The sequence below is a fragment of the Apostichopus japonicus genome, chromosome 3 (assembly GCF_037975245.1).
Source record: "Apostichopus japonicus isolate 1M-3 chromosome 3, ASM3797524v1, whole genome shotgun sequence".
Classification (NCBI taxonomy): domain Eukaryota; kingdom Metazoa; phylum Echinodermata; class Holothuroidea; order Aspidochirotida; family Stichopodidae; genus Apostichopus; species Apostichopus japonicus.
In genome coordinates, this window is record NC_092563.1 from 24,521,259 (window position 1) to 24,809,285 (window position 288,027).

General features: G+C 36.5%; 6 protein-coding genes across 16 annotated transcripts; 2 read left to right on the forward strand and 4 right to left on the reverse strand.

Annotated features, from left to right (window-relative positions):
• The first annotated feature begins 934 nt into the window (after positions 1 to 934).
• Positions 935 to 64,967, forward strand: LOC139965569 (uncharacterized). 4 transcript variants are annotated; one of them, XM_071968071.1, is made up of 55 exons: positions 935 to 1,168; positions 6,583 to 6,732; positions 7,732 to 8,154; positions 9,308 to 9,559; positions 10,932 to 11,207; positions 11,876 to 12,130; positions 13,600 to 13,854; positions 14,310 to 14,561; positions 16,212 to 16,466; positions 18,008 to 18,256; positions 19,107 to 19,361; positions 19,936 to 20,184; positions 20,800 to 21,051; positions 21,672 to 21,926; positions 23,486 to 23,737; positions 24,835 to 25,086; positions 25,996 to 26,250; positions 27,220 to 27,465; positions 28,017 to 28,265; positions 28,815 to 29,069; positions 30,664 to 30,915; positions 33,030 to 33,275; positions 33,644 to 33,895; positions 34,971 to 35,222; positions 37,091 to 37,342; positions 38,157 to 38,408; positions 39,089 to 39,340; positions 40,834 to 41,085; positions 42,177 to 42,428; positions 42,768 to 43,016; positions 44,146 to 44,388; positions 45,196 to 45,444; positions 46,603 to 46,854; positions 47,749 to 48,003; positions 48,126 to 48,380; positions 49,102 to 49,350; positions 49,839 to 49,952; positions 50,597 to 50,719; positions 51,558 to 51,677; positions 52,178 to 52,303; positions 52,678 to 52,800; positions 53,441 to 53,566; positions 54,084 to 54,215; positions 54,695 to 54,853; positions 55,116 to 55,262; positions 55,643 to 55,762; positions 56,627 to 56,869; positions 57,833 to 57,952; positions 58,347 to 58,466; positions 58,828 to 59,046; positions 59,576 to 59,608; positions 60,866 to 61,120; positions 62,014 to 62,061; positions 62,557 to 62,664; positions 63,056 to 64,967. In XM_071968071.1, exons 1-55 carry the CDS (start codon positions 958 to 960, stop codon positions 63,229 to 63,231), a joined length of 11,724 nt encoding a protein of 3,907 aa, XP_071824172.1. In that variant the 5' UTR covers positions 935 to 957; the 3' UTR covers positions 63,232 to 64,967. The 4 variants fall into 4 exon arrangements, with proteins under 4 accessions (XP_071824172.1, XP_071824175.1, XP_071824171.1 ...); XM_071968070.1 differs by having other exon boundaries at positions 936 to 1,168; positions 62,008 to 62,061; XM_071968074.1 differs by lacking the exon at positions 48,126 to 48,380 and having other exon boundaries at positions 62,008 to 62,061.
• On the reverse strand, positions 63,744 to 94,476 carry LOC139965572 (ATP-binding cassette subfamily C member 4-like). Of its 2 annotated transcripts, XM_071968083.1 has the most exons (29): positions 94,257 to 94,474; positions 93,615 to 93,763; positions 93,156 to 93,266; positions 92,538 to 92,658; positions 91,636 to 91,851; positions 90,964 to 91,053; positions 90,088 to 90,251; positions 89,266 to 89,391; positions 88,589 to 88,838; positions 86,268 to 86,489; positions 85,893 to 85,985; positions 84,894 to 85,085; positions 84,300 to 84,481; positions 82,891 to 82,981; positions 81,470 to 81,652; positions 79,590 to 79,676; positions 78,538 to 78,672; positions 77,394 to 77,498; positions 76,579 to 76,789; positions 75,378 to 75,457; positions 73,888 to 74,038; positions 72,988 to 73,218; positions 72,097 to 72,203; positions 71,652 to 71,843; positions 70,763 to 70,918; positions 70,071 to 70,160; positions 69,094 to 69,266; positions 68,213 to 68,318; positions 63,744 to 67,014 (listed from the first exon to the last, which is right to left on the reverse strand). In XM_071968083.1, exons 2-29 carry the CDS (start codon positions 93,716 to 93,718, stop codon positions 66,901 to 66,903), a joined length of 4,083 nt encoding a protein of 1,360 aa, XP_071824184.1. In that variant the 5' UTR covers positions 93,719 to 93,763; positions 94,257 to 94,474; the 3' UTR covers positions 63,744 to 66,900. The 2 variants fall into 2 exon arrangements, with proteins under 2 accessions (XP_071824184.1, XP_071824185.1); XM_071968084.1 differs by lacking the exons at positions 63,744 to 67,014; positions 68,213 to 68,318; positions 69,094 to 69,266; positions 70,071 to 70,160 and having other exon boundaries at positions 70,775 to 70,914; positions 94,257 to 94,476.
• A 5,793-nt stretch (positions 94,477 to 100,269) lies between these two features.
• On the reverse strand, positions 100,270 to 175,643 carry LOC139965575 (dynein axonemal heavy chain 5-like). The gene is made up of 77 exons (XM_071968087.1): positions 174,951 to 175,643; positions 168,063 to 168,197; positions 167,602 to 167,686; positions 166,637 to 166,666; positions 166,078 to 166,238; positions 164,696 to 165,052; positions 164,212 to 164,388; positions 163,946 to 164,059; positions 163,640 to 163,747; positions 162,824 to 163,133; positions 162,076 to 162,212; positions 161,709 to 161,794; positions 159,797 to 160,118; positions 159,084 to 159,290; positions 158,230 to 158,401; positions 157,253 to 157,398; positions 156,688 to 156,844; positions 155,369 to 155,638; positions 154,336 to 154,526; positions 153,917 to 154,034; positions 153,350 to 153,483; positions 152,414 to 152,615; positions 151,534 to 151,769; positions 150,452 to 150,667; positions 149,883 to 150,184; positions 148,990 to 149,230; positions 147,958 to 148,157; positions 147,496 to 147,649; positions 146,733 to 146,896; positions 146,207 to 146,414; positions 145,358 to 145,519; positions 144,340 to 144,564; positions 143,616 to 143,788; positions 142,768 to 142,946; positions 141,929 to 142,116; positions 140,835 to 141,029; positions 140,040 to 140,174; positions 139,391 to 139,552; positions 138,383 to 138,629; positions 137,588 to 137,829; positions 136,917 to 137,304; positions 136,355 to 136,497; positions 135,392 to 135,526; positions 134,595 to 134,717; positions 133,805 to 134,018; positions 133,030 to 133,139; positions 132,220 to 132,506; positions 131,064 to 131,256; positions 130,232 to 130,362; positions 129,519 to 129,672; positions 128,621 to 128,785; positions 127,352 to 127,578; positions 126,483 to 126,705; positions 125,816 to 125,917; positions 124,955 to 125,197; positions 123,909 to 124,037; positions 122,959 to 123,045; positions 122,305 to 122,442; positions 121,349 to 121,476; positions 120,267 to 120,435; positions 119,559 to 119,870; positions 118,374 to 118,556; positions 117,525 to 117,768; positions 117,043 to 117,157; positions 115,957 to 116,147; positions 115,167 to 115,288; positions 114,452 to 114,617; positions 113,343 to 113,572; positions 112,698 to 112,850; positions 111,955 to 112,110; positions 111,324 to 111,440; positions 110,433 to 110,534; positions 109,554 to 109,714; positions 108,822 to 108,978; positions 108,052 to 108,204; positions 107,212 to 107,424; positions 100,270 to 106,803 (listed from the first exon to the last, which is right to left on the reverse strand). Exons 1-77 carry the CDS (start codon positions 175,092 to 175,094, stop codon positions 106,417 to 106,419), a joined length of 14,043 nt encoding a protein of 4,680 aa, XP_071824188.1. The 5' UTR covers positions 175,095 to 175,643; the 3' UTR covers positions 100,270 to 106,416.
• Positions 161,812 to 238,176, forward strand: LOC139965576 (protein broad-minded-like). Of its 4 annotated transcripts, none has more exons than XM_071968092.1 (32): positions 161,812 to 161,818; positions 198,009 to 198,161; positions 198,790 to 198,945; positions 201,093 to 201,285; positions 201,429 to 201,503; positions 202,264 to 202,389; positions 202,940 to 203,018; positions 203,660 to 203,763; positions 207,644 to 207,705; positions 208,316 to 208,457; positions 209,004 to 209,060; positions 210,230 to 210,329; positions 210,787 to 210,930; positions 211,662 to 211,739; positions 212,862 to 213,016; positions 213,275 to 213,393; positions 214,146 to 214,347; positions 214,791 to 214,940; positions 215,634 to 215,714; positions 216,807 to 216,894; positions 217,806 to 217,927; positions 218,283 to 218,402; positions 219,505 to 219,593; positions 220,135 to 220,245; positions 220,605 to 220,813; positions 225,227 to 225,352; positions 226,384 to 226,540; positions 227,804 to 227,925; positions 228,783 to 228,937; positions 231,433 to 231,573; positions 233,900 to 234,088; positions 235,272 to 238,176. In XM_071968092.1, exons 2-32 carry the CDS (start codon positions 198,010 to 198,012, stop codon positions 235,383 to 235,385), a joined length of 3,918 nt encoding a protein of 1,305 aa, XP_071824193.1. In that variant the 5' UTR covers positions 161,812 to 161,818; position 198,009; the 3' UTR covers positions 235,386 to 238,176. The 4 variants fall into 4 exon arrangements, with proteins under 4 accessions (XP_071824193.1, XP_071824192.1, XP_071824189.1 ...); XM_071968091.1 differs by lacking the exon at positions 161,812 to 161,818 and adding an exon at positions 195,542 to 195,669; XM_071968088.1 differs by lacking the exon at positions 161,812 to 161,818 and adding an exon at positions 195,567 to 195,705.
• LOC139965577 (gamma-tubulin complex component 2-like) lies at positions 177,213 to 195,625 on the reverse strand. 2 transcript variants are annotated; one of them, XM_071968094.1, is made up of 19 exons: positions 195,497 to 195,625; positions 194,106 to 194,175; positions 193,748 to 193,915; positions 192,677 to 192,839; positions 191,912 to 192,011; positions 189,608 to 189,777; positions 188,939 to 189,166; positions 188,110 to 188,309; positions 187,370 to 187,484; positions 186,904 to 187,078; positions 185,247 to 185,397; positions 184,537 to 184,716; positions 184,020 to 184,093; positions 183,005 to 183,108; positions 182,373 to 182,443; positions 181,725 to 181,899; positions 180,464 to 180,607; positions 179,796 to 179,924; positions 177,213 to 178,456 (listed from the first exon to the last, which is right to left on the reverse strand). In XM_071968094.1, the coding sequence occupies exons 2-19, from the start codon at positions 194,156 to 194,158 to the stop codon at positions 178,208 to 178,210; spliced, it is 2,649 nt and encodes an 882-aa protein (XP_071824195.1). In that variant the 5' UTR covers positions 194,159 to 194,175; positions 195,497 to 195,625; the 3' UTR covers positions 177,213 to 178,207. The 2 variants fall into 2 exon arrangements, with proteins under 2 accessions (XP_071824195.1, XP_071824194.1); XM_071968093.1 differs by lacking the exon at positions 195,497 to 195,625 and adding an exon at positions 195,269 to 195,477.
• A 25,549-nt stretch (positions 238,177 to 263,725) lies between the features above and the next one.
• LOC139965578 (sodium-coupled neutral amino acid transporter 7-like) lies at positions 263,726 to 284,858 on the reverse strand. 3 transcript variants are annotated; one of them, XM_071968097.1, is made up of 8 exons: positions 284,740 to 284,858; positions 282,473 to 283,169; positions 280,733 to 280,931; positions 279,201 to 279,336; positions 277,932 to 278,088; positions 269,954 to 270,216; positions 268,978 to 269,177; positions 263,726 to 268,134 (listed from the first exon to the last, which is right to left on the reverse strand). In XM_071968097.1, the coding sequence occupies exons 2-8, from the start codon at positions 282,731 to 282,733 to the stop codon at positions 267,944 to 267,946; spliced, it is 1,407 nt and encodes a 468-aa protein (XP_071824198.1). In that variant the 5' UTR covers positions 282,734 to 283,169; positions 284,740 to 284,858; the 3' UTR covers positions 263,726 to 267,943. The 3 variants fall into 3 exon arrangements, with proteins under 3 accessions (XP_071824198.1, XP_071824197.1, XP_071824196.1); XM_071968096.1 differs by having other exon boundaries at positions 284,532 to 284,798; XM_071968095.1 differs by having other exon boundaries at positions 284,514 to 284,798.
• Between the last annotated feature and the right edge of the window lie 3,169 nt (positions 284,859 to 288,027).

The following is a 288,027-nucleotide window of genomic DNA, read 5'->3' on the forward strand; positions in this document are numbered from 1 at the left end:
AGACGGATACTCCTATACAGCATCAGTCTGGCCTTGCAGGCAGTGGTTCTTGGAGCTACTACAGTAATTGTTGGATGTTCCAGTGATCTTACCGGACACTTCCCCATCTACTACCACAGAGGAGAGGAACACTTATCCACCTGAACATCAAGGGTTTGAGATTAGTTGCCTCAAAGCTGGAAGCTGTCACAACTTTCAGACAGGAGGGCTTTTCCGAGCCACTTGCTTCCATTGTGGCCAACACGACTGCAAAGATTCAGAGAGTGGTGCCACAGCAGACAAGTATCTCCTACCAAGCCAAATGGTGGCAGGTAGTGTCTTACAGACCCTCTTTGATGACGGGAAACAAGTAACCACCACAAAGAATTAAAGATCAGCGAACTCGATGCACAACAAAGTGTCAACAAAAGACCATTGGTATCATGAGGAGGAAGGGCATTGAATGGAGGGGTCCGGTCATTGAGGGCGCATAGTGTTAGATAAGTCACCAGTTCAGAGTAGAGTGCTAAGGTATTGAGGAGACAGGTCAGCTTGTCACTCATGAATATCCAAACCAGTAAGTTTTGGAAAATATCAGTCTTCTAAAGATTGCACAACTGATTACTTTGCTGTCAATGTTACTTGATGCTCTTAAATGAACCCATAATTTTCTGTGGCCAAAGAAAATGGCTTTTACGTCAAGAAGAAATTATCTTACTTATGAGAAAGAATTTGTAAAGCGTGGGGTCATAAAAATCACGATCACTTGTCTAAAGTTTTGTAACCCTTCCCATTTCCGTCCACAGGGTTGGTAAGTATATAGTACAGCCTATAACCATTATTATTGTCCACTCAAGCTTATAGGAATGTGTGAATACCAACTATTGCATATGGTCTGATGAATATTTCTTACACCTTAAGAAAGAAGGTGTTTCTTCACAGTTCAGTAATTTTAGGACCTGTTTGGTATCAAATATTATGCCAGAGACCATCATTTATAGAAAATCGTTCTTTTGCATTAGATGTCTGGGCAGCAAATGGGCTGCTTCACTCTTTAGAAACTTTTGTATGATTTTTGCCGAAACAGTGGAAAGACAGAATAAGGCATTCAAAATGTTGGATTTGCCTGGAATAAAATTTGTACTTTCACTTAGCTTTCTTGCCTATGCAAATGCTCAATTTACCAATGGTGAGTAACGTTTTTGTTTGTTTTTCACACTATAACAGTAAATGGAAGTTCCAACTGTAAAGTGTAACTATTTTCTTGAAGAACCTACTGCCACGATTAATGTTGATCACAGTGCATGTTAATGGTTTTCAAGAGCCACGGAATGAGGAGAAAACGTTAAACGTATATTCAGATAGAAACTTGGTGATAAAGTAGGCCTGTGTAACAACATTCGGTCTGTCGCCGTCGAAATGATATGCTTTAAAACTGTCAAAAAGTCAGCACAAACTTGATAGAACATAGGACCCATCTTAGAGGTAGTTTGCATATAGGCTACTGTGGCTTTAAAGATTCATGTTCAAGATCGACAACCAGGATGCCAACAATCATATATTCAAGTGTATGAGCTGAGTATTAGGTTTTAATCGACTATAACTTTAGGCTGGCTAATTACTGAGGCCGTTTGGCAGCATGTTCAATTGGACGTATTCGATGTCAATTTGCATAGTCGTACACATTTATAGTTTGTTATATTTTGTACATATTTTAAGTTCCTTTTTGCCAGTTGTGAATGACAAAGGGAGAGTGTAGGAACTGCGTACATTAATGAAAGGCATTTAAAATGAGGCAGGAGCGGACTGGTGGAAATTAAAGAAGGGCGCGTCTCCCTGGAGTCTTTGAATCCCACTACCGACAAAGAAGTGGGGGGGGGGGGGCTGGGATCTCCCTCCAGAAAAAAAGTAAGACAGCTGTTTTCCAATGGTTGGTGAGGGATGGGATGGGGGCTTGGCGGGCCTTCACCCTCATGGATCCGCGATTGTGGGTTGTTCATATCTAATCAAGCTGTAGGCCTTTTTTTCGGTAGGAAATATATAGCATAAACAAGTTATTGCCCAGGAAGCCGGGGTACAACTCCGGGCGCGCGGTTTCCTTTGAAGGAAATAGGAAATGCGACTACCGTTTGTTTTAAGTCGTGATATCACAGAAAACTTACATGATTTCATAATAGTTGATCCAATTTCCATATTTAGTACCTCGGAGTACTCTATAGCCATGGCATGATGAAAGAAACCTCCATTATTAGTCTCGATGAAGCTTGGCGATCAATCGGGGATTTTCTCTCTCTCTTTTTTCTTCCAAATTCAAACGTACTTATTATTAGCACAACCCATTTCGACCTAATTATAGATCAGGGACAGTAGGCCTACATCTTTTCAACGGGAACCACGTTCAATAACCTCACATCAGCTATATCTCTCTACGTTATAAGCTCCATTAACTAACATAACCAGTCGTGGAGGGGGGGGGGGGGTGGGAATAGCAATCTTGCCCTCCCACATACTTTAAATCATGTGCCGTGTAACGTCCGACCGTAGTGCTCATTAGCCGCATATCGAAAAGATGGGCTACTGGGAGCGCCAAACTCTTTGAATTGTAACAGCCAAACGGATACTCGCGAAAGACAAACGTATGACGTCCTAAGTATAGGTTCAATGCGTAATGAGGTAGCATATGCCTACTTTATATAATTACCCCGGCATTGACCTGTAGGCTACACTTAAATTGTCAAAGTCACGAGCTAGTTTTGTAACACCTTGCAGAAGTTGTTTTATATGTGGAGGCGACCCATTGCAATAACTTACATGACTTCTGGCCATTAATGGCACCTTGCATTTTTTCCGTATCGTGACTAAGCAGAGTTTTAGTTAATTACGAAACCCCAAATGTTTCGTTACTTGGAAACAGGACTTAATTTATTATTCCTCACCTATAAATAAAACTTCCTTCGCTCTGTAATTGATTTGCTTTAAAATCGTCGTAATTCGCCCCACTTCTAAAGCCTGACCCTGTATTACCGTTCATGCACTACAACATCTAATTGTAAATCCACTGAAAGTCAAATCCGAGTTGTCGACATATTTTATACAATTCTCCGGTTTTTTGTTTCCTTGATATATTTCGACTTTTCATGGATGCACACCATTAGAACGTCACGTGATCTTCGGGGATCTGTGGGTTTTATGTGCATTCCATGCCATTTGTGTTGTATTTCGTAGAGGTTGAGTTCGTTGTGACAGAGGCAGTAGATTGAGTTTTTTTGGCAGTGGCGTAGGAAGGTACTTTTGAGTGGGGGGGATGAAGACTGATGGCCGGCCTGGGGGAGGGGTCTAAGGGGGTGTCCCACTCCCCTTTGAGAATTTTTGCATTTCCAGGTGGCCTCAGATGTAATTTGGTGCAATATAGCACACTTCAACACCCACTCCATTTTGTAAATAATTTTGCACTTTCACCTGGTCTTAGATGCAATTTGGTGCTCCAAATGAGATTTTTTTTCTGCCAAAATGTTCTGAGTAAAATGAATAATGTTATCATTTATTGGGAAATAAAAAAGGAGTTTTCTGACTTGCGAAGCGGGGGGCGGAATGATACTTCCGCCCCCATATTTTTCACTGGGGGTGGCTGGCGCCCCAGCCCCCCGGTTCCTACGCCCTTGGTTTTTGGTGCTAAAAACTTGAACTGGTTTTTACCAAAGATCATTCTTTTTTGTAGCCTCTATCGAATACATGGTCTGGATTTGCCTTAAATGCATGTAAAATAGCATGTAGGCTCTTCCAAAAGCAACAATCTTTCAATTAGTACGGTGACACTCGTAATCACTCCTCGTTACAACTTTCAAGGTGTCTCTCATGAGCGGCCTTCCTTATCGGTAGGCTACTCTCCAGAAAGCCGGAGTCGCTTCTTCCGTCCATACATTAAGCAAAGTTCTTCTCGGCCTTTTGGCTGAGACCATGTGAAGTCCCTGCTAGGTGAATCGTGATACGCACCTGACGATGATCACTCACTCACAGCGATGCGAGGGGGGGGGGGGGGGGCTTGGGAACTGGGGTTGAGAGCGGATCAGTCGGTTTGTTGTTTTCGTTTTCGTGCACAGGTTCTTCCCTGTATGACTGTTCTTAAAGAGTACCGTATACAAATTTTCTATTCCCATGTATCGTCATGTTGAACTGAGACTACCACACTTTCGCAACTGCTTGTCAACAGAGTGATAGCAAGATCTGCCCTCTAATTTCATTGGTAGTTTTGGATATTCAAAAGGTATAGCTTGTTCAAAACATTCTTGTCTTTCAAGAAATACAGCACACATATATTTTCCAACCAATTAGCATTAGTTCAGCAGTTGATACTCTCTCAGTTCCCCTAGCTTTGTAATCGTATATTTACAAACCTTTGACCTTTTTTTTTTCTCAACCAAAGACCGGTTTAATTCCCAAGAGACGCTTTGACCAACGGCAAAATGCTGACACACATGTAGTCATCACAGTACGTAGATTCATGTTTAGAACAGTACTAGTGCTGTTTTCAGGTTTTCTGTGTGTCTTCTTAACGACTTTTCGAGACTTTTCTCACTTTCCCAACTGTATATAGGTTGTTTATACGGCCGTAATTAAGCAACCTATATATGTGCCTTCCACGTACTTCCTCCGTGGAAAATACGATCTCAATGTAAGTTTTTTTCTTTACTTCGAGAAAGTACTTCTAGAAATTACTTCTATCATGTTTTTTTTCAACCGTCATATGAAAATATTTGGGATTGACGAGTCAATGGGCTACCTTGCTTGAACCTCGTTGGCAGTGGCGGCGCCAGGAATTTTTAGTTGGGGAGGCTAAGGGGGGCTGAGCCAATTTTTGGGTGGCTTACAAGATTGAGTGATCGCCGTCCTGGGAAGGGGTATAAGGGGAGGGGGTGTCCCCCTCCCCCTTTGAAATTTTTCCCAATCCTGGAAAGGCCTACATGCAAAATGGTGGCATTTAGCGAGGCTTTTGTCACCTGAAAATTTCTCCAAAAATATGCATTTTTTTTGTGAGTAACTTTAGTCAAATTAGCATGGAAGATACCAGTTCACAGTTTTCGTATCACTAAAATATTACCTGCTGTGAAAGATCCAATTCCTTTGCTCAATTATTATATCGCGCTCTCTGACACAACTCCTGTTTTAGTCTGTATACACGCTGTTTGTGAAACGCACACGACCTTGCCGTATGAGAACAAAATTCATCAAAATATTCATTGACCATTGTAGCACTGCGTTATGGCTGACAAAATTTGGGTAGGCTATATTGTTTCAATGAGGTTTTGTTTTTGCCTATTTCAGTTGGGGGGCTAATGGGGGGCTGACTACTTCAGTAGGGGGATAAAGCCCTCCCAAGCCCCCCCCCCCCCTTGGCGCCGCCACTGCTTGTTGGTTTCGTTCTTTGATTCTTAAGTGAATTATGTCTATCACCGGGCAGTATGAGATTCTAGCATATAACTGATATGTATTGTATCCAACACTTTTTGTGCGAAATCTTTACATGGAACACATAGCTAGCTACTCCAAGAACCGCCTAAGTCAGCACCATCAAGTCGATTATAAAGTATGACTGCGGTTGATAGTCCTATACAATCCCTCCAGATCATGATATTTTCACACCTAGATGATTCACATCCGTATACACGGCTGTCTGCAGAAAACAATAGAAAACTCCAAAAACGATTCAAAGGGTGGCAAGCCCACTGTCCAAATAATAAACCAGGTTACAATGAAGAAGTTTGGTTAACCACCAAAAATGACTTATGTTGGGGGTGGGGCCATTCATTCTTGCTGTCTTGTAGCAAGTGTAGAGTAAGAAAATCGATGTTAGAAAGTGGACTTGGAATTTCTTCGGAACTAATGTTCTAAACCCCGGGGGTTTGGGAACTTTCATATTTCCAATATTCTCTGATTGTGATGCAGAAAGGCGTATTGGAATATATGTGAAAGCCCTAACAGTAGTCCAAGGGGCAAATCCCCTGGAAAGTGTTACATTGTAAGATAATTCTTGCTCAAGGGGGAGGGGCAAGCCCCCTTCTCCTTGCTGACACCCGTGTCCACATACAATGCAAGTCTTCCAAGGATTGACTTTTTCTTAGAAGTTCCATGAGTATCGGCCAAAACGAAATGATCGAGGTGACCAGATATTACAATAGTTAGATTTATTAATCACTTGCGCTGCATGCTTTTGAAGATTACACAAGAAAAAAGGAAAAGTTTTGTCTGATTTATGCCAATGGCCTTTTCACCTAATTTAATTACAGAAAGATTTATCAGAAGATTATCTCAGTTTCTTTCTGGGTTCCTGTTTTATCTCTTAACCCTACCAGCTCGCATCTTTGTTCGATCATGCATAACTGTGTAGATATATGGGCAGTGGAAGGATCCCTTCCTTCTTTGAGATGGCTTCATGCAGACTGTAATATTGAAAAATTCATGTACATGCTTGAATTGTTTTTATCTTTGAGTAAAAAGGCAGTTTGTAACATTTATGTCAGGAATATTTAACACCTTCCATGTACTTTCTTGAGAGCCCCTATTGAAAATGTTCTTTGCTTTCATGTTTTTTCTTTCTTTTCACAGTTTGCACGAACAACGTGAATCCCTGTCCTGGTTCCACAGAGTGCTTTAATCGGCCTCTGCCACCCAATGCCGATCCCTCAACATTAGCCTATGTGTGTGACTGTGGGTCTAGTTTTACGGTTGGTGATGACTGCAGTACCACTCCCCCTGGTAAGTTTTGATTGAAAGAAATGATCTTGTACCTTTAGAAGTATTTTGTTTTGGAGATGACAATTACGCCAATATGTGACACCGGGGCAGAGGGAATAGAAAATTAATGGATATGGGGCCTTAATGACTATGATCAAGTTGGTGGAGTACCGAGTATATATATATATATATATATTATTAAGAAGATGAATACAGAGCCTGTTTATTTCGAAAAAGGAGCTGTCACTACTTTACTATGTGTACTTTTATGAATATTAATAATGCGGTTGAGCGGCTAATATGAGTAATAATTGTCTAGTAGATAGATGATGCAGTAGATGGTGCTACCATGAATATTAAGTATGTAGTAGATAGGTCATGAATATTCAATATTTAAAGATGGATATCACCTAATTATCCAGACCCTCGCTAGGATGTATTTATTTGGAAATGTTCTTCTTTGTAACAGATACATTCAAAGAGAGTATGCTCTTGTTTTTCATGGAAATTCACTTTCTATAAATCCTTACAATTATAAGCCAAACTTTGATGAAAAAGTGTGGGACTGCCTTGATTATTAAAAATCTTTTTGTGAGATGAATCGATGACTCGGTGATATTTATCAGCCTGTTAGTAATACCAGACATGCCAGGTTTTAAGACATTCCTCATGGTCTCACAATTTTAATTGCCAATCTCCTGGCCAATTTGGTTTCTAACTTTGTCTTTATTACGATTAAAATTGGCCACAGTTAACGTTTTTTTATATACATTCGTTTTTTGGTAAAAAATAATCATGTACAGTGCTGATGCAAACCTGCCCTTCAGCTTTCCTGTCAGCTTGACAATTAATTTTGTGCAACTTAGCCCCATGTTATTTCAGATGCGGCGTGTCAATTCCCAAAACAAACTTTCTATGTTAATGGTTACCGTTGGAAATCCCAAAAATTAAAATGATATCCTTTGTCCCCCCATTGACCAGCGAGATTTTTCGGTTCTTTCTTCCCTTCTCCAAATTCAGGTTTTCGATCGGATAGACCCCAAGAAAGTTTCATAACTTGTTATGGTGACAGTTGCAGTACTGGAAGCTTTCAGTCTCTGAATTATCCAAATCTCTACGAAGATCGGTGGACTGCTATTTACCTCCTCTACATCCCAAGGGCTAGTAGGATTGACTTTACCTTTACTGGTGATGGCGGTTTTGGTATTGAAACCCTCAAAGATGAACTTTACGTTGGAACCGGTTTGAGCTTCAGCTCAAATGACTTCACAGGAGTAGATATAGTTGATGGCAATAGGGTAGTTCGTTTCTTTGATAATTCAACATTGAATGGGCAGACATACCCACCACCATTTTCTTTTGAGACAGATTCAGTGTGGCTCTACTTCTTGACAGATAAAAACATTATGTTCAACGGATGGCAGTTATCCTGGACCTCGACTGGTTTGTACTATATCATTTAATTTGAATTGTTGCAGTCTTAAAATAATGTCTAGTTTTTAGGGTAAAGGGACAGAGGATTTATGAACTCTAATTTGTGTTGCTTGTTGTTAAATGGACCCAAAATTCTGAAATTTTATACATTAGAGATATAAAGTATTAGTATAAACATTTGATGATGGTTTTCTTTAACCAATTTTAAAAAGCTTTGCGTTTGTAGCTAAGGATAGCTAGTTTGAGTGTGCATAGTAGAAAGAATATATCAAATAGACTAATTAGTGTGACGTGGCTGGTTAAAAAAAAGCAAAAGGATGAACAGGCATCACCAACTACTAATAGAGTACATCAGTCGATGTTTTGTTGAATAACTAATGGACACAAAATTGTTATTATTTATTTGATATCAACTGTTCAATTTGGGTAAAGAAGCACTCACTCATAACAGTGCCTTTACCATGGTTTCAAGTGTTTGGGATTGGGGCAGAATGCAAAAGAACCTAAAATGACCGAACTGGTCATGCATGAATCTTGCCCTCGACTCCACTCAAACTCTTTGCCCTCCTCACCCCCTCCCCCCTCCCCCACCCCCCACCCCCACCCCCAAAAATGTCTGGTTACGCCACTGCCTGAGCACAAGAGAAGTCAACCAGTGCTGCTCGGTTGAGCTTCGTACTTTGTTTGCAGATATCCCTGGATGAAATCAAGAAGCAATTGGTCATAAAGGTCAGCATATGTCAAATTCTGAAAGTCTTGTATTTTTGGTTGATGATTACTTTGAAACGTAAGCTGGGATGAATTTTGAGATTGGTACATATACATTCGGGTGAGCGGTACAATAACCCCAATTATTTTGTCAGCTTGCTCCATAAACTTTGCCACTGTTCCAATCGATCACTTAAGTGTCAAACACTTTCCTTATAGATTCCTACCATGGAGAGATTACCAAAGGATGTTATCAAAATGTTAGTCTTTATTGCTTCACAAATGTGTCATTTGAAACTTTCAAATCTTCCAATCTTCTTCTGGTCATTAAACGTTTTTAAATGTTCATAGTTACATAATGGTATGTATTGTTGTTCTGACATTATCTGTAAATACTCTATCAGTGACAACAACAACTTAGCTGAAGTTATGTAGTTTTTGCTTCTTCCATCAGTTGACAACACACCTCCTACTGTGAGTCTTTGCCCAGGAAATATGGAAAGGGTTTTGGAGAGAGGTGACCAACAGTTTGTGTCCATCATATGGACCGAACCAATAGCTAATGATATCTCTGGTCCTGTTACTAGTACACAATCGCACACATCTGGAACCAACTTCTTTATCGGAACTACAACTGTTACATACACATTCTTTGATCGGCATGGGAATTTTGCCAATTGTATTTTCGATGTTACAGTAATTGAAGGTAAGATTTTCAAAAATAACATTCATTACCAATGTTTCGAACAGTGAAAGTGAATTATCCAATGTGTGCAATATTTCAGAACTCATAAGGTTGATTCAAATTTATATGGCTAAATAAATCATTTTTTTTTTCCAAGTTGGGAGATAAATGTCAAGGCTTTCTCTAACCCAATGAATGGACCAAATATGGTTCGAACTATTCCATGCAGCTTCCTTTCTAGTCCTCCTCTTTTTCATAGTTGAAGAATTGCATTAAGATTGTTGTTTTGTTTTGGCTTCTTGGAGATGGTTCGTTCAGTGCAGCAGGTCCTAAACTCTGGAATCCTCTTCCTTTTCACTTGAGAAATATCACATCTATTGACACTTTTAAGAAGTATTTGAAAACTTAGGCTTGAGTATGGGCATTAATCTTATTCGTTGTTTTATTCACATTACTGTGCCCATTTTATATATATATATATATTTATATTTTTACGTTCTTTATTGTGGTTTATATCCCTGTCTTATATCATGTTTTTACTTTTACTGCTGTTGTTATTACTTTTAGGTTTCTTAAGTTTGGTAATTTTATATTCCAGGTATTGGTTCTTTTGTACAGTGCTCTTGAGCATGTTTTATTTCATGATAACAGCACTTTAATATATGGTATTTATTTATTTATTATGTATTTATTTATATATATATTCTGTAAATATGTAGATTTTCTCTCAGGAATTGATGTATTAAGTGTCTTGGAATTTATATTTTAATAGCCTACACTATAGTAATCACTATATATGCAGCCTCAGCATTCATAAAGTCTTAATTACTGTATAGCTGGTAGGGTTGTTTAATCTTGCAACACATTTCAACCAACTCTGTGAGAAATCTATGGCGCATACAGGAATTCATTGTATAGAAATGAGGGAACAAAAGACAGAAAAGAAAGATATGAAAATTGGAAGAAAAAAATCCGAGCAGAATGTTTGATTGTTCTTGATAATGCATAAAATACCCATTTTTTTATCAAGGAGTGCTTATTTTCCCTCTTGAACAACACTGGGGAATGAACTGTACTTGCAAACATGTTTGTGGGTAATTCAGTAAGATTTTCCTACTCTTGTAAACATATATGCAGTATTAGTTTCATGACTTCTGCTGCCATGTTAATATCCAACTGACTGCACGGTGAGTCATAACTGCAGTAATAAATAGTAATTAATAGTAATAAATAGTAATTAATGTGAAACAAACTATCACAGTGGTGCTTCTGTTGGTCACAAGCTGATGGCCCTCTCAGATTCAACATCTGAGTTGTACTCTGGTATATATCATATAAGTCATATTTCCATTCAACAGTTTGCTTAAAAGGATTATCTGCATTTTAATTTCAGCTGATTCCCAGCCACCAGTTGTAAGTGGTTGTCCTGATGCGATTATGCGTGAAGTGGAACTAGGCACCACTGAGATCCGTGTCGATTGGATTGAACCAACTGCAGTTGATGTACCTCCTGGGCCAGTTGATTTAGAAAGCAGAAGCTTTGCACCAGGTTCCTCATTTCCAGCTCCAACAACTCTTGGTCAAGTTGAGAGAAGGACGGTATCCTATGTATTTGCTGATGCCAACTTAAACAGAGCAACATGTGTATTTACTGTGTCAGTAACTGCAGGTATGTCAGTCATAAATGAAGGTAAAAATTACATGCTATGGATAAATTGATAGTGACCACTATAGACACTTACCTTTATAGTTCTGTTGTGAATCACACATTTCAGAGCAGATGACGATATTGATAGATCATGTATATTAGTGTTGGGGTGTGATCTGAAATGAAGAAACCTTGTCCATTTGGATCATGTCTCAAACTGTGTCCAGAATTTTACCAAGATGAATCCATTGTCAGTTTATCAGATTCAAGTTAAAAAGGAAAAAAGAAAAAGAAAAAACAAGCTATTATGTCAGCATATCAATATATTTCATTAAAAGAAGAATACATGATCTGGCTTATATAGCTAGGAGTGATGCAAATAAGAGGAAATTGGCAGTAAGAGAGAGAGAGAGAGATGACCAATTAACATATTTATCATGCAAGGCTATTTTTGAATCCAGAGAGAACACCCTCCTATGATGGATTGGTGCAATTTGGAAAACTTGCCAGAATACAAGAACAAAGTGCTTTTAATTTCTAAATGAATGATATAATATTGACCACCCCCCTTCCTCCTTCCCCCTTTGCGTGGACTTGCTATATGAACAGGGTTTGATATAATTCTAATTGACCTTAATTATTCATACTGATAAACCTTTGGTTATTTGTTTTAAACTTTTATCCTGCAGTCGATAATACACCACCAGTTATTAGTGGATGCCCTGGTGTTCAGTCAGGCACAGTGGAAATAGGTACAAATGAACAAGCTAGTATTGTGTGGACAGAACCAACTGCTACAGATTTATCGCGCACATCAACCCTGATTCAGCGGACACATCCCCCAGGATCACTATTCGCTAGTGGAACGACATCAGTGACATACACATTCGCAGATTCAAGTACTAACGAAGCAACTTGTCAATTCAATGTTGTGGTTACCACAGGTAAGACTATTTCTGCAAAATGTCATAATCCTACTTGGAGTATATTTTTGGTTTGTTTTTATTTGCCCATCAGTTATAATGTGGTGTTTAAAATAGTGTCAGTGAAGGATTTTTTTGTTTTTGTCCCGGTAGTTTGCTTAATTAAACATGAGGATAACGTCTTAAACAACCTAAATTTACATGCTTTTATGAGTCATACGAAACTTTTCCAACCATAAACACTAGTCTGTCTATTGGAAATATTTGGAGAATTAACTGACTTGCTTTATTTAAAGCAATTTGTGAAGTATCGTCACCACTGATACTCCCTACTGACAGCTCCCTATGGACAACTTGCAATTCTGCTGTATAATTGATTTTTCAAACTTTGGTTAATATTCTGGACTGGCTGCACCTCTTCTGAAGGATATTAATTGCGGGTCATTAAAAACAGATTGGCTGACGGACAGATACTTGGATGTTTTGTCATGTCTTTTTAAAGCATGCTCTGACTTGTCAAAGTATATATGTAGCCGTATAGTGTTCACAAAATTACATTCCTTGTAAGTTAGACCAGCTGCCTGTCCCTCCAACTGTTCCCCTAGCTGTCCATCTATCCATCCATGCAGTCATTTATCAATGTTTCTGTAGTGTGTTTATCCCATGGGTTGTAAGTAGTTATTAACAGACATTAAACATAGTGAATACTGTAGTCCATCAGAAACCAATTTAAGAAAGATAAAAGAAAGCAGTGACTGGGAAATTCTGAACATATCTTGAAAGAGCAAGTTTTTATTGGAATGCGTCTGTCACCAACGATTAGCCCGGCTGAATAGCTCAGATGGCATAGCTGATGTTCACTATCTTATTCAAGCCTAAAATGTCTTTAATCTATCAAGATGAAAATACTCCATTTACAGATACTCTTTAAAAAAAAAAACAGAATGCACTCTAATGAAAGAATTATAGAATGCCATTCCCGTGCTATTATCAGAAGCAGGGTAACATGGTTTCCGAAGGTAACACCTAGTTACCAGTGATGTTGAAGTGTTTGAGACATGGGCTTGCAACCCAGGGTGCTTATGATTGCTGAGATAACATTCACATATATGCAAATTGGTGAATTGAGTATTGCCTACTTCGAATATGTTGAACAACTGTGATGGACAGTCTCTTGTTGAGGCTATAAATTTGACTTTTGGTTGCAAAGTCAACTCGATGTGTTTGATACTGTTCAAGAACATAACATATATTGTATGGTGCGGATCTTAGAGTGTGACACCTATCATGGTCTTCTCAACATTCATATTAAGAACCTCACATATTTAAATGGATGATTCCCAATGGTCTCTTTATCTGGACAATTTGTTGGGTGCTTGCTTACTCCAGTTTGATTTTACTACTTCAATCAACTTTGTAACAAACTCTCAGATCACACGTGTTGTCTGTCGATCTCGCAACCATCAATTAACTGTCTGTCTTATCCACAGTGGATACCACTCCTCCTATGTGTGTAGACAACCCAGCAACCATCTTTGAAACTGTCGAGTTAGGAATGCCTGGATTTCTGGTCAGATGGACTCCCCCAACGTGTAATGACCTTTCAGGAACAGCTTTCGTGAATGCAGCTTCTGCGACTCCTCCAACCTTTTTCTCGGCTGATACTACTACTCCGGTCACACACACCTGTGTGGACCTCAGTGGAAACGAAGAAACTTGTTCCTTCAGTGTCATCATCCAAACCGGTAGGTCTTACAAGTACCAGCTTTTACTGTGATTGAACAACACAATCTAGATTGTTTTTCTTTCTTGTATCATATCAAACAATGAAAACGAACAGCAGAGCATTGTCATATTTGATATGCCACTAATAGGGAAACTAGCAATTAAAAATTAAAGAAACTAGCAATTAAAATAAAAGAAAGAAACTATGCACTAATATCGCTTAGCTTCTATCCATTTGACTATTCTGATTTGAGAAAGATTTGTGTTTGGAATAAAGGTTAATCTCGAATAAAATAGATTTCATGAACCACAGAGCTGCCAATAGCTGCCTCAAATCGACACATCTTATTTTTCTGAGGATCTGCTAGGATCGAAACGTCAGGCCAACTTACTTTTACACATTCTCTTACACAGGCTCTCTAGTGGGTAAGCAGTTTGCTAACAGTTTTATTTTATTTTGCTCTTACTTTTGTAGTGGATACAACACCACCCACTATTATAGATGGACCAAACTCAATAACAAGAACCATTGAACTTGGAGAGAATGGTATAGTGGTGACATGGGCAGAGCCATCATCACAGGACATTTCCGGAACTCAGATATTGATCTCACAGTCCCACTTCTCAAACACCCAGTTTGGAATTGGTAATACCCTAGTGACGTACGTGTACGGAGATGAGAGTGGGAATACAGCCACTCACATGTTTTGTGTCAACGTTCAAACAGGTAAGTATTAAAAGAAGAAAAATGTAACTTTGCTATATATAGACTGTTATATATTCCTACAGAATAGTAAAGTCTGGATGTCCGCCATATATAGTGTATTATCTGCAATACCTACATGTCTGATAATGCGCACTCCTTTCTATCATAAATGCAGCAGTAAATTTCTCTCTCGTCTCATCCAAAATGGTAGCAATTTGTTGATTAAGGTTTTCTCACCAATTGAAATAATAACAATATAAGTCCTACATGAAAAGCAGTTTTTAATATTAATAGTGCCAATTTATTGACTGTTAAAATTTTTGAGTTGGCTTGATTATTGACCATGTTAAAGCCTGTATGTAGAATTATGACAGCTAATTCTGGATAGAATCCTGAGATCCTGGTAAAGGAGGTTTGAATATTAATTCTAATCTTTTGTACATGTTAGTTATATAATTCCTGTGCCATCCAACTTACAAAAATAGAAAAGAAAAAAATCTAACACCAACCACCTGAAAGTAGGCGACACATGGATCTGCTGCCTTAGCCGACTCTCTGGCTATAACCGGTGCTGTGATCTGGTCATTCTTTCTATTGCCAGTTGAGGCAATTCGTGTTGCTGTTTGTTAATGAAATGCTCACAAATCTGAGAGAGGTATCGCATTGTGGGTTTTGATGTTGCCATAATATCAGGCAATACTGAACTTAGTTGAACATAGTAAATGTTCTGACAATAATGTCCATTTCAAAAGGCAAACATGTTAAGGTTTAGACATTTTTTTTTCCTTGCTAGATCACTTTTCTGTTGATCCTTTATGCTTCATAAGTGCAACAAAATGGAAATCCAGTATTAAAATGGTCAAAGCACATTTCTTTTCATTTTCCATTCTGAGAAACCAGTGCAAAAGAGATTCTTACTGATTCTTTTCAGAAAAGTTTATGTCTGCTTGCCATCCAGGGCATAATTTTATTTTAACCAGTATTAAATATCAATAGTCCTATGCCAAATGGTCAATTTACTTTACAAGTCTAAAATGCATATTGCAATTTTTTGATGCCCAGAAACTGTAAGAAAAAAGCTAAATTCATTTTATTGATCTTAATCGCGATATATATAGCAAATATTTATAAAAAGAAAATATCAAGCAGAAACAGAATGTGATGAAACAATTTAGATATATATATAAATATATATATATATATATATATATATATATATGCAGATATATATATGTACAAATAATATAATTATAAAGCAAGATTCTTAAAATGGTTGAAACAGAAAATGAATTAAGTACTGACTGAAATGACTGAAAAGGGTTCTATTAATGATCAAACTGGATGAATATTGCAGTAAGATTAATGAAAGGATTCATGAACAGTTGAATTTTGAATTTCAGCAAGTTATACAGATTTTTGAGGTTTCTGCTGGATATAATCAAAAGGCCTGCAAGTGGGACATGCAATGGATGTTTTTTTTTTTTTTATCATTTCCTAATTCTGTCCGTCATTCTGACGAAAAAATCACTTCTAGCAGCTGCATTCACAATTTTCTCTCAATGAGGTGGGAATCTATCTTCAATATTATCTGGCCTTGAAAAACTGCTACCAAAAATAAATGTTAACACTGAATTTATTCCCTGTGAACCATTACAATGTTGCCCTCTACAGTTGACAGGATTCCACCCACGATTGCAAACTGTCCAACCAGCGGAGTAGCTATCACTGTTGAGCTGGGTGAAACTTCTGGACCTGCTTTTTGGCAAGCTATCACTGCCACAGATCTGTCAAATGTAGCAGACCTTGTGAGCCAAACTAATGCTCCAGGGGATTCTTTTATGCTTGGAATGACTACCGTCATGTATATTTTTGCGGATGCTTCGGGGAATCCCGCCACATGTTCATTTACTGTTACGGTTACACCAGGTGAGTGGTACAAGTAGTTCACCATTTCAATCACACTTTTTTTCACTTTGAACAAGGAAAAAAAAACGGTGATGGTTATTAAAGGATGACTTTGAGCAAACAATGATTAAAGTTTGATATGCCGTTGACTGTTACAAAATACACTGCAATCAGTCCAGCTTGCATGCGTTTCTGTAGCATGTTTTTAAGATAAGACCCTTTAAGCAACGGTTCGTGGTTCATCAATTTAAGTGAGAAATAACTACAGAAGCATTTCTAATCCTCAATTGTTCCTTTCTGAAAACCTGATTGATATTATCATTTAAATGATTAAATTGACAAACAGACACTTTAATTTTAATACTTATTGATGGTTTGGTTTATTGATTATCTGTGGTGGAAGGTCCAGGTGTCAGGTGTGAAGTGTTTATTGTTTTGGGATTAGGGGGATTAGGGGGATTATTGGGATTGGTGATGTGAGTGGGGCATAAATGACATCTGCTATATTTAGAGGAGGGCATGTTTAACTTCACAAATATATCCAAAGGTCTGACACCTCCTTAGTTAGCTTCATCGGGATTATATGTTTGTGGTTGGGATTAATGTGCATTAATTTGCATTTCTGTTTATTCATGGTATTCTTTCTATATTAAACAAAGTTTAAAATCTTTCCCGTATTTGGCAGATATCAGAGTATGTCATGGTTTGGCATTTTCAGGTGATTTAGAGATTTCCCTCTGAATATTTATTGTATTGTTACTGTCAAATGCTACTTAAGCTGCAGTTATGCATCTTATAAATATTTACTTTCTGGGATTTTAGGGATGAATCTCGGTAATTTGATGATGTTTTTCACAACATCCGCTGTGTCTAGTTCAGATATGTTTCTTTTGTTATCTAACTGATTTGGGTTTAGGCTTTTTTCTTTTCAATTTATCTTTATGGGATATATATATAGAGATTACGTTCATTCTGTGTTTTTAATTGTATTCTTAGACCAAAACTCTACCTAACAGTCAGATATTGTTCTAATATTTATTTAGAAATTTGGGGATTATTTGGGGATAAATGTTTACTCCTTTGGGTATATAGATTAATTGCATTATTTTCTGTATTCTGATGATTTTTATTTCCAGCTGTCTTTAGTCTGATCTTGGATAATGTAATTTATTATTTATTTTTGTGCTATCTAGGGGTTAATTTTTCTTATTAAGATGTAAGGTTTGGTTGCATTTTTATTCCCGAACAATATTTTCCTTTAATATTTCATGAATTGCTGAAAGTAGATTTTATTTTTCCTTATTAGGGTTGAATGTAATTCAGAATGCTTTGAATATATCCATTCCTTCATATTTATGTGTCAGTCCAGATCGTTTTTATTTCGTAATAGCCTATATTTATATCATGACATCTCGATTCCATTCCTCGATGTCATTTATCTGACTTTGACCACGATCAGAACAAAAATCTACTCCCGGCATTTCTGCTTACATGCAGCGGCTGAATGAGCGAACATGTCAATATCGCCACGGGAACGTCTCTGTCTTTATCTATTCCCACAGTGGATACACTTCCTCCCGTGATATCTGGTTGTCCTGGAGTCATCAGAGAGGTAGTGGAGCTAGGATCGCAAGGGACCATAGTGCTATTTCCACCACCGACTGCGACAGATTTCTCCGGTGTTGCTACCGTCACGCCATCGCATAGGCCTGGAGTATTCTTCGAAGTTGGCATGACATCCGTGACTTACAGATTTGAAGATGCCACTGGAAATTTTGACGAGTGTACATTTGTAATCAATGTGGTGACTGGTAAGTTTGTTCATACTTGATTCGTGAAACTAACCATCTCGTCGTTTCTCTTCCGTCTGTTTGTTCTCTCGCTGTGACATTACGCAATCAAAGGGTACAGCTGTATGCTATAGGCTGCATGCCTTAAAAGTCTAGAAAAATTAAAAAAGGGGTAAGAACATGACGAATTAAAAGAGATTAAGTGATGACGTTGTAATGGTACCATTACATTCCTATTAGTAATATACCACAGGATGGAAAGTTAAGCTGAATAGATATTGGCAACCAATCCATCAGATGTTTGGGCAAGTGGTAGAGTTATTTACCAAATGATATCTTAAATAAACAGTTTCCAGAGTTAAGAATGAAATGTTATGTAAGGGATATGTGAATAGGGATAACTCCAAACTTCATACTGCAAAATAATGTATTTTAGAAAAGGGATAATAAGCCATTGACGACCAACACATCAACCGCCTTTTCTTTTTTTGTAAGGTATTTACCCATTGCACACGATTTGCATACTCATGGTGATCAGGGTTGTCAGTTGAATTTCATGAGAATTTGATGCTGATGTTTAAACAAACCTCAATTTTAAAAATACTTAGATAGTAAAAATCCCACAAAATTTAAGGGAATTTGATATATTTGATAATAAATAATGTCATAGCACCTCTTTTTGGCAAAAATGAATATAGAAAATAATAATTTGGAGGGTTGTTGGCTGCTTTTCCAGTCCCCCCCCCCACCCCCGCTCTTTCGTTTATGGATCAGGATGACATATGAAAATAATATTACGTATTTGTTTGTAGCTAAGATTTTCATTGCAATGTTAATGATACAATTACAACTGCCCGTTCATTTCATGCAGAGGACACAACAGCACCAGAGTGCGTAGGCTTGCCTGCCACCATTGAGTTGACCGTTGAGTTAGGCATGCAAGGTAGTATGGTAACTTGGGTACCTCCAACTTGCAGTGATAATGGGTTTGCATTTGTATCCGGTAGTACCTCAAGCCCTGGAACTTTCTTCATGGTCGACCCTACCGGTACTCTGGTGACGTACACCTGCACTGACAATGTTGGCCTTTCTACAGATTGCTCTTTCCGTGTAATAGTCACCACAGGTAAGTACCATGTCGAAAGTAGGATGCTGAGAGGGCTGCAGCCTCTAGCAGCCAGGCTGCATCGGATATAATCTATGGTACTCCACAGTTTGAAGTAATAGGATCTGCAAGTCGTCAGATCCACAAGAAATGGAGTTTCAAATTATGTAGAATACTTGCCAGTAGTAGTAAAATTGAAGAACATGATATGACATCAAGAAACCTCTTGCGGCCCATACCGAACATTATGCCACTTTTAGATTGATAAACTGCATGGCCAGTAAGATGTAAATTGTCCTTTTAGGTGAAAAGCCTGGAATTACATATCATTACAATTTCAGAAAAAATTACAAGCTTGAAATCTGTTCATTGATTAGTTGGACATATCTTCAAACAGGTACTGACATGGCTTGGATTTTGTTGTTGTTTTGTTGTTGCAATCTTACATATTAATTTAATCATATATTTTTTAAAACCTTAGTAACCTGCATTTAATCTTAACCTAAAATATATGTATGTGAGTGATATATGTGATTGATCGATGGACTCTTACCAACGTTATGTAACCATCTATGAATCGTTTCCTTTCATATAGAGGACACTATTGCACCTATGTGTCAGGATGTACCAGTCAACACTATAGGAACAGTTGAACTCGGTACAGGAACAGAAACCACTGTGACATGGCGGCCTCCTATGTGTGTCGATCTCTCTCCAACCACTCAGGTCAGTTCAGCTTCTCCGGGAGACTTATTCTCGATTGGAACTACAACCGTAACCGTCACCTGTTTTGATTCCTCGGGCAACAACAACAATTGTGATTTCATGGTTACTGTAATAGAAGGTAAGTTTTGAGGTTGTCAATGTATGGTTATTGGTTTGTTGGTTGCTCTTCATATATAGATGATACTTTCTTTGGAAAACAAAGTGTAAGGTCTCCTGTTTCTTTGGGTTCTTTTTTAATGGCAATTGACTATACATTGCTCTTGTGTGAAAGATGCACCTCTTTGAGGTTAGATGTTAAAGAAGCTTTTATCTCGAAGGAGTACATGTTGAAAGCCAAGATTCTGTGTTGTTACTGCATTTGATGAGTTTTGGTGAAAGATTCTGCTTTTTATGAAACCCCACATCGTTAAGATTCAATGTGATCATTAATTCCTAAACATCCTGTGACCGTCTTTTGTTTCTTCTTTTTATCAGCTCTATTAGAGAGGGTTATTACAAAATGATTTACTGAGGTACTAATACTTGTTATGCTAGCTAACTATGGATGTAAGAGCAACATGAATGACGAATGCTCAAAAAATGCCTTGGTCAATATTCCATGCAGCAAGCCACACCCTTCTTCCCCCTGCTCCCAACCTTCACACTTTATCCATATGGAAAATTTTAGAATATAAGGAAGTTAAACCAACCTAGAGTTGTAGTCTTGACTTCTTTGTGCTCTTATCTTACACAGTTGATAATACTGCCCCTCAGTGTGTTGGCGTCCCTGCGGGGGCATCTGCTGAGGTTGAACTTGGTATGAACACGCAGACAGTTACTTGGATTGAGCCAACTTGTATCGACGCCTCGGGGACTGCTGTTCTAACTTCCACTAGCTCTCCCGGTTCATCTTTTCCTGTCGGTGTCACACCAGTTATTTATACTTGCACAGATGGCTCTGGCAATGTTGGCACCTGTTCATCATTTGATGTTGTTGTGGTTGAAGGTAGGTACCTCTGTTTTCTTAAAATACGTATAATTTTTCCAATCTCTCTCTGAACTGATTTTTTTTCTTCAATGATTCCAACAAGGGAATTCCACCGCGGAAGTATAACATGATCGTTGAGAAGACATTCTTATAGACACTTTCAAATGGCAGTTTAAGGTGATAATGTAACTTACATAGTTAACCACATAATTCAGTTTTGGTTAAGTATCAAGCAGAACATTTTATTAACAAACCTGGAATAGAAACAATGACACATGAAACTGACAGATATGGTTTGCATTCAGCGTGTTATCATACACAATATGTCAGTCCATTTATGACTCGTTGTAAAGGTATTTACCAAGAGGGCAGTCTACTAGATCTTATAATACTTTGATGTGTTTTGTTTTGCTTAGGAAGAACAGAAATATTGCATTATAGTTTTTTTTCTGTCTTTAATCTTAGCTTGTTGTAACTTAAGTTTCAACAGTAACAATTATCGTTTTTAGCCCATTACTTTTCCCCATATGAACATAACAATGATAATAGGTATAAAAAAAATAATAATTCAATACCAGTTTTATTCAAGCCGATGTACTACTTTTTCTTTATCTTTTCTGTGTGTGTGAATCTTTCAGTGGATACGATAGCTCCAACAATTATGAACTGTCCAGTGGCCGGATCAGTTGGCGCTGTGATCGAATTGGGGATGCCAAATACTATGGTGGCCTGGCCTGAACCCACTGCAGCAGATCGCAGTGGCACAAGTGTTGCGCAAAGGTCACACGCACCAGGCTCAAGTTTCCCTGTAGGAGACACAACAGTCACTTACATCTTTCAGGATTCAGCTGGAAATACTGCCCCTTGTCAATTCACAGTGTCAGTTACTACAGGTAGGTTATTGACACATTTGCAAAATTTCTATCGATTCCTATACCTTTTTTTTTTTTTTTCTGAACTGAACTGAAGGTTTGCAAGATATGCAAGGGAACAATGGAATCTAATTATGTTAATGCAGTTTAATATATCAATTTTTTGTGTACTATGTTACGTAATAAGTATTTAGTCCACCTCATCAGTCTTGCTGTTATGTGAAGGTCGTAATATCCAGTCGGAGGTGTAAGCAGGATTTAAATACGGACAGGATGAGATTCGCATGTTGCCAGCGATCACGTTAAGCGTGAGAATGGGTCGCCAGGTGTATATATGCAAGATATCTGATGATTTGTAACTTTGCACCTTCACCAAGGGTAATGGTAACTCAAGCCGGCCTCGTATTTCACAAATTTAGCAAGCTTGCTACAAAATGTGCCAGTGCTTTACAAATCAACTGGCTAAAATCAAATTTTCACCAGCATTTTTCCCCGAATTACATCACACATCAGTTACTGTGCAGGCGCCCAATAATATTTGCTGGTAAATAAACTGTAATACAGGGCATTATGTTCGGTTCAGAGGCTGGTTCTCTGACTGATGGTTGTTTGTTATTAATGATTCATTAATGATGTTTATGGTTTTAATATCTGCTGGCATGTTGCCAAATATAGCCTGAATCGTGTGGTATGTCAAAGTCTGCATCCGCTTAGTACCCAAACTGATAAAGTAGGTCTAGACTGCATCAGACATGGTTTTTATTTGGAATCCTGCTTGAGCCCATTTCATTCATTTTGCAATTTCTTTGTTTTACTCTGCCTCTTGTACGAACGTTCCCCAACGAAAAGAATGTTATGTTATGTTTTGTATCTGTTTGGTAAATTATAATTTTCGTCATGAGCAGAAAACTGGTTATAAAAATGATTGATCCAGTTTGCAAGAGCTATTAAAGAAGTGACTATATTGGCTTGGATGGAATTCAATATCTTACAGCCTGCACTCCATAACATGAGTCTTGTTTGAGTCAATTATTTCTTTATTTCTTTCAAAATTATGTTTTTAAACAGTAATAGTAGTAACGGTTTGGTAACTCTGTGATCAAAGTTTCCCATATTATCCCGGTTGCATATTTGAGATACAAATGAGTGTCGATGATTCAGTGTGCAGCTTTCTTCGCTTCATAGTTAGGTAATTCTTCATCCAATGTTAAAGAGTTTCACATTCTAAGCTTGATTTTTAAATGACTTTGTATATATACAGGATTCTAATGTTTTTTTTTTAAGTTTTGAAAGCAAGTCCAAAAACATTGTCTCATGGATGGGTTGTATTCTTCAAGCAATAACGTAATACGACTTGTTATTTTCATCGAAGACGATCAGTGATAAACAATGACCATTGGGAGTGAATTTACAGGCGTGAAAGAGACAGAATGTCTTATAGTTGGAAAGCAGTTTTGTTTCATCCAATCTGTCAAATGTGTATTGTACATGATTGATTGATTCGGGCACCTAATTGCTGAACAAATGTTCTAATGTCGTCGTGCTTTTAACAATTATTCTTCCTGACATGTTTCATGTAGTTGACACAATGCCCCCTGTCATTACGGGTTGTCCAAATATGGCCTCTACAACTGTAGAACTTGGTATCAACGCTGGTGTCGTTACTTGGATAGAACCTACTGCAACAGATTTTTCAGGCGTTGCAGTTCTTTCTACCAGTGGAGGGGTTACCGGAGACATGTTTCCAGTTGGACAGACAGTAGTGATGTATACGTTTGTTGATAACAGCGGTAATGCAGCAGTTTGCACTATCATTGTGACCGTTGGCACAGGTGAGTCACAATCTTTAAAAGCACAGCCCTCTGTAGGCGGGGTTTCAGAGCTATGCATCATTTAAAATTAACAATCAGTCCCGTTTACAAGAAATGATATGGATGGCTTCTGACATTTTATTCAAAATATTCTTATGGTGAGATCTTTGTCACTGTCTCTATGACTATCATGAAATACTTATTATTGTTTCAATTTATTTTAACAGCTCTTCAGATCCATATTCATGTTTAGAAGAAAATGTTCTGAATTTATTTCATACGATATTCACTGTAAATTGTATAATAGAAATAAAGCAACTTCTGATGTAAAACGATGACTATATATTACACAGTTTGAAAACGCTCTTAAATAACAGTTTCCTCCAGAAAATGTACAGTAAACGTACAGTATTCTTTGTTGGTTAATTTTTTTTTTTAAATAATTATGTCTCATACCATGAAGAGACAGTGTAACTAAAGTATCTCCTCTACCCCAAAAATATGATTCCAGTTTTTTATAATCTGTTAGACTTTTGAATACACAATATTTGGCAACATTGGTATCCTTCCTATAGTTAAGAGAAGTCCAATAGTTTACGATAACTACGAGTATCCCCTCACTTCGCCAACTGTGTTATGTCTACCTAGCTGCACTGTTAGACACCGTAATTGCCATCTTTTGTAAGTAGAATTGTAAACACTTTTCCGATTGCAATTTTAATCTGCAAGACCTTAAAAAAAATGGTCAATATTTCCACAGTGAAAAAATGGAAACATCCATTTAGTATTATGTGAATTAATTTTAAACATTTACCCAAATTATGCACTTAATGTCAATGCATGCTGGTAGTCAGGCAAAAAATTTTCCCTTTGCTTCAAGCAATTTGTACTCCCGACCTTTACATGAATAACTTTCTATTTCTGATGGAATCTTATCACGATTGATGAAATCACATAGTTGAAAAACAAACAGAACTATAAAGTGCAGAGCAAATCAGCGAGGGTGGTATCATTTGTACCGTCGTCCATCAAAAAGTTCAACCTTAAATTCCCTTAGTCTCGCAAATTAAACATTTACCATCATATCTGTCCTTCTTCACCCTTCTGTTGGTTTTTAGTTGATACCAGGAGTCCAGATATTTCTGGTTGTCCCACCAATGAGGTTGAGCAGGTAGAGCTGGGAACACCAGGGACAACTGTTACCTGGACCGAACCGACCGCTACAGATGCCTCAGGACGAGTCTCGCTGCAAGTTCGAACGCATGCGCCCGGGACTTTCTTTTTGGTGGGAAATTCGCAGGTTAATTATACCTTCAGTGATCCCGACGGTAACGAAGCTGTCTGTGCTTTTACTGTTTCTGTGGTGGAAAGTAAGTGAATGATCTATTTGGTGTTTAAGTCCACTGTTACATTCTTGTAGGGCAATATATTTAATGATTGTGCTCTTCTAGGGGAAAATATTACTACAGTTGAGGCTAAAAGCCTATTTATAGAAGAGGAGACATTGTCTTGTTACTTGTAATGAAGTGATGGCATGATATGGTGAACTTTAGCTGCAGCCGTCAGTAACGCTCAGTGAGTTCAGATCCATAATGTGTCTACCTATTAAAGTATGGACTGACATCTTATGTAAAATTGCAATTCACGTGAAGGTGGTTTCATTCAAAATTTACAATATGAGTTGAGGAATTTATCCACAAATGTTACATGGTCCTTAACAAAGGTTGGACATAATGAATGGTATGAAGATAGGCAGTGGCGGAGCTAGGGGTATTGGTCAGGACGGGCGAGAATGGTCTGTAGGGGCGTTTTCGACACTATCTAAGCGGAGCGCCACCACTGGTTGGCGCGTAGCGTGCAGAAATTTTTCGGGTAAAGATACTCCCTAGATCTCCGGAAATGACCCTTTCCGGGCCTGGCTAATTTGCAGATAAACGAAGAATAAATAGGTGTCATCGCCAAATTACACCAACAAAATGTGACAAATGTCAATAAGTAGATGAGAGCGCAATAAAAAAGACAATAATCTAGAATAAGAAAAAAGTTGTAAAGAGCTAAAAAGGGCGCCAGCAGCCCATTTTACTCCATCAGGGGGGGGGGCATCCGCCCCCCCCCTGACTGTATGGACGCTCCGCCACTGAAGATAGGTTTGAAATTACACACGGTTTTGACTAGAAAGTAGTACTATGTAAAATGGCACTTGCTACTTACTTTCTTCCCCTCTTCATATTCTAAGTGTTCCCTGTTCAACATACATATAACTCTTATTATATCTGCAGTTGATACAATAGGACCTACATGTGTTGGTGCACCTGCAAATGGTGTGATTGAAACAGTAGAACTAGGTCAGCCTGGTGCAATTGCTTCATGGGCCACAATATCATGTGATGATCGCTCCGGTGTGGCATTTGTGTCTGACTCCACCAGAATGTCTGGATCTTTTTTTACTCTCGGTGACAGTACTGTCACTGTAACCTGCCAGGACGGCAGTGGTAATACCGGGACTTGCTCGTTTACAGTTACAATTGTTGCAAGTGAGTCGTATTTAATTAACATATACTATTTGTTTTTGAAAATACAATGCGTACATCTACTTTAGTACGAATAATTGTTTAACTTTAAATCCTCGTAAGAATCTGTTGTTTTGATTGATTCATGTGTATACATTTGAATCATTTCATATAACTTTATATACAAACTCAAAGGATGCTATCTATTCATATCTTAGGCAACTGCATGATTGCAGCGAGTTTTGTGTTACCCTGTAAAAGAGATACAGTAATCTATGTAGGATCAATCAATCAATCAATCAATCAATCAATATGTCAGATTGCTTCTACATAATCAGTGGTGTAGCAGGGAGTAACAGGGCAGCCCTTTGGAGCAATAAAAATGGGTCCCAAAAGAGAGTTAACATAAGCCAGTAGCCATGGTTAGGGCTTGGCTATGCCATTTGTAATATTTGGCACAAGATCTAGACACCTGGCTATGGCACTCTTAGGTTTACTGGACTGACTACCTTAATACTTGGTGGGCTCTAAGCAGGTTAAAGAAGGGGCCCATCTGGATATCTAGTTGAAAAAGTAATGGACCCTAAAGGGTACATGGGGCCCATCTGGTTTAGCGGCTGCATGGTCTTATATCAATAGTAGCCCCTTAGCCGGGATTCTTCAGTTTGGCATCAGCAATATGCTGTTTGTTTTGTGTTTGATCATTTTATACCATAGGCTGCTACTACATATAATATCTAGTCCAACTGGTTGCAGAATGCTTTGTCTGTGTGCGATCGAATATTACATCTGACTGCTTGGAGAATATGTACATGAAAAATGAAATGAAAGTCAGATGTAATATTTAAAAATTTGCAATAATATATAGAGATGTTTGTAAAAATATAATACTACTACTAATTAGTATTTTTTAATTTTTAATTTTTTTAAATATACACGTACATCGGGTATTTTACACCATGTCAATTTTTGTTTTTCCTCCTTCAAATCTAGCTGACACAGTAGAACCAACATGTGCGCGCCTGCCAGGTAATGTTTTCCAGACCGTTGAACTTGGTATGCAAACTGTAGAAGTCACCTGGGTAGCACCTATTTGTGATGATTTGTCACCAACCACCGGCTCGAGTAGCCGAGACCCAGGGGATTCGTTCCCTGTTGGCGACACTGAAGTAGTATTTACTTGCATTGACTCAGCAGGGAATCAGGGCTCCTGTTCCTTCACAGTGACTGTTCAAGAAGGTAATTGCATGTGTATATCTATTTCTAGATTAGTACCACATCTTTAGCAGCATAGGTCTTTATTAAGGTCATTTAGATCTTATAATTTAATAGGTGGATGTAAATGGAACCCTTCCCTATAGTCATACCTCTTTCCTGGAATTGCTGTTGTGCAACATCATCGCTTAAAAGTGATTTTAGAGGCCTGTTTGAGCCTGTGATCCAGTTAAAGAACATGGACCATTTTCATGTGAATCTAGTAATGCGTAATGAATGATGTTCAATCCTGAAATTAATTTCTTGTTAATTAAAACCTGTACAGAGTTGATTTGTATTAGCTTACCTACAACTAGAAAATGTGATAACCTTGTCCAGGCTAAGCATTCATCCCAAGGGACTAAGTAGGTAGCGCCATAGATATGACATTGGAAAGATTGCCGATGGTTTAATTGTTTTTCCACAGGCCGCAGTTAAGTACTGTGACAATATACTATGCTACCTGATACATCTATTCTTAATCACATTAGTTACATTTTTGTCTTCTTCATTTCTTTGTACATTTTTGCCTCCAGTTGACACAACTGATCCACAATGTGTTGGTTTACCAGTTGGAGTAGGTGGAACAGCAGAGGTCGGTGGAATTCCTGGAGCTATGGTTTCTTGGATTCCTCCTACTTGTGTTGATCTCTCAACCACCACAATCCAGGGCAGCACGGACCCTGGGGCTTTCTTCCCATTGGGTAGCACTACTGTGGTGTACACATGCACAGATGCTTTTCTAAACCAGGGACAATGTTCTTTTGATGTTATCGTAACTACTGGTAAGTGTGTGTCTGATTTGTATATGTTACATTCACGTGGTATATACAATCAAAGGGGACCTTTGCCACCTGAAATTCTTGACCACTAAAGTCATTTTTGATGTTTCTTTGTGTTCTTTTCTTCATTCCTTATGGAGTTTTTGCCTTCATTTCTTGCATGGGAGTGTTCTATTTTTGGTTTAGCCGTAATGCTTCTTAGAACCACTTTCACAACCCATAAATAAAATAAATGAAATGAAGTGAAAGCCAGCCCATGTGTCAATTTGTTTGCAGTTACTATAGCTAAGTGCATGTTAGTTATACCAGTAAAAGTTACGTTCTCAGTAAAGAAAACAACAAAATTAATTAGGCTAAAAGGGTCTTCTCTTATGCCTTCATATCGTTTATAAGTTTGATTTCTGCATTCAAGTCGGAAAAGATTTCTCGAGTTTCTCATCATACTCTTATTCATATTTTGAATGGTTACACCATTTTTTGGGGTCCTGTACTTTTCATTCCATCATGGGCAATAATCTAAAATCGTTAAATTTTCTTTATTTTTTTTAACAGTCGACACGACACCTCCGATGTGTACTGGCCTTCCGGCTGATATCCTACGATTTGTGGAACTAGGTTCTTCGGGTGATTCTGGAGTCACTTGGTCGTTACCAACCTGTGCTGATGCTTCCAACTCAGGTCGTATATTGACCAGTAGTGCTGACCCCTTGGACTTCTTCCCCATTGGTACAACTGTTGTAACATACACTTGCATTGATGATGCTTCTCTTACATCCACCTGCTCCTTCGTGGTTGATATACAAAACGGTGAGATTATGAATATAACATACTAAAGCCTCTCTTAATTTACAATATTTTTTACAAGGTACCCGATTCGAATGCATGATAAAACGTCCGTCTCCTTCCGACAAGCGCATCGATAATTGCTAAAGGGGGTGGCAGAAGAGGGTACAAATAGGGGGGGGGGAAACGGGTGGGAGTGGCCACAAAAATTTGCAAGCGAAATGGGGGGGGGAGGGCATGTGAGTTTGGTTTGAGGTGGCAAACCATAAACTTACATCAAAACTTTTCAACAAAATGAAAGACATTGGTGGGAACATAGTCATTTTGGTACTAATTGTGAAGATACAGCAATATTGACAATGTCAACTGATAACATTATTTGTCACAAATCTGCTGCCAAAATTTATGTAATATACTGGAATTTCTCTTGAAATCCTATTCATGTCTCTTTGTGATTTAAATTTTGTGAATCAAATTAGAAGAACTTTTGACTGGTGCCCTCAAACATCAGGATGATGATGGTGGGGGGGGAGGGGAACTGGCTATATATAAAGTTTTTTTTTTTTGGGGTATGTCATGGGATTTGTGATGATGACAAAGGTGAATCAAATTTGTTTTGAATAAACTGATGCCTTACTGTTCCAGACAGGGTGATTGCAAGACTAATTGTAGAGTGCACTAATATCCTGGTAAAAACATATTAGTCATAGATTGTGCCTGCAGAGATAGACTATAGCACCGAATATGTAACCTGATACAAAGTCTGTCATGAAGTTGCCAAAAATGCTATGTAATAAAAATGGAATATTTCTTGAAATTGCTTGCTTTCATGCCCCCCCCAACCCCCCAAAGTGGGTAATTTGTATCAAATAAGGCCAGGACTTATTATATTTATATCGGGTTACACCATCCAATAGCTCTGATATGTCATGTGTTGGCACTTATGTAAAGGGGATCTACAGTCTTAAACCTGACATGAAATATGGATCAAATCCTATAGTTCAGCCAAATACTGCTTTACTGTTCCAGAATAGAAGATTATAAGATTAGTCGTTGATCGTTGTCGATTGGTATGAACATGATTACCCCACTAGAGATAGACTGCAATATTTAGTATCCTTAGAGATTATGAAATGCCATGTTGCTTGCATGCATTCAATTTTAGGAAACAATTGTCTTCTGTCAGTAACATATTGTTGTGTTGTACAATTAAGTCAAAGTTAAGAGTGATCAAAGCAGGCCCTAGTCGATACATGACAAAGTAGTTTTGATTTGGTTCACTTGTATGGAGTCACCCCCTAGGTTATAGCCCTCAAGGTAGCAATGGATGGTGTAACCCAGCTTACTTCTGTCCTATAAAAACTAATTCCATGACTGCTATATGAAATGTATCCTCTTTTATATCTACAACACATAACAACCGCAGATATGTAGTCCATCGATACTTCTGTTGGAGCTGTTATCTCCAAGGTCTAATTTTTGTTAGCATTAACTACTAAGTGTTAAATTTCCACTTACTTTCATTTTTGTTTTCCTGTTTGTGTTTACTAGTTGACACAACCAAGTGTTAAATTTCCACTTAAATTTGTTTTTCTCTCCCATATTTGTGTTTCTATAGTTGACACAACACCACCTACTATAACCGGCTGTCCCGATAACCAGGAAATTATTGTTGAATTAGGGATTACATCTGAACGGGCTTTCTGGACTGTTCCCACGGCAACAGATTTATCTGGTCTAGTTACCATTGTTGGAACTCCTCCCCAGCCAGGACAATCTGTCATGGTGGGAACTATGACTGTCTTGTATACATTTCAAGACTTGTCGATGAACCAAGCCTTTTGCCAATTTACGATCACTGTAACTCCAGGTAAGGACATAGTCAAATTAGTGACAATTGTACATACACTACTAAATGATGACTGAGGAGTCTATATTATGTAGGTATATGCATCGACGACTAAGAAGTCCATAATGTCCGAGTCTTGAATGTACGTTGTGTCTACATCCTCTAGTTTGGTAATTAATGTTGGGGTGGGAATGTGGACGGTACAGATTAAAAAAACATGTTGATTCCAATATTCGACAAGCTAGTCGTATTTTAGGGGGATCATCAGCTTATGGGTGGACTCGACATATCAACATCATCTTGAGGCTTAAGCTTAACACCATTCTTGACGATAAAAACCACTCCCTATATGTATATCTTGATAGTGCAATATTTCCTGGCAGTGGACGAACAAGATATCATTATGCTGCTACAAACCGATACAAATCATCGTTTATCCATATCTGTATTAAACTTGACAAATAATCCATTTAATAGTTAGGTTTCTGGTATTTCACTATTTTACTCATCTATTTTTGCTACTTTGTCTCTTAACTTGTCTAATTCTCCTTGTCCATTTGTATATGATTATTTGTTTTGCCTTCTTATGTATTTACATTTTTATTGCGAGCGTGCAATTATTGCCCATTTGGGCAATAATAAAGTTGAACTTTGACTTAGTTATACAAGTCAGACATTGAGAAGTTTCTACTGTCTAGTTGTACAAGGAGTCTAACTTAACCAGTTATACAAGTCAGCGACTGAGGATTCAGAGACTGAGAAGTCTATTTTGTCTAGTTATACAAGTCAGAGACTGAGGAGTCTATATTGTCTAGTTATACAAGTCAGAGACTGAGGAGTCTATTGTGTCTAGTTATGCAACCCAGAGACAGAGAAGTCTATTGTTTCTAGTTATACAAGTCAGAGACAGGAGTCTATTGTGTCTAGTTATACAAGTCAGAGACTGAGGAGTCTATTGAGTCTAGTTATACAAGTCAGAGACTGAGGAGTCTATTGAGTCTAGTTATACAACTCAGAGACTGAGAAGTCTATTTTGTCTAGTTATACAACTCAGAGACTGAGAAGTCTATTGTGTCTAGATGTACAAGTCAGAGACTGAGAAGTCTATATTGTCTAGTTATACAAGTCAGAGACTGAGAAGTCTATTTTGTCTAGTTATACAACTCAGAGACTGAGAAGTCTATTGTGTCTAGTTATACAAGTCAGAGACTGAGGAGTCTATTGAGTCTAGTTATACAAGCCAGAGACTGAGGAGTCTATTGAGTCTAGTTATACAACTCAGAGACTGAGAAGTCTATTTTGTCTAGTTATACAAGTCAGAGACTGAGGAGTCTATTGTGTCTAGTTATACAACTCAGAGTCTGAGAAGTCTATTGTGTCTAGATGTACAAGTCAGAGACTGAGAAGTCTATTGTGTCTAATTATACAAGTCAGAGACTGAGGAGTCTATTGTGTCTAGTTATACAACTCAGAGACTGAGGAGTCTATTTTGTCTAGTTATACAAGTCAGAGACTGAGAAGTCTATTTTGTCTAGTTATACAAGTCAGAGACTGAGGAGTCTATATTGTCTAGTTATACAAGTCAGAGACTGAGAAGTCTATTGTGTCTAGTTATACAATTCAGAGACTGAGGAGTCTATTTTGTCTAGTTATACAAGTCAGAGACTGAGGAGTCTATTGTGTCTAGTTATACAAGTCAGAGACTGAGAAGTCTATTTTGTCTAGTTATACAATTCAGAGACTGAGGAGTCTGTTGTGTCTAGATGTACAAGTCAGAGACTGAGAAGTCTATTTCTTTTAGTTATACAAGCCAGCGACTGAGGTGTCAATATTGTCTTTTTATATACAAGTTAATATCTGAGGTGACTGTATTGTTTAGATATATAAGTCAAGAACTCAGGTGTTTAACTTTTTAATCTTTTCCTTATAATACAGTATGACATGTTTACTATTATACTATACATAAGTTGGTATGACTGTGTTTAGCAAAATATACCTCTTTAAGGGGGGGTCAGTTTTGTTCAAGTAGTATGTGGTCCCATCTTTTTTGAAATATTTTCATTTGTTTTATTCTTGAATAAGATTATATATATCATAACTAGCCTGCAAATGATTCTGTTGTTACATCCTTACAGTGGATCGCACTCCACCAGATATAACAGGATGTCCAGTAGTTGTCGAAGAAGTAGTTGAACTTGGAATGACCGGTACAATCGTTACCTGGACTGCACCAACAGCAACTGATATTTCCGGGCTGGTTAGTTTGATAACGCCAACACCCCCATCTTTTTTTGTTGTTGGACTCACAACGGTAACTTACACGTTTGCAGATGGCTCAGGAAACCAAAATACTTGCACGTTCATGGTCAGAGTCATTGAAGGTTAGATGTTCTAACTTTTAAGAATTTACTAAATGTTTCCTGTTGATGTTAACATCAGATGAAAATATTTTCACTAAATGACAACAAAAATATACAGATTGGACTAACCATGGTCATGACAAAATACTAAAATAAGAAGCAAAGTAATGCTGGAAAAAAAAAATGCAAAGATATTAATATCATAGTAGACTCTATATCTTGCTCAGCAAATGGAAAAGATTAAATGAAATACCAGAACCAATAGAACAAGAGACAGACACACAGACAGACAGACAGATTTTTAATATTTGTACTTGATATGCTCACACTTGTTTTAAGTAATGTATAAATATACAACTAATAGAAAAGTAAATCATTTTACTCTTCAGTGGATACCACACCACCTGCCATTTCAAACTGTCCACCTGACCAGATAGTAACTATAGAACTGGGCGACGCAGGAAGGACAGTGAGTTGGCTCGAACCAACAGCTTCGGATTTGTCTGGTACGGAACGGCTGATCAGCCGATCAAACCCTCCTGACTCCTTCTTCCGTGTCGGAGATACAACGGTCACGTACGTCTTCCAAGATGCCTCAGGAAATGAAAATAATTGTAGCTTTGTAGTAACAGTCACTCCAGGTGAGAAAAAATAATTTTATCATATTAAAGAGCTGCTTCCTTTAATTAATCAACAAAATTGCTTTGCTTTCTTATTTTGTCCGTTAGATCACTTGTTTTTGCAGCTACGATAAATCTTTCTAATCCGTGATAGACATTTTTCTCCCATCATGCATTGAGAGAATCAAGCTACAAGTAGGAATCCAGCCGCCCCAAATAATCATGAAAATATTTAACAAGGCTTAACCCTTGCCTTTTCTTTAGGTTTTAGTACGACTAACCCGATTGACACTTCATTATAGTGTGAGATTTCTCTTCAAGCTTTTAGAAACCCTATCTGTGAGGGAAGTCGGTGCCTCAGCTGGTGGTACTGTAGCCGTGTACTTCCTCGTCAGTTTATAAGAACCGACGGCAATTTACAGCAGTAGTTAAAGAAGAATTATTATCCTGCTTAAGAAACAAGTATAAACATGTAAAGAGACTAACCTATTTCTTGTTTGATTGCAAAGTTAGTATTGATAGATATATGCAAGACTGACAGCCTCAGGGGGGGTGGGGTGGGGGCGGAGGCATACATTCTTCATATTATATATGAGTAACAATTCCAAGCCATCAGAAACAGTCATCAAGTCATTCAACACTACACAGAATCGAATTTACAGCAATAAATTCATGTTATATTAATTATCTGCTTTAATTATGATCTCATGTGGTGTTCCACTCCGTCTGTGATGAGGAGGAAATTCTTTGAATTGTCAAATAGCCCCCCCCCCCCAAAAAAGAGTAGAATTTTGACCTTACATAGATCACCATCCTTCCTTTGTTGATCAGAAGCAAAGAGTAAACTCCACAGGAGTTGAGTCTGTTAGTCTGACTTTGCATATATTTACAATTTCCTCCCAATCCTTTGTCACTGTAGATGAATTAACATTATTCCTGCCTTTCTCTCCTAACCCCTTCTGACCCAGTCCCTTGCATATTTAAAGTGGATCGAATACACGGCTGGTTACAATGCTGCAGAAGGCATCTGTGAAAAGTCATGTGATACGCTTTTAAAAACCATGTTTTTTCTACCTTGCTTTTTGGCATTCCTCAGTGGATTCAATGCCACCAGATATAGTGGGGTGTCCTGCAGACATTGAAGTTATTATTGAACTTGGCACCACACGTGCCATGGTTGACTGGATTGAGCCATTTTCCAGTGATGTGTCTGGGACAGAAACGCTGATTTCCAGATCACATGCACCTGGTGAACAGTTTATTATTGGCCGAACCACAGTAGTGTACATATTTGGTGACAGTTCAGGAAATACGGATACTTGCTCTTTCAGTGTTATTGTCACTGCAGGTGAATTGAACTTAATATTCATGCTATTCAAGTACATGAAGGTGTTTTACTGTTGTGAAAGTCGTTTGATTGTGGGTTCAGAATATAGCTCCCTAGTATCCTTATTTTGAGGATTTTTTTTTTTATAAAGTGAACTGTATACAGTTAATACCAACATTTTGCAATTTGTAAATGCCTGGCCAAAAAAAATTATGCTTCTTGATCATTTATATAAATTTTGGCATAATTACAAGCTTAATTTTTGATCTTTCTAAATGCGTACTTACTTATCTCGTAACTTGATTAACTCGAGCATAACAACCAGTGTAGTAGATTCTTAACGTTTTGTAGACCTAGCACCTCTTTTAATCCTTTATCCATGCAACCAAGTTACTGACATTTATGAATTAGTTTAACAATTAAACCATGGTTTTTTTAGTAATTTTTCTTATAGCTAGAGCTAGTTCTCAGCTAGAAACAATTGACAGTGGTCAATTGACTCCACTGTATTGAGCAGTTGCCTGGTGTTTGCTTGCTTAGTTTGTACTTTATTAGAGAAATGCTTGCAACCGACAGATCAAAGGCAGCTCTAGAGAGATGAGCACAAAGGAGGGAGTATATTTATACCGGTGTTTCAGTACTTGATACAACTAATTTGTCCTGTTTATGAGTAAATCATGGGTCCAAAGCTGACTAGTTAAGTGACCAGACTAATTGCCAGGGACAGCCCCTGGATTTCATGTATCAGCCTCCAGATTAAAAGTGTCCCTGGAGTTTTTTTTGTACTGTCCCTGGAATATCCTCAAATTTGAAGGAAAAAAAAAACAAAAACCTGAATAATATCAAAATTTGACCTCTTCTAGCCTCTTGTTTGTAGGGAGAGCTTGAATCTATAAAAGGCGACCCAAATCATTGCATAGTTTCATAGTGTGTAATTCACATGAAATGCATCATGTTGCACTAAGTGATGAATAATATGACTTCTAGTTACCTTCAAATAATTTTGGCATTGGATTTTTATCTTTTATCTTGAACAAAATACTTGAATCTGGATGAGGTGATATAAAATGGGCATATCCTTGAAGCATAGTACCACCAAAACACTCAGAGATCCTCAGAAATGCCACCCTTCCCTTAAAACGTACAGTATCGGGTAATGATTAAATTATGTGAACATGGAACAAAGGGGATGTGGGGGGGGGGATGCCGGGGGACCGACATCAATATCATGTCCCAGAAATGTCCTGGAAAAAAAGATTGTCACTTCAGACTAGAGAGAATATTTCTAGATTCATAGCTTCAGTAACAGATCACCCATGGAATAAATTTTAATCCTTGATGGATTCATATTTAGCTACCTCCCCCATCCCACTCCCCCCATCCCACTCCCCCCTCCCACATCCCCCAGGAAAAATTTTAAAAAAAATTACATGGTGAATGTATATTTGTAGAAGTAAATCAGTGATATATAGAGCAAGTCTATTTCTAGACAGATTCAGCGCCAACAAAATATATACACTGGTAAACAAAAAAGGCCCATCATCTATCTTGAAGATTTCATGATTAACTAGCAACTATACTGCAAACTTTTCTAGAATATTTGATTTCCCATTCATCAATGAAAGATACTATATCATATAGTGGATCCGTTACAATATGTATTTAAGTCATCAGTAAATCTAAGTCAGTTCAAAGCGAATGTGCTTTAGTAGGCTAGCTTTAAAGTTTCGTAGTATGCCTGAAGGTGAACAATGTAAAGTTTGAAAACTTCTGCATGTTAAAAATTATGTCGTTTAGCTTAAAAAAAAAGAAAATACAGATATAGTCTCTAACACCTGCTGACAGATTTAATTTTTTTCTTATTATTTTGTGATATCATTTGCCCGCAGTGGATACTACCCCCCCAACAATTTCAAACTGTCGCACCGACAGTCTTGATGTCACAGTCGAGTTTGGAGCGACAGGAACCACCGTTCAATGGCCGGAGCCGACAGCTACCGACATCTCGTCAGTGACGTTGTCCTCTCGTTCCGAATCACCGAACAACTTCTTTCCTGTCGGGCAAACCATGGTTACATACGTCTTCACTGATGATGCCGGAAACACTGCCACTTGTGAATTTTGCATCATAGTTCTAGCAGGTACCAATTGTACTTCCTTAAAGCAGGTGCCGTTTCTTAACTGCACTGGTCGTCGAAATACACTCACATGGCATATTGTTTGGTTAAATGGTTGTATTGATGTCAGAGAGGTATTAGACACCTTTGAAGAATTTGTGAGAAAATATAGTCATTTCCAAACCAAACATCAACAATTTGCCCAGATCTACCACACTTTCATAACAATGGCATCCAACTTTTAGCCCTAGCTGTGGGGGGTATAGATCTCTTCGGAGTTTTCATGCAGAAATTGCTCAATTAAACTTGGATGATTATGGTGGGAAAGGAAATGTAGTTTATAAATGGCCACAAATGAACATCCTTCTAAAACAATTTTAATGGTTAAATGTATAAAAAAAAAATCAAGATGAATTTTAAAAAAAGCCCATAAAGTTAAAACAACAAACAAAGAGCACTTATAATGATGAAGGTATTACTCTCAAGTTGCAGTATTAATTATTGAAAATTCAATTATTTTAGATTTAATGAAAACCTTGAAGGTGATTACTTAAAAATGTTCATTTCTTGGGACAAAGATTTCTGTTTTTTTTTTCATTATAACCAGTAGAACCCCCGGGTGCAAAAATTTTAAGTGTACATCGCATATCAGCCTACAGCTACTAATCTCACTCGACTTGACAAAACCATCTTATATATATACATGGATGGTATTTGTACAAAGTTTTCCATGCTTATGCCTTTATGTGGTAAAAATCCAATTCTTGATAATAACCACTGTGATTGATATAATTGACGTAACAAAAACAAAAAACCTCTCCTAATCCACTTCACACAGTCGATACTGTGGCTCCCGTCTGTGTGGGCGTGCCTTCCGATGTTTTTGAAAATGTGGAGCTGGGAATTCAGTCTGCTGTAGTTTCGTGGACTGAGCCCACCTGTCAAGATTCGGATGTGGCATTCCTCTCTGACAGGTCCGCTACCTCCCCGTCACCCTTCGCCGTCGATCAACGAACTGAAGTCACCTTTACCTGCTCAGATCCCACAGGAAATACAGGCACTTGTTCGTTCTTTGTGACTGTCTCATCAGGTAAAAGTCGGTAATGTAGAAAATATAAATGGCATACGTAAAGGACGTATTAAGTTCCAAAGTGTAACACAAATATTACTTCTCCAGGATTTTTGCTAGTCTTACCGTTCTTTATTGCCTAACATTCTAGTTGAATTGCTTTTACCCTAACTTGCAAGCCAAAGTCGTGGGGTTAGACATCACTTCAAATCTATCTATTAAAACCAAAACTAGGTTAGCCAATAATCCACGATTCCCAGCTGGATCTCCTAGCTTTGTGAGCAGTACGACTCTCTTTGTATGCTTTCAAGCGAGACAATCTAAAAGAATTTGAAAGACCTCAAACTCTTGAGACGACAGGCAGTTTGCTACAATTTGGTGGTCTTTATGTTTGTTCATATTTTTGTTTTTTCTACTTTTCTTTTAGAGAGTCTCTTTAAAAGCAGCATTAAAAGTTTTTTGGATTCTTCAACAGTCATTCTACCTCAAGAGGTCTCCATATTGAGAGAACTCAATAAGATCATACTTTTGTCTTGCTTGCTTGCTTCAAATTTTCACTTTTGCAAACTTTGTGTCATTGGAACGCACAGAGTGTATAAAGTGTTCCTGTGCTTCAAACTGTCATTGTAGGGGATGCTAGTCAGTATGAGCCATTAAAATGAGACAATGCCTGATCAATTTCTTTCCCGTCTCTTCTTCAGTGGACAGGGTGCCACCAGCTATCTCAGGTTGTCCTGGTGATATCTCAAGGACTGTAGAACTTGGCTTAGCAGGAATAGAAGTGTCTTGGGTGCCACCCACTGCCACTGACATCTCTGGAACAGTCAATCTTCAACCAGTAGCCAGGGGCCCAGGAAGCTTCTTTCCTGTTGCGCAAACTCCTATTACCTACCGATTTAGTGACCAAAGTGGCAATTTTGCAGAGTGCACTTTCCTGGTGATTGTTACAACAAGTAAGAACTGTTTAATATGTAAATTTTTCATTGAAATTGCACAGAAAAAGAAATACAGAAGAATTAGCATTTGCTGGTTTCAAACAACAAAGATTTAATACAGTCATTTTTTTCAGTTGCTAAAATTAATTGGAGCCCACATGTGAATCCAGGCATCTGATAATTTAAAAACAAATTAATTTGAAGAAAAAGAAAAGCAGATTATGGACTATCCGCAGTTCCACACTTCCACGTGAAATGAAAAAAATGTTAATATTTCATATTTCAATAACTGAACAAGCTATGACCCTTTTTTTGCATTTGGGCCCATTTGTGTTTCCTTGAGCAAGCTGGACATGTTCTACAGTGATTTGAAATCTCAAACTAAATTATACTTGCACAACCGATGGGCAGATGCAGGTTTTTAAAAATGAGGGCACGTTTCCCTTTGGTGTTTGTGTAGGGGGTTGTGAAAACATTGCTATTTCAGATGTGAAATGGTAAATTCAGAGGCTTATGTAGGTTAAATATCCGATCTATAAGTAGATACAAATTAGTTTCATTGTTTCAAGACAAAAAACAAAACAAAACAAAAAACAGCAATTCATTGCCTTGGTCACAAATTAGAGGTATCAATATTTCCTTTAACATTTATCTCTGCCCCCTTGTTTTCAAAAGTATTTCTTGGAAGCTATGTTTCTTTAAACTTTTTAAAATCAAATATTTCCTTATTATAAATTAAAATAAACGTAGACAAGTCTAAGTGAAGGATGCCGGTTAAAAACGCTTAACTGCAGCTTAAACACGAGCGACCATTATGCCACTCTCTAGCATAGTTGGGAGTTATTTGAGCTCTGGTGCTCTTTTAAACAATGTGTGCTGTTAACGACGTTGTGGTCCAAATTTTATCGTATTTATATCCTTTTAATCTATTAGAAAGATTAAACTCACTTTCTCATAGTTTAATCCATCAAATAGTGACATAAATTTGTAACTCGTAAAATCTATCTTTCATAGCATGTATGCAGTTGTCATTGATAGATCATTATTTCAAGAAACAGTAATTCCAATAACAAACCAAACAGTGGCGGAGCGTCCAGACAGTCGGGGGGGGGCGGATGCCCCCCCTGACAGACTCAAATGGACTGCTGGCGCCCTTTTCACCTTTTACCACTTTTTACTTTTTACTAAATTATTGACTTTATTGCACTCTCATCTACATATTTACATTTGTCACATTTTGTTGGCGATGACACCTATTTATTCTTCGTTTATCTGCAACTTAGCAAGGCCCGGAAAGGGTCATTTCATTTCCGGCGATCTAGGGAGTATCTTTACTCAAAAATATTCTGTACACTCCGCGCCAACCTGTGGTGGCGCTCCGCTTAGATAGAGTCGAAAACGCCCCTACAGACCATTTCTCGCCCCCCCTGACCAATACCCCTAGCTCCGCCACAGAAACCAAACCAAGTTGGCGGTATTCATATTGTCCTTTATTCATATCATTTCACTAGTTGATACAACACCTCCTGTGGTAGCAGACTGTCCCACACCAGACATTCGGCGTGAAGTTGAATTAGGCACGCCATCACTGATTATTGCGTACCCAGAGCCGACGGCCACAGACCTGAGCGAACCAGTCAACGTGGTCACAAATTGCAGATCTGGCGACACCTATACTGTTGGTGAAACTCTCTGTACATATACTTTCTCAGATCGGATGGGGAATCCAAGCCAATGTATTTTCACGATCATTGTCACATCAGGTAATTCCTGTAAAATGTTTGAAAGTAGATCACTTCAATTGTCATGAGTATACTGCCCAAATGTTGAACTGATGATTTTTTCCCTCCCCCCCGCCTTCCTTGACTGACAAACACGTTATGTCAAGTATCAGAGATAGGTTTATCAGTAAAATCAAATCAGATTCTGTGACATTATTGTATCATTTTTGTGATATACTTACGTATCTGGTTTCGTGGGGAGTTTTTGGTTATGGTACTAATAGTAGTATGGTCCAGACTGGAAGAATCGTTGACCCTATAAGCTAATCTGTGTACTAGAAAAGATGTGATGGAACAAAAAACAAAGAAGGCACCCTGAATCAAGAAAATTTATTTTTGGCTAAAAATGTGGGCCATTTGCTTGCCGGCTAAATGCAAGTAAATGTTGCCATTTGCCAGTAGAAATAAGGCACTGGCAATTGTTCTGCCAGTAGACATTAAGAATATAAAAACAGGGTCACAGCTAACAATCGAGAATCAAAGAAACCGCATGATTTATGTACCTACTGTACAACGTGAAAGTCCTGTATAACTGCTTATCTATCAGCAAGTGTTATGAGGCTGCTTTCAGCTGCACAGTAAATATATAAAAAGTGTTATTCAGAAAACTTGATTTTAGCCAGGAGATAGTTTAAGCACTCGCTTATTTTTTTAGCCGAAGGTTTAATTTGTGGAAGTCTAGGCCTAGACATCACTTTGGAGCCATTCACCAGTTGGCATATACTTCAACAAATCTAAATGTCACATAGTCATTAGAGCCTGTTGTTTTCAATCTCTTCTATGAAATGTATCCTTTTTAGTTTTCTTTGGGTAGGTGTAGAAATTGTTTTACATTTATTAAGTTTGTAACATTATTTTATTTAAAATTATCATAGGTTTCACATGATTGTCGGTAGTGGTTAAATTTACAACGAAGATAAGAAAAGAAGAAAAAGTGAAACAGATACCTCCTTTGGTTTTTGTTGCCATATTATGGTAAAGAGTTTATGAACAAAGTGTTGTAAACAAATATCTTTCCTATCATTTTAATAATTTACTGCTTCTCCCCCTCCCCTCTCATCTCTGATTAACAGTTGATACAACACCACCAGTTTGTGCGGACTTGCCAGGCCCAATAGTCGAAGTGGTTGAACTTGGTACTACAGGAGCAGTGTTGTTTTGGACACCACCCTCCTGTACCGACCCCCCTGGCGCAGCCTTCATCTTTTCCTCGACAGCCTCACCAGGAGACTTCTTTCCCGTCGGAGCAAGAATTGTCGAGTACATTTGTCAAGATAGTGCTGGTCTGACAACTACATGCACTTTCCCAGTTACTGTAACCACCGGTAAATATCCGAACATGACGTACTTTGTAAGAATATGTGAAAAGGTGAACACAAAGAAACCGAAAAGGAACGATTGTGTTAAACTCTTGCTTTGCCTTTAATTGCTTGTTTAGAGGAAAAGTCATGCATCGTCAAAGAGGTTTCCATTTGATTTTTGGAAGAAGAATAAGAAGAATCAATCCTGTCGTTCTGTAAGTTCTAAAATGGAGGAGTAGATGGAGGCTTTTCCTCAACTTCCAAAAATGAAAGTACAAATGCAATAGCGACAAAAAACTGAATAGACCCTTCATCAACCGAAAAGTGATTTTGAAATATTTTACGTTTCTCATCTTTTTAAAGTGGACACGACACCACCTACAGTGGTGTGTACTGAAGACGTTGCGGTTACGTTGGAGCTGGGAGATGCAGGCAGGATGGTTAGCTGGGTGGAGCCAACAGCTACTGATATCTCCAATGTTGCGTCGCTTCAATCTAGGTCCCATGCGGTGGGGACTTTCTTCACCGATCCATCCACGACAGTTTCCTATATCTTCATCGATTCAACAGGAAATACTGCTACTTGTTCGTTTTGTGTGAGGTTGCAATTTGGTAAGTGCTTTGTTCTCTGATTGGATGTTGGCATGTATATGTATACGGCATGTACATATACATGTATATGTATATGGCATATACATATATATATATATATATATATACATGTTTATGTATATGTATATGTAAGTGTGTTATTCTCTAATTGGATGTTGACATGTATATGTTTATGTATATACATGCATATTTATATGTATTGGATGTTGACATGTATATATATATGTATATGGCATATACATGTATATGTATACGGCATATACCTATACATGTTTATGTATATGTAAGTGCGTTGTTCTCTAATTGGATGTTGACATGTATATGTTTATGTATATACATGCATATTTATATGTATTGGATGTTGACATGTATATATGTATATGGCATATACATGTATATGTATACGGCATATACCTATACATGTTTATGTATATGTAAGTGCGTTGTTCTCTAATTGGATGTTGACATGTATATGTTTATGTTTATACATGTTTATTTATATGTATTGGATGTTGACATGTATATGTAAATATGTATGCAACACCATGCACACACTGAAAACAGGCTATTTCTGACATGCCCAGATCTGATGTTCCACCTTCCCTGATTATATTGCAACTTGGACGGCACATTCACCAAACGTTAAGTTTTATCAGTTTGAGTTACACGTTTGGTACTGTTACAGCATAAACCAGCCAAATTTAAGCACATCGAAACTGAAGTACTTTAATAAGCTACATTCCCCTTATCTATACTTCATCTCTGTATCATATATGTTAGTACTATGAAAGTGGCAAGCTTGACTTTATTTTAACCAAATACGATTTATCCAGATTTCTAATTTATATCCGGACAACCTCTGATCCAGACATGTTTTGATCACCGTACTGTACTATAAATGCAAATCACGTGAATAAATGATGGAAAGAAAAAAAAAAGGATCACAATACAAAATAGCATAATGCACCCAGTGTATACGTCTCTGCTTGAAAACCCCAAAAGATATGCAAAATAGTTTTTAGGTAATGACGCAGGAATCTCCTACCCTACTACGATGCATCGCAGCCGAGTACAGATCGACTGACCATGTTAATTTATAAGTCTGTTTTGGTTTGTTTTCTTCACTCAGTGGACACCACAGACCCGCAGATTGATTGTCCTGTTCTAGGCCCGGTAGTGGTTGAAATTCTCTCTGGAGGTACAACAGTTACATGGCTCCCAGTCACGGCGACGGATTTATCACCGACCACAGTGTCCTGCACACACAATCCTGGTGATTTCTTTATCACTGGCGTTACTTCAGTCACATGTACAGCTATTGACGACTTTGGGAATCTTAACCAGTGTACATTCGATGTGGAAGTGAGAGAAGGCAAGTTGAATGACGACTCAATTTAAGCAAGCCGTGTAGAAAATAAATTAATTCATGTTGTAGTAGGTAGATTGGACAGTCCGTCTTGATACAGCCTGTCAAATCCTTAAATGTCACTAAACGAAAGTCAAGGGTTAAAATTACTCGCAACGGTATTTTTAACCTGTTAATAATATTAGTTAAAATAAAATAAAACTGTTAGCAAACTGCTTATCCACTAGATAGCCTGTGTAGGAGAATGTGTAAAAGTAAGTTGGCCTGACGTTTCGATCATAGCACGGTCTTCTTCAAAGGCTAAATGACAAGTGACAGTAACAGAAGGGACAAAAACACACACAGAATACAGACAGGTTAATGAACATGGTGAACACAAAGAGATAGATGTAAGGGGATTAGTAGACAAGGGATGGAGAGAAGAAAGAAATTAAAGAAAGAAATATTAGTTAAAAGCTTGTTGCTTGTGGTGGCAATGTTGAGATCGAGAAACAAACAAGATCATTTTGTTAATTCCTTAATTACATGTTTAATATCTTGTGTCTTTTTGTCTGAATACTTTCTCATGAAAAACAATATTAAACACTCAGGTCAGACCTAGGATATTTAGAGTAGGTCTGACAATGAGGTACCCAGTCACTTGGATTTCACATACAATCCCTGGATTATCCAAAATGATTTCAAGTTTACCTGTTTGGTCTTCCATTTCGTAGAGAAAGCTTTAACTGATAATAGTTCCTTAAAGTAATTAATGATAGAATAATAAAAAATATATTTATATTTATATCATTTCTTGTCTTTATCATTTCTCAGTGGATTCAATACCACCAGTGGTAACATGTCCACCAGACGTTAGTTCTGTGATTGAAATCGGCACTGGACCAACGACAATCAATCTTCCAATACCTACGGTGTCTGACAACTCACTGATGGTGCCTACCTTGGTGACACGGTCACCACCTGGAAACATTTTTGCTGTTGGTGTGACACCAGTCACATTTACTTACCGAGACCTGGCTGGAAATGTCAATTCCTGTACATTCACAGTAACAGTCACAGAAGGTAAGGAAGATAGGCACATGTCACACTCAAATTTTGCAGTGGGTATGTGTCCCCATATTGTTCACTTAATAGCATACCGATGTCATAAAGGTAACGATGTCATGGCAGAAAGTGCCGACCTTTGGTCACGTGATCAATTTTGTTCGCGCAATATTGTTGTTTACCCTCGTGAAACACTCTAATACCGACAGAATTCTTACCGACTGGATGATTGAAGTATGCCTCGATAACATAATTCTGCTCTGGGTAGTCCTAACTCCCATCATCAATTCATCAATGAACTATTTTTGGGTTGAGAACTTGTGGAATAAGCTGCCCTAAGAAAGGATGGCAAAAATTGCATGAAGGGTTTTTGAAAGTATTTCGGTGGGAGTCTGAGACTCAGAGAGCATTTAAGTTGTAATAAAACTGCTCACATTCCCAAAATGCAGGCCATTGTACAGTGTGCGCTGCATTTTCGCACCCAAAGAGTGATCTACAAGATACCAGCAATGCTTGCGTGATTTGAATCAATGTTTCCCTTACTTGGTATCTTATGCGCAGTCGTACAGGACCTATAAAGTTGGCATACAAGCATATTTTGAACCACTCACTGTACTATCGGTAGAGCCAATTCATCTCTTACACCAAATTCAATCAGACTATAGAAGCATGCTATATGTTTATACATACTTGAGATAGTTTTGTCTTTAGAAGTTCAATTATGTTTCCTGTATTCAATTTTTTTACAATCATAATTTACAAGTGGTATATTACTAAATTCCCAAAATTTTGTAACAAGATTTTCATCACTATTGCGGTACTCAACCTTCCAGAAAACAATTTTATTTATTATTTTCTTGATTATTTATTGATTGATTTATTGATTGATTGATCAATTGGTTTTTTGTTTGTTTGTTTATTTATTGCTAAGACATCTCATATTTTGTCTCTTTATCAATAAAATATCTCTTGAAGAAAAAGTTGAGATGTACCCTAATATTTTATGGTGTCAATTCTTTTATAGCCTTTAGAGAAATGACACTTTATTTCTACTCATCATGCAGCCGAACAGACCTATTTTTATATCATCAATAACAGCCCATCTTTAGATTTTTAATTAGCTCATATTTTTTGATATATGATCTGCAATGGTGAAGGTTTTGTATTTCATTTCAGTGGATACTCTCGATCCAATTATATCGGGTTGCCCTGCGGACATCACCGAGACAACTTCGCTTGAGTTGAGAGAATGTCGGGCATCTTGGCCGGAGCCACAAGTCTCCGATAATTCTGGGGTGGTTACCATCTTTGATCAAAGTCATTTTCCGAATAGTGTCTTCGATGAAGGAGTCACCATTGTCACATACACATACAGTGATCCTACCGGAAACCTGGCCGAATGTTCATTCTCTGTGACCTGCACCCCAGGTAGGAACATTCTGTGTATTATAGGCATTGAAGACTCGCCCCAAACCATGTGCAGCCATCTGAAAAAGTTAAATTTCTGTTGCTTGCAAGGGACGTTTTGTTCGTGTCGCTACAAAATGCAGACAGTAATGAAATGTGATACCTTAATTGCTATCTTTAGCTGGACCTGAGATGTTCATCGCTGTATAGTTTGTATACTGTGCTGTGGGTAATGACCACAGCTGTATGTACTGACTGTACACTAGCGTCTAATTACCAAAGGTAGCAAGCTGTGTGTGTATTTTCTGGGATCGATGATGGTGTTTAACACTTCTGTTTCACCTCATTCGAAACTAGGTCAAATAACCGGCATTAGACGTTTCTTTTTGCACGAGTCTTCACACTCTTTAAATACTGCATTGGATAAAGTCTTTTCATTGGCCCAGTAGTTTGATATCTATATCAAAGCCAGCAAATTAATTGGACGACAGAGGATCTGAAATCCATTTGTTAGCGAATCTACCGCGTGAAAACTGTAAAAAATAGAACCTATGATGATTATGAGTAATAGTAATTAGAAAGAGTCTTACTATAAATTATTTTGCCATGTGATGACAAACTTCTATAGATAACTCAGATTCTACTAATTATACTAAGTCACAATCTAATCAGCTAAATTCTGCTTCTATATCTCTGTTTTTTTTCTTTCCTTTCTTTTTTTTTCTTTCTTTGGGGGGGTGGTGAGGGGGTGGGGTTCAGGACCTTCGACTCAGCGATGTCTCTTTTTTTCTGATATATTTTGGGGGTTCTAATAGAATTCTTCTTTTATCTTAGTCAGAAGTTGGGAATGGTGCAAAGTCACTTTATAATTTTGCAAAAGTTTAAGGGAGCTATTTTTGCATTTTTTTATTTCAGTGGACGAAGTACCGCCAATTGTAACCTGTCCACCAACGTTTCAGTTACAGACATCATTAGAGGTACCATTTTGCACAGTTAATAATTTACCAGAGGCTCAAGCTACGGACAACTCAGGCACTGTGTTTGTGGTCAGTCAAAACCCTCCTGCCACAACTACACAGTATAATGTTGGTGACACCACTGTGACCATCACATTCCAGGATCCTTCTGGTAACCAAGGTTTCTGCACATTCACTGTCCGTTGTATAGAAGGTGAGTATATTAAAAAATGTACAGAGCTGGCCTTAAGCATCTAAGGTAGGCCATGAATCATTAGTGCTTAGTTAAATAGTCAACTCTATAATAAATGCTGTTCTTTTTGTTTTTAATTACAGTGGATGAAGTACAGCCAATTGTGACCTGTCCACCAACCTTTCAGTCACAGACATCATTAGAGGTACCATTTTGCACAGTTAATAATTTACCAGAGGCTCAAGCTACGGACAACTCAGGCACTGTGTTTGTGGTCAGTCAAATCCCTCCTGACACAACTACACAGTATAATGTTGGTGACACCACTGTGACCTTCACATACCAGGATCCTTCTGGTAACCAAGGTTCCTGCACATTCACTGTCCGTTGTATAGAAGGTTAGTGTATTCTCATATGTACAGAGCTGGCTTTAAGTAAAGTATATGTCATGAACCTATGATTAATACTTTATTTCAATTCAATAAGGTCTTTTTTATCAGTACTGTATAAAACCTGTGTTTTAAACTTCCATCCTGATTTACATGCATACCCAATCCCAGCTTGTACTTGGAGCATGGTCATTTCATTACCTGCTGCAAAATGAATATTGAGTGTTTTTTTTCTTTTACACTTTATACTGCTTTGTATATGAATTGACCTGGCAAATGTCATAATAAAACCAGTGCTAGGTGTTGAGTGTTTATTTGTTGAGTGTGATGATCTAAGTAAAATCCATGTGAATGTTGGGATTTCATTGAAACTGAATCAAAGTGTGACAAACTTAAATATATATCAGAGAAGACACAAACACAGAAATTCCCATATGATGAAAGTGATCTCCATATGTCAGATTTCATTCACGATTAAATACTCCATGTATTCTTCCAGAGGTGTTGCCCGTTCATTTCCATCACAAGACTGCTAAATTGTGATGTTTTGAATTTATTGTTGTGGTTATGTTGATTTGGAGAGATCCTTTGGTCTTTACTCTCCCTTTATGTGCGTTTAAAGGGTATATGTTGGCACCGCTAGTGTGTGACACTTGGCTTACAGCCAACCAATCAGAATCCTGCATTCTGATTGATAGTCATATCTTTGCATGGTTTGTTTTCTCTACAGTGGATGATGTCCTCCCGGTCGTGACCTGTCCTCAGGATGTCACTACTGTTGTCATTGAGGGCCTTCCTGGTACAACCGTTACCTTTACCGAGCCCTTAGCTTCCGATAACTCAGGCACAGCTACCATATCCAGTATCACGCAGCAGTCCAACTCATTCTTCTCAGTCGGTTCCACACCGGTTGTGGTCATTGCTACCGACCCATCTGGAAACACTGCTCAATGTACCTTCAACGTTATAGTACAACCAGGTAAAGATTCTATTCTGGTAAAGGGAGAGAAATCATCCTTAAATAAAACATCCTTTGTAGGATTTGCAGCAAATCAGTATAACCAGCAGAGTTTTATTTCTCAGCTATCAAGAGAAGCTAAATATGTCTTCAAAGTGACACATGTTGCTCTAAGTTAGTCACATTAGTGAAAGGTCTTATCTTTTTCGAGTGACTGATGTTACTTTTTTTTAATTCAAATTAGTCAAAATATTCATGTCTTTTCAAGTTAGGTACCCATGTCACAAGTACTTGTATTATTTCTGTTACTTGTTTCTTATAAAGTTGCTCATGTACTTCCAAGTTAATTCTGTTTGTTACAAATGTTACATTTTGGCTACTGGGGGGTTCCCCAGCAGTTTTGTAGTGCATTCCAATATGATGTAGTCTGGGTTAAATGCTTTATACATGAATTTAAAAATGTCCTTATCACGCCAAACTTTGTACGTTTAATGTTTGATATTTTGCAGGCAATCCATGTGACCCTAACCCATGCAGCAATGGTGGTTTCTGTGCTATTGATAGTCTGTCAGGGTTTACATGCGTTTGTACAGAGTGCTTCATTGGAACGACTTGCGACATTTGTGAGTAACAGTTATTGAGTTGCCATCTGATTTTATCATTTTTAACTCGAAGAATCTCTCCTGATGTTTTCTAAATTATTTTACTATTGAAGTGATATGGATGTTATGTAAGGAAACCAATGAAGAATGTCCTTATTGTGAAATGTTACAACAAATTTAGAGACATCCTTAGAAATCTTCGGTCACATGCCAAAAGTAAGTTAAAGTTTTCACGTTAGGGAATCTCTGGGGAAGGTAGTCTGACACCTTCCTGTCAGTATTTCATACATTATCGATAGCTCCTTGAACTATAAGGACACATCACGGGGAATATTCAGCCATATAAATAGGGGAACTTTTAGGAAAAAACATTACTATTGATTAAGACAGTGAACTAGTCAACATCCAAAGAACTTAACTTTGTGTCTTTTTCACATTGAGCTCTAACAGAAGAAGTCCACTTTCTGGCAAACTGAATGGCCTAAATATGGACACATCAAGCTGTGTCGAAAATTAGCACAACCAAAAATGTTTTTGAGGATTAAGGAAAGAAAATTATTACTTGTATATATAAGTAAGAAAATATGAATCTGTATTATCTAAAACCATGCAAGATTGAAAAAAAAAATCCTAATTTCCCCACCCCCCCTTCTTTTGTCGTACAGCTGTTGATGCGTGTGCTAACAACCAATGCCAGAATGGAGGTGCTTGTGTGGCAGCTGAGGGAGCATGTGACCACTACAGGTGTGAATGTCCTCCATGTTTCTCCGGAGAATTCTGTCAGGACTGTAAGTATAAGCATCTTACTCTACTCTATCAGGAGAGGAATTACTACCACTGGATTTGATTCTGAATGGAGGAGTAGTGGCAGGGAATGCATAGGGAAGAGAAGGAAGGGTTGGATGGAAAATCAAATTTGATAAAACAAATGGGAAAAAAAAGGGTCAACCACAAAAATCATTTAAGGTTTATGTCAATGCTATAATTGCAGATTATTTACTTTGAAATTTATTTATGGGGCTGAGCTGCAGTTGTTAATCCATACTTTCAGTCAGATGTAGTTGATAAATATCTTTTTCTGATATGCAGATTAGATCAAACTGTACATCAGGTTCATCTCCTACAAAATGTGTAGTAGCCGTAGGCAAGATAGAGATCCTGTTTTGGTTACGAGATGTGAGAGAACTTCTTAAGGTTCCAAACAAACATATTGCTTGAAACCTTGAAACACAATCATTTGTTTAAAGTTTACTCTTATGAGAAGAAGGTGAATTTCTTAAGGTTCCAAACAAACATATTGCTTGAAACACAATCATTTGTTCAAAGTTCACTCTTAATTGTAATGCCACCATCAGAGGCCTTCTGATTCCTTAACAAGACATCCACTCAGTCTAATTATTACGTGCACATTGTCAAGATCATTTTGGTGCAAGACATCCAATGAGATGAAATTTTGGAAACTTTTAGTAATTGTCTCCTTTTAGTGATAATATGAGAGTATTAAGGATGATACATGGCAGCCATATAACTGCCCTCGTTTACTTTTTTCCTGTCATATTTTTAGTCTGTGAAGCCTGTTAGAAGTATGGTTAAAAACTTGTACGCTTTTCTTTTTTTTAATTTTAGTCCGAGATGCCTGTGAGAATCATCAGTGTCAAGGTGGTTCTACATGTTGTCCGGACAACAATTGTTTGTCCTACAGCTGCCAGTGTGCGCCATGCTTTGATGGGCCATACTGTGAAACTGGTGAGTTGTGCTTGGCTAGAACTGCTCTCCGCATGGCTTGTAGATCCATGACTTGGACCTCCCATCCCTTCCCCTCTCCTTCCCTCCCCTCCCCTCCCCTCTCCTCCCCTCCTTTCCTTTCTCCTCCCCTCCCCTCCCCTACCTAAATTGGTACTTAGAACTAGAGCTAGTTTAGACTGTGACAGTCTTGCTGTTGACAAAAAATAATATATAGCCTAATCAATCCATCCTTGTCTGCATATAAATGACTGGAAAATCCCAAGACCCACCGAAAATGTTTTACGAGCCATTTTAGGGTCACACCCGATACTTATATATCGCATATCGTTGGCTAATGTTTAAGATGATTAACCACTCTTCTCTTTTTTTTACTACTGTGAAACTTCTGTTTATTTCTTATCTCATTTTGGGGTCAAGCCCATCCTTATTTAATACAATTCTCCATCATTGATTTTATTTTTTTTTGCTTAAATATATTTCCTCCTGTTTCTTATTCGCAGAAATAAACTCGTGCGAGATTCATAATTGTCAAAACAATGCCCAGTGCGTCCCAGATTTACTTGGTGATTGTTCAGGGTACACATGTTCTTGTACTGGATGCTTCACTGGTGAATTATGTACTGAAGGTAAGATTTCATGATTTTGATTAATATGCAAAAGAAAAGAAAAACTTTAAAAAGAAAAGGAAAAAAAAGGAAAACATATATAAATAGAAAAAGCCATGGTATATATTGTTATCAGTTTCTGTGACCAAAGTTAAGGTGAAAGTTATGTTTGCAACATATGTTGTATCTTGAAAGAGAGGGTACATTAAATGGATAACAGTGTCATAATATATTTAGATGTTAACATAATTTTAGGCATATGACATCACAACCACTTTTCTCTCACAACAAAAGCCTTTAAAATGACTTATTCAATTTATTTTGTCTTTAATAATTTTTTTTTATTCAATTTATTTTACTCATTTTAATATTCATCAAATGTTTATTCATTTTAGTGATGAATGCCTGTCAGCCAAACCCATGCTTAAATGGTGGTTTCTGTTCACCCGATGCTGTGGACTGCTATCGTTACAATTGTAGGTGCAACGGCTGCTTTACTGGAACTCGTTGTGAAATTGGTTAGTAATTTGGCATTTGCCTTTCAAACTTTCAACACTCAAACACTTTAACTTAGAAAAAAAAAATTATGTATGTTTCGGCCTTTTTAAGAAGAGTATTAATCAAATAGAAATGTAACTGTTCAGTTCATAAATTGAATAAAAATAAAAAATGCAACGTTAGACCAAGATTTTATCATAAAAATAAGCATTAGTAGAAATGCCATTTTAAATGGAATTAAGTATGTTATGTAGTTTTATTGAAATGTTTTGCTTTACTTTAAATTAAGTTGATAGTTATATTTTTGATAAGTTAGCAGTTTTAGAAAATTGATCTGTTTTTAAAAACACTTGAGATTGATGATCACGAATCAGATGTTTTGTTTGTATTATTAGCCAGTTATCATTCCTTTTAAAAAAACAAAACTTGTTGGTTATTAAATTAATATCTTATGATCTTTTTAATGTATACATTGTTTGTAAAGTTACTCCAAAGATATTAAAGTGAAACTAAAATGTACAAAGTTGACTCAGAAAGTTTGAAAATAACAGATGTCAGTCTGTTAGCTTTTCTTAACTACAATTCTTATGACAGAAGATTGTTACAACATAAAGTTCTAATTTGGAAGAGTTCATCATTTCCATTTTTTCTCTTTGACAGCGATTCCTGATCCTTGCTTACCAAACCCTTGTCTTAATGGTGGCATCTGCACCAATGTCGGAGGGTCTTGTTCCTCATTTACATGTGAATGCCAGAAAGGAAATATCGGAATCCTTTGTGAAACAGGTACTAACCTTTTGTCTTTTCGTCTCATCGTCGGCATACGTTTGATTTTTCTGAGGGTACTACGGTTATTGAAGTAAACTCAGATTGGACGGGCAAACATATTTCTAATAGCTTCAAAAAGTACTCAGAGGAACTTTTTTATACCCTCCGACTCATTCCCAGCCACAGACGAGTATTAATGTTGACCATATTATCTCTCAGTGATGTTTTTAAGTGTGTTGATAGCGGCAGCCAAAATATTTGTTACAATTTGAACACGGGTCATGAATTTTTATTTTTTTATAAATTTTCTACTAGATTGGATGGCAACACCAGGAACTCTTAATTAGGGATGACGTGTAGCGTGCCAAGAAATAAACACAGAATGTACATATAATTTCGTATCCGTCATTGCAACTATCTTTGTTCACGCATGTGATATGCACAACCAAACTTCATATTTTTTTTTAAGGCTAATATTGAAAATGGAAGAAAATATTTGGTAAATTTAATCGTTTTATTTATTTTTAATTTTCAGTGCAAGTAGACAACACTAACCCATGCAACAGCTTCCCCTGTGAGAATGGAGCTTCATGTGTAGAGTCTGGCAGCAACTACATATGTTTGTGTAGGACTCAATTCGCGGGCATTAACTGTGGACAGACGACCGGTAAGATCCTCACATCATTTGCATAAAAGTGTGAATTTAGAAAGCAACCACCAAATCACATACCACCAATCCACTCTGCAGGGATGAGCTTTTCCCATGAATTCGAGGAATATCCATGATTTTTTTTTTACCCCAGGCCCGACCCTGACTCTGACAGAAGGCTAACAAATGATTATGAAAGATATCGTCAAGGGATTGTTTTTAATACAACATGAACAATGAGCGTTTAAAAGAAATGGCTTTATTAATATCAGTATTATTATTGTTGTTGTTATTATGATCGTCATTAGTTGATTTAAATTGGCAGAAAGGTTGTTACAGCAACTTCTGACAATGCTACTTTGAGAACTCTACGAGAAGAAGCTGGACGTGAGAGCTGACCGGCACTGGCCCTAGATTAATAGGGTCAACATTTGATCTCATTTCCATCTGACTTGATATTTTCTTACCTCTTTGCTATATTCTGTCTTTTCGTTTAGCTTCTTTGACCCAGAACCAGCTTGCCTGTTCTACAAATCCCTGCAGAAATGGAGCATTATGTGTGAACAGCTACCACAGTGCCTCAAACAACTTTGTTTATGAGGCGCAGTACACCTGTAGGTGTTCTAATCAATTCACTGGAGAAGATTGCCAAAACTGTGAGTTTTTTATTCTTTTTTTTTCTGAACTTAAATGGCAAGATCTAACCAAAATGGGGAAAAATATATCACAAAAAACAACGTCTTTTGTCCGGCACATCCATATATACCCCCCCCCCCACCCCTCCACACCCACTCCCAATCCTGCATCCTGTTAAAAAAGAAATCATTGTGTTTAATATCATGATTCAAAGGAAAAATATTAAGGAATGGTTTGGAAAAAACCAAACCAATAATTATAAATATCATTGTTTCCTTGTAGTCGTCCAAATTGCCGTAACATTCTGCAATCCAAATCCATGTTCCAATGGCGGCAGCTGCAACAACGCTTACCACAGCTTTATGAATGAAGTGGATTATGTCTGCACCTGTCCTGTAGGCTTCAGAGGACAGGACTGTGAATCCGATGGTAAGTGTGTAATCCATTTTACTGCATCCTTCTCGATATTTTATATTTGTGTGTTATTTCGAGCAAAGAACAAGGGTAGACTTCAAACTAAACATTGAACAAGACTCTCTTGTTTAATGCATTGCTGATAGTTTGATTTGTGACCAGATTTTCTCTTAACAAGAAAAAAAAACAACTACAGATGGTAACTGATGAGTCTTTTGACGATTTTTGTGTTCTTAGCTTTTGACATTGAAAACAAGTACATTTTGCAAGCTTAATGTAATATTTTTTATCAGTTCTTTGCCCCTAAATATGCTAAAGGGTTAAAATATTGGTCGCCTGGACTGTTTGGTAACTTCATCTCTATTTTTACATTTTTTTTTACTTTCTTTCATTAGTTGGCAATCCATGTGATAGCAGTCCATGTGAAAATGGAGGTACCTGCACCCCATTCAACACTTACTTCACTTGCACATGTTTGACTGGATTCTCTGGAGATTATTGCCAAACAGCATCAGGTAAGAAAATTGTCCCCCACCCCCACCCCAACCCCAACCCTTACCAAAAAAGGAAAGGAAACCTTGTCACAATATATCATTTAATTATCTCTTAATGAATCATTTAATTTAATAAATTAATAATCTGCTCTGATGGTAAGTCTGCTCGAGTAAATTGGCGTTTAAAACTGAAAGTTAGTTAGCTATTGGAGATACATGCATGAGATTTCAGTCTGATTAAAACGTTTTCCAACATTAACATTCCGGTAGATTTTAATTTCTGTCGTGTGAAAAAATTTGATATGTAAAGCAGTCATTTCTAAACCCCTTTTTGAGGTTTGGTACTGAAGGATGGGCAAGAACAATCCAGCAGGAGCGTTTTAGAACAAGTGAATGATAATCATTATGCTATTATATTTAACTTGCTTGCCATTCTGCTTTACCTAATTTTCCCCATAACCACCCCTCATCCCTTCTTTCCCCCCCCCCCATCGCAATGTAGGAGTCACAATGGTATGTAATAATGTGCATTCCAGGTACTTTTGACCTCATTCCATCGCTCGATGTAAAACAAGCTATTCAGTACTCTTCTAACCCTTAATACTTGTTGGATCACCAGCATTGTTTCGTAGTTGGTGAAGACTATAAACAGTGCCACTACAGTTTTTCTTCCGCACGTTCTTAATTTAAGGTTGTGTTTAAAAGCCATCCCATGCATCCGTATGTGAATTGCAGTTATACTATTCTATTAATTCTATTCCAGTGTGTTAATAATTATTTATGATCCCCTTCTCTTAAAAAAAAAAGATGAAAAAAAGAAAGGGAGACAAATATCAATAATGATCTCTTTTGTTTATTTCACCTTTTTCTTTTTCTCTTAAAAAGGTGTGGGCCCACCCATCAATGTATTCGGTTGTCCAGCCGATATAACAATGGATGCCGTTGGTGGCAGTGTTCAAGCTACCTGGAGTGAACCTAATGCCTTTGGTGGAGTCGGAACTGTCGCAATGAGCTATCAGAGTCACTCCTCTGGTGACTTTTTCACGGTGGGCGAGACTCCGGTAACATACGTCTTCACTGATTCCACCTTGAGGTTCGCAGAGTGTACATTCTTTGTGATAGTACGATGTAAGTATAAATCTTTTCGTGTGTTAAAAGAACCGTTTTCATGTTTTCAAATGATGCATGTATTTGCCGGGTGGTGGGTCATGGTCAAGGATTAGAGACATCTTGAAGTATTTACAGCTGCAGTATATAATATGGTGCTACTCAACTGGGAAAACAGCCAACTTTATGTTCAGCTTCAGTATTACACAATAGTCTTTGTGAAGATGATAAAGGAAAATTCAACAATAATGTTATCACTGTTGTATTATATATCTAGTGAACATCTTACATTATAAACGTCTATCCAGCAACATTGGTCTGCATTGTTGAATTACGACCAAGTGCTTAACATTGTATGGATGTATTATATCACTACAAGCACCCCCCCCCCGAATTTTATGACATTTTTTTTTTTTTGCGAACTGACATTAGCATGTGAATTGAGTGCATTTGCTGGCACTTTCTTTTTCAGTGAGTGGGTGTTTCAACTTTCTGCTAAGGGAATGCTTAAACCACTTTTGTATTCTAAGCTTAAACCTCTTGCAATCATATGCTGGAGGTTGTTGACATTTGATTGGTTAAAATGTTTTTGTGCATTTGTGTGATGCAGTTTGCTCTTACAAATTGCAAGAGGTTTAATTCCAAGCAAGCAAACGGTACTTATATTTTACGATTGTGTAACATGTTAAAATCACATATTCTGAATGCTACTATTTGATTCAAACCTGGCCACATAAATTATAAAAGAAATATCCAGAAATGACAGGCCTGCTACACAGTTAAGGTGAATTTTGCCTTAATTTAGAGCAGTATATTTTCCATATGGGTGTTAACAGATGATAGGGGTTGCTACAAATGCAGTCATAGCCTAAATTTCATCAAGTTTAGCCCGTTCCATCGTGTTGATACATAATAAGTGAAGATCTACGAAATAATTATACTTACATGTTAAGTATTAATCTTTTATATCTTTTCTTCGAATAGCTCCAAATAGGTGCACTCCTAACCCGTGTCAGAATGGAGGACGTTGTTTGCAGTCAGGAAGCTCACTCTGTGATTGTACAGGAACTGGATTCACAGGAAATACCTGCCAAACACCCATAAGTAAGTTGAAGCAATGTTCAAAAATACACTGCTGTGTCAGGAATATTACTTGTTTCTATAGATTTGATCAATTGTTCACTAAGTAATGTTGTACGAAATGGAAAAAGCCTGAAACCCCATGTGACAAACGTAGGGTGCTCTTGTTAAAGTAATAAAACACTTTGTGACTTTGCAGAAATATACTTCACAAGAAAGGTAGTCACAAAAAACACAAAGTGGAGTATGACATTAGATGTGTAAATTTGTATGACACTATTACCAGTCATTATTTTATTAATACTCTGATTTATGTTGTATATTGCTTCTTGAAATTTCTCGATAATTTCCCAGTGAAATTTACTTTCCCTCCTTGATTCACTCACATTTATCCGTTCTTAAACTTCTTTAAAACTAGCTGTCAATAGGTGTATTCCTAACCCATGTCAAAATGGAGGGCGTTGTTTACAAGCAGGAGCTACACTCTGTGATTGTACAGGAACTGGATTCACAGGAAATACCTGCCAGACATCCACAGGTAAGTTGAGTAGAGCAAAAGAATTCCTTTAATTTTTTTAATTTTGATATCATCTAGATTAAAGTAAATATAAAGTTAATTATTTAATTTTCTTAATAACATAACGATTATCTAGCAGCATATTTATGGAGGCATTAAATAAAACTACTTCTGTCAACTTAGCTATTCCACATTTTTTTTATTGTGCCCCCCCCGGCTCCTACCCCCCTGCATCAAGTGATGCATAAAGTTTAATTATAAACTAAATCCCTCATCTGAGGCTAAAAGAAATGGCCTTGGTTTCTGATCGGAAATTAAAGAAACTTTAGAAATGTTAGATTTTGTGATGTTTCAGATAGCTTCATACCTTGCATCTTTTCAGTTTCGGCGACACCATGTCCTGCTGACATTGTCCAAACGACTAATCTGGCATTGACACCCGTCACATGGGTTGAGACCACTGGCGGATTGTTTTTCATCACGCAAAGAAGCAGTGATAGTGGTGATTCGTTTCCAATAGGGCAAACAACAGTGACAATTACTTACTTTGACTTGACGCTCAGCCAAATCCTGGATTGCACATTTACCATTAATCTGATTGGTGAGTTAAACAGCTTTATTTGATCTCTCATCTGATTGATGAGATTTTAACTCCCCTAAAAGGGAACCTTCCCGCCACCGGCAAGGCTCATTGGATTAAGTTTTTGTTCCAAGAAGAGTAGTTTTACCATGTCTGGCACATCACCCAAGGAACTCAACTTTCTTTTGTATTCTTCCATGCTTACTTTGACATTATAACATAATTAATAATAAATAACTCTATAACATACTTGTCTTGTTTTCCGATAAGTTTCCTACATTATGTATCGCTTCCAGTCATGTTTATTAGTATTCTATTGCTACTAGCTGCATTTTCTGGGCTAAACTCTCCATCCTGAAGTAGCTGTTTTTCACACATGAGAACAGGCTTGTCCCCATCATAACGGTACAAGCACGACACTGACATTGCTGGTCTAGTTTCTTGTTTTATTATATAAAGATCTGGAGGGTTAACATTCTGTGATTTTGTGGTGCCATCAATTGTTTTCTACCTATAATCTTCACCATCTATATTGGTTTCTTTCTAATAGGTGCAGGCCCCTTACCTATGACTCCCCCAGGAGGTAAGGTATATTTTTGGTTGTGAAATTTGCAGTACTGGTTCCTATAGAGTTAAATATGTATCTCTGACACAACAATTAATCATTCAAAAGTCAATAAATTCATAACAGTGGAAACAATTGTTTGTGTCTGTACATAGTTGTCAAATTTGATTCTTTGTGGTCCTTGTAAAAACAAAGACACAAACTCAAAGTCAGAGAATTGAAGTGGGAACTGAAGGTTGAAATTACTTGAATTAGCATTCACACAGTGGGGTCCACAGTAGCATACACACAGTGGGGTCCACAGTAGCATACACACAGTGTAGTCCACAGTAGCATACACACATTGGCATCTAGAGTAGCATACACACAGTGAGGTCCACAGTAGTAAACACACATTTGCATCTAGATTAGCATACACACAGTGGCATTCACAGTAGCATACACACATTGGCATCTAGAGTAGCATACACACAGTGTTGTCCACAGTAGCATACACCCATTGCATCCTAAGTAGCAATCACACAGTGTAGTCCACAGTAGCATACACGCAATGGCATCCAGAGTAGCATTCACACAGTGGGGTCCACAGTAGCATACACACATTGGCATCTAAAGTAGCATACACACAGTGGCATTCACAGTGATGTCCACGTTGGTACCCTGGGACGACTATGTCAATTGCCCCCCATCCCCCCTCCCTTCCCGCTTTGGAAGTATTAATTTGCCCAATAGTATACTAGGCCTGCATACACAAACAGTTTAATATGATAGAGGAACCTTTCATGAACAGGACATATAGCATACACCAAGATGAGATATTTGTCAACATTCATGAAAAATGAAATGAAGAACCTTGAAGACATCAATGCATATATGTCACTTTATATACAGGTAACTAGTGTTGGGCCACTGGTAGTTCAAACTGTGTAATTTTACCGTTTATCTAACAAAACACGAAAGAAAGAATTCTGTGATCAAAACAAATGCACCATTGTTGGTTGCTACTTGAAATTGAATTGGAGCATGCAGTATGGAGAATGTTTCCATGATTCAAAAGTAGAAAGCAGTTACTTGATACCGGGGCTCAAATTACCAATCGTTAGGGACAGGGTCGACATTTCTAGGGCAAATGTGAAAATTGCCTTGGAATTTTGATTGAGATGGCAGGTTACTATTATTATTATGTTTATTATTGTTATGATTATTATCGCCGTCGTCGTCATGATTATTATTATATATATTTTCCAAATATTCTTATTTTGTTTTTATTCACAGACACCATACCACCCGTCTTCCTGTCCTGTCCCGATGATATGATATTCGACACCTTACCACCTGCTGCTGCTGGGTTTGACATCAACATCCCATGGATGGAACCAACTTATGATGATGAAGGTGGCACCATCAGGGCCAATCAAACCCATTCTCCTGGAGATAGTTTCAGAGTCGGGGACATCACCAACGTGGTCTATACAATAGTTGATCTTGCAGGCAATGCTGCCACTTGTGAATTTGTGATTTCGTTACAGAGTAAGTTGTAATTCCATATTAAAGTTTAAAGAGACTCATGTATAGTGACACCAAAAAAAAATTCTATATATCAGGCATGAGGTTTTCCGCGAAGTCGCGGAATATCCGTGATTTCTTTTAAACCTCGGGGACAAAAACTATTATCCCTAACACACTGTAATATACGCAAACTGGAGCCTATACCGCAAGTTTTGCAAAGTTCCGTGATTTTTTTTTGTAACCCAGGCTCATCCCTGATATATGCAAAAATGATCACAAAGTATCAAATATCTGTTACCATTTTCAACCCTCTTTTTGTTGGGGGGGGGGGGATTCTGTTTGCAATATCTATTTACATGCTATGCATAGTTTTGTTTGATGACAGCCTTTGTTTTTGTAAGCTTTATTGTGCTATAAACTAAGTCACATGGGCTTCATACAAGTATGGTTAACTACCTTAATTTGCTTGAATCACCATTTTATAGTCCTTTTAAAATGTCTAAATTTTGTGTTCATGTACAATCATTTTGAAGAATTGAGGAGGGAATAATAAATAGTTCATTTAGTTTGGAAATTTTATATATTTTTAACATCAATTATGGACCATTTCAACCTGACCATAATATACCTAAAGATGGAATGTCAACTCGTATTTATAGTTTGGGTCTGTTAATAACAAATTTTTAATAATTTTAGAAAATGTTTTCAAGTATAGCTAAGTGATACATGGAGATCTCAACTTATCTTAAACTAGCTTCTAGTGTACTAGTCTACTATCCTGTAATTTTTCTTCCAAGAATCTTCCCAAAGTGAAAAAATAAATATATATATATATATATAAATCTTTTTTTGAGGAACAATTTACACCATGTTCATAATTTGTTTTTCCCCCCTTTTCGAACTTTTAGCCACAGTCACAGGACGTAGAAAGAGAGATGTCGACATCACTTTCACAAAGCAAGGTATATTGCATAATTCATTATTCCCTTGAAAGAAACTTACAGCAAAATTCAATATTATATTTTAAAGTAGGTCTCATGTTTTAATGTACAGTGATATCATAGGTCTATTGTATCAATCCTTAGATGTACAAACAAACATTGCAGTGTTTAATAGGCTTCATAGTTCTGTGTCTTGAGACTTCTATTTTCTTTCATGGAATTGGGACGGGGGGGGGGGGCGCAATCAAGCCCTGATCCCTGCTTTTTAATGTCAGTGTATAATAAATGTGAACACCTTTTTTATAAATCTTTTGCTCATGATCTTTCTCATGATTTTCTCAATGAGTGTGAACAACCGTTATCTTCTAAATGTATAAACACCTTCAATCTCTTGCTTGCTATGTTGTGTTCTGCAATGTCGCGTACGTATCAAGTATCTATACATTGTAAACTAGTATTTCTTTGGTTTCGTTATTTCCTTTTACTTTCTTATTTTGATTCATTCTCTATCTACAGAAACGGAAGCTTGTCCGTGTTTGAATGGAGGAGTTTGCCTTACCGTAGAGGACGGGCGGACATCTTTCTGCCACTGTCCCGAAGAGTACAGTGGGATGCTATGCGAAGGTAGGTGCTTTACCTCATAAACATACAAACTGTAATAATGTATTACACATCTATTAGGTTGATCAAGAAGTGTCAACCTCTCTTTTAATCATTCCTCCAACAGAGAAAAAAAGTTTCAACCTGTTTTTGTTTTGGTCCTTCTTAAAGACTCTTGAATCATACGGACAATTTTGAATAGTATTTGAAAATGATGAAACAGGAGCGTTGGAGTAGTGGATGGATGGGTGTGGGAGAAAGAGGGGTTGGGGGTGGGATAAAGAAGTTGGGGGGGTTAATATCTTCAACTCTATTATTACATAACACAGGATATTTGAGACTGATTGGTGGGTATTAACATGTTAATAAATTCAACCATAATTTCCAGTACTTCCTCTTCTGATTTCTCACCCAGTTGACCAGACGGACGGGAATGGTGTGGAGTTCAATCAGCAGTTACCGTTCGTGGCTGTGGTTGGTGTCTTGGTTATCATCATTGGCATTCTAGCAATTGCCCTCTGTCAGGTCTCCAAACATCTATCCAGACGAAAGCAGATGGTAAAGGAAGACGAGGTAGCCATCATCAACTGAGTTACAGTATTAAACTGATAAAGGTTTTTGTTTGCCATACTTATGGCTATTTATGGGTATTCATTTTACATTTTTCTTTTGTAGCAAAGAAAGACATTTCAAGAACATTCTTGTACATCAATGCTTGCAGCATTTGATATGTAATAGTCTATGCACATAGATAAAAGATTGATAAAAGATGATATAGTAAATATTAATTCAAGTAATGCTGGTCTCAAATCCTTCTGCCTACCAGACATAATAACTGTCTGCTGAAAAAATGGCGGAAAGAGTTTAAGGAAATTTTTGTTAAACTTAACGAGAGGAGCTTAAAGGTCTACCTAACATATCTCTTTCTGTAAAAAATCATCAGTAGGATACATTGTATGGTCCTGATAAAGATTTTCATAAAATGTATATGGATTTGCTTGAGATATTTGCAGCTTTCATAGTCGTCTGTTTCAGTTTAATTGGTGTTGATCACACAAAAGGTAAATTCAAGGATTGCAGAGCACTAGCTTTTACTCTCACAGTTTTTCTGTTTTTTTTTTAAATTAGAATAAATTTTGAATCATAGTGTAATAGTATTTATAATCTCTTCAAAGCTTGAACAGGGAATAAAAATCCTTCTTCCTGTTTTCATCGATGTTTTTCACGACTTAAAATCGATGCAGTTATTAATAAGCAGGTGAAACAAGAGACAAGCTTTGAGTTAGAAACTGTACAATAGATTGCTGTGCTTTGTAAAATAGAATCAATCAAACTATTGGTTTTGCTTCCTTTTGTTTTTACTATTCAATATTTTATTTTTTTTCATTTCTATAATACAAATTTAGCAGCAATAATTACAACCAATGAAGTTATTTATGATACTCATTTATGGTTTTATAAATGTGGTTTTAAAATGTGGTTGCACATGCACATGTGGTTTTAAAAATGTGCATGTTTAATATTTACCTGAAGTATTCAAGTTTGAAATGTGTTATATGCAAACAGTAAAAAATTATGACACTGAATGACAAAACAGTGTGATATATTTGTTAACTCTTAGACCTTTTGAACATTGTGTCAACGAGTTCTCATAACCTGAAACAGAATTTAGACAGGTTTACTTGATTTGACACTCTTTAATATTGTTTCAAATATTAAAGGTGTCTTTGTTTCACAGTTTTTCCATTTCGTTTGATATCATTCGACTGCTTTCATTGAAAGACTTTAATCACTTTCGTGGAGTCTGTTTTTATTTAATTTACTGTGTGGCAGTGGGCTATTTCATCCCTTACCCTGTACAAGGTAAATGTCATTGTCAGTTTCAGTCCAGTATTAAGGTCTTGGATGAGATGGCTGCTTTGCCCCTTTCCCTGTACACTGGAGAAGGAAGGGTTGATTAATACATCTGTAGAGGAGTTAGCCAGCAAGCAAAAGATGATGAAGCTTGGGGAGGTCCCTGATGCTTCACATATGATGAGCATCTTTTTAAAAAACTATGCAATAAACTGACTTTGATGGAAACAGGAAGTGGGGGGGGTTGGGGCAGAAGGGGGGAGGCCTTGGTTGGTTATAAGGCTATGCACCATCCAAGCTATCTTCCTACTCTTGAGTTATTTAAGGCATTAAAATGGCATTTACAAAGCTATTAAGTTTGATATACTGTCAACATGTATGTTGCAAATATTTTTCAGTTTTATGTTTCCTAATTTTTACAGGTGGCACTGGAATTTGACCTTTGTAAAATAAATACGATAACACCAGAAAAACCTTTCATGTACTTATTTCGCTATGACAAATAAAATGTTGCATTGGTAAGAGATCCAAACCTATACTATATATTAAATGAGTCCACAGATGGCAGATACTCCATCAGCAGAAATCTCTACTACCTGATAGCTTGTTATCAAGATGCAAAGATGCAAAATTTTTAAGTTTAATGAATTTATCTTTCAACAGAAGTTACATCATCCTTCAACCTGAGCGGATGAATGGTATTTTTTTATAATTATTTTTTTTAAATCCTTTATAGACTGAGGGATTATTATGCTTTACGAAGATTCTTTATGATAAAGAGGCATTTTGATTAAAAAATCTCATCAGAGAAATATTCCAAATATGTGTCGCGCTACTTTTTTTTTGAGAATCTCAAGCCAGAAAATGAACAAGGTTTTGTTTATGGAGCCACAAAATGCTTTCTCTGACTTATTGTGTAAGGTGCCATGTATAAGGTTTACCTCCATTACTTCTCAGTGACTGTGATAGGATGAAATATGATGAAATAAATGGCAGAGAATAAAAAAGAAGACTTTAAAAGGAAGATTCAAACAAATTGTAGAACTAAACTATTATCATTGCCTAACATAAGGTATGACATTGCAATCCATTCTTTAGTTACAGTTTAAATAATAAAAAGTTCATCTGGCAAGTAACGGTTAACACGACCATATCTAAAGCTTCAAAGACGTGAGGGGGAGGGGAGGGGGTGGAGGTATTCAAATGTGAGGAATATTTTGTTTTCTCGTTATTATTACTGTTCTATTTAATTCATTACACACAGAATGAAACTTTTTTTCAAACAGAAATAGTCTTAAAAGTTGTATCTGTATTTTATTCCATCTATTATAAAAAATACATTCTTTTCAAATTTAATCAATGATACAAAAAAAGATGGCATGTCAAAATGCAAATTCATTGGATTGAGACCCAAATGAATATACCAGCCTTAAACATGACCTTTCAAAATTTGTCAATTTTTGAGTTGTCATTTGAAGAAAGAGAAAGATTCACTTTGGTCCAATTTATATGATAATGAGAAAACATTTGTTTCATTCAGATATTACTGAGTAAATATCAAAAGATTGCAGCAACCTTAAAAACATTGATAAATTCATCATAATATTGCTAATATATGATATAGGACTGTATCCAAATTATGATATGTAAGTTATTAAAGCTAAAAACTTCAAATCCAAAGTGAATTTGAAAGGTACACTTTCACAGCTGACATTACAGCACTAATGATTGAACAATACAACACATTTTATATAAATATTACTTTAAACAACCAGAGGAGAAATATTTTATTGCAACATAGATAATCAATAATATTACTTAATTTCAGGCATATTTTATACACATCACCCACATTAATGGAAAATGGAAATGTCCTTTAGATTGGATGGAACCTTAATACCCTAGACCAGTATTTATTGTTCTTTTTCAATGAGATTTTTGAACTTAAACTTTGGAAATTGAGTGTCTTTGACCCCACTGCTGCCCCTCCCCCCCCCTCACCGCTACTCCCCAATATACCGATTGGGTTAAGAATTCTCTTGAAAAAAAAAAGAGAATTTAAGAGGAAAGTAATAAGTTTGGCAGACAACTTCCACTTGAACTATTGAAATTAAATGGAAGACGTTTAAAGTTATGGCAGTGGCAAATGTTCTAACGAAGTAAATGCATTTGCTGTAATATTACCGTATATGGTTTCAAGCAGTTTGCATGTTGCACAAGGACTAGGACTCAGGAAATAATATGATACTCTTGAATGTTCTTTTGCTTTCAAAATATTGGAATGCTTCGTGAAATGAGTTAGACGAACATTTTGGAGCCAAATTGCTATGCCACAAAGTATTATACTAGAAATGCCAACAGGTTTGACCTCTGATACATTCATGGCAAGTTCTACCCTCAAAGATTTCACTCCTTTTCATCCATGTCCGCTTCCCCTGCAAACATTGTGAAATGACCATTTACATCTTCCAGTAATTTGGACGGTTTGTCAAATTCGACTATCTCGCCAGCTTCAAGTACCTGGAGACAGAAACAAATACAAACAACAGGTGATGGAAACACAGCTGCATATCCCTTACCTCCACTCCCCCCTCCCCTCCCTCCCTCTCCAATCATTAACACACCAACATCTATTCAAGTTCAAAGATGTGTTATCCTGAGGTCACTGAGTTCAAATCCCATTCTGGCCAAAATTTACCTTTGTCTCTTTTCCATCAAACTTTAAGTGCACAAATAAAAGGGACAACAAAAAAACTGACTTTGGAATTATAAGCATTGGAGAAAGAGCAACGAAATTGATAGCTAGAACGGGATTTGAAACAGTGACCTTTGGGTTACAAGCCCAGTGCTCTACCAATCAAGACAATCAAGACAAATAAAGACAATTGAAGACAAACTAAGGGCTGGATAGGTTCGGCTGGTAGAGATGCAAAATTTGACCAAAACTGCTGACTAGTCTTTATCAGCAGTTTCTTGAAATTGAATCAAACCAGGTTTCCTGCTTTTGACTTTTACTTGGTGGTCATCATGTCTCATTGTGAATAACTAAGCACAGAACATCTAACGTAAAAATAACAAGTGAAGTGCAGAAGACATAACAATCCTCAAAGGATATGAAGCCTTGATACATTTAAAATATTAGTTTACAATGTCATTTAATATCACATCAGTTTAAAATATCAGTTTAAAATATCGGTTTAGTTGCCTTTAACGATAACATAACTAGAAGAGTACGACATGCATAGAGGAAGGACATGGATGGCCGAGGCCCCCTTCTTCTGAAATTCTTTTGGGCATTAAAAAGTAAGCCACAAATGTTTCTCAAAAACAAGATAGATATTCACAAAAACAATTTTGCACAATCCACGAATGGGGATATTTTAATCATTTTTTTCTTGTTTCCTTATGCACTTCTGTTTCCATAGTAACTTTTGTATCTAACGATGATCGTCTCTCAGGTTCCTGGAAAATCCAGAATTCATAGCTGCTGAGTTGTACAAAAAGTAAAGTCAGTATTAAAGCTAACCAACATTAAAACCCTAGCTCAGGCTAAACCTACATATTCATCATGGTCTATAGAGCACAGATTGTTCGTAGTAGTGTGTATTATTATATCATAAGGAGTTTATGCAGATTGTTTAATACAGATGTTATTTAATACATCAGATGGTTTGTATCATTATGATAAACACAGGCTATATTTCACTTGATTACTTACCAGGACACGGTCAGAGTCCATGATCGATGATAGTCGGTGTGCAATCGTTAGTATCGTGCAATCTCTGAACTTGTGTCTAATTGTTGCCTGAATTAGTTGGTCTGTCCTGTAATTGCAAAAAAAAAGATTTGTCATGTCACTATCAAACACAAAGAGACAATTTGACAAGATGAATGCCATCTTTAGCCAGAAAAGCAGTAAAGAATGACTTGAGGATATTTACACTATATCTGAAATATTTGGCTGTTCGCTAGCTGTGAAGAGGTCTCGAATTCAAACCCATAATTTGAAGAATTTTATTAATGTCTTCTGCTCTCCAGTTGGTATTTTAGTTAGATTGTCTGTGTTAAGTTGTTCACAATGAGCTGCTATACGTTATCAAACTGTAGTTGAGAATACTTTGAATAACTAGGTGAAAATATATAAATATATATATATATGTATATATATATATATAAAAATATATATATATATATAAAAATATATATATATATATATAGACCCTTAAGAAAAAAAAAAAACATGAGATACTGTTAACGTAAAGAAATCCTGGGATGATTCCTTGATCAAAATATTAACAAGGCCGATGAAAAAAGAATTTATTAGTTTGTAGAATTTATTAGTTCCTTCATAAGTTCCTTAACCATTGTTAATATTTTGAGAAGAATATTTAAATGCCAATATGAATAATATCTTTAAATTATTCCTTTCTTGGACTCTTTCATTAATAACCAATTAATGGAAACAATAAGCCCCTCCATCACAGAAATCTTGAACCTTGATGACAAGGAATGACAAGTAGGCATCGATGCATAGCTATATGTGAGATACACCACTATTCTTAATGAACACTACTACATGCATTGTCAAAGTAAGCTTACTCATAGTCCACGTTTGCTGTGGCTTCATCTATCACCAGGATACGATTCTTGCAGAGCAGCGCCCTCGCTAGACAGACCAGTTGCTTTTCGCCAACGCTGTAGTTTCCTCCGCCTTCTGCTATTTTCATTTCCAGCTGCTCTGCCTCCTGCTGAACTTTACTTTGCAGCTGTACCTTGGATATGAAATAGCATAATGTTATAGCATAATGTTATAGCACAACGTTATAGCACAACGTTATAGCACAACGTTATAGCACAACGTTATAGCACAACGTTATAGCACAACGTTATAGCACAACGTTATAGCACAACGTTATAGCACAACGTTATAGCACAACGTTATAGCACAATGTTATAGCACAACTTTATAGCACAACATTATAGCATAATGTTATAGCATTATGTTAAAGCACAGTGTTAAAGCATTATGTTATAGCATAATGCTATAGCACGATGTTATAGCACGATGTTATAACACAATGTTATAGCACAATGTTATAGCACAATGTTATAGCACAATGTTATAGCATCGTGTTATAGTACAATGTTATAGTATAATGTTATAGCATGTTATAGAACAATGCTATAGCACAATGTTATAGCAAAATGTTATATCACAATGCTATAGCACAATGTTATAGCAAAATGCTATAGCACAATATTATAGCAAAATGTTATAGCACAATGCTATAGCACAATGTTATAGTAAATCGTTATGGAGCACCTCCAATCTTGGTCATACTATTGGCACGGACATGTAATCTGTCTGTCTGTCTGAAATACAACTAACTGTACATCAGGTAACCAGGGTTTATAATACACTACAGACAGGTACATTCTCTTCTCAACTCAAAACAGCAACTATTAGCTAGAATGGGACACAAACATCAACCTGTTTAAAATAGAAATGGATTTTCCTCCATTTTTTTTAATACCATCCTTGATAAAACAATAAAAAATACAAGAGACTGATTTACTTCTTTCAATGATGTCCAGAGTTGTTCGTCACTATGCTCGTTGAATGGGTCCAGGTTATCCCTAAGAGTGCCCTGAAATAGTAACGGATCCTAACGAAGAGAGTGAAACAGTTTGTAAAAAAGAAGATCACAGCAAATTTTGAAAATACAGATGTGAAATAAATACCGACAATCCACCAGTTTCATGTAATACAATGTACTATGCTACTGGTAATGAACCACACACAGTATACAAGCACAAACTAATTATCTCTAAAAATGCATCAACTTTGGCATAATTACAAAATAATGATACTTCGTAAAGAGGATCTGTTGTTGGGATGAGGAAACGTCCGTTTTCAAATACAAATACAAAATACATGTGTAGTGATATCAGATAATACAGGTTTTAACAATATAAATTGACAATTGGAAGAAAGCAACAATGTAATTTTAACCGGGCCAGTTTTGACCCATCACTTCTAATCCAAAGTGATGCAGTAACTGGGAAGCAGTCCAGTACCACTTCGTACGGAAAGAACACTTCACCTAGTACATTATCAATGTGAAAGAAAGTATGGTGGGCCATGCTTATGTGTTGATGTTTGTTTTTATAAGTAGTGGACAACACAAATTAAACTACAACATTCATTCATTTGTAGAGACTAGTTACTGTTAAGTGTATCATGACTGTCATTCATATCAAGTGTTACCTGTGGTATAAAAGAGATGTTCTTTCTAAGATCATGGAGTCCAATCTGTGATATGTCGACGCCATCAATCAAGATCTTTCCAGATGGTTCTGCAAGTCTTAACAGAGCCACAGTAATGGAGCTCTTACCAGCGCCGGTTCTACCAACTATGCCTATCTGTCCAAGACAACAGGGACAAAAAATATGAAATGCTTCAAATTCATATATAATTGTAGAAACTACACTGTTATTCCAGGACATAGTATGTTGAGAAGAAAAGGCAAGAATGAGAGAAGAAAACAGGATTTTATGTACAAACATCCTAATATAACGAGAACAAAATTTATCTGTACAGTGAGATATGTTAATGAAGAGATGGGTTAGCATTGCCTACCCCTCCTCCCATCCCCCCCCCCCCAGGTGCACTCCATCAAGCTTTTCAGGCAATAGTTTGGAGGAGGCAGAGCTCAAATTTTGCCTAGCCCCCCACCCCTTCTCCTCCCTCCCTTCCTCTCCCCCAAAAATTGTACATTGCAACACCGTTTGTATTGGTCAGACGAGTCATAGTGCAACAAAAGTAATATTGTTGATATCTCTAAAATTACTCCCCGTCATAACTTTTAGCACAAATTAATGACATGATGTAGAGTGAGTGAGTCCACCGTCTGATAGTAGTAGGAATGAAAGATTACATCAAAAATATTGTCAGAGCCATTTAACCACTGCTTCTTTCTTCACTACCAAGGCCCTCTGAAATGATATTCATTGCAAATAATGCTTGACCCTTTGTGCCAACCACCTCCCTGCCCCTCCCCCCACCCACCCCCAACCCACCCATTCCCCTTTTTGAGAAAAACCTAGGTAAGAAGAATGTTTTTTGCTTTACAGTGATCAAATAGTTTTCAATTACCTTCTCCTTTGGTTGGATGGCAGCATTCAGTTTTTTCAAGGCTAACTGTCCATTGCTGGTGTACTTTAAAGATACATTTTTAAAAATAATTCCTCCATTTTGGGGCCAATCCTTGCTTGGTATACTATCTGTTTGTAACGGAGCTTCTGGTTCCAGCTTTGTATATTCCACAACTCTCTCAGTGGCAACCATCTATGAGATTAGACATTTTATAGAAAGTGAACATTATCACAATATTTTGAAGTACTGAATTACAAATTAATTGTTGACCAATCAGTCTTCTGCATGACTTCTTGCTTCATATTGAATTAGTCTGAGATTAAATTGCTCATGATATTTCTCTTAACTATTTTCTAAGCATAGCTTTAAATTGGCAAAAATCAATTTTATCACCATTTTCTGTTTTAAAGTGGCCTTTTTCATGAAGCCTGTTAAACTCACTCACCAGGTTTTCTAATTCTGCTGTTAATCTGACACTATAGGCAAACTCGCCAGCCAAACCTATGAGATATGCCAAGGACACACCCAGTTTGGCGCCATCTATGGTGAAATCTGGTAATCGTAAAAAAAAAGAGAAAAACAGAGTAAAAACCTGGTTACTTTAATCAGATGTAGATCCACGGAGGATGTGGGGTGTAGACCCACCCCATGTAACCTCCCGCAAAAGATTAAAACGTAGTTGTGAACAAATATTGTGAATTTTTTTCTGCGGAATCGGCTTCGACGACCCCATGCTGGGCCACACCCTCCTCCCTTTTATAAACTCTGGACCTGTTAAAAAGAGATGAACTGGACCAACGGTAGGTATCTAATGATACTACTAGAGGCAAGAAAATAACTATCGACATTATTAATTATGTGTAAAAGTCGGCCTGACGTTTCGATCCTAGCAGGATCTTCTTCAGAGGCTAAATGACAAGTAACAGAAGCGTGCTCATTAACCTGTCTGTATTCTGTGCGTGTTTTTGTCCCTTCTGTTACTGCTACTTGTCATTTAGCCTTTGAAGTAGATCCTGCTAGGATCGAAACGTCAGGCCGACTTACTTTTACACATTCTATTACACAGGCTCTCTAGTGGATAAGCAGTTTAATTGCTAACAGTTTTATTTTATTTTGACATTATTAATTAATCAACAAAAGCAGACTGATCCAATTAAGGTCTAAAGATGAAGGCGTCTTTGTTTATCATTTAATACACTCTGCTAGTTTATGACATACAAAAACATACACAAAAATACTTTAAATCTTATAAAAGACTCCCATTGAATCATAAGAATTTGGCAGCATTTTATGGAAAGCCTGAACCAAATATAGAGTTCTGGAGTTATGTACTTACACATATTTACTAGTATGCTACCGTACACCAGAACAACACACAAGATGCACTGTATTGCCTCCATGTTGATCGAGAGCCACCTCTCTAGTGAAATGTGAAGGAACTCTGTAGATGTGTTTAGATTTTGATGAGCACAGTACTGACGGTACATGAACTTTTGAGTTTTGAACGCCCTGACTGTCGCCAGACCAGATATGGTCAACGAGAGATGAGAGTAAACCGGGCTGTTGGCTGTGAAAATTGAGAACAAATTATTAGCATTAGAACAGGAATGCTCAGGAATGTTACTTTTTTAGTACTACCCCCAATAGGTAAACTGATAAATTGGTATCACCCTGGCCTTCATCACTTTGGAGGTTTTTAAAAATACCTCAAAGATAGTGGTAGGCATGCAGGGGAGTTTGTTTTTTTGCCCAATGCCTGGTGTTCTTCAGACCTACACATCTCTCCTACAGAGTGTACATATTGGTGATTTTTCGTCAATTTTGTTACAGTTTGTCGGACAACAATATTTGTTGTTCAAAGAATCAGAAGGTAAAGACGAGAATAACCAGCAAAAAAATCCTATATTTTTTTTTGCCATGATTGGAACCAAAAATGAAATTCCACAATTTTTACCAACTTCCTCACTTAGCTCTAGTTTACTGTGAATAAACAAATTGCTACATATTCAGGCCAACATTAGTCCCATCAAGTTCAGGTTTAACTGAAGGAAACCATGGAGGGGATAGAACCAATCTGAGAACTAGGAACTGAATAATAGCTGGAAGGTTAACTGAGTGGATACTGGGGGGTGGGGGGGGGGTTGGAAACATAGCCAAGGGAATAAACATATTGAATGAATATCTGAAATTTCTTCATCTTTCAGGATGCTAATAAACTATGGATCTAATTGCTCACCCAGGCTTTCCAGTCTCTTTACGTCTCTGGATGTTTGCATGTAATAATTTCGAATCACCCAGCAAACACCGACCAACGGCACCATAACAATCAGAATGAACGGATTGGTAATGGCAACAAAGATATAAATTGCCAAAATGTTTAAGAGAAACTGCAAAGAGAACCAAACAGAATGAGAATACCTTCAATGCCGGGAATGAACTACCAAATAACCAGTTTTTATAGTATCGTTGTATTTTAATCTTCCTACTAGCATAATGTACTTTAAGATATTATATAGCAAACCCTTCCCAGCTGATGACTACAATAAGTCTCTGAAATATGAGCAGAACAATGAGCATACAGAACAGATACCCAAGTCAGATCAGCGGATCAATTACTACACAGATAATTTACTGTGAGAAAGGGACACTTAAATATGATCCTACAGAGAGCAATGGATCAACGGACACTTAAATATGATCCTACAGAGAACAATGGATCAACAAATATGATCCTAAAGAGATCAATGGATCAACAGACGTTTAAAAATGATCCTACAGGGACCAATGGTTCAACCAACATTAAATATGATCCTAAAGAGAGCAATGGATCAACAAACTTTTAAATATGATCCTAAACAGAGCAATGGATCAACAAACATTTAAATATGATCCTACAGAAAGTAATGCAGCGAGGGGCATTTAAATATGATCCTACAGAAAGCAATGGATCAACGGATATTTAAATATGATCCTACAGAGAACAATGGATCAACAAATATTTAAATATGATCCTACAGAAAGTAATGCAGCAAGGGGCATTTAAATATGATCCTACAGAGAACAATGGATCAAAAAATATTTAAATATGATCCTACAGAGAGCAATGGATCAACAGACATTGAAATATGACCCTTCAGAATATGACCTTCAGGGAGCAATGGATCAACAGACATTTAAATATGATCCTTAAGAGAGCAATGGATCAACGGACATTGAAATATGACCCTTCAGGGAGCAATGGATCAACAGACATTTGAATATGATCCTTAAGAGAGCAATGGATCAATGTACATTTTAATATGATGGACAGGGAGCAATGGATCAACGGACATTTAAATATGATCCTAAAGAGAGTAATGGATCAAGGGACATTTCAATATGATCCTAAAGAGAGCAATGGATCAGCAGATATTTGAATATGATCCTACAGGGAGTAATGGATCAAGGGACATTTAAATATGATCCTAAAGTGAGCAATGGATCAGCAGATATTTGAATATGATCCTACAGGGAGTAATGGATCAAGGGACATTTAAATATGATCCTAAAGAGAGCACAATCAAGCGTACTTGACATTAACTGAGTTGCATTGTGGTGTACTGACTATGCTATGTACAATCAGGCTGGTCTGTTAACACTTGTAATTTTTCTCCTCTTCAAACGTGTCTGCTATTGAGGCTTCAAATTTTTTCCATATCATTTGTGAAAATCAGCTGTAAAACTTACATAATTAACATGGACAAATAAAAACGTCAGCCTATCTTCCATTATTCCAAGATCTTTAGTAAACCTGTTCAAGATTCTACCTGTTGGTTAAGAAGACATTTAAATCGGCCTAATGTGAAATATTTATGGTTATGTCATGAATATTTAAAATATTCTTAAACTAAGTTACCTTAGCATAACATAGGTAACATGTCATCTATTGAGTTGATTTGTGGCCCAAATATCTAATTTTGTTTTCTTTGCATAGAATACAATTGTTATTTCTGAAATTTTTCAAGTTGTACCTGTAGTTTTCCAATACAGACTGAACTACCTTGGGTTGACTACTGTTTTTCTAAACTACCAAGTTTATGAGGATTATAACTACCCTATAATGAAGTATTAATGCTATGCTCAAAAAACATGTTCATTTCAGTATGCAACTAAAGGTATTACAGTAGTGTAGAAAATGTTATAAGAACTCTTGATCTTTGACAAGAACGGACATCCACTTTTACTGATAACCGTGATACGGCTTATCTGACTAACACAAGGGGGATATACGTGTATGGGGTCGAAGGAGTCAGTTAGTTCAATATTCACAAATTATAGGTTACACATTTTGATACCCAATATTCATTCATTCATGTAGTAGTAGTAGTATATTGCATCTCATATCGCCATCTCATATCGTGGCCCAAAGAACAAATTACACAATAGTAACAGTAAAAATTTAAAAAAATTAAAAAAAGGAAGAAAACAATAACTCAATGACACTAAAGGTAGAAGAACAAAAGACACACAAATAAATAATAAATAAAGACAACCTACAAAATTACAAGAAAACTTCAGTAGTAATACCAACCCCCCCGCCCCCCCCCCCTTGCTGTAAAGCTAAACAATCATTCATGATAGCCAAATCAGCTTTTCTTTCATCTTTGTTCCAAGGAATCTCAATCCTTCTCATCATAACAGTATCATTTGCATAAACTTGCATATTCATGATGACTGCATAATTATGCATAAAGTGTCCAATCATTTCACCTCATTAGATAGTCAGGCACAAATCTAAGGGTATACCCAAAGGAAAATGTACTTCCACAAACAAAGAATGAATGCCCTTTGCAAATATATCCTTCTAAAACAAGAGTATCTTCCATGGATGTTTGCTTGCAAAGACAGGAATTATTCAATGTCAGAAAAGAGGTAATGGAAGACTTACCGACTGGATTAATGATGAAAAACTGCTGGGGTGACCTTATAACTGCTTCAAACATCTTATTGTGTAGATTAGTCGATGCTTTTATAAGAATAAAAAATAGCCACCGGACGGTTATAAAGATTAATAGGAGTAAACTGGTTACAAATATTGCATAGATGAGGTAGAAGTACGACCGACCCATCGTCGGTGTGAAGAGGGCATAGTCTTCGATCTGGAAGAAGGAGAGAAATTATAAGACATGTGTAAGCCTAATATGTAATATTCCACTAGAACAGGTATTAAAATAGATAGTAGATAACCACATTATAAAAATATGTATTATTACCATACGTAAAGAACAAGAATAAAATTTGCTTTTCAAGTTTTACACATTGATTTTACATTCATTATTACATTAATTATTATTAGATCATTCAGAATATTTTTACCATATTTTTTACATTCAAGAACATCCTGGTATGACGGGGAAATGATATCTGCTTACCTACACCAACAATGAAAACTGGCACTCTAGTTACCCATACTTGGTTTAGTGTTTGCTTCAGAGAAACAACAACTAAAGCTTGTCGAGATGAAACAAAGTCTCTAAAAATATGGTTTAATACCTTCTTTATGTTATAGCTGGACTATGAACCCAAGCAAATTTACAATAAAAGTACAATTGTTTCACATTTATAGGTTGAAAATAGTAAGGATGAGGTCTGTGACATTTCCTCAACTAATTTCTCAATTAGGTAAACTTAATTAGATCATCGACACTGCAATGTTAACATAGAGATATATATTGCACTACGAAAGCAAAACGTAATGATTACCATGGTTACGTTGGACAAACAAGTCTCTTGGCTGTACTGTAGGACACAAGACTCTTCCTTCTTTGTCCAGGTGGCTAGCCACCAATTTGAAAGAATATCAAATGACTGAAAAAAAGAGACGAAAAGTTCAAATTAATACCAAAATTAATACTACGGTATTACCCACTTTTTGAAGCATTTCCGCAGAAAACAATACTAGTAATACACAATTTGTGTCCAATCTGTACCCATTTGTTCAATCCTTTTGTTCTTCCTATAAAGTGAAAATATCTCCAAGACTAAAAGCAAACATACTGAAATAGGATTTAATTCCTTCATTACTTTCCAGCAAAGATTATTCAAAGATTAAACATAGATCCCATGCTAAACGACAGACAACAAGTAAGTGTTTTACACTATTCATGATTGGAAGCAAATTTATTTTCCGTCCAAAACACATGGCTCAAATATTGTTGTTACTGCAACAGCAATCAAAGGACTGGCTGAGTTTTTCTCACAGACTTTACAAATATACATCTGCAACCTCCATTGAAAATGGCTTTTTTGAAACCTTGGTTTGAAACTAACAAACAGCAGGGGTACTCAGGGAAACGTTGATTGATCACTTGTATTGTATGTATGTATGTATTTTAGATCCTCCTGCAAGCAGGAACTCGCGAAGAAGCCTCATTGGCTTATCAAAGCCGCAAGCTGACCGAAGTCAGTCTCTTACATTCATATTTAACGTCCATGATTATGAATTGTCAATTGTCAACAACTCTGTAACTGGACGACATACATTAATCTTGGATTGACTCAAGCTCAGGAAGGCACCGGCGTTAACCACTGAGCTAACACTCCTTTGCAGGGTAGGTGTATAAATAGGTGTGTAAATAGGTGTATCAAACCTAAGACCCAAAGGACCTGCATACCTAATTAGTGCATGATTGTAGGCACACTTTTGTTTCTCAGACCAAATTTGAAATCTTTCGTGGACTGAATTCGGTCTACAGACCACCTGTTGAGAATTATTTCCTGCTGTAGACAGAGTGTTATAAGCTGATTACAGATCAAAATAAGGAGTATCAAATAATTTGAGTTTCTTAAAATCCTTTTATTAACCTTTCAAGATGGACCTTTTAAAGAAACAACAAGTTTAGTTTACCTGTGCAGACATATCAATCACAAGGAAGAAAATTAAGACCAACGGAGTAGCTCCAGCCATGATGTACTCCCGGTAAACACCTTGATTGACGGACCCTTCTTCCTTCTTCTCAAATTTTTCTTCATTTTCTGTCAGCTTTGACAACGAAACAGAGAGGAAATTACAAGTTGACAACTATTGACTGACAATATTAACAAATTTCTCTGCTCTTCAAAATATAACAAACTTTTTACGTTGTTTTAACATTTATACTAAATGTATAGGAATAGTCAAATACAATGGATCAAACATCTACAAAATGCTTCAAACTAGTGTTTGATAACTTAAAGCACAAAAATTGTTTGTGTAATGACTCGAATATTTGCATAAGAATAGAATTATAAAAGGAAATTCCAGGTGAAAAATTAATTTTGACCAGCTGATGAGAAGGGAAACATGTTAGAAGCATCATGGTGAAATTTGCAAACAAAATTCCATCATGAATTTTTTCCAGATATCGACAAATTGAGATTGCCACAGTTTGTATCTTGAAAACGCAACATACAAAAATTAACCAGAAAACTTGGAATAATGAGTCTCTTGAGCAGAAAATTGAATATTTTCACTTATTGATCTATGGCAGGGTTGTCCAACCTTTTGCAGAGGAGGGCCACATGGAATGATTATGATGAAGGAGGGGGCCGCACGAACCCTACGATTTTTCAATTTTTTGCACGAAGCCCAAGGCAACAAAATGTGAGCACTGCGCGCGGTGCGCACTGATTTATTTTCTTTCCTGATAAAGCAGATGAATAAAGTCCAGCCGCCACCGCCCCCTACGCTGAGACCTCTATTCAGTTTTTTGGACCCAGAAGGTTTGAATGATTGATTATATAGCTTCAAATTGTTATCAATATATCTGCTCACTAAATTTCGCACCGTAGATCATCTCTAGCGGGCCGGACGCAACCCTGCGGCGGGCAAGACTGTGGCCCGCAGGCCGTAGGTTGGACAACCCTGATCTATGGTAACATCAATTCACCTGGCACCTCTAAATGGGACTCTGGACGTACCTTCTTTATCCCTTTACTGTCACATAGTGTATCAGATTTTGAGCTATCTTTATTCGGTTGCCAGGAATTTCCTGCTTTATCCTGCTTCTATGAATAAAAGAAGACATTAATATATAATTAATTTGAGACACTATAGACTGTAATAGCTTATTGCTACACATCTACAGACTCTACATTTACATGGTTAAGTTAATAGAAGCCATTGTGAGTAGGACATCTTCCACTATCCATATCAGAATTATTCGACCATAAACTTAAAAGAACAACACAAAAGATCATCGAACATTTATTTCCTATTTAAAACATGCACTCAAAATAGAAAATGTGCAAATCCAGGAGGGTGTGTGTATGGGGGAGGGATGGGGAGGGGAATGACACACCCACCCGACCATCAGCTTCAATGGCCTAATGGTCACATCCACTCCTTTTCAAAATCCTGCATAGTCCCCTGACAGGATTACCACCAACTTTATAGTGACATGATATCTGGCTAGAATCAAAATAAAACCAAATCTGCTAACAACAGGCTAACTGGTCAGAACAAATATGCAGACAAAATCTGTGATGGTTTAAATGAGACAGCATGATGTTTTCATCCACACAAGCCAAACCACAACCATCCAACTATTATACAAAATTGTTTACAAAAGTCATTTAAGCTACTTGAGGTCAACTCCTGACCTTCTCTTTTAACGATTTATCAATATTTTTTAGAAACATTTACAATCAAAGGGAGAGGAAAATGTTATCAACCAGATGTTCATTGCCTCTGAAAGACTTTGAAGATAAATCATTGATATATGAGATGGCCTGGAAGTTTGAAGTTAGATGACATTAAACCATTCAATAAATGTTGAGGTTAGATGACATTAAACCATTTAATAAATGTTGAGGTTAGTTGACATTAAACCATTTAATAAATGTTGAGGTTAGATGACATTAAACCATTTAATAAATGTTGAGGTTAGATGACATTAAACCATTTAATAAATGTTGAGGTTAATTGATATTAAACCATTTAATAAATGTTGAGGTTAATTGACATTAAACCATTTAATAAATGTTGAGGTTAGTTGACATAAAACCATTTAACAAATGTTGAGGTTAGATGACATTATAACCCTTTAATAAATGTTGAGGTTAGTTGACATTAAACCATTTAATAAATGTTGAGGTTAGATGACACTATAACCATTTAATAAATGTTGAGGTTAGTTGACATTAAACCATTTAATAAATGTTGAGGTTAGATCACATTGAACCATTTAATAAATGTTGAGGTTAGTTGACATTAAACCATTTAATAAATGTTGAGGTTAGATGACATTAAACCATTTAATAAATGTTGAGGTTAGATGACATTAAACCATTTAATAAATGTTGAGGTTAGATGACATTGAACCATTTAATAAATGTTGAGGTTAGTTGACATTAAACCATTTTAATAAATGTTGAGGTTAGATGACATTGAACCATTTAATAAATGTTGAGGTTAGATGACATTAAACCATGTAATGAATGTTGAGGTTAGATGACATTATAACCATTTAATAAATGTTGAGGTTAGATGACATTGAACCATTTAATAAATGCTGAGGTTAGATGACATTAAACCATTTAATAAATGTTGAGGTTAGTTGACATTAAACCATTTAATAAATGTTGAAGTTAGATGACACTATAACCATTTAATAAATGTTGAGGTTAGTTGACATTAAACCATTTAATAAATGTTGAGGTTAGATGGCATTATTACCATTTAATAAATGTTGAGGTTAAATGACATTAAACCATTTAAATAAATGTTATTTAAGTTTTTGAGGGCCATTGCTTCAGATGCATCTTGAAGTTTAAAATCCTGCTCATTCCAAAATGCTTACAGTGACTTCATTTTCCTGGTGAATGGATTTTTCTTCTGGTCTTTTCTCATCATTCTGAATTAACTTTTCGGAGGTAATTTCTTCTTGAAAGTCATCATCTTCTGATGTCTCACTCAGCAAGGATCCAAAATCGATACCAGCATCCTGGAGTTCTTGATATGTTCCGTATCCTGACATCTCACCCTTGATACACAAACCAGGAGCGGATCCAAAAAATGAAAAAGGTTTCAGAATTAACAGACAAGATATTTTTTGAATACCTGAAAGATAATTCTGCCGAGGAAGCCACTCTTAGTAAACAGAATCACCATAGCTACAAATTGCAAGGCCAAACCGGCTACATTACTTCATCTTACCCACAGATGATCAGTGAAGTGTTTATTTCACATACAATTAAGCAAACTGTGTTAATTGACCAGAATGAAAATAACTAGGAAAAGATACTACAATAGTTTTCATCCGAAATAACTGGGTGGAGTATGAATGCACTCTGGTCACATGTTCATACAAATAACTAGGTGGAGTATGAATGCACTCTGGTCACATGGTCATATAAATAACTAGGTGGAGTGTGAATGCACTCTGGTGACATGGTCATAAGAATAACTAATGGAGTATGAATGCACTCTGGTCACATGGTCATATAAATAACTAGGTGGAGTATGAATGCACTCTGGTCACATGGTCATACAAATAACTGGGTGGAGTGTGAATGCACTCTGGTCACATGGTCATACAAATAACTAGGTGGAGTATGAATGCACTCTGGTCACATGGTCATACAAATAACTAGGTGGAGTATGAATGCACTCTGGTCACATGGTCATACAAATAACTAGGTGGAGTATGAATGCACTCTGGTCACATGTTCATACAAATAACTAGGTGGAGTATGAATGCACTCTGGTCACATGGTCATACAAATAACTAGGTGGAGTATGAATGCACTCTGGTCACATGGTCATACAAATAACTAGGTGGAGTATGAATGCACTCTGGTCACATGTTCATACAAATAACTAGGTGGAGTATGAATGCACTCTGGTCACATGGTCATACAAATAACTAGGTGGAGTATGAATGCACTCTGGTCACATGGTCATACAAATAACTAGGTGGAGTGTGAATGCACTCTGGTCACATGGTCATAGTGTTAAACCATTTCAGAGTAATCACTATCTATCATCCTAAGAATTTAGAACACAAATATTCAAGATTTGGTCTGATGATTGCTGCAAAAGTTGTAAAAAATTCAATTTGGTTTCTTAGCAAAATTTGGTGTTAAGCTACATTTAATGTATATATAAGGGAAATCAAACACACAATGTCCAAATATATAACTATTTGGAATATACCAGGGGAAACCAATGCCTAACAGAATTATTCAACCCCCTCATACATGTCCAAGATATTTAACGTACCTCCTTTATGATGAGTATTCTGTCGACGGTCTTCAGGTACTGAAGTTGATGAGTGACCAAAAGAATTGCCTTAGAAGACCCAGAAATGCATCTAATGAATGTTAAAGAAGGAAAATAATCTCAATCCTTAGAGAATCCTTCGAAAATAATCTCAATCAGATTATGGAGACTTTGAACACATCGATATCAGTAAGTTGGCAGAGATGAAAGAAATACACAAATCTTCACGTCCATAAGAAATTGACAAATGTAAAATGTGATACCGTTTACAGTGGTTACCATCTTGCACAGGAAAAAAGGGAGAATAGCAAAAAGCAATATAGCTAAGGAGGTGTAAGAGATGGAGAAACAACTATCTCTCCAGATATAACCCTTTCTGAAAAAATAATTGAGAGTTGCAAATACAGTAGTTTTCATGAGTACTATGAAATTAAGTGCTATCAACTTTTGAAATAGTTTTGAATGATTTCCAGCAAGCAGGGGAAAGATTTCTGGAAAACGTTTTCAAAGAGTCCATCTGTGATGGAACTGACATTTTCGCCTCGTGGTACCATCTTTAAAATTTATTAAAAAAAGTATGTTTCATTGGGGGTATAAGAGCTCAAGACAGCATTCAGCTGTATAGCAGACGCAGAGAGAGTCAGACTCCGTAATTTGCCCCTTATCCGATTTAACGACACCAAGATTACAGGCAGCAATGCACATAGTTTTCAAGGCTCAATACTTTGTTGTTTCTCCACTGTTAAAAACCTCCCTGGTCTCACCATGTGCTACTGCGGTGATTCATATATCTATGAATTGTATTTTTCTTACCATTCATGTATTTCAAGGATAGGGGCAAAAGATAAATATCAAACTTTCTGTCATAAAGAAAGCAACAGTACAGAGGTGTAAGAATAATGGGTTGGGGGAAAGGGGGCAAGGTGAGGTGAGGGGAGGGGTCGTTGATGAAGGGTACATATAAACCTGATACAGATTTTTAAGATGTGCTATTAAAGGAGATTTTTACAGCTTCACCATAACCAAGGAAAATTTTGTCGATCTGTGACAAAAAGTTTGGAAAGAGCAAAGCATTATTTACTTTTACAAAATGATTGAACCCATATAAACCTCAGGGATAACAATAACTTGTGACCTCAGGATTGTAGGACTGGTTTCTCTAGTTCCTACCCTGATCTAGGCAATTATTTCTTTGGTTGTATTTTTGACAATTTCTGAGGTTGTTTTTTTTTGCTAACATCCAAAGATTTTGGATTACTTGTCTGAAAAGTGTGAAGTTTCCTGGGAAATTCCTTCTTAGCCTCCCCCTCCCCTCTCTCCTCCCCCTCCACTCTCTCCTCTCTCCTCCTACCTCCCACCTCCCTCCATCTATAAACTAAGAAATGATGGAAAGAAGTAAGAGACTTCACCTTTCAAATAAATGTCTGCCGACTCTGCTGTCTACTGCACTGAGGGGATCATCCAGTAGATAGACATTAGTGTCGCTGTACAGGACTCTCGCAAGGCCGACTCGTGACCTTTGACCTCCACTCAGTTTCACCCCCTTCTCACCTACCAACGTGAGGTCTTTGTCGGCATACTGGGATAAATCCTGTCATGAATTTAAAACAATGGAGAGGGCTGGTATTATTATTATTATTCTTTACCAAATTTATATAGCGCTCATTTCATGCTTAAGCATGTTCAAGAGCGCTTTACAATGACAACAAAATGACAAAACCCTTAAAATATGAATATGAAGAATAAAATCGACACAGCTTAAATATTAATATAAAAAATTATATATATATACGAAGGAATAATTTTAAAATTAATATAGATTTACAGTGAAATTCCTAAAAAATAAAATATGTTAGAGTTGAGAATACAAAATTTCCGCATTTGAAAACTTTCGGTAAATATAAACTCATCTGAAGTTGAAGTCTCTTTTATTTAAATTAAATTGCATGAATAATATAAAAACAATATTTATGCTGCTAATTCAATTTTTTTTCTTCCCATACCTCATTCAAATCGCACTGCTCCAGCACCTTTCGAAACCTTTTTTCTTCATACTCTCTGCCAAACAGGATGTTTTCTCTGATTGTTCCTGAAAATACCCAAGGTTGTTGACTGGCATATCCTATTTTCTTGCTGGCATTATAATGACCGTGTGTGATTGGTAGCTCCCCCAAGAGGCCCATCAGCAACATGGACTAAACAAAAGACAATAAAATTGGAATTGGCTTTAAACAAGAAGGAATGCTAGAACAAATGAAAGGGGAAAAAAAACAAGAATTGAATCATCACTATTAACTAACAAAGTTACAAACTTTTAGAATGAAAAGTCACTGTGTTTTATCACAAAAACTGACATTAAATCAGATGCCAGTCTCTAGAATAGCAACAAAATGTTAATGCCGTAAAAAATGGTCCAGAAATGTGTCGCTAGCAGGATATTAATGCAAAGATTTTGTCATGAGTGTGGGTTTAAAGATTCCTTTGACACATCATCATGAAGTATGGAGTTGTTGGAGGTGAGTGTAACCCTTGGACATTTGACTGAAATGTCTCATTAGATAGGCTAATGCTTAAACCATTAGTTGAATTCAGTAGTTTCAAGCACCATCAAATGTGGGGGGGGGGGCCGCCTTTCCCTTCATTGTCGAATAGAGAGGCGACCCGATACTATGAACTGCTTGAGCACAATGTGAGAGACCACTCCGCATTGCTGAAAACATTTAATAGGGTGACTGATAATTTACAGAATCAATATTAAATCTTGGTGGCAGATGGCTTCTGAAAAAAAGGGTGAATCGTGATTGCTCATGTATGAGCCTGACCATAAACAAGTTAGATCTTACCAGCCTCCCCTCCTTCCCCCCCCCCCCACCCCCAGCCCTGGTTGATTGTGATTGGAACCACTTTATAGACCAGGATCCAGCCAACAGGGTGAAATCTGAGTAAGTCTGCCCCTGTGGAAAGAATACATTAATACATATCACTGGAAGCTAAGCACTTACCTTTCCAGCTCCAACAGGACCAATGACTGCAACGACCTCTCCAGGACTGACTGAAAAACTGATTCCTTTTAATGAGAAGGCCTTGTCGTCACACTGTATAACGGCAAAAATAAATAAAAACATTATTACAGAAAGTTGGTTAAAAAGAAGAGAAAAATATTCAGCTAAACATGCGTAGGCACTTCTGCACAACAATAATAGTAACACAAACGATGCATTTGATACTTCTGGTTCCACTGAAAGCTAAAACTGACATCACTAATAAAATGAAGCTTTTCGAAACAAACAATGAAACCTGAAAACAGCTATTTAACATTTGCAATTTAAGGATTTGTGACAGAAAATTGGATTGAAATTTGTTTAACTTAATTTTACCTGATGGGACCATTCTACACTGAGATTACTTGATGTTATAGCAGGAGTTTCATTTCCTACTGAAGAAGGACGTTTCATTTCGGACAACAGAGGGATGACCACATCTTCATTCTCTTTAGAGTCCCCGGGATGGAGTTGGTCACCAGTAGGGGAAAAGTTATCGGAGGGCTGATTCTCATAACCAGTGACTCCACTGTTTAGTTCCTCAAGCAATAAAAACTTCTGCAAGATTAAACAAGCAATGCAAAAGAAGAAATGGAATGTGATCATTAGCACAGGTTCTTGAAACTGGCTGGCAAATGGTTTTAATGAAGGGAGTGAGAGATAGAGCTCAAATTAAAGCCCACCAATTTAGGCCTTGGTCATCCACCAGTACCCCTCCTCATTCCTCTTTGCCCAAGCAAGGAACAATTACAGTGAATTACCACTTAACAAGTGCATGATACATTAATAGCTAATAGCACTGATGCCCCCCCCCCCTCCCCTACACATACACAAATAAATCATAATAGATAGTTGGAGTGTCAGCTCAGTGGTTAACGCCGGTACCTTCCAATCATAAGGTCCCTGGTTCGAGTCACTCCAAGATTAATGTATGTCGTCCAGTTACAGAGTTGTTGATAATTGACAATTCATAATCATGGACGTTAAATATGAATGTAAGAGACTGACTTCGGTCAGCTTGCGGCTTTGATAAGCCAATGAGGCTTCTTCGCAAGTTAATGCTTGCAGTAGGATCTAATATATACATACCTACATACATAGTAGTACAACCAAAAGCATAAGTACAATCTTCCTGGTGCAAAGGTAAACAATGTGTTCATAAGGCTTCATGTGTCAAAAAGATAGCCTGCAGCAGCTACAAACTCCCCTGCAGCAAGGCTGAATCAATACAAAATAATAGAGATTATCGTGGCAGAACAGCATTGCCTCATGTGTGAGCTGCCCTGCACAAAAGATTATGTCCCACATAGCCTGGCTTGAGAATGCTGTTGCTGCAGCCCCCCCTCAATGTCCTACACCATTGATACAGAACCTAAGGAACTTAAATGACTAGTTCGACATATTGACACATTAAAAAACAAGAGGAGAAGTACAGCTATGATATCACCTAGCAGAGCAAACTAAATTTTGAATTCCAAGATGCATACCTAGTGTAGTAAATTATTACCGTGAAAGCTCCTTTGATAAGAGCATCAGCTAATATGAGTCTATGATTGTCTGAAAGTAAAAAACCTTGATGCTCAGCGAGGAGTTGAAGCCAGACTAAGCTTAGTCAGTAAATGCAGCGAACAAGATGACAATAGATCTGAAGTCGATACTGCATGTTGAGCTAAAGATAGTCCCACCTCCTTCACCTTGTACCCTATCCTCACATTGTCCTTCACATTCAGCCAGTCATCAACCCTCATCCTCACCCTGTCCCCTACCCTCACCATGTCCTCTACCCTTGCACTGTCCTCTATCCTCACACTGTCCTCTATCCTCACACTGACCTCTATCCTCACCCTATCCTCTACCCTCACACTGTCCTCTACCCTCAACCTGTCCTCTACCCTCCACCTGTGTCCTATCCTCAACCTGTCCTCTACCCTCAATGTGTCCTCTATCATTACCCAGTCCCCTACCCTCACCCTGTCCTCAACCGTTACCCTGTCCTTCACACTCACCGTGTCCTCAACCCTCATCCTGTCCCCTACCCTCAACCTGTCATCTACCATCACAATGACCACTATCCTTACCCTGTCCTCTACCCTCACCCTGTTCCCTACCCTCCACATGTCCTCTAACCTCAACGTGTCCTCTATCCTTACCCTGTCCCCTACCCTCACCCTGTCCCCTACAATCACCCAGTCCTTGACACTCACCCTGTCCTCAATCTTCAGCCTATCCTCTACCCAAAACTGTCCCCTACCCTCAACCTGTCCTCTACCATCACTCTATCTGTCCTCTACCATCACTCTATCTGTCCTCTACACTCACCCTGTCCTCATTCTGTCCCTAACCCTCACGCTGTTCCCTACCCTAACCCTGTCCCCTCCCTCACTATGTTCTCCATCTTCACCATGTCCCCTACCCTTACCCTGTCCCCTACCCTCCCATTGTCCTCTACCCTAACCCTGTCCCCTACCCTCACCCTTTCCTCTATTCTCACACTGTCCTCTACCCTCACCCTGTTCCCTAAGGTTCACCCTCACTTCAAACTTTCAGCTGATGACATACATTGCTTCCTATATTATGTCACTACAGTTCTATTCTAAAACTTCTAGTCACCATAGCATAAAGTCTAGCATACATGAATCAAGAAACTAAAAACCTACCTGAATCCTTTTCATGACGACGAATACTTCACCCCAACTGACACAACTGCTGAAGAAGTGCAGTGCCACCTCTTTCATTAGAGCCAGGCTGAGAGGCAGTGTCACAAAGACTGCACGTGATGTCAATAGGTTGCCAGATGTAGCGAACGTGATGATTGTGGCAAATAAGATGAGTTGTCCAGCAGTGAAAGGTAGAGTCATCTCCATCGTACGAATCTGACACAGCTGGTGTATCCTCGATAACTCAGATCTGATATGGAAAGAAGATTTATACTGATTATTGTAAACATACAGTTTAATCAACCACGAGTCACTACAGACCAGAAAATGGAAAAGTCAATAACCAGAACTGCACTGCCGCAACTCCTCTGAGAAACAAAATAGCTTGATTTTCCCCAAATCATTTTTGAAATTTTTTAAAAAAATTATTATTATTGTTATTATTGAATTATGTGGCATATTTCTTAACTCCCTTTGTATGCTACATTACCCGATTCTGTTTGTTAATTAATTTACTTCTTTGTAAAGCGCTTTGAGCAGTAACTTTTGTTTACTGATTTGGCGCTATGTAAGTCTCATTTATTATTATTATTATTATTATTGTTACAGTACAGTAATGAATACATATGAAACACACAAGAGTACGCTAGTTTCTAACTGGTGAAGATGTCTAATACCTGCGAGCTGACTGGAGTCGTTCTGTAAATGGTTTCTCCCAACCATGTACTTTGATTACTTGCATGGCATTGATTATTTCGTTCATCATCCCTACTCTTTCGTCGGTTCGAAGAGACTTTTGCAACCTGTGGAGGTAATGCATGAGTAGACAGACGATAACCATGTTGACTTGTCTCTATCTGAGGTACCAGATGTGCACGAATATTGCATCATGGTCCAATCAGTTAGTGTGTTATAACCAGGAAGGGAGGGACGGTGAAATTATAGTATAACAGCAACACAGTAACAACTTCAGAAAAGAGCAACTAAACTCATCATGGCATTGTTTTCACTTCAGTGTGGGAGATGGGAGGTGGGAGGGTATATGCATATGCTATGGTTTTACATCAAGGTTCGATAGTTGTTAACTAACTAATGATAAGTTACAATACACAAACGACATAGCATAAAACCTACGAATAAAATTGGTAAACAAAAGGTGCCGAATAATGATCACAATTATGTCATTAGACGTCTATATATGTGCGGCTAAACAGTTGACCGTACATAAAGTTATGCCGATGCTACACCTTATATGACGGCAGCAGGCAGGGGTGGAACAGGGCTTAAATTGTTACCAATGCTTTTGATAAAACAACCTAGGGCACCAGTTCTGAGTCAGTAAGACAGTAAGGCCAAACCACCCATGCCTGCATATAATGAGATGTATCCATCACAGTCCCAGTGCCAAAACCCAGATTGGATAAAAAAGAATGGCTACATACCAGTCAATATACAAAGGAATAGCAGTTAATAATCCAAGCCCAGAAATATTTGCTCACCTTACTTTGGAGTTAACTTTACTGACAACCATCATGATGGGAAACATCATGAACACCATCACAAGACACAAGATGGCGGTTGGTCCAAGGAAATACCAGAGAACGATGGAACTAACCACAGCCTGAATTGGTACAAGCCACAAATGATGCACCAATATAATTGCCTGTCAATCATATAAAATCATAAACTAGCCATGTGAGTGATAATTAGTACAGCCCAGTTTTATGATGTATCAATAGAAGTCAAATCAAAGAATAACTTAGACTGCAGTAATGCGGACATGGTTTATGGCTCAAAGTACAACTGTGAGGCAACTTGTCAAAGGAGAAACTTATATAGATACGGATAATAATAATCAGGCAGTTATTTATACAAGGCTTAAAGCGACCACTAATCTGGGAGAAGCCTGCAAGGTTACAACTTCACGTTAGGTGGCTTCCAATTCAACATTTTAACTCAAATTTTTTTTCAGATGGGAAACTGTAGATTGCTCTTGTATGAGAAACCCACATTACTATGACCCGGTCAGAACTGGGAACATTTGATAAATTCACAAAACCTGAAGGAAACCTCCAAATGCTAGCCAATCAAATAAGTTATACCAGTGATACAGCAACAGAAATGTCTTGAGGTTCTCAGATGCATTGCTGTTATTGAGAGGGGTAGCTAATTTATGAAAGGTGCTCAATTTTGCAAGTAGCATAGTTGGTTAACTGCATTTTATTAAGGATAACAAAATTGACTTCTTCCAATATGGATTATGATATGCAGCCAGCTGCTTTGAATGTTCAAGAATATCGTTGGATGCAAACAGAAAAACGCTCCTTCTTTTGTGTTGAAAGGTAAGTAGGTATGAAGCATGCAATAAAACATACTTTATGAAATACTTGCACATCTGTCGACAAGATGTTAACGATCCGGCCAGTTGAGCTCTGACGTAGAGATGATTGGCTTAACCGTAATATCTGGAAAAGAGTATAAAACGAGGAGGAAGATGAGAAGGAAACGTGCGATGCAGTTCACGTGCAGAGCCGAATATAAGCATTACAGATCTAAGATTTTGAGGAATATTCACAAATTTCAGAAACCTACTTTGAAACACCTTAAAATATCAAATCAGCAGCTGTTGCCATGGCACTTACCACATAAACTAATCTATAACATATTATAGCCTACACATATTTAACATCATGTGTACACAGAATTAATCAATTAAAAGAGATTAACCGACAAAAGTTATGCTCTGAGAGTTAACCCTAATCTTAATGCTGAAGAATCGTAACATAGAATACCACATAAATTAATATATGCACATAACTTATTCATAATTACATGTAACTGTAATCGTGAAATGCTTGAAACAAAAAAACCAAGTGGTAGCTCTGAGAGTTCAACCCAATTCATCGCTTAATATGACTCACCTAACTGTGGGTTATTAGAATAATACTTTCTTTTAAAGGCATCGTGTCCAACATTTTCTGATCAAGAGAGCATATTTTTAATTTTTTCAAATTTATGCGGATGTGAAAATGTTTCAGCAATCCTACTTTTTGAAAGATCAGCCCGCTAAGGGCAACCTTGGACCTCATTCCAAGACGGTTACTCCAAAAGAAGGCCGGGTTTATCAGGAAAGCAGACAGTATTCGGTGTAGGACAAGAAGCGTGGCAAAAAGAAACAGTTTAATGTTCGTAGAATCTTCTTCGTAAAATATGTGCACAAATTCAGCCAGGAGAACAGATATACTCACTGACACAATACAGACCTGCAATGAAAGACAGGGTGTATCGTTAAAGGGAGTGCTACCTTTAAAGATTTATGCGGAATGGACTAACTCGAAGAATATTTTGAATTACTATAGGTCATGAATAAAACATGTTTGTCTGATAGGAACAATGACAAAAATCCAAGAAAAAACAAATTTTGTATCTTTATCCAAGCTTCCTTTCTTAAAGGGTGTGAAGACTCGCGCAAAAAGAAATGTCTAATGCCGGTAATCTGACCTAGTTTCGAATGGGGTGTAACAGAAGTATTAGACACCACCATCGATTCCAGAAAATACGCACACAGCTTGCTACCGTCAGTAATTAGACACTAGTGTACAGTCAGTACATACAACTGCGGTCAATACCCACAGCACAGTATACAAACGATACAGCAATGGACATATCAGGTCCAGCCAGAGATAACAAGGTATCACGTTTCATTACTGTCTGCATTTTGTAGCGACACGAACAAAACGTCACTTGCAAGCAACAGAAATGTACTTTTTCAGATGGCAGTTTGGGGCGAGTCTTCAATGCCTTTAAATAAGATATTGTCCTACAACAGCCTTTAGCTGTCACAAAGCACATGTCTATACCAAAGTGAGTATTATTCCCTGTAGTCACAACATATTCTCATCTCGGACTTCAAATGGGCATATAAATTCAATCCTGATGTTTTTTTTACCTGGAATAACAGAGGAATACTAATCAATGCTAAGTTTACAATGATGGTTTTCATCAATGCTCTCAAAAGGTTTGGTTTCCTTTGATGTTCTTTCCATCTCCTCAATTCCTCTTCCCAATTTCTGCAACCAAAAACACGAACAAAAACACCTCTCCAAAGTTACAAGAAAATCAAACAAACAAAGTTAGCATTTCTAATATATCATACATGTGCAAAGTAAATCTTTAATATCAGCAGACAGTGACAAGTATTATCATATGTAACAAATTTGTGAGTGGAAAGTGTGACTGATACACACAAACAAATGATCCAACTGTCATTCAATACCATAGCTAGAAAGTGTCAAGGAAGGGATTCCAAAGAAAACAATAAAACAAATTACCTCCTTTTTGTGTTTAAAAAACAGTGACATGAAGATGAACACCACCTAACTGTTGCATTAAAGTCACAATTAACAGATGTTTTAACATATTTAAACCATCTGTACATTTTCAGGAAGAGATGCCCCCAAAAGTTAGCTTAGATCTGACAAATTTTCAAACCAAATCTGTAATCCAAGCTTACTTGGCATAAAAATTGAGCAATTTTCAAGAGAGAAATATTAAAAGGAGACTTTACTTTTCCAAATGTTTGGCTACGATCTGCACAGAATCTGCTTCGACAACTGGATACATATCCTCCATTTCAATAGTGTTCTTGTAGCCATATCTAAGAAGTGGGATAATCCAGCTGAAGAAGAAACAACAACAACAGAACTTTCATACATATGAGGTTATAATTTGTGTTTGAACCATATACCAAAGAGTTGAACTTTGAAATGTATTCTTCATACATGTAGGAGTGCAATGAAAGGGTTAAAGACATGTGATACCAGTGGAAATGACATTAGTCGGCAAAGTATATGATAACTCTGTGTGTATCTGGATTTGGTGGGGGAGGGGGGAGGGGAGATTGTTAAGTATCATGACAAAAGCTAAAATTTACTACACACTTTGTAGCGAGCTTGCAAGATCCCTGCAAATTGTCCCACATCCCAACTGGCATAGCCTTGCATTGTTTTTGTTGGTCAATGCTTACCAAAATAAGAGTCTAATTCCAGATGGCGTAGCTTCGAAAGGGTGTATATCTGATTCCAATTGCTTCTTATGCATGCTGTCTACATGACTTCTTTTGGGCTTCATGATGATTGGGGTCAAACTTAAGAAGGGATGGCAACTTGAATATATCTGCAAAATCAAAATATCAATCAATAATACAGACATAATATCAAACCTCTATAGATCTTGCATGTTTAATATATGCCACATGGATGCATGAAACCTGAAAGTGTATGTCCATTGAAATGCCTGGCATTCCCAACATGATAAGCCTAGAGAAGCTTAAATTAGGTTACTTATTTTACAAATATTAAAGCAAACATTATTGAGAATGTGCTTCAAATTCCGTCCCTCTCACAAACGGAGGGTTTGACTTTGACCCAGAAATTGTGTAGTGAAAATAACTGATGCTCGAAAATAAGGAACATTATATAACTACTACTAGCCCAATCAATTTCTGTAGGCCTAACCATATGTTATCATTAGCCTTACTGGTATCGCATAGCCATCAGAGCATAGCCTTAGCGTAACTGTTATGTTAGGTCAAGGCCCTATGTACGTTTAAGCATAAATTAGTCCATTGAGTAGAAATTCAGCATCTCTATGTCGAAGAAACAATTACCGAGCTATTTCTCGGGCCTACTAGTCCACTCTATGCCTAGATTTTCTTGCGTAGCATGCTTTAGTTTCCTTTCGTCCATGTAGACTGGGACGGTCTTGGCTGGACACATGTTATGTTGCACAGAAATTAAATTCCGTGTTATTTTGTCGTCTGAGCTCGACCGGTTGCATGAAGCTTGTTTAATGTGGCATATTCATATAAGAGTCTATATCAATCCTTCAGAAAAAGCAGCGGGGAATATCGTTTTTAACATGTTATCAATCAGGACCTGGTTTTATGTGGGTTGTATGTTGAAGAGCATGAATGGAAGAACATGTGGTGCAAACATTGGGTCAATTGATACAAGTTGATATCCCTTTAGGCCTCACATGAGCAGCATACGAAAATTGTGTACTACTGCCAGTACTGGGTATAAAGAGGTTTGTTTACAAGTGATGAAAACTTCAGGCTCTCATAGCCAAAATCTGCACAGTCATGATACGGAAAATTGATGGGCCAATTTGTCCACTATTCAGTGATGGGTAGCGTTTAGCTAGTCAGAACTTCTATCTAGACTTAGATACCACATTACTTTTGTGATTTTAGTGTGTAAGTCAATGGGGCTTTTGATAGGCGTTTGCTACCTTGCTGTCCGGAAATTTCATTGTTATGGGGATTTCCCCGATCAATGTTATGTATACGGAAGCCCATTAAGGCCAAAGTTTTTTTCTTGAAATACGAAATCCCTATTTTAAATTCCGATATCTATTCTTTAATCAGAAATTTGTTTTTTGAAATCAGAAATCTGTTTTTAAAATCCAAAATCTGTTTTTTAAAATCCGAAATCTGAAATGAATTCTTTTAAAATCCGAAATCTATTTTTTGAAATCCGAAATCCTTATTTCTAAACCCGAATTCTATTTTTCGAAATCCTTCTTTTAAAATCCGAAATCCTTATTTTAAAGTCCGAAATCTATTTTTTGGAATGTCGTTGCTATAGGGCTATCAAAATGTGAGCTATTGACAACATAGTGACAAAGTACGGGCCATTTCCTGAAAGCACCTGGGTATTCGAGGCTAAATATGTATATCCGTAGGGCCTGGGATTTTCATCCTTCCTGACACTGTGCTAGCCTGCGACCCAACTTTTCAACGAATGATCGTTTATATCAAAAACTGGTTTAATCGTTCTCGGGCTCACATGCAGTGGCGGAGCGTCCATGCAGTCAGGGGGCGGATGCCACCCACCCCCTGACGGACTCAAATGGAATGCTGGCGCCCTTTTCAGCTCTTTTACCACTTGTTATTTATTCGCGATTTTTGACTTTTTTATTGCGCTCTCATCTACCTATTGACATTTGTCACATTTTGTTGGTGTAATTTGGCGATGACACCTATTTATTCTTCGTTTATCTGCAAATTAGCCAGGCCCGGAAAGGGTCATTTCCGGCGATCTAGGGAGTATCTTTACTCAAAAAAATTCTTTACGCTACGCACCAACCTGTGGTGGCGCTCCGCTTAGATAGTGTCGAAAGCGCCCCCAAAGATCATGCTCGCTCCTCCTGACCAATACCCCTAGCTCCGCCACTGCTCACATGATGTCCACCCAACCGGTGGGGGATGACATGTGTGATACCATTTAAACTTAGGGGTAAAGATACTACACCTTCCTCGTTAAAAGCCTAAATCTGGCAAAGTTTATTCAACTCAAAATGTTTAACGACAGAAAACTCAAATAATGAATATTGATATTGAAATTGCATAGAACGGTGTCATTTTCACTTTTCGCATGTAGTTCAGTAAGCTGGAAAGGTCGGAGTTTAAATTTGTCAAACACATATACTGAGACTTTAAGTTAAATCCATGACTATTGATACCGCAACTGTGAATGTTCATTTATTTGACAGAAAGATGTCAAGTTATGAAAATTTATCTACACCTTCCACATCGTCAGCTTGGAAATTGGGAGGGGGGGGGGGGGCTTAACCAACTATACCTCTTGTAGCTCTGTTGTTGACACAAGTCACTTCGGAAGCGAAGTAAAATACATCCGAAACGAACGTTATCTTTCAAACAATACGTTTTGGTAAAAAGCGGGGAAGTTTTGGTCTTTAAAAAGCGGGGACGTTTTGGTAAATGGACGTTTTGACTGGATACCCAATATTTAGCTAATGTGGGTGCTAGTGGTAATTAAGTCGGTAACACATGAAAGCATATGCAAGGGGACAGGGTTGAGCGTAGATCAGCTCAGTCGTATGGTTTTCGTGTCCAGGCTCTACCTCAGGCTTGTGACGTTTTCTTAAAATGTGCCTATGAATGTGTCCTGCAATGTTCTCAGATAACGGCCATGCAACTATAGACAACTGCAAAAATGTCTTCTTTGACCGGTAAATTAAGGATGCCAGACTTGGGTGCAATCGAAGGCTGTTCATTCTTGAATATGCCGTGTAAAGCTACAGCGTGGACGTTTTACCACAGTAAAGTGAGCAGCATTTTCAGATGCGTTTTCAAACGAAAAGAGTTTACAGCGATAATTGAAGTTAAAATACATATACTCGTAATGTGTGACGGGACGCGTATTTTTTTTCCAAGACGAACATGGGCATCGGCCAATCAAATCCCTGGATTCCAAACATGTGACACTTTTTAAAAAAACATGTTTTGAATCTTTTTTCATAGTTTTGACCCCAGATTATAGATCCCTAACCCACTTTCTAAGTCCTAACTCTGATTTCAAACGAATTTGTAAATTCCTGAAAAACCTGAAACCCTTATCCGTCCTGGGAATAAAAATTAGGCTGACGGGACAAGTTTAGCGAGGCGCAAATACGGTGTCTTGTAATGCCCATTAGTAATCATAACTCTGACAACAAGGTAGGGCCTACATTCAGTTTTACATTAAATAATACTATTAATAATCTCAATGTAACATAACTTGACTATATGAATTCATTTCCCCCTTTTTGAAGGCTCAACTGTCGAGCTTCGTGATGAAAAGAAAAATTACCGTTGGACGCTATATGAGGACAAACGTACACATACAGTTTTTCATATAAATCGAATATGCGGCTGTGTTTATAATTGCATTTTGCCTCATCATAAATTCTTTTCCGATATTCATCGCATATGCACGCAATATTTAATGGTTCACTTAAATCAGTTGACAAGTGCAGTAGTTTTATGCTGACATTATGTCTAGATTTAGTCGTTTTACTTGATTTCGACAAGTTCACGACATATGCACGCAATATGTTATGGTTCACTTAAATCAGTTGACTATTGCAGTATTTTTCTGCTGGCATTATATCAAGATTAAGTCATTTTACTTGATTTCGACATTCACGGCATATGCACGCAACATTTAATGGTTCACTTATATCAGTTGACTAGTGCCGGATTTTAATGCTGGCATTATGTCTAGACACTCGTTTTACATGATTTCCGACAATTCAAAGCATAGCCTAAATAACATTATCATACACACTTTAGTTGTATACCGTACATCAGTGTACATTGTATGTCGTTCATGCCTGCATATATTGTAACTAATCTTTCTCGCTTCGCAATTTGACAGTCATTTTGTTATTGAATAGGTTTCACCATTAAATGTTTTGTAGACATTATAGGCATACCAATACACGCTTCCCTTACGCTAAGCCAGCGTATTGTCAGGGTCATTATATATCTAAGTATTGCGTGTTCCAGAAGAGGTATTTTAAAGTGCAAGTAGTCATGGAGGACATCAGCCTAGTCGCAAGTTTTATTGACCCGACGCAAACAATTTTTAGGATGTTGCGTCTCATGGACGCAGGTTCTAAAATCCTAGTAACAATACTGCTTATACCATATAGCAACGTCTAGAATTGTTACACAATGTAATTTCAAGCTTGCATATAAGTCAAAATACCGAATAAATACAGTGAGGTTTGCAGGGATGTCAAAGGTTATAACTGTACTACCTATAGGTGGTGTTATGTGACATGACCATCTACGTGATGAATAACACTTTTGAATGAATAACACTCTTCTTTAGGATGTTGGGGTGGGAGGGGGGGGGTTCCTTTGTATACTTTGACTCAGTACTATAAAGTTTTGAACACTTAAAGACATATATTTTAGGTTGAAAATCTTCATAGCTGATTTCCATTGTTGATATATAACATGTTCAAACATAGAAGAACCCTGTTGATGCTGGTGGAGGTCCGAAATCATCTGGGGTCAACACAGATCAAAGTGTGTACATCTTGTAAACACCGTATCGTAGGAAGGGTAACATTGCCAATTCTTGACAGGCTCGTACTTGGCATATAGTGTACCTTGTTAATGTGAGGAACACCCTATTGATGTTGATGGAGGTTAAAGATCATCTAGGGTCAACAGAGATCAAATGCATTTTTTTCATTGTGGATATTGGAGTCAAGTTAATATTAGTTTGAAAGAGTTCCAAAGGTGTGAAGGACTAAAACATGGTATTGCAAGAAATGCTAAAAATTTGACAAATTTCCCCAAACAAATAAAAAATAAATTGACAGATTTCATACATGGGGGTTTGAACCCTCCATATATAAGTAGACCCCTTTTGTCTTTGGTATAGGTCATCTGGCATCAAGAGAATGCGTTTCCTACTTTCACTGTTTCAGTTGCATGACCAGTGCCTAAGTACTATGTCATAGTATGAAGAAAGCCTTACAAATATGGCATGTCATGTTTCAAGGCAAAACCAAATATACAATCCACATTTCACAGTGTGTTACTCTATGATCAAGCATGTTTTGTTTTTCTTGGTTCCAAACAGAGACAACCTTCTTTGGCACAGAAGAGGAAAAGAACTTCCTTGGAAGAAGATGGTGGATCTTCAGCTGGGTGATTGTTTTCTATTACATGCGCTTTCTCTGACAATGTTATGATTTGTGCTTTATTACAATAAATTGATAGTACAGAAAGCATTCAAGAATTATTAAACTCTTTTCTGACAGTGTTGGAAGTACCAGACAGCGCCAACCACTCTGAATCTCATGTTTCATTTCATTCGCAACTCGAATAACCCGTCTAAAGTACTCACAGAAGTTAAAACATTACTATAACATCTTTACAGCTTGTTCTGAAACATTTTAAAAACATTGTGCTGACATCGAAATTATGTTATATAAAACGTGAAAATGTTACCTGCTATTCTAGCGACTCAATATTTAACGTTTTAATAACATTAGTTATTACGTTATCATAACATTTGTCAAAATGTTATTATGTCTTTACAACATTTTCTGCAACATTTTGAAAACGTTGTACTAACAACGAAATAACGTTGTATCAAATATTTTGAAACCGTGATCCTGCTATTTTGGCGACTCAACATTTAATGTTTATTTAACGTCATTTTATAACGTTGTCATAGCCTTTGTCAAAACGTTGTTATAACGTGTCTACAACATTTTCTGCGACATTTTAAAAACGTTGTGGTGACATCGAAATAACGTTATATAAAACGTTGTGAAAACGTTATCCTGCTATTCTAGCGACTCACATTTAATGTTTTAATAACGTTATTTTATAACGTTATCATAATATTTCTCAAAATGTTATTATAACGTTTTTACAACATTTTTTGCAACATTTTCTTAAAAACGTTGTGCTGACATCGAAATACTGTAGTGTTATATAAAACGTTGTGAAAACGTTATCCAGATATTCTAGCGACTCGACATTTAACGTTTTAATAACTTTATTTATAACGTTTTCATAACATTTTGTTCAAATATTTTCCTGATATTTTAAAAACAGTTTTGTGTTTGCTGGGAATACACTAAACATCAAGAGAGACATGTGTTTGGTTGATTAATGTAATAATGTGTATACGTGCTTGGAGTAGGTCCAACTTCATTGAAGGTCAGAGGTGAAAACTTTGAACCCTTGTAGAATTTAGACGTACTAAGATTATAGACAACCTTCCCGATTGGCTGATAGGCTACTTAAGACCCGTTTAACTTGCATACTAATTGAATAGGATAATTAAATGAAGAAACATACTCTGGAAAAAAATATGATTTTTTTATTTCATAATCATCATTCAAAGTTAAATTAAAATGTTTCTGAAACTTTTATACAACTTAAAACGTCCGAGAACTGCACTATCAGAGCTATGTTGGAGAAGAAATCGCAAAATATTTAGTGCCCTCCAGTAAAAAAAATACCCGCACATTCATATATCTACGTATAAATAGTTCGTTTTTAGAATCGACTAAAAGGGCCTTAAATGAGATATTATATATTCAAATGTATTTTATATCTTACTATTCAATATACTACTAAAGAACCCTTTTTAAAGAAACTTAAAACTCTTGTCCAATAATTGTTTCGCTTCGCAAAAAGAGTAAATTCCTAGCCTTACAGAACAAATCGTTCACATCACATGCAAGTTTCACAGTTGTTCTTACATCAATTGTGTTGTTGAACTGTTAGAGCTCTATTTAAGAAGCAGCTAAATATAATTACTCCATGATGTATTCTGTGACCATGTTCATTCAAATATGAACTAAATATATGCTAATTCAGAAAACAAATGATTCAAAAACGTAAAATTTTAACTTTGAAAAATAAAAATAATCCAGAAACTGCTAAGACTGTCATAACAAATAACATAAACGTCAGAAAACATTCCGGAAAAGATGCAAAGTGCCCTCGGCCAAACATTTAATATATTCCGTTCATTAGTGCGAAAATGCATTCCCGTTTTCACTTTGATTTCACAGAAAAATAGTAAATAATGACAGTGTTTGACAATAAGTAGGCCAATATGCAGGCTTGAATACGAAAATTAAAATTATATTAAAGTCCAAAATATGACAAAATTTAGACAATTGCATGATGCATGAGTAATTAATATTACTGGTGATTCTGAGCCAACGGCCTACTTTATTATAGGTTAGTATGTGATAACAGCAACCGCTTTTACTTTCAAAAGGGAGTTACAACTGGCTTTGAATATTGAGTCAAGAGTCATCCGCTAACTGTGCCGTGTAGAACGATAATAACAGTGTCATTGATTTCGAACATAAAATTGCTCATTAACCTTGTGTCATTTATACTTGTGGACTAATCATGAAAAGGAATGCATTTTTTTAAAGGAATTGTGCATTTCTTGAAAACAAAGTACGACGTACTTAGTACTCACTTGAGGTTAGCCTGCAAGTAAAACTATTTTCTTAAATTCTAAGCTGAAAAGAGTGTCCAACATGCAAGAAGTCCATGACAGGTTATTAATGAAAGGTAAAAGCAGGTTAGTATAACATTTATACGTTACCATGAAGATACTTCGTTAGACATGCATGAAGGTCAGTGATGTACTCTACCGAGAGGAATCGGTTTAATGTGTTTAGTAAAATAATGCTGTCCTATCCTACGCCTATATGTTCCCTGCGATAAGAACTTGCCGCTGTTCTTTACGGCATCGCTCCGTCACGGAAATGCTCGCAACACGGAAAGAAGATATTTAAGCAAATCAGCCCGGCCAACAGGATCTGCAACTTCTACTTTGTCTACGTGGACATTGAGTGTACAATATATACGTTACCTATACACTCGATAATAGTGTAAACTACTCCAATCAGCATAATAACCTTTAGAGTCCGTGTTACGGGATGCTGAGTTCTTCTGTATACGATAATGGAATTCCTATGTTACATGATCACATATCTGGTAAGTAGTTTGATTTACAAAAATGGCGGGAAAAGTGGGACGTCACCAACAAGATAAGTTGTTACAGAACGATACTGAATACTGCCCATACCGTGTTGAAAAGGAAACGTATTTCAATGGTACTCCATAGGAGTTGGGAATGGCGAGGGTGGAGAGGGGGGGGGGGGGGAGAGGTCACGAGAATTTTTGTCCGAAAATCGAAAGACTGCTTAGCATCCTTCAAAGTGGACACATATACCACATTTACTTGAACTGCCATGGGTGAGTTAAGGGTAAGGGAGTGGAGCGGAGGCGGGGGGGGGGGGAGGAGGGGGTCACGTTCTACTGATAGGATTCAAATCACGTAGCACTAATCAGCGCAAGCTAGTCTGCCTCCTAAATTTGGAGTTTATATATAGTTATTAGCCGGCTAAAATAAATGTTTATTTCGTTTGCAATGCATTGTAACTCTTCACAAATCTAAGAGCTGAGAGCATATGGTTAGGTGATCAAGGATTCATGCAATGAGTGCGGGCGGGAATGTTAGTGAGTTCTTATTGTTTCATGCATGTTTAAACAAAGCATTTACACGATATCGTATACATGATACATCAACATTAAAATGGATCTACTTTTGACCCACCTGTAAGAACTAACTTAATATGGCATTAACTGTACACGCTCAAGATGATATATGCCTGCCAAATTTAATAATGGCAACCATAGCTCAATATCGCCGAGGAGGAGGAGGTTAAATATGAGAATTTGATGCTGACGTCATCTATAGCCGGACAGAGAAATTTAAAATTGCAGAGAAGCTTTGACTTTTTGAAGTCACCAGTGGCGGATCCCGAAATTCTCAAAATAGTGGAGCATAACATCTGTAAGAATACACGCGGGCTAAACGTGCTAAATGTGTCCAACCTGTCACCCATAACTGTGATGTATTTGCCGCTGCTTTAAGGGTATTAACAATTTAGGAGGAAGGAGAGTGGCCCAGGCAACATCACTGGATTCATCCTAGTTATATATTAATTCGAAGGCAAATACCATCTTGAGCGAACACATGATAGTTGAAAACAAACCACTATTGCATTGGGAAACTGTAACGTGCAAGCTACTGGTACACCAACCTGCAGGGCTACATGGCAGCGTAAACTTGCATTAGCTATTGCTGAGATGGCCATTGTCGCCTACCACACTCATCGATGCCCCAGTAGCCTACACCTCACAAAATATAGCCTTACATATTTACATCAAATATGGCTTGTAGCTGATATCGGTCAAATTTCTGGTCACCGATTGATGTTAAATAGAAAGAGTGTTCGATATATATAGGCTGAAGGTTATATAGTAAAGAAAGTATGCATAAATAGATGACATAAATGGCAGGGGGTAAGGATTAATAAAAAATGCAACTTGATTAGGGGGAAGGAACTTCTTGAATGGTACCCGTACTCTCAAAGGGGCCGACTAATACAGTTTATAAAAGAAACTGTTGAGGAAGATATGATAACATAACTGAAAAGACACTAGAAATGCGCTAAAAATTTCTATTTTGTAATAACACCCTCCCCCCCCCCCCCCCTTTCAACCATATTCATTCCACATTTTGTTAGTACTCCAAATTTACATCATGCCATTCAGCAAAATTGCTACACTAATTGTTAAGTACAATAGGACAGTGTCTTCTGCTATTGTTATTAATTCACAGCCTTAATAGGGTTCATCCAATAGCAGAAGCTCTTGTGGCACTTTTATGCATAACTTACTTAAAATTCATCCATCCATTACTGATACATTCAGAAATTGTACTGCTAAAAGGATCACAACATAAACATATTTCTGCTTTTCTTTTGCTGGAGAATGCTATTGCAATATGAGGTAGGAGGGTGGAGGTGGGGGGGGGGGAAGGGAGGGTGCCAAAATATTTTCTTAGGGAACTTAGTACTTGATATTAAGTTTATTTCTGAGCTGCTATTATGTCAAATACTTTACCTGAAAACAAAGATTTCCACTGTGAAGTTTAAAAAGCTGTTACTCTGTTACTTTTTCATTGTAACCTACATGCTTAGTCAAACTAAAGGTAATAATGCAAATGGGCACAGGATGCAAGCAGGGATATGGATGATTTACACAGAAATAAAATGAAATGACAAAAGACACTATTGTACTTTAGATGACAATATCTTATATTAGCACAACATGCATAGAAAGGTGATAAATATGCAACATGAAAGCTTTTCAACATCAAGCAACATCAATAAACAAACAGGTTGTTGTTTTTGTTGTGTTGTTTAATTCTGTTGACAGTTAACGTTGACAACAGCATGTAGATCACAATGACTGTATAATCTGATAGAAAACAAACACATGAAAATTCACATCACTCTGGAGAGAGGCTATGAGATGATGCAGCTGTAAAAATATGTAAATGATATGAATGTAAATTGAAAGTCAGTATTCATGAATATGCAACAGAAAGAGAGATATTGCAACATACAGCTGCATTTTATCTCAGATTTCAAATGAAAACAAATAGCATTATTTGAGTACCATGTGATCATCATGTGTTGATTCCATGATATATAACGTACATAAATAAGTACACAGAATTTTGTTTGAAAGTGATGGTCACATAAACAACAGGTGACATTAATCTAATAGCCTGTGATAGTCATGTACCAAACATGTGATGATCATGTGAAGTTGTGAACATCATGTGATTATAATGCATATTGATCATGTGATAATCATGTAGCCATTGTGTGTCAATTGTATAATATAACTTGGAGATAACATCAGGAATATAAGGTTTCACTGTTTAAGTAAGAAAGAAGAAATTACAGACAACTTATCTGCTACCTACACGATACTAAGTCTCTAAAATAACTTGTTTATGTGTCATTCAGACAGAGCAATTAACTTTAAAGGTAAAAGGAATCGCTCCAAAAAGACAAAGATTATAAGTTTAAGCTTTCCAAATTCCTTATTTCCAAAAGTTAGTTACCTGTTCTTGTCAAGACATAAATTTTGCAGCAAAATTACAACAAATATAGAAATGCTTCACTGAATCTTACAAAACTAATCTTTTTTTGTATATGATATCACAAATATAAATTTGTATAAAATTATCTCTTTAATGGAGGCAATTCCATTCTATGGTTACAAGGTAATCGTTAGAAATTAAATAAATTTCACAAATGCCTTACTTGTGCTCATCATCACTTACTATACTGTTATTACTGAAAAATTATTTATATTAATTGTTCATGGTTTGAAAGACTATTTGTATACCTTATGTGATAACGATTAAGTTAGGTTTTATGTAAACATGTTGCTTTGGTATAGTCAATAAAGATCAACTATGAATGTGTTTCTACGCTACGTCCATCTTAAACATAGTTTTAAATCATCGACATTGTTTTCCAAGTTAATTACTAGCTTTTTATATTTATACATCTCTTTACTAATTATGTTTCTATACTTTACCTATAATGTTTAACATAAATATACCACCAAATATGATTAGGCATTAAATCTAAAATATAAATCTTAACTACATGAAGCACAAATTATTATTCATACAGACCATTTGTGACAAGTTTTTTTTCACTAACTTATCTTTCGCATTTATAATTCATTCAACTTTTTATATCTTGTGTACAAACACAAATTTGATTTTTCATGTTCCTATTTATGTCTTAGGAGTGTTTCTACTTTATTAATCCCAAAGGATTCATAAATTTCTCTTGACAACTTTTATTACATCTAAATCTATTATCTATATATGAAGTTTTCTTGTTGTGAAAAGTTGAGAAAACTAAGTGATATGGAAAACAAAATCATACACTGTTTCTACTCTATTGCTAAATTAAATCATCCCTGAATAAGTTTTGAAGCTAGAATCATTCTTTCAATTGATCTACCATGATTATATCACATCTCCATAATCAGGCTATCGCCAATTTGATGCAAATCTGCCATGATTTTGAGTGTCAATATTGAAATAAATAGTGATTTTTAAATTCCATCTATAAAGCTATCAATTATAAAAACCTGAATGTTTCAAGGTGTAGATTTCATCAAGGTGTTTCAGTATTCAAACAAAAGCAGATATTTACATCAAGAAGAATTTAGGGGAATAGAAAAACACATATAATAGAAAAATCAAACTTTTATACTGATTGTGCAAACAAAAAAACATTAGTCAAGCAGCAATTACTAATGATTATGGAAACAAAAATGAGGAAGGGAGGATACACATAACGCTGATACATATTACAAAAAACATATAGCAAAGTCATGAATATGCAGTGCAGGCTGATGAATAATAAACAATATTTGAAGAAGTGTTTGCAGGGATATAGATAAATGAATATGCAGACCGAGGTTTGAAAATGCAGGGAATATACACAAAATGTTTTTGAATGCGGAACGAGAAACATCGGTAACCAGATGATAACAGGTATCAAGCCAGACACAGAAAGCTTTGTGTTTTTTCTGTTTACTTGATGTCACATAGTAAGGCCACACCCCTCAGCACCCAGTGGTCTGGATTCTGAGTCGACTTGAGGTCGACCGATGCCACGTAAGTCAGGTCCGTTCTGACGGGTTTCTTATAGATTGGACACTCGTACATTCTGGGGTCACGCCCACCCGTGCTGTTAATGGCATATATGTGGATAACGGGCAAAGGCTCAAAGAGGACCTTTGGTTTGGGTTCTATTAATCTACAGCCACGCCGGTCCCAGCTGGCCCCTTCCAGGAAGAGTCCGTAGACGTAGACGCCCTCCTGTGGAGGCTGGTTGATGTCGTCCTTCAGGAACCTAGTCACGTCATTATGTAAGACGACACTATCCAGGGCCCATCCTTTATGTGCCCTGGTCACTTCCTGAAATAGCATTCAAAAATCATTTGTCAAATGTCGCATATAGCAAAAAGAGATGGAATAGACTGATGTTGTATGGCTTATATACCTCACATGGTTTGGTATGATGTGCAGTTTGCTCCAAACAAAGATTGTACAGCATCAAAAACCGAAAAAAATTAAATTAAAATGAAGGAGAGATGTGGGACAAACCCTAATCAGTAATGAAGACTTTTATTCATAGAAAAATGATAAAAGATGAAAAAATTGATATAAGTCTTTATCATCATGGATTTAGAACTGGAGACTAATGATGGTGGAGCAGACACTCTAACCAATTTATCCCGTCCTCACCCACAGGCAGAAACTCTGATCAGTGTCCCTCCCCACCCACCCCCTAAACAATCCCCACCTTCACCCACTGACACCTACCTGTCTCATAGCTGTTAAGAATCCCTGAGGATTAAAGAATCCTGTCATCCAGAATGAGTTTGGTCTTCCTTGGAAACACCACTTCCTAAACTGAGCATCTCTCTCTATCAATTCAGTAAACCAGAAACCTAGAGTCGATGAGGCCCACGAGATCTTCTTCCAAGATTCAGGGATACGGGCATCATACATGCAGTCCAGAGCATCTCGGAGATTCTGCACAAAACAGAGACAAAATTTCACAGCGAACGATCGATAACAGACAAGGAAAAAAGGCTGTTCTGCGTGCATATTGAGGTCAGCGGAACACCAGAAGGTGATATCTCATTTCTCATCACTGTGATTAATCACTGGGATTAATTTGTCAGGCATAATACGGTAAAACGCTGCACAAGTCAAGCTAAATTGTTACACAAATTATGTAAAGCCAGTGTTTGCTACACAGAGCTTTGGTATGTTTATCGTTTCATGATTAACAAACTGCACAAATCAAAAAATCACTTTGTAAAGTCAAAACGATAAATTTTTCCTTCTAGGATTCGATGGGAATCTCCCAGAGCAGGTGTTTTCAATCGAGATAGATTGTTTCAAAGTGTTAGAGAGAACTAAATCATTCGTAGATTGAGCAATATGTACAGTAAGTGCTCAAGTCAAAGGCTTTAACGGTCCTCAGACAAGATATTAAAGTGCAAGATTGTGGTCTAAAGTTTTCTTTCTTGCAGCCCGGACTGAAATCTTGAGTGGGCCAGATTTGGCCCGTGGGCTACCTATTCATAATTCCAGACCCAAAGGAAGTATCAAGATGTTTAGATTCGGTTCTAATAGAAATTCATTCCAACTCACATCATTCATAATGATGGTACCATCGATGGCTAACTTCAGATCCTTCAGGGTGGTCCTGACCAATGAAATGACCCGTTGCATACGATCCAGCTCTTGACGTAGGAAGATGTTCATTGGCTGCAAGGCTCCCATCTTCTGAAGGCATTGCTTGACCTGTTAAACAAGAAATTATTATTTAAAACAATTATTTCCTCATCTGAAGAAAATGTGTATTGCTAGTCTTTTCACATCTGATGCAAACATGGAATTTTAATCTTTTTAAAAAAAAAATTTAAGTCTCAAAGATTCCTCAAATTTAGCTTCCACCTTTCATTTGTTTTTTCCATGTAACTAACATAAAGAATGAAAACTCCTTATACACTTCAGGGTTAAAAACACTATGTGCTATCAAATGTTTTATATGTTCTTTTGTGATGGATATTCCACAGAAATGAGGTCAACCTTACCATCACGGAAGCCTCACCTAGTAGCAATCACCAAATATTAATCCACAATCACAAAGTATTAATCCAGGGATAATCAACAGCATCTCAATAATAATAAACTTTCTACTCCGAATTTGCAAAGATATAAAGTAGGCCCAAAAGTGAAAAACAGGTTGTCAGCCAACACAAGAGTGTAAACCACAAACCATTAATGTCCAAATTTATACCGCACATAAAGTATGTTTAGCTTAAAGCCACATATTTGCATATGGATTGTCAACATGAACAAAGTGTAATCTAAACCCAATTAGAAATATAAACATACGACTGAATAATCAGACATACCTCATATGGAATGTAATCGTCGGGTAGTTTACCGAGCATGTCGTCGGCCATACGCTGCACCACTACCTCCCTGGTATCGCCTCCTCCCCCGCCACTGTCCTTAGGCTGTATGCTCAGAATGGTGTCTAGGACTGTCCTAGCTGTATTACTCTGGTATCTGTGAGTGGTAAGTAAAACACGAACGTACAGTGGTAATCAACGAACAAATTTAAAGCAACTTTCCAAAATGTAGTTACTATACCCGACAGTGACACGACTGGCACCACATTACAACCAAATGATGACATCATCAAGTGTGCTTTATATTTGGTTGAATAATCTGACCTCTAGTTCTAGAGAAAAACCTTCAAATATATCATAATGCTCAATATAGTTCACAACCTTTCACATCTTTAATTAACACTTTAATTGTACAATACACACTTAATAACTTGAAATATATCTTGAACCATGTAGTAAAATTAGCAAGACTAGTAAATCTGAAAAATTCATCAAAATGAAAATCGTTTGTTATTAAACATTTTTCCATTTTAATGTTTTAACTTATTTCAGCTTAAAAGGAAGAGATAAAGGGGGATAGAAATGGCTGGCAGGCCTGGAGAAAGGAGATCTGGGGGGTTGCAGCCGATATGTTTGGGGTTACTTGGGGGCATGGGCAATATTGGATATGGAATAATGTGTTCTCACACCTTGGGGATTGGGGAGGGGGAGGGGGAGGGATTCATTACTTACGTGATATCAGCATTTGGATGCAGTCCAAAGACCTCTGGGGTGTCGTATGCAGGCAGACTCTGAATATACTCAATATACTGTAGGCTATTGGCACACTTAGGAATGTTGTAACCCTTGAAGAAACTGAATGAACTGGTGAACATCTGCTCACTGAACCAAACCTGCCCAAAGAAATAAAACAATTATGTCTGACATGTAACCAATGATGGAATGCTACAATGACAAAGAATGCTCGCACCATAATTCTCCACAAATTAATTTCAAGTTTTTCTTCATCATTTCTTGGTGGGAAGTTAACCTTGCCAGGCCTTATGCAACTTTTAACAACAGCTCAAAGAGAGGGTCAGCACATTGATATATGCAGAAAAAAACTTTCAAGTTGGCTTTTATTCCAAATAACTTAAAGTGACCACTCACTTTTCATCTTCTTCCTTGGACACAACCACCTAACCAGATGGTTTAACAGACTTATATTTACAAAGTCACAGCATTCTATTTTTCTCTTTCATGCTCACTTTCCATCCTATTTTTAATTTTGTGTAAAGAAATGGTCAAATATTTGTCTACAACAAAATACAGCTGATTCCCTACCAATCGTCACTAAAACAATGCTACAGAGAAATTCTTCAGCCAAAGAACAATAACTACATTTGCAACCCACATATTGAAAAGGACAAAACTTTGGATTTTTTTCTAAAACAAAAGTATGGATACCAAGAACCTTACCAAAGCATGATCACAGGGTGTAATCCATTTTATTCAAAGATATCATGCTTAACAACAAGTAGTAACATTACTCTTATAAAAAATCGATCGTGGGGGGGGGAGGATAGGGGTTTGGGTTCGATCTCAGTGGTAGAAAATAATTGGATTATTTACCTTCGCAAAAGTGTTCAGAAGTCTCTTATCAAAATCATCTGTGACTCTTCCACCATATTGGATCTCTCCAATCATATAACGAACAGTGTTCCATGACACACCCTGGGAAAAATTAAAAGATATAAAAGTAAGTAATGATATTGAAATATGACTGTTATAATATCAACAAAGGCAAACTTGTACGGCAAGTATTTGACATATTATACAACAAAACAAAAGTCATAAAATGTTTTCACATAAGGTTAACATAGGTAAAAAATGCAAAGGTTACCTGGAAAACAGTTTGAACAAACAATGTTTAATAGCTGCATTATTGCACGCAAGCCATAAATCGGAATACAGGTTCCTTGAACACTACGAGGTTAGACAAATCAGTATAAAACAATTTTCACAAGAAGGTTATCATAGGCAACAAACAAAGGTTAACTAGAAAACAGTTTGAACAAACAAAGTTTAATAGCTGCATTATTGCACGCAAGCTATAAATCATGTGTAAAAGTAAGTTGGCCTGACGTTTCGATCCTAGCAGGATCTTCTTCAGAGGCTAAATGACAAGTTACAGTAACAGAGGGGACAAAAACACGCACAGAATACAGACAGGTTAAAGAGCACGGTGAACACAATGAGATGGATGAAAGGGGATTATAAGTTTCTGAGCTTCTGAAACAAAAGAAAATGGTGAGACATGGTGAAAGCCGCGGGATGAGTAAATGATAAAAATGAAATGAAAAGCTGAAACACAAGAATACAAATACAAGTACAAGCTATAAATCAGAATACAGTTACCTGAACACCCCTAGTTTGGAGATTTTCAGTGTAAAAACTTGAATTATGACCAATTGTTGATTAATATTTGATTGTTGATTGTTGCTCAAGATGAGTTTGTTTTACCTTCTTGAGGTCCATGTCGTCAAGGTGGTTCTGTATAAACTGCACGGTAGCGTTGAAGTCAGCCGCGTTAAATTCGTATGGAATGTTCCAACCCAGAGGACCGAACTTGCGTCTTTCCTGAATATATCAGAGATGATTTAAAAAAAAAAGGGAAATAATATCCAAATAGAAGGAACATATTTTCCCATTTAATGCGCCAAAAAAAATTCTACGCAATATATAGAGGTCAACATAATGTATGTTATCAGTACACACTATCTCAGCCAGTGGCTAATAACAAGCAATTTTCCAATATCCTACTTTTGGATAGTAAAGTTAAAAATTTCAAACTACAATTCTTAAATTTGAAATGGTAGACTGTGCTTCATGAACCAACCCTCTCTCTACGACCCACACAAACCCTCTCTCCCCCACCCTTAAAAACCCTCTCTCCCCCACCCACACAATCCCTCTCTCCCCCACCCCCACAACCCATCCCTGCCCTCTGCCAAAGGATAAACATTGGCTGTTTTTATTCTTCTAGTAATTAACTCTATGTCCTAACACAAGTCAGTTCATTCTTACAGTACCCATTATCCATGGCTCTATCATTTGCACTGTGAACCGATAGGAATCATCAGTTGTGATTTACCTGTACTGTGGTATGTAGGAATGTAGTTGCATACAGCATCGGTTTCCACTGAGGTAGATTGGATACGTCCAATTGGTCCTGAGTAATACCTGTGTAGGTCCTCTTTAAGCCAGCTTTGATACCCTGAGGTGGTTCATTGGTAAATTTAATGCACATCTGATGAGAAAGAAGGGACATATGTCAATTTAAAAAAAATGAAGAAAGAAATGGCTAATGCATGGTATATATTTTTTTAAATTTTCTAGGCAAATCCTTTAATACAGCAGTAATTTACCTTGATGAAATACAAAATAAATGTAGAGAGATGAAACACATGTAACCAATCTGTTTCTTTACTCAAATAGTCCAACTACTCAGTATAAGAAAATAGTTACAGGGCATTAATTTTGATCCAAAGTGATCCTATTTCAAATAAAAAACAAAACAAAATAAAAAACAAAATAAAAAGTATTTTTAAACGTCATTCTCATTAATTATTAGATGTGAATCAAGTTAAACTTCACCCCTAGTCTCATGACAGTATATAGTTCAGCGAATGGTTTATATTCACATTTTCACGTAAGACTTCAGGAGAATTCTAAAAGACTTAAACGATGTCAAACTTTATAAACTGTAACAGACATTTCATGATGAAATATTTTTACTGTTAAGAAGCATTGACTGCAGAGACGTCTTACATCGTCCAACGAGACGACCGGTCACCTCTAAATTGAATTAATCTTGTCCAGTTTACATCCTCTTACCTGTAAAAGACTGATCGGGAACTGCTTGTGTACTTCGGTGGTCATCCACAGTCTGAAGGACTCGTGGACGGTCTCCGTCTCAATCACTGTGTCCATCACCTCGCCCAGGAAGTCCAGAGACAGATGGCAGTTCTGAAGCAGGACCCAACCACCCTGCAGAAAGGTCATAGGTTAGAATTGATGAGTAAATTCCATCCAAAGATCCAAAGAGTGAAGGTACTATTTTTTAAGGTGATTTTAATACCAAAGATAGCTTCAAAAGTAAAGAATAAAGTAAGTTACTTGTAATTCTTGCAAAACATGATGCGATAATATCCCACATTTGCATCGTCAGTTTCTTTCAAATGATCAATGCTACCGCATATCTTGATCAGACCATTAAAATATATGCACCAGGGGCAGATACAGAGAGAATCCCTTTAGAAAAATTTATTTGTTTAAACTACAAAATTAGCTGTAAACAAAGTTTTTTGGGTTCAATTTTTCCTAAAACAAAGTACTTAGTAGAAAACATTTAGCTTGCTTTCTGCCCAGGCATTCCTTTCTTTTTGCTGATATTCCCTGATGCAGTAATTTTTCAGTAATAACTTCAGTATCCACAGATACTTGTCAAGACATGCCTCTTCCCACCTTTTCCATACTTACGTTAGTCATGGACTGCTGCATGAGTCTCCTCGCATGGACCTCTTGTCCCTGCCCCATGGAGATGGCCCTACACTCTATCTTTTTCTTCTTGGCCACCAGCTCTATGTTATTTGTGGGGTCGCTACCCATCGACAGGAAGCAGATCAGAGGGGTGCGACTGTCAGATTCTTCCCAGGTACCCTCCAGATCCAAGATGACACCCTCGGCATAAGGTTCTCCCAGAGAGTCGACTAAGAGGATAATGTTAGACATAAAGGGTAATACATAGGTCAATAAGAGGGTAATGTTAGACATAGAGGGTAATGAATAGGTCAATAAGAGGGTAATGTCAGACATAAAGGGTAACACATAGGTCAATAAGAGGGTAATGTTAGATATAAAGGGTAACACATAGTTCAATAAGAGGGTAATGTTAGATATAAAGGGTAACACATAGTTCAATAAGAGGGTAATGTTAGATATAAAGGGTAATACAAATGGTCATGGTTAGTAGAAATGCTTGCATGCAACATTTACTTCTAAACAAACTTGTAGTAATTAGCTAACAAATGAACAAATATGCATGTTTTCATGTCAGCTGTTTACTAGGATTTAGAGTGAATCATTTTTCCAAACACCAAGGCACACAAAACCTATAAAGGTGCTTAATTGTATTGGTAAAGAGAGAGTAACGTGCATTTATCCATTCATGGCCTACAAAGAACAACTTTAATTCACATAGCAAAAACAGTTGGTTTTGAACATCAATATATAGAAAAAGGCATTTTACATCAGCATCTATAACAGCCTGACATTACATGACGAAATGTCCTAAAACTTTAGAACGGTTAACAAAAAGAGTGAACATATACAAATGTAAAGCAGCAACAAGATTGTTGCATACAAATGCCAGAGTTAGTAATAATTTGATTCATGTTAAGGTTGGGTCAAGTCGTTGTGGGTAATTTTCCTGCCTGACTTGTCATGGATCCAAGTGACTGTACTGCCAACAAGTTGGAAAATTCGTTCTAGTGACTTCCCTTTTGAATTTGGGGACATGAGTTGTGACTTATTACAAACATTGAAGAATGCTGACATTATCTGGAATTATTCCCACAAGTCCAGCTCACCAATGAACTTCCTAGCCTGGGCAAGGGTCCTGTCAGGACACCAGGACCTGATAAGGAGCAGCTTCCTGAATACGTCTAAGGACTGCTCATATCCATCAGGGATTGCATGTTCCTCCGGGGCATCCTTATCAAACCAGTGTTTCCACTGCTTCTCATTGCGGCTTATCTGACAAACGACGATGAAAAAGACAGAAGGTATTAGGAAGAAGCAAGGCAAGTAGGTAAGATTATATTGCCATGGGATCAATTGATTCGGGAGCAACAAGGCCAGCAGTTAAGATTATATTGCCCTGGGATCGATTGATTGCAAACTTGGGATGTTCGAGATTGAGTAGAGGGTGTACAAGACCTGTTTTAGTGGATCACACCAACCAAAACAAGTAATACAGCTATTTCAGACTTAATAATGGATTCCTTTTTTTTCATCAAAACCATTAAATTGTCCCACATCTTGTGTATCGGATGCTTCAAATCCCAAACTTGCTGATAGACGGTACTTAGCAGATAGAAAAGAGGCAGTCCATTACTAGAAGGTTAGCACCCTTCTTCGTGATGATAATTGCTAAATTAGAGACACATGGACTTCAGTCATACAGGATGACATGTTAACTCTACATCTAAAAAGATTAATACATAGAGATAAGATTTTCATATGTTAAACTTATAAAATATAAAGGAGATTTAAGAAGCTGGAGAAATAATTTTATTTAATTACCTGATTTAGGATGTCAGAAAAGTTTTTCAGCTTGGAGAGTTCTACTAAATTGAGCCAAGTTATGTCAAGAATCCATTTACTCGGTTTAGGAGGGCAAGCCTTGAGATCAAGCGAGGCACCACCTACAGGATAGAAGGAAAAGAGAAATAAAAAAGAGGAATTACAATAATGAAAATAAACAAATTACATTATATTTCCAATATTTAATACAAGTAAATTATAATATTATCACTTTATAGAAGCAGAATTGACGTTTTAGCTTCAATTATCAGTCTACAAACACACAACAATAGGAAAATCAAAATAACAACATATTGTTCTCCAGTGATAACAATTTTTGTAAACTAAAATGAAAAAAATGAAAAAAATTTCAGTTGAGGCATAACAGTAACTTACGATTTTAATAATTCATGAACTGAACGTGATCACTTCTAATTCAATGTGAAAATCTTTCCGCTTATTCAATATAGACAAACTGACATTGGGCCTTACGTCAGCATAAACATAATTTTACTCTTCTTTTTAATATCATGTAAGTTTTTATGTTTTAAGTTGGTAGCAGAAATAGGCCATTATATTGAATATCCTCATTCTTCAAGTAATTATAACGATAAATCACAAACAGACTACAAAACTACTTTCAAAATGACAAGTTACATTTTCCACTATCTGCAAAGTTGCATTCAAATCAAACAAACCTTACAAGACCAGGGTAACTTGAAAAGGTGATAGAGTGAAAATTACTTTAACAAGTTAAAAGGTCAATGTATGCCTTTTAAAGGATACTGACCTTTGATAAGGGTCATGAACTCTTCATGTTTGACCTTTCCTCCTTGAAGGTCAATCTTCAGGGCAAGGAAGAGAGTAAACATGAGCTTGTCTTCCTCGTAGAGGCCACGTGCAGCGTACTTGAAGACGGCGAATGTCATGTACTCGATGATGTTAGCGATACGCTTAGATGTTATCGGACTCTTGGTCGAGCTGTGTTGGCAAAGTTATCACATGGTTTGTAATTTGTAATTCATTATATGTAAACAATCTCTGCATTTTCAGTTTCAAAGTATGGCACTCCATTTATTTTAATATCAAGGTAGCAAACGACAATTATTATCCTATTCATGATAATAAGATGATTAGCTTAATCATTATACTAAGACTAAAGGACGTATATGTTGCCAGATACTTGAGTATCAAGATAATACAGTCATCTCCAAAAGAACATCATCAAAGATACTAGTCATGCATACAATTGCTATACATGTAAGCAATACTCTCATGTAATATCCACAAAATCAAGTGAATATCATGGAAAGAGTTGTAACTTAAAAGTTGTACTTAATCATGATACTAAGACTGAACGACGTTTATATTGCCAGATGTTTAAGTATCAAGATAATACAGGCATCCCCAAACGAACATCATCAGAGTACTAATCATGCATACAATTGCTATACATGTTAGCAATACTCTGATCTAATATCCACAAAATCATGTAAAAATCTTGTAAAGACCACTTAAAAGTTGTATTTAATCATTTTACTAAGACTGAAGGAAGTATGTTGCCAGATGTTTAAGTATCAAGATAATACAGTCATCCCCAAACAAACATCATCAGAGATACTGGTCATGCGTACTAATTGCTGAACATGTATGCACTACTCTCAAATAATATCCACAAAATCATGTGAAAATCATGGAAAGAGTTGTAGTGATTTGAAATTTAAAAAAAAATAACTCCATTCTGACTAATAGCAACATGTATTGTTTTATTCATTGTATCATGGATATATAAACCAACTTCAGCATGGATAGAAATCATGCATAAATAACTGCAGGTGTATCAGCCAAATATGTGTCTTGATTGATAGGAACTCACTTTGCCATGGATATATCGAACAATCCGAGGAACTGTTTCAGTGAGGTCTGGTACATGCAGTTAACCATAGACATGTCAGTGATCAGGAAATACAAGATACTACCACGAGTGGCCACTGCAGGGGAAAAGAACAAAAGGAACAAATGTTCTCATAAAACCATAATTGCTAAAACCTTACAAGATACTTAATGACTCAATGACAAATAACAGTAACTATGTGTGGGTCGAAAAACTATTTTCTGAAAAAATGCATTAAAACAGATAGCTATGAACCACTATTGATAAAAGTGGATGAAACAGGACACAAAATATACCATATCTGACAAACAAACAAATAATCAAACAGAAATTATTTCTATGATTTGTAAAACACCATATCAATCAGAATATCAAATTGAATAAGAGTTAAATTTTTATCTAGTTTTTGCTTAAAATTTCTTGATACCAGAAACATGAAAAAAATATCATAATTGATGATTTACCTGGTCTGAATTCCTCCCTGGCTGTGTTGATTTTAATTTCTGTGTCTGCTGCCACCTGTAGTTTCTGACTGACATCCTCAGCTGTCGTCTTGGTTGTCTGCAGGACGGTGATGAGTGATTCGTCGTCCACTAGAGAACCTTGAACACTGGTCAGACGGTACAAAAGGTTGTCCTCTAGTTCTTTCATCTTTCGCTTGTTAGCAGTCACGTCCTCCACCAACTTGGTTCTCTCAGCTTCCAGTTCCTAAAATTGGAGGTATCAAGATTTGTCTTAAGAAAACTAAACTCATTTTTAGTTTCATTTTTCCTTTTTTATTGCTAGTCTTGCATCCCAGTCACTTTCAGTGATTAGCCTTATGGATGCTTATAAGACACATATTAAACTTTTACCATGATTGGTAAGTAGCATAGTCAACAATAAATCAAAACAGTAAAAAGGCACCATTGCAAACACAAACATGATGATACATAGACATTTCACTTATAATATGTTACACATGTCTTCACGGTAGAAATGATTTCAGTTTTAAATTTACAAGTTAGTGAATATGTTAGTCATAGTGACTAGCTTTAGAAAATAAGGAAATTTTTTAAACAATTTTTGTGGATAGCCATAGTGACACACTTATAATCAATTTTTTTGGTTTGTTCCAATATTTCTTTTTCTGATGGATTTATCTAGGGTTGTGTAAGTTTCCAACTTCACCTAGAGGGGGTGTGACCATTGCAAAATACCGATAAATGAATTTACAGAGCCAGGGTGTTTAGATTTACAACAATTTACAATGATCAACACCTCTAGCGTAATCTATTAACTATGAAACAAGACACAGAGCATTCTGGACTTACACTCTTTTCTGTCAGGATGACACGTCCCAGAAGCTGGTCCTCCAGACCCTTGATGGTGACCGTAAAGTCAATGATAGAGGTCTTAGCACTGACCTCGGGGGTGTAGGAGGGGTTAGGTAGTTTGGTAGTGATGTACAGTGAGAAGCCATCCATCACATCAACTTCCTTATCACCCACTTTCACCTAATGAAATATAATAAATATTTGGAAAATTCAAAATAAAAATATTGCTAAGTATCAACATCGTGAATAACATTGAAGTCATGCAAAGCATGGCGTTAAGCCAATTGATCGTAACGGGTTCACTGTTGATATGCTCAAGAATAGACACAGGGTTACACTGATACATATATACAGCAGTAAGGTAGAGATAACACTACTATGTAGGAAATGCTTCTTGCACAGAAATTCCCTACACTGACCGCCCAGCGGCTCTTCAACAAAAATGAAGGTTTTTTTAAAAGGTTTTAAAAGGCTTCAAACATGAAAATTTAGGTTTTTAAATGTCCAAATTGAAGTTAATTTGTAACTTACTAACCAACTATGCCCATTTTTACATCATCTGTGGCCCCTTATTTAAAATACCTGACTTACATTAACTGTTGTTTGTGAGTCTGTTTTGTATCACTGCATGAATCATGTCTGGCTGTCCACACAAACTTGATGGCCAATGGTTAGCATGACTGAATAAAAAATTTCTACTCTAAACAAAATCTTTAAAATACTTTTTCCATTAACTTAAAATAAAACATAGGTTTCTAAAGATTTTAAAGAGTATTTTTGAAAAATAAAGAGCCGTTTATGAAATAAAGGTTTTCTAAAGGTATTAAAGGTTTCGCTGGAAGGTCTGCCATACATCAAGTTTCTATTGGCATTTATCACTGATTCATTATCACAGGTCATTGCAAGGAACAACTGATTGGATTTCAGTTATAAAACTTTCAAAACAACATTCCAATTTTGCTTGATGACTCTAGCGAGTATAACAAAAGTTCCTTTGTTTCTTCCCTTTTCTTTTCTTGCTATTTTATTCTTCTTTTTTTCTAATTATTGAAATAACAACCAACTTCTTCTACTACCCATATGAGTTTTGATTCAAACAAAGGAATCTTGGCCAATTAGTCAGACAGTAAAACACAGTGGTTACTGTTCTCCTCTGAGATTGTTTTGGTCACTTTCACTGACCTTAAAGGAACTGCCGCTCTTGATGTAATTCTTCTCCAGGACGTTATCGAGTGCCGGGTCCAATTCTTCCCCGACGTCCTCTATCATCAGCGGTCGACCGAGGGAGAGAGAGTCCTCCAGGTGGTTCCTGAAATACTTGTGGTTCAGGGAGGTTATCTGTAGCTCATTAGCGCCCTCTTTGTTCTTGATCCAGATCTTGCCCTGCCCCTGGGGATCTATCAGGAGGGGGAAGCGGGACGCCTTGGTCACGATGATACCGTTCTGGATGGACAGTTCGTCATTCGGCAGGCCTTGTAGATTCCACTCGGCGATCTGATAGAAAAGCGAAAAGATTAAATACTCATACTTCTGATACCTTATGATAATGATCTGTATAATATTTCATCAAAATTCCTGATTTTCCATATTTTCAGTCCAAATAAATCAAACATTTAACATCATATTGTAAAATGGGTGTCTCTTGACACTACCTATCTATCTCTTTCATCAAGAGGACTTCCTTCTGAATAAAGGTACAATTTTCAGTTTTCTGTAATGTAGGGTATAGCCTTACCAAAAATTAACATAAAGAGAACACGTTTTCCTTAGAAGAATATCATGATGATTGACAGAGTCAAGAGCCAGTATTAGCTTTAAATAAGTTCCAACCCCCCCCTCGTCTCCCTTTTCACCAGAAGTGACAATTGTTGGCTACTGTGGGTTACTTACTGTTGGATTATCGGCCAACATCTCAATCAAGTTAAGATGAGAAGTGAACGGAATCTTCCTCGTCCTCATCTCCTTCTGCCAGCTCTTTAAGAGCCTGGCTCGATACTCTTGATTAAATGGTCCAGAGTATGAGAGGAAACCGGTCAGCACCAGAACGTCACCCACCAGCCTGCCGAGAAGGATTACGAGGAAGATGTAAACAACGATGTTCACTACTATTAAATACCGATTAAATACCGAATAAAATTAAATACCGAAATATACCGAATAATATATACCGAAATACCAAAAAATATATACAAAAATAAATACCAAAATATACCGAATAATATATACCGATTACCGAAATACCGAATAAGTACCGAAAAAAAATACCGAATAAATAACTCTATGACTAGGTGAAGAATATGATGTACGTCCAGTTACTCTGAAAATATTGAGCAATGTCAGAGATGTTGAGTGGTAAAGTCAAATTTAATAAATGAAATGGAAAAAAAAAATGAAAAAAAAGAAAAAAAAAAGGGGATGGTAACACAGTAAAGGAGAGAGGGAGGGAGAGAGAAATGGAAAGCAAAAAACCTAAGACATCTTGTTTTCTAATTTAGCTCTCTTTCATATTTGGGAGTAACTTGAATAGTTTACCTAGGATATTGGTTCTACAAGGGCCCCGACAGAAACATTGGTTGGAAAAAACGGCCAAAGCTAACCCAAAGCTCACTATACCTAAGTTGTCCTAAAGGAGCAATGCATATGATAGGCTGCTCAAGCCTAAGTCTTTTGGGGCTCACATAACCTATTAGCCCAAGATTATGTGTATAGTTTTTTTTTTCATGGACAGGATCAAAAGCTTTTGCTGACTGGATTTGGCCTGTGGGCTACTTATGAGATCCTCTGGCCTAGAATGACCCTTAAAATTACCTAAGAAGTATCATCACTTATTTTCCTATCATTGCTGATATTTTATGGCCACTGACATTGAAGTCTTTTATTATTGACCTTTGATATTAAAGCTGCATATTAAGTATTCCAATAAATACTTTTAGTGTAACCGTTGTCATGTATCCAGTGACATCATCACCTACCTCCCTATTTGTGCTTTAAACTCCTTATTCTGTTGAGTCCACCTCTCTTTCTCTCCTCCCAGACCACTGATCAGAGCAGATGCTGCCTCCATCTTCCGTCTACAATTATCTGCATCGTCTAACAGATCCTGGGGAGGAAGGAGGACAATGTTAGAGAAATGGAATCCATGCCAAAAAAAAATGCACATTAACAAAAATCTGTTCTAATGTCCATCCCTCTATAACAAGTCTGGTTGTTAACTTATGATTGTACTCCAATATGGCCTTGTTTTTCCCTATCTAAACCCGAAGCATCGTCAAAAAGATATGTAAGACACTTAGATGACATTTTGAACAACTTTCCAAATTAATATGATGATGAAAAAGAGAAAAAAATGTACCCAGCTCTCCCTCCCGCCCCCCAAAAAAATCCCCCTTCAACAAAATATAACCTTATTCATCTTCAAGCTAACAACTGCCAGTTGAAATAACTCAGGAATCAAATTAATTTCACAACATTTGTGGCAGATACTGTTCCTTTTTCACTTTTATTATACTTTACCAAATTCTAACTTGAAAGGTTTTTCCTTTTTAATATTCCCTGACAATGAAGGAGCAACAGGAACAGCCACCTCTTCATTAAAATAATTTTCCATCATTAAAATTATTTTCCCTCATTACAATAATTTTTCCCGCATTAAAATCATTTTCCCTCATTACAATCATTTTCTCTCATTACAATCATTTTCCCTCATTAAAATCAGTTTCCATCATTACACTGATTTTCCTTCATTAAAATTATTTTCCCTCATTACAATAATTTTTCCCGCATTAAAATCATTTTCCCTCATTACAATCATTTTCTCTCATTACAATCATTTTCCCTCATTAAAATCAGTTTCCATCATTACACTGATTTTCCTTCATTAAAATCATTTTCACTCATTACAATCATTTTCCCTCTGTTAAATCCTTACCTGTTTCTTTTTCATGGCTGCGTCGTACTCTGCCTGAGCGGCGTCTAGTTCCCGTTGCTTGGCGTCCAGCTGCTCCTGAGCTTTGTTCAAATCCGTCATGGCAGCCGTGTATCGACCTTCTTGAATAGCCAAATTAGCCTTAAAGGAGACAAAACAGAAATAAAGGGTGTGAAGTTCCTTTGCGTAAATTTACAGCAAATCTGCCATCTTGAAAATATCGAATTTGCTTTGGAGGAAAGACTAAAGAAAAACAATTGAAAATTAAAGCACATTTGCTAAACCAGTGAATTATCTGTCAGTTTTAAAATATGTTTAAATCTGTTGTCAAGTTTTTGTTTCAAGTATATGATGAAAGCCAAAAGCTTCATACTCAGTTTTATCATCTCTATATGCTCGTAGAGGTGTCAGAGGCCTGTAACATTTACAAATTATACAACAAAAAATGAAAAAAATGATAATGGTATTGTTATATAACTTAATAGTAAAGACGAAAAGCAGAAACAAAATAAAAGGAAGAAAAAAAAAGAAGTATATGACAGAAAATGCATATGCATATTATAACTTCATTTCCCCCTCACAACAACACCCAGCAAAACGTTATTGATCGACATGCTTGGTTTTAGTCATATCCGTATTTAGACAGACCAAACTTACCTTTAATGGCAACACTTCTTTGTTTATACCATAAAAGAACGACATGGCCTTGGTCCAAGCACAGAGGCCAGCTACGTCACCACACACCTGGAAAAAAGGGAAGAAGAAATTCAAACATATTTTAGCCTATTTGAAGTCACAGTCCCTGGCACTTGTCTGTTAAAACATTTGTCCAAGTCCACGAGCACTGTATATAGGTTCGTATCATAGAAACAAGGATCCAGGATAAATGCTTCTCATACTTGTCCAAGTCTTCACAATTCCATCCAGTCGCTAACATTTGCATGCAAGAACCTGCACTGGTTTGGGTATCTCGCATCAGGTGCAAGGTCTCGATCCATATCTGGTTCTATGTCCAAGCATATACACACAAGATCAAATTCTTTGATCCAAATCCTAGGTTCTACTTAGTACAGCAACCATACACCAGTTAACGATAACGATAAGCTTCTGATGATAGGTACAGTTTTCAATAACGCTCTCATTGAACTGGCCAATGTTATGCTTACGAATTTCACGGTTAATACATATATTAAGATCAGAGTCTCAGAATAGACCGAGGAACAATGTAAGGAAAGGGAATAAAGCATCCCAGAGCAAAATTTGCGTCACAGTTCTCTGGTCCGTTGACCAAGGGAGGCTTATTAGTTGACTGTCATTTCTTGAAATATTAGAGTAAGAATGGAATTATTATATGGGGATAGAAAATCTGACTGGCTGGTTAGGTGGGTTGGGGGGGACAATGAGTAAATCTTTGTTACCCTCAAGATATGCTTTGATGCTGGGGAGTGCTCTAGTTTCTGATAAATAAATTCTTCAAAACTGGTTTAGACTGGTTAAAACTAGTTACAACTGGTTAAGACTGGGTAATCACCTAATGGACGGTGACATGACCTATTTCATCCAGCAGCGAGCCAGCAATAACCGAAACAATGATAACATTAAATTACCTTCTTGGCAGTCTCTAGATTATAGTCTTCCATCCTGAGGTACGGCTCTAATAGTTCTACCGTCTCACCGTTGATGGTATCTTTGTTAAATGTCAGCAAGCCCTGAAGAAACCCAGAACCACCCATCATCTGTAAACAAAAGATGTAAAAATGATGATGATAGATTGACTGAAACTTATCACTAAATAGCTTCACTCTATTATACAGACAAAGTTCTTCCACAGGTAATTTTTAAAATAAAATAAAACTGTTAGCAAACTGCTTATCCACTAGAGAGCCTGTGTAAGAGAATATGTAAAAGTATGTTGGCCTGACGTTTCGATCCTAGCAGGATCTTCTTCAAAGGCTAAATGACAAGTAACAGTAACAGAAGGGACAAAATTATTAATTTTTGTAATAGTCTTTATCCTTCTCTGAACCAGTACTCACTCAACTTTGTCAAAGTTGCAGCAATATGAGCTAAACATATATTGAAAAATTGTCTCTGTAGAAAATTGTTTGCCTTCCATGCATTGCAAAGATGGTTTAATGTATAATTTCTTCCCAAATTGCTCTTGAAAATAAACTTGACAACTTTTCATGTAAACCCGCCAAAATCTGAAACTTACCATTTTGAAAGTAAACATTTACTTTGCTTGGTATCAAGTGTACAAAATATTAATTTTTCCCGATTTTTACTTTTTGATACAGGTATGCACATCTTGCTGAAATGGTAATGTTCAGATTTTTTATGTCTCCACGAGAAGTACAACACGTGATAGCTGTTAATTTTGAGTTTTTGTGAACTTGGAAAATAATTGTGCTCCAGAGGGTAATTTTCAGAAGTTTTGACATTTTGCAAGGATGGTACCCAAGTCTGCAAAATGGATGAAGGGGGGTACCATTGTTTCTAAAAATAAATATCCATTTCTTTTGTCTCCCATTATCAATCATCAACCATTTTTTTCCATCCCTGTTTTACAGTTTCTTTAATACACAAAGCAGCCAAACGAGGAATCTCACCATCATCCCTGTCTAACGTTAAATATCATTTTCAACGATCTAACCTTTAACGAGTCCGACCACGACGGTTTGATGCAGGGTCTCTCGGGGTCTAGCTCCACCGGTTTGATTCTGGTCTGGAAGAGAAGAAGCACGGAGTCCATGATCCTCATGATGAGATGCGGTGGTTTTCCCAGCTTCCTGACGGTCGAGATGTGGGCCGGTTTGATGGTGTTCAGAGCCGCCTCTGCTTCCTCCAGGGCTGGCTTGGCGTCCTCCAGCTTAGCTTCCGCAACTTTCTTGTCGGCCTGAATGGAGGTTAAATCAGAAAGAATAGTGTTAACCTGTTTTATCCCCAGAAAGGAGGACAGGTCGCCAATGACTGTGAGAGGGGTCTAGCTTCAGAGGTTTTTTGGGGCCAAACTCATAAAATGGTGCACAACTTGAAATTAAGAAGCAAAATCTTCCTAACATTAGAGCGTTTGAAAAATGTTACTATGAACAATTCGACATTTTGATCTCAAATTGAACTTAGCTTGATGGCCAAAATCACAATCAAAAATTATTTTCACTGTAATTGCTAGCTTTGTACGGAAGTAAGTAAAATTCCAGGCATTTTACAAACTTTTTGTATATATCCACCCAGATGCTTATACAAGAAACTTCCCAATTGTATGTAAGGTACAATAAATATGTCTGGATCCACATATCTTCATATGTAACATTGGAGACCTTTGTAAGCAGAGAATTTCTTTTACCAAATTTCTTTTTCATTAAGATTTGACCAAAAATCTTAATTCTCACCAAAATAATACCAAAACATTTTTCCCAATTTATTTCAAAAATTATATCAAATTTAATTTTTCCTTTGATTTTTTTTACCAAAGCCTTTATAATATCAAAGTAATTTTTAATAAAAATTTCACCTCAATTTCATCAACAATAGCCTGAGCTTTGTCTTTCACTTTTTGAACTTGAACTTTGACCTTCTCTGCTGCCTGAGCCTTGACCGTTACACCAGCTAGGACCTTCAAAAGGAAAGAGAGGAAAGTTTCACAAAGTGGAGTACATATACAAGAAATCAGAAATAAACATTATGGACATAAAAATAATTTGGCACATTGACTTCTATTTTCAAATATTTAAAACTAACATTATGATATTTTGATTTTTTTCAAATATAAAAACAATACTTCTAATGCTAAGCACTTCTCTAACTTGAACCTCGCTCACTTCAACATAACAGCTTTGAATAAAAAATTTCACAACAAATATCTAAAAAGCTTTTAAAATTGTAAGTCTAATCAACAAAGGTGGAAAAGAGAAGGGCTCTTGATTGGAACATTACCTCTTCTAATTTGGCACCTTGACTTCTGTTTTCAAACATTTAAATCTTACATTATGATATTTTTATTTTTTCAAATATCGAAACAATACTTCTAATGCTAAGCACTTCTCTAACTTGAACCTCGCTCACTTCAACATAACAGCTTTGAATAAAAATGTCATAACAAATATCTGAAAAGCTTTTAAAATTGTAACTCTAATAAAAAAAAAGTGGAAAAAGAGAAGGGCTCTTGATTGGAACATTACCTCTTCTGCTTGTTTCGAAGCAACGGCCAGTTCTTTTTCCTTTACCACCAGTTCTTGACTCAACTCGGCTACGGATTGAGAGGCTTCGACTAGTTTATTCAATCCTGTGGTCATACGCTGAGAGAGTTCGTTGATTTCTCCGTATTTAACAGAGTAAATCTGTTTGTACCCACCGATGAAGGACAGGTAGGATTTAGGGGTTACGTGGGCAGAACGTCGGAACCTGGGGAAGACCAATCGAATGGGAACCTTAGGAAATCGTTTAACATAGCCAACATTTAAGATCGATTAACACAGCCTTTGTTTAACATCAACGTGTACATCATCTGAAGACTGATCAACATACTAGGCATTGTGTAACATTGGAATAACATGTTTAACACTGATGAACATTGGTTTAATTTTAACATTATTATGCATTGGTATTGATTAATTTAGGCATTGTTAAACAACTTGGTGAACCAGGTCAAACTGATATATCAACAATTTGCAGCATTTTGGTTATATAACATGTCTATATTTTGACATGACTATTGTTCAGTATTAATTATGAGAATCTTAGAAATTAATCTTAAACAAACTAGTGAAATGCACAGATTGAAGAATTAAGCACAAGAAAACCTCTATACAACACACTGAGCAAACATGGTAAGACATTTTGCTGACCACCTTGTCACAAGCATATTACTTGCTTCTTCTGACCTCTGACCTCAGCCTTTTGACTGCCGTTCATATTCAGCTTTGCACTTGAAAACTTCTGGGGTCCATAATCATTCATAATCAATCCTTCTCTGTTGTAGCCAACCTTCTTTACATACAATAAAATCTGTTCTGTTTGGAAAACTAAATTCAAATTCGGTGACTTTTACCTTTCAAAATAGTCGATGCAAGTTTCTGCCACGCCATCTTGAAACATTCCCATGGCCTGTTGTACCTGTTTCTTGACATCGTCAGTGCAGGAAATATCAAACGACGCCAGGAAGTGAGATGCCACGGCGATCAGAGCATCTTTGGGCCATCGGCTGAACCAATCCATCGTACAACCCGAGATCAGACCGGGGAACTTCAGGGCACGGTTTCTAAACTTTTCACCCACCTTTAGAGAATTGAGACGTAATGAATATTTAACAACTAAATCAGGAGTGTTAGCTCAGTGGTTAATGCTGGTGCCTTCCAATCATAAGGTCCCGAGTTCTAGGTACTCCAAGATTAATTTATGTCGTCCAGTTACAGAGTTGTTGACAATTCATAATCATGGAGGTTAACTATGAATCTAAGAGACTGACTTCGGTCAGTTTGCGGCTTTGATAAGCCAATGATGGCTTCTTCGCGAGTTCCTGCTTGCAGGAGGATCTAAAATACATACAACTCAATATGGTAATCGATTTTGTATCGTTTATCAATAGTTGGGTTAACAGAAGAGTAACTAGTACGATCATGTTCTACATTAAAACCATATCATTAGCTATACTCACTTCTTATTCGCAATAATAAAAATTTACATCCAAAACTGATTTTCTTTATCTCTGATAACAAAAGTCTTCTCCTTTGAATCTGGTGGCCTTAAGTGACTAGCAAAACGTAATCAATTTTGTATCATTTATCAATAGGTGGGTTAACAGAGAGAGTAACTACTATAATCATGTTCTACATTAAAACAATATCATCACGCTATACTCACTTCTCAATCGCAATAATAAAAATTTACATCCAAAACTGAGTTACTTTATATCTGATAATTCTTACAAAAGTCTTCTCCTTTGAATCTGGTGGCCTTAGTGACTAGCAAAACGTAATCAATTTTGTATCGTTTATCAATAGTTGGGTTAACAGAGAGAGTAACTAGTATCATCATGTTCTACATTAAAACCATATCATTAGCTATACTCACTTCTCAATCACAATAATTAAATTTACATCCATAACTGATTTAATTTATTTCTGATATTTCTTACAAAAGTCTTTCCCTTTGAATCTGGTGGCCTTAGTGACTAGCAAACTAAAAATTTAGAAAATGAGAGAAAATTCTCACAACTGGGCTTCACCTACATTAGCTGGCGTACCAATAAATAATATTTTTTGCTGATATTAGGTTCATATTTCACCACGATTTCCCAGAGAGATAATATTGAACTTACCGGCGAGAAACAGAGTACCACATGGAGGTTCTGTCTGGATCGACTAATGAAATAATCGTAGAGGTTTTCACCGGTCGGAGGTCGACGAGGATATTCCTTCTTCATGACTGGAATCAGTTCTTGCGTGATTTCATCAATCTCGTCACGTGCAAATAAATTTGATACCTTGTGGTTGAGAAACAGAGTTGGTTTTTATCGCATAGTTTGAAGTCAGGGCATATGTTAGACATACAATGAAAGCAGCAATCAGGAGGGTGATAAACTTTTAATTTTTTTTTTATTAATGAGACAATTAATTTAATTTTTCATTAATGAGAAAATTGGCAAAATGAAACCCATTGTGTCTTGAATGTGCAATACAACTGGGTAATTTTACACATTCTATCCTTTTAGGTCCTTTAGAATAAAACAGAAAAGCTAAATGGCTTAATGATCCTTGTCAACATCAATGAGAGTGAAACACAGAAACAGCATGCAGTAACTTTTAGATTGTTTGAAATATAGGTCGAGGAAATTGCGACAATTGCGGTAAACAGTTTATGAACTCATCTTAACATCGCAAATGTTTCAATATTACGTTACAAATTTTATGGTCTTATTAAAAATCATTGGTGAATCAAATTAAAAAAAGAATGCAGAAAAAGATTGCAATATCTCTCAAACAATAACGATTAAATCTGTCAGATTTAATGGGATAGATTAAATCCATCTTTAATCGACAATTAAGAATGTTCTCATTGGCGAAGAAGAGAAAAAACAGCCAACACAGGATGGCACAGATGGATAATCCCAGACATAATTAAAACATTTTTTTTATATATAAGGAAAAACAAAAGCAAAATAGAGTAAAAGATGAAAGATAATTGTTTTATATTTGATTTGTTTTTCATCTCCATACCTCTCCTGAGCTGAGTACATTGTTGAGGTACTCCAGGAAACTTTCTTCTTTAATTTCGTTATCCGTGAAGATGAAGGTGATACCCTTGCCTTCTTGACCTGCGACCCGGTAAAGGACCTTCAAATCCTCCATCAGGTTTGAGGTATTGTATGATCTGAGACACAAGTACACAAGGAATTAAAATCAAGTCTCGACAAAATATGTTGACTACGAAATATCAAACAGACCTCTTCAAAACAAATAAAAAGTCTCCAATTGTAAGTTATACTGATACCTTTAACAGAAATTTGGCCAGGGTAAAAACAAAAGCAAGGGAGAAAAAAACCCATCATCTTCCACATATCTCATAATAAATCTTGGGGACATGATTAATACTAAGATATTCCTCACTAGTTTATCCTACATCTTTGACTTAGGGAGCTTTGCTGACATTTGTTACCACAAACAGGGACACAGGTTTCAAGAACATAAATGGTCCTCACCCAGATACACAGTCCACCTAGTTGAAAGTACTATTTCCATGCACGAAAATACCCGAGCATGATCAAAAAACCAAAAAACAAATTTTTCAAGACTGGACACAACTGGTCACATTGTATATCTAGGACCAAACTTTACACACAAAAAAAGATCCTGAAAGAAAAATATGAATTTTAAATAAAAGCTAGATAAATTTCATTCATGTCTTGTTCGAGTAGCCAGCCCTGTTTTACCTGGTTAAAGTGATCTGGAAGGTTTTATAACCAGCAATAAACGAAGCCAGTCTGGTCAAGCTCTGTTTCCCTGATCCACCGACACCGACCAGTAAAGCATTACCCCGAGGTGTCCGGACAATACGCGAGACCTGAAACAGACAAAAACAACATCAATGAAAGATAAATTTGTGGAAACAATAAGAAAATGTTTTTTAACTTTTTTATTGTTTGTTTATACACAGCACTTACAAATGTTAAGTCACAACTTACAAGACTATACATAATACCAAACAATTTCGCAGAAGTCTTTTTAAGTTTACACACTTCTCTATAAAACATACCTTGGCATCTCCTCCTAAATCTCTTCATCTCAATGGACATTTTCTTTTACTCGTTATCATGCAGCCGTAACCTTGACTTCTCTAAAGCTCAATGTAATTTCTCTTGTAAATTTATATATAAGTTGTACAGCAAAGGGAACAAATTGCACTATTAAGGTTCAAATCTACTCTTTGCACTTTAATATTGCAGTATCACCAGTTTTCAAGGCAGTTGGGCTGAGGTTTCACACTATTCTTCACAAGGATTAAACATACATATATATCTACATTGTTACTGTATTTCAATTGTGAGAAAATATTGCACATACAATATGCGTCTTCGAGTAAACACAAATAAATGAAGAATTTTATCACCTTGAAACGATGCTGATAACTTTAGGTAATTGGGTACTTCTGTAAAATCTATGAATTTTTAATTTTCTGTACTACTGATTTTTTCTCTTTGACAATTTCTAACAAGTCTTTTAACCTAGTCAGTTTGGTCAATGTGTCAGTCTGTTCATACCAACCTTGACTAAATGAACCATGGCATCTTTGAAGAAGACTAGGTCCATCCCTGCCCCTCTGACTGACTCATTATACTGGGCCATGAACATCTGCAACCTCTCCTCCAAGACTTCAAATGACTCCGCAGCCTCGTAGATCTTTGGCGAATCAAAGTCTGCATCCTCTGGCTCGTCACCTGTAGCTTCCGGAGCATCTCTATGGCAACAAGAAATAAATTTAACAAATAAATAAAAGGACACTGGGATCATAGAGAGGGAAGGTTCATTCTTTGTCATTAATAACCTTTAAACCAAGCTCATTGTTGAAAGAAGTGCCATAGCTTCCAAGTGAACACATCTTGTAAAGTGGTGTTATCTTAGGTAGGAAGTGCACTCCTCCTCTGCACATTCTCCCCTGTCGTCAAGACCCACTTGCTTCCCCTTACTTTTCCTACAAAGGATGGTATGTACACTGCTGTTTACATTCTGTGAAACACCCATTTTCTCAACATGTAGCCTACACTGTTCAACTTTGCCATCCTTTGCCCTTTTTCCCCACCCCCCTTCCCCCACTCATCTCTCCATTACCTGTAACGTACAAGCATAATAAACAAATTCTGATGCCACAAATCTTGTGACCTTCTCAATTTTCCTGATACAAGTGTCCCAAGGAGGGCAATCATATGAATACACAATCAATTTTAACAAAAGCTAGTCATAACAACCGATTGATGAACTGATGGACTGTCTTTTAGATTGTCACATGTTAAATTGTTAATACTGAAGACAGTCATATATAAATATTGTCTACTAAGCCATCAACAAGTTACAAAATCAAATTTATGCAAAGAAGAGAATTAAAAAGAAGAAAACCGGAATTTATTGTCATTATTTAAATTTGTTATAAGATAGTTTATGGGGAATCCAAAGACCTCCATGTCATGGATAAACATGTGAATGAAAACATTTACACAAGTAAATAAAAAAACAAGACGAGAAGAAGAGACAAACGGAAACAATATCGTATAAATCAAAACATTTTCATTTCTTTCTTTTTCTAATACCCTGTTATCTTCTGTTCATGAGATGTTCCTTACTTTGCACGCACCCCTGACTCAAACAAACATGGTAAATAACTATGCACATTCTCTTTGGACCGCACAATCATATTTCTTCCTACCTCATAAAATCCACAAAGTATTTATCCTTCATCACAGCTGCTTGCATCTCTTCCCCGAGATCCTCTGCGACGACCCTGTTCATGGTCTTGTTGAACCAATCGCAATCCTGTGGGCCGGTGAACCTGTCGGCGATGACTCTGGTACATTCATGCTTCCACAGCTGCATAATGACTTCCTTGGTCGGAATGGATTCTGCGACGGTGTTGATCATACCCTGCCAGATGCGGGACAGATCTCTCAGGTTGAAGATGTAGTGGAATTTGGCTGGTGTCGGCAACATCTTAATCTGTAATTGGAAACGAAATGGATATGTATTACAGATTAGGATGCTATATGAAGGGAAACGTTGTTAAAATGAAGAGTGCAGAGCAAAGTAATTGCACCAGGGAAAATGTGATGCTTGTGGCTTAAAGTTAAAGTATTTATGCGTGTAGAATGAAACTGTAAGAAGTAGAAAGGATGGTATAACATGAAAACAAAAAGACATTTTGTGGAGCAGGAATTGTTGTAATTAATACCCTACCAGTCATTTTAAGTAAGAATGAAGTGAATGAAATGAAGGAACTATCACAAAAACAGATATCCACAGAAAAACTTCTGAAAAAGATTCTGCTAGTCGAGGGCACATTCAGAACTAGTAATGTCTTCACACATCCCATAATGCAAGTAAGGTATGAATATTCACGATGCATACCACAGCAGATGAAACCTTTGTTGATTTCAAGTAACATACAAATTTTGACCTTGAAAAGTTTTATCAAAGTAAAATGTAAAAAAAAATGTAATTTTGATGCAAACAAAACTCTCACCTTTGTGAGCTGCCAGAGTCTTCTGGTAACAGGAACTAACTGATTGGCCAATTCTCTGACCTCTTCAGCAAATCCTCTGCCTTCACAGTAGTGACCAGTTCCAATTACACCTGATGAGCCAAACAAGAAACAGATAAATGTTAACACATAAAGGATGCAAAATATTGTCAGGTCAAAGTTTTATGATGTGTGAGAGTACGGGCCTTAGCTAGCCCGAGTGTGGAATTATGTAGGAGAAGATTACACCATCCTGTGCAACAAGGCTGTAGCCCCAGAAATGGCCAGAAGTCCAATGGATGATTTGAACATGGAAAGAGAAAGTAGGTATAAAAGAACAGAAAAGAAAAAGCCATTGGTGCAGTCTTTACACTTCTTAACCCTGCTGAGGCACCTTGTTAAGACTGAAGACAGGTCTAAAAGTCAGTGTGTTTTTAGGAAAGTTAAAAAGAACTGATGTAGACTTCACCAAGATACTGATGGGAAATGAAGGCTGATTTATAAGCAACTTGAAAAAAAAATGAAAAATAATACCATTTGGAATACATGCACTCTCAATCAAAGAAAAAGTTGCCAAAGGAGATGGCAGCACCTCCTCCTTACAAACCTTCCCCCCCCCCCCCCGGGCTACAAATTGCAAACCCTTCTTCCTATTTCTGGCTGAAGCCCTGTCCTATAACCCTGTACAAAGCTTGGGATATGTAACATAAGAAATCTCAAAGAGTTAAGGTCTTTCTCGATGATGAATTATAAAATATTAAAAGACATTGGTTCTAACCAAATATTTTGTCGATGGATGCATTTGAGGGTAAAGTGCAATTGAAGATGGAGAACTGTCTCTTGAGTCTCTGTGGGATGTCATTCCTGCCTCCTCCCGGCTGGATCATGGCGGCCATCATCTGAATGTCTGCTATGATAGTAAAGTCACCAGGTTTCTCTAAATTGTAGAATCCACCAAACTCCATCATCTGTCTGACAATCTCATTTGTGACCTTTCAGTGGCAAGAAATGAAAATATAAGAATGAAATCCTGCATCGTGGATATTGTAAAATAAAATATCATCAAATATGTTCATGCCATAATTTGCCTTTTAATTTTGATAATAATAATATTAATTAATAATAATAATATTAAATAATATTTTAATCTGGACCATAATTTTTCATTTAAAAAAAAAAAATTCCTCTCATGACACAATTTTAGTTCACAATGGGTAGGGCAAACATTTTACCTGGAAAATGTAAATATAGTAAATATTTTAAATAATGAATATACATATTCAACTCTGACCACAGCATCCATTGACCTTTGTCAACGGTGTACTAAATCTATTCAAATCTGAAATGATCCTTATTGCCAGTCAAACATCTTACTACAGATTTAAACATTGATGAAGATCTATTTTTTTTATTTTTTATTTGTTTATGGTAAGTCTTGAAATAGAATAAGGCTTTGGAAAGACTTACACAAATCAACTCAATTTCTACCTTTTGGGTCAAATAAATAAAAGCAAGTATTATGAAAAGTACTGAGTGATGGATGTCAAAAAGATAAACAATATATTTACCTGATCACCCCATTCGTTGATAATTGGCATATTAATGTCATCTACAAAGACGGTCATTTTCTTGCCGGCTGGGGGACCGTAGGTGTTACCCATACGTTTGTCTACGTAACTCTCAATTGTTCTCTGTAAATGTAACAACACAAAAAAAACAAAAAAAAAACAAACATGAGCATGACTGGAGGTAGTCATATAAAGAAACTTTCATAAAATCACATCTCAAAAGCGACATTCAAGCAATTATTAAAGATGCCATCAAATTTCTTCAAAATAACTACTGAATATGAAACATAAAATATTTGAAAGCCTTTCAAAACTTTAAGAATAAAATATCACATCTCAAAAGCAACATTGAAGCAATTATTAATGATGTCATCAAAATTTCTTCAAATAACTTTTGAATATGAAACATAAAATATTTGAAAGCCTTTCAAAACTTTAAGAATAAAATATCACATCTCAAAAGCAACATTGAAGCAATTATTAATGATGTCATCAAAATTTCTTCAAATAACTTTTGAATATGAAACATAAAATATTTGAAAGCCTTTCAAAACTTTAAGAATAAAATATCACATCTTAAAAGCAACATTGAAGCAATTATTAATGATGTCATTAACATTTTTCAAATAACTTCTGACTATGAAATGTAAGACATGTGAAAAGTCTTTTTCTAATACTTCAAGAATTATATAACATAACATCTTTCAATATATCATAAAGGTTTATATCATAACATAATTTATCAGAGATCTGTGAAAAGAAGCTCGCTAGTAAATGAACTTTCATCTTGACTTTACCTGAAACATGAGTGGCGTTGTGGCCGATGAAAAGTTGAAACTTTTAGCCATGTGAGCTTCTGGGTCATACTTGCCCATGTATCCCTTGATCATGACTGTCTTGGCTGTGCCTTGCTCTCCGATTAGAAGAACAGCCTATCCAAAATAAAGGAGGGTAGGAAATGGATAAAAGAAAACAACTAATTATTGAGCCAGGGGAATTGAACTCAAGCCAGAGTTTAATTTTAATAAGTAAATCAAACCAGAAAACTGGACAGCTAAGTTGTTAATAATCCTGTATTCACTGGTTTGAAGTGAATCTGGGGTAATAACTTTCCTTGCTCTTGCAAGACTTTCATGAATTTTTCTTTAAAGTGACAGGAGAGCATGTTGGTTATCTTTACTTCACTGACTTTGTTTGACTGCACAAAGTTAAGCAAGAGAACCTTGAGAGAGTTCTCCCATGAGGGTCGTGGTGGGGGGAGGGGGAGGATCCACATAAATTCGGCTCTACATCATTCTTTGACACCATTGAATATATAACACCAAAAGAATATTACTTCAATATGCAATCGTTTGATATGGTTAGTGATAAATTATGGCTTAAGAACTAGCCGACTTTTGTAATGTCACACCAGATAGTTTCACCAAAGTATTAATACAAAATCGGTGCCGACATGATCAACATTCTCCACCGAAATAGTGATCAATTGTTGCTCATAAACAAGCTACTTTCTGTATCCTTACAAGAGTTTTCTATCACAACTTTATTGGAATAAAATTAAACTGTTAGCAAACTGCTTATCCACTAGAGAGCCTGTGTAGGAGAATGTGTAAAAGTAAGTTGGCCTGACGTTTCGATCCTAGCAGGATCTTTTTCAACTTTATTGGGTAAGAAAAACCTGTGTGGACACTTTCAACATACTGCAACAGAATAGTGATAAAATTATAGCTCAACTGGCTAGGCAACCTCTCTATACTTACACCAGCCTGTTTTGCGACTGTATTAATGAGGAAATCTGAGCGGACATTGTCGACGTTTGGCACCAAGATAGATCCGTACTCTGGAGTGGTATCTGCTGGATAGATCCATTCTTCTACTTGTGTGTTCCAATGTTTCCACGTACCTAACAAAATAATGGATGAAGAAGATTAGTCGCATAATCAAAACCAAAATTTGTCATATATAAAACAATAAACAAAAAGGAAACCGTGAAGTATCACATAGATAATCTAAATGTTAAAACTGATTATTTAAGCTTGAAGATGCATCCTATGCTATTGTATACAAGAAACAGAAAGCCTCATAGCATAGAGGAATACTCTTATATTATTATCATTATAACTTCAATTCTTTCGTGGATATTCCTTTATAGCCAACAACTGTTTCTCTAAGAAATGAAGGGACTCAAGCAACCACCATTTTTCTTACCAAATTAATGAATTTATTAGCATATATAGTCTTGACTTCTGAGGATAAAATGCTAGATTGTATTAAGAATCCTTACCAAATATCATTTCGTTAACTTAATACGTTTTATCTTACCATCGCTGTCTACAAAGTAATCAAACATTGTGTCTTCGGAGTCGCCGGGTATTTCGGGGAGTTTGACATCAACCTCGTCTGAGGTCCTCATGAATTCCTCCAGCTTGGATCGGTCTTCCAACTCCAGCAGAGCTCCGACGCTCCACATCACCGCAAAGACGTAGAGGTTCTCCAGATGTTCCGGAGAGGCCCCGCCTCCTTCTTTGTCGTCCTTCCTGGGGATGAGACCCTCAAGGAGAGTGATTGCTTGCGCTATGACCATACACTCCAACACCTCCATCTTGAAAACCAGACTCTGGACGGCATGACGATAGGTGGCAGCAAACGACTTCTCGAACAGGTTGCGGATGCATTCTGCTTCTATCGGGTTACGTTTCTTCAGCCATCCCTACCAAAAAAAACCAAAAAAAATTAAATCCTCTTGTTGTGAAAATCACTTTGAGCTTCTCTGGCAATATGAATATTATTACTTTGATGATATTTTAAGAGCCATAAGAGAAGTTTGACAACACAATGTCACCATAGCAACATAAGATGAACATGGCAATCTTCAAGCATTGTGCTACCATTTAGCAATGATTTTCTCTTTACTTTATAGAGTCCTTTTAACAAAGATCAGTCTATTCATATATAAATAACAAATGGTTTACTGATTGCAATAATCTTTTCACCTCTAAAATAGGTTGCCAATCCAGTCCTGATGAACTCATGTAGACCATCCCGTTACGAGATACTGTAGCTGGGGAAGCGTTGTCGATGTTATGAGGCTCAAAGACAATCTTGCAGTTTGGCGCCATCGGTATACGATCACCGTTGGCCAAGGTTAATGTCTTGTTGTCATCCAGTACACTGTTGAGATTCTCAATCCAGATGGCATCGACTGGACCATCCAACACCAGCCAGACGTGTTCTCCTGTGATGGAAATAATGATGATATGAATAGAATGGGCACTGTGTTGGTGCAGTGATAGTACAGATTAGGTTCATACAGACAGAAGTGTGGGTGCACTGTGGCTACAGTGTGGGTTAAGTCTGGATATTGAAAATAGAGAGTGGGTACATGCAGATACAAGTGTGGTCATACTGTGGTGTTCAGTGTGTAAAGTGTGGGTGTAGTACAGAGTGGGTACAAGCAGATACAAGTGTGGTTGTATTATGGTGTATAATGTGTTAAAGTATACTTGAATTTTATGAAGGCTGAACTTTTACCTCAAGGATTTATATGTACAATACCCTACTTCATATTTACCCTGCAAACATTTCATTAACCACCTATCCTATTGACTTGCTTGATGCTAAGGCACATCAAAATCGATAAGTCATCAAGAAATATTAGACAAAACAAAGCCACTACACTTTGCCAGTCAACATTCTCCTCAATCAATCAATCAATCAATCCAACTTATTTACATGACATTCAACAAGAAAAATGGACCACAAATTTTTTGTTGTATTAAAATTTGTACCTTTCTTTGCTCTCAAAGTCCTTCTCCATAAAGTTGAGAAGATACCGTCTGTCCAATCATTGGTAGCGACATCCAAACGCCCAAACATCTGAGGAGCAGTGATGGCTTTTGGATTCATTCTCATCTCCTTGTGAGGACTTCCGCAGTCACTCATGGCCTTCATCAGCATATGAATACAGCAGGTCTTACCGGCACCACTTGGCCCCAAGGCCATCATACCATGACGGACTCGCTGGGTCTCGAATAACTGAAAATAGATGGATACATCAGATCGAATCTGAAAAACTAGGGTCGACAAAACTAAAACAGGCATTGTAAAAAAGAAAGGAATCTGGTCACAACTCAGAAAGAAACACTGAAGTATAAAAGACGATAAAGTTGAGACTGAGTAACCAAAATATTTCACAGAGATATAACCAATAATGAAAAGCGTTAACAAGTTCTGTATGTGAATTGTAAAATAGCCATTTCCAACAATTTTTACTAAATTTATCAAGTTTTACACAAACATGAAATCATTGCAACTTTCAAACCAAGGAGACCCTCTTTATTTTTTATTCCAGAAATGTACCTACATGTGGCCAAAGTTAATTATTTCATAACTGTTCTCAAAATTCCATACACACTTAATATTAGTATGTAAAATATACAAACAGTTAATTAAGTTTTTTTTTTAATTCTTCTTTTTTTGTTGTCATAATTTGAAAAAACAATACAAGACTTATCTCACTAAAGAACTAGCTGTTTATGGAATTATCATTTCCACCAGTGTCAACAACTGACAAAAGCAAACCAAAAACCCAGCACTTAATGTTAATCACAAAATCAAACAGTTTATATGTCGTTAACAACAAGCAAAAGGTGAACAGCCAAGTACAAACACATTTCAATATGAATATTTTAAAACCAGTCAACTTTTGCAAGGGTTTACTGCATCACTCTGAATTAAAATGAAAAAAAAATGTTTTACTTTCATGTATATCAAGGGACTATGGAAGACACACTAACCTGGATAAGCTTGAGTGTCCATGCAGGATGGTTGACCAATCCAGCTTCCTCTACCCTGTTTGCGATGGCTGTTTCCAGCTCGGGGTAACCGGCTTTATCGAGAGTGATCCCTGGGAACAGGTCATTAATCAGTGACAGGAATAGAGGTTCATCTTCATCCACCTAAAAAGTCAAATAAAAACATCAGAAAAAAGTTTAGTCTGTTTAATTTTGTTGAGTTTTCTAGCAAAGGACTAAAATATTTATTTTTCATGCAACACATTCACTCATGCTTTTAGTGCATTGCTCAGTACAAGCACTAAAGGGAGACTTTCCACTTGCTCACAAAAGTACAGTTATAAGGTAGTCTGCATGTTACCAGATGTTGAAGTTAACCAATTCAATCAGGAACCATCACAGGCTAGGTTGGTTATGTTGGGTACTACTGGTATGAAAATAATGCAGGCCTAGATCGATTCTTACTCATCTTAAAACGTGAAAGGCTCTTGTGGGGTGCACATAAAAAGAATAATACAACTGTTACAGCTATATCTTTGAGTGAGGGGGAGGAGGATTAGGGTGACTTTGGGACCATAGTAATGCTTGAAGACCTAACTAGAAGTACAGATACAACACAGGACAAATGGTCACAGTGTCCTAACAAACTCACCAGCTTTGAGAGGTTCATATCTCTGAGGACTCTCATGACAATAGTGTCCTCGCTGTCTGTGGGATTGGCCCTCTTCGCAGCTCCGAGAGTTCTCAGCACGGATAGAATGTTACGCAATCCAAAGTCATAATGAACCTGAGGGATGCAGAAAACAGAGTGTTACCATAGCAATGAAGATCAAGAGATAATTCTGATGAAGCTCAAGAAAGAGTCCCTATTTTATCTGGATTTCTAACTTTTGGGTAATATAGTAGTTTAGTGAACAATATCCTAATGGTCTTATGGGTACCCAAGCCTTGTCTACCCTCCCTTCTCCCTTCTTCCAATTCAATGCACACTTTTTGTGTCGAAAATTCAGGTATAGAATTTTAATGAATCTTGGTAACATTAGTTCATATCATGTGAAGGTTTATTGGTGTGAATCTTGCAGAACTGTTATACAACCAAACCACATCTTGGACCTCTGGCCTTACCCCCTCCTTAAGAGATAATTGGTCCTTCGATGCCATTTAGTTTACAGTATGGTTGAGTACCTGTTTCACTTTGATGAATCTTCCCATGAAACAGCCTCAATAAGCTACCCCCTCTGCTTCAATAACTGCCCCCCCATGGATGGACCCTACCCCCCCCCCCCCACGGAAAACAAGAATCTAGCCATCAGGCCACACAAATTCCCCAACCAATATGGACAGCAAGAATGAAAATCAGTGACAGGACGGTTTGGCGGATCAATCCTATACAGAACAGAACCATTTTAGTAAACCTGTTTACCATATTTGTCATAAGTTTGATTACCTGTTTACTCAGTTGTTCCTCACATAGCTTGTACAAAGTGAAGAATTTCCTGGCCAGGATGATGTTCTGCATGAAACCGCAACTGGCCAGTTTGACACGGATGATGATTTGCCTGTCCGGGACCATCATGGCCACGGTTCTGAAATTGATTTTCAAGTTTTCGGGCAGTTCTTGACGTCCCGCGTAACCTGGATTCTGTATTGAATGAAGGAGAATGAAGCAGTGTTTAAAGGTTTATGGACAGGTAGCTACAACTTTACTCTATTTAATAGCAAATTACATCTACTTTTCACATATTCCATCAAATCCTTGAAATTTGATTTCAAAAAGTGAAAAAGTGGGAAATTTTGAGCTTCACAAACGTAAGAATGGATAACCGCCTCATAACGTATTGATTTTTTGTGACGTAGTATCGAGAGGCGCAGACCGTATGTTAAATGTGAAGTTCTGCGCACTATCTTTTAACGTTGATTTCGCTTGGTAACCTCGAAAATGGAAGCTTCAAAACAACCCGAAATTTCCAGTCCAGAGGTTTCGGACGACCAAACGTGGACAGCAAGTGAGGAAGAAAGCTCTTTGGAATACGAAATTCCGAACCAAGAGGAAATTAGGCCCTATCAATTTGAGCCAGAAGCCGATGAAAGTGACAGCACCACAGACTCTGAAGGTCAACCTGACAACCATGAAAATCCACGGCGTCTGTTGAATACTGACTGGTGAGAATACGTGTAGGCTTATATTTCCACTGTTAGTGTTACTGCAACCTCCTACTATACAACGCCGCGGCATTCTTACTCAAAACTCTCTCCAAACTTAAGACTTTGAACAGTATTTCCCCAAATAAAATTGAATACGATGTAGTCATACAGAATTAGAATGTAAACAAATTAATTCTCTTTTAAACAGCGTTTAGAATAAACGAATAAGGATGTACGAAAACAAATTTGTCAACGAACGAAATGGTAACGATTACGTGCTTTGGGTATAGCATAAACCTTTAACACTTTGTGTGTCTGTACAACATACAGAGATATATAGATTCGAGTACTTTAGTATTTATGAGGATATACTTATTCAAGTATTCCAAAACTTACCATGGTCAAGAAGATACCAAACTCTGGATTCATGTCCACGGTATCACCATCTGTGAAGATAAATTTCTTCTTCCTTTCCTTCTTGGCGGTCAGGACGATGTAGATCTGCTGAGCAGCCACTGAGAGGACGGGTAAATCGATACGGTTGAACTCGTCGAAGCATCCCCAACTACCGGACTGAGCGAGACCTTGAGAAAGAGGAAGCAAGAACAGATCGTTGAATTAGCCAACTGCTTAATTGTTTGAAAACATGCCTCGAGACCTTTTATTGCAAATATAAGCCTATCAATTTGTTTGGAACGAACTGAACAGAAAACTTTATCTCAAGACATTTGTTCTAGTCTCTAGTCTCAAAGTTCACAAATATCTTTGTGAGGAAAAATGATTTAAGGAAAGCAGTCAATGGAACTTAACTTTTACAAATATATACAGATGATATTCCTTCCAAGTGAAATAGGTTTGTCACAGGTAGTATCTGGGCCTAGCCAGAATATGGTAATGCCTCAAAATACTAACCCTAATACTAAACCATTTGCTAATGGATAAAAACCCATCAGACACCCCCTACCCCCATCCCCCAACAAGAAAAAGTAGTTGTTGGATCGCATAGATATTGTGTTGCTTCCTATAGAATCTACCTGGCACTTTTCGAGACACATTGACTTCATTTTTAATCCGTCCATATGCAGCCTCTATTCACTGATGAACAGCTTACAATATCTGTGTCTTCGACATGCAATGTTTGAACAAAATACGTAACATTGAACAATTTCCTTCCCAAATTTTAATTCTGTGCTTTATCTCAACAGAGCTATTCTTATCATATCACTGCTAAATACCTTTGTAAATCCTTCCTAGACCTCTGAAGTCCATCTGGTCGGAGCAGTTGAAGACCACCACATACTTTCCGAGGGCCCTGCCCATGTCTTTAGTGGTTTCTGTCTTGCCTGTCCCTGCAGGTCCAGCTGGAGCCCCTCCCATGCTCATACCAAGGGCCTGAGATAGAGTAATATAACATCTGAAAAGCACAAAAAGTTAGATGATTGAAAATACAGCGACAAAGGTAAAATTCACAAACACATGAAGGAGACTTTACTTACAAGGAAACTATTCTTTTTTCTTTCAATTTTACTCTTTATTTTTTTTACTCTTAATGTCTCTTTTGATTCATTCAACAGCTACTGATATAATACTGAGCTGCTGTAGTAACTGTAATACTGCTAAATATATGAGAGCTAGTTTTTAGTCTTTATTTCATTATTTGAAATGTTACCTTGACCAGTCATATTTTACATGCCAGATAATTATGGACAATTAGGAAAGACATCTAAATATAATTCATTATCATGGTTTAGCATGTAACATGAATCATACCGAACAGTCAACAATGTAATGTCGAAAAATCTGAGAACAGCCCACAAAGCCCACTCATAGCAGAAGAGTCACCACCCTCCCCCCCCCCCAAAAAAAAAAAACTTACCAACCTGTATAGGTTTTATATTACTCAGGAGTCACTAATGTGGTCAGATAGTTAAACTTAACAAGGAGTTCATTTCACAATAAAGGAACGCTAATGACCAGTTGTAGTTCTGGAGAATCGCTTTATTACACTAATGACAGTTTTTGGAAACAAAAACATTAGAATATAAACTTGAATTTTTACTCTGCTGCCTAACATGAAACAGACCTATCAGTCAAAGGTGTGATGACCAATCTCTCGGTGCATCCCAGGAATTCATCCTGGTAGATGAAGTCGACATCGGTGATGGACACGATCATCTTGTCGCTGTCTTCGACAAAATAAAAACGAGACTGCTTCAGCCACTCAAAGTCGGTGGGGGTCTTGATGTGTAAACGAACCTGTTGAGTGAAAAACAATGAGCAATACAAATAAAATATCTCAGGATACAAAAATGAAAGTTTACTTTCAATGCAAGAAATATGCATTTGTTCTTGCTTAGCTATGACACACCTCTATAAAGGAGTGTTTTTTGAGTAAATATGTAATACATATTCGCTTAATATTTATTTATACATATATTTCAACCATGCAAAAAAAAAACCCTATCTTCTTTTCGATGCTGCTTAAAAGACACCCTCCCAACCCCCCCCCTCCCCCCGAAAGGAAAAATATATATGCAATGCCAAATGTGATGGAATCTGATAAGCTGAAAGTTGTCAACTATTGCTTTTGGATTTAGAGAGATTTTGTCTATGGTCAGATATTTCTGTCAAAATGAACAAGTGATTTGACTTACTACCTATCAAAAAGAAATAATAAAAGGAGGGTAGCTCTGTGACAGAATAACAAAAGACGGATAGGCCTGTGACAGAATAACAGAGACAGGTAGCTCTGTGACAGAAGATACCTTCTGTAAATGTTGTAAGCTATAATGTAAGCTTTCTCTTACCAGGTCATCAAAGATGTCCCTCTGGTGGACGTGTATCGTGATCAGGGTCTCAAACTTTGTCCTCTCCGTCTTGGTCAGGTTCCTGGTCGTCTGCTCAATCAGGAGATTGAGCAGCTCCAGGAACGCCTGGTTGGTCTGCTGCATCACCTTACGGTCGTATTTAGCGTTGGTGAGAGCTTCCGTCGCATCTCTGGTCCAAATCATCTGGATGCCCAGTAACCCGACCTGGAGGAGATGGAGAGGAGACACTAATGAAGTCTAAGCTAGAGATTAAATGGTGTGGTATCATTCAAAGCACTCATCTATCATCTACGATTGATTGATGCAGGGTATCTTGTTGACAGTGAGCTAACTTGGATTATTTGACAAGGAAATGAAGTTTTAACTTGTAAAGCAGACCTTTGAAATTGTTCCACGTTCATTGCAAGTAAATACCACACCTATCATGTGTAGCATGTGTCAAGAACTTTTTGGTGAGGACCCCATTGAACTGATGTCTGCTTACCCCACCCCCCCCCACCACTTGATGAAGTCATCAACGAACACAGCTTTATTGATACTGTCAGTGTAGCAAAAATAAAGACACCATCCAAAATATATTTGTCCGCTGAAACTTTATTAGCGAGCAATCAATCCTATTATTTATGAACATTTCATAACCCAGATGCTTTCATAATGGTAAATAAATTGCATGGAAATTGCAGTTTTCAACATTTGCAATTTCATGACTGAACATGAAACTTTACTAGTGAAGATGATGAGCTGTGTTGTCAGTGAATTTTGTATGAAGAGCTATCCAAACCTTACCAAAAGCAACACCAACAGTAACTTTGATCTGAGCTGGACTCAGCCCCAGATTGACAGGATATGCCCAACAATTCACACTAACTTGTACAGCATAGAGGTTATTGGGCTTGAATACTGCCATAAATATTCATAAAGACGTAAGAAGACTTTTAAGATATTTTTCTTTAGTGTTTTCTTAGAAATTTTACTCCATTGTCCTAAGAATTCTCACCTGAGATGGGTAAGTGTTGAGGAATTCAATCAGGTTAAAGCTAGAGTCCTGTATGGCCATAGCTGCCATACGTATAACACCATGAAGTGATTTCTGTGCCATCATCATAAGTGCCATCAGCCACAGCTCCACGTTACCCTCTGCTCTCACAAATTTCTCCAGCTGAGTAAAATAAATAGAGTTATCTCATAAAGTTTATTATCAGTTCTAGAGTTTCTTGTGTAAGGGATATTCTGGGAGGATGATATTGTACATTACACAGCAATGCTTTAAACTTTCTGCAACTTTAAATAACAGTACTTGGTAGCCATTTTGAATTTTTTAAATGAATTTATAAAATTTGGTGATATTTTGTGGGGAGTGATGATGTCATCAATGCAAGTTGAAAATGGCATCCAAAAAGGCAAGTAAAGTTTCTTTTTTCAAAGAGATGCACTTTTGATGAGAAAAATATTCCAAATGTTTTACATTTTACGGCAAAATCAACAAGAAGATTGTAACACTTGAGTACAGCTCTTGAATAACATCTACCATAATAACATCATTGACCACCCACTGTGACCCACTTTTCAGAAGTTGGGGAGGGATCTGTCAAATTGAAGTCAAACTCTGTTTCATTTCATTCAACTACATCTCAAGTAGTAACAAGATATTGAGATGAAGTTTTCCACTAACGCTGTGGTATATTTTTCTCCTCCATATAAGCCTCAACTTGTCTGCCACTGATATATCCCTTTAAGAACCATTACAAGATTTTTGATTTTTTTTTGTTGTTGCTTTTTTGTTTTTTGTTGTTGTCTTTTACCATATTTTCTTTTGCATGAATAGAAAAAGGATTCAATTAAATACCTCAATTGTTTCTCCTTCCGATGAATGAATCGCCAAGATTTTGTCGTAATCCTTCTCGTGGAACTTGACATTCTTGGTGTTGTCGAAGATACTGAGCAAGTGCGCCTGGATGGTGTGAGAGTCGCTGGCCTGCCCGAGAATCTCAAGCAAGGCGGGGTCAGAAACGAAGAAGAATCGAGGGAACAGAAGGCGTTTCTTCTCCAAGTAGCTGGTGAAGAGAAAAGAGAGGGAATGCCTTAAAATGTCAGTAGTGAGTTACTATATAAAATGAAAACAAAATTAACTTGAAACAATAAAGCTCATTTGTATTATCCCTTCTCCACAAAAATCTCTTTAAACCATTCTAACAAATATCAGCACTTCAAATTTCATAAACTGTGACTCCAACCTGTGTAGTTGGATTCACGAAAAACAAACTGATCACAAATTTCTTCATTAATACACAACTTGATTCTCTTATAATTTTTCATAATTCTTTTTGGTAAAAAAACTGATGCTTTTGAGTGTAAATAACAGAAAGACCAACCCAGTGAGTGACTTTTGGCAGAGTTCAAGCTGCTCCAACAGATGAGGTAGCAGCTGGCCCATGGTCTCATCCCCAACACAGCACTGTACAACATTGGTGTTTTCATGTGCTCGGACCATTATCTTCTGCCAGGACTTGTCTATGTTGCTGAATCGTTTGGCTTCCTAAAAATCAAATGAAGGAAAAGATTGAGAAAAAAATCATTTAGGGGTTTGTCGTCATCAAATCCAGAATGTTTATATTACATGTCAATACTAGAAGTTTTACAGAAAGTAGTTCTGTTTACATTTCAATATAAAACTTTATATATCCCTTGTCCAAACATAGAAGCATACCCTACAGTACAATGGTGAAAAAGATATACACAAATACAGCCAATATATGAATGACTATGAATCCCTCTGTCTGTTTGTCTGTCTGTCTATCTGTAGAACTGTCTGTCTATCTATCTGTCTCTGTCTATCTGTTGATCTGTCTCTGTCTATCTGTCTGTCTGTCTATCAGTTTATCTATCTATCTGTTGATCTGTCTATCTGTTGATTGGTCTGTCTATCTATCTGTCTGTCTATCTGTCTGTCTGTCTATCTGTTGATCTATCTGCCTATCTGTCTATCTCTCTGTCTGTCTATCTGTATATCTGTTGATCTGTCTGTCTATCTATCTGTCTCTGTCTATCTGTCTGTCTGTCTATCTGTCTGTCTGTCTGTCACCTATCTATATATTTATGCAGTTAGTCAAGTACAGTGTTATGGTAAGTACTTACCTTAGGCAACTGTTTGGCAATGTCACCGCCAACAAACACAGCTTCTAGGTAAACCCAAAGGTTTTGTACTTGCATCCACTGTTCGATTATCTCACTGGTGTTTGAGAGATTCTGAACCCAGAGCTGGATGGACTTCTTAAAAGGAGCATTGTATCTGTACGGAGAAGGGAAAATTAAAGGCATCATCAGTGACATGGAATGTAGCAAGAGCATACTCTCTCTTAAATTACTACCTAGGATGAAATATAGTACATCTCTTCAATATTGTCTCCTTCCACAGACTTTACATAAAGGAGCATTATATGCTGATAAACTGAATGAAAAAAAAAACGACAATTTAAACAAGAAGTTCCTGAATATAAAACTACATACAGAAAGGTGATTTCTTCCTGTTTGTTGGTCTGTGACAGATCAAAACTGGAAATCAGTCTGAAGTCATTCATATTGCATGACTTTTCTCACCTGTTACTGAGCAGAGAGCCAAGAATCATTAAACTGTCCTCCATGAAGCTAACCAATTCACTGATGTTGTCACCACGTAGCAACAGCTCTCCACGGTTCTTAAAGTTAGCAAAGATGAGATCTCTGGCGCTCCATTCAGCTATAGTGGCCTTCAACTTGGCTTCAATGTCCTTCTCTTTAACAGCTGAGATGCAAATATCCTGGAACACACAAAAATAAATAAATAAATAAATAAATAAAACAAGAAAAGTCAACTCCTGCTTCATAATTCACATTCGAAGAAAAGCGTCTTGTTGTCAACAACTGTTAATTGTGGTTAAAATATTATTAAATCCATCAAAAGTACTGTACTAATAAAGGGATATTTTGACCAATTTTTTTTGTCAATTTGGTATACCCATTTTTTTATGCAAATTTTTTTCTGCTTGTGATATTTTGGAACTGAAGATTCCAGCATCAAAAGAAGATTACAACTGATCAAGCCGATGCAATTGACGAAACTCTTCATTGTTATGTGAATTAATTAAGTTAATTAGTGACAGTGGATTCTTTTATTTTGTATTTTTATTAGTTTCAAATAATGCATATCTCACATTACCATAGCAAATTGGAATTTTCATAAATTGTGCTTTTCTTTTCATTAATCAAAACAAAACCTAACATAGTCAATCAGGACAATTTCCTAATGCTAATAACACTCTATACTGTCCTCTGAAATCATGCTTCAGAGCACTCGTATTAACAGTATGAACAATTCCTAATCTTTCTGTCACAGAAGTATGATATTCATACTGATCATACTGTCAGTATATGTGCTACAAAGCGGTTCATATATAGAAACATATTGTTTTAACTGGGTGCTTAACAAGTCAAGCTAATGAATCACATTTTTGTATGACTTGAGTGTTAAACATTTCATTTCATTGTCAACAAAATTCCCACAGGCTGAAAACCAACACTGCAGCTAATAGCTGCAACTTGGATTTGTAATACAGACAGAAGAAAACCGACACAAATATTATTATTATTTACTTCGATATCTTCCTTTGATTCCAGGAGAGGTGCCTCCATGATATTTCTCAGACAGAAGGCTTCATTTTCCACATCAAAGAAGTGTCCGGTGGTATCTGCCATCCTATCCCAATGTCTCTTCTTCATGGCTTTATTGGTCATCAACTCTAAGAGAGGACAGGTCTCATTAAAGTCGTCAATCTTCTTCTTGAGGGCATTGAATGCTGGCCATTCCTTGAGGGCACGGGGTAACTTTCGGCACCTTTTGGAAAAGAGAAGAAAGTGTTGAAAATAAAAACATTAAAAGAGAAGGGAAGAGGTAAAAGAAAAAAAGAAGTTTCCACAAATAGTATATTTACTGAATTTTAAGAAACATACAGTACGAGAGAAATGTTTAAATGAAGGGTTGGAATATTTTGGGTTCCAAATTTTTAGATTTTTAAATTTTTTCACACACTTTAAACAATTACTTAAATGTTTTCATTGACTTGTTTTTAGACACTTGGAGAAGATCACTTTTTGTTAAACATTAATGTTAAAAAAAATGCCTGTGCTAGCTTGGAGGCTGACTTTACCATGCTGTAATCAACAAAATAAACAAGTCAACAAAAATGTTTGTTTTTTTAGTCAATCTCTGGAGAATATCATGCTTAATAAAAAATATCACGCTCTCTGACTTTTATACATTTACCTACACTAGTGGCCACAGGTAAGCAGTTTGCTAACACTTGTTTTTCTCTATTTGGTTTTCAAAACTATTTTTAGTATAACACACTTACCACAACATAAGAAACAGATAATATCTTTGCAATATAAAGGAATCAAACTGTATTATTCAGGTTTTTAAAAAGTCTATGGACTCAGAGAAAATGAACAAAGAAGGCCGGATAAATTGTTGTCATTTCCTCTTTTACCTGTTTTGGAAATCGATCAATTCATTGTTGATCTTCTCAATGTCTACGTCCACCCAGAGGATGTCGAAGTAGCCGTTGACTCTGTCAATCACGTCGTTGTAGAGGCTGTATAACTTCTGCAGGAGGTTCAGTTCCTTCTTGATCTTAAGTAATTCTGGGTAGTCCGTGACGGGTAGACCAAACAGCTCTTCCCCTCCGGTGTAGGTGATGTACTTACGGAAAAGTCCATCAAACTGATTCTGAAAGATGACCAGCCTGTCGCTGGCCTCCTTGGGCGATGTCCCAGGGACCATCGGTCCGCTCTGAATAACAACGTGCAAAGAAAATGAACAACAGAATTTATATAACAATGGAATAGAGCAGAGAAATGTTATGGCCTCAGGATTACAAGCATTGTGCTCTATCAACTGAGTTATGTAGCACCAAGACCTTAAGTTGATTGCAAACCCCCTTGATAGCAATTTCTTTGGCTGGGGGTGGCAGTAAGTACCTTGCATACCCTACCCCAGGAATCGTAGTAAAGAAATGACCGATAGTTTGCAATACAAGATAGTTGGTGAAAAGCTTACCTCTTTATAGTCATCATAGAATGTATCACAGTCAGTTATAAATGTTTCCACATTTTCTAAGAGACCTCCTTTGAAGTCTGGCTGAATCTCTAAGAGGTGATGAGAGAGCTGGGTTGCCTGGGTAACGATCTTCTCCCAAGAGTATCTCAAGGTATCCACACTCTCTGTGTCGTCCTTCATGAGTAATTCGTACTTGTTTAGGAGAGCGTAGGATTCCTGTCACAAAGAAAAGGGAACCAAGGAAATGGTTTATCAGGAGAATAAGGTACAAGAAATGATTGATGTAGCAAACAAAAACACAATGCCTCATACAGAAAGAATGAGCAGTGGTGTGTAATGAACAGAAGGATACAAGAATGATTGATGGAGCAGAAGAAGAAGAAACAAACAAAGATACATAGAACAAACACTCACACATAAATAAAGAAAGAAGCAATCATTCATAGGGCAAAATGAGATACAAGAATGATTGATGAAGTAAAACAAAGAAACAATCACATATAAAGAAAGGAAGCTGTAACTGTTCATAAGGCAAAATGAGTGCAAGAATGATTGATGAAGTAAAAGAAGGGCAAAATAAGTGCAAGAATGATTGATGAAGTAAAAAGAAGAAACAGACAATCACCCATAGAGAAAGGAAGAAGCAATTTTTCATAAGGAAAAGAAGATAACAGAAATGATTGATGAAGTTAAAGAGCAAATAAACAATGATTCATTACAGAAAGAAGCAACGGTTCTGTAACACAAACATTTTCACAGCTCAACCTCAACAACTTACAACACTGTTAGTTGTTAACTATTGATTATCTTGTACATAACTCTGTTCATCAATATTAGTGTATCATCAATATTAGTGTACCAAATTTATTTAGCTCATCATTAAAGTTAACCCTCCCCATCCTTTCCCCTACCCTCTTTCCCCTTCCCCATCCTTTTCCCTCCCCCATTTGATTCTTTTTTCTATTAATAACAACTATCATGTATTGGACAACTAAAAAAAATCTGCCTTTTGAGTTTCCACATACATTATGCCTACAGAAATTATGCAAATTTGATTTAAAATAAGTTGATTCAATATTCACCTCAATAGGGCCAATTTGCATATCAATAGAGATCTCCTTCTCCCTGACATCCTTCAGGGTGAGCATGGCCAGTCGAATATCATCCAAGTCTTTGATTGGTCGGCTAAGCTTCTTTCCCGTCTCTTCGATGAATTCAAATATATCGTTCATATTGGATCGGTACTTCTCGTTGCAGGCCTTAGCGAATGCCAATTGCCAAGCTCTTGTCTCTGTAGTCAATGCCAACTTCAAATTTTCTGTTTTTAAAAAAGCAACAAGAATACACTATGACTCACTATCCAAAAACTCATTTAAATGATATGAATTAAATAACTATAGACTTTGATTAAGAGGGAATTAAACTTGTCCTTCTTAAATCGAATGAAGCAATTGGTATGGGAACAATGGTGCTTATTTGATAATTATACAACAGCTTCAACTAAAATGGATCATAAAATCAATATTACAATGTAATATTAAATATGATTGTTTCATACAAAAACATGTACTTCACATTCTCTTGTTATTACAATTCAAGTTACATTCATGCTGTGCGTACAAAGACGTACACAAAATTGGCTATTCATGTTCGTTGTCGATCTGGCATGTGTTCCATGTTTCGTTATGCCTGCATTTATTTAAGAATACCTTTTCCTTTATTTTGGTGGTAATAGTCCAAAACATTGCTGCTATTTTCAAATTTTCCTTTTTTTTTGGCTTCCCAGTTTTCAATGATTCATTTACTTACAGAATTAAAATATATTTAAACTGCATTCTTAAATTCAATATTCAACAGTACTTCATTGTTGAATCACAGAGTGTGACATGCTGACACAATTCCTAGTTCTGAATATGAACTACATAAATAATCATAATAATAATAATACGTAATACTCAGTACCTGTAAAGAGGGCCAGGGCGCCAACATTGTAAAACTCTGGTTCTGCTTGTATGCTTTCTTCCAGTTCTCTGTAATGAAGGATCATATTTTGGAAGTCGTTCAGTTTCGGCTCAGAGGCCAAAAACTCAGCCACGGTCTCATCTCTGTCTTTCTGCCATATTGAATGGTATTCCTTGAAGCTGTCCATCGCAGTTGTCACTTCCTACAATTTAATCAAATATATATATATATTAATATGATGTATGGTGCTTTAAACACAATGAAAACAAAGACCTTCACAGTGCAAAATAAACGAAGTATGAAACAGTTTGGCATTTTGAAATCTAGTATAGATACTAGTATAAGGATATCAAGTACTTGTAGTTGCACTAAGATAGATACTTGTACAAGGTTAGTAAGTTCTTACTTGTAGGTGCACTAGTATTGAAATAGTACAAGGTTAGTAAGTACAGTTCCCACTTAGAGGAAGCCCTGTACCCGTTACCCTTTATCATATCCAGAGAGATTCTACTTGCACTGGTACCAGGTGTGGACCCAGGACTATAAAACAGGGTTGTGGCTCAAATGGCATTCCAAGGAATACTACAATATAAGGTAGGTCTACAATTCGGTCAAAGTGGAAGCTTTTCTAATATCTTCTCTTTCTTGTTTTTTTTTTTTGGGGGGGAGGGGTGAAGATGAATGGGGTGTACACCCTCCACCCACCTACACCCCTAGATCGATACCTGATAACTGAGCTAATGATATCAAACAGGAGAATTATACTGCCATGTAACTGATTGTTTGCATTTTGTAATTTCCTGTGACCAGTATATTATTACAATACAAATTATGAGGTGGCTTTTAAACAAATTGGGGAAATTTCCTTGCATTTCCATTGTTCGAACAATTAACAGTCATTTGACCTTCGACCTCACATAACTTATGGTTACTGACCTCAATAGTGGAGTTCACTGATGTTGAGATGACAGAGACTACCTTAGCAACCTCCTTGTTCTCACTGACACTCTTGAAGTAACTTTTAGTCTGAGCAGGTGTCATCAAGAGAGTTGGTCTATCCTCTGCACGACCTTTGAAAGAGGAGAGCATTCAGAATTGAAAGGAGTCTTTACACCACAGTTTGTAGAACCCATGTAGAAAACATTTAAGTTCTTATATAGCCTATATCTTGAGCCCTAATGACAATGCTCATGTTGCAAATCCTCAAATATTAATCAAGTTAACTTCCACCGGAAAAACTAGATAACAGTGCTTGAAAACTCTATCTTGGCTATGGACACCTGCATCCTATCATCAATTATTTATACTAAAATAAGGTCAGTTCTCAAGATTAATGCACATATTTTTAGTTATTCCCTTTACCTCCTGACATAGGAAATGTAGTGTGTGGATAAATAAAGTGAATTTCTATTTATACAGGTTCATTTGACTCACTTCACAAACAAAGGGAAACTCAGATACAAACAAAATTGGATAAATGAGTCAAAGGGGAATTTAACTTACTCTTTCTGTTTGTACCAGCATCGCTACGAGAACTCTCTGAGGGCGCTATGCTGGAAAAACTGCTCCTCCTTCCGTCATCTCCGAGCGCCTTTTGTCGGATCTCCGCTTCCTGCATTGCCTAATGAATAAAACTCAGTTAAATCAATTATCAGAGAAGCTTTGGAAATATCTAAAACTTATTCCTAATATTTTATTATTTTACAAATAGCGGGGCATTTTTCTTTATACCTATATCAATATAATATGACTAGCCAGCTTACATGAACACTGAATTCTATATTTATATTAATATATAATTATACTTAATTACATTATCAAAATTTCATAGTAATGTAGGAATCTTGAATCTGTATTTTTCTTCCAACCAAAAAATGGTAAGAAAGTAAAATTTAGCAAAGGATTTTTAAAAAAAAGCTTACCTTTGACTTTCTCTCTTTGCTCCACTGCATGACCCCCTTTGACACCCCTACAACCATCTGGACTGCTTTATTTACTACCTGTTGCACTTCATCTAGGGTTGGTTGCATTACTATGTTCGGAATAGCTAGACCCAAGTTACAACGAAAGAACGGACAATCTTTCTTTCGTCCCTCTCCATTTTGACTGGCATCTGAAAAAAATCCGAATACTGTTTGTTAAACAGACTGACAAATGATCAAATGTTTTATTTAAAAAAAAATCAGTACACATTTTTGCGGAAAAATAGGATCTGATTCCAAACTGATTCTTTTCAGCGACATAAAGTAAATGTGTCTTCATATATATGACAGGCATTTAATATTCCATGCTGTGTTTATTTGGTAACACGTGGATTTAAAGAAGTGGTAGGTTGGTACAATGCCTTATCTGGCAAGATACTATAAACGAGGGTGATAGTGATGATTACTTGAAACACTTGCGATATAAGAGGACTGCACTAGGAAGAGATTCAGATAACCAGATATTATGTTCTACAATCTAATGTGTGAATAAACTTGTGAACAAACTTATATGTGAACAAACTCTGGTGTAACGGTGTTGTATAAAGAAAGTGTGGACTTGTCAATAATCAACGGCATGCACGATATATAATGATATAATATTAATGGTCAATGGTGATTGCAATCATTACCCGGATAAAAAAAAAAATTAAAAAAATCATGATAAATAAAGAATGGGAGTGTACCGATGTCAAATAATAGAATGGTAAGAAGGAAGATGCAGGTGAGTCGATGATAACTCACAATCTTTGCAGAAAAAGGACTTTCAAAAACTGCTCAATTTATAAAACAGATTATGTAGATTGACTTAGAGGGCCTGATGTTTCGATCCTTGCAGGGTCTTCTTCTGAGTCACAATTTATGCAGTTGAACTCACGAACGAATAAGAGTTAAGATATACAATACAATGTGAACAACCTTGAAATGTTAAACAACAATTCAAACTTATTGATACTATATAAATGAGACTGACCTGCGATGTAACTGAGATGGACGGTGGAGGTTAGCCGCTTTCTGATAGACTCCAGCGTGTATCGAGTATCTCTCAGCAGGGCGTCCAAGTTACGGTGGTTGAAGTGCGCAAGCAGCTCCTGGGCAGCCTCCTCTAAATGTTCCTTCATCTCCCTTTTACGCTTGGCGGTGCTGATGGCGTTGTTGGCTTGGGACTTGACGCTCTGGCTCCTACTGGTGCTGTGCATACTTTTCCTAGATGGGGTGGGGCTGGATTTGCGTTTCTCACCATCTATGGAAAAAAAGGGCGACATGTCATATGAGATTATTATATGGCTTATATTATGAGCTGTCTTCTAATGGACAGTTTAACCTTACTGGTAAGTGGTATAAAATACCGTCCAAGTCCAAAGCTTGTCAACTATGTTCAATGGGCACAACCGGTATTGACGATGTACATGGTCAATATCTAGCAGTGATAGTAACGTTCATACCAGACATAGAGAGCTTCCACGATGTTAATATTACAATAGGGGTTAAATTTCCTTTCTTAGATATTCCATTTGGGTTGCTAATTAAACAGATTAGCCAGTTAAGGAAAACATTCCAATCACCTAAAACAGTAGTACGCATTGTGAACAAAGTCTTCTACAAAGTTGACGTATGGATGAGAATCATCCAAACACCGGCTGTTCCAACCACACCCACAACTGGTAAATGTAATTCAAACCATCTGCCAAACAGTTTTGCAAACCAGACCCAGTTAATAGTGTCTCATACTTCAGCATCTGTTTGGTGAATTCTTCAATTCACATACTAGTTTTTAGATATCTACGGTGAATTAACAGCTGCTCCTTTACAACACTGAGTTAAAATGCAAACAATTTTACATCCAACCAAAATGTAAGTATAAGTTAGAAATAACAAAATGTCAAAAAATATTTCTATAACCACACCATTGCCCAAATCTTCTAACACATACAGATTAGTTAAATATCCCTGTTGTCTAACTTAACAATCCCCATAACCTAACCTACCACAAATCACTTAAAGGTTCTCAGTATTGGCCCCAAATATGCTAGAAAAAAAATCAAATAATGGTCACTCATGCTCCAATCTCAAAACGTAGTTTACAACCATCTTCATATTATCTTTGCTCACTAAACATTTGTCTTCTTTGACTCTCCTTGGTGTTTGGAAGTAATTTTGAAAATGTAGAAACACCAGAAAACTCTTTCCGAAAAACTTCTTACAAATTTTAGCATATTAAAATTTGGAAGCCCAATACTGGTGACCTTTGACCTCACCAAATTCCTTCAATCCTTAAGATGACTGACTTACTTTCATCTGCAACTTCCTTCTCCTCATCCTCCTCTTCTTCTTCTTCTTCTTCCCCATCTTCATCTTCTATCGTCAACATATTGATGAGCTCGTTAGCCGCTTCCTCTACCTGAGCACTCTTATTCTGTAAATTCACTGCTCCTTTGTTGCACAAATCCTGAAAATGAATGACAAAACAAGCAAAATTGATGTCAGAACATGAAAATTAAGTTCAAACATTTGGAAGGAAAGGTATTCAAAACTACAATTTGGAGTGTTAGCTCAGTGGTTAACGCCGATGCCTCTCAATCATAAGGTCCCCAGTTCGAGTCACTCCCAGATTAATGTATGTCGTCCAGTTACAGAGTTGTTGAAAACTGACAATTCATAATCATGGACGTTAAATATGAATCTCAAAGACTGACTGCGGTCAGCTTGCAGCTTTGATCAGCCTATGAGGCTTCTTTGCGAGTTCCTGCTTGCAGGAGGATCTAATACACATACATACATACAAAATATGATGACTAATATTCTTTTCTGTTGAAATCATTGACTGTGATGCTAATGAAAGTTCTAAGCAAATCACCTGAGTGTTTTCGAGAAAGAAATCGATGGACCAGGGTTCATCTTCTGGCAGCTGACAAAGAGGGACCATGGTCATCTCTTCCAGGACTGAATTGATGCGGAACTGGCAGAGGTCGTTGGCCCTGGTAATCAGCAAGTCAAGTTTGGCTGAAAAATCATAAAAAAATGATAATAATCAAGCAAAGAAAATACCGTCAACTGGGATGACAAGACTATTCCCAGATGTTAATACATCAAACGCCCATACAAGAATCTGCTAGTTTTGTATTTCGCTATGTGAAGTACACACGGAAAATAGTTAAAAGTAATGAACGTTGCCTCCAAATGTTAAGATGCTGACATTTGCTTGCAGTTCTCAGAAATATGTTTTGGTAAGGAATTTCTGTCCTCAAAATCATTCCCAGGCAATAGGAAGTGTTGAATTTGAATGCAAGATGCCACATGAGTGGCTGTAAAATGCTTGTTAAAACTTTGCAAATGTGTGACCATTCTTTGACTTTCTAGCATATTGCTGATAATATTGAAGACTGTAGATCAAAGGTCACCTATTACCATAAATCTGCCTAACAGGGTGGCCAACACTCTCAAGATAAGTTTACATCATCCAGCATTGCTAAATGCCTCTAAAACAATCTTAACTAAGTTCAAATATTCATCTGTTTACTCACTGCCAAAGTTAATCACAACCAGAGATACCAACAATAGACTGTAAGGTCTAAGTTTGTATTTGTCACATTTTTCCTTTTTCATTACAACATGAATAAACAAGAAATTCCGTAAGAAATTTATTTCAACAAATATTTAAGCTTATCCATCATGGATTACCCATTTGCAAGAGATTCCCCCAAAAAGACAACAACCCCCCCCATCCCCCCAAAAACCAATAGCCAAAGATTGGAACAATACAACTTTCTACCATCATATTATCTTTCTCTTTAAATAAGATAGATTTACGTAGATTTACATAGTTATACATACCTAATGCTTCATGTATGCCGGCTGTATAGATTTCAATATTAATGCTCGTCCAGGTGAGCATTGTTAATCCGGGGTCCATAACATTGTCAAGTTTGTTAATGTGGGGCACCAACAGGGGCTCGAAGGCAGGTTGAATCAAACTCCGCACACGTTTGTTCTCCTTCAGCATCACCTGTTGTAAGTGTACGAGATATGTAGATTTATTCTCCAGACAAAATGTCCAGAAATTCTTATTCCCTCTGTCTTAATTAAACAACCAAACTATGGAGGGCAAGGGTGGGTGGAGGAGGGGAACCAGCACCGAGGACCAACCATTAACGAACGAAAAAGAGCATAATCTTTGTGTTTTATTCTGAAATCAGTATATCAATTACCAGCCTGTGTCTCATGCAGTACAAGATAATATGTTAATGTATTATGATATCAATTATATTTTAAATGACATGATTAAGGGAAGTGTTCTACCACAAATCAAACAGTAGGTTGCAAACAAGTACCTGTCGAAATGTTCAGCTGATCATATCAAGACTAATTTTGCTCTAACCATCAATTACAAATTCCAAATCGATAATCAGACCAAAAATCAGAGAAAGCAAAATCAGAAATACATTTTAATAATTCCACTTGATGGAGGTCATCGCCACAACCACGCAATTATCCACATCTCGACTCGCAAATATCCATAGGAAATGCTCTAGTTTTTGTAAACAATACATGGGTAAAAGGAAATTCATTCTTTTATTCATGCCAGCACATTTTCCAACAGATATTCCATTTAAATATCCACACAAACTGTGTTATATTCCCATCCAGGCATGCATCAATTTTACAAGCATTTCACCTCTCTCACATACCTTTAGGCTGTTGTAATGTTCCTTAAATACACCTTGCTTCTGGCGTAGTTTTATGGCAGCTGTCGGGATCTCCAGACCCAGTCTTGACATGCATTCCGTTTCTCTCATCAAGGTCAAGATTTGGGGGTCAAAGTTCACATAGAGTTCCTTGGTTTCAGGGTGTTCTACCAGCAGTGAAGCATGGAGGCCTGATTTTACAGCATCCACCTTAAAACATTGATGAGAAAAGAAAAGTGGAAAATTATACCATGCTATGTTTTACAATTTTCTCTGGTAGGTGAATATTATTCTCATTTGTTGATATTGCCAATTAGAGCAGGATAAATACAATATTATAATATCTTTTTATTGCCTTAATCTAAATTACTAGCAAATCAGAAAAAATTATAAGATTTGGTTCATACAAAACAAATTTACCTAAAGGAAGAAACACAATCAGAATTATGATTGGAAGGTTGAGGCAAATTCATTTATGGCCTTCAAATCTTCTTAAAAAAAAAAAAAATTTTAGTTGAACAAAATATCTACATATATATATATCAAGTTATTTGCATATAATTAACATAACGATGACTGAAAACGATTGCATTACATTACCACCAATCCACTATGAATCGTCTCATTTATAATCTTATTAAATACTTTCTAGAGTGTCTTTGTGAAGGCCCAATACGAGGGCTAACCAAACAACCCTCATGCCTCCTCCTCCTCACCTGCCGTAGCCAAGCTCGATGGTACAAAACTTCAAATTCCATTAATACTTTGGCCAATTTATTGTAGTTTCTGATTATTTTCTTGCCCTCGTTCGACGTAAGTAACTTCGGCCGTTGCTGAAATTCTTCCATCGGTTCCGAGATTCTACGGAACATCTGTCGAGCCCAGGTGATCTTGCCGGATATTGGCGGCAGGTCTCTGGCGATCGGAGGGTCGTTCTTGTTCCTCTGATAATTCTTGGCGGTGTTTTCAATTTCCCTGCCAAACCTCTGCAGAATGGTGTTGTACTTCTCAGCAACATTCAGAGCTGGGAGACCAAGACTACAAAAGAATAAATAAAAATTACTGCCCGTTTCAGTGATGCAACGATACGTAACATACTTGCACATGACATGGAAGAAAAAAAATCATATTCATTGTCAAAAAAGGAGAAAGAACACATACTGACAGATTTTGACATGTCTATGAAGAATACATGAACAATTACAACACATACTGACAGATTTCAACCTGTCTGTGAAGAATACATGAACGAATATAACACATACTGATAGATTTCAACCTGTTGTGGCCAAATTTGATTTCCAGTTTAGTCTTTGCTCCTTCAATTGGTTTATAGCGCCCTCGTTTTTGGTGAGTGAAACTTAGATTTACTTCAGCCATCTTGTTTGGGCTGTTGCTGTTTTTTCAGATGGTGTTCTGCAGCTTGGTTATGCAATTTAAAGGTTTAGGTGGGTAAATAGTTTCCTTTGTTTATTTTATTGTCTATTGACAGCTTTCTTGGGATATGGTTTTCCTGTGAGGTTCCTAGGTTTCATTTTGGTACATGTGACTTTGCTCTTTCTTCATTGAGATAGTAACGACAGTGTATTCCTACTTTATATATTAAATGCATATATGTCTTGTCGTATTCCAAGTGTAACGTTAGGACTTACTTAACATTGTTCCTTATTACTTGGTTGCAGTGCAGTTTTTATGTTTTTGTAAGATGTGTCAAGGTTTTTGTTAGAGATTGACATTGTGTATGTTGCAGTTCTTTTACTCATAATTGTATTTTGTTTTTCCAGTTTACGGTTGTGAACTACAGTACGTCAGGTTCTTACGTTTCGGTTCTTACGTGGAGGTGGGGAAATTGTTTCGGTGAGATGTTATTTTGCAATCGTTTGTTGCAGAGGTATACGTACTTTTATTGGGCTTGGGTTTATTTTAAGATTCTCGTTTAGTTTAGCTTCCCTGGGCAAGCCTGGGTGAATGTGTTTTTTCAGTACTGTGGTATTCAGTGGGGAAATTGGAGGTTTATCAAGTTTGTAGTTTAGACTTGGCTCGGGTTTATATCAAAGGTGATCTATTTCACAATGCATATTTTTCAGGGATATTGTTACGTGGTTATATTATGTAAGGTCTATGCAGTTTCTTGGGAGTTTGGAAGTCCTCTAGAGTTAAAGGGGTAGTGAGTTTGGAAGTCCTATAGAGTTAAAGGGGTAGTGAGTTTGGAAGTCCTCTACAGTTAAAGGGGTAGTTTATTGAGAGATTAGTAGCAATTTATTTTCTATGTATTTTGCTTCATTTTTTACTCTCTTCAGTTAACCGCTACGCTGTCCAAGTTGAGCGCATTAAACCAACAGATCTCCAAATTGCCTCCCGAGTTTTCTTTCTTAAGCTAAGGACCCAACACAACCTGTCTGTCAAGAATACATGAACAAATACAACACATACTGACAGATTTCAACATGTCTGTGAAGAATACATGAACGAATATAAAACATACTGACAGACTTCAACAAGTCTTTGAATGAATAAGACACATACTGACAGTATTCAACATGTCTGTGAAGAACACACAAATGAATATAATACATAATGACAGACTTCAACATGTCTACGACAAACACATGAATGAATATAACTTACCGGTCAAACTTTCTGATGACTTGAAAGGCTCTTGAAGTTGAGTGGATACCATCAAACAAATTGTCCATGAAACTCTTTATTTGATTCTGTGTAGTAAACAAGTATATCAAATCCGATTGGCCGATAGTGTTTAGAATAATCAGAATTAATGCCTCAAATTTATTTTTGCCTCAGTCATAATGTCACATCTTAGATATTTATAGATTTGAAAAACAATTAGAATAAAAAAAAATTTACCACAATTTTCTGTTTCACTTTCAAAAACAACCTTCAAAGGAAATGCCTTATGACAATATTTTAATTTTATGCCATGATACTGCAAGTACACAATATAAAAGAGGCAATAAGGAAATAAAGAGCATCTCACCTGAAGTTCTTGAACCTGACGTTTGAATTCTGCAAAATCATCGTCAAAGTCTGCTTTTCTCTGATCCAGAGGGTTATAAGGTTTCTTCTTCATTGAGGTGTAAATAACACTGAATCTGTTTGCCATTAGCTCCATGCCTATTGGTTAAGAATACAGCAGGTTTTTATGATATTATATCCAAATATAAAACAAAAGAGTTATGGTTCTCTAAGACACTTCTTCTGATGGAAGATACAACATTGACCAAAATCTCTAACTAAACTTTGCTAATGGATTGAACAGATTTTAAATATGCAATGGGTGAAAATTAGGAAGTTCTAGAATTAAATTTGAAACTTGGTTTGTGTTATCAAATCAGTCTCAAGAAAAAACCAGAACACAAGTTAATCTTAGTTCTCTTGTTCTCTCTTTTCCATTCCAAGTTGGATTTCTTTAGCAGCCTTATGCCAAAAGAAAAGTTAACGTTACATGTACCCTTGTGGTCTATTTGTTTATTTCATGCAAAATTTGATTTAGATTGTATTCCCTAGTTTTTTTAAATAGAATTGACTCAAATGTTCCTAATTTGCATTTGACTTCATCTTGTCACTGAAACACAACATCTTGCAACCACTTTCCTGTTCGATTTTCTTTTTGTATTTTAGTTCACAGGCAATATTTGGATATTGATTATTTTCTGCCCCATAATGCAAACAATAAAGAAAAAAATACAAATATCCAAACAAGTCAACGATGCTTCTAGTCTTACCTTCAATCTTTGACTCCGATAAACTGGAGAACATTTCGATGGTGCTGAACATCTCAATGATCTTGGTCAGCCTTCTTTCGAAGGTATCAAACTTTCCAAAGATGTACATCTCTGAGAATTCAAACTGCCTCTCGGAAGGAGTGCTCTCCAGTTTCTGTTTAGTCTTTTGAAAGTGATGTTGGTACTCATGGTTGAGCTTGATACAGGCTTTCAGTTTGGGGATGAGCTCCTCGGTTGGCTGTTCCCAGATGCTGTAGAGTCCGTTGCATGAGATGTGAGCCTTACATGCAGTAATCATTTGGTTTGTGACCTGGAATTACAAGATTTGGAGTCAGGTAAACTGTTTTTTAACAATCACACCTCAAATCCATATCTTCATTTCATATGGTTGAAAGTAAGTGGTGTAAATTTCTCTTAAAATTGGCAGCATTTAGGATAAAGTAAAGGCACATGAATAGTAAGCTTCAATTTGATATTTTATAACTTTTTATAACTAATTGCATGCAGAAATCATTGACTAGTAACATGGAATATTGTTCTTTGACAGTTAAAAAACCCTTTCAAGAATTACACCTCCAAGACTCTTTCTATAGTCATACGATAGTAGATGGTGCCAATTTTTAGTTAAAATTTATCACTTTGGGATAAGTTAAAGGGCACATAAAAAATGAACTTCTGAGGTAAACTTATATAAAGGAAAAATATTTATTAAATATTGGTACTGTAGTTTATATCTCAAAGAATGAGCAATCATTGCAAAGAACTGCTTTCCTTTTACACAAGAAAGACATGAGAACAATATGTAAATTTCTTTACCTTCACAAACAGCGAAGTCATCCGCTCTGAGGTGTTATACAACCTTGAGATGCTGTGAATCATACGGATGGCATTGATCAGACCAGGGATAGTCTCCACCATGCCGACCTAAAAGAAAAAAAACACAGAAAGTATTCAATAATTTTATATTTGCTTCTTCATTCAACACTTGAGCAAATTCCAATCTGCAAATGAAACTAAGAAAGAAATTTTTCAGAGTTATTTTTTTAATCTTTCAATAGTTTAATCACCCATGCCAACCCAGAAAAGAAGACTTTAATAATCACCCAAAACTAAAAAACTTACCGGGTCACTGTTGTAAAGAGGATCACAAAACTTCTCCAGGGTGTAGAGAAATTTCACATTGTCTTTGGCCTCATTTGCATAATCAGTGATTCGACGATCAAGGTCCATCCATGTCTGAGAGTAGAAGAATGACGAAGAAAAATATAAGGAAAAAGGTAAAAAAATCAATATAATTTGAGGTAGGTTTAATCACAAGTTATACTGCCTTTTTTAACCCTATTCTCAGGACTCATACTGTATGTGGGAATAATTAAAAAAATCCTTACCTTCAAAGTTTTTGATTTTGCAGCTTGCAGCACAAAGAGTACGGCTTTGATGTTAGGTCCCTTCAGCTGTTGCAATAAATAGTTAAACCTTGCCATCCGTCTCTTCCAATGATCTAACTCTGCTCTTGGGCCAATGTTGTCAGCTTCTTTCCTCATCTGCTCACTCTCTGCAAGAACCTACCCAAAAGTAACAACAACAAAATAAATAAATAAATATGGCTAACGAAGAAATCCTTTGAACTAGCACGTGATTGATATATTTACTAATATCCAACATTTTGATGACACTCAACAGTAATATTAAATTAATTCATCTATGACATAAAGCATTCTATAGAATGGTTTTATAAGCCCAGGATCAGAGCTTTCTTGTTTCCATCTGCAAGTCATTTGCTCTCTACACCTTACCCATATTCCCCTCACCCCTCCCACCGATACCATACCCTCATAGTGCATTCATCTTCATTACATCATCAACTCTTACCTGTTCAATCTGTTTGATCCACACAGCCATTATAGCTTCAATAGTCTCCAGATCCTGGGTACTATTAGCCACTGCCTGGTAATCTGCAGCTTTGTGGAGTTTAGATAAATCGTAAGAGTCACACTTTTTCAGCTCTACCCTCTCACCGAGGGACTCCTGTGCGCTCCCTAAGATGGCCACGAACGATTCGAGATTATTCAGAAAGTCTTCCCTCGTCTGGTCGTGAGCTTTACCACTGAGTTCCCCCCAGTAGTTGTTGTTTCTCTTCAGAAAGGGAATCATGATCCCGTTGAGGTACTGCTCGACGGCCTGCAGGATGCCGTTTTCGGTTGCGTCTAATCGGGAGAGGATCACTTCCTGAGGGTCAAGAGAGATATTTCACTGTCAAACTTATCCAGCTATAATGAGGCCATATCCATTCATAGTTCCCAAATTTTGACAATGATCATATTTCCATCAAATTCCCAAAAGATTTGAAGCTTCCACATTTTTTTATAAAGTCGAGAGTCCAAAGACATTAGCATCTAGTGTGCTACCCTTTAGATCCGTTCATTTTCCACAATCAACAACTTTAGCCTTGTTCACAATTGTGAACGCAAGAAAGATCAAGATCATAGTGTGAACGCTCGCATACTCAGGATCAGACCCTGCAATCATGATCATTTTTACTACCACCGTGGGGGAAAACAGGATCCTGATCCCTGTTGCATTCTCAAATGTGAATAAGGCCAATAACAATTATTCTGCTAGAAGACCGACACATTTCTTCCTACCTTCAGGGTGCCATCAGCTGATAATAAGCCTAATCATTTCATGATCAATGACAACAGCTTTGTTTGACAAATTCCATCTACAATGTAGATCAATAGTTTGACAAGTTAATTTTCATTTCCTAGCTAAGTAAAAGAGAACATTTTTGAAGTTTTCTAAGTTGCTTTCTGACATTTGATTAAAACTTGTATGGAAGAAAGAGTGTGTCTGGACAATGAAATGTTGATAAATCGATACAAATTAAATGATCACTCACTCATCAAGTTTGGCTTGGTAGAAAAAGTCTGAGAGGACTGTCTAGTTTGATCGATTGTAAACGATATAATTTCAAACAATATTTTATACTTGGTAATTCGCAAAACTGTAAACAGAATGCAAAAAAGGTGGCTCTTAATTGGAAAGTACTGATATCTGCTCTGAAAATATTTACCTTGCTGACCATAGTCACAATTACCATATGTATTAGCATTTGCCATTTACCACAGTCTTTGGATTGCAGGTCATGTGATGTTGCAAACCAAACACAGCCTCTACATACTTCACTGAAATTTGACCAGAAAAGACTTCCTGAACCCTTACAACATTCTGTTCTTGGGTTGATAGCGACATACCTTACTGATATTGTCACTGGTGAGAACCTTCTGGGGTGAGGTTTTCAAAAAGAAGATGCAAATTCCATTAAGAGGGACCTCATGGCCATCGGCTACCGTTATACGAGGTTTCCCACTCTTAGAGGACTTCTGCCCTGGGGGTCCTAGACGAACCTGTTCTCCTGTTAAGGAAAAATTGTGATTCAAAAGAATTATAAACATGTTTTTATTAAGAAAGATCATAAAATCCACAACGACAGATCAGCATAAATGATTTGTGGTAAATTTCCAGTCATTCATATTACACAAACATTATAAATGGGGAAAACTTCCAAAGAGTGTTCAGTAGTAATATTTTTGAAATTTTAAACTCTCCACATTACTCCCAGACATAAGAAGGGGGCTATTTAATTGAAACTTCTCCGGGATGAAAAAATGCTTTGATTGGGGGGGGGGCAAATCTTTTAGCATAGCAAAGTTGATCCATTTGCAAAAACTTTTGATTTTCTTATTTCAAGAATAAGATGTAAGGTTGTAAAATCTACTTTTCATTTTTTGGTGTAACTTATCCTTTACTGACCTCCTTCTTGAATCCAGGCATGCTTCACATCTGAAAGTAAAAAACAAAGAAACTAGTCATTAGCAAATAATCATGTCAGAATGGGAAATCACTCTGTAATTCCTTTTTCTTCTCATTTTTATAGCAAAGTTATAGGGCGACAATACTCCTATGTTTAAGATTTTTAATTAGCTTCAAGAATTATTCTAAGAATCAAATACAAAACAATGACACCAACAAACATGAATGCATCCCTCCTAGGTTGGACATTGAATTTGTTGTAGGTTACCACATCAGTTTATACTCTAATCGGATGTTCCGATCACAACGAGAGTAGCAACATCCAATATAGAACTCTCTTTAATTCTTCCTATGTAAACAATGTATGCCAACAGTCCATACATCATTTGCTTTAAGCCGCTGGCCTTTGGACTCTTATCTCTTAATGCAATTAGCAACCACAAGCAAAGCCTTGGAGACGCTAGGGTAAACTATACACTAAGACGGTAACCTGTTAAGATAATCCATTGCACAATATTCACTCACACTATAAAGTCTTGTCCACAATTTCCTTCTAAAAATTATGTTGAAGCTAAGGCGTCATTTTGGGACATTTGTCTCAAAAAGTCTAATTCCATAAGAAACATAAGGAAAAAGCCTGCGATGTGACTTGATTTCTCAGATTCATAGGGTACTTGTGCAGCTAAACGTACTGTTCTGTACTATGGTACATCTAATAATTTGTCAACATGTCAATCATAACATTTTGCAAAAATATGCAATGGTCAGTTTGTAAACTTCTGCAGTTTTACAGACATTTCACTTTCTGATTTCTATCAGGCAACTAATTGTCCGCTAATTTACACATCTGTTTTTAAGCAAAATTTTATTAAAATCTGTGTATACCAACCAAACATTAAGACTGAATGAATGAATAAAATTTAAAAAAGAAAGAAAATAAAAAGAGATTTTTTCTGCAGTCTTACTTGGATCAGGTTCAGGATCTTGATAGAAGAACATCAAATGAGATCTCTCCCCTTCAGCCGTGAAAAACTGATCCATTTTTGAAATCTGTCAAAATTAATGTAATATAATGAATGAATGAATGAATGAGAGACTAAAGCTATTCACTATTGTCTCTAAATTGTATAAGTGCACAAGGAAAGCCTAAAAACTCATTTACATAACATACAGCCTATATACATGTTATTATTTTCAATTTTCTTTGACCTGCGTAGGAAATTATTATCTTGCATAGAAAACGATGCAAACAACAGCTTTCCCTTATATATATATATTGCAAATACAGTACTGTACAGTCAGTTAATTTTAAAGTTTGTAGATCACCGAGTTGCACCATAACAGGTGTAAACCATGCCACACCCTCAACGTTAACCATTTATGATCACAACTGGGTAGTCAGACAGCAGTGATGATGTATACTCACAGTGTTTCCCTCCAGAATGGCATCTTCCACCTCCATCCTCTCCAAGCCCAGACTGTCAGCCACGGTATCAATGAGGTAAGCATGGCATTCATCTAGCGACGCCCGTTTGGTCTCACGTTCCTCTTTCAATTTTTGCTGCAGAGAAATAACAAAGAAATTATTTCCTTAATTTCAGACCGCAGTTGATCCCGGGAATGGACGAAAAACAACTTTTCACCATCAAACAGTAGAATTTACTGAAATAGTGCAAGCAGAATAAAGATGTTTCACATACCACAGGTTGTTGCATGATATGACAAGGTTGCACAGGTGTTTGCTTTTTAAGCCTCCAAATTCGATTTTACCACACATTTGGCATTTGTTCCAAATATTGTCTAAAAGTCCATGATGTTTAAGTGTTTTTTCAGGCAGTAGAAACTGTCCTTTACAAGTTATCACCCAAATGGAAGATTGATTCATTTAAGGCAAATCCAGTCATTGCCAAACCTTCTCTTCATTTTCTATTTTATACTGTACAAGTGTTCATACCAGTTCTATGCTGTTTGCAAAAACATTTCAAGGCCTTACATTAATGTATCTCACCATTATTACTTTCTGACAGGTGTAACTTCTCAAATGTCCATACAAAGAACTATTTTTAATTTAAATCTATTGGTTCAAACACTACCCAAAATTTTCAAATTGGATAATAAATAAGACTATCCCCTACTGACATATTTCTTCAGGAAAGTCTCTCAAATATAAGAACCATTGCACACATATGCCTACTGTATGTGCCAAACAGTTGGTGGAATGACATTTATGAGTAATCGTCTCTGAGGAACCATAAAATACAGGTAAAGATATCATAAATGGCCACACAAAATCATACTGTCTTCTACTGTAGTTGCAGTAGCATGTTCTGGCATTATTGATCCAATGATTTTCTGGCAGAATTACTTGATTTAACTTAACAATATTTCCTTTCAATATTTTGAGTAATTGATCACTGGAGGTTGAACTGAAAGGTCACTTATCATTTAACTGACAAGAAAGAGTTGTATCGTGGGCAGTGTCTTGGTGTACAAAGCGACTCTTAAAATTTGCAATTTGTTTCACATAAATCTGTTCAGCAAACTAACTAGGCCAAGGTGGTATATTAATGTACCTTGCAAGAATTCTATTCGGATAGCTGTAGGCTCCTACAGAACATGTCCAACAAAAATAACTATTAAATTTAAATCAGTTGGTTCAAACACATGTGAACTGTTGTTTCAAATTGATACTGTGCAGTAGCCTACTGTGTAATATGTCCCTGAGGAACCATAAACTTTTGTAGTGAGCATTTACACTACAGGTAAAGAAAAAATCGATTTATTTTCCACATTCAAGATTAATAATTTAACATCATCGAGGTATTACTAAATCCTTAAGGCAGCATTTATTTTTACATCAATGTCTGCAATTACTACTATTCCCCCCCCCCCCCCATATATGCTGGTAAAAGTGCCATTAAGTGGGCACGGCAGTTCCATTCCAAGAAATGCTTAAAGGCTGAACCCAATTCACATAGTTTTTTCCTATACCATCATCCTCAGGTACCATAGAAAAAAAGAAGAAAAACAGCACAAACACACACGATTAAATTGAGGATTGGAAAATGCAAACAAAGACCTCCAAGAAGTCTTCTCTCAGATTACCAAGTAACGATGCTGCTTCTTTATCTCCTTGGTGCTAATCACCGTCTCCTTTCTCTTCAATGGTTTACTCATCTCGAGTTCAATAGACCCCGACAGCTTCACATGTGGAGTTCCTTCATCAAATACCCCAAAGAGTACTAACTAACATGAGTGCAAATTAACTTTGCCATAAGCTACTGAGCAACAAATTTCTGTTGGCGAATGGGAAGGATTCATTGTCCACAGTCTGTTTTTGTGGGGTTTTTTTATTGTTTGGACTGAATCAATGTTCTTGAGAGCGAGAACATAAACAATTTCAAAGCTATCCAAAGAAATGGTAGTACTTGATGCAAAAAGCTAAATCATTCGTTGCCAATTCAACAGCCAATAAAAGACGAAAACATCCGTTGTCAATTTAATAGTCAATATACGATAAACAAATTACAACATATACTTAATGAAAGAAGAACTTCCAAATAGTGATGACACTGAAAAAAATATTGCTTTGGTCTCCTTAAGAACATCTAGTCCCAGAGAATATTCACAATTGGAAACAATCCTGATAAACAGCTCATTCTAACAAGAGGAACTTTTAGGCAAAGACTTCTTGTAAAGCTGACGAGATCCCAAACCAACTCACAAATACTTCCACTGTACTATACTGTACATCTGCACATGCATGCAGACTATAATGTCAAAATGCCCGAAGGCATGAGCAAGAAAAATAACTGGAAAATATATATCAGTTTAGATTTACACCAGTATCACTTGAGAATATGACCGTTTGTTTTAGTCAAAGGAAGAAAATAACTTCCAGGCAACTTTTGACAACTCAATGCCCCAAGAGAGTTGTTATTAAACCTGATAATATTACAATTCAAACAATTTCTCCAGTAAAACTATAAGCACATCTGTCAAGAAGTGTCAAAAAAGTGAAAATTTCCTTTCTGAAATAAATTGATTTCCTTTTGAGCAGCAATGAAAGATAAAAACTGACCTACTGTAGGCACAGTTCATCTACAGTATACTAGTATTCAGTCCAGTCATAAAGCCACCAAAATCTAACGAACTTGACACAGAGCCTTCAGGGTTGCTAACAACAACAACAGTTTTTATCTACTGAGTTGTCCAGTTCAAAGTTAAGCGATAAAGCAAATTGACACACTGTTCTATACCTATTGATTCAGCAAGAGCTCCAAAATCCATAAAACTTATAAAAAACTAAACACCAAAAAACAATGCTAATGAATACTGAGGGGAAAATGAGGTCAATTTCAAGAGTGGGGAAGCTATCATTTCATTGGTTCAGTTTTATCAATCAATAAATATGTTAATATGATAATTTGGGAGCATCAGTTGCTAAACTTGTTTGAAGACAAGAAGTCCCAGTATATATAGTGACTTACATATAATTAGGCTACTGTAAGTAACACTGTACAGTTTGCATAGAGACTTACTGGCTGGTTGAATGGGCATGATCGGATAAAAGCTTGACAGCTCTACAGTAATTAAAACAGGAGAAAATACCAACAATTAAGAAGGCAATTATTACGCAGCGCTACACAGTAAGTACTGGTAACTATATATTGGTTCTTTATTTTACTAAATTACGATTATATTTAATAATAAATAAGACCCTCAAAGCAATATCAAAGCCAGTACTTTCCGGATTACAGTCAATAAAGTAAATTTGGCAGGACTTGTCTTTTTGCTAGCAACAAGGGAAACTTCACCAGTATGGGTTTACTTGTGTAATATAATCAATGTTGGTATATTGGGTGGCTGGTGTGTTGGACAATTCTATCATTTTAAATTTCTTGTTGACCTGAGTTAAGTGATCAAACATTTTACTCTCAGAAATTTAAAATCTGATTAAATATGCCATGAAAACACACACTGACTGATGTCTATCATTAGGCAGGCCTATGCTATCTCTTAAATAGTACATTTTTACTATAGTCTGGTAGATATACTGTAGCAGATAATCACACTAACATTTTGGTCCTTTCATATGAGCATATGAAACATCGATACAAGTAAAATATAATCAAAACTACGGTATGTAATATTTCCTGAATGGTAATGAGGGTGAAGAACTTAGCATGCATAGACTCCAGATTATGTGACCTGATGAACTTTTTATTAGTTGAGCTGATGCACACTGTATACAGCCTGAAGTATGCATGTTATTAAGCAGTCTAAGCACTACCACATGTATTCAAGTATGACTGTTCATACAATGTTAAAGTCAAGCGACATGGGGTTTCCTTTGCATCAAGCTTAATGCTCAATGCTTTATGAATAGGCCAAAGTTCAGGAAACTTTGATACACTGTGGTAGTGTGATTGATTATGCAGCTACAGCCACCTACTAGTATTGAAAAATAAAAGTTTGTTTGTTTGTGTGTTAACAATGGATTTTTAATCCGATCTACTTTACACTATTAATGTTCTAAAAAACAAAACTAATGAAAATGCACAAATCACCCAGGAATCGTCTTGTTGGTAGCAAGAAGCAACAAAACTGAAAGCCGGTTAAAATGCATTCAATGGAGACGGATCATATGAAAATAATCACACTTTTTTGATACAAAGGTGTACTATGTGCTTTTGCACTAAACTTTGGCCCATTTGAAGTGATGAAAGCAAAATTTTATCAATGTAAAATACTGCCTTTTTTTGCATTCCATGTGCTATACATTATTCAAATCCATGAGCAAGATGATAGCTTGACGTTCTGTGTAATTACTGTGCATTAGACTATATGCTGAGTTACGTACTTATACACGATCACTATTATCATAGAATGTCAGTAGGAGACATTTAATTGCCCACTTCGAAAATACGTTTACACTGTAACACAGCGAGTAGTTTGAAGGACACATTCCACACAAACCGTCATTCATTAATTGTTTGCTGGTAGCTACTGTACCCTGACAACTCCCTGGTTAAATCCAGTACATTTTTCTGTACTCATACTAGAAGCAAAATTCAAGTAACTGTCCTCATGACTTTGTACTCTTACACAGGACTTTATGGTCATACTGTACTTATTTTAAGTCAAACACCTGGCTGCATATTTCCCTATTTGTAGTCATTGTTTGTATGCATTGTTATCATATGAATGCACTTGCTGCATATTTTTGTATTGGATTTCATGCAACTTCACAATAACTTGCATACTGCATACATATGTGTAAACACTTTATCTACATGATGTTAGAAATGGCAGAAATGCAGAATCTCTTTAGTCCTCAACACATCCAATTCCTCTTTGAATTAGGTACCCAGAGAAATTCTTTAATAGTATGATGATTGTTCAATAAAGAGTTACTTCCAAAAAACAATTAGCTTTATTAATGCAAATTATGCTTAAATTACGGAAGGCATATATGCAGTGGATTTTGAAATATTTATTGGTCCACATGGAGTTATTGCTACAAATCTCTTTGTTAGAAATGATCCACAACAATATTATGCACAGTTGCTATAAATTAACAATTTTATTTAAATGATAATGACTAAGTCTTCTTCCTCATCTTAACATATGCAGCATGCCCTTTTACTTTCAATAAAATTCATTTGTTATTTTTGTTGTCTGTTTGTAGTCAATAGAAGTTAAACCACCTATTTTATAGTTTGCAAGCAGTTTACCAAATGTACAGTACCAAGTACAATTGAGGTCAACCAATCTTGGAAAATTTAATTTTATCATTGTTGTTTCTGTAATAATTACATTTGATTTTGATCAATTTGTTGTTTAAACATCTTTTTTTCAGTAAGTATTAAACATGGCATATGTAAGCCAAAAGCATGCCATGTTCAAAATTATGAATATTGCATAAAAGAATGCTTATATTTCTAGTTAACAACCAAAATCACTATTTCTCCTCATGCTCCCCTCACAAACACACACTTACTTCATGTATCTTTTGACAGTCCATGTTAAGGTTTGTCATTCTAACAAATTGTTATCTATAGGCTAATATGGTACACCTGACTGTGTGTCAGTGTTTTAGTTTCTAAGTTTAGTTTAGTAGAAAAAAAAAAGAATCAGGAGGGACACTCAAGTAACCATCAAGGACCTGATGGGAGAGAAATAAAACTGAAGACACTAACACTCAGACCCGATTACAATGCATAAAGTGCTTGTCCAAAGAAATCTTAAACCCATTCACACTATATGCAAGTACAACTTTCTCAGGCAAACTGTTCCACTCATTCACATCCCTATTAGAAAAAAGATATGCCGAATATAATTAATCCTACTTTGTGACTTTTGGAGTTTATGACAATGACCTCTGGTACAACTACTATTACTTATTAGCAAACATGAAAAAGTCAGTGAGGATAAAATTGTCAAAACCATACACAATCTTGAAAACCTGAATCAAGTCACCACGTAACCTCATAAGCTCCAGTGTGGTGAGATTCAACAGCTGTAACTGCCTATAATAAAGAAACACCCTTTAAGGAACTAATCAGCCTAGTAGCCCTCCTCTGGACATTCTCTGGTACTTCCTTATCCTTAGCAAAAATATCGGTTCCAAGCCTGCACAGCATACATCCAGATGAGGCCTTACCAACTGCTTATAAAGCCTAACAACTATGTCCTCTATCAGAATTCTGAAGTTCCTCTTGATGGTCTAGAACCTAGTATTACCTCTTTTAGCAGCTTTGAGGCAATGTTTTGTATTCTTTTCAGTACGGTGTGTTAGGGTTAAAAGTTTTTTGCTAACTTGTTGGGTACAATTATAGAATACCCGCCTTTCAGAGGGTCACTTTCTCTGGTGGAGTCACGGTTGAATTGTTTTAGTTCTCCACCGCGACTCTGACTCAAGTAAAAATAAAGTATTAGAAACATATAATGATTTCCCCACTGTATGAATAACTTAAAACATATATACTCTGGGCTTTCTTGTACCCGTAGTCAGGACTATGTTCTCTGTTATATATATCATGGATTTGTACTAAATACAAGGTCAAGTTTTTTAACACTTAGTTATAGGCTAGAACTAGGAGGTCTAACTTGATAAGCTTAGCAGCTTATGTGGTACTTTATAACCGTAGTATAGTCATATAGTATAAGTCATATAAGCTTGGCACATTAAGACGGACTGTCAGAACACAATCAATTGAAAAACTTACTGATTTCAAAACAAAAACATTCTAACGTAGGCTAGATCTACCACAAATAAACTGTTAAAAATATTAAATGCAACTAAACCTACCTGTCTCTCTTTCAGATTCTCTCCGGGAGCTAAGGCGGTCAACCTCGACTTAGTTTTTGGATCCGCACTCCCATGTCGCTTGCCACCACCTGCTTTCAAGCGATTAGGTTTTCCGGTGGTTTTTGACGGCTCTACGTCAGCCATGGACTCAAGAGATGCACCGGATCATAAGCACCTAACACATATGTTTATGAGATAGCTATGAAAGTTATCGGTACTTAAAAATTAGCAAAAATATTAAACTATGTTTATCCAACTGCTTCGATTAGCAAGTGGCCATTTTGGTTGTATACACGATCACCAAAGAGATATGCTATTACCATAACAATCAGGCAGGTTCGTACACTTTAGCACAGGGTAAAACACGGTAAAAAGGTTGTTTTCTTATTCATTTTTTGTTATTAAGCGTCCCCGTACTCTACTTTGTAGAATATTATATTCGGTTAAAAATTGAAACAACATACACTAATTGTACGTTACTCAAATATTATCATTGGAACTAACATTCTGTAGCTATATGAGACCTCATCCAATGAAGAATAGACTCGACTAAACCTTCACAAGTATCACAGATCACCTGTCAACGGTAGTATGTGACTCGTAAATCGTTAGTATTAATGTTTGATTTGTGGGCTTGTGATATTGATTTTAATTCGTAAGCTACAAAACCGGGGTGCTAAAGGACGTTCCGGCCCTTGCAATATGCGTCGCTGACCTCGTCAATCTTTTAGTGTAACAGTGAGAGTACTGAAGTTTTGAAAATTTGTACACAACAGTACAATGTTTTAGACGACCACTGGTCAGTGTCGGATTTATACGGGGAAGGGGATTGCCCATGTCCCCCTGCCAGAGGGGCCCCTCTTTGCAAAACCAAAATGATTAAAGCCCTTTTATTAAAAGATATATTCTTTTGGTAATATGTCATTTGTCTTACGTAAAAATCTACTTATGTTTTGCTGGCATGCAGTGGCGGAGCTAGGGGTATTGGTCAGAGGGGGCGGGAATGGTCTGTAGGGGCGCTTTCGACACTATCTAAGCGGAGCGCCACCACAGGTTGGCGCGGAGCGTACAAAATTTTTTGAGTAAAGATACTCCCTAGATAGCAGGAACTGACCCTTTCCGGGCCTTGCTAATTTGCAGATAAACGAAGAATAAATAGGTGTCATTGCCATTTTGTCAGAAAATTACACCAACAAAATGTGACAATGTGACAATGTGTATTTACTAATTCAGCTATCTCATTTAACCTTTCTATATGTGTACACTTGTCAGTTCCAATTGCATGCAATTAAATCACTTTGATGTGTTAAGTTGGTCATTTGCTGTGTCTTTAAATTTCTGTGTATGCGTGACCCACTGAACCAGAAGTGCCCCTAAGATCTAAAGTGAATGTTATCTGAGCAATACAGCTAAAAAAGTTCCTGTTTATCCTTATATTATTCACTGGTCTATTCAGAGACTAATAATTCTACGAACAAGTTGCATTTCGATAAAATGCTGAATGCAGAGAACCTTTACAGCTGAGCAAATTAACATTCCAAATGTATGAGATTTCAAGGATAAATCAGTGAATGGATCATAATAGGAAAGTAAAATGTATGAGATATATTGTCATTATATCACTGATCACCACTGTGATCCACTTGAGTGACCAGTGGGGGGGGGGGGTGGGGGTGTGACAGGAGATTGCAGTATCTGGCCCAGGTCAATTATGGGGCCAGTGGAATTATGTTATGAAGAACATTTCCACTATATATCACTGATCACCTACTGTGATCCACTCGAGGGACAGGGGGTGGGGGGGAGGGGGAGTGACAGGAGATTGCAGTATCCGGCCCAGGTCAATTATGGGGCCAGGGGAATTATGTTATGAAGAACATTTCCAAATATGCAGACTTCAACATAAGGGCATCCTGAGAAATAATTATCCCTAGGGCCCAACCTTACTAATGATTTGCCTGTGTGTACAAATTTATTGTTGCATATCTTGCTTTGCCCAACTGGATACTACCCCATGCCCCTCATGTCACATGAAATGGGCATTTAATAAAACCATCACGTATAATGCATTTATTATAATAATATTTCAAATTCATGTTTGTCGTGAACATTATTTAAGTAAAATGGATGAAAAACAAGTAGACTGATATAACCAACATGACCAATTATAGGCTTATGCATATTAATGTAAATTTCCATAGTTATAAAAGTGACTTTTATCAAGAAAAACTGTTTGCATGAATAAAATATTCCGACAAAATGTTACAATTTCATCTGTTTATTTTCTCAAAGCTGCATTCAGTAGAAGCCTGCACTTTAACAGAAACATTACTACCAGTATTGCTATATTTGTATTATTTACAAGCAATAAACTAGAACAAGCTTCAGGTTACCTTCATACCAGAAGAGAAACCAATCAATTCATACCATAACCAGTGATTGATAACTATTAATACCATACATGGATATTCAATGCTAATTCTCCTCTTCTGATGGATAACATATTTTCAAATAACCCAAGATGTAAGGAGTTATACCCACAATGAGGAAAAGTTCAAAGTTGGTTAGAGGTCATTAACATTATCTTTCAAACTGTAGCGTGCACAAGCTTGTTAAAAGTTTCTCAACAATTTTCCCAAATGTATTTTACATCAAATTTATTCCCAAACTTGAGGGTGCTATATCAGACAATACGATGTCTCAGAGAGGGAATGATTTGAAAAAAGTGATATGAAATACTTCCTGAAGTAAGAACAGGATTATAATACTTTCTAGCAGTCTGTTTGGAAAGATAGAATTTCACTTCTTATGTCCCTCTATACCAGTGATTCTCAATAGTCAGCCCATGGACCAAATATGGCCAGTGAATGATTTCAAACCAGCCTGCGAGAAGATCATTTCACAGGCTTGTACTAATGAGCTATGCAAGTCCTTAAGGTCCTACACTTGACCTATCCTGCAAATTGTTCAATCCAGGTACAGTGAGATTTTGTTCCTTCGCTCAAGTTAATTTTTGTTTTTTGCCCCTCCTGAAACACCTGTTCTCCAAGTTCAAGCCATGCAGAGAATGATTTATCTAGTATTGCATTGCAAAACGGTGAAATTGTAACACAAATACAAAGGTGTCTTGTAAACAGGACCTTCAATATGTTGGCATCAATTAACTCCTTAAACCATGAAATTGCTGAGCAAAGTTCACGTTCTCTGCCACTGGACCGTCCACGTCTGGTATAAACCCATTTCAATATTTCGATGTTTCACTCTTGGCCTTCCATGGCAGCCATGCTTCTGTCTGCTGCCACCTTTTCTAGTTGTTCTGTATAAAAGCCATTGAAATCTAATCTATGTATGATATTCATCTTTGTGTGTTCAGTGTTCGTTGCACTGTACAGACTCAACTTATCCAACAGATCAATCAGCAAAGATGAAAAATTGCTGTCAAAATTTGTCACCGTCTCGGCAAAGTCTTCACTGCTATCCAGTTGACTCATGTGGCCAGAGACCACCTTAATGGGCAAAGAAGAGATAGAATATTCATTTACATTACGTAAATAACACATTGTGCATGCAAAACATGTACTGAATATTCATATATGCATCTGAATATAGAAAATACATATAGTTAATAAGTAATAATGTATGTACAACATGTACCAGTTTAATATTCATATATAAATCTGAATATATAAAATACATATATACAATAATATAAATCATACATAAATACAAAATACAATATGTACTGAATATTCATATATGCATCTGAATATATAAACTACATATAGTTAATAATTAATTGTGCATGTACTGATTATTACAGGCATCTGAATATAGTAAATACTCATTACTTTAGGAAAATGACTCATCATCCATGTATTAAGTCTCTATATACGCATCTGGAGGCTGACAAACTTAGATTATAAATATTTGTAAATCACTAACTCACTTCAATTACAATTTTTAATTAACAACACCAACTCATTTCTAAGCTACATAATGAGGTAAGTTGAAGTAAGCATCTAAGTCTATATGTGCCTGTGAAAAAGTAGCATCTTCAGAAAGTCTTGAAACAATTAAATTACATGGTGACTTTGATATGTACAAACCAAAAAATGTGCAAATGATTAGGACTCTGTATTTTAGTTGAAACGTACACAGTGCTCTGCACTGTTATTTAGATCGTCTTGAGATATGCTGACTTCCAAAATTAAGTCAAAACTTGCAAGAGAATGAGTTTCCCACAATATTTTTGAATTCACAGCTATGCAGAAATGCATGGGACTATACATAGCTATCTTTTGTATCTCAAAGTTACTTGAAATTCATAGCTAAGTTGGATTGTCCATCAGGGCTGTAAAATCTCCTTAAACTCAACACAAGTTATCAACACTAGCAAGCTGACAAGTTTCTCACCATAGAGAATGACATTATTCAGAGAGCAACATTAATGTCAAAGCAATCATACAAATACAGCAACCCTCATGGAGAAGAGTGACAATAAATTGCACAGCCTATACAACTAACTTATTGGTATAGGCAGTTACAAATGAAACAGTGTGCAGCACAAGACTATTGTGGTTATTAAGATCTTTCGGTGACCCCAGCTTTCCGAATGCTACACCACAGTTATGGAACTCCAGCCCGGTTGAACTTAGGTCTGTGGATTCTATTACTCAATTCAGGCACTGTCTTAAAACTTTTCTTTTCTCTAAACTCTATTTATTTTTGCACCTTCAGCACCCATAAAGTCTCTTGAACAATTTTTGTTGGACTCTGTGCTATATAGGACTAGTGATTATTATAATAATTATTAAAATTATCTATGCCTCAGAAGAGATGACTCACCCTTGATGCTACTCCTCTTTTATCTGTATCAGAGGTGTCCATCTCATCCTCTCTGCTCTCCTTTCTAGGAGTGGTCGGATCCAACAACAGACTGGTCTCACTTTCCACCGTCAGCGTTCTTGTAGCTCTCTGCATTTGTGTAAGTGAGGTCAGAGGTCAGATCATTACTTTGATATTCGAAAATCTCTGTTTATACAGCACAAATCATAATCCACTGAAATGCTTCTATAATTTCTAGGAAGTGTGTCTCTGAAGAAGATGGGACTAAAATCTATTCTTCAGGCCCTATAAATTTTAAACATTCTGTAAAATTCAATGCAACTTTTGATGAATCTAACATTCGTCTCTCAGCAAATATCTAAATTTGAAATTTCCAAAATTAATATATAATATAATATATATACTAACATATAAATACTATCTGAACCCCCCCCCCCCACCCAAAAAATAATCATATTAAATATGTGCATAGAATCCAATTTAGAATGACTTGTAGCTCAATAATTGTTGGGTACCTGTTTCATTACCTTGCATGATCAAAGTTACAAAGTATATTACAAACAAGTTGGAATTTGCATTGATAACATGCCATGTTAAACATGCTTACAGGATAACTTTGTCCCTATGCCGTGTTGCTATTAGATACACAGTCAACAACATGATCTCACCTGAATGAAATTGGAAAATGTGACACAGACCAGCATGAGCTTGCTGACAATCTTCAATAGTTGTGGTGTGGTCAGCATGCAGTCTTTAAGGCACTTGTCTAGGAAGTCATTGTGATGTGCTAAAACGTCATCAATGTTCGACGCCTGAAACGCAACATAAGGAGTGGAAAGGATGGGGTAAATCCTTTTGTCTTCTGACATATGATATATCCCATTTTATTCTAAACATTTTGAAAAGTGTAAAAGGACAACAAAGTTAAGTTCTGTGATGTGTACCCCATACTGTCATACCACAGACACTTTATTAACAGAAAATAAATTTAAATTTAAAAAAAAGTAATACAATGACAAAGAATAACAACTATACACTGGAAGGCAATATGCAAATTTCATAGCAGTATTATACAGGTTGCTAGTGGCTTCAATGAGTATGCTGTGGTTAACATTGCACAGAAGTGATATAGCACAATCATGTTCTAAAAGGTTTGCAGATACCTAACGAATTTGCCCCATATGCAGTACATTTGTTGTGTGTGATATTCTTATTCTGTTATTATGTTGAAAATTTCCGAAAAGCTCTTTTCATTTCCAAGATAAACACATTAAATATGTGCAAACTATGATGTAGAGTGTTGTGCTCATCAACATTTCTTATTTTAGCCCTAAATAAGTTAACCCCCTCATTATATATCATTTGAATAATATGATGTTCCTCTCTTCAAAGGTGGCAAAAAATATTTCCAAAACATTGCCTTAGGAACACAAACCTGCGTTCAATATCCTTGAAACAAAAGGTTGTAAAAACAAAGGCATAGCATTACAGAAAATGCGGCAGTCACCAATGTGCATAATTAGCTAATATTTATTAAGAAATTAAACTAGAATTAAGAAAAGACTTGTAAAATGGTCTATCTTTGATGGATTTTGATGAGAATTGCAGCTATTTTCATGATTTCTAATGCCGGTTAGAGTGACCAGAACAATATTGTTCATAGGTGTCCGTAGACCTTTAACATAGTATTTAATGATATGCAAAATGCTCCTTATTTGAATGTTATGATACCACACAAATATGGAGGTTGGGTACATTACGAGGCTTTCATTTTATCTTCCGACTGAAAACGATTCCCTTTACAAATCAGCCAGTCGGTCCCAAGTTTATTCTCTCCCCTTGCTGGTCAGGCTTAGCCTAGGATAGACACTACAGGCCACAATTGCTAAGACTACAGGAAACGTTCAAAATTGTCCTAATTTTGCTCACTTTTCTCAAGCTGTCCATGAGAATATGCCAGTTTGGCTCTACCACCTCAAATAGCATGTAGTACTGTAGGTTCTGGACCAGATGCATCATACGCTGACAAAGAGCAAACGCCAGCAAATACCAAGTTGAGGTCTTGAGGAGTAACTGCTTGGCTGACTTATTTAATGTCCAAACACTGCAAGGTAGAGACAAACAAAATGTTGCAGCTCCTGATAAAACAAGTGTTTACTTTGCGAGCCAGAAAAACGATAATATGAAAAACATTATCCAATATGAAAGTTATTTTTTTAATATAGAGCAATTTGTAAACATTAATGTCATTTGTAAACATCATCAGAAAAGAAAACAATAAAAGACAAGCAAACTTAACTTGTTTTTAAACTCAAATTTATTTTTTAATTTGAGTTTTCTCTCTTCTGTATGTATACCTTCTAGCACCTTATGATTTATTTGTACTGTCTCAACAATCACTTGCTTTTCAAAACAGTTTTGTTTTTGTTAGAATCCATCTTTTAATTATCTTACCTTATCTTAACTACTGTCATTATCTAATGCCTTGTTAATGTCATATAACATAAGACGTGAATTAAATCATAATAATGATCAGGCTGTTATTTTACGACGCTAATTTGATCTGAAGTCACTTACTTGCATAATGTTCTGTCAACATGCTTACAATAGAAGAGGTGTCGAAATATCAGCTGGTACTTTGTAAGAGCCTGCAACAGGAAGTGGAAAATAATAAACAAACAACAAACAGGCTTAAACTCAGTCACATTGTTAGAGCGTGAATATCAACTGAACAAGAACAGAAACAAATCAAATCGTTTAGGTTTTGATAACTGATTTACAGACGGCAGACATTCACACTGAGTCAAAGCATTATATGGTTCAATATGGATTCAAGAAAGGTAGACTTCCGGACAGAGTCGCAGGATTTAAGTTCAGTAACTGATTGTAAAGGCAGACATTAAATGACAGGCAGTGTAAAAGTGAGCAAATATATTGGATAACTAACCACATGAGTGCTACACTACAAAGCTTTCAGCTTCTGTTTCATGATGCAATCAAGTATTACAGTTTGGTTATCAGGTAAAGTAGTCTCTACCTGGAATCTTTAAAGGCTAGCAACAACCCTTCCCCTTCCCTCCCCCTCTGAATTCCCATTACAATACAGAAGAATGTCAAAGATTCTAACCCTTTTTAGACAAGGTAGGTACATTATGTAGAAATAAACCCACAACATTTGGTAACTCTGGTGGTAATAGCAAATTATTTACCTTTCGACTCAGCACGAGAGACTCTGGCCACTTCACCACGTAGTCAAAGGAGAATGCTTCTAAGCCAGAGATGTGAATCTCACTGGGATCAACAGCTTGCAAGACTAGGAGAGTAACAAAGACATTTAAGATGTGATTCAAAATTTAAATAACGTTCTTATATAACGAGCCAATTTGTGATTTTCACAAAGTTGGCAAAATTGTTGACAGTTGACACTCATATTGTGTTGGTTGTAACTTGTATATGGATAAATAAAATGAACAAAAACCATCTTTGGCATTTAGTAAGTGCTCAGTTGTTTCAATCATGTTTGTCAATTTATTGCACATATAATAACATGTATCAACATTTTACTGAAAGATTACATGTACAAGATAGCTTTAACATCAAAGTTTAACTGGTGTAAGTTTAATATAATTTAAATTCACAAAAACACTTTTCACAATCTAATAGCCAGCAAACCAACAGAACAGATTATTCAAATTCCATTCAAACTTTGCTGCTTATATCAGGGATGAGACTGAGCCGGGGAAAAAAAATCTGAAATTTATTGATCGCCGTCCTGGGGGAGGGGTTTAAGGGGAGGGGGTGTCCCCCCACCCTTTAGAATTTTTTTGTCAGGTAAGGAGGGCTTAAATGCAAAATGGTGGACTCTAGATGGAATCTATCACATCACGTAACTCGCCAAAAAATTGTGGAATTTCTGCTTGTATAATTTATCCATTAGCTTTTTTGAACCAAAAAAAGGCTTTTTTGCTTGCTTTGTGCTACTTGATTCCACCACTGGTCAAATTCGGTGTTCCTTCCCTTCACAGTCCAGCATGTTCGGCAAAAAAAAAAAAATAAATAAATAAATAAAAAAAAAAATAAAAAAAAATAAAAAACGCGAATTACGAGAAAAAACGCGAAAATGAAAAAAAAAATAATCTGAAATCCGCGTTTCCGCGGAAGAGTCTCATGCCTGTTATATACAAACATCTGTGCATAGTTATAATGATCAACGCTGGAATGTACCTTGCTCCTGCCTGGAATCAATGGAATGAATCCGCAGCAGCTGAGTAATCAGGTCATAAGGTGAAAGTTCAACTCTGAAAAACAAAATGAGTTTCACTTCAATCACACATCTAGGTCATCCAGGCATTTCCAAGAATGTATTGATAAATTTTATATTTGGATGGGGTATCGTTTAGCCAAATCAAATTGAATTATTATATTACGGTTATGTAACACACGATTGCACACATATTTACCATTCTAAGACTGACATGGGAGGAATTCAAAACCAGCTCCATGGAATTAGGGAGCATAAGGCCTATAGGTCTTCATCACGAATTCAAAAAGACAAAAGGATATATCAAAAACTGAGGAATACCAACAGGGTCATTTTAACTTACAAACCATTTCCTGCCAACCACAACTCTTTGATCCTCTCATCACTTCCCAGTCTCTTCCCCCCCCCCCCCCCCACTCTGCTTTATCCAACTATGACTGTTCTCCAAGTAAAATCTTTACCTCATCTCCTAGATCATACCTCAAATCATCCTTGTAGGGATCAGAGTTCGCCTGGCTGGTCCTGAGTGCCAACTCTAATAGAGATTCCAGTCGAGTTATGATGATGTCATCAGCCATCTTTCTCATCTCCTCCTCAGTTATGTCCATCAAATTGACAAAGAAGTCACCTTGCTCAACCAGAAAGTATCTTTTAATAGACCTACCAAGAAAAAAAAAAAAACAATCATCAAAAAGGTTTCTCAATAGATAAATACCTTACAAGTTCAAACTCTAGAAAATTCTCATGAATGTGTAAAGTTTTTATCAAGCTTTCTGAAGGATCTTTGTCATATCTGTACAAAGAACTTCTGATATTGAGACAACCCCCCCCTATCTCTCCCTGCCCCACAAATGATCTGAATAAACAATGTTTTTCATGGGAAAATTTGTTAAATAACAATATCAAAATATGATATGGTGACTTCTGTGTTGGGTAATCAATAAGCCGGGAGAAATTATCAATATAAAATGATCAATATCTAGGATTTCTAGTGACACTATCAAGATTTGTTGTTTAAAGTGAAATGTGGGACATTATTATCTTCTCCTTCAAGTCTAGAAAAACTAATTGTAAAGACAATGTGTACTAGAACCCTGAAATAATATAATCAGTACTTTTTTTGGGTTCATTTTTCACTCTTCATTTGAATCATGGCAAAAGTAGCAATAAAGGAAAAAATGATATCAAACCTTAATCTTGGTATCAGCTCTCTTTCCTCCATTACTAAATCCAATAGTAATTTGCTTGCATAATTGTAAGCCTTTTCTATCTGATCAACATACTGTCTCTCTTTAAGAGTGTACAATATTTCTTCTGCTTGCGGGCTATTTGAATTTTGACCTGTTGGTCAAGAGAAAAAGGGGGACACAAAATGCCAAAAGAAACTGTTGATTAACATCTAGCTGGTTAAACGTGATTGAAGTAAACCCCGATATCCTCTACCCCCTCCCACATGGACAACGAATGAGAAATATGGTAAGAGAAGAGGGACACAGCAAGCAGGGTTAAGGTAGGGTTGTTGATGAACAGACTGGTACAATAAATTGTAACCCTAAACTTATGACAGATTATATTTTCAGGTACCTTTAATATCCCTCTAACATTCGAGTGAGAAAGAAGCAATGCAGGCAGGGTATTGTAGGAGTGATGGGGGAGCATAACAACGGAAGCCCTAACATCAACGATCTAAGACAATCGCCATGCGATCGTTTCTACCCTTTTTGCAATGAGTCTACAAACAATTAGGTTAAGCCCCTACCTATAACTGATGTAACCTAGGTAGTAGGTCTAACGAGCGTAATACCACACTGTATGAGTGTACATACCACACTGTACGAGCGTACATACCACACTGTACGAGCATACTTACTACACTGTACGAGCGTACATACCACAATATACGAGTGTATACACCACACTGTACGAACATACCACACTGTACGAGCATACATACCAAACTGTACGAACATACATACCACACTGTACGAGCGTACATACCACACTGTACGAGAGGACATACCGCACTGTACGAGGGTACATACCACTCTCTACTAACGTACATGCCACACTGTACAAGCGTACATACCACACTGTACAAGCGTAAATGCCACACTGTACTAGGGTACATACCACACTGTACGAGCGTACATACCACACTGTACAAGCGTAAATGCCACACTGTACTAGGGTACATACCACACTGTACAAGTGTACATACCACACTGTACAAGCGTAAATGCCACACTGTACTAGGGTACATACCACACTGTACAAGTGTACATACCACACTGTACAAGCGTAAATGCCACACTGTACAAGCGTACATACCACACTGTACGAGCGTACATACGACACTGTACTAGCATACTTACCACACTGCACGAGTGTACATACCACACTGTACGAGTGTACATACCACACTGTACTAGGGTACATACCACACTGTACAAGCGTACATACCACACTGTACGAACATACATACCACAATGTATGAGTGTACATACCACACTGTACGAACATACCACACTGTCGAGCGTACATACCACACTGTACTAATTTACATACCAAACTGTACAAGCGTACATACCACACTGTACGAACTTACCACACTGTCGAGCGTACATACCACACTGTACTAATTTACATACCAAACTGTACAAGCGTAGATACCACACTGTATGAGCATACATACCACAATGTACAAGCGTACATGCCACACTGTACGAATGCACATATCACAAATGTACGAGTGTACATACCACAGTGTACGAGCGTACACACCACACTCTACTAACGTACATACCATACGGTACATGCGTAAATACCACACTGTAGGAGCATACATACCACACTGTCTGACAACATTGAGATATTTGCCAGTCCTGAGGATTTTATCTGCGAGTAACTCCAGGAAGACAGGAATCCGGTCCCTGCAGATGGTGTACCTCTGCTCCCAGTAAGCATCGTTATAATCCTGCTGGATCTTCTCCTTGTGCATAGACTCATGCTCTTCAATCATAAACTGGCAAAAAAATGTATACTGGAAATCACAAAAACAACAACAACAAAAAACAAACACACACAGTGGACTTTTTTGAAATGAAATACACATTTTTAGGTTTCATTCAAAGATTATTTTTTGTAAATATTTCTCATTTCTTTTATCATAGAACTAAGAAGGAGAAAAGCAAACCTTAGTATAAATATAAACACAGAGATAATAAAATTAATAACAGGTCTGACAGTACGGAGAAAGGTTGATAAGGTCTAGTATACCCCCACAAAGTACCATCTATGGATCCACTTTACCTACCTCACAATAGGGGTCCTTTATGACACCTTTGAATATCCATTTTTCCAAAAGTTCAAAATATGGTGCACATGCAGACTGGGTTAGGAAAAGACAAAGCTCTTGGCCTCTTGCATCACTGGAAAAAAAACAGCAGATTTAAAATTGTAATACAAACCATTATTAATTATACTAGACTTGAACCAACAAAGACTACCACTATGGATTGTACAAACGTAAGACCTTTACATGGAAAAGTTACTTGTTAAATGCTTAACTTTGTATCATGATTGGGTCTAACTCTGCTGGTAAAGCTACCTTTTGTCAAGAAGAACGTGGATTAACAAATATTATGTGGTAATTTGGGAAAGCAAGTAGTTAGGGACAACAATACTGTTATTTCCCACGACACTGGTCGGTAAGAAAGTTCACAAGCTACTGAGTAGCTTACTAGTTATTCTGGACTAGAATTTACTGTCTTTTCACTCCTTGACCATGCTCATAGGTTATAATAAAAAATCCTTGAAAATTTTCACATATCTGTAAAAGATGGGACTTTTAAAGGTAGTGTCCTGGTATAAGCCGAACATTTAAATAAAGTCACCTGACCCTGTTAGCATTGTCATAATCACAGTCAAATTATACCAGCAGTTACAATCTTCTGATCTTAGAAGATCTCTCTTCTTCAAAATTTGTTTATTATACTTTGAAAATTTACTTTGCTCTCTCCAAAGTCACATTAACTGACATCGCACAATACGAACCCTATCATAGACAATGTGCGTTCGTGAAGTAAGCTCAGCACGACGCCCCCGGTACATGCCCCCTTGTTGATGCCTGTTGCGATAGAGGAGAGTATATCCATGGTGTGCATACAGGGCTGTACATAAAACCAGAGCTTCTGAAGTGGCAGGTTTCCTTGTTTGTATTGGTTCTCCAGCTGAGCAATAAGAACGTTGTATTCCTGCGTGCAAAGTAATACAAGACATGAAGACCATATAAGATCGTACGTAGATAGGTGGTTACAAATTAAGCAGAAAGATCAGAACTATGTCAGGGAGCTGTTAACTGTAACCGAATATGTGCAAACATGAGTTATAGATGTTCCACACTGCCCTCTAGAAATCACCAAGAGCTGAAAAAATTGAAAATTTGGATAACTATTTAAGCAGATGTATAATTTGTAAGGGCTGTTTTGATCTGAGACTATTAAAGTTCTGTTACAACAAACCTTGAGGCTGTCCAATAAATAACCATTTTTTTAGTGTAAGACAAAAGCACAGTCACACTTTCCATGACACATAAACCTTTTATGGAGAACCAAGTTAGTTGTGTAAACTATATGTTAGGAACATTTAGGTTGATGCCTAATAGACAACAAGAAAGTTTCAGTAAACTATGGGAGCTCTTTTTTTTTTTCAAAACAAATAAGATCATGAAATAGATTTTAAAATTCACAATAAACATGTGTGCAGAAAGTGTTTGCACTCTTGAGATAAACTATCAATGTTATAAATTATTGAAATATGAGTAGCTGACAGCAATGTATTAACAATTCAAAACTTTATAAACCTGTGCTCCCCTGACTCTCACCTTTAAAAGGGTCTTCATGGCCCCACAGAGAGCGTGATTAACCATCCCGTACTCAAACGATGACTTGTCCTCTGTGAAGTGAACGATGGTGGAGTAATTGGTACAGATTGGTATCACTCTGTTGGCCAGTTCCCTCAGGGATGGATCCAAAGATGGATCAACCACGATGGACCTTTCACCAGATTTATCCTGGTTGTAGGCGAGCGTTGTGTACTTCCCTTCTGCACCCTGGGGAAGAAAAATAGTTAATGACAGTGCAGTCATCATTGGTATAACCAAGATGCGATTCTTATTATTCGCTCATTTTACAAATATTGAATTCAAAATCTTGAGCGGAAGAGGTCAAAAGTGTTCAAATGTTGAAAGTATATTCATACTTGTAACCATTGTGCTTAATCAAGCAAAACAAAATTATAGGTTATGACATCTTTTATTACTTCTAATATAATACAGACATTGAATTGAAAATCATTCATTTCTGTGGAAAGCATACACTCATGGGAATACTGTTTACGTTTTGTATGTATCGTGTTTGTGCAAATCTTTCGATGTGAAGAATATCTATAAAATACACAGGTACTTTATATATTACTGTATTTATTCCCCCTTAATTGTTATATTTAGACTAAAAACAAGACATTGGAATGATGTTATTCCAGCACAATGTACCGTCATGAGGGTCAGGACATCGTTCACAATGGCCATCTCTTGCATTCCAACGGGCAGGGTACCGAGCGTTACTCCTGGTGTGATAGGGGCTCGATTGAGGACTACATAATCTCTGGTCAAAAATGGTCTGTCAAAAACCCAAGGTGGAAGATCAGGTAGTGTCATATTTACTGAATGAGAGAAGAAGATAACTTTAGATCAGATGCATGTAGAAATGCTGACTGCAGTTTAACTGAGAAAAATTGTACGTATTGAATTCCTTCTGTCCAATATAGATGAGCTACTTTCTATGGATAATATATCTCCAAGCATCAAGACTGTTTTCCATAGATGCTCCCTAGCATAATTACCTGAAATCTTTTTAATGATACAAAATTAAATATGCTTCAGGGCTTTCTGTTTGACGTTGTATTTCCTGGGTTTCCAAGCTTTCTTGAATGATTTAGGCAAAGAAGGGCACATATAGAACAGTTCCATTGTTAATTTGTATTGCAATAAGTAAGGATAACAATACATATCTGTAGTTTGCTTATGAGAATGGTAAGGCATGTATTTGTATGTCATAAATTATTATCGATGAATAATAAAGCTACATGATACCCAAAACAGATATATATATATATATGTAAAGCATATATCTGATACTGGAGAGATTTTATGTCCCTTTTTTTTCATTACCCCTTTGCTTGTATTTCCCTTTTCAATGGTTGTGTCAATAAACCATCAGATATCATTGATAGTTATTCAACCATACATTGGGTGGATGCAAAATTATGAGGGTTTTACTGCAAAAATTGGCCTAATTTTGGACACCAAAATGTGACATTATGAAAATGGCTGTAATTGAGATGCACTTTTCTTAGTTTTTCCCATGTTATTATGCCTTGACTTTGCATTTTCTATTCAAGTGAAAGCAGAGCTTCAATTACACTTGCAAATTTCAGTCACCCATGCTCATCAACTGCTGAAAAATAAAGATCTTCATCTTTGTTAACGTACATATTTTTGGTGTCCTCCTGCATCACATACGTTAACTGGTGGCAACTTTTCATGATTATAACCTAATCACACACTGCACAGTAGTGTACTAGGGATTGCAAGTCCCAGAAACTCACTACTCATGCTGAGAATAGGTCTAATGGCATCTCAGAGGACAAATTCATTCAAAAATACATGTGAAAAAAAACTTGTTATTGGTTGTGAAACTGTACAAATTGTTCGGTGTCCTCAACATAACGTACGTTAAATGGGCATTATTTCACTATCAACTGATAGTTTTGAATATCAAAACATTTGTAACTGATCAACACGCCACATACACTGATAGTAAACAATTCTTTCACTGCTAGCAGTTCAATTCCTCTGTATCAGTCACAATTTGTGTGTGGTGTCCTCATTTCTAGCCTGCATAACATACGTTAACTGTGAAAATCTATTTTAGGCCCATGTCAGGAATTCTCACAGAATATTCAACTCACTTAATATTTCACCATGTTTGAAATAGAATTAAACTATTTCCATCATCCAATGAGTCTAAAACATGGTTTTAGAACATCTGTTAACGTATGTGATGGTGTCTCATTTTTTGGTGTCTTCATAACATACGTTAACAATATGCACTTTGAATGTAAATTATTGAGAAGACTGAGAACTTCCATGCTAGGAAACACTTCATTCCATGTAGTTCTAAGGTACTCTATCTAACTAGTTGATGAAATTTGTCATTGAGCCAGTGGCTAAGTTCTACAACTCCAAATTCCTGTTGTGTTGTTAACGTATGTTATGGTGTCCTAAATGATCAGCCTCATTAACTTACAATGGAATGTGATGAGAACTTTTTTTTTTTTGTGACATAAGATATCATTTGACATTGCTCATATATATTCCCCTTCACTTTTATGGAGAAGGGGCTATGTTTATAGACAACTGTAGGACACCGAGTCACATACGTTAACGTCATCACTTGTCCTTTTTATTTGCCTCAAATCCATCTTTCTTAATACTGTATTATCTTTTAACATGACTAATTGTGTTCGACATTTACCGGAGAACCAGAATCAGCACTCAAATAGATAACTTTGTGTAATTCATTTTTGAACATGCATGTCACACTTTAGTAACCCAGTATCAAATAATGACTTATTATATGTATAGAACATTAGATGTAATTCCCCAAGTGGTGTCCTATCAAGTCAATTTTGAAATTCTTACAAGGATTATGATTGGTTTAAAAAGGGGTGGGCGAAGAAACAGATATATGAATAAATTAGCAGACGCATAAATACAAAGAAGAAGAAGACTTACAATTTTTCTTGACCTGTTTTTCCCTCATCATTTTTCTGAACATCTCCGAGGCTTGACTACTGCCACCTGAGGTTGCCAGACTCTGCAGCTGACTTCGGACCTATTTATGTTAGGTGGGAGAAAGCAAAGAAACATTAAAGGAAAAGCACTGATGTTAAATATGATGTGATTAGCAATTGGAAAGCTTTGAATGAAAAATAATATCAAAAATAAATATCACAACACTTAATAATAATGGTATGGATAAACTAGCAAAGAAGCTGATTGTGTTTCATTACATTCTTTCACATCCCACCAGCAATGAATGGTCTGTGTTACATCTAAGAAGTACTTCATCTCTCCTCCTACCCCATCCTCTTCAACACTCCTAAAAAATGTGAAAATTAGCTGGTAGATATCCCAAACATTCCTGAAACTAACAAATATTAAGGTAGGTTAGGATTTGCTTTAGATGTGGTAGGTTTTGACTAAATGCTGGTGTTTTGTTTTCTGTTGAATTATTTATCAGCTTGCTAATAACTTAAAAACATCTGTTGTATAAACATCAATGCAACCCACTTTTGTGTTTAATAGTAGGTCATAATGGCCAAAGAAGTTATACTAAAGAAAAACAATGGACAGTTGCTTTAACCATAATTACAATAAGACACCTGAAAAATATTGACTCTGTAAATGGTGATGTTTTAAACATCCATCCAGTAGATTCACTCGAGAGGACAAACTTTGTCCAAAAGAAATCACATCAATTATTTATAATGTACATACCTCTGACAGCTCTGCTTGAGTCATCTTTGTTCCTGGTGCAGGCACAGATGCTCTGTCCATGGGCATCTCGTAGAGTTTTGCATTCTGGCTAAGGACTGACGTAGTACTCTTGTCATCGGATAATTTTGATATAAGGAAGACCATAGCATCCAAATCCTTGACACTAAATGTTAGAAATGAAAGTTAAACAAAGTTTTTAATAAACGTTGCATAAGACACCCATATTCAATATTCAGTGTGGTTACAATCCGAGAGGTCTTGACATCAATGAATCAAGATTAATACCAAATACTTCATGAAGGAATCAAAGCCTTGGAATACCTCTAGATGACAATGGTAAAAGGTTGCATGGTCATGACCATTGAATATCAAGACTTGACAAAGCCCCACCAATTGTGTGAAAGTTTGCTCTAACCCTTGCTCCACCTAGATTGCTTTTTTGAATTGTCCCAGAACAACAGCTGGTTGTTGCAACATGTTTAAATACATGACTAACTACTAGTGTTAGTTTAAAGGAATTTATGGTTGTACTTTGAAGAAGGATAGAAAGTTGCAGCTGCCCAACATGAAATGCAGTTGACTGTAACAGGTTACACTATAAAATAACACATAATGTAGCAACAGAATAAAATGCAAGTTTATCCATTACTTACTGTAGTAGGTTAACCTATGCAATACTTCAAAGTACCATTTGGATGCAGTAAAACATGCCCAATTTCACTCTTTCCTCAAGCAGATGTTGCAAGATCAACATAGTGATTGGGTCCATCCAAAAAGTAACATACATGTGGCTTCATAACCCTTTGGGTCCACAAAACTAATCTGCTCTTAAGATTCACTAAATGTTCACTACCAGTTGAATGTCACAATCAGATTATTTGATTTAATGATCCTGCTAGGACCCTCAAGGTTATCAGCTCTATCAAAACTTCACAGATTTTTGTATCAGAACATTTCCACAAATAAGTTGGTACAAAAGACTCATAACATATAAAATAATTTTAACTAAGCATTAGAGCAATTAATGTTAGTCACGTATATACGACCAAGCGACGAAACACCCTGACTTACTTTTTAGATTTCAGGTCATCATATTTTCTAAGGAATTCTTCAGGTGTTTTGGTAAACTCTGCAATCTTTCTCTTTGCCTGGTGTGCGGATACCAGTGTGCTGATGAACGGTCGAATATTCTTGGTCATCAGCTCCGCGTATACCTCAGGTCCTTCACTGCCCTTGATACTACAACAGAATATATAAGATATATAGCACTGCAGAAGGTTTAATAAAATTATCTAACTTCCAAACTAATAGAAAACTAATTCCTCAAGAACTTGCTAAAGTTCCTTCATTCTGAGTTACCTGGTTTATTTCTGAATTTCTGATTAAGTAAATAATGATATAAATTGTTGAAAAAGTTGAGGACACTTACCCTAGGACATGCATCAGTTCACTGACATGGTGGTGTACTTTGAATTCACTCATGGTCTAAGTTCTGGTGACTCTGAAAGGATGTGAACCGTTGTTTCATTTCTATCATTTTTATTTGAAATTTGCTTGTTTCTTATAACACATTTGCATAATAATATGAATAAAGAAAAAGAAAAAAATAACTAGGTATAGAGATTTTTTTTATAAATCTAGGAAAAGTACAAAATAGCATAAGTAATGGTAGTGAGGTGATATTGTTTTCGGTTCTAACTTACTGTACCTCCAATACATTTGACTTAATATAGCACCATGCTGCACATGAACAATTGATATCTGTTAAGAAAAATTATGGTTGTGGCTATTTACCAGATCATTGGGTGAATAAGCAAGGTGTGATTGCTCTATTCTCAGATGGCCTAAACAGTGAGAGACTTGAAATTTAATCAAGCCATAGGCCTGGAGAAACAAATTTGTGTCTATGCATGCATGCCATCTAAACAGTCATATTGCACTACTTGTTCAATCTTACTGTTGTGTATTGTATGAAAAGACATTTAATGTTTTGTCACATATATACAGTAGCCTACCTAAGTAAGTTGTAACTAACGTAAGTACTTGGAGGGGACATCCCTCATTTAACTTGATGATCTGACCCGTATTTAACCAACGATCTGGTAAATAAGCACCAGCACAACACTTCTTGAACAGCTGATCAGGTAAAATAAGCACCAGTGCACGGTTATTTAACTGACAGTTGGGTAAAGAAACAGCAGAGAAACCCTTCTTGAACCGACTATTGGGTAAATATGCACCGGATCAATGCCGGCCTATTGAACTGATGATCTGACCAGCTTCCACCAAAAATTACATTGACGGAATTACACATTCAAACTACGTTATGACCCTAACATTATGATAGTGAAAATTGGATGTTTCTATTGTTGCTGCCTGGTGTTACTGATGATACTGTGCCCTTATTAGTCTGGGAAGTCGGGCTAGCGGCATTGGCCTAGGTTAGACTCAAATAACACGGGCTACTGTAGACTGAGTGTAGGCCTAGGCTAGTCTTCAAACTGAGGCCTAAACTAACGTTAGGCCGCAATAACTTGCAAAGCGCTAACAAAATATAGTTTAAATTCTAAGTTGTAATTGTTGGCTGAGTACCTCTTTCCGAAAATCCAATTCCATGCACAGCTATAGTGTTTTGGATGACGATGTAGAATGAATCGTATTTGTCATTTGCAACTTTCTGGTATTCGCTCTATGTTTTGATTGAAGGACCCCTAGCCTACTCCTATGATATAAGCCATTAGGAATGCAGCCTATCAACACAGCCTAGTGGAGGCCTAACGTTTTCTGCAAAGTTAGACTGGCCGCGCGAACATATATGACCTTTGACATCAAAAGTCCAAATACTTCGCTTTCCAAATTCGGGATCGTTGTTGTGGCTACAAGACGCTTTGGTGGTGAATTCTGAAATTTGACAATGAACTTTCTCTCACGCAGGATACCTGTTATGATTATCCTCAAGAAATCCTCCATTATTTGTTGAACAGTTATCAAATGTAATTGCTGACAACGTGATAAGTGAACGATTACAAGTAAATTGCTGAATTTTATGGAAGCTTTCAGTTTCTGTCGAGTTAGGCCTAACGTTATCGAGACAAGTATCTCATTATCAAGTATGTACTATCCACTATTAAAACTGAAAGTACATTATCTTCTTTTTGGATTCAAGGCGTTGTGCTATAATTATTCTAGGCCAAAGTTAGACTACCTTCGAGCTGACAGAAAAGTATTCATTGGTACGTAATGAATCGATGAAATGAAACAACTGAATACCCAAATGTTTGGCATAGACAAGGCCCAAGTTTGGGGTGTTACTAAAACGAATGACAATTGCGTTACACATAACGAATGACAATATGTTGTACACACTTAAAAAATGCGTTGACTAAAACGAATGACAGTAATGACAGCACCGACATTTGCTTCAACCGGATATCACAGTTCAGACTTCGTGGGTATCTAGATCTGTTAAAGTACGGACAAGATAAAAACGCACCTTATAGTAAGCGAAATTGTAAGTCTGATTTTAAAAAGTAAATTTAACGTCATTTTTCCGATATTAATTGTTAGAAACTAACAATACTATAATCTTGAAACGGCTTCAGTTATCTTTCTATATAAATCTACAGAGGTAAAAAGCACAGCACTCAAGCGCATTCTCACACAAAAACTTTCCCTGTGGTTTCTATCCGTAAATTACACCAAAACCCTGCAACCACGTTACATGCGATTTTCCTCAAATCATTTTTGCGCAGAAAACCAATAACCGCATTTACTCCACTCCGTTAATCATTCGGTATCCAGTCAAAACGTCTCTTTACCAAAACGTCCCCGCTTTTGTAAGACCAAAACGTCCCCGCTTTTTACCAAAACGTCCCCGCTTTTAATATCAGTAGGAATGCAAATGTGGATGTTTTTAGTTAAAATCAAAGAGTAAGGATAGGTATAGTTTAGGTTGAAAACATATTTTTTAGGATTGGGAAGTGCCGGATATGAGGGCGGAAACATTTTTGAGTATAATTTTCTGTGGTAGGGAAATGATAAATAGAAAAGGGAATGCAAGAGGGGCTGTAGGGTAATAGGATTTTTTTTAAATACGAGTTGGTTTCTGAATGAATATATGCGATATTGAGGGAAGGTAAAAAAGAATTTTTGTTTTGTTTTGTTTTCCTATACAACAAGTTACTTTTGGAATATATCAAAGAGTAAGGATATGAGGATAAGTATAGTTTAGGTTGAAAACAGTTTTTAGGAGTTATGAGGGCGGAAAAATTTTTGAGTATAATTTTCTGAGGTAACGTTACAACACTAAAGGTAATCGAATGATATATTCCATACTTCAAAATGTCAAATATCAACAGGGGCACGTACCGTAAATTTTACTTCGTAAAAATAAACGATAAGTGATTTCACTCAATTTAAAATATTATAGAGATATATTTATATTGTATAGTATACGCATCCAAAATCTTTTTTCATTCCTCTTGTATAATATTTTTTTGTTTTCCTTAATTCGTTAATTCACTGATAAACATATAGCATATACTTTTTTTCTACGATATACTCCATGATTTATTTAGCGCCTGTAATTCAACTTGCATGCCGATAACTTAGCAAAATTATAACTTAAAATTAATATATATTCACAACTGTGAATGAATCTGATAGACGGGGACGTTTTGACTTACGGGGACGTTTTGACCAACGGGGACGTTTTGACCAAAAGCGGGGACGTTTTGGTAGGGGGACGTTTTGGTAAAGGGACGTTTTGACTGGTAAGCAATCATTCTATCTCCACTCAACACTGTCCTTCGTTGTCATTCGTTGTCATTCGCTGTCATTCGCTGTCATTCGCAAATGATAATTAACCCTGTTCAAAGTCAATTGTCATTCGGTCATTCGCTGTCATTCGTTTTAGTTTGTCCCCAAGTTTGGTCTTCCGAATTCTGGAATACTGAATTGTTGTTTTAGGCCTTCAAAGACCAAACACTACAGTTGGACCTATACTTATTAGTGCCTGATGGATGACACTAAGCCTACTAATGATTTCTTTCTGTCAGAATTTTAGTCCTCTGTATAGTTACTAATTGTAGGCTAGGCATAAATTCTTAGGCTAAGGCTGCCAGGCCCATGAGCTGCCATTAGCATGAGTGCTCCTAAAATTTGTATGCATGAGGCCTTAAAGTTCTGACTTGTTATTATTGAGTTTTGTAGCATGCTAACCATTAAACACGTGACCACTCCTGACCATTCCTGACATACCTACTCTTTATCACCAACACTCTGATATCATTTCTTTGTGTTTAGTTGACATTGTACTTTCCTTTCTTTCCAGAATGGCTCATGCCGTTGGTCCAGAAGAGGATCTACTTCCCAGTATCAGGCAATTAATCACCAGTGTTTCTCCTTCATTACAAGCTGCTGGTACATTAGCTGCAGCAGAAGATGTTTTATTTCATCTTGAAGAAACAGATGAAAATTTTCACAGGTAACCCTGAAGCATCTCCCAACTGGAAAATCCTGTTCAGCTTTCGATTACATGAATCAGACAAAGATAAAGTGTTATCATTCCCTTATTAATGACGTTTTTCATACAAACCTGTGTCACAATAAGCTTGAATCAGCCAGCTCATATATTCCTAGTTTGAAAATGGATATGTGACAATCTTTTTCAAAAAAGAGATACATGTATTAAAGAGATGAGATGAATCAAAGGTAATTCTCAGTGTCTTGCACAAGTGAGGGAGGGGGAAGGGGGGGGGCGATCAGAATCCAGACCTAGCACAAAACACACCACTCTTTTCAACCTTGTGCAAAATACCTAAGTATTTATTAGCACAAGTTATGTTTAGACCTCATTTTTAGTCTAAGTTTACCTCTGAATGCACCATTTACATCTAGACATAAAAGTTTATTGCAGGTTGACACTCAAACTATATATGAGCTTCAACGACCGCAGGGCCACAGATCCTCTTTAAGAGAAGCTTTAACAGATACGTTCTAAATACAAATGACAATACTGAACCAGCGTTACTTACCTACAGTCAGTTGTCAATGTTTGCTATTGATTAAATGATCATGAGTTATAACACAGTTAAATTTTGCTCTCTATGCAGATATGAATTTGTGAAATATGTGAAGAACAAGATTGAGGAAGTGCTAGGTCCTTTAATTGAGGAGAAACTAGAAAACAGGGACTTCAATGAACACAGCAAAGGATCCGAGGATGCCTTGATTCAGATGATAACAAACCATGTTATTAGTGATCCAGCGTAAGTAGGAACATACATGCTGTCTGCCACTGCTGTATTACTGTTACTATTGTGCTGTCTGCTACTGTTGTATTACTGTTACTATTGTGCTGTCTGCTACTGCTGTATTACTGTTACTATTGTGCTGTCTGCTACTGCTGTATTACTGTTACTATTGTGCTGTCTGCTACTGCTGTATTACTGTTACGTTTGTGCTGTCTGCTACTGCTGTATTACTGTTACGTTTGTGCTGTCTGCTACTGCTGTATTACTGTTACGTTTGTGCTGTCTGCTACTGCTGTATTACTGTTACTATTGTGCTGTCTGCTACTGCTGTATTACTGTTACGTTTGTGCTGTCTGCTACTGCTGTATTACTGTTACGTTTGTGCTGTCTGCTACTGCTGTATTACTGTTACGTTTGTGCTGTCTGCTACTGCTGTATTACTGTTACGTTTGTGCTGTCTGCTACTGCTGTATTACTGTTACGTTTGTGCTGTCTGCTACTGCTGTATTACTGTTACGTTTGTGCTGTCTGCTACTGCTGTATTACTGTTACGTTTGTGCTGTCTGCTACTGCTGTATTACTGTTACGTTTGTGCTGTCTGCTACTGCTGTATTACTGTTACGTTTGTGCTGTCTGCTACTGCTGTATTACTGTTACGTTTGTGCTGTCTGCTACTGCTGTATTACTGTTACGTTTGTGCTGTCTGCTACTGCTGTATTACTGTTACGTTTGTGCTGTCTGCTACTGCTGTATTACTGTTACGTTTGTGCTGTCTGCTACTGCTGTATTACTGTTACGTTTGTGCTGTCTGCTACTGCTGTATTACTGTTACGTTTGTGCTGTCTGCTACTGCTGTATTACTGTTACTATTGTGCTGTCTGCTGCTGCTGTATTACTGTTACTATTGTGCTGTCTGCTGCTGCTGTATTACTGTTACTATTGTGCTGTCTGCTGCTGCTGTATTACTGTTACTATTGTGCTGTCTGCTGCTGCTGTATTACTGTTACTATTGTGCTGTCTGCTGCTGCTGTATTACTGTTACTATTGTGCTGTCTGCTGCTGCTGTATTACTGTTACTATTGTGCTGTCTGCTGCTGCTGTATTACTGTTACTATTGTGCTGTCTGCTGCTGCTGTATTACTGTTACTATTGTGCTGTCTGCTGCTGCTGTATTACTGTTACTATTGTGCTGTCTGCTGCTGCTGTATTACTGTTACTATTGTGCTGTCTGCTGCTGCTGTATTACTGTTACTATTGTGCTGTCTGCTACTGCTGTATTACTGTTACGTTTGTGCTGTCTGCTACTGCTGTATTACTGTTACGTTTGTGCTGTCTGCTACTGCTGTATTACTGTTACTATTGTGCTGTCTGCTACTGCTGTATTACTGTTACTATTGTGCTGTCTGCTACTGCTGTATTACTGTTACTATTGTGCTGTCTGCTACTGCTGTATTACTGTAACTATTGTGCTGTATGCTACTGCTGTATTACTGTAACTATTGTGCTGTCTGCTACTGCTGTATTACTGTAACTATTGTGCTGTCTGCTACTGCTGTATTACTGTTACTATTGTGCTGTCTGCTACTGCTGTATTACTGTTACTATTGTCACTGTGCTTATAATTCTTCTGTAGTAATTTTGCTAGTAATAATGTTTGGTTAGACTGTCTCTGGCATAAGTTCTTCTTTTTTGTTACTCTGTTTTTTGGTGTATTGGCATTGGATACATTAGTTAAATGAAATTTTGATTCACATTTAGATATCAACAATACAATTTAGGAAAAACATTTTAAGGTTTACAAATAAAAAACCTAATACATTATTTAACTTTGTGGGACACAGAATGTTCTGCAATGAATTAAGTCATTAATACATCACTTAATTGGAGCATTTCAATGGGTGAAACACATATAGATAGCAGGATAACCAATTTAACCAATTTATATGTTTGAACATTATAAGGCGCGGTCAGAATCATGCAATGTCACAACCCGGCCATCACAGAATGTGGGCTATAAAATACAGTGACTAGTTTTTACCCTTTATAATTCATCTGTGCTAATGTTATAAAATGTGTATTGGCTTACATGGTAGTAAGCAGAGCATTTTATAGTGTTTATTATCAGGTCATTTACATGTTGTGTCTACATCCGTCTACCACAGGTGTATTGAGATGCTACAGACTTTAAAAATACAGACGAAGGATGCTGTTGAGAGATTGGTGAGAGCCTATGATGATGACAGCCGCCAGCATTCCACAAATTACCAGTCTATCGCAACCAACTACGAGCAACGAGTCATGCATAGCTTCTCCATGAGCGATGACAGCTCATCCCTGGATTCTTCGTTCAATCAGGTAGAAAGATATTTACAAGACCTCTAATTGATCCCATGATACTCATTGTGTAGTCAGTTAATTATTTACCTAACAGTACGTAGACATGATGTCACTTCTTAGCTTCTTCAAATGATTTAAAATTTATCTATATTTTTTTCCAGAGTGCCTTCCTGTTTATGAACCAGGAACATTTTGTGGCCATCGCCGAAAACCTGGAGCCAGGAAAGCCATTAGATGTAAGAAATTAAACAATTACAGTTTCTCTGATGATTCACATTTGTAGATTTATGTAAGCCCATCTTGATAATAGCAACAAACGATGACTCAGTTTGGACTGCATATCTAGCTGGACGCCTGGCGAGAAGATATAAATGGTGTTAATGGGAAGATACAAATGATAGAACAAGAATAATTTAATATGAAAACCAAAATAATAATAAAACTGTTAGTAAACTGCTTATCAACTAGAGAGCCTGTGTAAGAGAAGGTGTAAAAGTAAGTTGGCCTGACGTTTTGATCCTAGCAGGATCTTCTTCAGAGGCTAAATGACAAGTAACAGTAACAGAAGGTACAAAAACGTGCACAGATTACAGACAGATTAATAAGCATGGTGAACACAAAGAGATAGATGTAAGGGGGATTAGTAGACAAGGGATGAGAGAAGAAAGAAAGAAACCAACAGGGGAAGAGAAGACGTAGGAGATAAACAGTAGAGGGACAAAGATTATATAACATGAATATAAAAATTAATATTAAAACGTCACAGGGCAAAGTAAAGATGTAGTTGGTTTCATGAATCGGGAACATGGTAAGTACTGAGAGCAAGCACACCATTACAGCCTTCACAGGGTCTCTCCCAGACCTCTCTGTATAATACACCAGCATATGAGAACAAGCATAGATTATGTGGGGTTCATAAGAAACTTTCTCCTTCAGTGTACAATGCATTTGGTATTTCCCAAGTGACTCTTTCGTTTCCTTCTCTACAAAATTCAGGTGCGAAGGGAAGCCATTCAGACATTGTTACAAATCCCTCCTTCTGATGTCGTGGCCTGTGAACAATGGGACACTTTGAGGGCCAGCTTACTGGCAGCTCTTAGTGATGGAGATGAAATTCTCTCGGTAAGTAGGATGTTATAACAAATTAGTAAAGTAATTCTGTTCTGTTTTCATTTTTGAGAGGAAAACACACAACTATGAACAAACTGGGGATCTAATGTAAAAGAGGGCTTGATGTTATGATCCTGATGATGATTCAAATGCCAGGCCCACTAACTAATGAAAACCGTTCTGTTCCTTTCAGATCATTATAATTTTCCACTTGAATGTATAAGAAGAATGAATCAAATATCAGTACTGTTGCTTAAAAATTCACTTGCTCTTTCAATAGTAATCTTGTTGTGTCGTACTTGTCGCATAATTTTCCCTCTGCTTTGTCAGTCGAGGTTATTTAATTTTTTTTGTCATTTAAGGGAGAGAATTATAGTAATTGATATTAAATCCATCAACAGTAAAATTTTGCATGGCAGGATAATCAACCAAATAAATTTATAATAAGGTGTCAGTGAGAGAGAACAAGTACAAAATATTTTGGTACATTTATCCTTGTTTGCAAAAGTTGAGAATGTCAGAAGATGGAATATTTAAATTTATGTTTACCTTTCCCTTTCAGGACAAGAGTCTTCGTTTTCATGCTAGGATGTTCTCGTCAAATTCACACAGTGTTATGCGGGAGGTCTACATGAGTCTGGGTGAGCTAACGTCCCGCTTTGACGAACAAAACCAAACTAGTTACAGCAATTACTATTTATAGTATTTCTTGTCTGGAACATTGGTATCTTGTTGATGCAGAAGGGAGGACTGGTCCCACCACCTGTTGTATTGTGCTAGAAAGCATCTAATTTACTTTGTCCTCCTGCATCTAGTGACCTAAGTTTTCTTAATTGTTAGATGTAGCTTTGAAGCTAGCTCATTATAAGTCTTAATAAGTTTCAATTGAATAAACTACTTACTCTCAGGCATTCTGTGGATATAAAATAAGGTCTTTTGGTAACTCTTCAATGGCAAAAGGAGTAATTTTAAGTACCGAGGGAATGGTAATAGTTGTGTACAAATGTTTGTACAAATGGTGAGTAAGCTGACCCACCCCAACTTTACCCTACATCTCTAATGCATTCCTCTCCTCTCCCAGCTTTGGCTTTATTTGACAAGAAACCCATTCGCACTGATAATTAAGACCTGTTTCATCTGTATAGTCATGTCTTGACAAAGTTCCCTCCACCACCCACCTCCAAGCCATCACTTGTAACAGCAAGGCAACACTCCCTCAAGTTTGTGATTTTGCTTTACTTGCTAATGTCTACTAGAAATATATCTCTTCTACTTTCTACAGTTCAACATTTGTCATCTTGTTTTTCTTCGAGTAAGAGAAAAGTTGCTCTCATAAAAGACGGAGTTGACGTTTCCGATCTCGAAACTGAGGTTTTGCTGAAGAAGGTTTGTAAGATGTTGTGTGTTTTACTAATAGCATGATATGTTAAGGCCTTGTGAAAGGGAAAAGTTGTATTTATACATTAGTACACAATCAATAGTCAGTCATATTTCCTGCTGAAAGGGTACATAAAATATTTTTTATTCCATCTCATTTCCAATTTATTAAATCAAATATCACTGATTTGTAGGGTTTCTTGTTTATTACAATATTGTTATGAATTCCTTTTGTTGCTATCTTTGATAACGTTTTAAGGATTTACCTCTCAATTTCCATTTGAGTTTCTTCCTTTTTGAAGATTACAAACATAGTAATAGGACAATGGTAAATACCCTTACCTAACACGAATATATTCGATAAGTATTCGATAAGTATTCAAAGATTTCCTTAGTATTCAGAAATTCTACCATATAACACACAGTACAAAATAAGTATTCGAATACTAATACGAATAACTATAAGCCTTCGTCAGAGCCGAATTATGTAAATGAGTTAAGTATTCGAATACCTGTTAGGTATTCGAATAGCTCTTCGAATAGCTATTCGAATAGGTATTCGAGTAGCTTTTGGAATAGCTATTCGAATACTTAGCTCATTTACATATAAGTATTCGCTCATTTAAATAATTCGGCTCTGACGAATACTTATAGTTATTCGAATACTTATTCGCTAGTATTCGAATACTTGTATGCTAATTAGTTATGTTATGAAGGCTTAACAGGTTTCTGAATACTTACTTGAATACTTATTGAATACTTGTATGCTAATTAGTTCCAAGTTTAGGAGAGTTAGGAATTTGGCCAGCTTGTTGTCCTAGCTTCTTGATTAAATCTGCTACTGTATTAAAAGTTGAATAACATTCACAAGGAATAAATATCTATTTGAAATGGAGTATTAAGCACAGAATACTAAAACAGTAGGTCTTATGAATATGATCGATGAGATTTTGGAAACGGTTTAGCTTTTAAATCCTCTGCGGTATATTCCAAATATTTTTGCGCGCGCTGTTCAAAGTGTAAGAATGTTAGCCACTGAAAATAAATGTTTGTTCTTGATCAGAGAACTCTGGGTTTGGTGGGAAGACCAAACACAGAGCAGATACATCAAAACTGGAAATCTCAACCGGATTGGATCAAAAGAAATTATAATTATGAATAACAAACAATATTCAGCTGATCTGGGCCCAGTCAAAGAATTAAATAAAATAACTTACAGTCGTGAGGTCACACCCAAATGTTAAAGTAAATACACTTAATTTAAAAGTCTGTTCTGGTGAGTTGGCCTGCTGGTGACATCAAGTATTCTAAGACATCATATCTTGCACGACATCAGATATTCCACAACATCAGAAATAGTTGAACACAATAAATGGTATAATGAATGTCTGATCCCAACAAAGTATTATCCTTGAATTTATAAGCAATGGTGTCGCAGGGTATCCTTCAGTCAAATAATGTCAATATCCTCTGTAGTAAAATAATTTCCTTTATAAGAAATGGTGTCCCGGAATATACTTTATTGTAAAATAATATTCTTTATAATAAAATAGTGTCCCAGACTGTTAGTTGAATATCACAACTTCCATAAAATGATAAGGACTACAGTAACTTGAACTATGTAAATTAAGGTTTAAAACAAACTATCCAGCCATTAAAACTATCTTTCTCTTCTTTTGCAACTGCCTGCTCAGATACTTATAGCCAACTGCCTAACTCCTTATACCCCTCACAAAACTCCATTTGTTACTAAAATATAAACACACAGACCCCATTTCCTGTGAGAGCTAATTTCCAGGAAGAACAAGATAGTTGCCTAGCAACCTAGAAGAGGTAGAACTGTAGAGGTTTTAATTCACAAGACAACATACATAGGCGTACGAGGCGGGGGGGCAGGGGGGGCAGACTGCCCCCCAAATTTCCAGAGGACAAGAAATTCGGGCAAAAGTCCTGAAAAATTCGGGCAGCCTAAGAGGAGAAAAAAAATATATATATACATTTTTTTTTCTCCTCTTAGGCTGCCCGAATTTTTCAGGACTTTTGCCCGAATTTCTTGTCCTCTGGAAATATATATATATATAAATATGCAGTAGCTTGCCCGAATCTTTCTCAAATTTTTGCCCGACAATTCCATGATTTTCTTTATTTAGCATCATGATGCCCGAATATTTCCGTGTAACACCACCGTAAGCGCAGTTCATCTGGGCTACCACGCTTTTTGCACGATCATTTTTTTTCTAACTAGTCAATTGCATACCTGGACCAAGGGCGGCGGAACCGGGGCACAGGGGGCACAGGGGGCACGTGCCCCCCTCTTTTCCTCAGGTTAAAAATGTGCCTTTTTTCTGCATAAAATTGAAGTGCCTCAAGTTAGCAAGAGGCCAGGGAACCAGAATGAACACTCGGGGAGGGCCGTTTCCGGCCATCTGAGGGGTTTGTAAAACCAACAATTTTCTAGTATGCTCCGCGCCAACCGATGGTGGCGCTCCGCTCAGATAGTCATGCATACAACTTTGCAAATCCTGGCTAAGCCTGTGACTGTTAATGAATTTATGTGGGTCAAACTCAAAGCTATTTCGAATGGAAAAAATTTGTTAAGATATTAACAAGAAAAAAAACTCTAATTCGGAAGATTCCTACATTAGCAACTAGCATGATTTCACCTCATTTTGTCTCAAAAGAAAACTTGTTCCTTGTTTCCCAATTTGCGCATTGGATATTGCAGTGCTAGTTTGCATATTTTCCTTTGGGGGGGGGGCGTTGATGGAGTGATGTGTATACACAAAAAAGATAATACAATATAAGAGTTATAAAGGGTACTAATTATAAGGCTGCATCAGTCCAATCGAATTTCTGCAAAGTGCCCTTTGATGTCGGTGCCCCCCCAGATTAAAAGTGCTTCCGCCGCCCTTGACCTGGACATCCCCAACATGAGTGTATATAAGAAACATTTTCTTTTTCATGGATGGTGGGGAGGGGGGTGCCTACAAGCCTAGAAGTACAGGTTTATCATATTCTTTGTTATATTTTATACTTTTTTGTGAGACAAACTGCAGTCTCACCCGACACAGCGACATTATCTCGCCTACGTGTCGTTGAACAATGTATATGTTTTTCTTGAGATAGCTGAGTACTGTGTTTAAATAATAAATAAGGTAACTAATTAGGAGCTTAAAAAATATACTGTCCCATTTTTCCCCTTCAAAGTGATGTTACCATTTTTTCTTCTTCTAATTTACCAAATTTTTGGGGAAGTGTAAATTTCTAAAACGTGAGATTATAAAATAAAGAATGTTTAGATGCAACTTGCAAGGCCTCAGAAGTGCCGTTTCCGGCAATCTGAGAGGCATTGTTTGCCAAAAATTTTCTTGTACGCTACGCGCCAACCGATGGTGGCGCTCCGCTTAGATAGTGTCACAGGATCTTTCGGGCACAAAAAGTTCTGCCCCCCCAAACTGAAATGGTCCCGTACGCCTATGACAACATACAAATATACTGTACAAATGTATAGCCCCTCTGTTCAGTGAGCGCTGCACAATGCACCTAATAAACAAGTAAAACTATGGTACAAAACAAAACTTTATGTAAGAGCTTGCCATCTTACAAAGGAAATAAGTATTCGAATAGGCATTCAATGAAATAGGTGTTCGAATACTTATTGGAATAGCTATATTTAGCATTCTCTAAGCATTCGAAGGAAAGAAGTATTCGAATACCTATTGGAATAGTTATTTTAAGTATTCGATTAGTTATTCTAAAGTCTGAATGCTTAAATTTTTGAAATACCAACTATATAGCTATTCGAATACTTAGCGAATACTTAGCGAATACTTAATAGTTATTCGTGTTGGGTAAGGGTACCAATCTCATATCTTTCATTCTTTTGCAGTTCCGATTAATGAATGAGTTCCAGATCGAAGCTGAATCATACTGGATTCGATTCCCAGAGAGGTGACTACTTTCAGATGTATATCTTCTGTTAGGATTGTGTTATATTGCGAAGTCTGAGAGGGATGGAGGGGGGGGGTGTCAGGGGCATTCAGCCCTGTTACCCAGGATCAGTTAGTGGGCGTGAGGAAATATAGGGTAAAGAATAATGTATTTTCATTTTCATAATATACTCAAGGAAATGTGAAGACATCACAAAGGGGTTTGGATGAAATCATGTCCCTGGGGCCTGACCTGGCTTTCAACGAGTCAGTAAATTTCCTTTACGTCTACTGATTCTAGGTCAGTCAGTCAGTAGATTAAAAGCAAGGCAACAGATGTCCAATTACCAAGTAGACATTCATTATAAATTTAGCAATATGTCTTCAAATTGAAGGTTCATCCTAGTTGGCTTTGTTGTAAAGGGACATTACAAATATCCTACAATACCTGAGTTTAAAATGGATAAAATGATAGTGTTCATTTGAATAATTTGAATTTTTTTATCCTCTGATGATATGAACAGAATGTCTTGTCTAGTCACTGCATAACTAACTTTCCATAACCTTGAAGACATAATGTCAGTGTTAACCATGGTCGTGGTAATTATGGTAATGCCCCTCTGTTTCTGTAGATTTCTGGATGAGGTCACAGAGGTGACCTTTGACCTCTTAGTCACAAGCCCAAACGTTTCATCAGGAATGCAGAAACCATTGACACCATCACATTATTTAGCTGTCATAGATCCTAAGGCTCTTTGGTTCAAAACATGGATGGTAAGTAATATAAACCAGACCGAGTCTAAGTTTACTGCCAAATTACCCATAATGCATTTTGAAACCAATTGTTGAAATGTTGTGGCTGTAAACAAAAGTGTTCTATCAATTTAGAATCTGTGCCTTTAAAAGGTTCTTTCATTTAGGAACATTGATGTTGTGTTATCAGCACTCAAATTAAACTGCCACATTTTCAAACAAAATTATTTTTATGTCACATAGTAATATTAAATCATAAAGTGTGCCTTATGGTTCTCTCAAGGTTTCTTAGTTGCATGTATTGCCTTAGTAATGGCTGCACATAGCAACAAGACAGTGATAGCTGTGTTGTGTACTCTTCTTATATTAGTCTTTATTTTTCCCTTTTTAAGGGCTATGACGGTACAAATCATTTCTGGAAATTTGCTGTACAAGAAAAAAGTTTTAAAAAATTAAATGAAAAAACAAAAGAAGAATATCAACATAATCAGTCTTGAATATTGTCATCTTGTAAGTGTTTCATTGCTAATCAATTATCAGTTTTGCATCATTTTTTTCTGTCTTCAGCATGGTGACTATAGCCGCACAGCTGTCATTCAACTGGCTAGCAGAAACCTATCTCTGGTAAAGTTCTATTTTATTCAATCAACAAATTTAAACTTTTCTACTTATTTCTGCTACAGTTATATCCACATTGCTCTTCACAGTTCATCCACCTGTGTATATTGTCTCATCTGAAACATCTGCGATCATTTCTGACAGATGTTGATAAACGTCATTGTTTACAAAAGATTTGGATATTTAAGTTAGGCTAGGCTGAGGTACATGTACTGTGATTGTATGGTAGTCTGAGGGTTGAAAACCAGGGTTTGACTTGAGTCACCTTCGTACAAAATGAGTACACTATCAAACAGGAATGCCTTTTATTGTCAACAATTTGTTTTTACTGTAATCTTGTAGAAAATGATGAAGCAAGATTGAAAGTACACTACAGACAGTACAGTATAATGCTATTTCCTAAATTTATTTAAACCTCAAAAACTAAAGGAAAAGGACAGAAGATGGAATTATTTGCTTATTATTTTCACACGAAGAAAAGAGGAAAATTAAAAACTACTAGAGTTGTTCATTGCATTAGATCTTATAAATTGTGAAGGAAATTTACAATGTCAGTGGAAATTGTAAGCAAACCCTTGAATCCTGGTTTGTGAGAAAATACTTCATGGTAAGATAAAAACTATCTTTGTCAAAGTATGAACCACAGACTATAAATGTAACATGTTGATAGGCAGATGCTCATTGTTCTCTAAGTAATTAATGATAGAGAAACCGGCAACAATTTAGCTCATTTTCTTGTTGACTCCCAAACAGTGGTGTCAAAAAGAGGGCATAGAAGATAGGCATCAAAAACTTGGAAGAATCTTCATAATTCAAGTTAACTATGTAACGACAACAAAAATCACATGGATGGACGAAAATGATCACAACTCACTTTGGGTTCTAAGAATAATTACTTCTTAATAGTTATTACCATTTATTATTTATTAATAATTAATGATTACCATGATATTTACAGTTTCAGAGACTGTAGAAATTGAGCAGAATCATTTTTTTCCGTGATTTTTGCTTCCATCAATTGAAGTTTTTTTTTTTAAGTCCCCATCACATCCTTTATGTTGATCAAAGAGCTCATTTTTTTAATGAACAATTTATTTGATATCCTACAGAAAAATTGACTGCCAAAGAGTACTTTTGAATATGATTTTGATAAAATAATTTTTTTCTCTGTTAAGGTGGAGGATGCAGTTGAGCATTGTTTAGCCTTCATATCCTCCAGGATGGAAGAGGATGCTGTCTCAGTCCTGAGCAGAAGATTGGAAAGACAACAACTTGGTAAAAACAAATGAAAGCTATTTTTACTAACTTTGTTTTATATTTTACAAGAAATACTGACCTCTCAAATAGTTTCTCACTATTTATTAAAGATTGTTGTTCTCATGAGTCCTTGGCATACTAGAAATTTTATTGTTATATCACCAGTCCTACTTTCTCATAGCTGATATTTTGTTTTACTAAATATCTTTGATTTATCATTTTTGGGGGGTTGACAAGTGAAGATGAATATGTTTTGATTCATCTGCACGTACATGATGCAATCAAGTTTTACAAACTAATGTGGAAGTTTTCTGTTAATGTCTGATATTTTATGTAGAATAATAATACCAAGTTTGTCTTTATAATTTATACCGTCTTTAGATCAGAGACAAATTTTTTACCATCATACATGAATAAATATTTATTGTTCAATCAAATAACAATAATAAAAAAATAATCATGAATATCTATTCAGAATCGGGAACCAGGAGATGTAAATACACTGAGAGAGAAGTTCAGTTTCTTTACTTTTACCACTGCCTCAGCATGTTGGGAAGACTTCTTTGTTACAAGAATGGAAGAGCATTGTTTCCTCTTCGATTGGCAGATGATCATACTGGTAGGGTTTTAATATGTGAATAATATTCATTAATTCGTTTGTTCATTCATTCATTGTTGTTGTTTCGTACATCCATTCATTCATTCTTTCATCCATTCATCAATCATCCATGAATTCATCCATCCATCCACCCATTCTTTCATTCATTCATCAATCATCCATCAATTCATTATCCACCCATCCATTCATTCTTTCATTCATGCATCAATCATCCATTCATTCATCGTTCATTCATCCATTCATTCTTTCATCCATTCATCAATCATCCATCAATTCATTCATCCATCCTTCCATCCACCCATTCATTCATTCATCGATCATCCATCGATTCATTCATCCATTCACCCATTAATTCCTTCTTTCATCCATTCATCAATCATCCATCAAATCATTCATTCATCCATCTACTCATTCATTCATTCATCCATCAATTCATTCATCCATCTACTCATTCATTCATTCATTCATCCATCAAATCATTCATTTATCCATCCATCCATCTTTCTTTCCTTAAATACATGTATGAATACCTTTCTATACCTTGAAATTTTCAGCACAACTCACTCTGTCAAACTTTCATTGGAATCTTCCCTTTCCCTTACTTGTAAACTTTCTTGTAAACTTATTCATGAGAGTGTCACATCCATAAATGTTAACAGCTAAGCTTCTGACTCTTGGTTATATGCCATTACTGGAGATCATAATCCTTGTTTTTCTGTATTTTTCTGCAGTCTCTGCTAGCAACTTCATGTTGTCCTTGGTTCAGTTGATAACAGATCATTTGGAGCCACCACATTCCTCTAGTACTGGTAAGTGTGTAGTACAAAAAGGTAGGATGCTTTAATTCCATGACTTAAAGGGTGAAGACTGGCGCACAAAGAACGTCTCATGCCGGTTATCTGACCTAGTTTCGAATAAGGTGTAACAGAAGTGTTAGACACCACCATCGATCCCAGAAAATACACACACAGCTTGCTACCGTCGGTCATTAGACACTAGTGTACAGTCAATACATGCAGCTATGGTCAATACCCACAACACAGTGTACAGAGCAGCGATGGACATCTCAGGTCTAGATGAAAGATAACACGTTATCACGTTTCATGACTGTCTGCATTTTGTAGCGACAAGAAGAAAACATCATTTGCAACAACGGAAAGTTAACTTTTTCAGAGCGTGGCACGCAGTTTGGGGCGAGTCTTCAATGCCTTTAAAGCAGATAGTAAGGATGTTAAATAAAAAGATTAATTTCATGATTATTCTAATACTATTCATCATCATGCATATTTATGAGCATTCAGATCCAACTGGGTGCATACTTATGAGTATATGACCCAGTTAGAATTTTTTCCCTATAAACTTCATGACAGGCTTCAAAAAAACTCGTACTGACAGTATATGCAGTATGAGTATCCTGTCTCTATCAGATAAATGGTAGGAATTGTTTATACTGTCAGTTTGAGTGCTTTGAAGCATGATATAAGAATACAGTATAGAGTGGTAGTAGCACTAGGAATTTATTCCAAATAGCTTGGAGGATATCTGCACTGGTTATGAATATTCATAGTATTCATTTTCAGATTTACATATTTATCAGTGCACTCCATCTTTGCTCCCAAATATGCACTGGAAATGTTTTTGTTTGTGATTGATTTATGCAAAGGAATATCCATTCTTTTATTGATGCAGATGAATTTGTCTTCGGGTAAACCCTTTTAATTTATATCTAACTGTGATAATAATTGGATCCCACATCATAATTCACATTATTATGTTTTTACAGTGATACAAAAAAAGTAAGAACTTTAAGTTTGCATTGTCTGAAAATTGTTGGTGTCTCTTGCAACGACTGAATTAATATTCTGGGTGTGTAACTACAAAGTATGTATTTGAACGTCTTTTTTATCACAGTCTCACTTATTTCCCAGTAGATTTGCTCTTCTCCTCAAGTTGTCCTGCAGATGTGGTGACAGCAACTATCAAAACTCTTTGCATGGTGGAGTCAGCTTGTACTGAATGTCTCCTAAAAGACTCCTTAGTTTTAGAGCTCTTGAAACCTGTCAAGAAATGGTTACTTCATGGCAAGGTATGTTTCAACAGTTTCAGGCAGATAGAGATATGTCTTTTGATGAAAGAGTGACTTACTTAGAATAATTAATATCTTTATATAGAAAATAGAAACAGAAAAAAAAAAAGCACAAAAGATGCGAATAATAAATTTAGAAAAATTCATATGTGTTGTAACATTGATAATACACATGATTTCACATACTGTACATACACTTACTCTTAATTAATTAATTTATTAATTAATTTTTTTCATGTCATGTTGAAAATCATTTAGGTTTCAAGCAATTGTACCATGCTTCATGCTGCTGATATATTATCTGGTATTGCGAGTTGGGAATCTGGAAAGAGACTTTTACTGTACGGGGAGAATGGCCAGTACTTGAGTGATAACAAGTAAGTAAATATCAAGTTCTATCATAATCACCACTCAGTCCAGACTTGTCAGTACCAGTGCAGCAACAAGTCAGTAATATTATATATAAGATATGATATTCATTGTTTCATATGAATATGTATGACTACCAGCTCTTGAAAAATAATAAGTAGGTTATATCAAGTTACATGGTAATATTTACTGTGTATGAACAGGTATGACTATTAATAATTTAGCAGTAACAAGTAATTGATATCAATCAAGTTTTATGATAATGGTCATTTTGCATGAACTTGTATTACCATTGCATCAAGTTTATTGGTTATCTTTATTTGCAGTAAGTTATATGACTATCATTACCTGAGCCATAACAAGTTAAAACCACATTGTATTATATCATCATTTTGCATACATGTTAGTCATTTAATCACATGAGGTGTTATTAAATTTTGCCTCCAGTGGATTGACCAAGTGTTGTCCATGTATAAAATCCTTACATAAATTGAAAAATAAAATTTGCTGTTGGTAACCAGGAATGACAAGAGCTAGGTCAAGCCTTTTGGAGCCTTCATATACCCTCGCTCCCCCCTACCCCCAATTGACTCTGGGCACAATGGTTGTAGCACCATCACCCTCCATCTCATCAGACCTTTTGGTAACACCGAAACACATACATAGCCATCCTACTTTGAAATGTTTACGTTAATATGCCCTGCACCGTAGTTCAAGGCTTCGTCAACGTTGTTCAATTTGGTTTGAATTTTGTCATCAGATCAGCACCGGTCCACATGATCGCTGAGTTTTGCAGGCAGTGCTTGGATAGTCCGTCAGAAAGTGACCTTCAGGTATGTCCTCCGAGAGTGGTCATTGGAGCTTACCTGTCCCTTTGTCGACAGCTCTACAACAACTGTGAAGGCTTGCAGGTTCTCTACCCGTACGAATTGCATCACTTTGTAGCCAGTGCCTGGAGAGAGGTTGGTATTACACTTGTTGTTTACAATTTTTGCTATACCATAGCAGATTATTTTGCTTTAATCCTGGACACGGGATGGGGAGGGGGTGGGGTGGAAGGTTATAATAAATTGAAAATTTGTAGCTATAGCCATAAATGAGTGACATATATATTAGTTAGAGGTTTCATAAAATGGTGGTATGGTACTACATCAATTACAAGATAAGGGTGTCCTTCCTCTTGTCCCTCCACCACTTTCCCTTTTAAAAAAAAAAAAAAAAACCAGCTATGAAAACATAAGCTAACATACCTGGAGTAAGTACTATGAATACATAACCTAAAATATCTAAAGTAAAGTGTTAACTGTAAACATAAAAGTTATTATTAAGGCCATTGCTCAGAAAACTTAACAAACAAGCTATCATACTTAGCTATACTCGCTATACTTTTTGACCAAATACCCAGGCTAGCCGTGAGACAGAAATGGGATCCACACCCACCATGGATGGTGGTGCCCTTGGGTCACCAAGATCGACTGAATCCGCTAATTACAGCGCATTGATGTGGGAACAGACATTGGTAGATCATCTCTTGAATTTTGCTGGCACTCCGAAGGTAAGGAGTTTTTTGTAGCCATCTTCTTGAAACATTGACTTTAGCAAACTTTGATCTAGCATAGTTTAATAGGTAGACTAGCTAAAGTGGTAGTGTTAACCCATATGAAACACTCAGGAAGTAGTGGAAATGGTTAACAATACAACTTTTAATCCATTTCCATACTACTTGAGTACCTGGAATTGCAGAATCCAACTTTAAACCTATCATGTTTGATTAGAGGTGTCTTTTTAAGTACTCAGCATAGCTGGTTTACTGTCTGCAAAGTTTTTGTTGTTAAGTAAAGGACAATATTAGGCAACGATGTGTACATGAATTGATTGTGTTAGAAGAGAAAAGATTCAAGTCCCTTCTCCCCCCCCCCCCACCATTGAATTATCCCTTTAGAAAGTTTCTCTTAAAGTTTGATCCACTCACCTCATGATTGGGAGTCTCAGGCTAGGGCGCTAATGTTACTACAAGTACAAAGGATATGAGTGGTTTCCACCCTGCATGGCTCACACACCTTTTCTCCCTCTCTTAGCCCTCCCCCCCCCACACACCCACTTCCATCTCCCAGCACCCATCTGCTCACATTAACTCTCTTGAATCGAGTTACGTTACCATTTTAAAATACCTCATGCTAACCGTCATAAATGTATACGAGAAGTCTGATCTTTTCTCGATTTTTGTCCCATTCTGGTGTATTCCCAGGGTTTACTTTTACTACAGCAAACAGGAGCGATGAATGAAGCTGTGGCATACATGAACAGTAGATACACCCAGAAATTACAGGTCTGTGTTCATAGTAATTAAAATCCCTTGTATATTTACAGTAGAGATATAGTAGAGTATAGATACAGAAAGGAATATTATAGATATATGCCAGTTAGTTTAGCTCAAGGGTGGGCAACCTATGGCCCGCGGGCCACATGCGGCCCGTCTGTGATTTTTTTGCGGCCTGTGAGATGTCTCAAGAAAAAGAAAAAAAAAATATCTATTTTACATCATCACAAAAAACAAGCTAGCTGCTTAGAATGTATTGGCACTAATGATGCTGTCAGGTAGGCCTATTATCCACATTAATTATCAACTGTACTGTATTGACATTAAGTTTTTGTGAATACAGATTAAATAAACACACCTATTGCTTGAAAGTCCTTGGAATCAAAGGTTTGAAATCAACAGCAGGTCGTTGGTTCGGTGCGGCCCAGTCAAGTTTTCACTCCTTATATCTGGCCCATTCATTCAAAAAGGTTGCCCACCCCTGGTTTAGCTGAACGTGCCATTTGAACATTGTTCGAAGAACAGGTAATAAATTCACTTTATATTTTGGTCAGGTTATCGTAAAAAAGGGATTAAATGATTGATCTTCCAGAGGCTATATTCACATTTTAAAGTCAAACGATGTGGTCTATCTGTCATATCACTTTTTTCCTTTCCTGGCCTTTGTAAAATAATAAATAAATGTTTCCAAAATCAAACATATGTACAGCCCAGCAGACTGTTTGTAAAGCACAAGTTGGTATCTTCAGATCTTAGACATTTTCTTAGACACACTGTGTCTATGTATGACATCTTGGATAATACTCATAATAAAAATATAAAAATAAAAATTACTTTGTAATATTTTGCTTTAGTTGATTATTCTGTACCTGTATCGAGTGGTTAGAACCTCACAGTGAATTTTTTTTTCTTATAAAGAAAAATACAATTTCATAAAATATGATATCAATCCGTTGCTAGCTTCTTCATCTGTTTTTTAAACAACATAATTTTATTATTTCAGTCAAGGGGTTATTGCTAGATGATTTAAAGATAGGCACTGTAATAGTTGCAGGGATGCTGTACTGAAACTTGATCAAGAAAATTATCTTTTCTTCTTAGGTTAGCAAAACTGAGAAGTTTGGCTATGGATTTATGGTCACGCAGATAGCCAGCACATCACCGGGAGTCATGGCTCTTGAAAATACAGGTAAGAATAATATTTTCAAAAATCATTATTCCACAAACAAAAAAAGTGATGGCTTTATGTTGGTTTTGCTACATAATATTTGAGACCATTTTCATTGACCTCACACTGTCCATTCTGTATGTTTCAATTAAGTCCCCCCCCCCCCCTCTCCACCCATGATTTGAGTACTGAGGTTATCTCAATGGATCTTTGCAACAAGTAGAGCAGCTGGAGATAAATATCTGGGAGAAATCAAATTCATGTGATATGAACTACTTTACCTTCATTATGGCCAGGTGGTTTGACAACTTCGTGGAAACAGAGAAACTTGCAGGCTACTGGACAATGTGTTCATAAAGGCAATAGTAAACATGAAATAGTTTCTATGACAAGATATTTCTCAAATTGAATACACTTACAAGAACTTTCTGCCATATTTTATGTGAAGAAAGGAGGACACTGTGGAGCTATTGCAGCCAATCGGAGGGTGTCAAAAATGATCATGGTACCAGAACGTGTTAAACGTTAAGAAGTTCAATCTAGCACAGACTCTAAACATAATAGTTCCAACTTCAGATGGCCAATTCACTGTCAAGAAAATTTATTTCACTGTTCGTATAACAATTTTGTAAGAACTACTTAAAAATCTAGAAATCTTTTGAAAGGTTAGTACATTCACCTGGACGCGTATGTAAGATAGAGAAAAACAGGACATGTCCATGGAAATTCAGTCGTATGGTAAACCCTACCCAGAAGTAATTTTTAAGTTAACCTGCCACCACGTAAGAAGTAGGAATTGTCTTTACATCCATATCCTCATATGCGAAGTAGACCTAGGTACGTCTGTCTGCCTCTCATTGATCATGTTTTCGAACGATATTTCTCTTTTATAATTTTCTTTAACCGGTTTTAATTTTAATCATCCCTGACAGGTTTCATCCAAGCTCTGCTCCATGAGCTCTGGTCGGTTCTAGAGTGCGGTAGAGACGACCAGCCATGCTTTGGATCTAATTCCCACCAAGCTCATTCTATTGATGACAGACCTGCTCAAAAAGTATGTCAGCTGTCGATAAAACCGATTCCTCTTTCTTGCCCACTTTGCAATCAAGAGTATTCCTGCTCTTTCTATTTTGCTACGTGACAGTTTTATCATAGGCACACTTTCACTTTTCAAAATAAATGGTGGGGTCCACATGCTACGGGCGAATAAGGGGTAAATGAAGTGTAAGAGGGGAGTGTGGGTTATCTATCAAGTGAGTCTACAGGGGGTGATCCAGATAAATGCCCAATTGCAATTGTACAATTGTTCCTTGCTACAGGCTGCCTCGTCGGTAATTACGAACATCAAAAATTGTTTTCCTTTATACCTCAAAATATAATTAAAGTTTTTTTTTTCTCTCTTATTCCAGTGTTTTACAAGATTAGCAAATGTGTTGTCAACATTTTCTGGAACCTTTGAACTCCTGGTTGGCAAACCTCTCGCTAACAAAGAGATTTATTCTTTTAGGGAAGTCCCAGAGACTTTACCAGTAAGTGGCTGGAAGCAATTTGGAAGTTGAAACAGACTACTTCTCTATTCATGTCGCATTGAAATGTGAATTATGATTTGTATTAACATCAATTAACAAAGTTTATATATAGTTGTATCTCAAATTTTTTTTTTTTTTTTTTAAGGTTTTTGCATTATATGTCTGTTTACATATTGGTGTTTGTTTTCATTTTTGTGAATTATTTTCTTCAATGAATATTGCCTTCCTTCACAGTTACAGGAGGTGTTTAATAGAAATCTGGAAAACTGGAAATGGTTTATAATAGTTGGGACTTTGGGTTGGGTCTGAGTTGTTTGTCAAACTTATAGTTACATGTGATATTTTCTATGGACATTCAATATTCCAAACATTTTGCCCTACTGAACCCTTTCTATGATAGAGAGATAACCAAGTGTGTTAAGGTGTTAATATCTACACAAGTGGTTTGTCACTATTTTTATACATATTTGGTAGATATGTCATTGGTTACCACTCAGTCAGGTATGTGCTACACCTCATTTAGTGGTAGATCTTACTGAAACATACACAGTGAGTCACGACTTATACTTACATGCAAACATTGAACTATTCGACCCATCACTGTAAGGTAGATAGTAGGTCGTATAGTAAATAGTGTGTCAGTGTAGTGTAACTGATGGATGTGTTAATGTCAAGCTACAGTGCATGCTTCTTACAATGCTCTTCTCTGTGACATGCTCCACGGTGACATGCAAACATTGAACTATTCAACCCATCACTTTAAGGTAGATAGTTGGTCGTACAGTAAACAGTTTGTCATTGTAATGTAACTGATGGATGTTTTAATGTCAAACTAGGGTGCATGCTTCTTACAATGCTCTTCTCTGTGACATGCTCCACGGTGACATGCAAACATTGAACTATTCAAACCATCACTGTAAGGTAGATAGTTGGTAATACAGTAAACAGTGTGTCAGTGTATAAATGTAACTGATGGATGTGTTATGTCAAACTACAGTGAATGTTTGCACTGTTCTTCTCTGTGACATGCTCAATGGTTGATTTCTGGTCATATTATTGAAGAAAATCAAGATACACGTTTTTCCTCATTTGTCTTTTCCAGGATCTCTTTGACAGAATAATTATCGTTAACAGCGATGTCAAGTCACATTTCCTTTTCAACCCAGAGCAAACTCAAGTCTTTGGTTTGAGGTGAGAATCTACCTTTTGGATCACTTATACTAGTGCATGCTTTAGTAATGGATAGTTGCAATGAGAAAAGTAGGTACAAAGAGGTAAGGCACTGGGTGTGGCAGAAATATAAACAGGCCTATGTGTGGCAGAAATATAAACAGTTGGTAGGTATGGTTGAAATACAGACACTGGGTAGATATGGTTGAAATACAGACACTGGGTAGGTATGGTTGGAATACAAACACTGGGTAGGCCTATGTGTGGCAGAAATATAAACAGTTGGTAAGTTTGGTTGAAATACAGACACTTGGTAGGTATGGTTGGATTACAAACACTGGTTATATATTTTGGAATTACACACTGATGGTTGAAATTTAAACACCGGGCAGGTTTTGTTGCGATACACACACTGGCTAGGTATGGTTGAAATATGGACACTGGCTAGGGTATGGTTGAAATATAAACACAGTGCAGGTATGGTCGAAATATGAGACTAAGCTGGTATGGTTGAAATAGTGACCTCAGTCAATGAATTTCAAAGATATACTTTTTTTGGCAGGTTGTTGAATGTGATGAGCACCTGTCTTGACTCTTGGCTTCTCTTGGAGACACAATACAAACTGTGGGACTTCTTATTGGACGAACAGAATTCAAACAGAAACGATGAAAAGTGAGTACTTGATCATTGTGTATGTCTCAAAATCTTTTGGTTTCACATTGTAAAGCATGATTTAGAAAGATTTACATCCCGCTTTCAATCAATTTTTTGTGGCATTAAAAATATCTGGCATCTTTCTTCACTAAAGGTGAGCTGTTGTTTTTCCCTCAAATTTAAATGCCCATAGATCGGAATAAACAAATCTTGAAAGAAGAAAGAAGGGAAAAAATGGAAGACTATACAACTAAATAATCTATCCGTCTATGATTAAATTACGTAAAAATTACTCATCTAGGATGATAAGAAAAGTGTTGCTTGTTTTGGATCTAACAAAGGTTAATGGTTCCCTCCCTTTCGTTCATTTCTTCTAGTGGGGAGATCGTGATCGACCACATGTCGTTGGAACGCAATCACATCCTGGTGCGGACTAATGTCATCGGCGGTCCCACGGAGCGTACTTTACCCGCCAGGTCACTTTCGGAAGACTCGGGAAAGGTTTATCCCTGGCGGATGTTTTCGTCGTTCCCGGTTCCCAAGGAATATTTTACTACAGTCAATAGATCTTCATCTGGGAAAACAGGTTAGTTTCAGAAAGCAATTTGTATCATTGTCAGGTTTTGTCTATAAATGTACGAAGAGCCAACCGATTCACATAGTATCATATAATAATACTGCATAACACTTTCACCATAATATTTGTTGCATATAGTATTACTTGATTAGCACACAGTATCATACAGTAATAATGTAACATAAGACAACCACAATAATGTTGTTGCATATAGTATTACCCGATTCACATAGTATCATACTACAGTACCGCCCAGATTAAATCGGCTGTGGCATCGTGTATCGTGATGCCCTTATCGTTTTCTATCGTGAAAACCTGACTACTGTAAAGTTTTGTACACGCTACAACTATATAACGATATACCACGATCACACGCTATATCGTGATACCAGACCTTCACGATAGCAAGCATGACTGCTACTTCACGCTAATACGTAATATCGTGATTTCAAGCTGAGCGCATCACGATTCGTAACTTCGTTTGGGCTTTGGGTTTTTACTATTCACGCTATTTCGTTAAGTCGTAATATCGTGTATCAGGAAGTTCCTACTCTACTGTGCAAGAATCGATCTTTACAGGAGTTTCGCCTTGAAAACTTTTTGAAGTCAGCTCACAACTTTACATATTTTATTTTTTATTTAACAACAGTAACGTTACGTACGGATAGCGATTTATTTGTTAGTTTGTAGATTTAATGTTCCACGGGGGATAAGTTACTGTACTTTGAATAGTTAGCAACATTTTGAAGAAATAATAAAGTATTTAGTAAGCCTTTCTTGTGTTAAGTTTTTATACAATTTATCGTTGGTTCCAACAGAATGAAAAGGAAAACAACTTTGAAGCAGGGCCGGTTAAAACAAAACATGTTTATCGTCCATGCAAGGGGCCTCCCTTTTCCTGATTCCAGAGTCTCTATTCGGATTCAAAAAATCTAACTATCCTTAAAAATTATTTTGTAAAGGTTGCCACATTTTCCAAATTAGTATAAGCGCATGACAAAAAGAAAAATGGCAGGCCGTTTTTTTCAGATCTCAATTCGAGAAACATGTATTTTATTTGGATAATAGAACAACTTTCTTTAATGTGGTTAAATTAATATTTTCCTACCCTAGCTATATTTTATAAAACCTTCATGAAAACCAACTTTTTAGAAAATGGATTTTGAAGCTCAGTCAACAATTTAAAAAATGCTTACCGTTAAATACTGGCGTCAAAAAATACATTTCGTATTTATTCCAATAAAGATCCACAAAGGATAAAAATGCGAAGTAGAGCTTACTAAAGAGAATAGAAACTGCATGTACAGGGTCATTTTAAGTATCCAAATACTATAAAAAGAGATCGAGTTCACCGAAACACCCCTTTTCCCTACCACCTGAGGAAAACCGTCTTTTATAAATTATAGTACCATACAGTACTTTACATTTGATACAAAAGTTACTTCTACAACAACTTCCCAAAATTTGTATGTGTTTTCAATAGGTTAAGTTTTAACCACACAGTACCGTTAATAATTTGCATATTACACCAAGTTACACTGGGGGTCAAGATGGCGGGAAAATATACAATCATGTACAATTTGTTGTGTCGTTCCCACGGTGCAATGAACTTGGGCAAGTTGCCAAGTTCATATGTCGATGACCTACTCATGTTCCGTTAACAATGTCAATGGGAATTATGTGTGTAAAAACTTGTGTTTTTCCATGTGTTATATATATATATAGACGTTTGACATAAGCGGAGTGAATTTCTGGGCGGCTCGTTGATTGTGAGGAAGTACTTACCTAAGCATCAATATTTGTGAAAAATATCGTAAGGTTTTTCTTCAGAAAATATTTTTGACTAGTAATTTCTCAATGTATTAGGAAGGGTGACATCTCTATGTTCCGACGTCACTATGTTCTGACGTCTCTATACAGTTCGGACAATTTTTTTGAACCCAATTTTTTGGGGGAGGACTTAATTTTGTTAGACCCAAATTTTGACTGACTAATTTTTTGGGGGGGACTCATTCATTTTGGACCCAAATATTTTCTGGCCTAATTTTTTTTGGGGGGGGCCTCAATTTTTTTGGACCCAAATATCTTTTTGGAATCAATTTTTTTGGACCCACAATTTTTCTGACCTGATTTGTTCGGGGGGACTCAATTTTTTTGGACGCGCCCAATTTTTTTGAAGAAAAAAATAACTAAAAGGGCCCAAATTTTTTTATGACCCAAATAGTGCCTGTCCGAAAAAAAAATTTGGTCATAAAAAATGTTAGAATAAAAAAAAATTTGGGTCATCAAAATATTTTGGTCTCAAAAAATTTGGTCCGAAAACATGTTGGTCGAAAAAAACTTCAGAGTAGAAAAAAAATGTCGGAACGTAGAGACGCCGGAACCATTAAAATATACTGGGTCTAAACCTTACCATTGCATTTTTGGCGAATATGTATTTAACTACGTTACATGATACTTAAACACATGTTTGAACCAAATGAAAATTTCTAGTATTACCACATAAATATTCCAAAAATGTACCTTTGTTGCATGTAATGGAGGATTTGGTGAAACCAAACATGTCTGGACTGATAACGGTTTGAAAATTCTACGAGGTTCGTGATCAACTTGACCGTAGAGTATTTTCAGAAAATAAGTTTGCTTCCATTAAATACAAAACTGTCCGACCAAAAGCAATTAAATGACTTCATTACATTTAAATAAAAAAATCTTCTAACAGAAGTTATGACCTATTTTTGTATAATTTTTAATGTGCGTGTCAATACGGGTTGCCATCAGGATCCCATCGATTACTGATGCTATGTAAAAGAACTGCTAATTTGAGCATATCATATGGTGCGGAAAAACATTCTTCAAGCAAACAATTTTCTCGAAAATCTTGCAAAATTCGATCGTGAAAACAATGTTCAAACATACTAAGGTATGCCAGCCTATGCATCCCAGACGGTGAAAAAGCTACTGTAGGCCTATATTCAGCGTTACAATGCATATTAACCCCATCGTAACATTTTGGGACGATTTGCTAGTGCAATTAAAGCCTAGGCTGATATTCTTGCATACAAGAAGTTCAGAACAAATGTTTTGTTCGAATAGAGAATATTTTGCGACCGCTGTTTTTTTTTTTAAAGAAGGGGTTTGTATGAAGGAGTTTGGATGAGTAGGCCTACAGTATGTTCATTAGGCCTATCGTACTATTTTGCGATTATGAAACTTGTATGTCGATTGACACTTAATTTTGGTGACACACCAAATTTTTTGATCAGAATTTGCAATAAATCTATTGCACATAGCTTTGAATTGATGATTTCATTTACTGCGGGAAGAAGCCTACCCCAATTCTTTCAAATCACGATGAAACGATCGATCGTTCTGCAACGTGATTCACGCTATAACGATAACATTACGATAGTATAAAGTGCCAGTGAAATGATAAACACACCATCACGATATTACGACCACGATGCAACGCCCGATATTACGTTAGGTACTTGCTATAGGCGTAATGGAAACAATATTACGATAGACTCCTCGAGTCTCCTCATATTTTGTCACGATACACGATGCCACGGCCGATTTAATCTGGGCGGTACTGTATAATATTGTATCAAAATAATAATATAATACAAAACATCCACAATAATATTGTTGCATATAGTATTACTTATTTCACATAGTATCATACTATAATATTGTATCAAAATAATATAATATAAAACATCCAGAATAATATTGTTGAATAATAGTATTACCTGATTCACATAGTATCATACTATAAAATTGTATTAAATACTAAATAGTAATATAATATGAAACATCCACAATAATGTTGTTGTATATAGTATTACCCAATTCACTTAGTATCATATTATAATATTGTTTCGTAATAATATAATATGAAACATCCACAATAATGTTGTTGCATATACTAGTATTACCTGATTCACATAGTATCATAATATAATATTGTATCATAATAATATAATATAAAACATTCACAATAATATTGTTGCACATAGTGTTAACATGGTACAAAGATATATGATGATAACAATTATAATGTTAATTTTTTTAATATAACAGTACAATAGTACTGTACAATAGTACTGCATGTGAATTGGCTGAGAATTAAATTTCAGAAGTAAATATTTATTCCAGAACTGCATATTAATGTTGTTTGCCTTTAATGACTTGTCTGTCGAGATTGCACTGTTTTGGAAGAATTTAACTCTATCACTGCTACATGATAATCTTTTGTTTGTATCTTAAGCTTCTTTACAAAAAAATATCCTCTCACTTCTTGTTATAATATCGTAGAGTTTCTATAATTATTTCAATCTGATTTATCAATCAATCAATCGGTATTGATATCATACTGAATCTTATTACTTTGATTATTCTTTCTCTTCTTTTGTGAAACAGATTCTGCTTTTGGAGAATTCTTGGAGAAACCTTCTGATGGAATGAATCCTACTGAATGGTTGAAACTCTGTCAAGATACATTTTGTCATGAACTAAAGTCAAACCCAGAGGGTATTCAAGGAAATGGTAATCTGTCCTTTAATAAAAAAAATTCTATGATTATCCCTAAATCCTCTTAATCCCGAAAAACCCATAATCCACTCAACTTACATTTTCTCGGCCGCAATTAATTTAAAATCATTACAATTAAATCTACCCTCTTCAAATGCTTGTCTCTTTCAAAATTCTATCAAAATGACAAAGTTTGCTTTGATACAAAATTTAAACTATTGACCATTATTCCTTAGGCTGACAGCTCCAAATTATCTGTAAAAGTTAAGTGGGCTGGACGTTTCAATCCTAGCTCCAAATTATCAGATAAATCAGATATCATCTGTTTTCGACCACTCTTTGTTGAAATGTTCTACGAAGACAACAGTGACTGGCTTTTCTGCACAAATATATTTTTGGGATATTTAAATTGATACGTTTCTCCCCGTTTGTTTTCTACTTTCTTCATGCCTCAGGAATTGCATAAATAAAAAATGACTGTGATTCTTGTCACGGCTGATCAGACTTTTAAAGGACTGCTGCGTATTTCCATTAGTGAAATGGTTTGCAGTGACCAAAGAATTATCGATTAATTTCATTGTGCCGCACCTCTATTATACAATATCGTAATTTGTTACCATGGTGATTGTTGGATGATAGATCTGGAAACCCGGGAATCTTGATAAATAAAGCTTTCTGAATATATTGTGGTTTTATAACTGCGCTTATTATATAACCTATTTAATTACTCACAGATCTTTGGTCTCGTTGGACCATATGATACCAGCACATATACAAAAATAATTTTCCCTCATTTTGCATAATTTGAGGGTTGCCAGCAAGTGCAGAATTACTGTTCACAGAGAAGTTAGCTTTCAGATATAACAATTAATAATTTAAATAATTTATCTTCCATAAATTTCAGTACGCTAATTCATTATGGAGGTAGATCACTACGTGTTGCACATGTTTTCCTGAGCCATAAATGTAATGCCTCAATTGGCTTCTATGAATATGTAACAATTGTCTGTGCTAAAGCTATAATTTTTTCTCTGTTTTTCCATCAGTTTTGGTAGAATTATTAGAGAAGGTTCTAGCAGTCCAACAGCAGGTACCAGATGAGTACCAAACGTTTCCATTGAAAGCCTGTAAAGTGACAGATGCTACACTAAAGGGTAGAAAACTCTCAAACATGCAGACTCTGGGATCCAAAATGGCTGTTCGGTAAGATTGTGCAATCGCATATTTCGTGACCCCCTTTCATGCAATATGGTGATGATTATAAGGTAGATACGTTGACACAGGTGTTGTTGCTGTATTTGTTACCAATTTAAAGACAGATTTTTTAATTTGAATTTTCTTCCTTTCAGTAAATGCAACAGTTTCGAAACATACCCAAATCATTCATGTGTTTTTGTATGAAGTCGGACTGTGATATCAAACTGCCTGTACGTACATAAATTTAAAGGAAAAAAATATCGTTTTCTCCTTTGAGTATTTCAACAATTTGGAGACATACCCGAATCATTAATGTGTGTTTGTATGAAACCAGACTGTTATATAACACATCTTACTACCATTTCTGTTAACATACTTATGCACACACAACAATTTGTATTAGTCTATGGATATGGACATGTGTTCCACAACGTGAAGACAGATAGACAAATAGTTCTACTAGTTGGTACAGTGTTATCATTCAGCATAGTGTATACCATCGGTGAAAGATTTACCCGTTGCTCTTATGTTTGATTGAAGCACAAATGTTTATGGAATGCACCATATACCAGCTCTAGCAATTCTGTACCATGAACAAGTCTAGCTGAGTGGAATTTTACAGCTTCGGTGTAAACCTGTGTAGTTCTCGTGGTTTAGCTCCAATCTACTTCTGTTAAAGTCAGCTGAAGATGATATGACGCATAAACTTAGCAAAAATAGTTTAACAGATTTTTGCTAAGATTAATTCCCACAGTTTTAAGATTACATAATAAAGTAAGAAAATATGGTGCACTTCATTCCAGTGGATATTCTTAAATGTAAAACAAATGTTCTTTGTTCTAAGTATCAGTGATGCAAGACTTCTAGTAAGACTCGATTTCTGTCACATGACTCTGCATTGCTTCTCGTATTGATATGTAATTCCCTTCATGTGGAACAGCCCCCCCCCCCCCAAAAAAAAAAGAAATGTGTCTGTTTCATTGTTAATGTAAGACTGGCTTGTTGTGTAAACAACTGTTGGAGCACAGTTATGATTAGAACTGATTTGGAAACAATAGAATGACCTTACAGCTATATTTGTATTACATTGTCCTCTAGTAATAGATCCTCAGTTTTCTCTGTCGATTTCTCAAAATTAATTACTATTAACAGCCTCCCGTGCATCAAAGTGTGCTGAATACTTTACACCATTGATCTGTGATTGCTGTCAAAGAAATTGTCTTTTTGACTTCTTTAAAACAAAGTAAAAAATCTCTGTTTTTGTTCCAGATACGGGAAGCATTTGAAACTTTTATCTGGAAACAGTAGCATGAATGAAAGTCTGAACATGCTGTTAAAGAAGTGCCAGTTCTTTCTTCAGAGTCAACAGAGAAGCTTTGATTCAGAAATTGGTATCCTTTCCATGAAAAACACCTTATTCACTCTCCTTTGTGTACTGTAAATGTTTACTTTGCCAGCAAACCCAACTGCATTGCAAATTGGTTTATATGCTGTCGTTGGTTTATATGCTGTGGTTTATGGTTTATATAGTTTATATGGCAAAATGGTTTATATGCTGTCGTTGGTTTATATGCTGTGGTTTATGGTTTATATGGCAAAATGGTTTATATGCTGTCGTTTAACCATTACATAATCATTATGTAAGCCTGAGCTCACTGGCTTGAGTCTCTATCTAGCACTAAGTAATCGCTCTTTTTTTTCAAAATGTATTTTCAATTTCACAATCCTTTTTTTTTTGGCTTTCCTTCGTTAGGACATATAAAGTCAAATCTGCTAGAAATCACTTCCCTTACACCTTCCAGTTCGTATGGAATAGAATTGGATTTGATGAAAGAGAGTGATGGTTTCCTTTCGTTGATTCTAGTGGGTGAAATTGTGATCGACCAAATGTCGTTTGAACGCAATCATATTGTGGTGCGGAGTAATGTGATTGGCGGTCCCCGAAAAATAAAATATAACCCTTAGTAAACATTATTCAATGCATTGTTATTTCTGACTAGCACCTGTAAGCAAAAGAAATCGTTGCTATATACGTCGTCTTGGTATAAACTCATGTGGTAGATATGTCGTATCTTGATATAACTTGTTTTCTATCCAAGTCAGATTCTATCCAAATTACTCCGCCCTTTCCAAATTTTGTTCTGTAATCAGTTTTCTACGTTGAACATACCATGGATCATTTAGTTAAGATCTGGATTGATTTATAAAGAATCTAGATATCTCTATCATTCCTTGACCACTGGAACAGAGTCGACGGAGAGGAACTACATGGGCCACGATTGGTTCGCCTCTACCATCTTCATAATGATGTCCGGTAACAAGGAACGAGCTTGGTCGTTTCTTCATGTTTTCTCCTCGCTGCTCGCATCTGGATATTTGTGGATGCCACGTCTCCACACTTCGGTAAGTTTGTACCACTGTCGATTATGTCATCTCCCAATATTCTTGGAAAACTTGTAAATCAAGCGAAAAATATTGCACGAATGTAATTCAAATTAAAGGCAGAGTAACAATCAAGAAAACGATATATTTCAAATGCTCTATGAATGTCTTATAATGTCTTCAGTTTTTGCCTGTAATTTTTTTTTTCTAGTTCTTAGTACTCTTTATAAGCAATATGATAATTATGCAATAACAACATACGATGTGAGCCCATCTCATCGTAAATGGACTGTTGGAATTAGAAGATTCAGCTGAAGTAGCTAGCTTGTAAATTTGGTTAAAAGAATACCTTGACCTATGAGCAACATTTTTGTCTTGGATCTGAAAATTGCATCCATGCTGCAATTTACCATTAACTTTAGTACCATGGTTTACGATAGGGACACTGTTATTTTGCTTGTATGCACTTTGGTCATGACTGATGTAGTAGAATAAAGTAACTTATTATCAGGGCTGGGAAGCTTATCACAAGTACATTGTTGACAAAAAGCTCATCTTGTTCTTCTTCCACGGTACTTCAAAGAAAGAATAACAACTTTCAGATGAAAGAGTGATCTGTAGTATGCAAGTTATATCAATATATATAACCGATGTTCTCACTAGTAATGTCAAGAAGCCATTCAAATCTCAAGGGAATTTACAAGCAGGTGGTTTCTGTTTACATAAAATAGAGAATGTTTCTGTTTACTTACTTAAATTAAATACTTCTGGTTCCTTAATTTAATAGTGTGGCCATAAAGTTTTTTAAGTTTCCTTACATGACTCAATGCAGGAGGTATTACAAAAACAAACATCCCCTTCAACTTAATTTAATTTTGGCGAATCGTACAAACCACTGATTGAACATCAAAGAGGTGAAACCACCTTGCCGTCGGTTTTAACGAACATGAGTGGAACGATGTTTAACTAACTTATAATTTATTATAGTGAGGAGTGGTTCCAGGATAAACGAGGGAAGGAAAAAAAGCCCCGAATACATTTCAAGCAAATTCTTTTTATATGAGATTCCACTTAACCCCCCCCCCATCCCCGCACCCACACCTATGATATTAAGATTCTGCAAGTATTAGAAATTCTTGGAAAGGCATTTGATATGTAACAAATACATACATTGAGTACATTGACTATGAAAGATACTGGATGTTTGTTCTTCATAACTTATGATTATATATTTGTTGGTATATAAGAAACATATCAAGGAATCTGATTTTAGACCATGACTGCTATATGTGGAGAGTTTTTTCCTAAATAATTTCAGGTGTTAAGATGAGTAAGTTTTGATCGGTGGTGATATCATCCAATATGTTTGTGATTTGACATGGCCTATGATGTATGTGATGTGATTGAAGGTATGACATATGATGATATGGTTAAGGAATAAATTGTTTTAGGGTGCCTGCTAAATTTGGTGAATAAACGGTCAAGATGATTTACATGATGTATGATATTTTGCAAGGAAGTATAAATGATATTTCATAGGTTGTGATAATTGATTACATGAGATGTGATATATGGTATGATGTAAGGTATGATGTATGATTTTATCTGTGATGCATGATATAATGTCAGGTATGATATATGATTTTTATATTTGATGTGATACATGGTATGATGTGATGGTATGATATGTGATTTTATGTTATACATGGTATGATGTATGCTATGATGTTAGATGTGATTTTATGTGATACATGGTATGATATATGGTATGATGTTAGGTATGATATATGATTTATGTGATACATGGTATGATATATGATATCCTGTAAGGTATGATATGATTTTATGTGTACATGGTATGATGTATGGTATGATATATGATTTTATGTGATACATGGTATGATTTATAGACTAGTATGATGTTAGATGTGATTTTATGTGATACATTGTATGATAGATGATATCCTGTGAGGTATGATTTTATGTGATACATTGTATGATATATGGTATGATGTTAGGTATGATATGATTTATGTGATACATGATATGATATATGGTATGATATATCATATAAGATATGATTTATGTGATACATTGTATGATATATGATATCCTGTTAGGTATGATTTTATGTGATACATGGTACGATGTGTGGTATGATGTTAGGTATGATGTGATTTTGTGTGATACATGGTACGATGTGTGGTATGATGTTAGATGTGATTTTGTGTGATACATGGTATGAAATATGGTATGAAGTTAGGTATGATGTATGGTATAATGTTCTATATGATATAATACGCGACATATGTGATGTTAAATTATATCACATTGATGTTCAGGTTTAGTGTCGACATTTCAGATAATATTGAAAATTTCTTGTAAATGCTTCCCTCCCCACAAAAAAATTTAAATGATCCCATAATTCCAAAGTATTGTCTTATTTGAGTCAGGTGTTGTGTTTTTTCTCAGTTATTCTGTTTCAAGTGAAGTTCATATCTCCTTTGCTTCTATAGATTCATCTACCAGTTGAGCTAGCAGTCAGTTCCATCCATCCAGTGTTCTCAACGGTTTGCCACAACGTAGAAATCATCCTTCAACTGGAACTGCCCCGACTCTTTTCTGCTTTCAGATTATCCGGTTTCACTCCTTCACAGGTTAGAACATCATATTTTAATACCACCACTGTGTCAGTAGCAGATAAAATGGGAGGGGGGCTAGCAGGGGGGTTAGCAGGGGGTTAGCAGGGGATTAGCAGGGGGTTAGCAAGGGGGTTAGCAGGGGGTTAGAGGGGGTGGGTGGACAGAATTGGAATAACTGGGGATGTATCCTTACCATGTTGTTGCACCCTATAAAAGTATAAAAAAAAACTATGATCCCTAAAACTACTGCCAAATTTAGAATCTCCTTTCCCTTCTAGTATATTGATTGATTCAACAGCCAGTTGAAAGTACTTAGTAACAGTATAAGTACACCGACCTTCACAGCAAAGTGAATTTTTTATGTGACTCATGAACCACCCTCAATTTCCATTGTATTTGTTATGATCAGTGGCTGAATAAATATCTATCTGTAGTTCCTTTGTAATATGCCTTAAGACTATTGCATTATATTCTGTTTTTTTTTTTTTTTTTGGTGAGGGAGATGAGTGGGTGGGGGTTGGGTGTGTGACTATGACACGCCATTATTTGGGTGGAAACATTAATTATTTGAATCGATCAACGACCCTGTAAATCAAAATGAAGTTTGGCTTTTGTTACTTGACAATGGATGAGACGAAATTAAAAAATCAAAGATAATTTTGACTGTCACTGTGTTTGATACAGCTGGGTTTTGCAATGAATGTGTAAAGTAGAGATTGGCTTCCTGGTTGAAGAAGCAAGGACATTTTGGAGTTTGCTATACCATATTACAGGCATGAGCTTTTTTCCGCGAATTCGCAGAATATCCGTGATTTCTTTTCTACCTCGGGTCAAAAACTATTATCCTAACACACTGTAGCATATGCAAACTGGAGCCTAGGTATACCGCAATTTTTGCAAAGTTTCGTGATTTTTTTTTACCCCAGGCTTACATCCCTGATATTAAAAACAAATTTACAATTTGAAATGTTTATATACTGGGTTTGGGATTTTCATTATCATTATTATGATTATGAATGTTGTTGTTACGTATATGATTTCACTGATCATCTAAAAGAAGCATGTCACCATTACACAGTGTCCCAATGATAAAACACACGCAGGCAGCTTTAATTAAAAGAAATCATAACGAGAGCTTGTTTGTGGATTTGACCTTTCTTTAATTGCTGTTGAACTGACAAGGAAGGAGAGAAGAGTTAGTTCAGTCCTAGACGTCGCTGTCACTGCTAAGATGATTTGAACATATAACGAAGGCCACTGCTATTATTTACCGTGTTAAAATCTTCAATTAGACTCTGGAAGTCATACCCTTGATTGCGGCCATTAGACAATACGTGTAATCTTTTGTTTTATTCCATTGATAGAGGAGAGAATGAATCAATAAACAAAATCAATCTTCAACAAAAGAGTGGGTTTTATTTTGAAGCTTAGTTATAATGCACTGTTTGTTCGTGTGAGATACAGTATGTGTCTCATCTATGTCTTAAAGCCACTGTAAGTAACTTGTAATCAGGTAGAGAAATATGGAGCATGGGGGCTACAAGTATACTCTGCCAAATTACAACGAGAGAGAATAGGCAAGATTAGGGTGTGGTGCAGGTATGGTGCTGATGGAAATTACACAAGCATACACTGTAACCAAATCATGAGGTGTGGTGTATGTATGGTGCGGTTGGAAATTAATGAAGGATATACAAGCAAACTATAAATAGATAGGCTTGTACAATTATGGTGGTGATGCAATTACACAAGCATATATCTGTAAGCATATCATGAGGTAATAAACTTGTGTGATTCAAGGTGTGGTGGTTGTATGGTGCTGTTGGAAATTAATGAAGGATATACAAGCAAACTGTAAACAGAGAGGCTTGTCCAATTATGGTGGTGATGCAATTACCCAACATGGACAAGCAAATTATGGGGGAAGAGATTTGTGAGATTAATGTGTGGTGTATGTATGGTGCTGATGGCATTGAAACAAACATATATATAAACAAATTATCAGGAGAGACGTTTTTCAGATTTGGTGCAGGATTGGTGCGGATAGAATTAATCAAGCGCTATGCAAGCAAATTAAAAAGAGAGGTTTGATTAAGACTGAAGTTAAAGGTAGTCGCTTATCGATTATTGCAAAAGCATACTTTCCCCCCCCCCCACCCCCTTTCCTTTCCGACCAAGAAAACGCAAAAATTCTTGGTCAGTTGATTTCAATTTTGGATTTGTGGTTGACAGCTTAGAATGTCAGAAACCAAAATCAGTGTGCCACATACAAGAACTACATACCATGCTGGTTACATTAACAACATAACACATCATGTCTTTGCTTTCTCCTCACAATTAGATTTGCCAGAACTGGTTGAGGCAGTGCTTCTGGAATTATTTGGATTGGACAGAAATTTGTCAGTATGTTGCAGTATGTATGTTGATGGGTGCAGACTACCAAGTTTACTATTGTGTCTCTGTACTGAAATATCTCCAACCGAAAATACTCATTCATACTCAACAGCAACAACTGCAAGTCTTTCTTAAGGTGAGAGTATGTTTCATTCGGTGAGTTACGTATATCTAATTCCTTCCGCCGTATTAAACTCCGACCGTAATTAAGACTTCATACTTAAAAAAATGAGCGGAGATTAGTGCGAATTAATTCGAATTCCACAGTGTGTGTGATATGAGTGTTGGTGGTACAAATGAGGGCTATCATATTTTGTAACATACAAAGGTAACATGTGATATGCAAATCACAGGAACAAAGAAAATGTATAAAATTAATGTAAGCATCCCCCCCCCCCCAAAAAAAAAATATTGTAAACATTACAACAACAAAAGTAATGTGAATATTACACACAAAAAAAGTAAAATTTAATGTACACATTATTAAAAGGTCAAAAAGGGTTTAGTAACTGTTACTGAAATTGTTCATAAATTATGTGGTATCATGCTTATTTACATGATAGAATATAAACGTAAATTTGTGCAATGATCTGATGCAGTATCTTCTTATATTCATTTGTTCTCTCCATTTAGAACCTTGCTAAAACCTAACATCCTAATCGGCGCTGAATATTGTATTTCAATCAATGTGGTTGTCGTTACCACCAATTAGTCTCTGCTTTCATTTTGGAAGATTTTTTCTTCCTCCAACACATCCCACCCTCCCACTTTCCCTCCCCCCCCCACTCTTATCCACCCCTAAACCTGCCTATCTTTTCCCATCATTTTATGCCTCTGGATTTGTGTGATAAGCTCATTGCAGATGGTAAGAGAGTTGTTTTTAGAATGTCTCCACAGATAACAAGGTAAATTAACTAACTGTGTAAGAGTCATATAGCATGAGACACAATGTGCGTGCATACACGTACAAAAGCCACAGGAACTGCAGTGTAGTTGCCTCGTTCATGTATCTCATTACATTCCAGGAAACTAGAGCGAGTAAATATTCAAAGCCTTATTGAAAGTGAAGATACAGTAAAGAGGTAACAATGAAAAACGTATTTGCTCAGAAAACTGAAATCATGTATTGAACATTTTCAGAATTTTTTTTTTTTTTGCTGCAGATTTCAATTAAGGTACATACATAACATATATTAATTCATGTCAAATATGTATTTAAACAGTAAGACATGTTAAAATAGTACAATATAGAGAGACAAGTATGTATTAATATGTATGCTAACTTCTCTCTCCTTTCCTCCAACTTCCTCCAATCCCAGGAAAACAGCATAGATGGTTACCATGTTGGAGAACACATAGATTTCATGAGAAATTTGGAGACAAAGTTTCGTAACATCGTTCTGAAAGATATGCAAACCCTCAATAAGGGATAATGAGCAAATATTGTGATGGATACTAATTTACCGGTAACCTGTACGCAGAAGGACAAAAAACCCTGTTCTGAACCAGCCCGGTACTACCATGGATTAGTTGATGCCACTTGTTTGATATTGTAATCAATTAATGTGTCCAAATGTTAAGCCAGTTTGCAGGATGAGTTGTAGCGTATCCAGATGAAACATATTGTGTATTTTTTCTTCTTATTAACTGATAAACTTGCATAATGAGGCACTAGGTGATGAACCAGTTCCTGGTTCCAAATGAAAACATGTTGTAGAAAACACATGTTATAAGATGCTTGAAGCGTTTAGCTTGACTTGAAACTGTTGAAGAATACATATTGAAAGATCTCCACTCGTGAATACTCATAAATGAAAGTGTATACAGTTCTGGTGATCTACTCACAGTATCGTTAAGATCTACAGGCAGAGACTGCAACCTATCAAGTTCTGCTGAACTAGATAGGACCATTATGACCACACTCCCAGTGATACTGATGTTATTCACTTTACATGACATTACCATCTTCCCTGCCCATAGCAAATACCACCCGCCGAGTCCCCCTGTTTTTGCCCGAAAACAGGGGATATTGAATATCTTCCCCTAGTTTGAAATACTAGCCATACTGAACACTCCTCTGCACAAATTAATGGTTATAAACACACAGTGTACTATTTCAGTGGTCAAGCCAAACTTGTCTTCACACACAGGAATCTAGTGCAGGCCATTAGAGCACTTTAAAGCAGCTTAAAAATCATACAGTTGCCGGTCAATTAATTAGCTGCGGTCAAGAATTAATCCTAATGGCAGTACTTGGGGTAGTTAATGCTATCAAGTAAATTATTAATGCTTGAGTGAACATTTCAAATTAACGACAGAATTTAAGATGCTTCCCTTCCATCTTCGAGTGCGGTCAAAAGTTCAGCTTCAATGCTTACCGTTGTTGATGTCTGCTCAATTATTTCATACAATCGTTTAGTCACTATAATTTAACTTGTTTGTTTCTTCTACTTCCTTTGGTTAAATAACTCTGTCTTAATATTATCTGAGAAGGCTTCAGTTGTGTGAATTCATCTGTCACCATCACCAGGTACTGTCATTTTTCAATTTTACATATTCATTAGAGATATAATTCAACAGACTCATTTATCACTCATTGTCATGCATGCATGCATGGATGTAATAGTCAGAAAATGGAGGTATATGCATCCCAAATTTTCTCTGATCAAGTTGGTTGATAAGTTTTGTGGTACTCAGTTTTCCTAGACAGTTGAGGTATTGGGTAACTGTCGTAGGCGTAGAAGCCCAGTTTGATTTTGGGGGGGCTGTCAGGCGCAGCGGAACGGAAAAATTATTGGGGGGGCTAATGCGGGAGACTATCTAACCGGAGCTCCACCATCGGTTGGCGCGGAGCGTACAAGAAAATTTTGGGTTTTTCAAACCCCCAGATGGCCGGAAACGGCACTTCCCGAGTGTTTTATGCTGCGAATACCTAGCCCTAAAATATGGGTCTCAAGCCTGCAATTTCTCAGATTGCACGTAAAAATCTGTAAAAACATTGTAATTTGTATATTCGATGGTGTTTTAAGAGAGTAGCTATTACTCGTAGTGTACTCGCAAAGGTCTATAGCCAGGGGACGGGCCGAGGGTCCCCCAGGATTTACTAAAATTATTACACCTATATAGTATACGTGTGCATCGGACAGATCGACAAGTATGCATTGAAAAATGGGCAGATGCACGTTTCGGAGCCTTGGTAAATATTGGGGGGGCTTATCATGCATTTGCCCCCTCAACTTTTTCATTGGGGGGCTGAGCCCCCCCCCAAGCCCCCCCGGTTCCGCCGCCACTGGGGGCTGTAACGACTTGCCTGAAAAATATAACCATATAACCGGAGCACGTGTCAACATGTTAATATGCATATCATATAGGCATGCATCGGTTATTACATGGCAAGCTATATAATAACATACAATCATTTGCCCTTCCATATTGATTACAATTATTAAGTCGTTACAATAATAATGATCATAATAATATCAGGTTAACCATTGAAAAACACATTGCAAATAATTTTTTTTTCAGTAGGTGCCCGAAAAATTCTCAGCATATTGCTCGAATTTTCACAAAAATTTTTGGTTGGAGGGGGGCTGTAGCCCCCCCCCCCACAGTCTCCCTGCCTCCTACGCCTTTGGTAACTGTGCAGAGGACAATATGTATAATGCAGGTATATGCAATGCAAGTTGGTTGATAAGTTTTGAAGTTCTCATTTTCATATTGGGTTACTCTGAAGAGAAACAGAGGGGAAGGGAACTTGTCTACCTCCCCCTCCCCTTCCCTCACCCCCCCCCCCAGCCCTAAGATTTGGTATATAATTATCTGCAAGTAGCTCAGTAGTGTGAAAAAAATTTGCATTTTATATGACACCTGATTTTAGGTTTCGTAATACCACTTTGTGGAATGTTGATCTCAGAGTCTCCCTGCTTATGTTCGCCACAACCAGGTATCAGAACAAGAACATTTGCGGCTGTGGATAGTGTATTATAGCATGACTGGGTGGATAATTGGGGGTTACTTTGGAAAGCATATTAATGAAAATTCATGTTTTTGCCGTTTCTAGTGGAAGCTAGAAGAGAGCATTTTTGGAATCAAGTTCAAAACTAAGACTTATACCTTTGTGTAGAAACTAACGTTATTTTCCAAAATGTACAAATTTGTGTGCAATAGCTTATAGTATTTTTATATAACAGTACGATCTTGTGTATTAAAAACGTGTGCTTCTCGTATCAGAAAAATTTTGTTATTTCTCTGTGTATTGTTTGCTTATTTGTAGTAATGGTTTTCTTCTTGGTTTATGAACCAGTAAACAACAAAATGGTTGAAGGCAAACTTGTAGTGAGTTAATTTGTAGCTAGTTCTATAGTAACAAGTAGTTCTATAGTAGTTTTATAGTAGCTCAGGCGCGTATCCAGGATTTTCTAACCCGGGGGGCGCGAATTACTATCTAAGCGGAGCGCCACCATCGGTTGGCGCGGAGCGTTCAAGAAAATTTCTGGTTTTATACCCCCCAGATCACCGGAAATGACACTTCTCGGGCTTGAAAATGACCAACCAAATGTATACACTTTTGCCTGAGAACCAAGTATTTCTCAATTTTTTTTCCATCCATAACCTTTTTGAAGATTGTCACCAGTCACACATCATGTTCGACCTCATTGCATGTCCTATGGATCATTGCTTTTGTAGGCGATTCTACGTCACGGCCCACAATATCCGAAAGCCCCACTTTTCAAGGTTTTAAGCCCATTATTTGTTGAGAATTTGAAAATTCACATTTCTCGTGAATAAAAATCACTTCAAAACATACCCATAATGTTGCACAAAATTCAATCTATGGACAACCAATATGGAAAAACCTCCTTGAACCCCTAATAGACAGGTACAAATTGCACGAGTAGAGGAAAGTATGATGAAGAATCTTGGTGAGGAAATTTTCGAAAATTCAGACACAGTTAATTTATTGGTGTAGAAATATTAAAACCTCTTATTATGGCTATTATAAAACTTCGTTGAAGGAAATGAAAAATAGCAGATATTTCCGATATCAGGTATATCGAAACCGAACACTACACACATAGGCGTAGGTCCCGTAGGAGGCGGGGCTGCAGCCCCCGCCCCGCAACCAGTTTTTTTCCCATTTTTTCGGGCACCTACTGAGAGAAAAATAAATAGCAATGAATAGCTTAAAAATGATCTCCTTGGTAATTAAAATAAAGTTCTAAGATTGGCCGACATTATACTGTAAAAGAGAGTTTGACATAAATGGATCTGTATGCTTTTTCTCCATCTACATAAGACATTTGGTTGTTTACATTAGCGTCCGGCGGTATACTGCTGTGCTACTTTCACGGACCGTAAGGTACACGATGCCATGCAATGTAATGACCGATGCTTGCTTATATGTTATTGGCATCGATATGTTGAACGAAATTTTGGCTTTTTTTTCGGGCAAGTCGTTACAGCCCCAAATCCAATTGGGCTACGCCTTCGACTACACACATAGACAGTTTTTGAGGCTGTTCATAGTGAAACAGGCATTTCAATGCTCACTGATATGATGTTATATCTGCTCTTTGCTTTACAAATTCGAACAGGCGTGTAGCGAGTAATTGCCAAGGGAGGGGCGAAGCCTGTAGGCAAACTATCTAAGCGAAGCGCCACCATGAGTTGGCGCGAAGCGTACAAGAAAAATTTTGGCCGAAAATGCCTCCCAGATCGCTGGAAATGACACTTCCCAGGCCTTGTAAGTTGCACCTAAGCATTGTCTATTTTGAAATTACTAGCGATGTCATAAAGAAAATTTGCTCGGGGGGGGGGGCGGTCGCCCCCTTCCCGAAATGCGTCATGTTCCCGACGACCCCGTCGAGTTCAAGACCAGCCACAGTTGGTTCCATATAGCACAATTGTACAATTGTTTAAGGCGTCCATACACACACGCGCGTTATGATAGACCATATATAGTATTTATATAGATACATTAGTGAGAGAGGAAAAAAAACGTCAAAAATGGAGTTGTTGGTGTAAGGGGTAGGGTGAGGCGCACACCCCCTCCGTAATCCTTGATCTGTCACTGGCTACCCTGTGTATATAATAGGGATCAGCGCTTTAACTATGACTGTTCCTCTTTCTCTCCCCGAAGTCTTGGCTATCTTCTATTCCCTCCCTTTCTCCTTTTTCTCTCTTTTTTCTTCTTCTTTTCCCTTCCTTTCTCTCCTCCTTTTCTTTTTTCCCCCTCCTTTTCCCTTTTTTCTTCTCTTTTTTTCTCTCCTCTTTTTCTTACCCGGGGGGCGCGCGCCCCCAACGCCCCCCCTATTGTAGCTAGTTCTATAGTAACAATTCTATCATTCCAATTGTGCATAAACGCCATGCCCCCGTCCCTCACCCTTAGTTGCATGGAATAGACTGTCGAGAGATAAGCGGTGTCAAGTATTTCAGGGGTACCATACCCACCCCCCCAACCCCACCCCTCCTCTCCCTCTCCCTGACACCCCAAAGTAGTTATTAACACATTTCGTGTAGAACTAATCATAGTTATTGCCTAATTAAGCCTCAGATTGCTCAATTTCACGCCGGAAATTTGATCGTTTTGAAGGGGAGACATGAAAGACTCAACAACATGGGAGTCTGCTTCAACGAACCCAAATGCCACACTCTCCTACCTTCTTAAAATACTAGATCTGCCACTGATCGTTAGGCACTCCTCTTCCTTTTTAAATCATGGATCTGTCCCTGATCGTCAGGGAATTTATTCCAGTTTTATTCTTCTATTTCTATGGTCAGTTAGTTACATAAGTGATGTCAGAAGATGAATGACTTCCTGACCGAAAGAAGGTAATAATAAATTCCTAAATATAAATAGAGCTATATCAAGACCCCCCCCCCCCCGGCCAAAAAAAATATATAAAATATGGCTAGATTGCCCCAAAATGTCGAGATTTACTGAAAATGACATAGTTTTCTGCCACGGTTTTGCAAACATTATTTCAATGATATTGAGAGCTTTTGATAGAACCCTGTATTGTAGTTGTTAAAGGGTGTGTAGACTCGTGCAGAAAGAAACGTCTCATGCCGGTAATCTGACCTAGCTTCGAATGAGGTGTAGCAGAAGTGTTAGACACCACCATCAATCCCAGAAAATACACACACTGCTTGCTACCGTCGGTAACTAGACAGTAGTGTACAGTCAATACATACAGCACAGTGTACATAGCAGCGATGGACATCTCAGCCTGGGGTTGTTATGGGACTCCCTGATCTCAGGTCCAGATAAAAGATAACAAGGTATCACGTTTCATTACTGTCTGTATAAAGTGTTTTACCGACAAGAAGAAAACTTCACTTGCAAGCATCGGAAAGTTAACTTTCTCAGGTTGCGGCACGCGGTTTGGGGCGAGTCTTCAATGCCTTTAAGGTGATACAACTTGAGCAAGCCAAACTTCTTCTTTTTGTGAATATCGATGTCATCTTGCGATCCTTGTTTACGTTACTTAAATATAAGATCCGTCCACAGATTGCGCGAGAAGCGCAAAAGTTATTGATCACTTCTCTCAAATTGGTGACTGTTTAATTTATTCGACTTGGATAGGTTATTTATTACCGCAATCCAGTAGTAGTAGTAAGTTGAGTCTCGTCTATCCGACATGCTCAGTGATTAACCTCCGCCACGTATCACGAACTTGCGCAAGGTTTATTGCTTCTTGGAATTTGTTAATGTTAACGTCCTTAAATTGCAACTTTATTTTTCCAAGCAAGGTATCACGGGCCTGAAATCCAAATACCGCATTCCAAATAAAGCTAAACACTGGCTTAGCAGTTTAAATGACATGTGCAACAGAACTTTAACGAAAGTCTGTTTAAAGTATCTCTTTCGAGATCTGGCTTTAGGAATCACAAATGATTTCGAGTTGGTTAGCATTAATGTTTGATCTCTAGAGCAAGGCAAATGCGTCACCAAAACAGAACTAGTATTGTTTGACACACACACACACACACATATATATATATATATATATTTATATAAATATACATATACTTCAATCTATATATATATATATGTATATATATATATATATATATATATATATATATATATATATACATATACTTCAATCTCCAAAATCATTCAATTGAGAATTTGCGTGTTATTGCCATTGACCAGAACGATTCTTGGACAGATAAATCTAGGAAAGGAAAAGACAATTTCTGGGAACTAATCTTAAGACCACGGCACCATTCGGTTTAAACATCAGAAACGATTTGCCGTCCCAGATAAACCAAAACAATTCCTTTGCATTTACGACGGAATTGGATTAATATAATCCGACGCGGATTAAAATAAACTTAATTTCTAAAACTTCTGCTCAATTCAGCAGAAATCAGTAAGTCGCTTTGACTTTACAACCATGCGGACAATCTTCTCTATAAAATAGTTTCAATTCCTGCTACTCCTTGTCACTTTCGTTGATCATGCACTGAAGAAGAGCTAGTTTTGCTCGAAAGCTCTGCAAAAACCAAACATTGGCTGTTTTACTTCCAATCACTTACCTAATTTAATTATTGTATCTCACTCGAGATCCAGCCTTTCTCTAAATGCAGCATAGTTGTTTAACAGTTTTCCCGTTATTCCTATATATATATATATATATATATATATATATATATATATATATATATATATATATATATATATATATATATATATATATATATATATATATATAAATGTCACTAATAAAGACTTTACATACAAAGTGACATATATATATATTTATATATATATATATATATATATATATATATATATATATATATATATATATATATATATAGGCAATTTTCTGCGTAGTACTGAGAATTCACTTTGTTAAAGGGTTTATACCCGAAACGTCGTGTTTCTTTCCTTTATTAGCACTTGCAAACTTTGCAATTTTTCCACTATATATATATATATATATATATATATATATATATATATATATATATATATATATATTATAATTAATCATGATCTCGGCATTAATTGCGCCTATATGCTACATTTGAATTGGTTATGTATGTGTGAGTGTGCATGTATGTATTTCAATTCAACCAAATTGTAGTCTAGCCATATATGGAGATGTATGTAATACAAGAATCATAAAATATGTACGACATATTTAAGTGGAAGATGATATATTATAATGACTTTTACCAGGGATGCTGTGCAGTTGTCATTTTATGGAAGCTATAAGGACTACTCCATAATTTGTCGAAACCAACGAATCGTCAATTATCTTTTCTTTTCAGATGATACAATGTTATCAAAATAATGTCTTGTAGCAGTAAAAACAAATAGAAGACAAAGTAAGATAAATTGATTGTACTTACATTTGTACTTATTGAGGTGCATAAAATACAAGAATCATAAAATGATCCACGACATATTGAAGTGAAAGAAGATATATTATATCTGCTTATACCAGGTAGGCTGTAATACGTCATTTTATGGAAGCTACAAGGACTACACAATAGGTTTTCAAATCAACGAATTGACAAGTATCATTCTTCTCAGATATACTAGGAGTGTTAGCTCAGTGGTTAACGCCCGTGCTTTTCAATATTAAGGAAAAACAAGTAGAAGACCACGGAATAGAGATTGATTGTATTTGCCTTTTGTTCTTTAATATTTCCAAAATAGTATATTTAACTTACTTTAAGATTGATATGTTAGGAAATCATACATGGGACACGAAGAGGCAACAAAAACGGGAAAGAGAAGTCAAACATTTCAGTTGACTTTTTATATATAGTTGTTGGCATCTCACAATTCCACCAAATCGTTTGTATTGATACCGTCGCGTGAAGATGGATGAACCAATTCACGAAAACATTAAGCATCCTCATCGGTTTTGTATGTTCGTGACTATTGCAGATGCGACCAAAGACATTCATCAAATCATTCATATTTCGTCATGGATAATTCTCATATTTTTCGGATTTTTGACCAACGGTCTGTTTCTCTTCACCATACTGAAGAATGGATCTCTCCGTAACAAAGCGATGAATCGTCTGCTGATGGTTCTGTCGGCCATCGACATCTTGATTTTAATCAACGAATTGTTGTTTATTGTTTATCCTTTCGCTGTCAAAACTGATGACGTGCTAACGTCATTCCAGACACCATTGGTGGTGACCAGTCTTTGGGTGTACACCTTTTTTGAGCATCTTTCTGTAGGAATACTTATAGTTATTCCATACGAAAGATTTCGGGGTATCTGTTTCCCTCTGAATATTCAATCAAACAGTACTTCATTTAGAAAATATGTTGGTTTAGTATTCGCGGTGACTATAGCTTACGTGGCGACGTTTGCTTGCATCTTTTACTTTCTACCGGGCAGTTTGATACTGATTTGGAAGGTACTTCTTATCACACCGATTGTGGTGACTGTTCTTATTAGTATCATTTTATATGGAGTTATAATTGTAGTCTTATTCAAAAGAAACGACATTACAGAACGGGGCGACCAATTGGCAACTACACGATTTAACACTGAGAGAAAAAGCGTTGTCATTGTGTTAGCCATCAATACCCTTGTGTTTTGCGTTTTAAATGCACTTAGAAAATACTTTGATACGAGACTTGTCAATGTCTTCGATGAAAACTTTAGTCAGTTAGAAGAAGGTGCAGGATCCCTCGAATTCGTCGACAGAGCCTGGCACTGGGCCTCCTACATGGCGATATGTACGATTCTTAATTCCACGGTCAACCCGATCATTTATAACATGGGAGGCCGACAGTATCGACAAGCTATGTATAGAGCTACGGGGATTCATCGTTGCTTTAATGGACAGATTTGTAGCTGTAACCAAGGGCAACGTAAGCGACCGTCGTTATATACCATCGATATGAAAACGATGCAAGATTGGTCTTTGACCGGAACAACCACTAGGGGTGAGCCCTGCACACTGAAGACGTACCTATCGTATGATGATTGACAGTGAACGGTGAGCCCACACTGAAGATGTACCTATCGTATGATGATTAACAGTGAATATCAGTCTTGCATTCAATATTAACATTTTGTCTACGAAACAATGTTCCGTTTGTTTTATTGGATTATGCTGTATTTGGCTTATATATATATATATATATATATATATATATATATATATATATATATCACTTTGTATGTAAAGTCTTTATTAGTGACATTTATATCATTTGTAACACGAGAGACCGATAGCACCGACAAGCTATATGTATAGAGCTACGGGGATTAATTTTTAGCATTAACCAAGGGCAAAGTGAGCAACCTTCGCTAATTTTGCTTCGATATGCGGTCAGTGCAGCCCCTATAGCGGTGTGTCCACACTGACGAAGTAACTGTCTTGTGTAGATAATGAGGAATATCCAAAATAGATGTTAAGAGTCATTAAGTCTTAACATAAGTCATCTTATCATTAGACTCGATTCATTTACACGACTGCATGTATAGGCTATTTGGGGGTTGGAGGGAGAGATTTAGTCAACTTGGTGTCATCTCACTTTTCATTATTTGAGTGTATGGAATTATCATGATGCTATAAGTTATAGTTACCAAGTCATGCGTGCCTATGCTTATTTTTTATATGATAAAACTTGTTACCGCCTAACGAAGTCATTCTTAGTGATAGAATTACAAACCAGGGTGGGTTTTCTTCATCCTTTAAATATATAGCTGACAGTGTATACTTCGATATCGAATTTAAAGAAATAAAGTTTCATATGCTCCGATGTTTGCATGGCGACAAATAAATTATGATCAAATTGTTGTATCAGTACATCTCTGTTATAGCTTAGCAGCCTCAACTTGTTTTGCACGTTACAGTGCACAGAAGAAACATGATTTTTCGTAAAGGTTTTTTTAATTGATTTTTTAAAGCAATTTTGTCAAAAGCATTCAATATATGGTTTACCAATGAACCCTTACAAATTAATAGTAACCATACATCAGAAAACTTGTGTCCGACATATTCGGCAGCATATTGAAACCGCTTTTATCCTCCGCGTTCTGTCATGAGAGATGAATTTTATAAAAATTATTCAACCAATCTTTTTCACACACGTTACGTATACGCAGAGAGTCTACTGCGTCAACATAGCTTCCATCCTTACGAACTGAATTTAGGTCTTCGAATATTTCAAGCTTTCAAGCTAAAATAGGAAATGTTTCATTACAAGTCGATTCAAACAAGCAACGAATGTATCATCTTCAGGAAATGTTTCCTTTTGGTCTGTTGATCTATTTCCATGGTAACACTGACATCAGAAAATAAATGATTTTCTGATTGTTTAAAAAAGTGAGTAAAGTTTTACAAAAATCGTCCTGAAATTGCAAGAGGCACGAGAAGCGCAATGCAATGAGTCACTTCGCTCAAATAAAATTGATGACTAATTAATGTAGTACACTCATGTAGAGGTTAGTTATTATTGCTGCAGGGTATTGATTTAACGGAAATAGTTTGAAGGATGGTTTACTTACATGGACAGGTGCAACTTTATATTAACTAGTAACATGAGCCCACTGGCGGCATCAACCGCTCGAAGAAAATTGTGAGCTCTATGTTTTGTAGTGGGTGACAAAGAAACAAAATAAGGTCTATGTAGTGTAAAATGTAATATGGTACAATTGGGGAGCGGGGGGGGGGGGGGGAGGGTTCGACGAGTTAAATATATTTTAAAGTTGTCAGGAGGATAAATTGGCAATCAAACAAGGTCGAATAGTCAATTAATTGTACATGAATCTATTTTACGCTACATCATAAGAGACATGACCCATTTTTCAGGATGTTATTTTATGAACTGAATTTCGTGGCTTCCTAATTTAGAGGGATGTTTGAAAAATTGACCACGGAGAGTTTCATATCTCACCGCCATCAAAACTACACTAAAAAATAAACATTTGACCTTAGATCACGTTACCTTGACCTCAGTTAACACGGCAACTACATATTTTGATAGCACCTGACATTCTCATTATATCTGTGAACGTTCTATGTCAATTCAATTGTTTCTATGGGGTTATATTAAAAAAAAAACGGTTGACATTCACTTAATGTGACCTTTGGTTCCGGTGGTCTGCGAAACACAAGTTCTCACCATGGGGCACCTTCCCACCAAGTGTGAAGAAGTTCGGCGCAGCCGTTGAAGTAGGAGTTTGTGACACAAAATTCGACACATATGCACAAAAAAAACCTAATAATATATGTTAGAATTCAATCTCGAATTATTCCACCCGATACACATAAAGAACACAGTTACTACGGTAAATCTTACAGTTTTGTACCACAGTTAAAATTGGATGGTGCTATAATTCGGTAGCATGTGCTATTAGGATTACAGTAAGAACTGAGGATTTGTGTAATTCCAACAAATCCAGTTGTATACGGGATTTGTTGGAATTACAAATATCCCCAGTTCTTACTGTAAACTTAATAGCACATGCTACCGATTTATCAGATTTGTCATACGATCCAGTTTTCACTGTGGGACAAAACTTTAGATTTACAGTAGTTACTGTAATCTCTGTGTGAATCGGCTGATTATTCAGACAAAGATCATTTTATTTAAATACAGTAATAGTTTTGGCTATCAACAAACGCACCTCATCTTCGTTCGATAGCGAGATGTAAAGCACTTCATTTTATGAAGGTTCCCTATAGGAATTATACTAACGACGAATACAGTTTTTTAGATTGTTGGACATTTCCTTTTTGAAATATTGGCGACTGTGTGTAGTACTCTTTGGTAAATTCTTTGAGTATTATAAATATTCTTATGTCAAGTAAACTTTTAGAAAACGTTCGACCAAGTGCATGAATCAATATAACTCCAGTAAAAGATCTATTTTAAAACACCCAATCTATATATATATTTCATGGGATAGTGCGGATATTTATATGGTTTCAACTGTCTGTCTGATATAGGCCTATGTATTTTCTACAACTGGACTCAAAACAGATTACAAATATACCTTGCAAGGAGATATGCGAAAGCAAACTAAACGCTTTTCATCAATTTTAAAAGACAGAATTCAGACACTTAAAGTGCTGGTAAATATACTTATGTAAGTTACGTCAATGGTGAATCTAGGACATAACAAGCAATGCAAACTTCTAAACGTAATTTTTATGGAAATTAAATATAGAAAAAGTCACGCCATACTGTATAGTAATCAATTGAACGTTGTTGGTTATAGTAAGAAGTGTTTTATGTAGAACATTGTGTTATCAATACACATATATAGTCATATAAAGACTCACAGATGGAATAGGGGTAGGGTCGAGTGAAAGGATGCACTGGGAGGTACGGTTATTATTTGTCCAATAAATTACATGATAAAAGTTAATGTTGCTTACCTTAGTGAGTATATACACACATACACACACAAAAAACGGCAAGTCGCACAACTAAAATAATATAAAACTTTATTTAGTAAGACCTTGTGACATGAAATTATGGAAAACGGAATATTCAGTGATCATTAAAATAGCTACTTTGCCGCTGCCGTAAAACGTGTATAACAATGCAATTTTCAATATTGTAGAATATACGGTAAGACTCGAAGAGCATTAAAAATTGAAGTACAAACTTAATAATACAGATTGATTTCGAACAATTGAATGTTTTCCGAACGTGGAGAAGTGAAGTCTTTTAGGTCATGCATAATTGACATAGGAAATTATCATAGCAGGAATACTAAAACCAACGTGAATAATGTAAGGGGACATAGTTTATTAATACTTTTCTTCTTACGTTTTAACATGTTAGAAGGCAATAAAACTGTTTCTTGAGTATTCTCGCGCATGCGCGTTGTTTACTTCCGTGGAAACGAGTGTCATATATCTCATGTTGAAATTGCGGGATGGAGTATACGGAGGCATGGGCCACGCCTAGCTTGTAAAAAAACAATGGTTTTCTTTTCAAAATAATAAAATATGATATCAACGTTGCAAGAAACTTGTAAATAAAAAAGGAAACGTTCTCCACTGTACATTATTATAAATTAAGATGAAACTATAATAGAAATGAATTAATCAGTGCACTAGGTTCTCTTTAAAATATTTTTCGTCAGTGCAAAAAGGGCATATTTTATTGAATGAATGCGGCTTAATTTTGTAATTTTTGGCAATTTTTACAATACAATTTAAGTTTTATCCATTTCTATTCCAGAGTAGATTGTTAATGTTTAAACTTGTTTTAGACGTCAAAAGCTCCAATCCTTTGCATCTATGTGAAGCAATGTAGCCTACTTCTTATATATGTTTACTCTGACCAGAGCTTTGACAAACACCCCCTCCCCCCCCCCCCCCCCCGCTTAAATGGTGTTTATTTGGTAAGTGTAAATTGAGTGAAATGTAAGAATGTTTGCTCATAGAAACTGAAAATAAAATAGTGGCACATATTTACTTCTTTTTTATCCTCTGTGCAAGCGTACTCCAAAAATAAAACCTTTCAAACATAATTCTTCTGTGTACATATTGCTGACGACGTAGATTATGCTAGTGTCCTTCGAAGGCCGTTGATGACGTCAAATGCCAACCAGCAACCACGACATCTGGTTGGAATTCCTCGTTTCTCTGTTCGCACTGATGTTCTAGAAAAAAAACCTTAGTCATCATTCCGTCTATATGATTTCAACATCGGCAAATTGTTGCTCCTTTCAGTGTGTCGACGTTTCATCCACAAATGTTGACTTAGTGTAGTTAAACGCGGATATTGCGATGTATGATGTTTTTCCATTGATTTATTCCTCCAGCTGCAACCATTAATCCTGAGTGCATGAAACATCGCTTTTCGGTATTGTTGGCTGCCCATATTGTAAATAACAGGGTTCACAGTTGAGTTTAAAATAGTGAATATAGCCATATAAGAAGCCACGTGCCATGCTTCCGAAATAAAGCCATAACCGTTATGTCGATCAATGTTCTCATGGAATACCGTGGCAAGTCGAGTATCAAAATATTTTCTCAAAACATTAAAAATAAAATAGACTACACTGTTTATCGCTAATACAATGACGGCGCTTGCTTTATACTGCTTTCTTCTTTTGGACGCCGTTGTATCAATATTGTCAGACACGTTTCCTGACCGAAATAAGACTACAATGAGGATTGTATACAAAACGGAACTTATTGTTATCGGTACCAAAGAAGGCAGGATAATCAAAATCAAGAAAAACACCAGAGCACTTCCGGGTACAAAGTAAAAACAATAGGCATAGAAGGAGACAAAGACGGTAGTAATTAGGGAAACAATAAGTAAATATCTTTTCACGTGAGCTTTATCGACGATAGATTGTAACGGAAAACAAATGGCTCGAAATCTTTCATAAGGTATCACTATAAGTATTCCTACAGATAGATGCTCTAGATATGTATAAACCCAAACAGTGGTCACCACCAGGGGTGTATTGAATGACGTCAGCAAGTCTTCCGGTTTAACAAAGAAAGGATAAACAATAAACAACAACTCATTCATTAAAATCAAGATGTCGATGGTCGATAGAACCATCAGCAGACGATTCATCGCTGTTTTACGGAGAGATCCATTCTTCAGTATGGTGAAGAGAAACAACCCGTTGGTCAAAAATCCTAAAAATATGAGAATTATCCATGACGAAATATGGATTACTTGATCAGCATTCTTCGTGGGTTCAATAATAGTCACAAACATAGAAAGACGGTGCGGGTATTGAATGGTATCTACAATGGAACCATTCATGTTGTTGTTTGTATCATCCCTTAAAATCCTCCGTCCGCTGATATATTCCGTCTTCGTTTATGTTCTTGTCAACAGAACGCCAAAAAATAGAGAAGAGGTAGTTACTGTGTGTACTGTTGAAAGAAAGAGGAATTTCTACCATCAATAACGTTCTTTAACTTTTGCGCATGCCCACAAAAGATCTGGAAAGGCTGTAGTTAAAATTTGACGGTCTTTGTGATGCCTTTATTCTAGACATTTAATCAGAAAGGAAAAAAAACGGCGATATCATTCCACCTCGTTATAATTACTTTATTAAATCTCCATTAATGATTGTCTTCTGAAAACCAAATTATACGAGATATTTACGAAATAAAACTTCAAATATATCTGAAATAACGGTTAGCATGTCGGAATCTTGTACAAAATAGTCCCCCGAAAGAAAAATAGAAATCCGTTAACAACCGGGAACTTGGACATCAAATCGAAGTTTAAAATAGATATATAATTTCATCTTTACTGCGAATTATTTCGTCTAAATCGGTATTAATGTCTGTCCTTAATCACTAGAATCCGATAAGTACTGCTTTCTCTTCAAACTAATAATAGTATATTAATTAAATGTTATAGCCCTCTCCTTATTGCCAGTAGTACGGCTTGAAGTGATTTTGTACCAGGCTGCAATCCTAACATGTCCGTTTTTTGTACAAAATAGTCCTCCGAAAGAAGAATAAAAATCCGTTAACAACCGGGAACTTGGACATCAAATCCGAAGTTTAAAATAGATAAATACTCTCAGCTTTAGACCGAATGTCGACTGAAACGGTAGAAACATTATAATCCTATAAGTAGGCTACTGCATGATTTCTCTCCATACTAGCAATACTATATTAATTAAATGGTAGTATAGCCCTCTCCTTATAGATTGCCAGTACGACATGAAGTGCAGATCTTGTACGAGGTTGCAACCGTTTTATTAAATGTAAATGCTTTGACCAGAAGCGTTTGTTTATCAAAAGGTTTACATTTCGTTTATTATCTTGTCATGGCTGAGGTACATGGAGTGTCTGCCAGAAGTGGATAATAGTGATAATAATAAAATCGTCAGAATTAATGTGACGACAGTGACGGTATTAAGGTAACGTATATTGCTGCAAGAAGCAGAAAAGTCATTGCCCGTACATAAAAGGGATATTGTCTGCATGTAGATTGTATTGAAAATATTTAGAAAATAATGGGAACAAAACGCGTATTGATTGAAAAGTATGTTAAAACTCGTACCTTTATTTATTTAAGCGCTATGATCTAGATAGAATAGCGCTATATAAATATTAATTGTTATGTTATGTTATGTTTTATTGACTTGCCAACGATGTAGAATATAGAAGGTGCATGGACGCATGTGTGGTAGCCTATATGCTGGGTATTATTGACCATAAGCGTAGGAGGTGAGGGGGGGGCTGGGGGGGGGGCTGCAGCTCCCCGAACCAAATATTTTTGTGAAAATTTGGGCAATATGCTAAGAATTGTTCGGGCACATACTGAAAGAAAAATAATTTGCAATGTGTTTTTCAATGTTGGTTTTATTTTTCGGGCAAGTCGTTACAGCCCCCCCCCCCCAATCAAATTGGGCCCCTACGCCTATGTTCTTGACCATCTCTTATACGCATGAAAGTATCCCGAAAAGATGGAGATAAGGCATCACATAAATGACTTACCGTACTGCAAACAAAACAGAGACTACTCATTCGATATTTGTTTCCATAGGTTACCGTACCTATACGCGTATACAGTTCCTCGAGTTGCTCCCTCAGTACGGAATAAGAACACGAATGTAGGAGTGTAGGATCTATTTAAGAAATGAATCCGAATCTCTTGAAGAAATCTACAAGACTCCAACAGCAAAATACTTTCTCCACGAATATTGCACAAGAGCAGTGGCAGAAGGAACCGACAAGTTGAATCTTACTTGGTGCTAAGTTTCTGTCTATAAGGAAAAAGTTCTTTTACCGGCCCGGCGTGCGGCAAGTCTTGTTTTATCCTAACCGTGCATTCATACAGGCGTAAGTTGTCCGCTACTGGCTGCGTTTATAATCTGTACAACAGACACCGGCTTTCGCACTTGCAACCATGGCAACGTATGATACAATTCATAGAATTCAATACCACCTTAATCCACATAAGATTCAAGTGAATTACTGACAACACAATACGGCTTAACTTACCGAGGAGACGGAACACAACAAGTAGCATATGTTACTTGTGGGACGTTATCTAACACATATCTTTTGTTGGTCTCTATAAAGTTCCAACCAAAAGCGCCAAAACAAATTCGTTCTGCCAATCCTGTTTGAAACTCCCGGGTGAATTACAAGCGGGACAACAGCAACTCAATTAAGCCCTGCAAACAATTATTAAGCTTCAATCTAAAGCGACGGAGTCCAGCCTCGGTCTGCATACACTTACATAAGGTGGCATACTCCTATTAGAGTCTGTATCCATCCGCCCGATTGTTCTCCTTCAGGAAAAGTGTCAAAAAGCAGCAGGAGAACATCTTTTTTGACCTGTTATCAATCATGATCTAGTTGTGGCTTGCATGTTGAAGAGCATGAATAGAAGTACATGTGGTGAAAAAAAAGGGTCAAAATTGGTTACTAATGAGTGAAGAGGTTTGGTTACAAGTGGCGAAAACTTCCGGCTCTAATAGCAAAAAAAATCTGCGCTGTCATGGTAAGGAAAATTGATGGTACCATGAAAGGCCAACTCGTCAGCTATCCGGTGATGGGTAGCGTTTAGCTAGTGATAACTTATATCTAGACTTAGAGACCACATTACTTTTGTGATTTAGTGTGTAAGTCAATGGGGCTCGTATGCTACCATAATAAAAGAGGGAAAGATGAAGCCGCCCATAACAATCAATGTGGAACTGAGAAAACTGTAGACTTCTACTCAAGAAACTCCAAAACAACTGAGCCGAAAGACAAACTATGATCATAGGTGACTCATTACTAAAGAAATTACGTTTGTCTACCAATGTTCCGATCAAGCTACTAATTTGTGTCAGCCGTATTTATCCGATACCAAACAATATATCCCCTTAAATGGCACGTATTGTCTAACCCTATGACAGTTGTAAATGGTGTACCTCAGGGGCGATAGTTGGCCCACTACTGTTCTCATTTTTATTAATAACTTTGATTTATGCCTTTCACATTGTTCAGCCGAAATGTGTTCCGATGATACTACAACTTTTCATGTTTATGGTTGGAGCACTAGAAGAACTTTCTGTCAAGCTAACTGAGGATTTTAAGAATATACACTAATGGTGCAACGATAACAAAATGGTCATTAATGCGAACAAACCTAAGATTATGTTAAAATAAATGCTCAAAACAGAAGCAACATACTCTTTCTTAAGTAGACAGCATAAATGATTATCCTTTGATGGGCACAAAAATACTCAGAGAATACTCAGCAGGAGAAGTTACAAGGGGTCAACTTCGATTCAAATTTATTCTGGACATGTGCAAATTGATTACGTGCGTAAAATCGTCAGCACTTCGATTTGCGTTATTTACGAAGAATTTTGCAATTCGTTGACGTACCCACTAAAATTTAATTTGTTAAGTGATTTATTGAACCCTATGTTAATTGTTGTAATCCTTATGTGGGGTACATGCACATGCACAACAATGTTCACAGAATTAAAAACAAGACTTCTAAAGAGCGCTGCTAGAATAATAATACTCGATGCAACACATGACGAGAGATCTGAAGAAATTTTTAATAAATTATAAAACATTTCTTTAAAATTTAAAGCAAAACCAGTTGATGATGGTATATAAATCCCTAAATGACCTTACCCTTTATTTCAAGTTAGCTTGAATTACTTTGTGACCACTCGGTTTTGTATTTTCGCAAAGAAAACAACTCCTTTCTAAACATACACCAGTCCTTATTTTCTTTATCGAGATTATATTGAATTATTTTATTGTCACGTGACGGCCGATGTAGGGCGTATATAGATACACCCTAATTTATCTTTATATCTGTTGTGTGATTTATATATGCAGCTATAGTTTATATAGTTTGTCACACCCTCAGAAGACAATTTTCGTGATTTTTTCCCGATCGAATGATGAGTATGTTTATTGAATCGTTGATTTAAAAAAATGTGTCATCTTGAGAACAACTTGAAGTTAATCTCAAATGCAAATATTTTCTAAGTTAGTTACCTGACGTTTTAGTTTAGACATACATGGATTGTTAAACCCACTGATATATGCCTCGCCATTAGATTATTTGTGTCACAAACTATCATGTAGGTGTGTATATGAATTAGTATACGTTACAAATTGAGTTTGCATTGTTTCTGTTTGGCTTTCCCGAAAGGGAAAACTATATGGAGTCACTTTTACTGACCTTGAAAAAATTGTGGGCCGCGGATTGCAGTCGGTAATGACTGTAACGCGGATCGCAAAGTCGGTAATTGTTATACTTCGAATCCTTCAACACGGTAGCATACAGAAACGCTGCACTCGAGGCCGAAGTGAATTCATCGGGTCACACATCCGGATTATTTGCATGCTGACTTCTTCAATACCGCCCTCATTATCATCATCATTCGGGGAAACATTTCATACTGTATAGTTTTGATTTTTAAATTTAGTTCTGTTGATATTTATCAAATTAAAGGGAGCTCTCCTCAGACACAGGAAATTGGTTGGCCGTATGATTGAGCAAGATTTAACTAGACGAAGTAATTTTATTAATTGCGATGCTTTATCTTGACTTGGGAGCTTTCAAATATCTTTACATGTTGAGGGAGTTGGGTGAAAATTCCTAGTCGACCAAATGCTTTTTGTACATGCATCTCAGAAACCGTTAAAAAAGTAAATCATTTCAATTTTCGTAAGAATGATCCTTTAAGAGATAGTACCTTTTGCTCATGTTTATGTCATTACCTTTTGTTTATGTTTTTGTTATTGTAGTTGTTTTTCTATTATAGGCGGGATTTACATTGCTGACATATTTCAACCATTTCAAAGTATGATATCAATGTGGTTACGGCCGCCTAATGTATCTGATGCAAACTGATGCCATCCATAACTGGACACAAAAGTTAAAATATAATGGCTGTAGTTCACTATTCATGCATGATTGTAGATGAATAGGATACCATCTTAAGTGTTGAAATGAAAGGTTGAATTCATCAAATATTCTGAATTATTTATATTGTCATTCCTTTTTGTTGTCTCTTAAATGTGCCTTTCTGTTGTGATCGATTTAATTAAAAACAAAGTTCCTCAAAGCTGCTTTTAATCATTAACCTAAAATATGTGTAAATCGTAAAACGCTTACTAAACGAGTACGGAGAAATCGCTAGCAAAATTTTACATAATAATTTTGTCATTGCGTTACGTGCTGATCGTGTAAAACTTTACAAAACAGCAGTTAAGTAAATTTTACTTATTTGACATGAAAATCAAGTAAAATTTTACTTAACTCTGTAAAACATTTTCTGAGTGTATGCGTTCTCAATTCAAACGTTATAGGGCTTTTGGTGTATATTACTTCACCGTTTATATTACGACGATTGCTTCTAACTGTACATATACAGTTACCAGTTGATTAAACTGATTGGTTTTCAATTAATAGTGAATAAAATTTAACGGTAGCTTAAAACTGTATTTCGAAATCGAATCAACAGTAACCACAAATGAGCACGTACCGTATAGTTACAGCACGGTCTGGTGTTTGCAGGATGAAGCTCACGTTTTCAATGTCACGGACGGTGACAATTCTGCAAGTAATGTTCTATTTGTAAGATCAAAGTAAAATAAAACTGTTAGCAAACTGCTTATCCACTAGAGGGCCTGTGAAAGAGAATGTGTAAAAGTTAGTTGGCCTGACGTTTCGATCCTAGCAGGATCTTCTTCAGAGGCTAAATGACAAGTAACAGTAACAGAAGGGACAAAAACACGCACAAAATACAGACAGGTTAATGAGCATGGTGAACACAAAGAGATAGATGTAAGGGAATTAGTAGACAAGGGATGGAGAGAAGAAAGCAACAGGGGAAGAGGAGAGGTAGGAGATAAACAGTGGAGGGACAAAGAGAGGATCAAGGGAAAGGGGTAGGGAATAAACTGGAGAAGGACAAAGACAGAACGGTGTGGAGAAAAAAGGGGATGGAAGAGAGCTGTGAAAAGAGGAGTTATGGGGGGGGGGGACAAGGGGAGATGGAGGGGGGGGACGGGACAGAAGAAAAGTTAGTCATGTCCTTCCTGAATGTTGAGCCCATGAGGTTGAATGGTGCGAAGGCGTTGCATCCACAGCCTCTCTCTGCTGATACGTACTAGATCAGGGTGGCTCCCTAAGGATTCAATCCCCTGTAGGGACATGGCATTAATGGTATGGTTGGGAAGGTTAAAGTGTTCTCCAACTTGGGTCTATTTGTAAGATGTATAATAGCTGCAAACAAACTTATTGTCTTCTCATCGTATCCAAGACGTTTCTATTGTATAAAAGATCGGTTTTCATGTCTGATTGACACAGCAAGGAAATTAACAGTCTGATGTCTAGCTTCAACTGGTCTTTAATTTTTCACACAAATTTGTTAAAATATTGCAACCGAATTTCAGATTTTATGCATATATGCTTTGTATATTATCGTCTTTTCCTTCGTGTGATATTTAGCATGTTTTCTTGATTCTAAACTGAAAGTAGTCTTTATATTTAGATAAAAAAGACAGGCGCGTAGCCAAGGGGGGGGGGGGACGGGGGTGAAGGGGCGACCGCCCCACTTGAGCTTACTTTTGTTGTTGATGATATCGCTAGTAATTTCACAATAGAAAATGCTTAGATGCAACCCACGAGGCATGGGAAGTGCCGTTTCCAGCGATCTGGGAGGCATTTTCGGCCAAAATTTTCTCGTACGTTTCGCGCCAATTAATGATGGCGCTACGATTAGATAGTTTGCAGAGCCATATATTATATACGGCTCTGATAGTTTGCCTATAGGTTCGCCCTCCCTTGGCAAATTCCTGGCTGCGCACCTGTAGACAGACAGACAAACCTACAGACAGACAGACAAACCTACAGACAGACAGCTAGATAAACAAACATGCATGATAGACATATACAGAACAGAAAGCGACATATAGATAGACAAATAGAACGACAGAAAGACAGACAGACATAGGCTAGCGAAAAGGCGGCAGCCTACTCCTCCGGTTGTATTATATTGTATGTAGTTTATACTAATTCTCACATACCATACACTTTCTTCTAATTGACTTAACAAAATAATACAAGTGCTCCATGGCTCGATATTCTAACATATCAAACTATATCAAAGACTCATACAGTTAAGCTTGGCGCCAATCATACAAGAGCTAAATGCACGTTATGTGAACTCAATAATATCACCCGATTCTTTGCAAAAAATAAAAGTTGCCTAGTTCATGAATCCGACGGGTTCTGTTATTCCATACATTATCATAAAATAAATACGTCATTTATATAGCGATAAATCGACAAAAAGTACCAAAGCGCTTCACAAACAACATTAAACGATAAAAAGGAAATAAATACAGTGAAATCAAATAATAACCTAATAAAAATAATCCTAAAATATCAACAACAAAAAGTAAAAAACAATAAGAGGTTATTTAAAGTACAAAAGGAGGTTATATAAAAAAAAACAATAGGAGTTTATAAAAGTACAATAAGAGGTTATAACAAACAAGAGATTATAAAAAGGTAATATTACGAAAAATAACTTTAAAAAAAATACGTGTGCAAACGACATTTTATATTGGCAGTGTTGTACCAGACAGTGGCGGATTCCTGAATGGAAGGGGGGGGGGGTGTTTATTGATTTGTACCCTGGGGAGGGATCTAAGGGAATGGTGTCCCCCTCTCCATTTGGAAATTCTGTTTGATTGTGGGTGATCAGATGCAAACTATTGCAACTGTTTGAGAAAAACAAAAATTAAAAAGATTTTGTCATACTTCAGGCCCTGAAATAGTACCAGACGTGGTACAATATTATTGTGAGGCATTTTCGATAAAATTTACTTTTCGTCAATAATGGGTGCTCAGATGCAAAATTGTGCAATACTGTGCAAAAAAATCACAAATTTTGTCAGTCATAATTATTTCAGACCCTGAAACAGTACTAGACATGGGACAATTGGTACGGATTTTTTTCAAGATATCCGATAAAATTATCTTTTTTTTCCTATACATTTTAATACTCAGATGAAACTATTCTAAATCCCCGGAAAATTGTTTTTTCTTCTTCTAGAAATAGACCTATTTTACATCAAACAGCGATGATCCCATCATTCGACGTGTGTTTAGTTCTATGAATCGTTCGTTCTTAAATGTATGTCTGTCTGTCTGTCAATGGGACCGTATATATGTACGTCCATGTTGATTACTGCTAAACTAGCCATCTTCTCTATTGACATGGTAGTCCGGAGCCAATTGTGTATACGGCGGCTACTCGAAAACGAATCTATGTGACTCTACGCTGGTACCTATTGGCAACACAGACAGAAACCTGGCTCGAAACACCCAAAGGGATAGCCTATGTTGATATTTACATTGGTTTGTTTCGTAAAATCTGCCTAATTTTTTAGGTTTGATAAATTAGCCTCCAATTTATTTACATAATCGTCCCCTTACAACAGGCCGCAAAGAAATATTAACGGGGTGGGCCGGGGGATTGGCATGGGGAGGGGGACTAGCCACCCCCTGTATCCGCCACTGTCATAATATCACACTCTAGTAATTATGGAATGGCGTCAACAAGTTGTCTGTGGAGATCTATATTATCCCATGTTCCCATATATACAACTATAACTGTGGTTTCAATGGTATTTCAAGATATGCCTATATGTCATTATGACGTTTGCTGAACAAATAGCCTACCAAGCAGTTTGATACTATACATTAATATTGGTTCACTAATAAAAGCCTTTAAATACAAAGTGCGATATATAAGCCAAGTACAGCATAATTCCATAAAACAAACGGAACAGTTTCGTCGACAAAATTTTCATATTGAGTGCATGAATATTCCTTGTTCATCATCATACGATAGGTACATCTTCAGTGTGCAGGGCTCACCACTAGTGGTTTTTCCGGCCAAAGACCAATCTTGCATCGTTTTCATATCGATGGAATATAACGACTACATGTCGCTTACGTTGCCCTTGGTTACAGCTACAAATCTGTCCATTAAAGCAACGATAAATCCCCGTAGCTCTATACATAGCTTGTCGATACTGTCGGCCTCCCATGTTATAAATGATCGGGTTGACCGTGGAATTAAGAATCGTACATATCGCCATGTAGGAGGCCCAGTGCCAGGCTCTGTCGACGAATTCGAGGGATCCTGCACCTTCTTCTAACTGACTATAGTTTTCACTGAAGACATTGACAAGTCTCGTAAGGAAATATTTCCTCAGAACATTCAATACAAAATAAACGAAAGTGTTAACAGCTAATACAATCACAACACGCGTTCGTGTATTGTTTCGACGTTTCGACGCCGACTTGTTCCTTTGTCCGTTAGCGGAGAGTTCCGGTTCTCCTCTACACAACACCAGAATGATGACTGTGTAAGATATGATGCTTATTATGATAGGCGTCAAAGAAGGGAGGACCAAAAATACCAGAAAGAAAACCAAGGCGCTTCCTGGGACAAAATAAAAGACATAAGCAGAAGATGTGACGTAAGCTACAGTTACCAAGGCAACTAAAGTAACGTATCGTGTGACTAAAGGACTGTTTGATAGAGTTTTTAGAGGGAAACAAATACCCCGGAATCTCTCATAAGGTATCACTACGAGGACGCCTGCTGACAAATGCTCAAGAAAGACGTAAACCCAAACAGAGATGACGACCAGAGGTGTCTTGAATGACGTCAGTAAATCATCAGATTTCACAAAGAAAGGATAAATAATAAACAACAATTCGTTGATTAAAATCAAGATGTCGATGGTCGATAGTATCATCAGCAGACGATTCATCGCTGTTTTACGGAGAGATCCATTCTTGAGTAAAGTGAAGAGAAACAGACCGTTGGTCAAAAATCCGGAAAATATGAGAATTATCCATGACGAAATATGGATTATTTGATCAGCAGTTTTCGTGGGGTCAATAATAGTCACAAACATAGAAAGACGGTGTGGGTATTGAATGGTATCAACAATGGAACCATTCATGATTAACTTCCAACTCCTCAGTCAAATCCAAAATGTCACGAAGAAGACAGAACGTAGTAATATTCTCTGTTGTTATTTGAGCCACGTTTTATAATATTTCTGTCTTATCATATAAGATTACTGTCTTATCATATGATGTGAGTATACGGTACAGACACCCGACGTAATTGAAATCTCAATGTTTCCATTTTGTGCACAAAAAAAAAAACAAAAAAAAAAACACACGAACACACACATTTAGGCGCAAAGCATGTCTATGTGTAGCCTACCTTGGTTTTGCTTCAGTTTACAAATGAGTTTCAACCAGACCAGTAACACGTATTTATAGCCAGTGAATTAATCTGATGAAATTGCCATTGTACATGGTAAACTGTTAATGTGAAGATTTAACTTTTTTTGCGTAGGCCTACATGGTAAAAAAAGGGATACAATTTTCTTTTTATTATTATTATGTGCTTAATGTCCATTACACCTTATACAAAAAAATTTTAATAATCGAAAATTTGATCGGCTTCGTGTTTAATTGCAGAATGAAATTCGAAAATAGATTCTATTTATTAAATTGTTTGAATGTAATGCATAGCCGGATAAGATGTCACGTACGTCACTAGTTCAATATCAAATTAAAATATGATCATATTAATGATTTATTATCAAATTAATTATGATCAAATTAAATATCCAGGGTAATAGCAACTGTTCAGATGACTTAAAGAGAAAATAAAACCAGGCGAAGAGGAAACAAAATCAAATACACTGGCAAACACAATATATGTGTGAATTAAAAGTTATCTTCGAATTGGCCAGCAGTCTTTAATTTGACATACACCACACATATAGAGATTATACTAAAAGTTATGCAAAACACAATTTTGTTGTTATAACATATGAAAGTGATTATTTAATGGTCTACACTCTAATGTGCATGTACACTAATGCACGGTTTCTTTGTCATCGCTACAATATCTCATTTTGGGTAAGATAAAGCCTGGCAGAATCTGTAAATCGCGGTATTGATTGTTTTCTAAATACAGGGATAAAACACACAAACTAAAGCAAATACAATACGAAACAATATAAACAAATACATCAAAACAAAATACAACGAAATGAGACGAGAGAGAAAGTAAAGCGAGACAAATAAAATATATTCTAAGCAAAGCAAAGCGAATCGAAACGAAAGAAATCGAAACGAAGCAAATCGAAACGAAGCAAATCAAAACGAAACAATCAAAACGAAACAATCGAAACGAAAGAAATCGAAACGAAGCAAATCGAAACGAAGCAAATCAAAACGAAACAATCAAAACGAAACAATCGAAACGAAAGAAATCGAAACGAAGCAAATCGAAACGAAGCAAATCAAAACGAAACAATCAAAACGACGCAAATCGAAATGAAACAAATCGAATCGAAGCAAATCGAAAAGAAACAAATCGAATCGAAGCAAATCGAAACGAAGCAAATCGAAACGAAGCAAATCAAAACGAAACAATCGAAACGAAGCAAATCGAAACAAAGCAAATCGAAACAAAGCAAATCGAAACAATCAAAACGAAACAATCGAAACGAAAGAAATCGAAACGAAGCAAATCGAAACGAAGCAAATCAAAACGAAACAATCAAAACGAAGCAGATCGAACCAAGCAAATCGAAACGAAGCAAATCGAAACGAAGCAAATCAAAACGAAACAATCAAAACGACGCAAATCGAAATGAAACAAATCGAATCGAAGCAAATCGAAAAGAAACAAATCGAATCGAAGCAAATCGAAACGAAGCAAATCGAAACGAAACAATCGAAACGAAGCAAATCGAAATGAAACAAATCGAAACGAAGCAAATCGAAACGAAGCAAATCGAAACGAAAGAAATCGAAACGAAGCAAATCGAAACGAAGCAAATCAAAACGAAACAATCAAAACGACGCAAATCGAAATGAAACAAATCGAATCGAAGCAAATCGAAAAGAAACAAATCGAATCGAAGCAAATCGAAACGAAACGAAGCAAATCAAAACGAAACAATCGAAACGAAAGAAATCAAAACGAAGCAAATCAAAACGAAGCAAATCAAAACGAAACAATCGAAACGAAGCAAATCGAAACGAAACAAATCGAAACGAAGCAAATCGAAACGAAGCAAATCGAAACGAAACAAATCGAAACGAAGCAAATCGAAACGAAGCAAATCAAAACGAAACAATCAAAACGACGCAAATCGAAAGGAAACAAATCGAAACAAAGCAAAGCAAAACGAAGCAAATCGAAACGAAACAAATCGAAACAAAGCAAATCAAAACGAAGCAAATCGAACTTCGAAACAAATCGAAACGAAGCAAATCGAAACGAAGCAAATCAAAACGAAGCAAATCGAAACGAAGCATATCAAAACGAAGCAAATCAAAACGAAACAATCAAAACGACGCAAATCGAAATGAAACAAATCGAATCGAAGCAAATCGAAAAGAAACAAATCGAATCGAAGCAAATCGAAACGAAGCAATTCGTTTTATCCTGAGCGGATAATTAATGTAACCTGCAATGATTATGACTTCTATATATTTGATACTAACTGTAATTGGAAAGCACCTACTCTCGCCAATTTGTCATCATATCTGTCATGACACAAAGGTTATACATGCATCGATACATCCTAACATTAACAGTCCTGTGAACGTATACAAATTAATAATCGGATTCTGCACACGCTCTGAGGTTTATTAATCAATAACAGGCAAACAAACAAACTTCTTTCTATCTTGAAATTTGGTATAGATAAAAGAAACTCCAAAAAATATAACAAAACGTGAATATTTAGTACTCCTTAATTCATTCTATTTATTTCGTACCAATTTACATACATTAAGATGCCATACTTGTTATATATATCCCACAATAATAAGTTGGCGAATATACCGACAAGATAATCTTTAATAGCCCCAATAATTCAATACGTAAATTAGAAAACAAAAAAAAATGTTTCTTCCAAATAAACCTCAGAAGTTTGGTAATTTCTGGTCCTAAGAGTATTGACAGATATCATAGTGGGTCAAACTCGGTATAAAATACTGTTCTGACTGAAGTTAACTACCTTGAAATGGGCAGAAACAATCGTTTAATAATAATATTTGAGTATAATTCATATCTGAAGCATTACAGATGACGTTTATACTTGTGATTGTTCATCAGCATTGCGGTAATATTTATCACTTCAGTCTATAAACTTTATTTCTATACTATTTAGTCACATATTACTTAAAATAAAACTACGTTATCAAAGAACCATGCTTCGGCAGCAACACAAGAAAACTTATTTTTCCAAAAACCAAGAACCAAATTGGCTAATTCGTGCAACTCAAATAGTTTTCAAAAATTCAATATAGAGAACCCTTTACTATGGCTCATTTTTTTTTTATTGAAATAATAAATCAAGGTTTTACTTAATTTATCAGTCATAATTATGTCTATGTATTTTCTTCATTTTCCTTTGCAAAATCACAGAAAAAGAAATTGTATAATTTCCTTATCTCTATGATATCATGACGGAACGGTCAAAACTGTTCGCTACCAATGTCGACTGTAGGTAGTGAGGTCATGAATCAACTTAAACCTAACCAATAATGTTTTAATTCGATCTTTTAAATTTCTCAGCATGTTTCTGAGTATATGTAAAATTAATGAAGTTAAGATTGTGACATTGATTGTGACATGTAGATTTTGACATTGAAACATGTTAATTAAGTCATATAATCTTTGCACCTTCCCCCCCCCCTTTTTTTGAGCTATGAGATACGTATGTGGTTACAACCAGTTAGTTGTTCCAAATTGGCGAGTTACACATATACGGGACGTATTATTTATTAAATCCATTGCTAATTTTGTGTCTACCAACTTTAATATCCTGCTTTACTTTTTTCATTGGCAATCGTTATAAGGTTTAGGCTATGTCAGATTTCATTATTCCTTGGTGCGAGTTTTGTTGTGTAAAAATCATAAAATAACAGACTGTCTTTCCACGTACCTCGACTTCCATTTACTGATTCGCGGTATATGATACCACCAAACCGACGCTGCTGTGGCCGAGTGGATAAAGGCGGTGGCATTTGAAGCAATGAGGCTTAGCAATTGGGAGGTTCGGGGTTCGATTCCCGGCCGGGTCATAGTACAGTGGGTTTCTCATCCAAGGGCAATCTACGGTTCTCCCAACTGAAATGACTTTCTAAATTGTAAACAAATCCCAATTTGAGTTAAAATGTTGAATTGAAGCCACCCGAGGTGTAAGTTGTAATCCATAAGCCCTTGCGGGTTTCTCCCACATTTGTGGTCGCTTAAAGCGTCGTAAAAATAACTGCTGATAATTAATAATGTTATTATATAAATTATGGCAAATTCAACACAAAATGCACTTTTCGCTTTTCTTCGTTTGCCATGGGACTCCATATTTGTTGATGATCTTGGTCCTATTTTACGTTTTATATTTGGTAAAAGTTATTTCTCCTTTAATGGTAAATATTGTCTCCAAATCAAAGGTACCGCTATGGGCACTAAAATAGCACCATGTTACACCAACATATTTATTTACGCATTGGAATAGGAAATGCTAACCACTTCTCCTCTAAAGCCATTACATTATTATAGATACATTGACGATATATTTTTTGTCTGACAACACATGGTGAAGAATCGCTCAAGTCATTCATGGAACATGTAAATTCATTTAATGAGAGCATTACATTTTCTGTAGTTTCTAAACACCAAATATAATTTTTAGTTGTTCTCGTCAAGTTGGATAGTAAGTCCTTAACCACTTCAGTCTAATGTAAGCCTACTGATATTCATATGTTTTTACACTTTCATAGTTTTCACCCACATAGGATTCTATGGTTTACATCCAATGCCTTAGACTCAAACGTATTTGCTCCGACCCACGTGATTATGAACACCAGATATCCATTTTAACTGTTTATTTCTTGAACGTCGGATATCCCCTTCACTAAAGTAGTCACGGTATTTCTAGGACCGACAAATTGAACCGCGAGGACTTAAACTACTTAAATTAAAAGTCCAACAATCCTAACACAACCCCAGCTCATCAAATCCTCTATGAGCTCTATCAAACAGGGTTTGGTTTCATTCAGAGACGATCAGTCTGTAGGCAAATCGTTTAAGGTACCCGAATGCTAGCTTTTCCTCACCCCCCCCCCCCCCCACCGAACCTTAGATTTCTACTCACTTCCTTCAGACTTCCTTCCCTAGTTTCCACCTCCGCAATTTCTGTTGTGGAAAACACTGCGGTTAAAATATCCAGTGTTGACTATGGTCTAAGTATTGCTGACGAAGGTCCCAGGAGGACCGACAATTCAAATATATTTTCTAAAACAGTACTCATTTCTTTTGTCAATTATGATTCATATCTTATTTCTCTGCTTTTGTCTAATAATATTACATTGTAACCACATCGCAATATCCAGCCTCTCATATACAAATATATATTTTGGCCAATTAAAGAGAATAAAATGTTGATACTTTTACAGAAATGTAACATACCAAATGTTATTGATTTGACACAATAGTTGTATGGTACATGTATGGCTTATATAAAATATATATATATATATATATATATAAATATAAATATATATATATATATATATATATATATATTTATATATATATTTAATGTGTCAAATTGAGGAATATGCCAAAACCCTTAACAAAAAATATACAAATATAAAATGGAGGATTATTTTCAGAACATCACAAACAGAATCATAAAAACAATTAGAGAGGACAGGGGCAAAATGAACCATCCTGCTTCAGAGATGAGGAGAGGGAGGTAGGCGTATAGGTAGAGATGTGGGCAAAGTTCTTTCTCACAGGCACTGAGGATGTCAGCAAGAACAAAAAGACATCCCTTTCCCAACATATTCTAGTATCAGAGAATGTGTGACGAAGTAAATACTGCTCCTTGCCCTCCCCCCTCCCCCCATCATGCCCCACCCCTTTATCCACTCCCACTCCCTAATCTGTAGAAAACTATCACTAAATACAATCAAGCGAATCAATGCAATATTTATATCATTATCAATGGAATTATTCCAACTTTAATTAATCCTAATTTTACTGAAAGCTATAGTAGGGAATGCTTTATGGCAAGAATTATATAATACAATCTAAACACTATTTTATACGTCAAACTTCTATAAAAAACAATAGTGTAGGCTATTGTTTCCATCATAACAAAATAAATATTGCGTACTAAAGTACTTGATAGATATTATAACCTTTGCACATTTAAGAGGATATTCCCATGGCAGATGATAATATTTAAAAAACTCACTGAGATGTGAATAAAAAAACATTTTGAGTAACAAATTTGCCTCGAAGATGTAACTCTCTTAAAAGATTGGTGAAGTTTCATAGACATATCTGGCACCAGTGAAGACCGAGTAACATAATCTGTACAACTGAGCCGAAACTGCCCTCCCTTTCTTGCAAATGTACTTTTCAACTAATGCAGAATACAAAAAGTGGCATTTTGTGTGCAAACGTAAATTACATTTCAACAGTGTGCTGTCAAATTTCTTGTCATATTTTCATGGAGAAACCTGAAATAGTTTCTCCAAGAAAGAAATGTTAAAAGTTATTGAGAGAACACACGGAATGATGACATCACAGTCATTTGACCATTTGATCATTTTCATAAGAAAGCTAAAGAATGTTTCTAACCAAAAACAGTAAGGGACTTTCAGAAAAATATTTGGAGACAGCGACAATAAAATGAGATGGAGTTGTCGATTGGCCTAAGTGGATTACCGTTTGCGTTCTCTAGCCGTGACTGTCACATTTTCACACATCTTGTCAAAATAATTTTTAGATTTTCAAGGGGCCTTGAAGATAACTTAAAAGTTACTGAAGTTACCCTCTCCCCGGCCAGGCCTTTAAGGTAAAAAATATCGGCTATTTTGTTCGCTAATCTTGCTGCATCTTTATACAATTGAAAGAGTGAATTCCTTGAGATAAATAGTCTATTAGGGTGAAGCCTCGTTGACACATTGTGCCAGGGATTGTCCGGAGATGTCGTCCATGACCGACTGAGTCACGCTGGTTCCGAAGATGAAAGTTCCGATAGCGACAAATGCAATCGCCGCGGCGATCAGGTACTGTCTCTTCCTCTCTGAGGTAGCGGAATGCTTGAAGATGAACTGCAAGAAGCAGAGACCTGCAGGGAGGGAGGGAGGGAGGGAGGGAAGGGGAAAAAAGAAAAAAAAAAGGTAAAAGTTTGGAAAAAATTTCATAACTTAAAAAAATAATGCCAGTGCATTATGCATTAATGGTTGTATGTGGTCTTCTATGATATTTGCAACGAGCGTATGGTCACTAGGAGGGTAATGTGGTCAGATTTTTACTGGTCAACTCGATAGAGAGATTGCTGAGGTTGCTAGGAGACAGGTGAGTGAGAACAGACGGAAATATCTAATTTGTGCAAAATGAGGCATATTTCTGCTGTAAACCAAAGAGTAACTTAAGCAGAAACCCAGTGGACTTATTGTGATTCCTTGCCAATTGAGGTTATAATCCCAAGCTTTCCTCATTGTTGATTAAATTGATCAGCAAAGTTCTTCCACTGACTGTGGACCTACCTACTAAATATGTTAACTTACCATGTTAACAAGCTATTTTTAGCAAAATTAACTTAAGCCCTGCCCCCTAATAAATATGCATAATATCAACTTGAACATATATTACCATGTACCCCTTATCTATCAACATATTAACCAAGTATAAATAAATTCTTTTGGTTGCAGACTTTTGGTTGCACATATACACATGCAATCACCATCGCATAGATTCCTTGAACCTTCGGGCAAGGAATCAAAAATGTGATATCACTGTCAATCTCAGTTTACTTTACTACTGTTGACCCTTACCCAAATGCCACCCTGTATGACCCACCAGATACCAGTCATTTTTTCATCCTTCATCCTTTTTTCATTTTCTCAAAAGATTTTTTCTTGACAATCACATGTTTAGTAAAACATTGGAGAGAATACTTTACATTTACCTGGAAAGACGAAGATGAAGACGGCGGCCAATCCACCGATTGGCGATATGACCACCTGAATATTTGGCAAAAACATTGCGAGGAGCAGAGACAGGACGAACCAGGACGTGGTCTCGATGGCTCTTCTCCGCCTCTCGTGAGGGTCGTCATCGTCTGCGGCCATCCCTCTGAAACCCTTATACATGGTTTCTAAGGCTAGTCTGCAAGGATATAAAGTCGCAAAAATTGAGAACTCATTTCTCTGTCGGCTCAAGGATTCAAATGTGTGAGTCTTGCCCATCATTTCTAAAACCAGTCTGCAAGTGACCAAACACAGAACTTTAGAATATTTAGCATACTTTGCTTCAAAGGACTAGTCTGCAAATAATCAAATATACAAATTTGTAAGTCTTGAAATTTGACCTCCACCAAAAACAATAGGCCACATGCAAGATATGAGAGCATATAGACTTTCTTATCTGGGGATATCGTGTTTACAAGGATTCAAGTTTTGACCCCTGGGCTCTGAATGACACCAAATTGTGTAAAATCTTTACACTGCATAACACTATAATACCATGCAGATATAAACCCCTCACCAATGTTAACTTATTTACCACTTAGATTTCATGCTGTTTAGTTTCAGGATAATTTACTAATCATTTTATCTAACTATTTTTATAACACAAACATGTAATCTGCAACTTGTGAAAGCTTCACTAAGTTTAGTGAGTTACAATAATTTGAACTGAACAGGACTAAAATGCTTGTAGGGCAGCTCACAAGTCTTACAGACTGAGCAGTATTCTATTATGGTTAAAAGTAGCTTGGTCAGTTCGACCTTACTCAAAATTCCACAACATGCAGCCAATGCACTTAACTTGTTCATCCTAATGGTAGGCGACTATTATAAAATACGAATCTTGCATACTTATGAATATGTAGGAATGCATACATTCATTCATGCACTCATTATTTCAGACTATATCTCTCTTACCTTCCACAGTAATGTAGAACTGGATACGTTGTTAACATGTTCACCAAGATCATTACTCTCGCAACGCTAATGGCGGCATTCTTAGCCGAGTAAGTGCTTAAAATATCAGGACAAACAGCGAAGCCAAAAGTCAAGTATCCAAATGTGCCAGACAGAATGTAAGCCACTGAAGACACGGACATAGCCGTCAACACGATAAGGCTAAAGTGTTTAACATTCCGATGTTTAAGGCTAGCGTAGACTGGCACCGAGCTGAGATGACACTGAAACAAATTCAGGTGAAAAAAGAATGAATCAAACATTACAATCCTAGTATAAACTAGGATTTTGTATGTTTTGATGGAATCAAACACATGTAGTCCTACTCAGACACATATTTCATAGCATATCCTAAATCAAACACATATTTCATAGTATATCCTAAATCAAACACATATATTCTAGTTTATCCTAAATCAAACACATATTCTAGTATATCCTAAATCAAACACATATTCTAGTATATCCTAAATCAAACACATATTCTAGTATATCCTAAATCAAACATATATTCTAGTATATCTTAAATCAAACACATATTCTAGTATATCCTAAATCAAACACATATTCTAGTATATCCTAAATCAAACACATATATTCTAGTATATCCTAAATCAAACACATATTCTAGTATATCCTAAATCAAACACATATTTCATAGTATATCCTAAATCAAACACATATTCTATTATATCCTAAATCAAACACATATTCTAGTATATCTTAAATCAAACACATATTCTAGTATATCCTAAATCAAACACATATTCTAGTATATATCCTAAATCAAACACATATATTCTAGTATATCTTAAATCAAACACATATTCTAGTATATCCTAAATCAAATACATATTCTAGTATATCCTAAATCAAACATATATTCTAGTATATCCTCAATCAAACACATATTCTAGTATATCCTAAATCAAACACATATTCTAGTATATCCTAAATCAAACACATATTCTAGTACATCCTAAATCAAACACATATTTTAGTATATCCTAAATCAAACATATATTCTAGTATATCCTAAATCAAACACATATTCTAGTATATCTTAAATCAAACACATATTCTAGTATATCCTAACTCAAACACATATTCTAGTATATCCTAAATCAAACACATATTCTAGTTTATCCTAAATCAAACACATATTCTAGTACATCCTCAATCAAACACATATTCTAGTTTATCCTCAATCAAACACATATTCTAGTATATCCTAAATCAAACACATATTTCATAGTATATCCTAAAGCAAACACATATTCTAGTATATCCTAAATCAAACACATATTCTAGTATATCATAAATCAAACACATATTCTAGTATATCATAAATCAAACACATATTCTAGTATATCCTAACTCAAACACATATTCTAGTATATCATATATCAAACACATATTCTAGTATATCCTAAATCAAACACATATTCTAGTATATCCTAAATCAAACACATATATTCTAGTATATCTTAAATCAAACACATATTCTAGTATATCCTAAATCAAACACATATTCTAGTATATCCTAAACCAAACACATATATTCTAGTATATCCTAAATCAAACACATATTCTAGTATATCCTAAATCAAACACATATTCTAGTATATCCTAAATCAAACACATATATTCTAGTATATCTTAAATCAAACACATATTCTAGTATATCCTAAATCAAACACATATTCTAGTATATCCTAAATCAAACACATATATTCTAGTATATCCTAAATCAAACACATATTCTAGTATATCCTAAATCAAACACATATTTCATAGTATATCCTAAATCAAACACATATTCTATTATATCCTAAGTCAAACACATATTCTAGTATATCTTAAATCAAACACATATTCTAGTATATCCTAAATCAAACACATATTCTAGTATATCCTAAATCAAACACATATATTCTAGTACATCCTAAATCAAACACATATTCTAGTATATCCTAAATCAAACACATATTCTAGTATATCCTAAATCAAACACATATTCTAGTTTATCCTAAATCAAACACATATTCTAGTACATCCTCAATCAAACACATATTCTAGTTTATCCTCAATCAAATACATATTCTAGTATATCCTAAATCAAACACATATTTCATAGTATATCCTAAAGCAAACACATATTCTAGTATATCCTAAATCAAACACATATTCTAGTATATCATAAATCAAACACATATTCTAGTATATCATAAATCAAACACATATTCTAGTATATCCTAACTCAAACACATATTCTAGTATATCATATATCAAACACATATTCTAGTATATCCTAAATCAAACACATATTCTAGTATATCCTAAATCAAACACATATATTCTAGTATATCTTAAATCAAACACATATTCTAGTATATCCTAAATCAAACACATATTCTAGTATATCCTAAACCAAACACATATATTCTAGTATATCCTAAATCAAACACATATTCTAGTATATCCTAAATCAAACACATATTCTAGTATATCCTAAATCAAACACATATATTCTAGTATATCTTAAATCAAACACATATTCTAGTATATCCTAAATCAAACACATATTCTAGTATATCCTAAATCAAACACATATATTCTAGTATATCCTAAATCAAACACATATTCTAGTATATCCTAAATCAAACACATATTTCATAGTATATCCTAAATCAAACACATATTCTATTATATCCTAAATCAAACACATATTCTAGTATATCTTAAATCAAACACATATTCTAGTATATCCTAAATCAAACACATATTCTAGTATATCCTAAATCAAACACATATATTCTAGTACATCCTAAATCAAACACATATTCTAGTATATCCTAAATCAAACACATATTCTAGTATATCCTAAATCAAACACATATATTCTAGTACATCCTAAATCAAACACATATTCTAGTATATCCTAAATCAAACATATATTCTAGTATATCCTAAATCAAACACATATTCTAGTATATCTTAAATCAAACACATATTCTAGTATATCCTAACTCAAACACATATTCTAGTTTATCCTAAATCAAACACATATTCAATTATATCCTAAATCAAACACATATTCTAGTATATCCTAAAGCAAACACATATTCTAGTATATGCTAAATCAAACACATATTCTAGTATATCATAAATCAAACACATATTCTAGTATATCCTAAAGCAAACACATATTCTAGTATATCATAAATCAAACACATATTCTAGTATATCCTAAATCAAACACATATTCTAGTATATCCTAAATCAAACACATATTCTAGTATATCCTAAATCAAACACATATTCTAGTATATCCTAAATTAAAACACACATGCCTTTTATACATCCTTAAATGCTGGTATAGTTTTCATCAAAAGACATATCCGAGGATATCCTTAACCACATGCATATACCCTGGTATATCCTAAATCAAATGCAGATGATTGTGCAAAGCATTATCACACACTTCATCCTCCTTGTTAATGTTTTAACTATCTAATACATTCACATAGCGTTTATGACCTGACAGCAAATTAGACATTAAACTTTAGCCTCATTTTTGTGTTGTTTTTATTTATTATATATTTTATATTTATTTATTAATTAGTCTTCCTGTTTCTAATGTTTCGATTCATTTTATCTGAACTTTTATTTTCAGCTTCAGTTTCAGGTTCCTCCGTAAAGTCGGACGTACATTTCGGACAGTTTGTTGATCCATATCTCAATGGCTATATATAGGAGATAACTTTTCATTTGGGTTATATGGAACATCTACCTTGTACTATTCTTGTATGGAGTTTCATCCCTTGTCCATCTAAATAAACTACAAAAATACTCAAAAAACCTCCCTGTGACGGACGTACCCAGAGAAAGTGACTTTTTCAGATCGTAATTTTCTTTTGAAAATTTCTGTGAATTGGGATGGGATGCAATTTAAAACTACTATACATGTTATGAAGAAGACTCTTAACTACACATATCAGTAAACAAGCAGTTGAAACCTATATCACTTCCCTGCAATATATTCAAAAATTCCTCTGTGACGGACGTACAATTTTTTGTGACGGACGTACACGTGTGAAATTATATAGTAAATGTACTGTACGTCCGTCACAAACAAAAGTGCTACTTGGTATCCCTAAAATTTTAATTTGTGACAGAGCTTCACCCAGAGTTTCCATTGTTGACAGATGTACACAATAATGCAGCTCATTTACTTGTGGCTAATGGAACAACTTAGGTAAAAGTAATAGTGAAAAGAAGGTTTACCCTCTCACAAAATTTCTATGCTATTGGAAATCTATATTTCACTTCAAGTTTTATGCAAATCATCAATGGTAAGCCCCTTTTAAAATTTTGTGTGCATCATTTCAAACAATACAGATGTTAGACCCCTAGGGAGTTGAAGTTCTCTAGTGGGTCAGAATGATGGGTCTTTATTAATGGTATGAGCACCAAACCATTTTTCTTTCACTTTTCTTCACACCCTGTTTATTTACTTGACAATTTTTTTTTATTAAAATACATGTACTGCAAGCTTCTGTATGGATGATTTAACAGCACATTTCAGCAAACAAGAAATTCAGAACTTCAGATGTGTGATACATTGTGTTGTATTGCTTCAGGAGTTCTTAGGCTGTGTTCACATTGGATCCCCTTTTCTTAGTCCTGTGTTGACAATTTAACCGCAAATATGTTTCCAAAATCTCCTATAGTGTTCACACTTGAACTCATGCTCCAGCTCTGATTTCCCACTCTGAGTCAATGAAGAGGAAGTTACAATATTTGTATGGTGACTCTCACAAAGGTGCAAATGCACAAGTGTATGGCAAATTTCTAATAAAGATGAGTGTCACTAACTTCTGCATGCAATGTATTGATTCAATATTGAGGTGAAAGTGGGAGAAAGAAGTCAGTGTTATAACACTGTTATAACAAGTGAAGTCAGTGTTATAACCAGGGTGTGCATACTGTACTACAAATAGCTACTGTATTCAGCAGTATTGCTGAATAGCTATGAGAGCATTAACTGGCAATAGTTCTTAAATATCTCATGTCAAGATACAGAGATACAGCGGCACACCCTTGGTTAGTATAGCAACTATGAAACATGTATAAAGGTAATACACACAAACACTGTGAAGTTAAGGAAGAACCATCTGGTAACTCTGTCCACCAACATAAAACTATGAGCACATGTGGTTCAAAATTAACTTTTCTTCCACATAATGATACCTGAAACCCAACACAAAAGGTAATGAACCTAAAGCAAATGTAGAACAAATTACATCAAAACAATAACATGCATACTACACACTTAACAAAATACTAACAATTGCAATAACAGTTCTTGATGACTCTCAGACAATCTTCCTTCTAAAACTGATTTATTATTTACTAAAAACTAGTTGAACACAGTGTAAAATATACAGTGTGTTGGATATTGAAAGGAAACCTCATGGTCAGAGGGAAGGATAAATGGCAGAACTACAAGAAACAATGTTGTACACAAATAAAAAGTTTGTAGCTAATAGTTCCATGTATGTCCATGGTTAGTTTGCCTAATAGTGAGTTGGACAGACATGGTGTTATGTAGTTTGTTTGCCTTGATCTCCGGTCACTTTGGTCCCGAGTCTTCACACTCTGGAACTGATATCGCCCAGAACAGGGGACCAACATGTCGCGGTCTGACCCTGAGAAGGATAGTATTTACACTAGGATGTTGATCTCGAGCAGGGGATATGATTCGCTCGGATCCCCTCTGTGTGTTTTCTAATGTGAACAAGGCTTTCAGATGAAAGTGTTATATCAATGTAGACAATAGCATACTGAACATGTGGTTCAATACCATACCATTTCTTTGATATCTTGCCAAGTGCTAATTCCAATAACACAAATATATATGCTAGTTGACACTGAAGTATGCAATGTTTGCATACCACTACATTTATGCTAATGAAGCAACCACAAAACTACCTAATATCTGTGTTAATGACTAAATGGGTTTGATTATTAAATTCAGAGGTACTGTAGTGATAAACATGTTAAAATACATTGTTTATCTAAACAAAAATAATGTGACGGACGTACGCGTGACGGACGTACGTGACGGACGTACAAAAATACGTACGTCTGTCACAGCATTTTCTGAAAAAATAAAATCCTAGGGATTAAAGGCACATTATATAGTTATTGAGGGTTCAAAATGTGCATTGAATTGTAGATGTCTTGAAATCTGGGTACCTCCTTCTGCATGAAATTTTAAAAAATGTGATTTTTCTGTGACGGACGTACACATGACAATTTACATTTGTAAAAAAAGTTATTCTCAGAAAACTGAAAATCCCTGCAACTTTATCTGTTTGTCAACTGAATCTATATATTATATCACTTCAGCAAATCTAAGAATATTTATTCCTCTGAAGATACACAGGCAAAAATAGGCATTTTGTTTTTGGGAAATTTTTGTGAAGCAAATTTGAGATTTTTTCGGTTGACTAATACACACCTTAATCTGCCTGAAAACAATGTGTTCTGTGAAAATTAGCTAAATATTATGAAACTTCAGAGTTTTAGCTTTCATCTGATACCCCACATGTAATGATTCAACGTTTTTTAAGTTTGGTGAAAAGGTTTACTAGTTTACGGAACTGCCCTATAGTTTTATTTTCACTCCATTAAACACTGCCATAGTAAAACAAGGAGTCATAAAAAGGTAACTGAGGTGGAAAAGAAAACAAGCCCTCTTCAACACTTTCAACTCTTCAACACTGACGAGACTTTCGAAAGGGAAGAAGGAAGTTTGTCAACTGTTCTATTAATGTAGGAGCATACATGTATTAGTTAAAAGGTTATAGGTAAAAAGGTATATATATGTAATAAATCATTGATCATTTGACAATGTCTAACACTGTTATTTCTAATTCAAATGATTCATCCTATTGATCCTAGCTCAAAAATGTGTGTGTGTGGAGGAGGGCACGCAGGGTCGGGGTGGGTGGGGTGGGGGGGGAGGCTGAGGGGGAAAAAAACATACTCTGATACCCCTTTCACCTACTAGGACTACATGAATATCTTATATATATATATATATCTAATAACCCTATGGCTTGTAGTAATGGTAAGGTTCTGTTAGAATACAACATCAAGTAAACGTGTTCTAACTGATATGAAACTTGATCATTTTTGAGAGCTCTGGTTTATTTTGAGTCGAGTAGAAATGAAGAGTGGGTAACATTCCCTCGTGAGCTGATCAGGTGATGAGGCAAATTCAAAAGAGCTACAAATTCAGGAGCTATGTCACCATCTCGTTTGCTAGAATAAAATCATCTTTCCGTGAGATACGGAATCAATCTTCCGACCCTTGTTCACACGATTGTGTAAATACGCTGTCATTTATTCAACTAATGCAATCCTTATTATTGCCCAATGAGTAAACGACATCAAAAATCTTTAAAGTGTTTATTTTAGTATGATGTTATCACAACAGTTCTAACAATACTGAGTTCATCATAAAAATGCCAGGTATCTAAGGTAACTCCAATTTACAGTCCTCAAATGAAGAATTTTCGGGAGAAAAAAGAAGAAAGATCAAATACAGTGGTGATAGACTGTCCAGTGAAAACCCTAGGAGGAAAACCAGGTGCAAATTCATGTGGGGTAAAACCCTCCTCCACCTTCAACCGACAAAAAAAAAGCCTCAGAAATGTACCAGTTCATGTCTAAAATATTACTTTTTTATCGGGAAGGACCCCCCCCCAACATGGAAAACTCAAGTTGTTTCCAACAACCCAGGCCCACACCCCTCTCTTTTTGAAAACCTGGATCTGCACCTGTAATCATTATGCAAGCTTATAAGAATGTCAATAGCAGACACATTCAAGCAACCTTGTCGCCTTTTATAATATATATTTAATTTTACCTGAAAACCGAAGCAGATTGTAGGAACAGCTGCGAATCCTCTTGTCCACGAGTAGTCACTATGAGTTGTAGGGTGAAGGGTGTGTGTTCCTTTTTTCAGATAGTAAGTGAGGATAATGACCGCACAGACATACAGCGTAGCGAACACGCCCACCGAACTGCCGGGAAATGAAAACGACGAATGGAAATAAGTGATTCATATTTCATAAAAGAAAAGTATTCTTACATTTTGATTATGCATAACTACATTTTTAGGAGCATATCCTGAATGAAACCAGATTGTTTGGGTGATTAAAAACGGCATGTTTACAAAATATTTGAGTACAGCATGTGAGTTATTAGTACTTAATAGAATGAGTAAAGAGGTTTACACATGTGTGTACATGATTTTGTTTCCGTCTTGAGTGTGAGAGTGCCATCACAGAGAAGTCCTGTGAGTGCAATGAAAGTACCAATTTGACACAATACAAGGTTCAAGCCTTCTTGTAAATGGTCTTCTGCATGTAGCTCTCACTGTGGAAGTAGTTTGCTTACATGAGCTCAAACCATATATTTGTGCGGCTTATTGTGAACGGTGAATCAATGAATTTTTCATAGACCTGTATGCATATTCTTAGGGCAAACAGACAAAAAAAAAAAAAAAAAAAATCTGAAAGTTTTGAGTTGTTCAGTAGGTTTCAAAGTTTGATTAAAAAAATTTGCACTTGCATATTATTGTCGCTAAGTTTATTGCAAATAATGTTATTTGAGGTATAATGTACAGAGAGAAGAACATTGTAGTACCTTTGCTAGCAACCTTTTGTGCATCATTATCCCTTTGTCTTTGCAATTTCAACTGATTGACATAACCACTGTGACTGGTTTATGAAGCAACTCACCCCCTTCCCTTCACTGACACATCCCACCTACCAACAGCTGGTCTATCGTACAACAGTTAATTACTGATTCAATTTTGAAAATTCTACAAATAGTCTACCCAATGAATACACAATTATCGTCACATACAGTTACACTGAACAGCAGTTTTTGTAACACAAACCTGACAATAATGTAGACTGCCAAAAAAAAGAGAAATGATTGCTTACTGCCAAATAAGCAATCAAGTTGGCTCCTCTGCTTTCGGAAACCCAACCCACAGGATTGTTTATAATGCCTTCACTGAGGATATATGTGACTATGTGATGCAATGCCAAAAGTGTGGAAATATATTTATATACATGAGAATTCTCAAAATGGAACAAGGAATTAAGTTGAAACTGAAATTTCTTACCTAGGATACTTCAAGAAATCAACCTTTTTTGGCAGGCATAACGGATAGAGTATAAACGTCCCTAACAAGAAGATCATAAACTGTCTCTTGGCCCAAAACTGTTTAGCAACATCTTCAGGCAAAAAAGTCTGCAAAACTGGAAAAATATTACCAAAAAAAACTTCAAATCAAAATCAAATTTATACATTTCAATGAAACACATTTATTATTCAATATTTACAGAATAATCCTCTCATTCTCTAACTAAGAGTTATATACTGTACTTCATTCAAGGATGATATATTTTTTTGTGTCCCACAAATTTAACGTAACATACATGTTTTAACACTACTTATGCTAGGGTTACCATAGGACCCCGTTCAAAAGGGATATTCCCATTTTTGCGACGAAAGTATATCATCCCGCCGGCAAACTAAACTCTCGATTTCCAAAGGTCTTTGTTACCTATCACTGTCTTTATGATGTGCAAACCAACAAAAGTACACAGCTAGTACACAGTTATCATATGAAGGTGCGTGATTGTTTCTAGAGCACGAGACAATCCTTTCAAACATACAAACACGATTGGTGGCAGCAGACAAGCCCCACAAGCCTGGCTATTGCATGGCGCTGTAGTTGGGGCATTCTTCGCTCGAAAGCCCCGGCCATTCCCCAGCCATTATTGAGTAAATCTAAGATTATGGTGATAGGAAATTTCATATTTGTGCACCACGACTATGGAACGCCCTGTCACTGCCCACTTCATCTTTTACGCACCTTTCATTCTTTTTTAAGTCCCAACTTAAAACTCATCTATTTATCATGTACTTTGAAGACTCATTTTGTTTTTATTTGTCTTAACCTTGTTTATAATTAGTCTCATTAATTTTATTGATTGATTTATTTTTCTGATTTTGCTTTGACTACTTTGTTCCTTTTATTACTCAATAGGTATCTTATATTTGTAATTCATGGTATTTAACTATAGTCCCATGTAACAAGATGTTCTTTAATGTAAAGCGCAATATAAAGATACATATTATTATTAACATTGGCTGCTAAAAAGTTGCAACCAGTAGCCTATGAACACTTAGCATTATTGTTGCTATTTAGTGATATGGAGGAGGGTGTCCCACCCCATATTCCCCTCCCGCTCCCCACGGACACAATGTCCCACTTTTCAAATTAATATATGGTAACCCTAACTTTTGCAATAGCATGTATCCATGAAAAACATAATACATAGTACCTATAAAGACATAAACTGAAATAATGACCTTTGACCCCAACCTAAATCAGATACATATGAAATATCCTCTTGGCAAGAGTGAGCTGTGTTAAATGTGCCCTGCAGATATCATTTTCATACCTGCTGGGATAGAAATGACTCTTGGCTTCTACCTTATAACAGCTTCATGGCAAGTCCTCTCACTTTTTTTCACAATTACTTAAAACCATACAGGCTGTTTAATAGCAGTAGTATGTTCAGATAAAAAAAAATATCCTTTTTTTGTTGCTCTTTATTCGAAATAATCGCCAAAATTTGAACTTACTCAAATCGGTTTGGTCGCCAATGACTATAAGGAACGTGATACAAGCTCCAAAACAGTAGAGGATGATGCAGATCTCGCAGCAGATACGGCCGTGTTTGCCACACATGGAGGATATGACATCCTGGTAGGTAGATGACCGCTTGATGTCCGCACAGAGAGCCAGGATGAGAAGAGAGCAGATGATAAACAATAGAAGAACCTAATAGGTCGGATTAGAAAAAAGACAAAAAAAGAAACATTTCAAAAACAGTTTGTAAAACTGACTTGACGTTTGATCTCATAAACAATTTATCAAAGTTTCTTTGTTCGACTCTAACATGTATGTATGTGAAAATTCGACAGTCGTGGATTTTAGCAAAAAAAGGGAATGGATACACGTTCTCAGGTAGGACCATAAAATCGTTGATTCGACACATCAGGACATTATTTACCAGTTTTAAGTTATTTACAGTTATTTCTCTTGTGATGTCACATGGGAAAAGATACATACTAAAGAAGATACAAAACAAACAACCAGAAGTGAAAACAAAACTTGCAAAACAGCTGTTGACTAGATGTTTCCCTGCTTAAAGGTTTGTGAAAGGTAATCAGGGAAAGGGTGTAATACTGTACATACCCTCCCCCTACAGAAATAAGAGATGTACTATGACTCTTACAAGCAGCTTGGGCTACTGAAAGTGAAATGGTAAAAACATCTACTTTAAATGTAACATTCATCACCCACAGTTTGTTTGGTGTTATAAATGCTCCTGTCAACAAAGTTCCTTTTTAACATGCAATTCAAAATACAACATGGTAGTGCAAAAGAACCAAAATGATATGTCCAGTGAACATCTTACACCTTCAGCATAAATATTATTAAAATAGTAAATTACTAAATTTACGGTTCTAAAATCTGCAATTTTAGCCCATTAAGGAGACCTTTAGACGTAGACATTTGAGAACTTTAATTCATCAAAATGAACTGGAGTCTGGTAGAAATGTTGTTTGGGAGAATATCCCTTTTTGTTGCTACAACAAATATTGGCAAGAAGTTAGTTATAGAGATACTCCATTGAAATAGACTAATAATCCTGGGTGTCATGTGTACTTCAACTGTCTCTTCACTTCAACTTTCTCTTTATTTATTTCTGTTCTGTTCCGGTCTGTTTTGTAGTTTTATCTTCCTCATAGTATCCCCCATACTCCCAGTAGGTCTCACACGTATGTTATTGACACAACAGGATTCTGACCTATTTCAATCACTAACATAGCATATTAATTAAAAACAGCAAAACAAGAATTTACTAACATTCTGGTTACTTCAACCAATCAATCAATCAGAAGACATTTATATAGCGCCAAAATCAACAGAAATTGTTCAAAGGCGCTAAATGTACCATAGCGTGTACAACTTAGCCTTGGTCATTGGTAACTTGTCACACCTACACACCAAAGTGTGCGCAATTCAATCAATCTCTCCTGGGGCACCACAGTGCACCACAACCACGGGTCCCCTGGGGCACTTACCATAGGGTGCAGCCACAAACCGGCGCACGCAACTATATTAAGTTATATTAAGTTACCTCGCAAGTCCCCATTTATACACCTGGGTGAAGAGAGGCAATGGAGATAAAGTGCCTTGCCCAAGGCCACAACACAATGATCTGGCCAGGGCTCGAACCTGTAATACTTAGATCACCAGTCCATTACCTTAACCACTCGACCACAATGCCCCCCCCTACCCCCCTTCCAACTTACCAGTTGTACGATGACTCCAGCGACCGGGCCACCCGTGGCAGCGTAAGCAGCCGGAAAGTTAAGAATGCCTGCACCGATGCAGGCGTTGACGATAATAAAGACAGCGCCTGGGAAAGATGTCCTTCCTTCCTGCGCTTGTGGGTACGGACGTATGGAAACGTTCCCAAGAAGTGAAACGTTTTCATCGCTACTGTTGCAATCAGTGCTGGTGGTTAGGAAGCTCTCTTTCTCAGCATATGCATCAGCATTCAAAGACCCCATCTTTCTCAAACTCGAAAAAGTAACTGGCAGAGCAAAATTCGGCGTCAACGGATTACAAACTGAGATAACAACTTCAGAATCGAACGCATTTATCAGTTATTTATCAATGACGCTGATTTTTCCGGGAGCTGAAAAGTTGTATGCACTTGATTTAGCTGAACTTCTTACCAACTTCAGGTTGAAGCTGGATTAGTTTCTATCTCTTGCAAATAGACATTTTTGTTAAAAGGAGTATGAATAAAACTCTTCCAAAGATATAAAGCTTTTATTATCTTTGGGCAAGGTACTGTCACCATGCTTTGAATTTGAACGACAAAGAAGAGATGCTTCAAGTAGTCCAACTAGCCATAGTAAAATTTTTTTTTTTTAAAAACCGTTCAGCATGTTACGTACACAGGATCTTTCGAGTAAAGACAGCCAATTCGTGAACTGAATTCTGAAACAGAAAAGAGAGATTTGTAACAGTAAAGAACTTCTTGTGCACAATGCAGTGGAATTCGAGCGTCTATGCCTATACAGAGGACCCAGCACTAAGTTTATATACTTTATATTTTGACAATGGTACAATACATGCCCAAGTTGAACCAACAAATCCAAGTTCCATTTATAATCTTTTGTTTTATCATTCTTTTGCTTTGTTTTATCTTTGCTCAAAAGATAATGGAACTGTAACCTTTTTATTTGAGTTTAATTTTCATAGTCACTTGATCATGCCTGACAAGATTTAAAGTCATAAGCATTACTGCTTTACATATGAGAAATTATCATGGTTTGCATTATTGTACTGTATGCACTTTTTTATATGAATTTTTAGGGATTGGACAGGTGTTAAATCAACCAAATTTTAAAGGCCAAACATTCACTTGTTATTTCAACCATAATGCAAGGCACTCATACTCCTAAATGGGAAATGTCATTAAAAAAATACCTGTTGAAGGCTTGAACTCTTTACCCAATACAGTACGAGCTCCCTGTACCAAACTTGGAACTAGTATTAGTATTTAAAAAAGCCAAGGAAGACATTAAAAGGTCAAATAAAGCAGAAAACAACTACTGTTTTCCCTGAATTGATAAATATGGCCAGTTTCAATGCTCAATTCTCAAACACATGCTCTCATGAAGGCGGTAGTATACATAGTGCATACATGGTATTATTGCTCCAAGCCTAGGCTTATTAATGTTAGCAAATACTATTGTGCATAGACCTCTAAGTACTATATATGACAAATGGCTTCCATACCTCTCACACATAATTTAGTGGTTAACATTGCAGACAATTTTGTAGCTAAGAGATGTCAACAAAAAAGATGATTTCTTACAAAGTTGGCTGTCAAACTATACTGAAACCACACATGACCAAAATATACTGTTTCATTTTCTAACGCTAATTTGGAATGGAAACTACATTGCCAGTGTAACGTACATACCTGATGTATTTTAGGTAAACCATTTTACTAAAATTAACAGGTCTACCTTGAGTGACCCTCACCACTTGAAATCCTATTATTGTAATAAAGTTAAAACATACTGGGTGTAACCATTCCTAATTGCCCCTTGCCTAGCCAATCGTCTCAGGACATCTCTCCCCACCTCTCTTTGTCTCTGTTGATATGCTTATATTTAGCCACCTAATAATAATGTATTTGTTATATGAACACTATTTTGATCACTCTGGATACAGAAGTCAAAGCGATACCTCTGGTCATCGTCTAATGTGCTGAGATTATTCGGCTAACTACGTGAAGTTAAAATATGATTTGGCTGAGTACTAGGAACTTACATTTCAGCCTATTCCTACCGTAACTAAGACTAAGTTGGTAAAACTAACAAGCTAGGCCAAGGCCCTAACTGTAGTGTAGTGTTATGCTGATCAAGGGTCACGGATTCCATGCAATGGTCAGATCAACGGAAAAAACTGCAGTGTAACCTGGTCCTTGAAGTTAAATTACATGATAATTCCTATCACATGAACTCCGACTTGTTACAAAACTTCGTGTAAGTGTTACCTGTGTTAGCCAAATGGCTTATTGTTGAATTCGACGTTACATTTACACTGTAGGCTAATCCTACAGGCAGGCTGAAGCTGGCCGACAGACCGCTGATGAACCGCTGAAAAATTAACACAGTCTACCTTGATTAGGGTATTGAAGGTCATGCAGTTGCACACCCAATCGAGCTTTCCAAGGAAGCAAAATAAGGTATCTCGAAAAACCTGAAAAAAGGCTGACCGCAAACTATGTGGAATATGCGGAAAATGTTGTTAGCAGAACAAACTCGATGTATCTGAGACCGTGGGGAGAGGAGGAAGTAAACAGAAATGGCGAAGTTTTTCAGTCTGTTAATATTAAAGGAATTGTCTGGTGGAAGATTTTGATACATTAATCGTCCTTGTTTTTTATTTTATTATTTTTCTCGCCCCTCGCACTCCCGCCCCTCGCACTCCACCCCCTCGCACGCTCGCCCCTCCGCACTCTCACCACCTTGCACTCCCCCGCACTCCAACCCCCTCGCACTCTCGCTCCTCGCACTCTCGCGCTCCGTCGCACTCTCGCACTCTCGCACTTTCGCCCCTCGCACTCTCGCACTCCCGCCCCGCACTCCACCCCCTCGCACTTTCGCCCCTCGTACTCTCGCCCCTCGCACTCCACCCCTCGCACGCTCGCCCCTCGCACGTCGCTCGCGCCCCTCGCCTCCTTGCACACTCGCCCCTCGCACTCTCGCCTATAAGCACTCTCTCCTATTCAAAATTACCTATATTTTAGAGGGGGCGGGGGGTGATATTGATGTACCTTGAAAAAGACCCTCGGATCACGTCCTATAATGGGCGTTATGCACGGATGAAATTTCAATGTTGGCCAGGCAAATCTCGTAGACCTGTAAAGTACACTAACCCTAATTTGCTAAATCTTACCCACTGTGTGTTGGGGAATTACGGCCACGATGAAGTTTAAACTCCTTTAAGTTCGTTATCTATTTCTCTGCAATTATTGTTATTACTATTTTGGATGTAGCTATTACCCTCCCTATCCCACCATTGTCCATCCTAATTTGATGGCACAAACACAAATTAGGGGGTTAAATTAACTTATAAATTAATGTTTCCTTCTGTTTCCTTCTTTAGTGTAGTACTTTTGCATTGAATCTGTGAGGGCGCTGCCGTAATACGCCCGCTGCTGGTATTATAAATACTTCGATTGTCATGAAATGTCTTGAGAACGAAAGAATAAAGTCTCTTATATTCGTCCACGATGGTCATTTTATGGTACTATTTTTTACCGGGTTAAATTACTTAATTAATTAATGAATATTGTTATTTTCTCTGTTTTCCTGCAGTATTTTTGCATTGACTCTCAATGAGGCCCCTGTGTGAAAACGCCTGTCTGCTGTCATCTAGAACCAGAAAACCACGAAACGAAGGAATAATGTCTCATACATTTGTTTTAATGGTCATTTAAATGGCACACAATTTTTCAGGGGGTTAAATCAAGCAATAAATGGAAGTTGCCATTTTCTAATTTTATTGGGCTGTTCTGATTGTTTCGTGTGATACTTTTGGTTTTGAGTGAGTCAAGGGAATTCCCTTCCTCACGATTGCAATCATGTGTTCGCCACTTTTGAGGATGACAATTTCAATTGTTTGCACAAATCAAGGCATATGTTAAAACAGCAGACACGTTTTAACGCGGACTCTTTTAAGTATCATTGCAATACTATCTTATATTACCCACTTTGCTCATTCACATATTCACGCATATTGTCACGTTACTGCAAGGTGACCGCATTATACATACTTTTGAGTATAACTGTTTGCTAGCTCTGCCTGCCAGGTTCAGTCCTGTAAACCTACAGAATACGTTGCGTGTTGTTTGTAAAAATCATGTGACGGTATTCGTATCAAAAGACAATACACTCATTTATATCTACGTCAAGTCATTTTGTCTACTAGGTACCGTCAGAGCCTATATATCTCTATATACGGCTCTGGGTACCGTTAATTATAGCATAGATTATTACAGAGAAGAAGTACCATTTGTCGAAAAGGGTTCAAGAAGTAGATGATTGTAGGTAGGACGCCATTATTACTCGGGATCTCTGTTTACAATAGAGAGAATAGCGAAGATTGTAATGTTTTTCAATACATTGCAACGGCAATCTAACAAAAACACTGCATACTTCTTTTTATACCGGTTAAGATAGCGAGGATAACTTCTGCAATAGAGACAGACACCCGTCTGTCACATAATTTCTAAATTGCCCTTGAACAGAAGTGTTACTAATATGTTCGTAGTAATCAAAGGGTGAGTTCGGTTGTACGGGGCTCGGGACGGAATCTGAACCTTCAATGTTCACAATTCAATTTAATCGGGGCACTTTTAGGGAAACTTTTCACCGCTCAGATTCATTTACTCGCCACCTCCCCAACTTTTCTCTGGTTCATAATGTCATTGCCTTTGTAATATGAGAAGCGCCCAATGTAAAATGGTGTTTATGTTTTTTTTTCTCAGAAACTAAAGCTTTCAACGCTAGTTTTGAATACGACTCTATAAATTTGTTGACTGGCACAGTTTATTAATTGATTAAAACGTAAAGAGCAAAGTTATAGCTGCCAATTATATTGCACTTAGTTGTTCTATGATGAAGAGTGCTGTCCATGAATATTTCTTTGTTACAATATTATTTTCACTGGCTTTCAATGTAAACGGATTATTTTCAAACCACGTTCACATACGAAAAAATAATGAACGATTTACTTATAATAAAACTTAAAATTTCAACTTGGTTGCCATTACAACTAGCTAGACTATATACGTAATTAATCAAATGAAATTGGTAACTGCTATTCAATGCCGGAATGACACACCCCTGTTAGGTTTATATCATATTTGCTCCCTTTGTTGAATTTGTAAAATAAGGCTTTCCGGATACGAATATACATTGTTGAAGTTGAATATGGGGAAAGCTGTCATCAGATAACATCAGGATAGAAATGGATAATTCGTACGAGCATTTCAAGAAATGCAGTTCGATGTTTCCTAGTAGTAGTAATCTATGTAAAAGTTATGCTATGATATTATACAATCATTTCACCCTCTGTATTTAGACGATTTTTGTTGGGTGGTAACGTTGTCTAGTTGCCTCCGTGATGAGCCTTACCGATCGGCGATCGCACTGTTGCAGAACCTGTGCGAACAGGAGTTGACTTTGCTGACTGATTAGGCACCATATACACCCAAGTTAAAAGCCCCATAGACTAACACACTGAATCTCAAAAGTAATGTGGTCTCTGAATCTAG

Bases quoted from the DNA above. Each gene is read 5' to 3' on its own strand.
- LOC139965576 (XM_071968092.1), top strand. From the start codon at position 198,010: ATGGCTCATGCCGTTGGTCCAGAAGAGGATCTACTTCCCAGTATCAGG. The intron at 198,946-201,092 runs GTAAGTAGGAAC...CGTCTACCACAG, and splicing joins CATGTTATTAGTGATCCAGC to GTGTATTGAGATGCTACAGA. The intron at 201,504-202,263 runs GTAAGAAATTAA...TACAAAATTCAG, and splicing joins AGCCAGGAAAGCCATTAGAT to GTGCGAAGGGAAGCCATTCA.
- LOC139965572 (XM_071968083.1), bottom strand. From the start codon at position 93,718: ATGAAGCCCAAAAGAAGTCATGTAGACAGCATGCATAAGAAGCAATTG. The intron at 84,482-84,893 runs GTATGGGAAGAA...AATTCATGACAG, and splicing joins AGCAGTGCGATTTGAATGAG to GATTTATCCCAGTATGCCGA. The intron at 75,458-76,578 runs GTAAGTCTTCCA...CTTAACCAACAG, and splicing joins TTTCATCATTAATCCAGTCG to GTAGAATCTTGAACAGGTTT.
- LOC139965577 (XM_071968094.1), bottom strand. From the start codon at position 194,158: ATGAGTGAATTCAAAGTACACCACCATGTCAGTGAACTGATGCATGTC. The intron at 192,012-192,676 runs GTATGTACATTA...TAACATAAATAG, and splicing joins CTCAAGCAGAGCTGTCAGAG to GTCCGAAGTCAGCTGCAGAG. The intron at 189,167-189,607 runs GTACATTGTGCT...TTTCTTCCCCAG, and splicing joins ATGTCCTGACCCTCATGACG to GGTGCAGAAGGGAAGTACAC.
- LOC139965578 (XM_071968097.1), bottom strand. From the start codon at position 282,733: ATGGGGTCTTTGAATGCTGATGCATATGCTGAGAAAGAGAGCTTCCTA. The intron at 280,932-282,472 runs GTAAGTTGGAAG...CCGACCTATTAG, and splicing joins CTGGAGTCATCGTACAACTG to GTTCTTCTATTGTTTATCAT. The intron at 268,135-268,977 runs GTAAATGTAAAG...CCCTCCCTGCAG, and splicing joins CTTCATCTTCGTCTTTCCAG to GTCTCTGCTTCTTGCAGTTC.
- LOC139965569 (XM_071968070.1), top strand. From the start codon at position 958: ATGCCAGAGACCATCATTTATAGAAAATCGTTCTTTTGCATTAGATGT. The intron at 6,733-7,731 runs GTAAGTTTTGAT...CTCCAAATTCAG, and splicing joins CTGCAGTACCACTCCCCCTG to GTTTTCGATCGGATAGACCC. The intron at 19,362-19,935 runs GTAAGTACCATG...CCTTTCATATAG, and splicing joins CCGTGTAATAGTCACCACAG to AGGACACTATTGCACCTATG.
- LOC139965575 (XM_071968087.1), bottom strand. From the start codon at position 175,094: ATGGCTGACGTAGAGCCGTCAAAAACCACCGGAAAACCTAATCGCTTG. The intron at 128,786-129,518 runs GTATGGAGATGA...CTCAACCACAAG, and splicing joins ATGTACTCAGCTCAGGAGAG to GTATCAAATTTATTTGCACG. The intron at 124,038-124,954 runs GTTAGATCGTTG...TTTTGTTTACAG, and splicing joins CGTGGTCGGACTCGTTAAAG to ATGATGGGTGGTTCTGGGTT.